General features: G+C 39.4%; 7 protein-coding genes across 9 annotated transcripts; 4 read left to right on the plus strand and 3 right to left on the minus strand.

Annotated features, from left to right (window-relative positions):
- The first annotated feature begins 6,831 nt into the window (after positions 1-6,831).
- On the plus strand, positions 6,832-38,508 carry DRD4 (dopamine receptor D4). The gene is made up of 4 exons (XM_032212711.1): positions 6,832-7,092; positions 26,486-26,598; positions 30,875-31,428; positions 38,306-38,508. The coding sequence occupies exons 1-4, from the start codon at positions 6,832-6,834 to the stop codon at positions 38,506-38,508; spliced, it is 1,131 nt and encodes a 376-aa protein (XP_032068602.1).
- A 4,071-nt stretch (positions 38,509-42,579) lies between these two features.
- DEAF1 (DEAF1 transcription factor) lies at positions 42,580-70,422 on the minus strand. Of its 2 annotated transcripts, none has more exons than XM_032235863.1 (13): positions 69,560-70,422; positions 68,617-68,714; positions 65,336-65,465; positions 63,608-63,754; positions 62,732-62,871; positions 61,475-61,540; positions 59,115-59,241; positions 58,456-58,584; positions 56,780-56,911; positions 53,121-53,371; positions 49,326-49,388; positions 44,619-44,708; positions 42,580-43,105 (listed from the first exon to the last, which is right to left on the minus strand). In XM_032235863.1, the coding sequence occupies exons 1-13, from the start codon at positions 69,840-69,842 to the stop codon at positions 43,001-43,003; spliced, it is 1,761 nt and encodes a 586-aa protein (XP_032091754.1). In that variant the 5' UTR covers positions 69,843-70,422; the 3' UTR covers positions 42,580-43,000. The 2 variants fall into 2 exon arrangements, with proteins under 2 accessions (XP_032091754.1, XP_032091760.1); XM_032235869.1 differs by having other exon boundaries at positions 43,023-43,105; positions 44,562-44,708.
- A 38-nt stretch (positions 70,423-70,460) lies between these two features.
- Positions 70,461-83,443, plus strand: TMEM80 (transmembrane protein 80). The gene is made up of 5 exons (XM_032222955.1): positions 70,461-70,497; positions 73,682-73,698; positions 78,613-78,706; positions 78,815-78,907; positions 80,853-83,443. Exons 1-5 carry the CDS (start codon positions 70,479-70,481, stop codon positions 81,056-81,058), a joined length of 429 nt encoding a protein of 142 aa, XP_032078846.1. The 5' UTR covers positions 70,461-70,478; the 3' UTR covers positions 81,059-83,443.
- Positions 83,444-91,235: 7,792 nt separating this feature from the next.
- On the plus strand, positions 91,236-200,211 carry EPS8L2 (EPS8 like 2). The gene is made up of 21 exons (XM_032221370.1): positions 91,236-91,478; positions 137,416-137,473; positions 139,505-139,554; positions 156,268-156,332; positions 159,528-159,689; positions 161,807-161,956; positions 163,011-163,090; positions 165,711-165,847; positions 169,297-169,376; positions 171,262-171,388; positions 175,219-175,307; positions 177,641-177,715; positions 180,245-180,393; positions 182,206-182,332; positions 183,979-184,088; positions 186,121-186,232; positions 187,949-188,065; positions 190,268-190,403; positions 191,105-191,288; positions 193,609-193,741; positions 196,240-200,211. Exons 2-21 carry the CDS (start codon positions 137,436-137,438, stop codon positions 196,309-196,311), a joined length of 2,193 nt encoding a protein of 730 aa, XP_032077261.1. The 5' UTR covers positions 91,236-91,478; positions 137,416-137,435; the 3' UTR covers positions 196,312-200,211.
- A 2,040-nt stretch (positions 200,212-202,251) lies between these two features.
- TALDO1 (transaldolase 1) lies at positions 202,252-212,935 on the plus strand. The gene is made up of 8 exons (XM_032228298.1): positions 202,252-202,460; positions 207,294-207,417; positions 208,141-208,248; positions 209,176-209,307; positions 210,430-210,605; positions 210,757-210,954; positions 211,666-211,811; positions 212,591-212,935. Exons 1-8 carry the CDS (start codon positions 202,364-202,366, stop codon positions 212,621-212,623), a joined length of 1,014 nt encoding a protein of 337 aa, XP_032084189.1. The 5' UTR covers positions 202,252-202,363; the 3' UTR covers positions 212,624-212,935.
- A 2,373-nt stretch (positions 212,936-215,308) lies between these two features.
- On the minus strand, positions 215,309-223,861 carry GATD1 (glutamine amidotransferase like class 1 domain containing 1). 2 transcript variants are annotated; one of them, XM_032229601.1, is made up of 8 exons: positions 223,708-223,861; positions 222,509-222,585; positions 221,824-221,929; positions 220,114-220,221; positions 219,579-219,673; positions 217,721-217,814; positions 216,421-216,532; positions 215,309-216,185 (listed from the first exon to the last, which is right to left on the minus strand). In XM_032229601.1, the coding sequence occupies exons 1-8, from the start codon at positions 223,763-223,765 to the stop codon at positions 216,176-216,178; spliced, it is 660 nt and encodes a 219-aa protein (XP_032085492.1). In that variant the 5' UTR covers positions 223,766-223,861; the 3' UTR covers positions 215,309-216,175. The 2 variants fall into 2 exon arrangements, with proteins under 2 accessions (XP_032085492.1, XP_032085500.1); XM_032229609.1 differs by having other exon boundaries at positions 215,309-216,182; positions 223,708-223,860.
- Positions 223,862-232,992: 9,131 nt separating this feature from the next.
- CEND1 (cell cycle exit and neuronal differentiation 1) lies at positions 232,993-235,820 on the minus strand. Its single transcript, XM_032225365.1, has one exon. The coding sequence runs from the start codon at positions 235,636-235,638 to the stop codon at positions 235,231-235,233; it is 408 nt and encodes a 135-aa protein (XP_032081256.1). The 5' UTR covers positions 235,639-235,820; the 3' UTR covers positions 232,993-235,230.
- Positions 235,821-243,793: the final 7,973 nt, after the last annotated feature.

A 243,793-nucleotide genomic window follows, 5' to 3' on the forward strand; every position in this document is an offset into this window, starting at 1 on the left:
TTTAAAATATTGTTTCTTGAAATTGCTTAACTATAACAAAGAATGTTGTATGTTCTGTTCCTAAATACTCACGAGGTTGTGAATTATATATACATGCAATACAATAAATCATTGTTATACTGTATATACTCAAGTATAAGCCTAGTTTTTCAGCCCACTTTTTGGGCTGAAAAAAGCTGCCTCGGCTTATACTCGAGTCAGTGAAAAATTTGCCCGAAATGGAGGAGAAAAAGGGGCGGGGCCATGCCGCTGGGTGACACTCGTGAATGGCCCGGTGCCCCTGTGAGTTTCCTCTCCCTCTGTGTCAGTTTGCCGCGCAGCGCACACCGCACCATCCCCCCTCCTCACGTTCTAATGTAATGCAGGGCTGTCTTACGATTCCCCTTCCTCCCCCTCCTGCCGCTCTGCAACGATGTCCCACCTCCTCCTTGTTATGGCAAGCAGCCACATAGCGATGTCCCACCTCCTCTGGTACAGTGATCCAATGATAGGAATCACTGTGCTGTGTGTCATAGGAGGCGGGACATCGCTCCCGCGGCTGCATGGGACATCATCATCACAGCGGGACATCAGCATCATGAGGTGAGTGAAGTATTTCATTGAATACACCGCTAGTTTACTGTTTTTCTTTGAAATAAATATTCAAAAACATTATTGGTATCTATTTTTATTTTTGAAATTTACCAGTAGCTGCTGCATTTCCCAACCTAGGCTTATACTCGAGTCAATAACTTTTCCAGTTTTTTGTGGTAAAATTAGGTGCCTCGGCTTATATTCGGGTCGGCCTATACTCGAGTATATACGGTACTTTGAAAAGTGAATTAATAACATAAACATATAATTACAATTTGGGGGGAAAGATATGTAATTCTGTACATTTAAAATGTTAGTAGAAAATTAATGAAAATGGATGAAAAATTAAAGGGGGTGGAATAAACAATGTATAGGCAATCATTCTATGCCCCAAATCTACACTTATTTGGAATTGAATAGTCTGTTTCCTAGTACCAAAACCAAATTGATATTTTGCTAAATGTACCAACTGCAGTTTGATTCTGGGTTTGAAATAACATTTGGAAATACATGTCTGGGTTTTTAAAGATATGTCAGCAGTCTTTTGAAGGGGAGATAGAGTGAAATAGTGATTCCATACCACCATATCTGTGGCTGACATGCTTGATTTCTTGCCATTTTTCATAGGACTTCTTTTAGTGCATTTTGTGTTTTCAAGGTAGTTTGTATGAATTCTGTAATCCTTCTTACAAACTAGTTAAAACTCTGTTGTAATACCAGTCTGCTGTTATAAGGATTCCGGAGGGAGAGAGGAATAGAGGGAGGGAGGGAGGGACGAAGGAAAAACACTTTTTTTTTTCATCCCAAACAGAATCAACACTGGGGAAGGCATGACTTCTTTCTTTCTGACCTATTCTTCTGGATAGGAAAAAGCTTTGTTCTTTTAAAATCAGAGCTAGAAACTCCAGCAAAACAGGGAAGGACGTTGCTGAATCAGGGTATACCATTCTCCCAACAAGTTTATGAATGGCTGAAATACGAGGCTGGGAGAAATAGGAAGGAGGGAAATGGACAACTTTGTTTTGAGATTCAGGTTAACTTTAAGAAAACAAGGTAACCACAAGGTAGCTTATCTCTTTATTCACCAAAAATCCAACAGGGTGTGGGAGCCTTCCCTCCCCCCCCAATTCTTTAGAGATAAGAGGACATCAAAAGAGGCATTCTCTTGGAAGGCAGATGGTGGCAGCAGAAACTGCTACTCTGAACAGGATGCAGGGTCAGTGACGGCAGACCCAAAAGGTTTCTAGAAAAGGATGGATGGGACTTCCAATCAGCTACCTTGTGGCCTCAGCCCTGCTCACTCCATAATGAGGTGATGGGATAAGTGGAGAGTAAAGGGCAATCCAGAGTGGGGAGAGAGAAAAAATGGGAGAAGAGAGAAAAATTGCTATTAATGCTGGAACACATAGGCAAGCTTCTCTCCTTCTCCTTTTTTCTTAATATTCTCTTTAATTAGGAGACTGAGCAGTGGATGACCTCTTCCAAAACCAATTCAGTAAATGTCTAGAGATATCCTCAACCATCCAGGTCATGTTTGTCCCAAAGGTGTTTTTCGCTTCTCATCCAGATGCTTCTTCATTTCTGAACTGAAAAAGTTTCTTGGATGAGAAGCGAAACGTTTTCAAAGGAAAACCCAAGAAAATCCAGTTGCCTTTTGGAAAAGCAGATTTGGGACAACCAGTCCAATCGTTCCAGCAGCTCCCAAGGAAGGGTGCAAGTTTTCAGAATACAAGGAGGTGAGGATCTAGAGCACTTTCTGGAGAACTGTAAAAAAATTGACTATGTCTATTAAGGTGGGGATAAATTAGTATATGTGATGATGGAGAACTGTCCAAATGCTATGCTTTTTGGAAATGATTTGGTAGAACATAGTGTATATGAGAGACAATTCCATCAGGACTCAAAATCAGCCCAAATGGACACTGACAGGAAAAGATCATCCAGAGCCTTGGAAACCCAATAATAAGAGAAACAACACTTGTCGATCAGAAAGGTTGGCAGTTTGGCAGTTCGAATCCCTAGCACCACGTAACAGAGTGAGCTCACATTAGTTGTCCCAGCTTTTGACAGCCTAGCAGTTCAAAAACATGTAAAAATGTAAGTAGAAAAAATAGGAACCACCTATGCCGAGGTGGTGCAGTGGTTAGGGTGTCGTACTGCACGCCACTTCAGCTGACTGCAGTTCTGCGGTTCAAATCTCACTGGCTCAAGGTTGACTCATCCTTCCATCCTTCCAAGGTGGGTGAAATGAGGACCCAGACTGTGGGGGCGATATGCTGACTCTGTAAACTGCTTAGAGAGGGCTGAAAGCCCTATGAAGCAGTATATAAGTCTAACTTATTACTATTGCTACCTTTGGTGGGAAGGTAACAGCGTTCCATGTGGCTTCGGCATTTAGTCATGCTGGCCATATGACCATGGAGACAACTTTGGACAGCGCTGGCTCTTTGGCTTTGAAATGGAGATGAGCACTGTCCCCTAGAGTCGGAAACAACTCACACATATTTACAAGGGGAACCTTTCCCTTTCCCCTTATGCTTCTATTGCGGTCCTCTTGCAGACAAAAGTAAAGGACTAGCAATTGGCCTTAAACTTATTTTAGGAAATTGCTTCACAAAAATGAGATTTGAATTGAGGATTTGCCACCACTGATAGATTTTGAGAGTGCCATAAAGTTATTTTGACTCCTAGTGACCACATAAACAGCTTTTCTCTGTAGTGATCTATCCCTAAGCTGGCTTTTGCAGTCTTCCAATGGTACATTCATGGCTACCATAACTGAGTCCATCCTGAGTCCATTTCTACTGGTCATCCTTTTATTTCCTTATACCTTTCCCAGCATTAGAGACATCACTCCAAATTCATGGCCATCATACTTACGTATACCTTCTCACGTAAAGGATGGAGGGTCACAATTTAAAGAATTGTTAGCTGGATAATGCCATTAGATTTGTCAACAAACCAGATCAGTGCCACTAATAGGTTGAGTGAACCAAATGTGTCAGGCAACAAATATCAGGGGTTAGGGAATGGCAGGGAAGGGAGACTGACTAGTTACTCCCTTTTCTGTCTGGAATACAATGGGAATACTATTAAGCAGCAAGAAATGTACTGCCAATAAAAGAGGTATTAATTAAATCCGTTCTTCAAAATAATAATTTGCCCATCCCCCAAAACATAAAAGATTTTTTTAAAACTCATATGCATTTGAAGAAATGAATGATAATTTATCATCTCAAATCAGAATAAGGGTGGAAATCATTATCCTTATGGTGCTACTTATAAAGAGGCATATTTTCTGTTTGCTGTCAAGTAATCTATTTTGGTTCCAATATCTCTTTGATAATCAGTTTTAAAGTGGCAGTTTATTTCTCTCAGTGTCATTCAGCAATTCCCCAGGATTTAAATAGGGGATAGAACTTTTCAACACTGATGTATAAGGCCATCCAAATGTGAATTCAGTGTTTTTTTTAAAAATTGGAAACAATTTTATCTTCATTAGATGTAATTTACAAGAGCAGGATACAATTTTTTGACTCAATAAAAATGCACATAAAATTAATTATATTTGCATGTAATATTTTTATAATTCTGTTAACGAACACATTATTCAGTCACAATTTAAAATGACTCTGTTGTTCTGCTAACTTTAAGGTTTCAGAATATAATATTCTATTTTGCTGTTTTTTCTTAAAGGATAATTAATAATGTTACTGAGTTTAGACTACTCAAAACTGGAATATCAGAAACAAAAACTTATCTGCCTTCCATGATGATAAACACAAGAAATCTAAAATGCTCCTATTTTAAAGGAAAATTATTTGGAGAAAAAAAACCTAATCTTCTGTCCACTTTACATTTAGTCAATTTAAATAAAGCACAATTAACTGAATTGATATTAACATGGTAAGGCACAGATCAGAATAAAAGATGAGTCTAATATGATACTAAGCCAATATCAAGTAAATCATACTTTGGCTAGTGCACTGGGCAAACTGGACCAATTCTCTGGTAATACTGGAGAGCAAATTCTCTTCAGGCACTTCTGCTCTTCCCTTATGCATCAAATGTACTGGTGTCACAAACAGTTTCTGAATGACACTTTATCTCTCATTTCTCCTTAACGCTCTGTTATTAATTAAACACCTAAAAGATGTTTTAAACAAACAAGGATTCTGAGATCACCTAGAAATCAGTCAGTGTAAAAAAAAAAAGTGGAGTTTAATAGAGGCATGGTGAATTAAACTAAGAAGCCCTTTAAAAAGTAAGATGTGATTTAGGCCTGCCACTTGATGAATCACTTAAAAGATAATTGTAATCATGAGTTATAATTAATTAAATCTACATATGAATAAGGCAATTATTCTGGGGGGAAGCATTTTGTCTTTGGTGATGATGTACAGGTTCGTCTGCATAAGCACTATTGCTTCCTCACGTTCAAGGGTACTTCCTGAAAGAGCCACAAGATTTGGGATTACAGAATTGGAATTGGTGGTCTAACATCTTCAGCGGTATTCTGACTTGCTTAGAAATAATCACTAGGTTCTATCCAGGAACAAAACTGACAAAAAATTTTTAGTCTGGACTATATTATAGGAATATTTTATTTTGGAATATTTATTTCTTTTTTTTCTACATCAGAATTGGTAACTGGAAAGATTCACAAACTGGCCAAAGAGCCTTTTGCTCATGAGTGTCAATGTCACTGATGGAACCCCACAAGCCTGGGCAGTTGAGTAAATTCTAGAAGATGGAAGAGTTTTCCCTATCTTCTGCATCCCCATGGGACCAGGTGGAACAAATCTTTTGCGCAGTGCCAGGCCCATGGATCTACAAAACGCGTGCCACCCTCTTCCTCCAAATGAGCCCCCTGATCGCCGTGTCCAAAGTTAATTGACAGTAATGCCACATCGACGCCCCACAATTGCTCCCCGGCATCTGGGAGGGGTCGGCACGGAGCCTCTTTTCACAGCTCTTACATATTCGGACCAAGAAAGTTACTTAACTGTTTAAAAAAAAAGTATCATCTGGCAGGGCCGGGCCAAATGCTGCACTGCTTTTTAAGGATGAGCGGCGTCAAGATTCCTAAAGAAAGGCAGGGAAGAGCGGCAACTACCATCCTGTAGCGCACCTGCTCCTCCCTCCCTTCAGTATTTTTGGAAGACTAATTCCAAAGCAGGAATGCTGCCTCTCTTTTGTCCACGCGAACTTCACACTCGGAGCGGGGAAACCTATTTATTTTCGAATTTCCTCCTTCAGCTCAGCAGCCTCTTCCCGCTCTTTAGCGAACCCGCGCCGAGTCAGAAGTCTTCTGGCTCGGCGGCGACCACGTGGCGAGAGCGGTCTCGCAGAACCATTGCCAGGGGATGGCGTCCTGGGAAAGCAACGGCTTCCTCGCTCTTTGACGGGGAACGGCGCGGCCCTCAGTCCTGCAACAATGTCCCCGGAGCGCCAGCGCGACTCCTTCTGTCAGACGGAGAGGCTGGAGAGGGGGGCGAATTTGGGCGCCAACTCGCGTCGGGCGTTGAGGCGACTCGGGAAAGGTCCGCCGGTCGTCCTATCTGCACCTCAGGCCGCTGCTGATTGGCTAAGCGAACCGGCCGGGCCTTCCAGCGCCGTAGCAGCATTCTCTCTCTCTCTCTCCCTCCCCTCCCTCCAGCCTTGCGCCCTAATCAGCTTACTTTCCTCTTGGAGGCGACCCACTTGTGGAGCCGTGCAAAACTAGCCCGACTGCCCGTGAGCAGAAGCCGGAGGGAAGTCGGCAAGAATTCCACAGGGCCGCGCCAGCTATTCTCCCTCTCTTTCTTTTGGGCGTGCGGAAGGGCGGTCTCCGGTGGCGCTCGGAGTGAGCCCCGCGGAACTCGAGGGGGGTTTAGTTTGGACCGCGCCCGGCTAAGGCGCGGAATGGGCGTGGAATGGGCGAAGTGTGAGAATTTAACTTAAGACAAGTTCCGGGAAGGACTGCTAGGGCGAAGCTCTCCCCTCATCCCGATCAACCCCCAGCAGCAGCGGCGGCGGCAGCGGGAGTAGAGCGGCTTGGTTGGATCGGGGCAAGCGGCTCGGTCGTTTCGGAGATGGAGTGGGGCAGCCTGGGTACTGACTCCCGCCAGCCCACCTGCCGGGAAAGGTGACTCTATCGCCGGCCAAGTTCGAGCGGACCGCTGCTCTTCCACTGGGCGAGGCGGGCGACCGCTTGGCTCCCAACCGCGGAAAGAAGGAAGGAAGGCAGGCGAGAGGGCGCTTGGGCGGGAGAGGGCCATGGGGTCCAACAACACGGAAGACCTCCTCTCTTCCAACGGCACCTACCCTCCTCCTGAACAGGACCCGGCCCGCAACTATGCCGCCTTGGTCTTGGGCATCTTCCTCATCCTCTTTATCATCAGCGGCAACTTGCTCGTCTGCCTCAGCGTCTGCACGGAGAAAGCGCTGAAGACCACCACCAATTACTTCATCGTCAGCCTCGCCGTGGCCGACCTCCTTTTAGCCATCTTGGTGCTGCCTCTTTACGTCTATTCCGAGGTAAAGACACCCCCCCCCCAGCACTTTAACTTCTTCCAACTCTACTGATGGTTTATGATGCAATCGGGTTTTTTTCCCCTTAGGTGAAAAAAAAAGCTTCCTCTACGGTTCGAGATATGCTTTAAATCTGATTGTTGGGGTTTTAAGGTGCCCCTTTTTGACCCTGGAGGGCAATCTGATGCAATTGTAGATAAGCATGGGAGAGGAATATATAAGGACCTTTGTATCTTGGAAGTTGGTCCATTTTCCAGGATGTATCTTGGACAATCCAAATGAAATAGCAATTCTTTTTCTAGGCTAGTCTAGTTCTGCAGAAGAAATGCCTCAATTCTGTTGGGTCCTTAATTTGTTTTTTTAAAAATAGCTTTTGCTTTATAATCTCTCCACTATAAAATATATTTTTCTTAAAGATATTAAGTATATTTGTATCCTAAACTAGGACTACAGTTTGAAGGCACATGATATATTAGGAGCTTTTGGTTCAGATTTGGAATGTGCCAGAAGCTCCTGACAAGTAAGAATATGAGCTTGTTCACCAGGAGAAGGATGGTCTGGTATTTCTAGCATTCACTGAACTTTTGTGGTTTTTCAAAGGACAAGGTGATGGAAGAAGAGTCGATCAGCATGATTATATTCATTACTTGACTCTAACAAAGATTATATGAACAGTTATTTTCTTCTGGAGAATAATTAGGGTGATGGTCTGAAGAGTGTCAGTCAAAAGTTGGAGAAATCCCTTTCAAAATTTCACTTGATAAAGCAGCTGTGGAGATAAACTCTGGTCATCCTGACTTCATCCTTTCATGCCCTGAAAATAATGTGAAGGAGTGCATGTGAAACTGCATTGTTCTGAACTCTTCGGAAGGAAGTTAAGATACAAGTGCAATTCAATAAATACAGTTAGAACAATAATTAAAATGCCCACAAAAATAGTATACCAATTATAATCTTGGGAATTATATGCACAGAACCTTAACCTGGTTTAGGAGGAGTTATGTTGTTTTAATAGACTTTCTTTGGGCAGATGTATTATGGTTATCTTTTTAGATATGAGAAATTGGAGGCTTGAAGCTTTGCCTTAAGTATTTTTAAGTGACCTTTCTTTTTAGATATTTTTGGGCCAAGTGTAGTATTGCTTAAGTGCTAGCTAATCTTAAATAGCTAAACTGCAGTAATCTTTCCATATGCTGTTGCACAAGCTTCCATTAAGTAATTTGAAGAAATGGATCACATAATAGAAAACCTAGACTAAGGGGTCTTTAACCAAGATTAAAATGCTGTTTAATAGAAGCATGATTTAGTCCAAAACATGTTTACGCAAAAATAAATCCCACTCTAGGAAGTGAGGTATGTTAAAGGATGTGTTTAAAATTTCCTGATGATAGAACATAGATCTAATGGAAAACACCTGGATAATTTGAAATTCAGAAAAAATGACAAGATTCTTAATGATACTTATCATTAAGTCAGCTAGTTGATGCATGAGAGATTTACACTAGTTGGAGACTAAACATTCTTTAAAAAATGCAGTAACAGGTGACTCTATAATGTTTGGCAAACAAAACATGTCAAATGTTATCACTAGCTATGGGAGAAATCTGGTTCCAAAGCTGAGCATTTGTAAGCCATGTAAGGGAGTTTCAGAGATAAAAGTTTGTGAGTGGCTAGAATTAGTGACGGGGAAATATGGATACATTTTCTTTTTGATGTTCATTTTTGAAGTAATTATAATTTTGTCATACTTCAAAGTATGTGTGCATAGAAGGTCTCTGTTTTCAGCTTCACTAAAAATATTGTCCAAAATAGATGTGGCAATCCTTCTTAGATCTGATTCAAAATCATTTGAAGTTAATGGAAATCATGTGAGATAAGCTAAATGTGGGGTAGATTGAATGTCAAGAATATGTATTAGAATGTGAATTAGAAACAGTGATGCGACATTCACCGCACCCTATTATTATCCATTATCTTAACAGGCTGTTATTAGATGAAAAAAGCACTCATGTTTCCAAGGGTACATCTCATTTAAAGAAGAAAAGGAGCTCGATGAGTGCTAAAACATTATTTCATGCATGTGTTTAATGAACGTGGGTATTCTGTAATGATGTGGAGAGCACAGTCTCCATGTAAGTAAACCAAAACATGCAGTGGCCCTTTGAGTCCCTGTACTTGTGTTTCAATGAATTTGATTCTGGAAAAGATATAGCTTTCTGAAATTTCCAAGGCTAAAGAAAAATCAATGCAAGGAACTTTGCTTATTGGTGTTAGAATATACCACCTAGCTTTATTATAGCAGTGGATCTTTGAAACAATGAAGACATTGCCCTATTTGTGGATGATATTTGCAAGCTGGTGAATACTGCAATGATTAAAGTAGAATAAAACCAAATCAAATGCTGCTTTGTAATTTTCAGTCAAAGCCAATTGCAATTTTGTACATTTAGAAACCAGCATGAGGGCCAGAAAGATGTGCTAAAGGTATAGGAGATTAGTATGTCCTGGAAGTAGAGTCAACAGCAAATTGGAGTCTATAAAGGACAGAAGTGTGAATCATCTTGGTGGTTGTTAGTTTGTCCCGGCAAATCTAGTTTATGTCTATGGAAAATCTGAACAATGTGTTGTTCACTCAACAGCATGCAACCCATCAACCATTTCATTTGAGGTATTTCATAGTCTTTCAGGTTTTGCAGCCTTTGAAAACAGAGATTTTATTGAAGTGTCTAGGTTCTGTTCAGTGAATAACATTTATATACATCTATCCTCAAAAATGCACTAGTGACTAGTACTTAAGTGGCCAAAACAAGAGATGATAAAGGAAGAAAAGCAGCTGTGTTTTGGTTTTTCCTCCTAACCTTTAGAAAATTTTCTAGTCTGTTGGAAACCCCAGTGCTCAAGTGATAGGATTTCATGTCCCAATGAGAAGAGTAATATCAGGTAACACGAAAGACTAGTGGCTTCATTTAATGGGGAAGGCAGTGACTACATTTAGAAGAATAAGAGATAATTTATATCACCATACACTCTTAAGATTCGGGATCATGGTGACTCAGTGGCTAAGACGCTGAGCTTGTCCATCAGAATATCGGCAGTTCAGTGGTTCAAATCCCTTGCGCCACATAATAGAGAGAGCTCCCATTACTTGTTGCAGCTTCTGCCAACCTAGCAGTTTGAAAGCACATAAAAAATGCAAGTAGAAAAATAGGAATCACTTTTGGTGGGAAGGTAACAGTGTTCCGTGCGCCTTTGGTGTTTAGTCATGTCAGCCACATGACCATGGAGATGTCTTTGGACAGGGCTGGCTCTTCAGCTTTGAAACGGAAATGAGCACCGCCCCCTAGAGTCGGGAATGACTAACACATATGAGCAAGGGGAACCTTTACCTCTTAAGAAAATACTTTTAATTCTGTACCAGTGGGCAAATTGAGGGGGTTGTTTTGATACAGCCTTTTCTTTATTAAGGAAAGAAAGAAATTCAGTTTGCAGTGCCTTTTATAATTGATGGATGATGTTGTTCTCCTTTGCCAATGTGGATATTTCCGGAGAGGGTAAAATACAGGATGCATCTTCCCAATGGCTTGTGGTTTTCTTGATGGTGGCAGTTGTACTTCCCTTGGGTGTCTGCAATTTGAAGTGAATATTCTTTTTGACAGGGAAAGTAAAATGAATTATAGCTATTTTTTTCTGCAACTGGTGTATCCAGTGTACTTTCTTCCCTGCCCTTTTTCTGGGATGCAGTTTATCTTCTTTAGAGAATTTACTTTTGTAAGCTTTATGTGTGAAAATGTTCACTTTTTCTTTATGAATAATTCTACACTGTGATCAAGGTGTGTCTTTTTTTTTCCTGCTGCAATGTTGCATAATATCATGGATTAAAAAAGAAAACTTTGTTTGAACTTTTGTAGAGACTCCTTCCTATCCAGAGTGTTTTGTTTTTAAATATAGATTTTGAATGTGGCTCTTTCATTTGCAGAGCTGGGCTATTACCTATTGTCTTTGAATAGAACATTGGGTGGTTTAAAAGAAGTGTTTATTTTTTTATTCATGCAGAATTGTAGCTTTCACAGGCATCAGTGAATATTATAAGCAACAACGCAATCTTGTTTGAAAAATAAATGGGTAAGATCTGGGAGTAAGTGTGTCCACTGGATTTTGCTCCCAGATCAGCAAGCAATATATGACTGCAAGTTTGATGGTCAAAAATAACATATCAACTAATATTACATGCTTATGCTGTGCTCTTTAGTATAGCACTTATTTCAGCAAGAGCAATACTGATGTTTAATCATCTTAGATGGATTTTTCCCCCCTGATCAGATTATCTGAGCTAGTAGATCTAGAATGTTAGCTTTTCATCACATTGCTGCACTGGGTTCATTGAGCAGCTTCCCCACCATATAAATCCTACTTGATACAATAATTATTTTTTATTGGCTTGGTTTGAGTTTCTTGAAAGAGTAAGCTTAGACCTTATTATATATAGATATTCCCAGTTTGGAATAGGTGGTGTTTGTGAGAAAGAGAGAATAGAATCAGAACATTTCACAGAGATAGATCATTCATTGATTGGCCCAGTTAATGTTGGTGTATATGTGACACTGTAAGGCCCACACAGAGGAGGCATTTGCGCATTGTGCAAATCCCAATGCCTTTCATGCAGTTACCATGGTTAAGAGTGTTGGTATTCAGCATATTCCAATTTCAGAATCTTTCTTATATTATTTTCCTCCTTTAGTATATTATTTTCCTTTCATCTGTGAGAGCTAAAATGTAGACTTTACACCAGATACTTCAGCTTGGTTTGTGTGTAGATGTGTGTGCTTTTCTTAGATAACACTCCGGGTTGTTAAATACCAAATATTATTGGCATTACAGTTCCATCTAGAAGGGTTGACAGCTTTTCTGATATCCCCAAGTTCTCATTTATTTCTTCATGCCAGAGTAGACAAATTCTACTGCAAGCAATTTGGAGTAAGCAGAAGAACATGGTATGGTTTTCTCTATTAAGATCCTAGTAGCAATTTTTTTATCACTGTACTGTGAGTTCTATTAGTATTGGATAAAAGGTAAAGCCAGTGGGTGGTCAATTTAATACAGTCTTTTCCCTGCTAGGCTGCTACTGCCTATTGAGGCAAGTTTGGGTTAACTACTTAGGAAGTTATTTTTAATACAGTTCATTAGGAAAAAGAGGAGAGTGAATCATCAGTGATTGGCTAAGCAATTCCCTTCTTGAGGTTTTTAAATCTTTGCTTGCTAATAAGCAATGCACCTGTTTTAATTTGTCATTCAAAGGGAAAATTTGATCTACCCAGCAGGGGCTTACTGGTTTTGTGAAATAGAATACACCCAGTGTCATATATAATCCATCACACTTTATTTTCTCCCTATATAGGTTTTTTTACTCCATTTTTGGTAAATCAGTCATTGCAGTCACATTATTTTCCAAATAAGATTCTTACTAATAAAGAATTCTTTATCTTTTGATTTCATATGTGGGAAATGGCAACACAGATGCAGAGGAACTGGTGGTGTAGACTGTAGAGCCCCTGAATCTGTTTATTCAACCCAAAATGCCCTAAGTTAAAGAACCTTCAATCTGGATTCCCAGAGGATCCAGTCTTAGAGCTCAGTTCCAGAGAGAGCCTGACATAAATTGTCTTCATGGAGACACAGTGGAATGGAAGGTTTCAGGCCAAGGGACTCCCATTTAAGTTTCTGCACATTTGAGAGGTAAAAAGGCAATACTTAAGTGAAGCTCAACCCCTGGGGATTCTACCTATGCCATTTTCTTGATGATGATACATCTCTGTTTTACTACCTTCTGAAATGTGTTTTTCAACTTTCAACAGCTTTGAGAATCCAAGCAGTTTTACAACTAGCTATAAACTAGGGATTAGCTTCTGAGATCAGCCTCTATGTAGAAACACAGTAAATTTTATGGAATATTTAAAACAAAAACCCAAAACGTTGGTTTTAACTGAATTCCACCTTGAATTCTGGGCGCTGTCCAGGGTCCTGAAAATTTTCTCTTCCTTCACATATATACAGAGAGCATTCCCCTTCTCTGTTTTCAGGAATCTTTGACTGAGCACTAGCCATCTTTTACCCTAGGCTCTTGTTTGATCGCACCTTCCTAGCTTACATTACATTTGGATGTGCCTTTGCCAGAATGGATAAATATTTTCCTTTGTTATCATAAGAAGACAGAGATACTAAGACTGTGTTAACTATACCAATACTCCAGTGGTGGGTTCCGGCTCCTGTTGTAACTGGTATGTTGCAACGGGGCCGGGTGTCCACCACGTGCATGCGTGCAGCACACACATGTGTACCCACCACCCACAATGCTCCAGCAGCTCTGCAGAGCGTCGCGCAGGCGCCATACACTCCATGCACAAATGGCTCAAATAGAGGTAAGGAGAGCGAGTGGGCGGGCCCTCTGGAGCACCGGTATGCATGTACCAGGGCTTACTGGTTGTATCCCACCACTGCAATACTTATAACAGAATTTTCAAGTCTACAAAGGGGTTGAACTTCAGTTTCTTTGATTTCCCATTGCCTGGGAGTAAAACCTATAAAATACAGAGCAAAATATAAAATAGTCACACAAGAGGGAGCAATTTGGAACATCATAGACAGTTGACCATAATTTTCTGGGAATCCACCCTTTCTTTCCTGGCTTATATTCACAGTTCCAATTTAGTTCTTTCCTCACTAATTAGATAAAAATATCTATTAAATATTTTGCTTAACATCAGAATATTAGGGCAGCAAACTGGCTAGACACTCTGGTATTTAAGGTCTTATTTGGTGGGAAAGTTTGGAAATCTGAAGTTTCATTTTAATTCTGGAGAAATCACTGTGAATAGTCTGTCACGTCTGACACCTTTCATCCCCAATTTTTTAAAGGAGATTCTTAATTTTCGTTTAATTGAGCAGTTGAATCTAACAGCAAATAAAATTCAGGAGTAGAATGAGAGTATTGGATTTGTCCTACACTCCCTTTCCCCTTTACTGTAAGCCGCCCTGAGTCCCCTCAGGGAGAAGGGCGGCCTATAAATGTATAATAAATACCTAAATACCTAAAAAATAGTTTATACTTGTGCAATTTCAGTTGTCTGAGATGGAGAACCAGGCTCTATTCATTGTGGCCATCTGCACAATCCCTGCAAGTTAAATCCAATCTGTAACACACAGTAGGTGATTTATCAAATTAGATGTGTGTGTTTGTGTGTGTGTGTGTGTGTGTGTGTGTGTGTAATTTTTAAAGGAATAACCAGCTTTATAAAAAAATTCTTACCATCCGACACATTATTTATTTTTGCAGAGACATATGTAAGGAAGCCATTATATATTTATTTATTCAGTGTTATATGTGTATAGGAAAAACCAGTGCCAATGAAAAAGATGGAAGTAGATGTGCTGCCATACTCCCAATACTTCTGATCTTTTGGTGTTGAATGAAGGAGTCTACAAAGGATTTCTACTTTCATTTGCAAGAAAATGAGTAGGAATAGTTTCACTTACATTATTTACATTACAGAATGTAAATAAATAGCAGAACACAAAGTGACTATTTTGGAAAAGCAGGACTTTAATGGCAGCATTGAGTGAGAAATTGTAGAACTCACTTATATCAAAGGCTTTCAGGGGATAATCCCAGAAGGTCTCAACAAACAATGGACATTTAATCCATCAATTTATTGGTGCCATTCATTGTTGCTGTTTTTTACTCCTAGCAACTGCATAGAATGATTTTCTCCATAATGATCTATCCCTGACTTGTTCCCTTCAGATCTTCCAACAGTTGCATTCACCCACACTGTAATTGAATCCATTCACCTTGCTGCTGGTCATCTTCTTCTCTTTCCTTCCATCTTTCCCAGGATTAGAGCCTTTTCCATAATGTATCTTCCCATAACATGTCTGAAGTAAGATTTCAGCATGGACACATCTGCCTTAAGTGAGAACTCTTGGTTGATTTGTTTAATGATCCATCCATTTGTTTTCTTGTCTGTTCTCTGTGTTCTCATAGTTTAGTCCTCAGTAGCAAAGTTCCTGTACCTTAAACTATGTACTGTGGATCTCACAAAATTCCTAAGAGGTCTATAAGGAGGCGTGCATAAGCGCACCAGCATGCCTACCGTCCCTGTCCTACTGTCCCCATTTATTTGTATTTATTTCATGCACTAATGTCCATGTTTATAACTGTTATCTCGTAAATGTTTGACAAAATAAATAAATAAATAAATAAATAAATAAATAAATAAATAAATAAATAAAAGATATATCAGGGATGTAAGAAATAGTATTGACATGCACAGCCTCCTGCCTCCCTTTATCTGGATTATTTTTGAAATGTTTTCTATCCAGTCTATCTTGAAAATGCCTGATTGTGCTAATGGAAAGGGGTGAGTGACAGTTGCCAAAGCATCCTGCTCCGTGAAAGGCTGCCTCCAGGATGCTACCTGAAACTGGCTAAAAGTTCTCCTAGCCAGCACTTCCATCTGCTGTTCAACCAGGAGCAAGTGCTTGAAAACCCCAGATGGCAGTCCTGCTTCTTCCAGGGGAATGTGATGCCTTCCAGTGATACAACTAGCATAGAGCCAAATAGTTCCAAACAACCATAACATCTTGTTGAAATTTAATTTAAACTGCCCAGTCAGAAGGAGCAGAGATAGTATAAAACAGGTCCTCAAATGTTCAACACCCACTGATGATCCAAAATTTTACTAAGAGGTCGAGCAGGATCAGAAGGGTCACACTCCCTCCCTCCAGGTCCTACTGTAGGTTGCTGCAAGTGTGATCAGTGCAGTTTTTATTTAATGCCCAGGTCTAAAAAATTCTAATTTGCTTCACCCAGAATCCTTGAGTCCCTGTTGCCTTTTCAACAACCTTCCTAAAAAACACCAAGTTGGAAAAAGTACTCAAGTAGACAGACGTGGTGATAATGTCCAAGTCAGGCATGCTATTTCCTTAAAAGTGTTAAAAGGAAGAGCATGATTGGCATCTGGCAGTCATATTTTCAGTCTCACTTTGTACATTCTCCTGTACTGGCATTGTCAACATTAATGGCATTTGGCCTTTCGGCATCTGGCTTCCTTTTTATTTGATTTCAGAGCCACAGCAGCATGGATTTCCAATTTCATTTTGCTTCTTCCTTCATTATCTATTTTCTGGCCCAATTCAAGCCATTGCCATATGCAAAGTTCCTAAATTTAAAATCAGTTAACCCTTTTGCCACAATGGTATATTGTGCCATCTCATTTTACTGTGAGATACAAAACTGACACAAAATGAATTTATTTGCTATGGCAGATTTCCTTGGACGTTAAATCCCATCAGTATGGGTTGGATGCAGATGATGAACAGGTTATGCATGATCTTGATGCATCCTCCTTATGCCGACTTTCTCTGAAATATCTGTTTTTCTCAATTGATTTAAAGCTGCAGTTTTAGGAAGCAACTAAAGGAAAGTTGGTTGATGATCTCTGGCGGGCCCGGGACAGGGGCTGCTCCTCTGTCCTGGTCCTATGAGACCTCTCAATGGCATTCAATACCATTGACCATGGTATCCTACTGCGATGACTCAGGGGGTTGGGAGTGGGGGGCACTGTTTTACGGTGATTCTTCTCCTACCTGTCGGATCAGTCGCAGTTCGTGTTGAGTGGAGGACAGGGATCGACCCCGAGATGCATCACTTGTGGGGTGCTCCAGGGGTCGGTTCTCTCACCCCTCCTGTTCAACATATATATGAAACCAGTGGGCGAGATCATCCGTGATTTTGGGGTACGGTATCATCAATATGCTGATGATACCCAACTTTTCATCTCTACCCCAAACCACCCAAATGATGCCCTCGACGTGATGTCCTGATGCCTGGAGGCTATGCAGATCTGGATGGGGAGGAACAGGCTCAAGCTCAATCCCTCCAAGACTGAGTGGCTGTGGTTTCCATCATCCCGATTTATGTATCTTGTTCCATCTTTGATAATAGGGGAAGAAATTTTAGCCCCCTCAGAGAGGGCTTGCAATCTGGGAGTCCTCCTGGATACATGGCTTAGTTTAGAAGAACACCTGACGGCCGTGACCAGGAAGGCCTTTTACCAGGTTCGCCTGGTACATCAGTTGCGTCCCTTCCTGGATCGGGATGCTCTATGCACAGTCACTCATGCCCTCGTCCTTTCTCGCGTGGACTACTGCAACACTCTCTACATGGGGCTGCCCTTGAAGAGCACTTGGAGGCTTTAGCTGGTCCAGAATGCAGCCGCACGGTTTATCATGGGGGTACCTAGGTGCTCCCATGTTACACCCCTTTTAGGTGGCCTGCACTGGTTGCCGGTTGTTTTCCGGGTGCAATTCAAGGTACTAATTATGACCTTTAAAGCGCTCCATGGCTTAGGCCCAGGGTACCTGCGAGACCACCTACTGCCACCAATAGCCTCTCACCAGGCTGGCCTCCTCAGGCTGCCGTCAGCCAGACAGTGTCGGCTAGCAACCCCAGGGGGAGAGCCTTCTCTGTGGGAGTGCCTACCCTCTGGAATGAGCTGCCCCTGGAGCTTCGCATAATCCCTGACCTCCAGTCCTTCCGATGTGCCCTAAAAAGTTGGCTTTTCCAGCAAGCCCGCCTGGTCTGAACAGAATAAAATAAATGATTAATTTAATTGTTAATTTTAATCTAATTTTTAAAATTTTATCGTTAGTATTAATTGGTTTTATTTTTGGATACTTTATTTAATTTCCTTTTTAACTTTTGTAATATGTGTTTTTTTATGTTGTACACCACCCTGAGTCCTTTGGGAGAAGGGCAGCATATAAATCCAATAAACAAACAAACATAAACAAACAAAGTATGGTACAATTTTCTTTTAGCGCGGTGACACTAAAAAATTATGAAACCGATTTCTCTGGAAGGAATGCGCTGTGCTCCTCACTAGAAGAATTGGAAAAGCCAAAAAATTTTGTGGGTAGAAAAATAGGCAGGCTTTTTAGGTACCTAAAACATGAAAAAATGAAATGGTGGTTTGAATCTATGCATATTTGTACCCAGAATGTAAGGTTTTAAAAGGTTACCCATGGCAGCAACTGTGATCTGCAACTGCAGAGCTATTTCACAGATTCTGGATGTCATGTGTATTTCATGCTCACCTTCCAAAGAAAGAAAGAAAAATCATTGTAAGTATTGGTTGACATATACTTGCTGGGAAGCAACTATTTTATGGCTTCCACAGGAAATATATTCTCCAATATAGAAATATTTCCTCAATAACAAGGATGCAGGGAAGATACTTACAGGGAAACTGGGATTTGAAAAGAAGGAGATACCCTGATGGCTGAAGGTTCATCTCTCCACAGCAATTTCTGTTCACGCTATTTTTATAATACTAGGGAGGATTTTGTATTTTCCGCAGTGACAATAACTGTATTTAATAAAACTGCAGATTATTGAATAACCAGGCTTTGTAATAGCACACATAAAGAAGATTTAGGCATTTGAACCACAAATACAGTTTGAAGTAACGCAGGTTCCCTACAGGGATGGGCAACCTGCAGTTATTGTTTGCCTTTTAATTTTTAGAAATTAATTGATTAATTTTTTTACAGCCCTCGGAAGGGGTGGGCTGATACAGGTTCGCCCGGGTTTGGGAGAACCCATAACTAACATTATGGCTGGTTTGGAGAATCTCCAAATCCCACCCATGGTTAGCCCCTCCCACCCCACCCCTCCCAGGAGTCTCCATGCGGCCCGTTTTGGATGCAAGGTAAGTGCAGGGCCTGCATGGAGGCTCGGGGAGGGGGAAAAAACGGGCTTCCCGGAAGTTCCAGAAAGCCAGAAAGGGGCTGTTTCTGACCTCCAGGGAACCTCTGGAGCCCGGGGAGGCAGTTTTCGCCCTCCCAGAGGCTCGAGGAAAGCCTCCAGAGCTTAGGGAAGGTGAAAACATCCCCTCCTCTCCATGGTACAGGAGGCTGACCAGGCCACGCCCACAAGGGCCACCAGGGCAAAGAAACCGTTGCTGACATTTTTGAAGCCCACTCCTGCCTCAGAATCCCTTTTAACTATGATCACTAAAAGCATAGCTGTCTGCCACCCCCCAGTTTACTTGGGAAATAGGTGAAAATTGTGTTGTATAGTGCAAAATAAGTCTATCACATTAGAAAAACAAAGCAAGTCCCCCCTCCAAGACCTCTGCAAACTGAGCCTGCCCATGTGATCTCACTGATTCTGTACCCATCCAAAGATTGCTCAATTCTCAATTGCCATCTCAAAAAAAAAAGTGGGAGTAAGTTCTACTGAGTTCCAATGCAGTCATCCATGGAAAACAACACTGGGACTTTAAAACACTCTGCATGTCACCCAGGAGACTAGAAAACACAAATAACGAAACTCAGCTTGGCTTGGGGCAAATTTCTGAACCCAACGGCCCACTAGCATTTTAAACAGAAAATACCGGTAATATGTAATTTAGCAAGAAAAGGAGACTGAAGGTGACCATATAGTCACAAAATTATATTAGAACCAATTATAGAGGCTGACGTAAACCTGCTGGGTTGGACCAAAACGATTAGGCACAGGTCAAGTGAGGGCCTATTTGTGTTTGATGAGCCTGGAAAAATCTATCCTTGTTGAGTACTTTTTCAATAATGTTCAGTGTAAATGAATCAGCAGTGACGCAGATGACTTTTTAGATATGCCATTATGAGTATTATGAAGGATAGTTGATCTGTTACTTGCTTTGGAAAAAGAAACGAGGGAAAGATCAAAATGAATGATGTTCAGTCAAACACATTGATTCTTTAGCCGTTCATCTCTTTTTTTTCCAAATTCCTTAGAAAAACAGATTGGTACATATTTTGTTGGCATTGTACTAGGTTTTAGTGCAGGTTTTGTCGTATGATGATGGTAAACAAACATTTCTAGTGGGCTCCTCGCTTTGACCCCAAAGCACCAGCTCCTGGGAGCACATACACACAAACGGACAGCAAATACACTTGCAAAAAATTGGGTTGTGTGATTATGTATTCCTACTGTGTCCTTTGGCTCTACTTGGTAGCAAAATGCTGCTTGCTTGCTTGCGTGTGTGCATGCGTGTGTATCAGTGTTTGCAGATTTAACAATGAGAAGCCTTTCATTAAACTTTCTTACCAGGAGATGTACAGGTTTAAAAGCTAATTCAAAATTAATTTGATGAACCATTCCCATTACTGATTGGTAGCATGTCATTCAAACAGCATTGCCAAATAACATGTGTAAACTTCTGTGTGAGAGGGATTGAACAATTCAAAATGGCTGGCATGGGCAAAGTCTTTCCTCTTTGTATATGTGTCATATCCATGCATGTTAAAAGGGACAGGACTCTGATCTTGGTGTTAGCTCCACTTTTGCAAATTTCCTTGCAGACACTAATGTGAGAATTAGATTTTTGTAACTCAGCTGTGGCTGGGCAAGGCTAGTAGGGAAATGTTGTGTGCCCTAAAAGCAGCAGCAAGCAAATTCTCTGCCTAGGTAATGAGAGTCTGTTTCTCTAAGTCATGAGGATAAACAAAAAGACTAGGACTCATCATAAAATAGGATTTCTTTATCTGCAAACCGAACCGTTTCAACTAATAAAAACCATACATTCCAAAATGTATGATGTAGCCAATGGAGGCTTATTCAATAAAATATCCCTAAACAAAAGGAACAGTTAACCCTTGCAGGCAGAAACTTAGCAAATGTGTGAAGAGAGGCAAAAGAGTACTATAATTATAAATTCTCAAGTTGAACTTAAAAAGTTAGTTGTTCTATACAGACACTACTGCCTCTTGCTGTATTAAAGGGTAAGGCATTGCAGGTCATATGGAAATCAGAACAGATGATCTGTTAGAGTGTGTACATTGCCCATATTAGCACAGTCAACATTTATGGCACCTGGCTCTAGCACAGATTTGGAATGTCACCTTTGTTCAATATCCCCCTGCCCTGTTCATAGCTTGTTAATAAAATCATCATCATCATAATAACATTTAACTTATTTCAATCAGAAAATTACATAAAAGCATAATTCAAAAGAAAAAACAAGGGTAGTCAGTGTATCAACCACTGCCTCATTTTCACTGCGGTAACTCAGAAGTTTGTACAATAAACAATTCCTGCTGGGTAGCATCACAGCAGGAGTAAGATACAACCACCTGAATGTCCCTATGAAAAATTACAACAGAACAGTACAGGCTGAATTGTTTTAGAAAACCTATCCTGCCGATGTGCAGAGGGAAGGACATCACAACTATATGGCTTTATCCTCTCACTTAACAATGTAGTAGAAAGTTGACGCAAAATCCCCCCCCCCCCCCGGGCAGGACAGTTTTACATGAGCCTTATAGCCCAGTAGTGTGATGGAGGCCTTCATAGAGAACAGATGAATATACAGAACTGTAGGATTTGTTTACTGTATGTGTGATAGAAATTAATAGCTGTATTAATGCAACATATCAGTAGACCCTGCACTTGCTAGGATGACAATGATTTGTATTAAGCCTGATTATTTTCAAACCCTTGATTGGGTTTTGTGTACATGGAAAGCTGCACAAATCCAGTCCATTTGGTTAATCTGTGATTCAGACTATCTTGAACTAAAAAAACTTCAGTCACTTGATAAATGTATTGTATGAATGATCTAACACAGCTATCCTTATGATGCTATTTTCTCTGAAAATTTTGTTCCTGTGCCTTTGGAAGGGACATACGTACTATGACTATTTCACTACTGCTGTTCACCAGCAGAGATAGAAAGATGGAAGAAAATACATTTGTTTCTTTTCTTCAAATTAGGCAGATTGGAAAGGAGCTAAAATTTATTAGAAAAGATATGCTAGCCTGAAATGGATTCGGTTTAGAAAGAGAGTATGCAATTCTGCCAAATTCTCCCCAAACATAGCTGTACTTATATAAAAATTGACGTGATTCTTTTAGCTTTTGCTCTCTGGTTGTTAAGCACCTGGTGTTTTGATAAAGATTGGCCATCTGATTTTATATTCAGCATAATGGGAGAAATTGTGTGCCATAATGATTCTACATATCACCCACAACCTTGTAAAGCAGCCTTTTAAAGTTGGAACTAAAATTGGGGGGACTTGAGAAAAGCTGATTAGTTTATTTAATCCTGTGACTCTTCCTCCATCCCATTTTAAGACTCAGCTCCTGGCTTCATCCAATCAGCTTTCCTCCTCTCCACCCACCCCCCTTTATTATTTTCTTCTGTGGGAGAAGTGGTGGGGGGACCCTTAACAGATGAAGAGAATCTGAAGATCTCAAAATGTTCTAAGATTGGTCCTAATAAGATCATTATCTGACTGTGACTTCAATTCTTTTAATAATCATTTCCACGGTGAGATAAAGAAGAATAGTTAAATGCACACACACTTTAGTTTTAGTTTCATCACATTCGATAGAAAGGTGTGTGTTTGATCACATGCTGGTGTGTTGTCTGATAATATTTAAAGTGGGAAATCTCAAACTTTGTATTTCCTGAAAGATGACTGAATCTTTGTGATTCTTCATGAGTCAAAGTCATGGTATCACTAGAGTTAGGCTTGGATAAGAAATGAATATTACATTTTAATCATTACACTTTTACAATATGTATGTTAAAGACCAGCATCCCAAAAATTCCACCATGTCAGACACCTCCAGGAGAAAAGAGCAAAAGAGGCCGGCCTTAGAAAACTTGGCATCAAACACTTAAGGAAGAGCCTTGACATCATTAATGTCCCTTGGAACGATGCTGAAGATGTGAATGATCAAAACAGCTGGAAAGCACTTGCTGCCCATTATGCTCTGCACAGGGCCTAAGGATGATGATAAATAATTACATTTTAACCTGTATCGCTGGTATTCCACTAACTGCCCAGAGTCACTGGGGGTCAGGTGGCATTTACATTTATTATTGTTGGTCACATTACAGTTAGCTGGCTGTTTTAGACTGGATTTGGCATTTTTATCCACCTATCCTACACAATGATCCAGGCTAGGCAGATATTGCTGCGTAGTGTTAAATATATTGTTGCTGGATGTAAATTATTCCAAGTAAAACTGCCTTTTGCAATTGATTCATGATGGTTTTGTTAATACCAATGGTGTTCAAATGGTGCTCCAGATATTTTGGGATTGTACCTAAGACACCTAATTACTATTGAAACTATTTTTGCTTTGTTTTGCCACAGTGGTTTTACTTCTATTTGCAGGTTTTTGTATTTTGTAATTTTCTCCAATCCATTCTCTTCTATTGCCATGTCCACTATCCAGATTTTCTTGTGTTTCTTATTGATTGTTATTAAGTCTGAGGTGTGATGTAGCAGTGCTTTCTGTTTGAATTGTAAAGTCCCAGAGTACTTTAGCTTCTTCATATTCTATTACTTTATGGTCCCACCAGTTCTTGCTTCCAGACAAGTGGTATTTTTTGCAGATATTCCAATGTACCATTGATGCTACTTTATCTTGCCATTGTTTGCAGTCAGTCTGTGAAATCTTCTTGCAGCAGCTAATTAGATGTACACTATTCAGTTTCTTTTACAGAGGCAGCATTTGTTTTCATTTGTTGTTGTCTCAATTCTGGCTTTGAATGCATTAATTCTTAAGGTTTGATCTTGTGTAGCCAGAATTAGCCCCTCTGTCTCTTTCTTCAACTTTCTTGTTCTTAGCCATTGCCAGGTCTTGTTATCTGCTTTGCCTGTTAGTTTTTCTATGTACTGGCCATGTAATACTTTGCCTTGCCATATTTCTATATTATTCTTCATTTTGTCTTTCTTGTAAATCAAATGTTGGTCTTTCCTCTGTTCATAAGCCTTCATGGTACACTAGTTTCAGTGCATCTTCTTCACTTTCCTTCAGATATTCTTCCAATGCCCTTTTTTCTTCTTCAACTGTTTTGTGTATTTGCAAGATTCCATGCCCACCTATTTTCCTTGCTCAGTAGAATCTGTCAACGTTGCTTCATGGATGAAGGGCATGATTCATTGTCATTATTTTTCTGGTTTTACTATCCAGAACCTTTAGTTCTGCTTGAGTCCAGTCTATTATTCCAGCTCTCTATCTAATGATTGAAATTGTCCAGGTTGATAGTATTTCTTTTACTGAGTTTGAACTTTAGGATCTTTTTTAGTTCCATGATGTATTCACTTCTAAACTTCTTCACAACTTCAGTCAGCTGGATGTTCTTAGATTGAAGAATGCCCAGGTATTTGATAGTCTTCCTCCAAACTCTTGATGTTATTTCCATATAGTATCTTGATTCCTTCAGTTTTCACTATTTTTACCCTATTGATAGTAAAACAGGCACATTTGTCCAGTTCAAACTCCACTGCAATATCTTGGCTGTATATACAGACAGGGTTGAGCAATAGCAGTTCTATTTCAGATGATATTTTTTCTTTAGATCATGCGTGTAAAGGGTGTTTAATAGCCGTACTTTCAGTATTGTTGAAAGAGGAATCAGTGCAATGACAAACAAAAGTGATGATAGTGAGCTTCCTTGAAAGATTCCTCTCTTGATATTAATCTCTCCTAGTCTATCATCATTAAACAGCAACTGTTCTTTCCATTCTGCCATCAATCTTTGCACAAAACTTCTGATGTTTCTTCTGACTCCTATCCCAAAGGTGTTTTTTTCAAGAGGCAACTAAACTTCCTGTTTTTTCTTTGAAGATGTTTTGCTTCTCATCCAAAAAACCTCTTCAGCTCTTCCATTCCCCACCATCCAATCAGAGCTGAAGAAGATTCTTGGATGAGAAGCGAAACCATCTTCAAAGAAAAAACAGAAAGTCCAGTTGCTTTTGGAAAAAGCACCTTTGGGACAACTGTAAGCTGGATGACTGAGAGACTTCATAATTACTGACTCTTATTATTTCTGGGTACTTAATCGTCCAGTCATGTAGCAGAGAATTGAATGTCTTTTTGTAATCAATCCAAGCTACATTTAGGTTGGTTTTCCTTCTCTTGCAGTTTTCCAAAATAATCTAGTCCAGGGCTGTCAGACTTGCGGCCCATGGGCCAGATGTGTCATGCACTAGCACGCCCACACTCAATTTAGCAACGTCATGTGACACTGCCATGATGACGCAAGTCTGACACCTCTGATCTAGTTAATTAAGATTTGATAATTTGTTTGTTTGCTGTTCAGGCAGTTTCCCTTCTGCTCAGGTAAAAGAGATTGTATTAGATGCTGTTGGACTATATCAGCCTCCAAGCAATTAGCAATTTGAAAGTTGTTAGTAAGCAGGTACTTAGCCTGTAGTTGCCTGGTGCTGCCCCTTTTATTGGTTCTTTTATTATCAGGTAGCTTTTGCCAGATGTTAACCAATCTTCAATTTCACCTCCTTGCAGTATGTTGTTAAATTGCTTGACATTGTTATTATCATTATTATTACAACCCATTATGGCTTGCTTAAGCTGTCAGAAATGAAGTAAGGAGCAAATTTGACAGCTATCACACTTTACTTAAGTCTTTTTTTAAAGAAAAATTGCTCCTTTTCACAGGTCACATCTGGATAATCTTCAGGCAGTTAATGAGTGCTTCTACTGAGGCATTTGCCCTCTCCTAGCCTGACCCCTCAATCAGATTGAAAGTTAAGGAATGATGAAGCTACAGTTTGTAAGGTGTAAATAAGGCACTTCTCTTGACATCATTCCTAGGTGATATTTATAGCACCAACAGGGTGAGGATTAAGTGATATTAGCACAGGGCTTTGTGATTTACTTTCTTCCTAGATAATATAATCCAAGACTTTACAAATAGATAGAGGAGCAATCAGTGCATGTTACAGTAATAATGGAAGATTCTAGGATGCTTTTATGGTGAAGTGATTTGACATTTACTATTGGTTACAGAGGTGTGCTGCAGTTGCCACTCATAAAAACAAATGTTTTAGCTATCTCTGTATTGGCTTTGTATGTGTCTCCTCTGGAGAAATCTTTCTCCTTCTGACACTTGATACTCATAGTGGTTTATAGTCCAGGAATAAAATTGTTTTATACCACATCCTGGATATTTGATTTTCAAGGTTCTCCCCCCCACCTTCCTCCATCTATCTCTTTCCTCCCCTCATTTGTTTCAGTAAGTAAGCCTCCTAGTATGATGTATAGCAACAAAGAAGGCTGAATGATTGCACTGAGACAGGCATATGTGGGAGGAGATGCAGCTATTTCACCCACCACTACCACTTCATTTCTGGTTTTAGAGCTATGAATGCCTGATTGCAACCTGGCAACCCTCTTGATCGCGTCAGCCATTGAAGAGGATCTTCTCAAAGAAAAGTAGCAGAGCCACAACCTCTGAGAATCCAACTAGAATTGTAGCTAAAGAATATAGTGAAGGGAACACTCAAGTATGAACTCTGAATGCATTCACTTATTTTTCTTCAGTTCCAGGGAGGCGTTTGGTCTTTGGGCCCAGTCCTATGCGATGCCTTGATGACCATGGATGTCATGCTGTGCACTGCCTCCATTTTCAATCTCTGTGCTATCAGCGTGGATCGGTAAGAAACTCTGCTCATTATGGCTTTTAGATGCTAAGTTTCCCAACTTTTTCAGTTCTAATACATATTATACATACCAGTGGTAGGTTGCAGGCGGTTCGCCCCGGTACGGGCATATTGGAGCCTGCCTGGAGTACAGGGTACTGTTCCAGTGCGGTGCTCCAGAGGGCCCACCTGCCTGCCTGAGCTCCTTACCTGTCCTTTAAAGCCTTTGGCACTTCTGTGCACACGCATGGCATGTACAGTCCCTGCGCGATGCTCCACCGATCAGCTGGAGCATCACGGAGGCTTGCGGAAGCATCGCTGGCAGGTACAATGAATGTGCATGCCATGCGTTTGTGCTGCGCACGTCCATGTGGATGACGCCGGGCCCGTTCCAACCGTACCAGTTGGAACGGGATCTGGAACTCACCACTGATGCATACAGACTCAAACACACAAACACAAAAACACACATTTATTTAATCAGCTTTTTAGCTACCTCAGCCACTGAAGCAACTCTAGGAGGGTTCTGAAAAATTGAGGAAATGTAAGTTTAATGCTGTCATACATAAAGACTGTGAGTTTCTCATTTGTATCTCATTCAGCATCTATTAGTAGGTGTGGATAGTCAATCAGTATCCACGCTGTGAAAATTTACTACGTATTTGTTTTGTACATTCTGGCTTTAGAATGTACAAAAATGCATTGATTTCTCCAATCAACATACATATTTTTTCCAATTTTCTTTACTAGTTAATATATATCAACATCAATTTCTCTAGCAGGTGTATGTGATATTGTAAAGTGAATTGTAACATTCAAACTTTGCAGACTGAAGAATATCTTTGTTCTAATAACTCAATTTTGGCTATAATATGTAATTTAGGTCTATTGACTGAAAATGTAGAGAGAACAGAGAGAACAATGATCTTCCATAAACTCCCACTTCTTTATCAAGGCAAGTCCATAAAGCAATATTCTACTCAGGAAAGGCAAAATTCAGACATGATCAACACCAGAGATGGGTTCCTTTCGGTTTGGATCGGTTCGGTTGAACTGGTAGTAACTTGGTGGTCTGGGTCACTGGAACCAGCAGCGACCCAGGCCTGCCACATCCCCAAACCGGTTCTCCTATGGTGCTGCCATCTTGATTTTTGGTTCTGCGCATGCACAGAACAATTTTCATTGAAGAAATGTAATTTCCCCCCTTTTTTATGTTTTGCGCATATGCAGACCTTTTTAGGTGCAAATACACACACACGAAATGTTTTACCCGTCGAACCGGCAGTAATGTCAGCAGCAACCCACCTCTGATCAACATCCTTCTCACTAACAGAAGCTGAAGAACTAATTCTTCCAATAATTGCATTTGGGATTTTCTTATTGGAAAGAACTAAGAGCCTACCAAATAAAGGCAAGAAGGAACTTGAGAAACTCTAGGAAACATAGGTGGTTTATTGTCTATACGTTGCTTCTGACTATTTTGCTAGGCTCCCCACCCACGTTTTCCCATTGTCCAGCTAATTGGACAAAGCTGCTTCTAGTCCAAGAAAATCTGAACATCACTTCTAATGTTTTCTTATTGTCACCGTTAGGCAAAGAAGGGGGAAAGTGTTTTTCCCCCTTTGAGCTATGGACGGTAGCTGAAAGAATAGAATATAAACTTACCCATACCGACCAAAGACCATTGTAGTCATTGCTGTCAAAGATGGTTGCTTTCAAATAATTTTTCAATTAAAATGAATTAAAACTAAGAAAGCAATAGCAATAGCAGTTAGACTTATATACCGCTTCATAGGGCTTTCAGCCCTCTCTCATGCGGTTTACAGAGTCAGCATATTGCCCCCAACAACAATCCGAGTCCTCATTTTACCCACCTCTGAAGGATGGAAGGCTGAGTCAACCCTGATCCGGTGAGATTTGAACAGCCGAACTGCAGTCAGCTGAAGTAGCCTGCAGTGCTGCATTTAACCACTGCGCCACCTCGGCTCCACGACAATTCTTTTTTCTACCAACCAAGGAACTGCTTATTTATATCAACATTTTAAATGGTGGGGATATCCTGTTCAAATGGGAAATTCACACTGTCTTCCCCATGGATCTGCCTTTGGAGCTACAGCATGTCACTTGTAGGTTTTGCTCCGAAGGCAAAAGATAAGTTTAGGATTAATGGCCTTTATGTTTTCAAGCGTAAAGGGGGAACTTTTTTTGTCTCTAAATGCTTGGTATATACCCTTATTAATTCATGAAAGCATTCATACAGCAGTCTCTCTTGAGAATGATTTTCACCTGCGGACCTGAAATATCTGGCTTAATTTTTGGATTCTGCTGTTTCCTCCACTTCCTCTACTTTTTGTAACCACTTCTCTGATAAAGCGTTCTGGGGAACACAAAAATCCATGTCTATTTCAATGATCTCAGAAAGGAAGACAGAGCTGAGCCTAGTTAATATTTAAGAGAGTTCCAGGAATCCTCTGTAGACTAGAGGGTGAAAGCATTTTATCATTCTGTAGACTTGGAAAGATGGAAGCATACCTTGGAAAAAGTAAAAAAATAATAATTCTATTTTGTTGTCAAGAAAGCCACATAGAGACATATTTCTTGAAATTATCAAGAGTTGATCTTGACTTAAAGGAAACTTTACTTTGGGCTACCGTATCCGAGTTTCAAAAATCCAGATAACCTCTAGATCAGGGGTGTCAAACTGGCGGCCTGCAGGCCAGATGCATCATGGACAAGCCACACCCACCCACACGAAGGGAAAAAACATTGCAATACACGACAGCAATGTGACGCTGCGAGTTTTACACCCGTGCTCCAGATGAAATGAAAGTGTTTTCATCTTGCTGTTATCTAGTGATCATTCAGATCTATGAATTCACTCCCTCCCCTCCCACTATCTTTAATAAAAATATTGCCCATTTGTTATTCATGTATTCATTTGTGGTACAGGAATAAAAATACTTGGGGCCATGACAATCAATTCAATCAAAACCTCTTCTGAATTTATTCCTCCGTATGCTAAAAATGTCCTGCTCTGGGCAGGAACTTGTGCATTGCCCCTGCACTTTATACCACCATCTGCTGCTCCATTGTCCCCAAATCTCACATCTTGAATGTTAACTGTGAAAAGAGTGCTGATGACAAGCACAAATGCTTTTAAATCATTTTGCACATATAACAGTCAGTCTGCATTAAGGAAAAAGAAGAATAAAAATAGGAGCACTCCCTGGGACTAGGAGAAAGTTTACTGTGCATTTGAAAGAAATGACTTTCCCCTGATATGGGGGGCTATTGATAGAATTTACATTTTCATCTGGCTGCACAACAAGGCCCTTCAGCTGATAGTAACATTTACTGCATTTGATTTGAAAAATAAACTAAAATACAAGGCTACCGATTATGAATAGAAATTAAAATAAGAAGCAGAAAAATAAGATAGACATATTTAATGGACAGAAAGGGTTTTCCAGTTCAAACTTTAGGGATTACCAGATGCTTGTTGATTTCTAACCAAATTTTCATCTTATCAGGTCAAATTTTATTTTACTAGCTCAGAGTTTATAATTACTATACCATGTTAAAGCGATTCGACTCATGAAACTTTAATCTACAAAAATACTCAATAGCTAGGTCCCTTTTTTCTCTCTGCCAATAAAATGGCAAATCCTGCTTCATTTTTCCTAATTCTGCCTTGTAAATGAGTGGTTATACAGGAATATTTTGGTTATCAGAACCCACCACTCTCTGTTGACTTTTACAGATTCAAATGTATATGCTAAATAAATGAGGTTGAGACCAATTAAATTAGAACCCAATTTCTTCTGGGGTGGCCCAGTTTTTAGAACATGTTTGTCAGTGTAGTTGCAACTTTCCTTTACCAACAGTATGGATTGATTAAAGGGAGAGAAGCAGTATTATGGAGCCATTATGAGGACAATAAATGTTCCATAGAGCAGGCAAGCATAATTGGCAAAAGTAATTGGTAATTTCCAAAGGTAATTGGATGAGCAAAGAACTTGCACAGGGAAATGTTGATATATCAGAATGTAGAAATAGGGATAAAATAACCTTTTGTGTTCGCCCTCTGGTGGCTTAGCCATACAATAATGCTGCATTTCCTAAATAATGAATGGGCAGTATGAGAGGCAAAATGGGAATTTCAATCCACTAATACCTGAAACATCCTATATTGCCCAGCTCCATCTTGTAGTCTTAGAGTTTGTTCTGTTTTACCATCGTGAACTGGTTCCACAAGGAACCCCATGGTTACATCCTGTTTTCTGTCATCCAGGTTCATTGCTGTCTCTGTTCCGCTGAACTACAATCGACGACAGATTGACCTGCGTCAACTGATCCTCCTCTCCACCACTTGGATCTTCGCTTTTGCTGTGGCATCCCCAATTATCTTTGGCCTCAACAATGTTCCAAACCGGGACCCATCTTTCTGTCATCTGGAGGATCACAATTATATTGTATATTCCTCCATCTGTTCCTTCTTCATTCCTTGTCCTGTCATGCTGGTTCTCTACTGTGGCATATTCCATGGACTTAGGCGCTGGGAAGAGGCTCGGAAAGCCAAGCTGAAGAGTAGCATTTATCTGGGCAATAGGCAGGTATACGGTCCACCACCTGTAATTGAGAAGACCCAGGAGGATATCAAGGCAGAGGAACTCAACCCCTGTGCCTGCTCCGATTGCACTTTACCCAGGGATTACAAGAACAATGGCATTCAAACTATTTCCTATCCACACATCAAATATGCACCAAATGGAGAACTCAGTAGGAAGCCAGCCAAAATCAATGGCAGGGAAAGGAAAGCCATGAAGGTGCTTCCAGTTGTGGTTGGTGAGTATAAAACATTAAATGGTTTTCAGGGTTGTAAACCATCAGACAGTTTGATTTCAGATCCAGACAGCTGTAAAACCAGAGTATTAAAAAAAAAAAAACCAGGATACAGCGATGCATAGAAACATTTGGCATTCTGATAAGTACAGCATGTTGCAGAAACTGGATTTTTTTGTTCCTCATTTTGTGTCTCTTAATTGCACTTTAGTGGCTGACTAGAGAGATAATTCCAAAAGGACAAAGTGAGTGTTGCACATCTGATCATCCTCAGAAGACTTGAGTCCTCTGAAACTCCCTTCATAGTATACGTGTGTGTTTGTACTGTACGCACAGGCACACATTCCTCACTCCTACTGAGTGCCTGCTTTCCTACTAAAAGACCCTTTGCCTTTAACAGGCAGAATCTAAACAGTTAAATCCTGTTCCAGTCCCACAGTCCCACACTTAAGACATTTATTGTATATTTGCTGCCGCTTCATAATGGTTGGGAGGTATTGAAAAGCAAAAATGCTACCAGGAAAAGATTCTCTTTGTTTAATAGGAAGAAGTACCACAAAATGGTGTTTTTTAGGAGACCTATAGAATGAGGTGAAAATGTTCTTCAAAATGGGAGTAAGAAGAATTGTTCAGCGGCTTGGTAGGGTGAGACTATTGACTAAAATAATTTAATCCTACCAGGCTGCGAAATAATTCTTAAAACTACTTTATTATCATGGATTGAATTATGCATTCATGGAAATGGATCTCTGGGATTTATTATTAATGCACCAGAGCAACTGCAAAGGATAATACAGGAAATCCTCGACTTATGACCACAATTGATCCCAAATTTTTTATTGTTAAGCCAGACATTAGTTAAGTGAGTTTTGTCCCATTTTATGACCTTTCTTGGCCCAATTGATAAATGAATCACTGCAGTTGATAAGTTTGTAACCCAGTTGTTAAATGAATCTGGCTTCCCCATTGACTTTGCTTGTCAGAAGTTCGCAAATGGTGATCACGTGATCTTGGGAACAGCAATGGTTATAAATATGAACCAGTTGGATGCCAAGCATCTGAATTTTGATCATGTGATCATGGGGATGCTGCAAAGATCATACCTGTGAAAAATGGTCATGTCAATTTTTTCTGTAACTTTTTTAAAAAAAATATTTTTATTAAACAGTTTTTTTTTTTTTAAAAAGACATTTTTTTGCCATTTCTTTTTGTACATTTCCACCTCAACATCCATTGTAAATGTAAATGTACTTTCAGTTTCTCTTTGTCTATACAAATACTATTACATACATTCCTTAATTTTCCATTTATACATGTTTGTTCATCTCTACCTATACATTGTTAATTTCTAGCTCCTGTGTCTTCTTCATATCATCTTTCCCTAAGCTTTACATCTGTCCTCAAAGCCATTTGTACCACTAGTTCCATACCATATAATATTCTGCCGTTGTAACTTTGAATGAAGTTCTCTAAATGAACTGTTGTAAGTCGAAGACCACCTGTAATAAACAAATATGAGGGAGTAAAAAAATGACAAGCAGATGGCATTTCAGATATTGCTCAGTCCTAGTTTTTGTGCAGTTGGTTGGTGATTGTGAGAACTGACCGCTGGACTAGACAGGCCTGATCCAGTAGGTCATTGCTTATGTTCCTATGTATCAGAAGTTGAGAGGAGTTCTGACTGGAGGTGAGTATTACATTCTTGAAACAGAAATGAAGCTATCTCATAAAAGGCAGTCTACCCTGGCAGTCAACATTTTGTGCCCTGATAGGGTAAAACCCAGGAGAGGCACTCAAGCCACAGATATTTTTCTTTAGGCACAAAAATTCTCACCCATAGATGCTCAGACATCTCAATTCAGATAAGCAATTTTTCCCACCTATGGTAGATGTCCAGTTGGTCCGATTAGTTAATCAGTCCTTCCTTAATTTATTGCTGTTTTGAGGATAATCTGAAAAGATGGTAGGATTTTTTCACCAAGTAACTTTTTCAGACTTTCTAGTTGTACTTAACTCCAGGCATGATTCATGCCCTCTGGCATCTATCCAAATTTCCCCTGCAGGTTTTGGCACATTGTTCTCTGGAGGAAAAAAAATAGAAATTGGGAATCTCAATCCTGTATAATATTCTGAATCGATTGTGTCCTTCAAGCTATATAGGGATTTCAAGCTGCATTGAGGAGTAGCAGAACAACTGGACTTTTTATTTGCTAAGAATGGACAAAGGAGAAAACAATATAGAATAGAATAACAGAATTGGAAGGGATCTTGGAGGTCTTCTAATCCAACCCCCTGCCTAGGCAGGAAACCCTATACCATTTCAGACAAATGGCTCTCCAACATTTTTTTAAAGACTTCCAGTGTTGGGGCATTCACAACTTCTAGAGGCAAGCTGTTCCACTGATTAATTGATCTAACTGTCAGGAAATTTCTTCTCAGTTCTAAGTTGCTTCTCTCCTTGATTAGTTTATGCCCATTGCTTATTCAGGTGCCTTGGAGAATAGTTTGACTCCCTCTTCTTTGTGGCAACCCCTGAGGTATTGAAACACTGATCTCATGTCTCTCCTGGTCCTTCTTTTCATTAAACTAGACATACCCAGTTCCTGCAACCATTCTTCATATGTTTTAGCCTCCAGTCTCCTAATCATCTTTGTTGCTCTTCTCTACACTCTTTCTAGAGTCTCCACATCTTTTTTTACATTGTGGCGACCAAAACTGAATGCAGTATTCGAAGTGTGGCCTTACCAGGGCATTATAAAGTGATATTAACACTTCACATGATCATATGAACTTTAGATCCTTCTCTCTGTTTAAAATGAAAGTACAGAACAATGAGTCATGTTAATTTTCCCATTTATGTAGCTGACTTTATGCTGTGATACCTTATTCTCAACATGTTCCAAATTTCTGTAGAAACAACATAGGCACCAGGAAACAGACTCCAGTCATTTCAGTAGGATCTGCAACAACTTAAAATCTGCACGGTGAATTTTATTTTTCCTCTCCTTTTTCTTTAAATTGCTTGATTTGCCAAATCCTCCTTATATCAGACTCCCCCAGAGGAGCAGTCTGATCCAATGATTGAACAAAAGTTCAGGATTCCCTTTTATATACAGTACAGGAGCACACAGAACACAGGTAATCCTCAATTTACAACAGTTCATTTAATGACCGTTCAAAGTTACAATGTCACTGAAAAAAGTGATTTATGACAATTTTTCACACAATCATTGCAGCATCCCCATAATCACATGATCAAAATTCAGATAGTTGGCAACTGATTCATATTTATGAAGGTTGCAGTATCCCAAGGTCATGTGATCACCTTTTGCAGCCTTCTGACCAGCAAAGTCAGTGGGGAAACCGAATTCTTTTAACAACCGAGTTACTAACTTTAACAACTGCCATGATTCACTTAACAACTGTGGAAAGAAAGGTTGTAAAATTGGACAAAGCTCAACAAATGTCACAATTAGCAATGCTGGGCTCAATTGTGGTCTTAAGTTGAGAACTGCCTATATGTTGGACAACCAACAAAGAGTGACTAACCATTTTGACAAATAATTTCTAGTTTTCTTTCTTACTGCCATCCAGTAGTATTCTGGATTTATGCAGCCAAGATTTTGTCAGCCACATTTAGTTCAATGAAAGGGCAGAGCTGTGAATGGAAAAGGGCATCTGCTGCATATGAGAATGCCATTTTAATTTTGGAACTTTGGGAATGAAGCTTCTTAAAAGAATTTGCTTTCCTCAGTTGGAAAGCATGCTAGATTTTGCAGATCTGGAGATGTGATGCTGAAGGGGGAAGTGCCTATATAAGAAGCATTATGTGGAGATGCTTTTGCTCTTTTCTTCCGTGTTCTGCACTCAGGTCCATGAATAGAGCTGCCTCTGTAGTGGTTCGCTCGCTGCACAATCTTTCAATTGCAACAAAAGCCTGGATAAGCCATTTGTGGGTTGTGGATCAGCCTACCTTTGCACCTTAATGAAAATTAGATTAACCACTTTACAGCTGAATATTAGCAACATTAAAGGTCTCTCGCTCTTTACAATCATTTCCACGCCAGAGCCTCCCTTTGGAAGAATCGCATTTGAAAAATGCTCTGCTGTCTTTTCTGCATATGCTTTTAGAGCTTGCAGAAATCCAGATGCAAAAGTGAAAGATATTCAGAATACACATGGGTGAATATAAGTGTGAATACAAGTGTTGAAGGTGGGGAAGTGGAACATACATTGTATGTAGGAGCGGACCTATATACTAGTATGTAGGATTGTGTGTGTGTGTGTGTGTATTCAATATGTCTTAATCCCCAATAGTTTTTGTACGCATACTCAGGTTGCCAGTGTATACACGCATGTTGCATTCCTGGCAACCATATGACTGCAGGAAAAGATGTGTTTCATTAAAAAAAAACATTGAGAAGTACAACAAATGTGACCATGCAAGCTGCAATTCACCTCTCTCCCCTTGACTCAATATTACAGCAAGATATTATGATTTCAGGTTTTTACTTTCCACGTTGAGAACTGGGTCTACATCTTCCCTGAATGGGCAACACAATAATTCCCCACCCATCCAGCTACAGAGACAGATTAAAAAGAGAAATACCATGAAAACTAACATTCAATTTAAGGCCGAATCCATCATACATACATTCATTTATTCCTTTAAAAAAATGATTTTCACTGATTTTTTTAAAAAACCGTCCTCAAACAACCCAAGGATCACTGTGTCCTTTATCCAGCAAGAAAAGAGGATCCACATCTAATTAAACAAGGTAATTGAAGAGTAAAACAAATGAGTTTTAAGAAGTGCTCTGCTGAGCTCTGTATAAATTGAGGGATGTGCTTGCTACCGCAGATTTCAAAATGATTTGTGCTATTTCCTACAAAGTGCTGCCAATGCAAGAGCCTCCAGCTGCTTTGCAACGCCCCGCCAGGAAGGAAAATCAATTTCCCAATGAGGCCAAGCTCTTCCTTTCTTACCTTCTTGGCATGCCCTGTAGCAGCTACAGGGAGACAACCAGGCAGTGTTTCTTGGATGCTCAAGAACTGAGATTTCCCTGAGATCTCACACAGCCTTAGGACTTCCACTGGGATTGCATGCATATTTGGTAAACAACAGGAAAGTTATCTGCTGATATGGGGTATCCCTGGAGGCTTTAGGAAGACAGTACATTTCTTTAGAGATAAAATGCTCCCCTTCCCCCAAACTGCCCACTGAAGATGGAGCATGCGCCAAAAGTGAAGCAAAGATGGAACAGATGGTATGATAAAGGGCAAGCAAGCGTTATTGAGAGTGGAAGGGTCAGACCAGTGGTGGGTTCCTACCAGTTCAGCCAAACCAGTAGTGGTTTGGCCGCCTGGATCGCTGGAACTGGCAGTAACCCAGGCCTGCCATGCCACCATAGGTGCCGCCATCTTGTTTTTCAGTTCTGCATGTGTGTAGCACAATTTTAATTGTAATTGTGTGCACACGAGCGAACCAGCAGTAGTGCCTACCGGAACCCACCTCTGGGTCAGACCTAAAATTGACACATGGTGATTCTTCCAAGCTTTATTGTTTTCAGGCCTATAGACAAAATTTTGCCAGATTGATAAGGTGACCAGATGTCCCGTTTTTGGCGGGACAGTCCCACTTTTGGCAGGACAGTCCCGCTTTTGGCAGGACAGTCCCGCTTTTGAACAATTTGTCCCGCGTCCCTCAGTGTTTTAAAAAAGTCCCGATTTTTTAAAAAAAATTTAATCAAGAACCCCTCCCCCGGTCAATAGTGTCCCTCTTTACCAATGTTAAAATCTGGTCACCTACAGATTGAGGACTCTACTACTTGCACCTACAATATATGCTGTAAACTATTAGGGTGGTGCTGTCTTCACCCTCTTTCATCCAGACTGAGTTGCCTCTTACTCCTCTGGAATGCCCTTCCTCTCTCCTGGGAATCCACCACCTTATCACATTTCAGCATAGGAAGAGGCTCCTAGATATCAGAGACCCATAAATACACTTTCTACCCAGACCTTTCCCAGCCAACACCCACCTGCTTAATTCACTTTAGCCACTCATCTACTGGGGAAGAGGTAACTTTATTCCCTCCTTATCGTGAGGTCTCACTGCTTCTCTTGTGTTTCTACTTAATGATATTGTGTTTAACCTGGTGCATATGTTGGAATATGTCGACCCTTCTGGTTTTAACCCTGAAGTCCTCTTCAAGATCAGCAAAATATAGTGAAACTATAGGTATAGGTATATACCTATAGGTATATTCTGCATTTTGGGACACCAGAAATAGTTTCTAGTAGCCCAAGATGTTTTTGCATTGCAGAAAAACCTGACCAACCACCTTGTGTGCCTAGTTTCAACTTTTGTAGAAAGATCTGTTTCCTATGATTCCAGCGTGAAAAAGGCAGAAGCTACTGGAGCCTGCACAGGCAGTGTTTATGTACCAGCTGCACTGTATCTCCCTGACCCCAGGATCCCTAAGGTCCTAGTGCACCAATTAATAGGTTAATGGACATGCAATTATTCATTTTTTAAATAAATAAACAAATATGCATTCCCAAGAGTCCTTGAGTTTATATAAAAACTGATGTAGAAGGTGTCTGCTGTTGCTTCATTCAGCTAATGCATTTAAACTAGACACCAGATGCAGCAAGAATGGGGAAATTAAATATATTTCAGCATTCTTAAATGCAAAGAATTTAGGCGGATCAGAAATGGCAAACTTGCATTATTAAAAGGTAACCTCGGTGGATTTTTTTTTCCTTCCTCATTTAAAAAAAATGTATATGCCACTGTTCAAAATTGAAGTGTTTACTTTTGAGAAAATAAGACATACACAGGGAAGAACTGGCTCATTTTTCCCCTCTCTTTTTTTCAAAGGTGCCTTCCTTTTCTGTTGGACTCCTTTCTTTGTGGTGCACATAACCAGAGCTCTCTGTGAGTCTTGTATCAGGTCTGGCCAAGTAATCAGCATTGTCACATGGCTGGGTTATGTCAATAGTGCCCTCAACCCTATCATATACACAATCTTCAACACTGAATTTAGGAATTACTTCCGTAAAGTTTTGCACATCTTCTGCTAATCCTGCTGAATTCTTTGTCTACCTAGAACTGAATCCAGAAGAAAGGAGAGTACATTGCACAGGGCAAAGAGCCGGACCAAATATTGTCTTTGTATAGTTTAATAAAGCTTTATTTCTTATTACATAGTTGTGTGCTTCCATTTTTTTTTCACTTGATAAAGGTACTGCTTTCTGGATAGCAGTTCCTTCATATTTGGTGAGAATGCAAAAATGGCCTGAAGTCAATGCATTGTTTCTGAGACTTCATGATAATCTTCTAAATTGACAGAGGAAAGTATTCTGTTTGGAGTTTGCCATCTGTCCTCCATTGAGGCAGAACATTTATTCAGAAAAGCATTTGTGATGGTTGCCCCAAAATAATGACAGCATTTTTCCCCAAAGAAATGTAGATGTGCCTTCTGAGTGATGCTGTAAGAATTTATACAAGTTTTGATGGCTCTGGTAGAGTCTAGGGATTTTTTCCCCTTCACTTGTAAAAATAATTAACCATCAGAAGATGTTTAATGCCTAGAATCTTTTGCAAAGGACCTGATGGGTTAGAAACTCAGAAAACAGAAGTAGGGCTGGAAAAACAACCATGCTTGTCAATAGTTATAATAGTTTGTGCATTTTTCTGGCTCAGAGAGAACTGCTCAGTGCCAAAGGCATGGACAAGATGCATAATCAATTTGATCAAGCTCTATGAACCATGGGATCAGAAAACCATTATGATGAGGAGGATAATTTAGTCTGACTGTAGCATGGCAAATACATGTCTATGTTTGCTCAGCCTCTAATCCTGATCATACACAAGAATTAACAGTGATATTGTACTGAAAATGGTTGATCCAGGAGAGGAATTTAACTCCCCGCTTTGAAAATTCCCCTGAAAAAGTTATATCAACATTTCGTTCATTGAATTTCATGATACACCAAATTCTTGTCCATCGGACAGGTATTTGCTATTTCACTGAGCCCCCTCCCCTTTCAGGAAAGAGATTCAGGAAAGTTTTTTTAAAAAATCCTTTGGGTTTTTTGTTTGTTTGCCCAAACTCCCACAGTACAAATTTTAACCTTATGAAAATTCTGAAAACACCACAACATATTTAGGCAATATTGTGCATGTTTTAATAAGCAATCCCTCTTATGAAAATTTAATCTACGTATCTAGATATAAAAAAGAGTATATGGGAATTAAGGACAAAAAACCCCCAAAGAATAAAAGCCCCAGTCCCACACACAACATAAAATGAATCTAATTAAAGTAATGAATGTGGTACCTATTTGAGTAGAATCTTATGTTTGAGAAGATATGCAGGATTCCTTTCACACAGGAATGATTTGAGAGAGAGCAGACTGGTCTCCTGTTTAGAAGTTAATAGTATTCCCCTCTGTTTCTCTTCATTTTGAGAGCAACAGAACATAAACCTCTTAGGAGAGGTTGACCGGACTGCGGGTTAGCCAAATTGAGGTGTACCATCTCCATTGTTCAATATAGCTAGCAAATCAAAAGCATTAGCAAGTAGCTGAACTCACCTTGGTGTTCCTGCACTTAAATACTAAAGAAATTGAAGAAGCTACAGTGTGTAAAAGACCTTATAACTACCGTATGTTTATGGACGGAAAATAAAATATAAACTAAGGTCTCTTATCTTCCCAACATGGGATGACTATACCAGATACTTTTGGGGACCTATTGAGATGTCGACATACGGGTTTGGTCACCCTCTAGTCAGATAGGGATCAGATGAGCAAGCATGATGGGGGTGCAATTCTTCTGCTGCCTCTACAGTGGCTTTTCTGGTGCTCTGGATTGATGAGGGCAAAGAAATATAAAGTCCTTTTTCCAAATTCCATTCACCTTCCCTTTACAATGTCTTGCCAAAAGCAGATTTAAAGAACTGAAAAAAAAAATTGGTTACATTTACAAAATCCACCATGAATGCCCTTACGACAATTATCAACATTGCACTGAAACAAGTCTTTATCATGCCTCAGTTTGAATGTTTGCCTAGGTAGCCATTTAGAGCTATTGTATATAGCTGTGTTGTTTCTTAAATCTAATACAAGTACACACATGATCGACTTATAAACACATTTCTGTGGCTGGCTAGAAAGAACTTCCACAAAGCAGCATCAATATCTCTAAAGTTTTTTTCTTCTTCTTGGCTTAAAACCAGTACCTTTTTTTTTGTATCTATTGTTATTTTAACACTCAAGAAGTGCTATTTTCAAAATTAGTCTTCTTGCTAGAATGTAAGATTATCTCTCCTCAAGTGAGATGCTGAGGAAATACACAGTTGCACCTTTGCTTTTATTTTTGGCAGCACAAACAGAAAGCTGTAAAAGTGGTGCAAATGTTTAATGATTTGATCACTAAGTTCCAGAAAGATGTCCAAGATATTTTTTTTCATCTATATACTCAGAAGTATGAAAATTATAAGAAAACAGCCATAAGTTCTTCCAACAGCAGAAAAGGTGCCTTGAAGGACCTATTTCCTCTTTGACTCCATGTCACCCAAATAAATCCCGGATGGGCCTCCTGGAACAAGATTTGAGACATAAGATGAAAAAGAAAAGAAAAAAGATCCGTATGATATTGGATGGAAATTACTGGCTTGATTCCATCAATTTACCATATCTAATGTTTTTAATTGCTTAAGCATCATTAAGTTAATGTCAGTTCTTAACAACCACATAGAGTTTCTCCAAGATGATTATTCCCAACTTGACTCTTCAGATCTGCCAACTGTGCCCCATTACCATTGTAATCAAATACATTCATCTTATTGGTCATCTTCGTCTTCTTTTCCTTTCTACCTATCCCAACATTAAAGACTTTTCAAGAGAGCTGGCTCTTCACATTTCACATAATATGATAATTTGAGCCTGATCACATGTCCCTTGATTGAGAACTCTAGATTAATTTGTTCTGTGATCCATTTATTTGTTTTCTTGGATATCCAGTTTTCAAGTTTTCTATGTACAATACCACTGTTCAAAAGCTTCAATACTTTTTCTATGCTGCTTCTAATTTACAATATACCAGTGTAATTTATCTAAGTATTGCAATCAGCTGTGACTTAATGACATGTCCTCAGTGGCATGTGACTGACAAATAAGTACAATTGTTACTGTTTGTCCCCAATAGGACAAATTCTACCATTTTACTGGAATAGCAGGCAATTCAGCAAAGTTAAAATGCTCTTTATGCTACTCTGTGTCATGGTAGATTGAGAAAGTCTATCAGAATAATAGAGTTCAGGAACGTGGACCATTAGTGTAATTATTTAATACAGAGTTCCCCAACCTTTTTGGCTTTGTGGACTGGTGGACGGGGAAGAGGGGATGGTTCCATGCCAGCAGTGAGCAAGTGCGTGCATGCGCAGCTCCATTTGCTCTATTGGAGGGCAAGCATGCCAGCCATTCATGCAAATGGAGCACACATGTATGTGCTCGCCCGCTGATCACAGATGTGGGGATGCATATGGGTGTTTGCCTGCCACTTCTACGGCCTGGTTCCAAACAACTCAAGGCCTGGAGATGGGCCACGGCCTGGGAGTTGGGGACCAGCAAGGTCCAGCATCTACCAGATCTGGTTTGATCTTGAAAAACAAAGCAGGATCACACTAATTCATTGGAAGACCATAACAAAATCTGAGAGAATGGGATTTAAAAAATACTGAAGGAAAACAGTTCTGTATGTTTACAAAGACGACCATATGGGTATGCCCATGTAGTTTTCAAATATTGAACTCAACAAGGGAGATTTCAGCTCTGAATTTTCCTGCAAGACTTTCAAATCTAACTACTGAATAATTATTCTCTCTAGGTATTCAAATGTTCCACATTTATTAGGGTAACGACTACCAAAGGTTCATGATACTTCCAGCACTGTGGGCACTATAAAGAATTTTTACCATATTGGAGAACTTTTACAGAGGACTCCTAAATAACACACACACAAATTCATTAATAGAATCAGATTCCATATGTATTGTAGGTAAGATTTAATATACATCAGGAAACTAAATTGACTGAAAAGTAGAACTGCTTCACATTTGAACAAGAATCACAAAGACCTTTTGCTGTTATAATCTTTATTGAAACCTCATCAGAGGAATCTTAAATGGATGCAGACCCAGAAGCTGCTTTAAATAACATTTTCAAAATACTTCAAAGAATCCCCATAATCCATCAGAACAGCAGGAGGCAACAATTGAAGAAACCCATTTGTTTTACAACAGCTTTGTGGAAAAGCTTGTAAAGATCCATCAGCTTCCGAAGTTCCCTTAAAACAGTGGAGCTCCTTGATACTCTTGTCCCCTTAAGGTTTAATTTTTTGCTTGGTTAGAGAAAATTCATATGTTGGCCAGCAACGTGCAAGTAATACTATGCCTTCGCCCTCTCGGTGAAGGGTTTTATTTTGTTTATTACAGAACTTCACAGAAGAATTGCTGGTCCAGCCAGTCTGCTGCACCACACAATCCATGAAATTGGAAGAAAGGAGGTTTTAGACAATAACTTTTTCAATCGCATTATCTGTTTCATGATCTTCTTCTGTCTGAACAGTTACTGTGGCTGACTGCCCACACATATGCTGATGGTCTTTCCAATCCTGAAAATGAGCACAAAAAACCGACTGAATTGGAAGCAATTATTGAGTGAAGTAAAAGTACAGCAACATGCAGCAGGGGCCGGGAATGCTACCGTTACATAATGGTATGTGGGAATGACCTTGGGAGGCAGGGCAATATCATGCAGCCAAGGGAAGTGTCAGATAAAAGGCATCTTAGCCAGTAGCAGGAATATGGGTGGGACAAGAGATGCAGAAGAGACCCTCCCTAGTTTGGGGGGAGCTGTAAAGGGAGGGGGGAAGAGAAGTACTTTCAGACTTGCAATATTCTATTAATGTAACCTTTCAATAAGGTAGAATTAGCTCATATGGTCATATTTCTTGTCTGTAGGGCTGATATGGTGCAGTGATTAGGGTGCAGTACTGCAGGCCACTTCAGCTGACTGTTATCTGCAGTTCAGCAGTTCTAATCTCACCGGCTCAAGGTTGACTCAGCCTTCCATCCTTCTGAGGTGGGTGAAATGAGGACCCAGACTGTGTGGGTGATATGCTGACTGTAAAACTGCTTAGAGAGGGCTGAAAGCCCTATGAAGCGGTAGATAAGTCTAATTGCTGTTGCTATTGCTATATCAATTTGCAAATCTGAAAATATTTCTCTTCCCACCCTTCCCCTTTGAAGCTCCCCAAACTAAGAAGTCTCTCTTTGACCTCTTACCCAGTCCACATTCTTGCTGTGAACCAAACTGCCTTTTATCTGATCATACCCTTGGCTGTATCTTGTTGTCCTGTCTCCCAAGGTCATTCTCACATAGCATTTACACACTTTATTTATTAATAAAACATTACACACAACAAGTCTCACATACTTGCACGCCCAAGCCATTCCTAAGCTTGCTTAGCAATGGGGTGCTAAAATCTTTGATACGTTCCATCTTTCTTAAATACATATCCTAGACAAGTTGGAAAAAGGAGAAAGCATGAGCACCCAATGAAATTATCAAACTAAAAGAGAAATTTATTAAAATCCAAAATTAAATTGCACTAAGCTGTAAATGGCACAGCACCATATTTCTGAGTTAAACTACCAAATTAAAAAGACCCTGTATTGGCAATGCAGAAGATCATCACTATTCCGAATAAGACATTTTGATATTTCCTTCGTATCAAGAAAGGTCTAGAAGTTTAGAGCGTATTCTGCTCACTGCTCTGACACCAAGAGACCCATGTTTCTAAAAGTGTTTTGCTTCTATACCAAAAGGTGAAAACCAAAAGGAATAAAAACAAGAGAAACTTCATCCATATTTTTTAGAAGGGAAAATAGTCCTTTCTTGATTTAATCTAGGGATACAAAGTCTGGTCTACAAACCCAAACAACCACAACAGGGGATCAAAAATTGGGATTTTCTTTAACTCTTTGCTAAAGAGCTGGATTTTTGTAGCTCTAACCTAGTACTCCTAATATAATCATTGTTGGTTGCTCAAAAGTACTAGATCATACATGGACACTTGCTTCTTCAGCTCTGCAGGACAACTGTATTCATAAGGGGTGTGATACCTTCCGTTGACAGAACGTTGAGCAGTAATTGACTTTATGGCAACCGGTGCATTCATTCATTGCCTCCCGGCCACAGTTTACACAGGATTGCTGTGAGATTGCAGGCAAAGAATACAAGTTAAATGGAAGTAAAAGGAGGTTGCATATGATGTATAAAAAAGAAGTCATATATAATTTCTGCCATCCATGTACTGGTACAATTCTCTTAATACAGAAACTGGGCACCAGAGGTGGGTTTCTACCGGTACAGACTGGTTCAGCCAAATAGGTAGTAACTTGGTCGGCCATGTGACCGGACCCGTTCTATCCTGGGCGCTGCCATCTTTATTTTCTGTTCTGCACATGTGCAGAACAATCTTCATTGAAAAAATGTAGTTTTCTCCTTTTTAATGGTGTGCGCATGCACAAACCTTTTTAAATGCAAATGTGCACACGCACGGAACGCATGCAAAAAAATTTGGACACCAAACCGGTAATAATGCCAGCAGGAACCCACTGCTGCTGGGCACTCTTCACAATTAAAACAAGTTCTCTAACTTCTTTCAGGAACCAAAGACAGCCCAAATTTGATAATATGAAGTAGAAAATGTCATGTCTTTATGAGACTCTGGAAAGTATCTGTTTGCCTCTGGTTGCAGCAAAATGAAAAGATAGGAAACTTGCAGTGGACAGAAAGCTCTGAAAAGCAAAAATACTGTTACCATCCATCCATCCTTTCATCCATCTATCCATCTATGATCCCACACACACATGCATTTGTAAATTACTAGGAACTTTTGAGTGCCACTAATCTATGTTGTAAAAAGAAAGTTTTTTAAAAAAAATTCTAATTTTATTAAAAATTGCCATTACAATGATAAATACAAAACTAAAAAAAATGAAAGAAAAACAAACAAACAGAAAAGAAAAATAGGGAAAAAATAAGAATATACTAAGAAAAAAGAAAAGAAATACATAATAAATTACTTCTCCCTTCTTCACAACAAGTATAAACAATTTTAGTAACATCATCTTTGCTTAAAATACAACAAATAATCTCTTCTTCCCATATCCCCTTTCTTTATAAACAAATGCTTAAAATATCATCTGCTTTTTAGCAAAGCCTTCTTCAGTTTTCCTTTCCTTCCCTGGATGTCCCAAGAATTGAGATAGCACAATGCAAAATTCTTACCACTAGACCATAAAAAAGGCCATCCTTATCCAAATGGACAGGAGAAAATTTTAAAAAAATCCTAAGTATATATAATAAGCAGGCAGCAGGAAAGATTACAAGGGTGCAACTGAATGTGAGTATTATTATTTTTTGTCTCAAACTGGGGCAGGAACAAGAGTCTTCAAAGAGTAGGCAATTTGGCATTTCTCAGTAGTTTTATGGTTAAAACATGCTAGCAGGAAAGATGCATCAAAGTCTAATGATTCTGAATTGTTAATAACAGAATGCAGAATGATAGATAGAAAATGAAATATAGAAAAGCATGAGATTAAGGAACTGGCCTCCAGAGAAGCCAGACGTTTTTAAATTTACATGATTAATACCATCAATCTCTTATATTTGGACCACAAGTTTTAATGGGATAGGAAACCTTGGGAATTTGGAAAAATAACATTTTGTTTTGTATTTCTAACCTCTCTGTTCAAACAGCTCATTCAAAACAGAAGAAGAAGATGGATTTACATCTCAATTAGCTACCTTGACCCCTTCCAGTCCGGCTTCAGACCCGGTTACAGCACAGAAACCGCTTTGGTCGCATTGACCGATGATCTCTGGAGGGCCAGAGATGGAGGCCATGCGTCCATCCTGGTTCTCCTTGACCTCTCAGCGGCTTTCGATACCATCGACCATGGTATCCTTCTGCGACGACTGCGGGAGGTGGGGGTGGGAGGCACTGTTTTGCAGTGGTTCTCCTCCTACCTCTCGGACAGGTCGCAGTCGGTGTTGGTAGGGGGGCAGAGATCGTCCCTGAGGCCCCTAAAATATGGGGTGCCGCAGGGCTCGGTCTTATCCCCCCTACTATTTAACATATACATGAAACCGCTGGGCGAGATCATTCGGAGGCACGGGATAAAATACCATCAATATGCGGACAATACGCAATTGTATCTGTCCGCCCCGTGCCAACTCAATGAAGCGGTGGATGTGATGAACCAGGGTCTGGAGGCCGTTAGGAACTGGATGAGCGCTAACAAACTGGTACTCAACCCAGACAAGACCGAGTGGCTGTTGTGTTTCCCTCCCAACAATTTGGCTAATGTTCCATCTATCAGGCTGGGGGGTCAAATTTTATACCCCTCAGATAGGGTTCGTAACTTAGGAGTCCTCCTGGATCCACAGCTGACTCTCGATCATCACCTGTCGGCTGTGACCAGGGGGGCATTTGCCCAGGTTCGCCTGGTCCGCCAGTTACGACCCTACCTGAATCGGGAGGCTCTCACAACAGTCACTCGAGCCCTTGTGATCTCTAGGCTGGAATACTGCAATGTGCTCTACATGGGGCTGCCCCTGAAGTGCATCCGGCGACTGCAGTTAGTCCAGAATGCAGCCGCGCGAGTGATAGTGGGCGCACCGCGGTTCGCCCACGTTACACCCATCCTCCACGAGCTGCACTGGCTACCTGTCGATCTCCGGGTGCGCTTCAGGGTACTGATGACCACCTTTAAAGCACTCCATGGTAGTGGATCTGGGTACTTGAGAGACCGCCTTCTGCCGATTACCTCCCTCCGACCGATTAGATCGCACAGACTGGGCCTCCTCCGAATTCCATCCGCCAGTCAATGTCGACTGGCGACTACACGGAGGAGAGCCTTTTCTGTTGCAGCTCCGACCCTGTGGAACGATCTCCCCGTCGAGATACGCACCCTCACCACCGTCCAGGCCTTCCGCGCAGCCCTCAAGACCTGGCTCTCCCAACAGGCCTGGGGATAAGTCCTTAATTTGCCCCACCCGAGTGTTGAATGTAGAATGCATGTTGTGTTTTTACTACTTATCTTGTTTATATATTGTTTATTTTGTATTGTACCCCCTCCCTAATGGTTGTAAGCCGCCCTGAGTCCCCTCAGGGAAAAGGGCGGCCTATAAATTTTAATAAAATACCTACAAAAAAAAAAAAAATCAATTAGCTTGCAACTCATATTGTTACTTAGGCATGATTGGTGTCTCTATACAAGGTGAATATTGGTGTACAAGGAAGGGATTGTGAATAAATTGCCTTGCTGCAACAGCATTAGCAAGACCATATGGCATGGGATCAAACTTGACCGTGTCACATGACGTATTGTGATGCTTTTTGCCTTTGCGGAGCAGGGGTGGGCGTGGCCTGCGTGCGACGCATTTGGCCCCTGGGCCACCAGTTTGACAGGCCTGCCATATGCAAGGCAGAGAGATATACTTGTTTTCATTTCATTTCATTTCATTTATTAAATTTATAGGCCGCCCAATCCCGGAGGACTCCGGGCGGCTTACAATGAAAGAAGAAAAAAAGAAAAGCAAAATAAGTTAAAAAAAAAAAGTTTAAAATACACAACACACATACGTTCTAATCGGGGCTGGACCTTAACACTAAGGTCAAAAGCCCCAGGCCTGCCGGAACAGTCAGGTTTTCAGACTCAACTGATTCACAGTGATTGACACCTAATTTGTTTGCACCATCTGCCAATAAATTCTCTGCAAACCAAAGTACAACAAATGTCACAGGATTCCCTCATTTCAGCAGCAGCTGTATTGCAAAGACAAGCCTCAGGGATGCAACCCAATGAGAACTTGTCATAACACCCATAAAGAGCTCGGTAAATAGAGAAAGAAAAAAGGACTAGTAGAAAGGGAAAACCAAAAAAATAGCTGTGAAGCAGGAGACCTAAGATCAGATTAACATTTCCTCCAAGGAATTTATACTGACTATTGGGGGTGGGGGTGTTCTGGTTTTTTCCCCCTCTACGCAGCTACTGCCCCCCTCCCCCCCAAAAAAGAGCACTTGAGAGCATGGTAGCCAAATTTCAAGGAAAATTATGTAATCATGGTTTCTCATCCATTTGGAGGGGCAGACATAACTAGGGGGAAGGAAGTCCTGAAAATAGGCTTAGCCCCATGCTGTGGAGAGCTTTATAGGTAACCCGAGCACAATATAGTAAAAGTCAGAAGCACACTGGCAACCAATGCAGATCATGGAGCAAAGAAGTAAAATGTGTAGGTTGAAAGGCACTTTAACAGTGCTGCTGCATTTTGTACCAACTGCAGTCTGCTCCTACCAAACTGTTGGGGTATTCACCTTTCCCTATTCATAAAGGCAGTTTTAGGGCACGGTCCACCCCCAGGTTCTCCCCCAGGGAACGCCCCCAAAGCACCAGATGGTAAAAGGTCACCTTCTACCAATTCAAAATACACTGTAAAAAAAAATCCATACATTTCCCACCTATCAGCTATTAATGTTATGACCACAAGGGCAGATCAGAAGCACACCACAATAATGGACGCCACACTGGCCTCTTCAAGACTTGGGGGCTAAAGGAAGGTGACAAAATGGATGCCAATCCCTTATGGGTGATAAGTTGCTATCTCAGGAACCAGGCCAGCTTAGCCTTATCAGCATTAACATGCTCAATCTCAGACCATTAGTCTGCTGCCACTGAGAAGCCGCCATTCAGTATCAAAAAAGAACATGGCAATAGCTGGATAGTCCTTAGATACCATTCAGATTCAATCTTTGGGCTTACCTTAATAATAATTTCAGTTTTTCCATCAACATCTTCTGTATGCTGAAATAACTGACTCTGATACTGGAAAAATTGAAAGACATCATAAATTTCTTTTTATAATTACTTCATGCTGCTCTTGGAAGAATACTGTAGTTACAAGAAACAGTTTTCTATTGGAAATATGGCTATGTGGAGTGCTTGCATCATAAACAAGTGAGAACTTATTTAAGTAATATTAAGAAGTGTACACCTTTAAAGACACATCGAACTGTATATCCTGTGTACTAAATTATACACTATCATTTATCTTTCAAATAGGAAAGACACATTTGAGATAAAAGAAAGAACTGCGTATATTTCAATTACTTCCTTTTATATCGTGCTTAAAAACAAAAACAAAAACCCACAGCTGGAAATTGCACATCTGTAGCTTTGTTAGTGCAGAAGAAGAAAGCTTTGTCCAGAGAAGCTAAAAGTTTGCCAATGGTAACCTCCTTCCTTGCCCAACATTTAATGTCTGCTGCCATTTAGATACCTACATCTCTATACTGACAAGAAATTCTGTTTTTTTCTCTTGGTTTGTTATCTACAAGCTGGCTCAAGTATTTTGGGGGGTCCATTAAGAGACTGTCATTATACTGAACAGATTTCCATTCTAATAGCAACAAATTATTTACAAATTTCCATGTGATCATTTTTTTCATTTCACATTTTCATTGAAACAGAGAACAGCTGGAAGAGGCTACAAGGATCATTTAGTCTAACTTTCAGGCCATCCGTGAAAGGTAGCTGTCTAATCTCTACATAAATGCCTGAGGGGGAGGGGTGTCACACACCCACAACTTCCATATGTACACTGTTCTACTGTTGTATGGATTTAAATATTATACAATTTCCCCCAATATTTAACAAATCTAAGTAGCTGTGACGCTTATACGTTAACCAATTTAACCAATTCAATAACTATTGAAATCACTACATGCCATACCCACTTTAACAATAGGTGGCTATATAAGTATTTTTTTAAAATAAGTAATAGACAAAAATCACAGAATGCAGACATAAAATGACAGGTATAATTAGCAATAAAAGCCAACTGACGCCTTTCAGTAAAAGGATAGTTCATTAAAACTATTGGTACATTCTTACAAAGCTCTCTGTGCTAAAAGCAAATTGACACTGTAGAAAATAAGAAATTTTCAGCACCCACAGTTAGCTCTGATCATAGCAAATCTAATGTTCAATGTTTATTTTTTACTGAGGCATAGTTCTTAAATTTTATTAAATGGCTAGAGACCAATGTGAAGATATTCCCAGCTGCCTCCAATCTCAAATGCTATGAAAGAAAAAGTCCTTAAATATTTAGATGTTTGAGTAAGAATTAAATCTTACTCAAACATCTAAATAATTATTTTGATGTTTGAGTAAGATTTAATTCTTACTCAAACATCTAAATAAAAGAGCAACCTATTGAAGCAACTAACAGTGATAAGGCAGGGAACTTAAGCCAACATACATGGTAATCAAGTGACAAATATGTTCTTAGAACTGCCTCAGAAGAGGAAATAATGTGTAGACAAGGGAAACCACAGAATCACCTGGCCTCAATCAGAAAGGAAGTAAAGTGAGCATCTCTCCTACAGACAGCTGGTAAAGAACAGCTATTGAAATCCATGCCTCCCCCCCCCCCCACTCCTGGGTCCTAGAAAGCCCAAACAAAGAAGGCTCCAGGAATTCATGCAGAGAAAGCACTTGAGGACAAGAGTGGGCAGACACAGGGCTCCCCAGGTGATTCATCTAAAAGCACTGAGGGAGGGAGGGAGAGGGAGAGGGAGCACTTGGTGGATATATAAGCAGGCTTACTTTCATTCCCAGAACCGATTTTAATATTTAAAAACTACAGATATTTTCTAATTGGTAATTCAATTGCAATCCCAATGCTATTGGGATCCCTGGTGGTGCAGTGGCTAGAATGAAATATTGCATGCTGACTCTGCCCACAACCAGGAGTTCAATCCTGATGAGGCTGAGGGTTGACTCAGCCTTCCATTTTTCCAAGGTTGGTAAAATAAAGATCCAGATGGTTGGGTACCTTATTGTGACACTGTAAACTACTCAGTGTGCTGTAAAGCACTATGGAAGAGTAAACAAGTCTAAGTGCTATTGGGTATTAATGTATAAAGTCTTCCAGTATTTAAGATCAGTGCATATGAAGACATTCTATTCCTGAAAATTCCTCTCAATACCCTAAAATAATATTTGGAAGGCCTACTCTGGATATTCTCCAATGGTGTAAATAGGCCTGCAATAGTGCGGTAGGCCTGGAAGATTCTCCATCTTCTGAATGACAGACACACATTTTTATTCTTGCAGAATTTTTAGTAATGTGTTATTTTATACACTACTGGGATATTTTAACTTTCTTGCCACTGCTTTGATTGATTATTTTATTATCTACCTTATTGATTTTATTTGGAACTTTTATGTAAAAGCTTATTTACAGTATATGTTACTATAAACCATCTTGGTGATGTTTAATTGGCAAATGGTATATAAATACTTTAAATAATTAAGTAAATAATACTCTATATGTATCAGAGGTGGGTTGCCCCCAGTTTGGCCCGGATCGGGCAAACTGATAGTAGCAATGGCAAGAGTCTTTGCCCACCCATCCAAACACTTTCAGTGCGTGCATACCCAAACCAATAGTAAAAAAATTGGCAACCCTCCACTGATATGTATCTACCGTATATACTCAAGTATAAGCCGAGTTTTTCAGCCCACTTTTTGGGCTGAAAAAAGCTGTCTCGGCTTATACTTGAGTCAGTGAAAAATTTGCCCAAAATGGAAGAGAAAAAGGGGCGGGGCCATGCTGCTGGGTGACGCTCGTGAATGGCCCGGCGCCTCTGTGAGTTTCCCCTCCCTCTGTGTCAGTTTGCCGCGCAGCGCGCACCGCACCATCCCCCCTCCTCACGTTCTAATGTAATGCAGGGCTGTTTTACGATTCCCCTTCCTCCCCCTCCTGCCGCTCTGCAACGATGTCCCACCTCCTCCTTGTTATGGCAAGCAGCCACATAGTGATGTCCCACCTCCTCTGGTACAGTGATCCAATGATAGGAATCACTGTGCCGTGTGTCATAGGAGGCGGGACATCGCTCCCGCGGCTGCACGGGACATCATCATCACAGCGGGACATCAGCATCATGAGGTGAGTGAAGTATTTCATTGAATACACTGCTAGTTTACTGTTTTTCTTTGAAATAAATATTCAAAAACATTATTGGTATCTATTTTTATTTTTGAAATTTACCGGTAGCTGCTGCATTTCCCACCCTAGGCTTATACTCGAGTCAATAACTTTTCCAGTTTTTTGTGGTAAAATTAGGTGCCTCGGCTTATATTCGGGTCGGCCTATACTCGAGTATATACGGTATTATGCATTTTAGAAGATTTTCCTTTAAGCTTTGCCTCAGATCTGAAAATATTTCTGTTTGAATATAAATCCTAGGTCGGAGCTCTAATTTTTTAGGTTATGTTGCTCCAAATGCAGTAGAAGAAATCCAATATATTATTTTGGAATGCATACTGCAGATCAGAAATGATGCTACCAAATCCAAAATCATTGTATGGTTGCACTCTGAAATTCACTAAGAGAGACTATAGTAATGACTACATCCATATTGTCACTGTGCCATGCATCGGGGTGGACGTTTTTCTCTTTCAACAGTGTCTAAAGCAGCATAGGTAGTTTTAAAAGATGGCTATAAGATATTTGAGGCTGTTGGATTCCTTTCTTGAAACACTATTTATTACCTCTTTCCTTTCCGCATCAGCTTGAAGTTTCGCTTGAGAAACAGCAGCTTCTCTGTAGGAAGAGCTGGCCTGCTTCGCTTGTTCGATCAGCGTCTTCAGCTGCCGAGCTGTGTTAAGCAGAGAATTGACAGTCTCTTCTAGGTACAGCCAGTTCCGTTGTTCTGTCATTTCAAGTCCATTCATCACAGAGGAGGAGATTGTCTTAGTGGGCGTAGCAGGTGGCACCGCCAAGGCAGGGAGTGAGGTCAGCACTAAAAGATAGAGCCACAAACTGAGTTTGATCCACCAGTAACTGTGCCTGAAAGTTGGCCAAATCCGTCATCCATCCTACTTGTCATCCACAGCCATTCAATGTGGTTGTGGTAGAGAGCTAGGCGGCAGACTACCTCTCAGTTCAGTTCTGTTCAGAAATCAATAATTTAAGCTGCTTCCACTGAGTGTTTCATCATAGTAAAGTACTGATAATTTCTGGTTGTATTACAAATAACCAATACAAAAACATTTGAATATTTGAGATTTTGAATTCTCTATGATGCGGTAGCTTTTTTTTTTATTAGTCTAGGAATCTGGAAGCAGGATGTATATACTTTTAATAAATCTTAGAACTGAAGCAAACCATAGAGCAAGCAGGCTGTAACAATTTCAGTGGATCCTATTAACAGTTGAAAATAACAAACCAGCTTTATAGGTGCCACAGATTCTTTTATCTATATCCAAAGTCAATGGGCTCCCAAAACCCCAGAGGACTAACACAAGTCCCTTTGGACTTTAGGCATCCCACACACAAGCATACAATGGATAGTACTCAACAGTTGTTTCTCACACACTTCTCCAAGTCTACTCCTACTCCTACTATTAGTTCTAGACTAATACAATTTCTGAGCCCTAGTGCAACAGAAAAGTTTTAATGTCTCTTGGCCCTTGGCTGTTTCCAATAGTTCTATTTCCACCAAGAACAAAAAGCACCTCCCTCTCACTCCCAGAACAACTTAAACACACCAACAACTCTGCCGCAACAACACACCTGCTTGTCTGCTCAGCTTTTATACCGGCTGGTTGCTGAGCAGCTGAGCTGGCTAGGAAAAGGTTTTAAAGGGGCAGGGCACCATCAACCCAGATGTTAGCCAACTTGCAGGTAGCCTGGCCTCTCACAATGGGCTAGTGAAATCCAGCACCTGAAGAGAATGCGGCAGTACACATTTAATAACTTGAAGACTTCACTGCATATCCAGTGATTTTTTTCCCCCGTCTTTGCAAATCCAGTTCCTCTAGTTTCTCACAAAGTCAAAATGTGTGGGCGATACTAAATCTAGGCAGAATGTTTCCTTCTTTCACTATTTCTCAGAAGTGGTGGTGGTAGTGGGATCCATGACTGAGGTGGAATCCAAGATTGCAGAGGGATCCACAGTACCAGGCACCTGAAAGGCAAGATGTGGCAGACTGGAAGGCAGTCCTTCCTCTCTGGACTGCAGGAGTCTGGCCCATGCTATGACAGATAGTCTTTGACTTACAACTGGGACCTGAATTTCTGTTGCTAAGCGATATGGTCATAAAGCATGATATCACGTGACCATATGGCTTAACAACAGCAATGAATGTTTGAATGTTTATTTTATTTATATGTTGCCCTTTTCCCCCGAAGGGGACTCAGGGCGGCTCACAACTCAACTAAGGGAGGGGGATACAGACAAAAAAATTAAAACAACGCGCAACAATACATAATTTAAAACACACAACAGTCATACCATTCGAGAAGGGGGTAGAAGCTTTTTAGCCCCAGGCCTGTCGGAATAGCCAGGTTTTAAGGGCTTTGCGGAAGGTCTGGAGGGTGGTGAGGATTCAAATCTCCATGGGGAGTTCGTTCCAGAGGGTCGGAGCAGCCACAGAGAAGGCTCTCCTCCAAGTAGTCGCCAGTCGACACTGGCCGGCGGATGGAATTCGGAGGAGGCCTAATCTGTGGGATCTAATCAGTCTAGAGGAGGTAATTGGCTAATTGGGTAATCACGGCAGCCCCACTTGCCGTCATAACTGTAGATGTTAACTCCAGGGTTGTTAAATGAGTAGCATAAGGAGTCTTGGTAAGGAACACAAGGCTGCCACAAGGGAGTTGGGGAGGCCCAGCACAGGCCATAGACACATGTGGATGTGCTGTGATGCAGTACAAGCTCAGGGAAGCGAAGGAAAGAACACACTGCAGCTCAGGAGCACCTTGATGTGCCATGTCTCTGGGGCAACAAGACGCTCTTGAGCTGCAGTGCAGAGCAAAGCCACAGCTTCCCCTGGAAACCTCAGCTGTCCCAGCAGCATGGCACTAAGCTGCCATATTCTGGGAATCCCAGAACTGTGGTTCCAGGAAGCCCCTTTGCACTGCACTGCTGGCCCAGGTTTAGCATTGCAAAGGCCTTTGCACCATGATGGTGGGCTTCCTGGGAAGCTGTTCACCAGCCCCAGCCCAGCAGGGCACCACAAAGGGTTTTTCTCACAGTGCTAAGAGCTTCTGCAAAAGGCTTGGCTTTGCCCTGTGAAAGGCTTCTTGACCCCACGTAGCTTTTGCACTGCAAAAAGCTAGGCCTGCCCAGCAGCTCGGTGCAAAGCTGCAGCTACCTCAGTCCTGTCCCAGCTGCCCTTGCCACCCTGCCCTTGAGGCCTTTGCTGCCCTGTGCATCATTACCCCAGTTGACTTTCATTAACTTCTTGCTCTTGTTGCTGAGAAGGCATCCAGCCTGGCTCTTTGTGAGGCAGCTGCTCTGCAGAACACTGGAGAAAAAGTCTCGTATGGCCTCACGAAGGGTCAGGCTGGGTCAAAACCAAGAGCAAGAAGATGGTGAAGGTCAGTTAGGAAAGCAGGGACTGGAGGGATATGGGACATAGATTGGGCTGTGTGTGTGAAATAGCAGGGGCTGAAGGCCCAAAGGGGCATAGATTTGGGGTGGGGTGGGGGTGGTGATAACTCTCAAGTTATTCTGTAACTCTTGCAGGAAAGAACACACCCTTGTCTTGTCAAAATTCTTTTACAATCTCACTGTATTCATGCAGGTAACCTTTACAAAACACAGTATGGTACACCTAATAGCTTCATGGCACCTCTGTGTGAATTTTTTTAACCTCCTGTTAAGCCAGAAATCTCTAAACCAAGGGACCATATTGGAGGTGGATGGGAAGGGCTGGGAGGGTTCAGAGCTATGACCTAGATATTCCCAGAGAATCAGTGTCCTTGTTCAGTCAAAGAGCTCCATGACTTTTCAGAGCAAGTCAAATTAATAGTCCCCATCCTGAGGAAATTGAAAGCTACTGAAACTCTACCTGAGCTCGCAACTTTCTTAACACAACCACTACCAGATTACAATGGTTCCAATCTCCAAATCAGCAATCCTCTTGACTGTGTAGAACAACAGCTTGAACACAACATAGCACTTGGATTGGATCCTTGACAGTGCTGCATTCACAACCAAGGTCATTTTCATCCCTCCACCTATAATTCTCGCTCTTTTCTTCCTACACGAGGGCATCAGCAGGCGACATCAGCAGCACCCTAGTACATCTACACCACCCAGGTGACTTACTATTTCCCCAAAATATGAGTATATTTATGCAGAAAAAATAGTGAATTTATACAATTAACAATGTGGGAATTATTTTAGAGACAAAAGAAATCTTACCAATTTTGGGATGAGAAGTTGGCAACGCTGCTTCGGGGAATGCGGAGATCTGACAACTGTCTTGATAAGTTGGATAGTGAGGCTCTGGATGATTGACCTGACAAGGTTGTTGCTGAAGGTTTGTATCTTGCACTGTTGAGAAGAGCATAAAGTCAGTCTAAAGGAACTGGTTTGGATGTTACATCTTGGAAGTTCACAAAAGGTAAGTTTTGACAAAATCGTAAAGAAAGATACATACAGATAGTCCAGAACTGTAGCCCTGATGTCAGGAAAATGAAAGCTCAGAATATATGAAATTGCAAACAACAAAAAGCTAATATATTCAAATTCAGAACTAAAGTCCAAAATAATCTTGATGGGTTACAGAAATGGGCTGAGAATAAGATCCTGGAATTTACAAGGTATGTGCAAAGTTTAAAAAAGCCAGAAACAGAAATAAATGCAGGATATTTGGTTTGATAATATTTGTGAAACAGAACTTGAAGTACAGATAGTTCTCAACTTACTACCTTTTGTTTAGCAACCATTCAAAGTTACAACAGCACTGGGAAAAAAGACTTATGACCAGTCCTCATGCTTATGACTGTCACAGCCTCCCCCCATGATTATTTGGGCATGTATTTTTGATGGTCACAGTATCCTAGAGTGCTGTGATTGATTGCTATTAGTGACTTTCCCAGCTAGCTTCTGACAAGCAAAGTAGTGGAGGAAGTTGGATTTGCTTAATGATTGTAGGGATTCACTTAACAATTGTGGCGAAAAAGTGTTGTAAAATTGGGTGCAACTCATTTGCTTAGCAATGGAAATCATCGTCCCAATCGTGGTCATAAATTGAGAATTACCTGTGGTTAATGATTACAGACTAACCATAGGTTAGCAATGTGAGGTGGTTGGGAGGAAAAGGCAAATTGCAATTTCATATAATTACCCAAATCATGGGAAGGAATCCATCCATTTTTTCTTTGATCAGACCGCACTTCTAGAGTGGGCTCTGAACAGGCAAAATAATTTAATAAGATTTCAGAAAATTAGAATACGTTCAGAAAAGAGCTCTGAGGATGTCCAAAAGCTACCTCTTATGAAGAGAGAATGAAGGATATGATGATATTCAGGCTTGAAAAGAGTAAGGAGTAAGCATTCTTCAAGAAGTGAAAAGGGTATCAGAAGAAAGCTAAGGCATATTCTCTGTTACTATATGTAAAGGATGCAGAATAACGGATTTAAGCTACAGAAAGGCAGGTTCCAACTGAATCTTGGGGATAAACTTCCTGACAGTGGGAGCATCAGTGAAACCAATTATCTACAGAGGTTAAGAGATTCTTCTTCCTTAGATGAATCTAAGCAGAACTGCAGAGCCATCTGTCTGGATTATTTTGATTTAGAGTCCTGCCTTGGAACAGAGGGTTGGATTCAATAGCTTAAATGGCCCTTTCCAACAATATAACCTGTGGCTCATTCCTGAGGCTGGGCAATTGATTGAAGCAACTGCTTTACACTGGATTCTCATACACCTGTATCCGAGAATAAATCCCACTGAACCCATCGATAGAATTTTCTATTTTTGTGCTATTAATCACATTTCCTATCTTCTTTTATTCCTGCCCGATTCCTCCTCCTAAAATGTAGGTTTAAAGAGGTATCCCGATCATGTATGGATGCGGATTTGTCTTACTCACCAGTGGTACCAGTGAAAACATCACCTTGGGATGGACTTTCTGAGATAATAGCTGTGGCCTCCACGGCCGCTGTACGATCAAAGGTCAAAGTGCCAGAAGTTGTAATCTGTCCTGAAGGAGTCACCGTGACTAGAAAAGGATGAAAATGTTTTCAGAATTAAGTAGACTGCTAATACTTAGTGATCAAAGGATCCCCCAGTTTTGTTTCTAACCAGCAGAAACACCCCACTGAGCTAATAGATAAAACTTTCCAAAAACAATCATGAAAGAAATGCAACAAGCCAAATTATTAAGGCTAAAAGCTTCCCAATTTAGCATTCCGAAAAGAATATTTGATTAAGACCGAAAGCAAACATTAAAATTAAATACAGCTTTAAGTAATATTTGGAAATATTTTCTTGACGTTATTACTCAAATTATAACCGTCAGCTAGTGAATAAAGATCAAATAAGGATTTAAGGATACCAACAGGGAAGCTTAAGATGGTTTGCGATTTATACTAAAGTGACAAAGCTGAAAAGGAGGAAAGGCTGCTTCTTACAAAGTGTACAATGACTATTGAATGTTTTTGAAACTGAACATTTTTGTCATTTTGAAAACAATGATAAATGTTAAATGACAATTAGGATTCATTTGGGAATATCACATGGAACTCTTACACGTGGTGGCAGCAGTTCCAGGAAGCAAGGTGATGTTTTTGGGTGAATCCTTCTTCACTGGTGTTGTAGGTAATTCATTCTCTTTTTTCCTTCTTTTATAGGGGACAAACAGTCTTATGGGACCACTCTGATAAAAAGAAAGCAATCATTGTCAGAATATGGCGAAAATTCTTTCTGGAGATAGAATTAATGTTTGTTTGTTTGTTTTTTGCTAGTTGATATAATCTAAACCTTGTATAAATTGCCTCACCAAAAAGAAAAAAGAAAATTGACATCTTGACACAATGAATTTAACACAGTTAAATTGAAAATATTTCTATATTGCAGACAAAGGATCCCAGTCCCAAGCCACTCATGTCTATCTTTTTACATCCACAATTCTGATAAAGATGAAATCCTTTCATTATAAATATTATTATAAGACAGCTAAGTGCTCAGTTGCTACTGTTGTCATGCCTTGCATGAGAAACTTCAATAATATTCAATATATTGAACGCTATTGAATAATATATTGGAATAACATATTGAACATTTCAATTCAAATAATATATTCTTTTTTATTCAATAAAAAGGACAGCTCTAATCACGTACTCCAAAATATTTTCATTTCACGTTAGACACGTTAAGCACACATTCTTTAAAGGAACACAATGTTAGTGAAATCTGAGAATTTTAATTTTGTTTCTCTAAGACCAGTTTTTCATGTACCAACTCTGCATTTTTCCCCAATGAGCTACTTTCAAGTGTGGTGGACTACACCTTCTCTCACTGCTTGCTCTGGGTCTGATAGCTGCTGCAGTTCAATAAAATATGAAATACTTCTACGCTGACTGATTACAATTGACAAGAAGTCCAGTTCAGCAAATTTGGAGTACATCTGGATGGGAAGATATCTGCTTTACTGAGTTTTCCTTTTAATGCTTCTACACTGTGGAACCAGCTTTCTTTTGAAATTCCTACTTGTCTATGTCTAGTACCTTTACAATAATGAACAAACATCATGCCAAATATTTATTTATTTATTGCTAACGTTTCTATGCAACTTCAATCAGAAAAAAACTGTCCAATAACAAGGGACTGAGATGTTTTTTTTACAAGGTAGAGCAACTTTCTATGTTTGGAATGTCCTTCCCAAGTGGCACCCACAGTGACCTCATTTCGGTGCCAAATAAAGACTCCCCCCCCCCAATTTTCCCAGGATCTTTAGACTGCAGTTTAAATCATATAGTTTTAGATGTTAGTAACTGCTTTGCTGCTGACTGGTTTGTAGCTGCATTTACTTTGAATTTTATTTAATTCATCTGATAAATTTAAATTTTGAATGGTACTTTTTATGATAAACTGACTACAAATTGATTACTGGGTTGCTTAAAAGGTTAATAAATAAATATAATCCATCTAATTACAAAATAACATAAACAGAGAAAAATCGCAGGATTAATAACATTGTAACTGAATTCCCAGTACCCATAGTGACAATCTTTCTTCCTACTCCATATTCTTTTACTCCTGAGTCCCCAAAGGCTCTGCAGAGTAATCAGATTTCCAATAAAGTCCAGAAGGTAGTAAGGGAAGGAGCCCATCTCATGGAGGGGTTTGTGGGGGAAAGTAAACAGAGGACGGAAGTTCCCACAGGAAGGCCCACTTCTAAGCGCCTTCTCACCACACCACAAACATTGAGGTAAACTCCACAGATTTTAAATACATTTTTAAAACAAGTGGATGTTTATTGTTAATAATCTACTATAGGTAGACCTCGATTTACGACAATTGAGCCCAAAATTTTTGTTGTTAAGTGGAACATTTGTTAAGTGAGTTTTGCCTCATTTTATGACTTTTCTTGCCACGGTTGTTAAGTGAACATTGCAGTTGATAAGTTAGTTAACATAGTTAAGGGAATCTGGCTTCCCCATTGACTTTGCTTGTCAAAAGGTTGCAAAAGGGCATTACGTGACCGTGGGACACAGTAACAGTCATAAGTATGAACCAGTTGCCAAGCATCTGAATTTTGATCACATGATCATAGGGATGCTGCAAAGGTTGTAAGTTTGAAAAACGGTCGTAAGTCACTTTTTTCAGTGCCATTGTAACTTTGAACTGTCATAAGTAGAGGACTACCTGTACCAAAACTAAGTAAAATCCGGTATTAATTTCTTTTGCCTAAAAGCCTGCTACTGCAATAACTAGAGGAGTATATCAATTGAAAATGGTGATAGGACCCTATATGTTTCTTTGCTGCCTTTTCCTGTTGACAAAGGACCTTTCAGCCCACAGTATTTATAAATCATCTCTGTATGATAATCAGTGTGTAGCAGTTCAGCACATCATCAAGTAATCCAAGCAGCATTTTTTAGACTCACCAGACTCATGTCATCACAACACGCAGCGCAAGTGCATGAGGCCGCATGGGGATTTATTATTCCATCCTGGAATAGAATTGATAGAAAAGAACAGTATTAGGAATCTTACATGCACAAAGACAGCCAGACATATTAATTCCCACAATGGAAGAATGGATAATAAAGACGATAAAGTTGGTGAAGATGGCAAACGTTTTAATGAAAGAAAAGAATCTATGTAGTTTTGTTGCTACTTGGAAATTGCTCCTGGGCTTTTGCACTTGAAACTGAGGGGGGGGAAAAAGAAACTTTGAGCTTAGCTTTTGATGACCAGATTGACTTTGTCGTTATAGAAATGGCCTGAAATGTGAAGCAGAAAGTTAATGCTGTAACTTATGTATTATACTGCACTGAAAAAAAGTTGAAAGTCACTACTCTTTTTCTTTCTCTTTGAAGCTCTCTTCTTTCTTCTCCTTCTCCATCTTTCCTGACTTTTGTTTCTATTTGTATTTTATTTTATAATGAACTTTAATAAAAATATTAAAACTGGAAAAGAGCAATATTAGGTTGGAAAAACTGATACCCATCCAGCATTAACACAAGGAAGCCCTTCCTAGTTCTCCAAGCACTGAGACCTTGGCTGGCATGTTGCTTTAAAGTAAAATTAACCAACTAATCTAATATCCTACCTACGGTCCTCTCCCCTCACCTCTGTGTTCACCACTGCCATGCTTCTTTACAGCATACACTCTCTAGATGCTGTAGAACTACAAATAATGGAAATAGGGAGCTGTCTAAAGTACAGGCAATTTATGAAATGGTGTCATGAAATATGACTGTGATGAAAAGAACGCTGGATATGAAAGGATGCTATTACCAGAAACTAGTTAGGTTTTCTTTTCTCTCATCTCCCATTTTCAATATATTGCTTATTAAATTCTTCTTCTCTTTTCCCGTGTTTTGCAAAATGTTGTTTACCCATTAAGGGAATAACATAGTGGATATTTATGTATGCATAAAAGGTGTCTTATAAAATTTTCTACTGCTTGTCTGACTATCGCATATATTTTCTGGTAATTTGTATCCTCAGCAAGACCTTGCTGGAGGTCTTCTCCATTTTCAAGAAATACATTGTATAAAAATAAGTATACACGTGATGAAACTCTTTCAAATGTCATAAATCATATGCGTTTATGTAGGAATCAATCCCATTGAATTCAGTAGTATTTATTGTGGCATATGTGACAGTAGGAAGAAAAAGATGCTAAGGAATCTTACATGAATAAGGCACTGTATTGGCCTCCCAGCATAACGAATACTTCTTTTCCAGTCTTTGCTACTGGCTCTTCCAGCCATAGCTTCGAATTCAGTGGGGCTGTACCAGTTGTCCCCTTGCTTAATACAACGACCTCGACCACCTAAGTACAGGATAAAACAAAGAAACAACTCCTGCTTAATAATTGTTTTATACAAATGAGGTTCAGAAGAGTCTGCAAAAACCTTTCCCTGCAAGCTGCAGACTAATAGTTCCCTTCCCACTAAAAAAAATGCCTTCCCAAAATAAACACTCTTAACGGTTTCGCAAAACAGAGCATTCACTTTCATGTTGATGCAAGTGCCAATTTTCCTTCCCTTCTCATTCACAGCTAAGCACAATACTGAGATGAATAACATGAAGTCTAGAAAAGGATTTCTTCCAGGCCATTCATTCACTTTTAATTGCTAACATTGGTCTACTGTGTACAAATGAACTTGATATGAAACATGTATCATGTATTGAAAAGCGGACAAATAGCTATCATTTAGACAGCTTGATGCATGCAATGACTTGTATCCAAGATAGTATTTCCTCTCTTTACTCTCTCAACAGACCAAAATGTTATCTGGGTGGAATTTTGGAGGACAAAAGAGTAGGGAATATAGGCAGGGAATTCTCCTTAAGTTACATTCTATATTTGCATTGCTATCAAATTTAAAAACAGATCCTGTCATAACTCTGCGATTGACTGTGTTCCAAATTTATGGAGAAATATCCTGGATATTAGGAAATTTAACTCTTAGTGAAAGTCAATGTTTAATCTTAGTGGGTTAACAATTTTGGCGGGTTCTTAATCACTCAGATGGATCAGAAAAATATAGGTTGAAATTCCTCACCTGAACCAAGTCGATTTTTGTACAATATCCCACTGATATTTCGACATCGCACAGGCAGTTCATTATCATACACTGACGGGTCCCAGTTATATTTTGTTCCACCTTTTTCTTGACCAGATGTTAACTGAGTAGAGGGGGACTGAGATCCTTCAAATAAAAGGAAAGGTAACCAAGTCTTAACATACAGTTTCCATTTTTGCATTTCCTTTAGAATGCCAAAACTGTGATCCTCAAAATGATAGGTAGTCAATAAAAAACCAAAGAGTACAACTTATTCCTTCAATAGTTAAAAGAATAAAAAATGAATATTAAATCCTCTCTAAACAACACATCAATTGTCTGATTTTTGAAATATGGAATCCATGCAGAAAGGACTTACATTGTCATTAGGTGCTATACTTGTACTATTCCTCTCAGGAAACTAACACTGATACAGGAAATAACTGCATCTTATAAATTCCATGTCATCTCCATACCTCAACTATTACCAAAGCAACACTGGATACTTACTTGTTTGTTTATTTACTTACAGGGTTTATGGACTACTCCAATTAACCAACCTGAGCAGCATACAATTTCCCAGTATGTAATTAGGATTAAACATAAATATAAAATAAATTAAAAACAACACTATATATTACAATTGCATAAAACTGAGAGATGTAGTCAAAATAAACAACAAATAATCCATCATCTGGAGAGATTGTCATAATGACCCAGCCTCCCTGACTTGACAAAACAGCCATGTTATCATCAAATTTCTAAAAACCAGAAGAGCGGGCAGATTACATAGGGATACTATTCCAGAAGACATGGACAGGGACTGAAATGCATTGCTTGTATAATACAGAATACAAATGCCTGAGTTTGCTTATCCTGCTATCCTGCAATGGCTAATGAATAGATAAGATGTTTTAGTGTCTTAATAGCTTCCATACAAGACAGAAAATGCTGAGATACTATCACAACAGACCAATGAGAAGCCTGAACTACAGAACTTGCAAGGGAGGAATAGCAAATTGAAGATGCCTCTGCAAAATGGAAGATTGCTCATATGTGCCCAGATAGCTGATACTTATGAGAAGAGCACAACAGTGTGGTTTACTGTGGGTTTGAGTGCCAGGAGACATAGCCATGCTTTTCATTTATATTTCAAATTACTTAACCGCTCAGAGATTGCTCACAACTGCAACATAACGTTTTAAAGAACATCAAGTTTGCAAACTTTACTTTCTAATCACTTTCAGAAATTGCCTATTAACCATCTTAAAACTATTAGAGATCTTCAAAACAACAAATTTGAAAAGTTGCCAGGTAAGTTTAACATCAATTCTGAACAAAAGAAAAATTAATTACAAACTTAAGAACTCAAAAGTATTTGAAATAAACAGCAAAAAGCTAGATAACAGTTTGATATGAGAAAAACAGATTAAGGGTTGAGATAAATTTGAAGTATTAACTTTTACTATAGAATTTTAGAATTAATTATTTAAAAAATCGCTATCTTTTATAGGTAGTACATGTAGTTTGGTTATCTTGGCTGCTATAGATCATTGGATTACAGCACCTTTCTTTCCCACTCAAGCAATTCTGAGAAGAGATGGAATGAAAAACAAGAAATTCTGCCAATCAAATATTTGCTTATGCAAACTAATGAAAAAAAAATTATAAATTTATGCTGTATTTCTATATGTCATTTAAAAAAGGTTTCCCCAGCTCACATTTTACCTGTAGTAAGAGGCGCAGATGGCCCCTTCAGACCTGCACTCTCCACAATGGTGCCATCTGTATGAACCACAATCAGAGTGGCTTTTTCAGCATTTAAGCTATCCCCAATCTGAAGAGCTGTTCTTCCAGACTGAAATAAAAAAAGGTTCGCTAGCATAACCGAAAGGATTAGATTGTTATGTTTCTTAATACATAAGAATTCCTAAAAAAATTCCCATAGAAATATCAAGTTGCATATATTGAAGAGTGCAAGAAGAACAGTCAAATCCCTCTCTTCCATATACAAATGTATGGATACTAGCACTCTGTTTTCTCCTTTCTTGAGGAAAAAAGAGAATACTGGACATATGATCAATAGCTATAGCACCCTGTTTGATACATTACTCCAATTTTATAAGGAACCATTAAGGAGCACTGTCTGGGTATAGACAAATACACTTTAAACATAAATTAACTAATATAATCTTACAGAATCACCTAAATATTTTTCTCAAGTTTAGATATATTTCCAGTACATTTCCATAATTTATTAAATAAATTTTCTCATAAAAAATGAAATAAGGTAACGCTGGCAAGATTTGTTCATAAAGCCAATGCTGACTTCTAATATTCTTGTTTTCAAAATGGTTATAGATTGGTTGCATTATAATTCATTTTCAAATCTTTCCAGGTATTAATGCCAGATTGAATGGTGTGTAGGTCTGTCTACCTTTTATTCCCCTTTTGACGATAAAGATAATTGCCTTTCCTGAGTCAACTGGCACTTCAACAGTTTTATAGCATTTCTCAGAGACAACAGACATAGGTTTAATCAAAACTGATATATATATGGTTTTGATTCCTTGAATTCATTTAAGGTCTGAAGATACCGTATTTTTCAGAGTATAAGACGCACCAAGGTTTTGAAGAGGCAAATTAAAAAAATGGGTAGGTAGATAGATAGAGGGAGAGATAGGGAGAGAAAGAGAGAGAAATACAGTAGGTAGGTAGGGAGAGAAAGTTGTTAGGTAGGTAGATAGATAAAGGGATAGAGATAGATAGATAAATACAGTAGGTAGGTAGGGAGAGAGAGTAGGTTGGTTGGTAAGTAGAGGGATATATAGAGAGAGAAAGAGAGAGAGAGAGAGAGAGAGAGAGAGAGAGAGAGAGAGAGAAATACAGTAGGGAGGGAGGGAGAGGGAGGGAGTAGGTAGGTAGGTAGCTGTTTCCAGGTGTATTTATCCATGTGCTGGAGAAGGAAATTGCTGACAATCTGCAGCACCTAAGACTTTGTTTCTGCTGGCACAGCACTTGATCAATCTAATTCTCATCAATCACTCTAACTAAAGAGCTTTCCGAAAGGGGGGAAAAAAGTTTTTGCACTCTGCAAACCTCCCAAAAATGGCCCATTTTTCACGAAAACGCCCCCCCCCCCTTTAAAAGGGCATGAATAGCCTTGGAGGGGCTTGCAGAGTGCTCCTGAGGGGGGCAAAAACGAGCAAAAAACAGCCCATTTTTTGTGAAAGCAAGCCCATTTTTTGTAAAAAAAAATTGCATGCATAGCCTTGTGGAGGCTTATAGAGGGCTCTTGGGGGCTGGGGGGCAAAAAACGGCCTGTCTTTTGCTAATTTCTGCCCTCCCCAGCCCCAGGAGCTCTCTGAAAGCCTCCATAAGGTTATGCACGGCCATTTTGATGAAGGGGGCGGGGCTTTGGGGGCAAAAATGCTGTATTCAATGTATAAGACACACCCAGATTTTCAGCCTCTTTTTTGAGGGAAAAAAAGTGCGTCTTATACTCTAAAAAATACGGTATTCATCATATTATGTAGTGAAGGCTGAGTCATACTGAAATAGAACTGCCATTGCAAGCTCTATTATTTTAGTCATGCCTATGGCATTTTATACTGAATCAGCTAAAACCTCCTTGCCTCAGGAGATTTAGTAATCAAGACCTTGACCATACCAAATACAATCTCTATGTTGACTAGCGTTCCGCGTTCACCAGAGGAGAGGGACCCAGTGAAGATAATGGAATCAGTAGAACCAGATGTACCACAAGTATTATAAGATTAAGTATTATATTTACACTACTTGCATAACATTATTACAAGTATTATAACATTTCTAATAAATTTATACATTTATTAGGAATTAGGTACAGCTGTCTTCTAAGTGATACAGTTGAAATTTGTCTCCATTTAACTGGAGAGACGGTATTTATTTATTCATTCATTCATTCATTCATTCATTCATTCATTCATTCATTATTCAATTTTCTACACTGCCCATCTCACTTGCATGATTCTGGATGGCTTACAAATAAAACCATGCAACCATATAAAACAACATGGTTTATTAAAAAAGTGAATTAGAACCACATTAAAAAAAAACAATAAATGAGTGAACAGTGGAAAGTAAAAAAATTAAAATGGCCAAGGGAACAAACCATCCTTCAAACCACCAGTCAACCCCAAGTTGCATGCCACTGTTTGAACCCCATGCCAGTTGGCAGAGCCAGGTTTTGATGGTATTCTGGAAGGCCAAGAGAGCAGGAGCCCACCTCACCTCCAGGGGAAGGGGGAACTGCAGAGAAGGCTCTCTTCCTAGACCCCACCAGTTGAAATTGATCGATGGGGTCAGCAACATAGTCTCTCTGCCTGAATGGGTGGGATGGGTCAATAAAATAGGGATAAGACAGTTACTTAAGTAACGTGGTCCCATGTCATGAAGAGCTTTTAAAGTGATAACCAACATCTGGACCCAGAAGCTAGCATCCAATGCCACTCACACAGCAGAGATGTTACATGCACAACTCTAGCAGTGCCTAAAACTGTTCGCGCCACTGCATTGTACACCAGTGTAGCTTCTGGATAATTTTCAAGGGTAAACCTATACAGGTAGAGTACATTGCAATAGTCAATGTGAGAAATGACTAGGGCACAAGTGAGTGAAAGAATACCTTTGTGGGCTAACAACAATAAAGAAGAAAATGTCACAAGATGTTAATCCATTTTAACTGTGAATAACTAAATTAAAGATTTAGCTGGATTTATACAATACCCTTGAATTGCAAGCTAGCCAACCTTAGTAATGGCTAGCCTACTGTGTTTGGCAAATCCAGTCATATTTATTCTGCTCATCTCCAATACAAACCTTCCTAATACAAATCGGTGCAATTTGATTACACAATGAACCTTCACAGCTACTTTACAACACACATTTACAATAGAAACTTTCTACCACGAAGGAAATATTGAATATGCAAAAATAAATATTGTAAGATTAAGTAAACCTGACCTTACCAATACATGTCCTGAGATTGATGCTGCATTTGCCACAGATGTAGTGAATACATTGTCTGCTGAGGCACCCACATTGGCTACTGTTACTGTGGTTACTTCTGTAAAATATGATCCAAATAATATTTGCTGTGATATCCTTCTTCAGAACTACCAAAATCCAAGAAGCAAATATTCATATGTTCTGTTAAATGAGATGTTTATAGAATGGTATCTTAATATTGATTCTGAGGGTACAATTTTCATTATCTACCTATCAATTTCCAGTATTTATATACTGACTTTATTAATAGAGCTACCAATGATTATGTGTACATAATATTAATAGCCAAATATTAAGAGAGAAAAGGAATCCTTGCCCATTTATAATCTAGCTGGTTTTTGTAAATTCAGTAACTATTTGGATGGTTTCAGTGTGTTGCAGTTAATCTGTCTGCTGTTGCTCTTAGAAATTTTAATCAGTCCAATATCTTTTGTTACAGCATCTTAAAATGCAAACAGGCAGCTACAGCAATTGTTTTTCATCAAGTACTCCAACTAAATTAGTAACTCAGTTGTAGGTATATATTTAAAAAATCAACAAGTCATGTTGCACTGTGATGGAGAAATGCTAGATTTCTGCCTGTCTGACCACCGGCAAAAATCACATCAGAATTCTGTCAGGGATAAGAAACGGCACAACTAAAATAATGTAGAGGAAAAGGTGGCACTTTCTGCGCTTTCTTGTCGTCATGGATGATGCACACATGTATGTATGTATCCTCATGATGAGGTACTAGAGGTACTACGTTAAGAAGATCCAAACGTTTCCACCAAAGGAGAGACGCTTGAAAGTAAGTTATTCGCGTGATGCACCATTCGCACAAGCGAATGATCACCACACGACCTAGTCACGACCCGAGCTCAATGACCGGCGGGTGGCGTGCTTGTACGCATGCGCGCCGACCTGCAAAGGCAGCTGCCGCAGCAGCCTCGTCCGCACTCGGCAGGGATTCGGCTCCCATCTCAATGTGTTCGGCATCTGCCGCCATTACGGTGACAGCCGTCACCTCCTCTTCCTCTTGTGGCTCCGCCTCCGAACCGGGCACCTGTCCTCGGTGTTCGTGCTGCTGCTCGGATCCTTCTGCGGCTGCGGCAGCTGCCGCTGCTGCAGCTACTGCAGCAGCGGCAGCTACCGCCGCCGCCTCGGCTAAACCTAGTTGCTTCGCGGCCGAGTCCGAGTCCTCCATCCGAAGACACTTAGTGGAGGGGGAGGGGGGGTTGTTATCCCGCGAGGTTTGCCGAATTCGTCCGAATGAAAGTTATTCTCCGATCTCGCCCGATCTCCACTTTAAGAATCCCGAATAGGGAAACGAACGGCCCAAAGCCGTTTCCGATCTTATCCGACTATCGTCGATGACGGGTCTTCCCGAACCCGTCCAGCAACCCGCTTCGGTCTCACCCGAGTGATCCCGATCAGAGCCGACTTCTCCCGATCCACCGAAAGTTCATGTTGAGGCGGCTAGAGCGAGATCGGAAGCTCGCGAAGTTACCCGAAGAGATGGCGGTTACTCGTCGAGCTACGGCCGCTGCCGAAGAGGCCCGAGTCTTTCCGGCTATGACCGAACCGGGATGGGAAACAAAGGTCCGAAGAAGAGCGAAGGCTTCGTCAAATCCTCCCTCTCACAATCCGGACCCACCGGCAGTGTCCGAGGGGGCCCGAATATCTCCGAGGACGCGAACAATAAAGGCGATCGTGGAGTTCCGCTCGCGCGAAACCCGCCGAACGGCTATCCGCCCATGCAGCCCTAGGAGGCTGCGCAAGGGTTGTCGGGATGCTGGAGGGATTGGGGAGGGGGAGGGATTGGGGGGGGGGGTGAGAGACTATGGCGGCCGTCAGGGAAGGTGAGCGGAGTTACTTTGACTCCAAACATTGCTTCAAGTATTGAGAACCGAGTGAGGGCGAGGAAAAGGGAGGCTTGGAGGAATCCTGGTTGGTTATTAGGTTGCAACTCTAGCCTGCTTACAAATGGGTTACCTTGACAATAGCGAAACAGTTGCCTCGTTGGCTTTCAAGCAAGCTCTGCCCCGTTGAAGAGAAGTTGCTTCTGAGTCAACAGGGACCTGATTGCAGCCTGCTTAGGCTGTAATCGTTAGTCATTATCCGTGCGATGGTAAATAAAACCAGTAATGATAAGCTGATATTACAGGATTGCAGGGTATCCAACCATATTGGTGGTTGTAGTTGCTAGAAGTAATTAGAATAAAGTCACGTAACTGCCCTATAGGGACGCGGTGGCTCAGTGGCTAAGACGCTGAGCTTGTCGATCAGAAAGGTTGGCGGTTCAAATCCCTAGCGCCGCATAACAGTGAGCTCCTGTTACTTGTCCCAGCTGTTCGAAAGCATGTAAAAATGACAGTAGAAAAATAGGGACCACCTTTGGTGGGAAAGTAACAGCATTCCGTGCACCTTTGGCATTTAGTCATGCCGGCCACATGACCACGGAGACTTCTTCAGACAGTGCTGGCTCTTCGGCTTTGAAACGGAGATGAGCACCGTCCCCTAGAGTTGGGAATGACTAGCACATATGTACAAGGGGAACCTTTAACTGCCCTACAGGACAGTCAGCACAGATTAGCTGCCTGGTTTATTTCTGTGGCATTGTGGCAGTCTCACCTGTGGAAATTACAGGTGGTTCTCACTTACTGACTGTTGAAATTTGCAGTGATGCTGATAACTGAGACTTATAATCACTCTTCAAAATTAAGGCTGTTGCGGACACTCACCCACCCACACCCATTATGTGATTGCCACTTGTGGCCTTCACTAGCCGCTTCTGACAAGCAAACACAACGGGAAGTTGCAAGATACAATCACATGGCATCACACATAATGACTGTGCCTCTTAGTGATGGAGTTGTCAGTCCCTGCAATCACTGAATCATGCCCTAAATAATTCAGCATTGGTTGAACTACAGTTAATATTTATGTGATTTTAGTTGACATCCTGCCTTTCGTTCAGGTTCTTGAGGTGTCCTATTTATGATTATTTATTTTCTTCCAGCATTTTTACAATACTGTACAATGCTATACTATACTAACGAGAGATTTAAAAAAACAATATATCTTTTATAGAAGGCAAATGATAGGTAATACTGTCATCTGGAGAGGATATTTATCAAATGCTTAAATCTCCATTTTCTAGTATATTGTGCATTTAATATACAATATAGAGAACTTGGAGCAGATTCAAAAAGGGTAACAAGGATGAACAGAGAACTAGAAACTAAATCTTAGGACAAGAATCAAAGTGCTGGGGAAGTCTGGCCTTGAGAAAAGATGAGAGAGTATTTTCAGATATCTGAAAAGATATCATATGCTATTATCAACACCTATTTTCTTTCATTCCAGAGGGCAGGAAGCTGAATAATGTATTTTAGAGAAAGGCAGATTGTAAATGAACATTAAAAGATGGAAAAGGGCATTCTGAGAATAAGGCAATTTGACAGTGGTGGAGCTAAAAAGATGGTAGACTTACCTTTTATTTTTATTCTAATAGACAACTATTCTGGAGAGATGCTTTTCCTTATTGGATTGACTAAATGACTTCTTCCAATCTGTGTTCCTTTAATTCAGTATTGATTGGCTATCACTTTTAACTAATTAACAAACTATCAGCGTTAACCACTAAAAAGTGAAACTTGCACCTTAAACTTGCATTTGGGCTGAAATTACCAACTAAAAAATTATTTCACTAGGGGGAGACAGAGATACTCTATGTAATTGAAATACATTTGAATAAAGATCTCAAAGAGTTGTAAACTGTATACAGTCTACCTTCCCTGGTGCTCTGAACAGAAAGATACAGATGATACATTATGTCATCTATACCTACAGGGAAAAATATCACACTGGATATACACTGTAAAAATTAGAGAAATCCCCAGGGGTCTCTAAAAAGGAGATGTGGAGATCATGTAAAACCTCATATATGGGAGTCATGACATAAGGCAATATTTGTATATTTCTGTTCTGAAAGTTGAAGGGAAGGTGGACTATATATACCAGTCTGATATCCCTGCGATCACTGAATGAGAGACCTGAATAACCCCTAAAGCTATTGCGTTCTATATAATCAACAGTGTAATAGGCCAAGTTCAATTCCCAATACAAATAGTCCTCAATTTACAACAGTTCATTTAGTGACTGTTCAAAGTTACAACAGCACTGAAAAAAGTGACTTATGACCATTTTTCACACATATGACCAATGCAGGATCTCCATTGTCATGTGATCAAAATTCAGATGCTTGGCAACTGACATATTTGTGAAGGTTACAATGTCCCGGGATCATGCGATCACCTTTGTGTCCTTCTGTCAAGCAAATGGGGAAGCCAGATTTATTTAACAACCATGTTACTAACTTAACAACTGCAGTGATTCACTTAGTAATTGTCAAGAAAGGTCAAAATAGGGCAAAACTCATTAAGCAACATAGATTTTGGGGTCAATTGTGGTCATAAGTTAAGGACTACTTGTAGATAGCTTGAAACCCAAAAAATAATATCTGGAACCCATACCTGAAGACTCAAAAAACAATGCAACGGGTCACACAGTGCTTCTGGCACTCCATATGAAGCATACTGAAGTCAAATGTGACTCCTAGCATGGATATAAACATGTTCTTAAATAGATTTAAATAACCCTAGAATTCGTAAGTTCTCATTGTATTGCATAGCTCATTTTTATTTTGGACTATATTTTAACTGCTTAAATCCGAATGGTTCATTCCAGTAATAAATCTGCCTAATGGTTTCATAACCATTTAGTAATGTATTTATGATTATAGTTCTGAGTCTAAATCAAAAACTGGCAGAAAATTCTCTTAAGTAATTTTGAATTAAAGTTGATGTTGGTGCTGCAGCATTGAAACAAGTTGTGCCATGTTATGAATTGTACAGCTGATTACTATAGGACCATATTTCTTTTTCAAAACAATTAAAAGAATTTCTGCGCACTAGTTTTTGTATCTTTTTTGCCTTAAAGATTTAACTTTGGATAATTATTTTATTTTTGTCTTGTGTACAGGGAGCTCATCGTCTGTTGTATCCTTTTTCTTTTATCCAGAAAACTAAATACAATTTGATTAATCATACCTATAATTTTCAAATGTACTACAGAGAAAGTTGGTATCTTCTTAGAAGTTTATGATGGTTCCTTTCAGGAAAATGAATAATGGTGGACAAATTTCTGACACATAAATGCAGGAGATTGTTAGGTATATCTTACAGCAACTTTCCTGTTCATCTGATCTCGCATGAGTAGCTTTAGAATATCATCTACTAAAATCCACATTAATTCCATGACAGTCTTTTGATGTGATTACTTCCAGAAATTTCAGATATGAAAAATGGTGCTATATGTCATTATCCTTTAATAAGTGTCATTTCCAAAGTCTTAATGTTTAAGAACATGCTATGCAAATTGACTATATTGCTGTTGACTGTAGGCATTAAGATATAATTGATTGATATACTGTGAAACCAAGAAATGAAATACATAGAATAATAACATTTAAAGGAGGAAACTGCAAGACATGTAATACAACTTGCAGAAAAAATCTCTCCAAAAGCATTTGAGACATAATCTTCAACCATCTCTTCTACTGCAATCTCATTTTCATTTCATTTCTCATCCATTCTGTAAACCGGAATACATTTGTTATCAGTAGGTTTTAAAATGTCCAATTGAAAAGGGATTATCCTTTAAGTAAAAGAAGCAAATGAATAACAAACAATAATACACAAATTCCTTTCAGATCTAAGTGGGTGTGGTTGGCTTCATTTTCCTCAAGAAAAGTTTGGCTTTCAGCAGTTTACATGTTCTAGCAAGAATACTGCAAATATTTCTTTAGTGCAACACTGTCACAAATGCAAAAATAAATTTACCACTTTAACTGCTGCTGTTTTTAAAAGACTGCTTGTCATATTTAGCATTCTATTGTAGATTTATAAAATTAAAGAGAACAAATAAAAACTACCAGATGTGTGCTTTTCAGTTATAATTCTAACAGAGAGGTAGTTTAGTGTAATGGTTAAGGAGCTGGCCTAGAAACCAGGAGACAGTGAGTTCTAGGTTTCCCTTAGTATGAAAGCAGGCTGGGTGACTTTGGTCCAGTCACTCAGCCCAACCCACCCACAGGATTGTTGTGGGGAAATAGAAGGCAGATGTTCTCTGCCTCGAGTTAGATATAAAAATGTGGGATAAAAATATAATTTTAAAATAAATGTATTTATGTTTGCATAATCAATATAGTATTTATTATTTGGATTTCTATAGCACCCCATTTCAAACCATTCTGAACAATATGCTACATAAAAATAAAATTATAAACTAAGTCAAATTACAATAGTAAACCCATCCACTTGGAGATATTTAACACTCCTCCAGGTGTTCTATCACACAGCCATGTTTTCACAGCTCCATGGAAACAGGTGGGAGGTGATGGTCTATATGTACAAAGGCAAATTCTACAGAAGAGGAGCTACCATTGTGAAGATATGACCACAAGGTCAACAGGTTGACCTCGATTGACTTTGGAGGTCTTTCCTCCTTGATCTCACTAGATGGAGAGCTTTCAGAGCAATCAAAGAATCCAAGCCCTGAAAAATGCCCTTCACTATGCTATAGCAAACTACATTTTGCGGACCAGGATACGTAGTTTGTGCCATCCAGCCGGGTGACCAACGATAAATTCGGAGTTTGTCCTTGTGCCATATTCCCAGATATATCTGACTAACCAGATGTTTGCAAAACAATAACGTGTGTAGCAACTCCACTCACTTAACGCTGCAGCTGGCACTCTGGATACACTGGGTACACTGGGCCCATAACCAGTGTTAGGGGTATCTCCGTTGGGAGACAGAAAGTAGTGCAGCGGAATGTACAGCTAGAGAGAAAGAATGTTGCTAGTAGAAAAAACACACAAATAGAGTCTCAGACACTGCTAGTAAAACACAAGTAGCTTTACTACTAATAATAGCTTCACAAGCAGTGATAGTAGATATTTGTCCAAACACAATTCAAAAAACAAACAATTGCTTACAATCGCAGTTCACGTTCTAGTCATCAAGCGAGCAAGTAGTTATCAAGCATAGTCAGCAGAGAGAGTGAGCTTTCCTGACTCCCTCTTATTGCAAAGTTAATTACAGCTGATAAGTACATTCACCCATTTAAAGCAACATCAACCATTTGTTATTATATATGAATCTATATTGCCTACCCAACACTAGGAGTATACTCCCAACACCTAGCATATGGGCAAAACCGGTCATGTTATGGCTCCTGATGGTCAGTGTAACTGAAAATACCTCACAAGATGTACACTGTAAAAATAAATAATCCCCCCTCCTCCAGAAGCAGGGAAGTTATGTAATGCTCCATATAAGGGGCCATGACATTATGTAACATTTGCCTGCTCAGGAAGAGCCTAACAGAAATATTAATTAAAGTTAATTAAAATATACCATTTTGATAATGCTTCTAGATATGGAACTATGGAACTGCTGAATCCCAGAATCTGGATACTTCCAGTAGCCAATGCATTTTATATAAGCGTCTAAAGTGTGTGGTCTGTGAATTCAGTTGCTGCTAGACGGCATGCCTTTCAGAAAATAACATCTCATCTGGCTACCTGTTTCTGAGGAATCCCTCAAGAGATGATACAGGTCATGTGGTGGGTCCTGGTTCAGGGGGGAAAAAATCAGACCTTGGCAGATAAAAGAAATGGCTCCAAGTATTTAAGATAGGAGAAAAGAGGATGAGCCAGTAGAGCATATCCCTAAAGGAGAGAGAGGATACAGCTATATCAAGTAAGATAAAGAGAGGAGACACAATGGATGATGATTTACCTCAAACAGTTAAAGCAAATTTCTCCTGAAATTGTTCTGTTTGCCATAAGGATTAGTGACATGACAACTTCTAAGACTTATCAAGTCAACTTGCAGGCATTTGTTCCTGCTAACACAGGTAGAGGGCAAAGCATACTATAATTGTATTACATGCAGACTAAAATTCTCAAAAGAGAAGCTAAGATCTTAGAGGCTCAAGTAGGAGTCTTATCCATCTGTCCAATCCATGAATGAGAACTAAAAAAGACAAGTCAATTACTGGTTAGGCAAATGACATGGTTCTGGGTTTGTCTTCTGAATTAAGATTGGCTTGCTGCCATGAGAGGAATTTCATCTCAAGGATTGTTAACAAGGTTGTAAGATAAAGAATCCTAGACTTTTTATTAAAAGGGTTTTAAATTGAGTCCCATGCAAGTTAGAAACTGAAGGATCTTGAACACTGTTTGCTATGAAATATGGGAATAGTGCTGAAATGGGGCCTTGCTGAAAAATCAGAGCAATGTTTCATAAAGTTCATGACATTTACTATCTACCTACTAATGTTCACACTGTGAGAAGTAAACAAGTTGAGCTTGAACAATTTGTACAGAAAATCAAATATAATTTAACAAGTGTAACAGAAATCTGATGGAATTGCTACCATAGATGAAAGCTAGAAACTGAAGAGCAGAGTTCAAATGGAACATAAGACATAGAAAGGGAGGAAGACTTGCATGTTACTGTAAAATATATTCATCCTGCTTAGAAAAGCAAAACCAAATGAATGAATTTGGTAATGTCGTTGAAACAGGATCTAGGACTAAGTAAATGAACAAATAAAAGCTCTTGTTGATATCGTTCATTTATCTTGCTAAGAAAATGTAGTTAATTTTCAATAACAAATTGCAGATTTTTCAAAGGAGCATGCATAAAGATAGAGAACTTTACACTGTTATCTGTTTGGAGTCAAAATCTACCAAACCTGGCCTAAAAATTCCTGATGTGTATTCATAACAACTTTCTCCTTCAATACATGGAAGACACAGGAAGATTAGCTAGCTTTAACCTGATACTGACCAATAAGGCAGACTTAAGATGAGCAACTGGATACAGCAGGAACACTGGGGAAAAGGTTAGATTTCTTGATTTTTAGACTTCAAAAAAGCATGCCTTTTTTGGAAACAGGCTTGCTAGTTTGCATTGTGATTTGAAGTGGAGGCAATATTTAACTTTTAGAATCTTTAGAGGAGACAGAGCTTTTGGAAATAATACTATCTGTACTATTTCTCCCAACTTTAAAGAAATAATTCTCTATATGGGATCAGATATTCTCTTATGACGTTTTATCTGCTATTAATAGAGCACATAATTAGTGAACTCTTATATGTGGGTTAGTAACCTGAAATAGATTACAGTGGCACAGCTAAATAGACCATTAGCTGATTTTCTGACCTTATTCTCAATACCACAATATGATTAATTTGGTTTTAACTTTTCTAACCTCAGCCAATGTGATTGTAAGCTATAGTTTATAGCTTAATGCATTGTACAAATATAGCTAATTATGATTCATTCATAAACCATGGTTAAGTAAAATTGTGGCTTAGTGTAGCTTCTGAACCAGTTTGCTGTATGTGCCCAGTAGCTAAGCACGTAGCATTTATTCAAAAAGTTCCCAATTCAGTCTCTGGTTGAAACAATTTCACATTGCAGGTAGGAAACAACATGATGACTGGATAGAAAGAAAATGTAATATTGTGAAGTATTCTGAAATGTAACTGGAATTGCTCGATGGTGATTCGACAGGAACATTAAGTCTACTCTGGAAGCAGCCATTCCATAAAAAGACCTTTTTTTTATAAGGCTGCTTACTGAAATATGGTGTAGTTGAATTGCCTGTGGCTCCTACTCAACTGAAGTGCAGTTACTTTACTCTGCTATACTTACCCAAGCCTAAGTTTATTATCCATCTTAGGTAGTCTGAAATGGACTACTGACTGAAGTACAGTTTATTCTACCACTTGATGTACTGAGTGACGCTGCAGTTTTAGTATCTAACACTGAATTATGATCCAACATAAAATGTGAAAAATATGATCATAAATAATTTTCCTTAATGGAACCTGCTAGCTGTCATCTGTTCCCCTACAGATCCTTTTCTTTTTAGATGGAATTTATTATGTATTTTATTTTTTAGCAGCGCTTCTAATGATTATTTATAAAAGTAAGTTGTTTAAAGTACACAGGTAAGAGATGATTCTGCTGATTCTTGGCAACATGATATATGCTAACTTGATTTTTATCTCCCTTTTTATATTTTACTTACTGTTAGGTCAGATTTTCACTTATCCGTATAACTTATTGACTCTTGATCTTGTATTGCTGTTCTTTATGGCACTTCTCGAACCTATCCGCTTATACTTTGGTAAGCATTATATAATTTACTACCCCTTAATATTAATCTATATGTAAAATATGAGTCCAACTGTGTAATTCAAGACAACTAGCCAATTATCTGATAAGCCTTTTAAATACTTTTACTGTTAAACATTAAAAGATGTTCAATCTATTTGGGTGAAAGTGCAAATGAGACATTACTCTAATATAAAAATAAGATTTTTCACTGGCCAATTCAGCTGTTTTGCACATATTAACTCAGAAAGAGTTCAGTGGGACTTACCCTGTTATAAAATTTCTATTTTAAAAATTATAACTGTTGGAGAATGACAACTATTGTATATAGCAGTATTCTTTGTCTAGGGCCTAGGCCACTGGAGAAGAAGAAAATGTGACGAAAAAGGAAGGACCTATTTTGGGGAGGTTGGAGAAAAATTCTTCAAACCACTTAAATAGTCAGAAGTGCTGTAGAATGAAAGGCCACTGCTGGACTCCAATTCTGGATCAGCAGTTTAAGCAGCCCTAGAATAAATTGTACAGCTTAAATTATCTTTTTTTTTTAAAATAAGCAGAGTACTTGCCACTATTATGAAATTTAACTTTAAGGTAGTCCTCAATGTGTAACCATTTCATTCATTCATTCATTCATTCATTCATTCATTCATTCATTCATTCATTCATTCATTCATTCATTCATTCAAGAGGGTCAACTTATTTCCAAAGCACCAGAAGGCAAGACAAAGAAACAATGAATGGAAACTAATCAAGGAGAGACACAATCTGAAATTAAGGAGAAACTTCCTAATACTGAAGACAATTGACCAATGGAACAGCTTGCCTTCAGAAGTTGTGGGTGCTTCATCACTGGTTGTTTTTCAGAAGAGACTGAGGAGCCACCTGTCTGAAATGGTATAGGGTTTCCAGCTTAAGGAGAGGGTTGGAGTATAAGATCTCCAAGATTCCTTCCGGCTCTATTCTGATTGATTTAATGACCAAAGTTACAACAGCATTGAAAACAGTGACATGACCATTTTTCACACTTACAATTGTTGCAGCATCCCCATGGCTGTGTGATCAAAATTTGGACACTTGGCAACTGCCCTGTAATGACACTTGCAGTGTCCTGGGGTCATGTGATCACTTTTGCGACCTTCAGTCAAGCAAAGTCAATAGGGAAGCCAGTCAGATTCATTTAACAACTGGGTTACTAACTTAACAACTGCAGTGATTCACTTAAGTCAAGGACTACCTGTATTCAAGAGTTTCTCCTGTAACGTTCTAGACTGGATCATTAGGCACAATAATTGTTCGTAACATGCTGCTACATAAAGGAAAGTAGCTGCATTACGCCTACATTAAGTAGGAGTTGGCATCCCACAGACCAGGGGCCTCAAACTGGCAACCTGCTGGCCATGGGAAAAACATGAAACATCACATGTCAGCAATGTGACGCTGCGACACCCATGCCATAGACTAATGGGGTTTTCTTTGGAAATGAGCCTGTCAGGCAGAAAAGAACAATGAACCACAACTGTTCCTTCTGCTCCATCTTAAGACCTGTCTAAATATGTAGCATATCACCTCTACCTCCTTAGCATTACATGCCAATACAGCTATTGAAGGAAGAACTGCCCAGAATCAATTGAACTGAGATGGGTAGCCAAACAAATTGAATGAACAAATGAATTGATCAACAAATAAACAAGAAACAAGTCTCCAGTCACAAGGAAGTTCTTAGCAGAATCCTACTCAGCAGTACGCCAGCAGTATGAAAGCTTTAAATCCAGTCAGATATTTTGTCTTCAATAATTCTAACATTACGATTCATTTTTTATTTAAGTCTGCATTCTAAGTGATTTACCCCCCCCCCTCTGTAAATTAAATTACTGTTTAGTTTTAGAATTCTACTGTTATGGTCTAACAGATTCATAAATGCCATCAGGTACATGTATGTCCTTTTCTCTCCCTATTAGGTACTAAAGGCAATTTGAGAGAAGAGGAAGCTCCCCTTGGGATCAGTCTCGGGATCACTGTTGGCAGTATACTTCTGTCAGTCTACTTTCTAGTGTGGCAAACATATATCCTGAGAGCAGATGTCATTATTAATGTGGTGCTACTTGTTGCATATGGACTTGAAGGAATTCTACAAATCATAGCAATTGCTGCCTTTGTCAGCTAAATCATGTTGATGCTTGTATACATGGTTTTTTTTCAACATTTTCTTGCAATGGAAGCAACATTTGAACATTACACGAAGGAGATGTCCTGACAATTGTGTTCCTTGTGACAAAGTTGCATGAGACATTGCTAAAACAGGTTCTGCTGGCCAATTTTCAGCATAGCGTATTTACTGTACTGACCTGTGCTTCAATGAAAGTTTGCGGCAAAAAAGCAAGCTCTTTTTCAAGGGGGAAATATCTCTTTAAATACACAGTCCAATGCAGGAGGAATATTTATTTATTAATTAAACTTATATGCCATCCTCTCCTTTTGTAAAGCAGCTCTGGACAGTTTACAATTTAGATCATAGGTATTAAAGTATTAAAATATTAACGATGTATACAAACTAAAAAAACTGATGGCAAGGACAACACAGAGGTGGCATCTTCCCTATAAGTCCTCCAGCCCCCTCCAACATGGAGGCTCCCTATCAGGACCTCAAACTATTCCCATCAGCTGAAACACTGACCTACAGGATGCAGAGCATGCTGCTTCTACCAGATTGAGTGGGGCAGGCCAATCCCATTGGGATGAGATGGTTCCTCAGCTAACCTGATCCCATGCCATGAAGGGCTTTAAAGGTGATGACCAGCACCTTGAATTGATCCTGGAAGCAAACTGGCAACCATTGCGTGTGTGTGTGTGTGTGTGTGTGTGTCACACAACACAGTATTACGTGTGACCTAGGGTTGCTCAGAATGGATTGTTTTACTGCATTCTGTACCAATTATAGTTTCCAAATACTCTTCAAGGGTAACCCCATGTAAAGCATATTGCAGTGATCCAAAAGTATATACATTTTTATTCAGAGTTAATATCTTAAAATTAGCTAGCCTTAGTATCAAAAGTTTCGTGACAAGTATATTTTTCTTGATATATCTGCACCAGGCCAACAGATCATAAGTTAGCCTTTCAATTACAATTATAATATTTTCTCATTTTGATTTGCAAGGTGCAGCATAAAGAGAAAAGATTGGATATTACATCAGAATCTGCCCCATCATAGACAGAAGTTACACATTATACTAAAATAAAGTGATTCCTTTGCTTTTTGCTTAGTAGAATGTGAGATACATTTAAAGGCCATGTTTTATAATGTAGTTTAGTATGTAAATCCTGCTAGTAAAGACTCAATCAGTACATTCGTTTTTAAAAGATATAGTGTGCTCTTCTGACCAATGTATAATCTTTCTAAACCTGCTAGCATTCTTGTTTACATAATTTCCAGTTAATCAAAATAAAACATTTCAAAGTTTCATTTCAAGAATATTACCGTAGATTGAGAATTTTATATATTTATATATCCACTTTATAAGCCTTATAGACTACCTAGAATAATTCTTTTTCAACATGTTTAATCCTTCAGAATATCTGAATTGTTATTTGTTTTGAGTATAATTAAGGGCATTTCTGATTATTTTATCATCCATTCATGTTTCTTGTAATCCTAAGGAAAAGTAAGATACAAATTAATTTCTAGGAACTATGTATAATATGAATTGTTTTACCTTTTATCTTTCTCTATGTATATTAATTTGCAGCATTCCAGTTTTCTTTTGCAAATATTTGTTTTATGCTTTTTCAAAAGCATATAGATCTGATGACTTATCTCCCAAAATTACTATATTTATATTTTTATATCTTTTTTTAACTATTTCATAGATTCTATATATGTGTTCTCTTATTGTTCTTCTGATAACAATGATAGTCGAATGTAAAATGTAAGTCCATCTTGTCTGTGCTAAATATTATGGAGTTCTTATAGATAATGGAGCGTTGCACAAAAGGCATAGCTATGATTAATCTAGAAAAGAGAAATGTCATGTTTAGTGAGTCCTATAGCTTTAAAAGCCTAGAATTATTTCAAATCTGATTGCAGACATTTATCATTTTTGTAGGGCTGATCCTGTGGAACTGCCTTGTATCGATGTATTAGGACTAGAGATAGAGAGAGGAAAGTTCAAGATTTTGTGAAGATTATAAGGAGGAGAATGCCTAACATATATAATTATTTCTGACATTTCAGAACAATGCAGCAGGAATGTTCAATTAATTAGAATGAGTGCTGATCAAATCAGAATGAGCCAAACTTTGGAAACAAGTAAAAGAAGGATGACATAATTTTATAATTACACTTACCAACCCAACAATTGTGATTTGTAACTCTCAGTGAATTTTGGCATATGTTCAAGTACATGTTTACATAAATATTTTTTGTTATAATAGCATTTACTGCCATGGAAACATTGACTAGATTGCAATTCTCAAAACACTCCCGGAATAGGTGGATCCAAAATCTCCCCACTTTTTGGGGGTGGGGGTGGGGTAGAAAGATTGCACAAACTGATTATAAACAATGATATAACACAGTCACCAAAATGATTCACTAGAACAGTGGTCCCCAACCCCCGGTCCGCGGACCGGTGCCGGGCCGTGGAGTACCTGGCACCGGGCCGCGCAGCGGCCGGGGGCCATGATCGCTGCAGCGGCCGGGGGCCATATTTGCAACTTTGTAGTCCTCATGAACGTGCCCTTTCTCTGCCCCCCCCCGCTGCCCCAGATGTGCGGGGCTGGGGGGGCGAGGGGAGGCCCGATCTCCCTCCCGCCCTCTTGCTCTGCTCGCCCCGGGAGGGAGGGGGCGGCGGCAGCGGCCTCGGCCCGAACTTGGGATGCTGCTGGCGGAGGCTGCCTGGGAGGCAAAACTTTGTCCGCGGACTCGCCCGGCCCGCCTGCCCCGTGGAATGACGAGGGGGGGGCAGGAGGGGGCGGCGGCGCTGCATTTTCCTCCCAAGGAGAAACTAAGGTTGCGGGGGGGAGGGGCGCAGCGCGGCCGTTTCGGGGGAACTTGGGGAGCTTCGCCGTTCCGAGAGGCGCTTCGCGCGCAGCCCCACCCAGGTGGGAGATGTTTTCCTCCGCCGAGGCGGGGAGGGGGGGCTTTACGTAAGACTCGCGGCGCAGCTCTGCCCCCCCTCCTGGAGTGTCACCTGCCTCCCGCCCCTCCCCCCCGCCGCTCCGCCGAAGCGCTTTTTGCGTCAGGCCGGCGGGGCTCTCGGGGGCCCTTCGGCCGCAGCCCGCCTTCTCCCCCTCTTTCCTTCATGGAGCGCGGCGCGGAGGCCCACCCCCTCGGAAGCAGCCGGCCTCCGCCGCGCCAGCCGCCTGCCCGCCCGAAGTAGGACACGGCGCCATCTTTTCCCCCCGCCGAACTGCAGCAAGGAAAAAGGGCTGCCCGAGCGAGCGGATCGCGGGGTCGGTTCCCCCTCCCTTCCCCCGGCAGCCGAGGAGGAGGAGGCGGGGCGGCCTTGTGGGCTGTCGGCCTTGGCGTGAAGGAAGGTCCCCCCCCGCCCTGCGGAACGCGCGCCCAGGATGGCCGCCTTCCCACCCGCCGGTCCGGAAGGCCGAGGGAGGCTCGTCTGACTGGTCCGCGGTGATAAAAAGGTTGGGGACCACTGCACTAGAACAGTGGTCCCCAACCTTTTTATCGCCGCGGACCAGTCAGCCTTTGATAATTTTACCGTGGCCCGCTGAGCGCGCGCAGGGGTGGGGGGGCATTGTTCGCGACGACACATTGATTGTTTATATATCAGATTGTTTTGATTAAACAACTTTTATTTTATTGTATTTAAACATGCCTTACAAAATAAAATACAATTACATAAATATAAAGTGCAAAGCTACGCTACTAGCGCTGTCTACGCTAGCCCTACGTAGCTGCGCAGGCACTCTTAGGTTTTTTTCAGGAATCGGCCAGCGCTGAAGCGCTGAAAAGGAATGAGAAGGGCGGCGCTGGACACAGGGGGGCGGTGGGCCGCTGGTGACGTCAGAGTGCCACCAGCGGTCCAGTAACACCCCTTGTGCCAGTTAGCCCCAATTTGCATACAGAAAGAAACTATGGCCCCCGGCCGCTGCAGCGATCATGGCCCCCGGCCGCTGCAGCGATCATGGCCCCCGGCCGCTGCAGCGATCATGGCCCCCGGCCGCTGCGCGGCCCGGTGCCAGGTACTCCACGGCCCGGCACCGGTCCGCGGACCGGGGGTTGGGGATCACTGCACTAGAACATTTGTAAAAATTATAATGTGCCAGTAATGAAAAATAGTTGGTATTGGTAACATAGAGTGGAAAAATATTTGAAAGTGAGCAGGTTAAAATGTGGGATTTGCAGACAAACTGATAGTCTTGTTCCATAGCACATCAGATTTAACTGTAATTAAAGAAGAAAGTGTGGATAATTGATGTGGCAATATCGGACTAATAAGACAAAAGACAAAAAAAATCACAAATTATCAAGATCTGAAAATCAAAGTTGAAATATGGCATAAACTTGTTTATGTTGGTCCCTGTAGTTATTGGCAAACTGGGTGTATTTTACCCAAAAATCTAGGACTACCCTTAAAAAACCTGTGCATTGTCAAAATGTTCATTAATTGCAAAAAGCCACGTTGTTTGGATCCCAATATATATGCACACAAATACATTTTGACATGCTAGGTTCTTGGGAAGAATTTGATATATATCCAACACTAGCTAAAAAACTGAGAACTGTTGTTTATATGTTCATATGCTTTTGTCTAGTATATACTATTAATAATGTTCATACTGATGCATTAAATGTTTTACAAATGGATATTGCTAAACTGTCAATTCGTTTATGTAATCTATCTATATAAAACAAAGTAGTATTTTCAAACACACATACAGAACATTTAATAAATACTAGGCAGTCTAGTACCCTTCAGGTATTTTTTTTTTATTTTTTTTTTAATTTAAAACAAATATAACATCCTTCTTTACATGCTGTAGAAAGTGTATCAATTGGTTACAAAAAGACTTTCGTGCATCTCTTCCACAGTCAACAAACATACTTCATATTAACTCAAGAATTTAACTCAAATATTTAAACATGTCACCATCATCATATCTCCCTTTTCATTTGACTATAACTGTTTAAGCATCCGTCATCATAAAATATACCAAAGTTTAATATATAACCACATACTGGCCTTTCAATTACTATTTCTAAGATCCTCCACTAACCCTAAATCCTTATGTCCTATTCTAGCTAAACATCCATAATATTTAATAACAAAGTTTTCTAATCCTTCTTTCCAAATCAGTTTAAAATTTACATCCAGTTTCTATATTATACCCATTTCTATATATACGTTATTCTTATCCCTCCTTTATTTGACTATATCCTGTATCATAACATTTTCCCCCTAATAATCAAAACTTTAGCTGCATCTAAGTTGGTTCCTTTTTTAAATTAACTTTTATGTATAATCCAAAGGGATTTCTAATCTTCCTTAGATGGGTACCATTCCATATTCATATCCAATTATACTCACCATAACACTACACATTGTATACATTAATAATATCAATTATTTAAACTGTATCTATTGTCAATAAATTTCATTAATTTTAACTAGTTTTAAATTATATTCTTCCATCTATCAACCTTTCCAATAGCAAAACAGTCTCGTATCTTTTGCCATTTGTGTAGCCAGTCCTCTAATCATCTCCTTGATCAACTTTGTATGGACTTCTCTTAGCAACTCCTTGTTTATAAGATCTCTTATGTAATCTTGATGCCCTTCTGTTTCCTTAATCTGCTTATCTTTGATTGTTGGTAGTGTTATCCATGCTATCGCTAATGAGATTTCTCTCTTTAAATCCATAAATTCTTTGTTTTTTTCTTCTTCTGTGTCTTGCCCTCTGGGATAAATTTCCCCTCCCTTTGATTCCTCTTTCAGTATTCCACTCTTTCCATTTTCAGAGACTGGCCAATCACCATAAATACCAGCAAATTTAATCTCTTTATATTCATTTTCCACTTTGATTTTTTGAGTTTTAATCACCACATTTTGCATTTGATAAATATCTTCAATTTCTTCATATTTTGCTGCTATGTGCTCTAAGTCTTCCAACTTCTTGTCTATCTGCTCATATGTATTTGATAATTTCTGTATTTCTGAAAATATCTTTTGCAAGCTCAAGATTTCTGTTTGCTTTTGAAATTGTGCCATTCTTTCCAGCTAACAAACACAGCTGCTCTAGCTTGGAAGGTTAAAAAAGTTAAACATAGATTCACAAAAATCTTTGTTTTCACTTTTCTCTAGTTAGAGATATACTTCAAAGGGACATCTGTGTGCTTCCCTTCTTATCACTCTCTATAACCAAGCAGTAAGACCTTACAGTGCCAAGCCAAAACAATCAGCAAAGAAAAAAATGTTCCATTTCTAATACACAAACTCCAATAAACAAACCATCTAGCATCCAGCAGGAGTGTTACCGTTGCAAATATTTCTTTTGTATCTTTTGTGTATTTCAAGTTAAAAAGAGTCCAATCTTGAATTAATGAGTTAGAAAGACACCCACATCAATGAAAGAGGAAAACTTTAGTCCACAGGTTACAGAGAACAATAAAACAAAAAATAGAAGAAAGCTTAATCCATCCGTTTCAAAAGGCTTGCATAAATTCCATCCATGAAGATAGCATTTAAAAAGTAAGATAAACACTGTCCAAAACCATTCCAAATTTAATTCCGCCACTCAATTCTTCTGTTCTCCAATTTGAATTAATTTTAAGTTTTTTTATAGGCAGTCTCTTTTTAAAACAGTAAAAGTTCCTCACCAGCTGGAAACACTTTCTCTTTCTGTATCCTTCCGTTTTGGAGCCGCCCCGACTTCATCAGCCTTGACTGGATTTTTTGTCGCCGGCTTGAAGAACTTCTCTTGCTCCTGGACTTTGCGATGTCCCTGAGGTCAGCAAGCCGTATTCTTCCTGTTCACCATCTCTGCGGGGCGGTTTAGGTCTGCTTGGACCACCCAGCGGCAAAAGTATTGGCTAAGGTCTCGGAGCATCGAGACCACACATCTATATTGTTTTGACATAGGCTCCTCCTCCCGTACCCTTCAGGTATTTTGGGACTGCACATTTCACAGCCAAATGTGAAAACTGTAGTGAGTATCATATTGGAAAAAAATGGTTTACATTGCTAAGCATATTGGGAGTGCTTTCCTGTATCAAAGTGAAATACTGTAACCTTAAATAATTTTAACTGAACCAGTTAAATATTTGGGTAATCTACTGAATATTTCTATGCTATGTTTCATCCGCTATTTGTGTATATGAACATGAATTGACATGATGAAGTCACAATAATTGCTAAACACACTAACATTTTTAAGCATCTAATTAAAAAGCCTAGCCCTTCTAGAACAGGATAAGCAAGTTTAAATTAAAGCTGCATTAAAAACAAAGAAGCATATGCTTTTTAGATGTCAAAATCTTGCTTTGGGTGGTGTTTGCTTCAAGGAAAAATCCTTATTCTATACACAATTTGGTTTTACTATCATTAACTTAATTTAAAATTTTGCTTTAAAGGGAAAAAAAAATAAGATGTCCTATAGAGATAAAGCTATGTTGTTTTGCATTATTTTGCTACTTCCAAACCAAACAAAATTAAGGGAAATTAAACCAAAACAAAGTACTAGATTTCGTAAGACATAGTAAGCAAATTTCTGTCCAACTTAGTAAGTTATAGTGCTTAAGGCAACCTAAGGGAGGACTCTCTTCATCTCAATAAAACTTTCTGTGGGCTTTGAAATGTCTTAATGTGCAAAAAATAAGAGGATCAGATCACACAGAAATCAGCCTACACAGATACAATTTCTGCGTTCAAGTCATAGATAATGCAATAAACACAAGCTTATTCTGGAATTAGGAATCTGCCAGCTATAGTTCTTCCACCTCTTATTAGAGGCATTTAAAATGAGTAGGATATTGCAAATTGATTCATCTGTTCTATGGCATTATATATTAATGTAAATAAATCTGTTCTATCCACTAATCTGATTCTGGGAGAGTAAGAGTGTGCCTAGAATTAAAAGATTTCCATCCCTTCTTTCAGAGTCTTCACTGCTTGGGATGGATTGTAAATCCACAAAGTGTACTCTGAACCAGGAGTCACTAACCTTTCGGACCTCAGGGACCCCAAAAGTCATAATTTTAAATCCCGCAGACCAGTAATATGATTTTTTTTAAAAAAAAGATAAATAGTATTTAGTGCAAATGCAAATACTTTTCTGCAGACTATGAAAATTTTCTCACAGACCACCAGTGCTTCCTGGACCACTGGTTGGTGACCACTGCTTTGGACAGTATGTTGAATAGACATCTCCTTTTCCACACTTCAAATTCCATCATGTACCGGAATCATGTGGATCTCTTCTATGTCTACATCTACCATTGCATCCTTGAGAAATCTGTCAATTTAACATGTTCTGAGCACATTCCCTTTCCCCTTGCAAATTAAAAAGACTCTGGGGGGAATGCTGGAACAATTCATATCGCTATTAGTATCAAGAAGCCATGCTTGACATGCACCTTGATATCACAATCTTTGAAGTCATTCAATTAACTTCTTTCTTTCCAGGAACAGCATACTGTAACTTATTACTCTGAGAACAGCAGTTTGCCTTTATGAAAATTAAATTGGTTTCTAATTTGCAAGAGCATATTGCTACTTAGTGAAGAAGGGCACATATCATTGCTAGCAGTGTCAGGCTCTGTCGAAACTAAAGCCTTATGGCAATGCTCCCATCACTTTTGTTAGTGACAAATTGGATAAAACCTTTTTTTCCATCCCTGACTTTGGAGAAGCATTGAAAATCAGAATAAACAAAACGGTGCAGCAAGGGCCCCCAGGATTGATGCAGATTAGGGTGCTTAATCACAAATAAGCAGTGTGTTGGTGTTTATTCGCTGTTATTTACCACCTATCAGTGGCAGGAACTAAGCAAATGTGGATTGTGTCATCTTCTGTTGGTCTGTTTAGTCTTTCAAACAAATTTACCTCTCATTTTACTGTTACAATAGAACTTTGATCTTTCTGTAGTCTGTCCTGTCTAATCAAAATTATAAATCATAAATTAGTTTTTTTTCTGTTTCACAGAAAATACCTTGACCCTCTCCTCTTTGTGGCAGCCCCTCAAATATTGGACGACTGCTCTCCTTTCTCCCCTGGTCCTTCTCTTCACGAGTGCTCAAGTTTCCAAACTGAAGTTCAATTTCTAAAATGCTAAAAAAATATTTTAGTCTGCAAGTGGGTGCCATAGTCTTGAAAGATTCCAGTGATGGAACTCCCACAACTTCTGAAGACAAGCTGTTCCCGTTGGTTGACTGCTCTCGCTGTCAGAACATTTCTCCTTATTTCTAGGTTGTTTAGTTTAACTCCTGGTGATTTTGTGTTTTCTTGGCACCAATACTGACGTTTCTCTGACTTCCCAGTAAAATTTAATGTACACCCTGGTATCACATCTCCCATCTAAACACGACGAAAACGAGGCGACTCTGCACGGCATCAGCGTCTAGGAAACCAGCTACTTATACAGTATTCAACTACCAAAAGCAAGGTGGCTTCTACTGTGAAATTAACGGCGTCAAGTTTAGCCGGCCTCCTTCTCAGAAAACATGGCTTCAGCTGTTAACTTTCTCCACCGCCTCCAAGTCCGGTCCAGGCCAAGGCCCGCTATACTGAAAGGCAGCCTTCTCAACTCCGCTTCCATCAGAACCAAACAGGGTTCGGCTCCAGCACTCCTCCGTCCCTCCCTCCGCCTCTCCTCATCTGAGGCCCTTGCTAGGCAGAGGCTCCACAGGCCAGGACTAAGCGGTGCAACGAGGATCCGCGCGCAAGGCTGGAAAACGATGCCCCTCGGGAACAGCCTTGGCACGCAGCCCTCTAGCCCGGGAGCTGCCCTTTACGGCTGCAACCTGGAGCCCGTGTAGCTACGTTTTCCAGCCGCGGCTAGCGGTGTGTGTGTGTTGTGCGTGTGTGTGTGTGTGTTGTGCGTGTGTGTGTATAGCTCACTTTTCCTCCCGCGTGAAAAAGTTTCCCATGAAGGGCAAGAAAGTGTGGAGGGGGGGTTGCAGAGAAGCAATGGCTCCCCTCCCCTCTCCGAAATCTTGGGGAAATAAAACGGGACTCCAAAGCGGAGGCCAGCCCGGCACTCAGCAGCGCCGCGCCAGGAGTCAGCAGAGATCCCAGGCCGGCCTGGCAGGGAAAGGGAGCAACCTGTGGCTACGGCCACAGCGACTCCTCCTCCTCGTCCACCACCACCACGCCCTCGCCGGGCGAAGAAACCGCCTCCTTCCACCTGATCGCTACTGCGACGCTCGATCGTCCGGACGCGGAGAAAAGAACCAGCGGCGCCGGAGAAAAGAGAACGACGACAATCCTGCTTTTTTCCCCCTCGGGAACGAGAGCCGAGGCATGGCAGGACTCCGAGCCGATTGAAGAGGACGCGGGAATCGCGAGCGGGAAAACAGTTACAAGGACCGGCGGCGAAGCAGGAGGGTCCGCCTGCCTGATCCAACGGAGGTGAGTACTGTACTTTGCCTCCCCCAAGAAATGGGGAGAAACTCTTGAAATACCTTTTTTTTGCACTCTGCTTACCTGGAAAAGGGAGCGCTGCAGCCGAAACTCAACCTCGGAGGAAGTTCAGTACGGAAAACGGGGGTAAAGGGCAGCATTTTCTCAGTACCGTCGGTGTGCCATGATAAACCCATCCCTGCCTTTAATGCTAAAGATCCAGGACAGCAAGTTTCCTGAGCGTGGGAACGCTCTGCCTCGATTTATTATCGATTTACACAACTTTGCCGAATATGGATCAGTTGGGATTTCTACCAGTCTGGTCGGAGTTTTTGTCAAATGACCTTCTAGTATCCAGTTCGTAACAAGAGGGGAAGCTTGAGTTTTATGGAACCCGTTTTTCTGAACTTCGCAGTTATCCTTTGCCTGTGTGGCGACGGGGATAGATGCATTTCAGTAGCAAATATTTCTAGATATATTTCTCTCCGTCTTCCCCCCCCTCTCCATTTCTTCCCTTCTCTCTCCCTGTCCCCCCCCTCCCAATTTCTTCTCTCCAGTAGAAGAAAGTTTTCTTAAATGTTTTCTGATATGAAATCCTGGGAATTAATCACTGTATCATCAAACAAATAGAACTGTTGAGGTAATTGTTGCTTGACTTTAATTAGGATAATTTGATATAAGGTTTAATAACAGGATCTCTAATCCATATTGAATATTTAATTGCCTAGAGTTGTCTTTTCTCACCCATAAATTACAAGCTTACAGTGAGGGCATAGTATGATTACATCTTTTGTACCTTGGAATTAAATACAAATATCAAAGAACAGGATATTTTTATAAATTATGATCTTAGTCTTGGCAGGCTGCTTATTGGGCACTTTATTGAAGTCATACCAAGTATACACAGTGATGCTGTTAACAAATCATATGGATATGGGTATTTCTGGTCAGGCACAAAAAGGAGAAGTAAAACATTGCCTGATTTTTATCGATCCATAAACAATCAAGCCACTCTATATCTCTATATTCAAAAACATAGGTAAATTCCAATACTTCTGATATGAAATGTCTAAGCATTCTGAGTATCTGGATTTTATAAATATCACCCTATATTTTTATGTGGATATGCTGCCAAGTAAACAAACATTAAGCATATCAGAATTTTTAAGATTTTTCCAAAATGCTGCATTAACCTGATTTAATTCTCTGATTGTCTAGAGAAAAGAATGGCCCCATTTAGAAGTCCCGCTTGATTGCTATTTTTGGTTAAAAGGATCTGTTATGAAACAAGAGGTTGGAATATATTAGCATTGCTGAGGAAAAATATGAGAAAGGGTTCAAGATGGTTTGTGTACTAAGCGAAATGAAAACAAACTCAGGGTGATTCATTTTCTAATACTATAATAAAGTTGTACGACCAGAATTATACGGTGGAGTACAAAAACTGCATCTTATTTTAGCACAATGGTTAAAAGAGGTCTTTGATTGGTCCTGATTCCACATGTAATTGTAATATATACATGAAATATATTACAATATATACGTGAAAAATTCAAGGATAGTATTTCTCATGGTACTTAGATCACTTACAGCCCTTTTGCACCTGATGGATACAAACGTATAATCCAGCCTTTCCATTCCACTTCAGGAGATGTTTCTAAATAATGGCCTTCAGGTAGTTTATACATGCAATATGGAAATTTATTGCTTGTCCTTCAACTTTTATATCAGGATTGAAAGGGTTCAAGATTCGGTAGGCCTTGTAGGTCTATTTTTTAAAATACTTTTTATATTGAAAAGAAATTATGCAGTCATACTCCATAGGATTCCAGTCACTGATAAACACTGTAAGTTTCTGGAACATTGTTTATCAACTGAGCCCCATAGCAAGTCTCCACCCTGATATCAGCTTGAACAGCCAAGTTATGAGGATTGTTTAAGTTTCAGATCCAGCATCGTATTTAAATATGATCAAGACAGCCACAGCAGCCCAGTTGAAAGAGGGGGGAAACATGTATAAATTTGTGTTCAAATACTTGCTCAGTCTTGAAGGATTTCTAGAAATTGCAACTTCATAACATTAGGATTTCCTCTATAAAGTAAGTGTGTCAATGCCTTTCCAGGATTTCTGCAAAAAGGCAAAGTGAGGTAAGAATTCAGGCCATTGCATTGTTAGACCAGAGCAAGTATGTCCACGAGTGATCTCTGAACACTTATAAATCTATCTCAAGGAACCAGTAAATTAAACTTGAGATAAAATTAAAATACATCTATAATACAACCTGGCTACTGTAGAACCACATAGTAAAATCCAAAAGGAACACTCGACATCTAGGCTATATAAGAAGTTTGTGTCTAAAATTACAAAAATGTGAAGACATTTACATTTCATACAGGACGTGATAATATCTGAAGTTATAGAACATTTGATAATACAGTGCCCAATTTTTTTTTAAAAAATACATCCATGTAGCAGAAACCTTCTGCCAAGGTCCAACACAGATAGGAATTGTACAAAATTCTCTACAGGCAGTACCTTCTACAAGAAATAAATATTTAGGCAGGCAGACAGACAATAAATACAGACATTTGTTCTTAGCCTGACAAAATAACAAACTGTTTTTTAAAGCAATAACTACTAATACATCACAAATTCTGATTAATGTTTCAAATAATTATTTGGGCATCTTTATAAAAGTGCACTTATTCAGCTTTGTTTTATAGCTTTAATATCTGTATCATTTATTTATTTTTTGAAATGGCATTTCTACTTCAAGGCTATGACTCTGGGTTGCAGCTTTAAGAAACAAGTACATTTCTGGTTTATGACAGCAACATATTAAAGTATTTCTGGAAAATGGAATTTAAGTGAATTCATATGGAATGAGTAATGCCACTGCCTGTCTGTTATATACCTACCAATATGTTCTGTGATATTTGCATGTTTCAGTATGTCTCCATTTTGCTGTAGAAGTGGAATTATGTTGTCTTGCTATGGCTTGGTACTCTTACAATATTCACAACAGAAGGCTCCTAGTTTATCATTCAGAGCAGTGCAAGCTTGCAAATTAATAGTGAACTTACAGTAAATTATCAGGGATCAAAGTATTTTGCAGATAGTGCTTCTCAGGGCATCTCACCCTGTTCTAGCACCTGGGCAGAAAAAACTATGTGGGCAATATTGTTTCCTTCACTTTACCTTTCTTCCTCTTCAGTGATCAATCCACCCATTTTTCTTTTCTTTTCTTTTTTCTTTTTTCTTTTATTTTAATTGAACAAAAAGACAAAAAAAGGATCATCTTTCATTACATCTTGTAGAAAGTGTGTTGATTGGTTACAGATAACTTCCGTGCATTTTCTTCCACAGTCATTACTTATAGTTCATATTAGATTATACACTTTAAGTCAAAAATCTTTGAATATCTTACTATCAATGTACCACAATTCTCATTTGACTACAATTATTTGAACATGCTTTTACCTCAAATCTTTCATACTTAAAGACACAACCACATAATGGCATTCATTAGCTATTTCAAAAAATCCTCCAATAACATTACACCTTTGTAGCATCTTTTAAGTAAAAGTCAATTAATAAAGTTTCTAAGCCTTCCCCCCTTTTTTTCCCAACTCACTGATTAAAATTTATATCCAAGTTACTTTTGCCCATACCATAGCATGTATATATTGTTAAACAATGACCATTAACATTTCCTTGTTATTATTATAATTGGCTAAAAATGTTTACTATTTATGTCCCATCTCCTCTTGTCAGAACCCCCCCCCCCCAAAACAAAAAAACGTTACGCCTTTATAACAATAGCTAAATAAAAAATTGTTAATAAAATTTTATAGGTCTTTTTTCCAAGTCACAATATGCAATTTATATCCAAATTTCTTTTGCTAGATTACCATACATGTATATATCATTAGGCTATATCCATTATTGTTTCCTTATTGTTATTATAGCTAATTGTTAGCGAATAAACATTTGATAACAATCTAAAACAATCCAAGAGTTACAGAATTCCTATTAGTTACCAAAATCAACTGATTTTTTATTACCAACTTTCATTATCAACCTATATCTTTCCAGTAACAAAAAATCTTATCTCTCTTGCCAATTGTGGTGTAAGTCTTCTTTTTATCTCCTTTACAAGGTTTTTATAGACTTCTCTCCACACTTTGAACTCACTGTTTAGGATTTATATCCAAGTTATTTTTGCCAATACCATAGCATGTATATATTGTTAAACAATGTTCATTAACATTTCCTTGTTGTTATTATAATTGACTAAAAATCATTTACTATTTATGCTCAATCTCCTCTCATCAGAGGCCCCCCCCCCAAAAAACCTTACACCTTTATAACAAGATCTAAATGAAAATTTGTTAATAAAATTTGTAGGTCTTTTTCCCAAGTCACAATTTACAATTTATATCCAAATTTCTTTTACTAAATTGCCTACACACACACACACACACACACACAATTATGCTGTATCCATTATCATTTCATTATTATTATTTATGGTTAATTAATTGTTAGTGAGTAAACATTTAATAACAATCTAAAACAATCTAAGAGTTACAAAATTCCTACTTATTAATCACCAAAATCAATTAATTTTTTATTATCGACTTTCATTGTCAACCTGTATCTTTCCAATAACAAAACAGTCTTATCTTTCTTACCAATTGTGGTGTCAGTCTTCTTTTTATCTCCTTTATATCTCCTTTATAAGGCTTTTATAGGCTTCTCTCCACACTTTGTTGCTTGAAGGGTCTCTCAGATAATCTCTCTTCTTATGTCTATCATTAGTATTTTTTTTCATTCTGTGTCCTGGAATTTGGGGTAGAGCTCCAATTCGTCAAATTCCCTTTTCCATATTCCCTTTTTTCCACTTTCACCCACATTTGCTCCATTAATAAATTCATCTATTGTCTTATCTTTATCTTCTATATCTTCATTCTCCCCTTTAATTTTTGGGGCTCCAACCCCATCATCTTTGGCTGTGAGGAAGACTAGTCTTTCCAACTTCTTCTCAATTCTTCCATATCCTTCCAATAGATTTTGAATTCCAGCCAAGATATTTTGGAAGTTTAAGGTTTCCTCATTTAAGTATTGATCCATGTTTCCAAAACAGAAGAGAGGAAAAAAAGGGGGAAAAAACTAATAGCGACTGCCACTCTAGCCTTCCGGCCTCTCTTATTTTTTATTTTAAATTGACTTGAACATAAGTTCTTTTATGCTCTTCAAAGGGGAAGGGTTCTGCTTCCCCCACTTTCTTTCTCTGCCAAAATAATTCTCAGAGGCTCCTGTGAAAACAATTTGTGCCCTTGGTTCTTTATCAGTTTCTGTAAACAAATTGCAAACCGTTCAGCTACAAAGTTAGTGAAGTCAAATAAGGAAAGAAAAGAGATATATTGTTTCAAAAACCCCAGCCTCTGCCCTCTGAGTGGCAGTTAATTTACATCTTATATAGGGAACAAAGTTCTTTAGATTTCTTTTAGTGTGGTTTAATAACAAGTAGTAGGAAGAATTGTTAAAATAAAAAGGAAGGTTTTAATCCAGAAGTCAAAAAATAAAACAACAAGAAGCAGAAGAAAAAAAAATCAATCCGTTCACTTTAACAGGAGAGATGAAGAACGTTACGAGCACTTCAATCCACAAAAAAATAGTTACAAAGAAAAAAACTTTCCACAGTGATCCAATTAGGATTATTTTCGCTGCTCAGTTCTTTTGTTTAAGGATCTAATTTGGCTTTAAAGAAACATTTATTTGGGCAGTCTTTAGCAAAATAGAAAAAAATACCTCACCAGATGGACTCACTTTCTCTTTTCACTTCCTTCTTTCTGGAGCATCCCAATTTCATCAGCCTAGGGGCTGCCTATTTACCACTGGCTTGAAGTACTTCCCTTGGGTCTATCAGGGATTTTGCAATATCCCTGAGACCAGCAAGGCTTTGTCTTCCTGATCACCGGCTCTATAGGACGGTTTAGGTCTCAATGGACCCTCCAGCAGCAAAAGTGTCAACAGTGGTCTCGGAGTATCGAGACCGCACGTTGTAACATCGCAACGTGGCTTCTCCTTCCAATCCACCCATTTTTCTGATATTACATATCTGTAACTGATCGCAACATGAAGCCAGAGGCCTAAAGCTAAGCCTATTTTCAAACAGGGTTAAGAATTACTACAACTACTCTTAGATTGACCTGAGAATGTCTGATCTGCAACCAAGTCAGGTCAAAGAACTTGATGGCTTCATTTTTTCTGACCCTGAGATATAAATAGTAGGTAGCACTGATGAAAAGATGGAAAATACTACTTTTCCAGGGACAAACTACACATATTTTTATCCACACCTACAAAGAGATTGGACAGATTTGTCCTTAGCACCAAGCCATAATTCTGCCTCGTTGATTTTGGAGAGCTGTGTGAATCTTGCCAACAATGGCTTACTCAGTAATCCACAATCCAATAAATTATTTCCCCCCCTTTTTTTGGTGAACATTCTGCAATAAGAAGAAAGGCAGAACAAGTGGTAAAAAAAAGAAAACACTAGCACTAACTAAAATCTGCATATATATTATGTCTAGTGCCTGGAAGTTATTGTAAAATAAGCATCCCTTTGGACTCCTTTCCAGATATTATGCAAATTATAACCAGCACAGAGCAAGATAGTGATTGCAGGCTTGAAACTAAAATTAAATGAACCGGAAATGATGTAATGAGAAGATGGGTCATTTGCTAGCCCTCCTCTCTGTCCCTTTTGCAGCATATAGAATTTATGTTTACAGATGTAAATCTTGTTTGGGTATCGGCAATGCCGGCTGATATGTTGGTGACCTGGGATAATTGCTCAGAGACAAGCACAATAAGCACAATTGTGGCAAAGCTACAGAACTAATAGCAACTGGTGCTATCTTATCACTGGGCTTGTAGTCTTTATTTGAGACATCAGGACATCAGGGCTTTATTATTCCTGAAGGTTGAAAGGAATGTTGTTACCACAACAGTAACAAATAGAGGTGATTAATCTCAGGAATGGTAGAAGTAGATTCATGTTATGATCAGCTTTCCTATTACCACAAGCCATAACATGTATAAGGCTTCCAGGGCGTCCAGCAGCTTTTCTTCTGGAGAATATTTGCTAAACCAGAGAAACTTGTCAGAGCCCATACAGAGGAAAGTAGTTCTACTGTGCATTTGGGATTGTCAATATCTTCTGTCCAACTTTGATAAGTTTCTTAACTATACCAGGTCTGACATATACTTTGGTTTGCAGCATAAGCCACAATTGGCTGGCCTCACATATGCTAAACCACAATCCTGGTTTACAATCCATAGTAGTTGAGTTTATGCAAATCAAGCCCAAATCAAGCAAATCATATTTTGGATTAATGTAATTTGTGAATTCAGTCTGATCTGGTTCAACTAAGCCCATTGGCTTTTGCAAAAGTAAAATTGTTTCAGTTAAATTGTTTATAACTCAGGAAACCAAATTGGGGGTCGGGGGATTGAGGTAGATGAGGAATAGCATTGTGAAAAGAAAAGATAGGAAGGGAGGCATCTTCTTTGAATTTGCAGCTTCTAATTCTGTTCAGTCTCACAGCCACATGAGCAATGGAGCCAAAATTTTGGATTGCAGTGAGCTCATCCATTTCTTTGCTTTAATAATGTGACCATCATTTGCTGAATTTCCTGGTCTGGAGCTACAGAGAAAGAGTTTTGGGCTGTGTCTCTTTCTTCAGCTCCTAGCAATTGGCCTGCCTTGTCTTCTTCCTAAACTGTGAATGCTAATGATCAGGCTTGGCCAATCCACTTCTTTTATTCACCCCAAGACTACTAGCTACAGTCTTCTTGACAAGGTTTTTTTTTTGGAAGTGCTTTACCATTGGCTCCTTCCTGGGCTGAGAAAGAGTGACCCAAGGCCATTTAACTGGTTTCGTGCCTAAAGCAGGACTAGAACTCATGGTCTCTTGATTTCTACGCTTAAGTCTTAAGCCACCACACCAAACTGGTTCTCACATAGAAGTTAAATTTGTACCAAAGAAAGATAGTATTTGTAGCTCAGAGTTGAATGGTGGGATCATTAGTGCTCTCAGAATTGTCTCCAGGATTTTGATAATTCTGCCAAACATGAATCTGGTTCTAAAAGATTGCATGGGGATTTTACATAGTCCCCAACAGGAAGCTGCAATTGGAAAGAGGAAATAAAGATAATGTATTTTCAGGAATTCCTGTCTTTGGACTTGAACTTTAACCTATTGCTGTGCAGCACTTAGCAGATATCAATGTTGAGCTCCATGTCATGAAATTTTGACAATAGCTTTCTATATATTAGATCTCCATTATTGGCTTGTCCAGGAGAAGACATGGTCAGTTGGCAAATTTATCTGCCTTGTTCAAACTATTGATTAGATAAAGCAATATTCAGGACTCAAGGGTAGAATTCATCTTTGCCGGGTGAATAAAAGTTGTGGATTGGCCAAGCCCGATATATTAATATTCATAGTTTAGGAAGAAGATAAGGCAGGCCAGTGGATGAGAGACATACTGCCCAAGTCAGCCTTCTCTGGTCTAACAATTCATCTAGCTAAAGAGAGTGATGCAAGGTGCATTGTAAATGACAGGCTCCCTACAAGTCTGTTGATTAGTAGCTATTGAGAAAGTAGAATAACTCTACTTCTTTTTTGGCTGGATCATTAGAGGTTCCTATGCTTCAGGGACATCAGAGCCCCTGTTAAAACTATCCAATTTTTAAGGCATTAAAGAATAATAAATTTTTCAAAGATGGAGAGAGCAATTATTATGGGTTTGGTGTTGATCATACAACTCCTAATCATATTAGAATAGCATCAAATCCTATACTTGAAATTGAACAAACAGTAAGCCACAGTAACTTAGTTTGAAATGTTTTTCAGTGTCTGGAGCTTCTCAAACATGATCAAGTTCTAACCATAATGCCCTTTGTTTGGTCGCCTTAGTAACTGTGAGAAACGTGTAATTCTGGCATGTAAACCATGGTTTACTCCTTATTGTTTTATGTGAGGCAAGTCACTCTGGCTTGTTTAAAAACGCTATGATCACAAGCTCTGTTATTGTACAGTATGACACAGGCAATAAAAACCTGTTGCAAGTGTTCAAGTTTTTTTTTACTGTATAAAACTGTTGCAGACAAATATTCAAAAATGAACACTCCCATCAGAGTGAGGAGGGTTTGGCTATGACAGGGGTGGGCAATTAATTTTTCCAGGGGGCCATATGAGAAACGGACTGTTCTGGAGGATCGAACCAATTGACTGAACTTAATTCTAATCAGTATTCATTATAAAACATTATAAAAGGTAGTTGTATGGTTTTGATTAGCTGATACTGGTAAGAATGTATATTACATTTTATTTACATTGGTTTCTAATTTCTGATTGACCCCACACGGGCCAGATAGGGACAGCCAAAGAGCTGGATGTGATGCAGAGGCTATAAAATGCCCAGTCAGAGGCAATAGGAGTTGTAGTTAAATCAACTGGAGGATACCAACTTGGGGAAGGCTGCCTCTTGAGCTCATATTCTCGTTTACTCAAGTTCTGGGCAGGATGGCAAGATGCTAACCTGACTTGGAAAAGATTATGAGATCAAAGACTACCTATTGGCATAATTGGAGAATTCTTGATAGCTGAGGTCAGTTGCCAGAGCAACAAGAAAAGGCGAGCCTCCTAAATTTTTATGGCATGTGACACACAGCCTATACAAAGCTAATCAGAAGAACAGGAAAAGCTGGTTGCACTAAGTCCTTGTCCTGTGCGAAGAAGAACGAATCACAGTGATGACTGAAGGATATTTTGAAGATGTTTTTTTATTAAGAACAGGAGTTGTCATGCAGAAATTGGAACTTGTTGGTTTTGTAAAGCAAGCATATCTTGCTTTATGTCAGATGGACGTTTTAAGCAAGGAAGTACTGTGATTCTTGCAATCTCTGTGTTTTGTTGGCTTACTGAGATTAATTGTTACTTCCATTGCCCTTTATGTAAACAGAAAGCTTATTGGCGTGTATTGGTTGGCATTGGCATTGATTGAACTAGCAAAAAAGAAATGATCAAGAATATCACTCATTGACTTAGTGGATCATTGTGCCTTGCGGGTCTATTGTCTTGTGGACACTGACTGGGACACTGACTTGTGTCATGCCAAGGGCTCTGTGCCCAAAATGAGTGGGCTCATTTGCACTAATATAAATTAATGATAATGAATCATATTACAACAATCCTGAATTATGTAATTTCCTGGTAGCTTTCTATGTAGCATAATTATCACAAGGCAAGCCTTTTGAATCAGAAAAGTTTTGAAATTTACACTTTAATAATGCATAGGTATCTACTGTGTGTATTATTCAAGCATAGAAGGTAGAGCACCCCAAATGTTTTGCTTCCAAACAGATGTTTATAGTTCACTCTTCTATTTGAAGAAATTCCATTTATTGGAGTCATATATTGCATTAAAGCCATGTGTTAACTATTACTGAATAAACCATAGTTTATAAATAGTATAATATGGTAAAGCATAAATCTTAATATTTACATCATTGTGCCTGGAGTTCCACAACCTGCCAATAAATCAGAACTAAACAGACATATTGAAACATTATATAATAATTTACACCTCGTCACTGAGTTCAGTGTTGTTTCGATCTGTTTTATGGTTAGGCAAATATGTGAGCCCAGACAAGCGGCATATGCCACAAACTGTGTCTATGGAAAACCCTGGTTTAAGCTGGATATAAACAGGAAATGATGACTTTGTCAATCTTTTTAGATTTTTTCTTGAAGACATACCTGCCAGAGTCAATATGATGACCCTCTGCTGTTGAGAAAATCATTAAAGGAAACTTGTACACTTGAAGTTATTCACATCAGACTGGGTTGTATACATTTGGATCAATTTAGAAAACTGAGTGGTTCATATCACCTGTTCTCTGCACTACTGTGCTGCCACCAAAATTATTGATGTATGTCACACATTCTTCCAAATGATAGTTTTCTTGCATTTCTTGCAGAATCTGCCTTGGTCACTCCACCCATCCTGTAATTATTTATGCTCAGTCTCAGGATTGTTCTTATGCTGCTTTGGCTCAGGCAGCTGGTGAAGATTTCCTATGAGCTGGTGCAATTAGGTATAGCTAGCTAGACCTCTGGGAATAAAAATGAAGTCCAATAATTTCTTCCATGGTTTTCCTCAAAAGTGGAACTCTGGAGTTAACAACAGATTTTGTCTTAGCAAGAGTGGCAGTGCATATATAAAATGCGGCATATGTGAGTTGAATGAGATGTTAGAATAGCAATAGCAATAAGACCTACAGTATTTTTTGAAGTATAAGATGCACTTCCCCTCTAAAAGTGGGTGAAAATTTAGGTGAAAATCTTATAGGCCAAATATGGGCATTTTTGGCCTCCCGAACCGTTTCGTTTTGGCAAAAACAGGATGTGTGGAGCACTGCAGAATGCTACTGGGGACCTGGGAGGATGAAAACGCAACACGCGGAGGGCTTGGTAGCCCAAAAACGGGATGTGCGGAACACTGCAGAGGGCTTCTGGGGGGGTTACTGAGGACAAAAACGCGACCTGCAGAGGCCAAAACTATTTTTTTCTTGTTTTCCTCCTGTAAATTTAGGTATGTCTTATAGTCCAATGTGTCTTATAGTCTGAAAAATATGGTACATATATTGTTTCAGTGCTTTACAGTCCTCTCTAAGTGGTTTACAGAGTCAGAATATTGCCCGCAACAATCTGGCCTCAGAAGGATGGAAGGCTGAGTCAACCATGCGCAGGTCAGAATCGAAGAGATAAAGCAGCTAGCAAAGGTGTAAAGTGATCTGAAAACTAAATGACTGGAATCTTTATTTCTCAGAATCTCTAAGTGTATTTGTGTTAACACTAAATGTACTCTTATCACAGCTTACACACAAGCTGAACTGATCCATCTAGAAACAAATATCTCATTTGTTAAAGTTCCATTAAACATTCACTTTTAACCTTTGGAATTGGTTAAATTCCATTTGTTAAACTCTCATTTCAAACACACATTTTTTTCAAATGTATCAAAGTAGCAGAGTATGAAAGGAAAGGAGGACAAGAATAATTAAAAGTCTCTGAGACATAACATACCATATATCTGTTCAAGATTGCCCAAGTCTACCTTCCCACCCAGACTCCTGCAGATGTGAAATTAACCACTCCTGTGGTGATCTCCATTCCAGCACATTTAGAGGGCACCAGTTTGGGGAAAAAGCTGGATGTTTGTTTGTTTGTTTGCAGATCTTGGTACTTTTTTTTATGCTTTAAGTGGAATCTGGGCTAGACAGACCTCAAGGACAGTAATTCAGAAGTTTCTATTCTTGAAGTGCAAACATATCCAGAGGTGGGCTGCTGTCAGTTCAGACCAGTTCACTTGAACTGGTTGTTGCAATTCTGCAGAGAACCAGCAAATTGGACCACCACCTGGCCCCTCCCAGTTTTCAGGCCATTTGGGGGGCGTTTTTCCAGCTAAAATCTGTCTGAAAATGGCCCCAAAAAGCTGGCTGGGAGAAGAAGAGAAGCTGGGTGAGCCAGACCCAGATGTGTCCCCTCAACCCAGAAGCAGCAACCTCATACCCTTTCCTTCTCTGCTATCCTCCTTCTTTGCCCAGGATCACCCAGCAACGGAGACAGAGAAGAAGGGGCAGCGTTTCTGTGTGCTCTCGTTTCTGTGTTGCACTCTCCCCTCAATGCTAGCTGCCATCGTTGCCACCCTTCTCCCTCTCTGTCTCTGCTGTTGGGCGATCCCATGTGAAGAAGGGGGCTAGCAGAGAGGGGAGAGTGCAAGGTTGCTGCTTCTGGATTGAGGGGCCCATGAAGTATCTAGTTCCAGCTTACCCAGCTTCTCTTCCTTTCACAGCCAGTTTTCCCAGTCTAGCTTGATACAGTCCCTCTCCCACCCTCTCTCTCTCTCTCTCTCTCTCTCTCTCTCTCACACACACACACACACACACACACACATGTTGAATTTTTCTTTCCTCTCTCACACACCCAGAGACTCCTGGATTCCTTCTCCAACCCTGCCTATCCCATACAGGTACCACCCACACAAGTGATATAGAGCTGGCCACACCCACTCAGTCACATGAACTCCCTCCCTAGCTAAGCCCACCCAGCTAGTCATTAGGGCAGAGAACCGGTTGTTAAAAAATTTGGAGCCCACCACTGTACATGAAGGCACAATTCATCATAATCTTTCTGGTATCCATTACTATGAAGATGTTTTCTCTAAAGAGTTAATTATAAAATATGGCCTTTTTATATAATAACACTGAATCATTTGTTTTTACATGCATGCTTTGACTAATATATTTAGGGGAGAATAGCTGTCTTTCGCCATCCTATGCCTTGCATGTATTTCAGATTGGTTTTTATCCCTTGGTTCCCTTGAGGAATTAGTACTTCATATATACAGTATATAATTGGTTACAATGCTGTAGGCCTTCTCCCATGTAGGTAGAGATTGGAATATAGGATTACAGTCAGAATTTAATGAAGCCTCTGAGAAAGTGGCCTTTGTATGGGATTAAACATCACATGCAGAGAGAGTTGAGAATGCAGTGTACCGGACATACTTCCCTTCTTGCTCATCATCCTAGTATAAAGCCCTATAACAAAAATAAAGGATTAGTGTGTTTGAGATAATCAGTTTGGGTGGCATTAGCCAAATTAAGGCTTGCTATGCAAAAATATGTAAAGACTGAAAAATAATCAGATCTTGCCGGTTCTCTGCAGTAATTAGGCAAGATTAATTTTAGGAGCATTATTTATGGAAATTCAGTAGAGCAAACAGTTCTTCAGGAAAATGCATTCTAGATTTATCCAATGCTTACCTGTGAAATCAGAATGTTATTGTTTTAATTGTCTATGGAATAATATCTAGTGTTCAGTTTGGAAATGGAGGCACCTTTCACCAACTGCTAAGTAGAAATCACATAACATAACTGACTAATAATCATTAGCATTTTTCTCATGCTCTTGGTGCCAAGCTCAATAATCTGTAGAAACTAAGAAGCTATGGTAACTAGTTCATTGTTCTCCCACTTAGTACTCTCTAAATGTTTGAGGGCGCTAGCTGTCAGAATTTTTCCCAAAAGGCTAAGCAGACCAGTGGTGGGATTCAAAAATTTTTACTACTTTTTGTAGTTTTGTGGCCGTGGCTTTGTGGGTGTGGCAGGAGAAGGATACAAAATCCCAGTTCCCTCCCCACTCCTGGGGAAAGGTTACTGCAAAATCACCAATCTCTCCCCACCCCACTAACCTGTTTTCCAGCTCCATTCTCCTGCTCAGGGCAACAAAAGAAGATCAGCTGGGAGGCAGCAGGGACGGGGCCAGCCTATTTGCTGGTTCTCTGAACTACTCAAAATTTCCGCTACCTGTTCTCCAGAACCTGTCAGAACTGGCTGAGTACCACCTCTGATTAGCAGACTCAGACCTAGTATTTCCGAGTCAGCTCATCAGAAAATGCCAGGGCTGTATCTGTCCCTGAAAGTATTAATTAGACTAGTTTAGAAGTCAAAAATACATCCTGAAAGAGACAAACCACGTCCATGTTTCTACTAAAAAAGATTACATGGCTGTATTGGTGAAGGCTTCAGATGTCAAGTTTAACATAGAGGATAATTATTGTATTGTGATGAGGCCTGGACGATGTTCTGTATATTCAGGAGGGTGATCCGTATATTCAATTGATGCGACAATTTGTTATGTGAATTACTTCCATTTAGTTTTTCCCTGTGATTCTGTGTGCTGTTCAAAAACAAGCAGTCCGATAATACAGCTGGGTTCTATAACAGTGCTCTGAAGAATGATGGTCATGCTCAGTGATACCTGTATATTCCCCTAGTGGGGATTACAGTTATCCTATGAATAGAATTCTAATTGTAATTGCCCTGGGAATACAGTTCTTTTCACTGCATGTTCTCATAAGAGGAGGACCAAGTCACATTTGCATCTTAATTAAATCTTTAGTTCAAGGATGGGAAAGCTATCATCTGCCAGTACAGACCCAGATGATTGTTGAATTTAAGTTCTCAGGATTCCTCTCCAAAAACTGTGCTTACTGGACCTGTTGAAATCCATAATTCCACAGGATTCCAGTTTTCCAACTGAAGCAGATCTTGAAGAATATAAATGTGATAAAAATAATTGTTGAAGTGGCAATAGTTGAGAAATGCATCTGCAAATTCTGCAAGGCTCTGACGATGCATACCTTTGGCTTCCCCACCTCATTTGCACATTGTTGTTCTTATTCAGAATTGTACAGACATGAATTTTAGGGCAGATCGTAATAGTCCTTGATCTTATTGAGCACTAGCCATTAAAACCTAACAAGTGAGAATGTTGCTGTAGGGGATTAGTTTGATACAAATAGAAGGAATCTAGTTGTGTTGGCTCATATTATATAATTGAACAAAATCCAAACAAGCTGCCTAAAGGCTTCCGCTTTCTGATGTTCTAACTTGTGACATTGTGGTAGCCCAGAGCTGATTCTCCTGTGTAATCCAAAGTCTCCACCCATGGATTGTCTTTACTTGGCCAGGACATCTGGTTATTATTATGTAACTACAGTGAAATTGAATTCCCACCAGTCGAAATTGAAAACCCAGAGATTCAGGGCAATTAAATATATGTTTGACTAAAGGATAGAATTTGTAAGTATTGCTGCTTACCATTAGGTGTCTTACATTCCATTTTAATTGTTATTGCAAAGATAATAAGTAAAATATTTTGATAACATCTAGAATATGTAACTTTTAGGATTTTTAAATATAAGTAATTGAATTTTTTAAACTTGTATCCTTGCATCTCCACCTCCCCACCCCAAAAAAGAAGCCACTAGAGTTGGGAAGAGTAGTTTATTTTGACATTAAACCCAAACTATTGTATCTCCATGTTCCTAAAATTCAGATCTTCCTTTGCAACATAATAGAAAACTGATTGTAGGAAAGAACTACAAGACTGAACCTGAGGGAGGGGTCAAATGCATCACCAGTCTTGAATCCCTACACCCACAAAAGTGACCTAAGTCCAGCCCTGCTTGAAATCCGTTGATTTTTACCTGGCACTAATTTGCCTTGACCATTAGTAGATCAGATTTGTGTGTATAGGTTTAATAGAATAATAAACTATCAATGCTTTCTGAATTCTGCGTGCTTCTGGTTTCTTGCACCTGACACCAATGGGTGTGTCTGTATAGCCACCAGGAGTTAACTTAGAAAAGGACTTTTGTATACCAAGCCAAGAGCATTGGACCAACTAGTTCAGAACTGCTGGTATGGATTGGCAGCTGCTATTCAGGTAAATGTTTTGCCAATATTACCTGGAGAAGTCAGAGATTAAATCTGAGATCCTCTGCAAAGAACTGTGGCATAGAGCACCTGATGCAATTGACTTCCTGATAAGGCAAATATATGGTCTAGAGCAGGGGTGGGAAACTATGGCCCCTTTATAAGTTGTGGACTTCAACTCCCAGAATTCCTGACTCAATATGGCTGGCTCAGGAATTCTGGGAGTTGAAGTCCACAAGTCATAAAAGGGCCATAGTTCCCCACCTCTTGTCTAGAGAGAGTCCAATGGCTTGCCATCTTTCTTTTCCAGTTGGAATGTCCAATAAATACAATTCCTTCTGTTGAATCTCCAAGGGGGAACCACGTCACATTTGATAATGTTTTCTCTCTTTGCAGACACTTTAGTTCCAGGGGCAAAATGCTCTTAAATTTAGGGGGTTCTCAGAATCAGTGGGCAAGAAATTGTAAACAAAAGAATAATTAATGACACTACCTCCTTTCTATTTCCACCAGAGGCTTGAAAATCCTCCATGAACAGAAGGAGACTTCTATGGAAGGAACATTAATATTATAATTGTTAATTGGATACTAAATATGCAGCCATTAGTATAAGTATAAATAACTTATAAGTATATAAGTAAATAAGTATAAATAAATAGATAGCTGTCATTGTATAAACTTAATTTGCTAAGAAAAACTTACCAGGCCTGAAAATGTATTTAATTCTTCTTTATTCTTTGTCTTATTGGAAAAAAGTGTGCTTGTTTCTCTTGTCTCTTCATTTTTAAGCATTTTGGATTGTATTAATAACCTCTGATAAAAGCTTTGCTTACATCCAAAACTATTTTTAAAACAGTAACATTATCTAAATTATTTTCAAGTAATTATTTTGGTGCCCCCCCCCCAATCATCCATTATTTTTTTCTGTAACAGTTATAAAAATTAATCAGTGGAACAACTTGCCTTCAGAAGTTGTGGGTTCTCTAACACTGGAAGGTTTTAAGAAGAGGTTGAACAATCGTTTGTCTGAAATGGTGCAGGGTTTCCTGCATGAGGAGGGGTTGGACTAGAACCCAACTCCAATGTCCCTTCCAACTCTTTTATTCTGTTCTATTAACTAGTGCTTACATACCTGGACCTTTAATATAATAAAATTAGGCTTTGCCAGATTATATAATGTGCAACGGCTTTCTTTTAAAAGAGGGAAGCCAGCACTATAAAGGAAAAGTGCAAACTGATTTTAGTTTCCTACAATCTGTGTGCCATACATAAACAGCAGACAAATTTACAGAAAATAAGATTTATGATTGGCTGCAAGGCTTCGTGTTAAAAAGACTATTCAGCCTGATGGAAAAAATAAAAAATAAACATAAGCTGGAGGCCTAGCAAGCAAGGAGTGAGGGTGTGGAGGAGGAGGAAACGGAAGAGAATATTATTTTATGAGGCGTAAACTGCAGCAACAAGCGTGTATTTGAGAATATGTCTGTGAGTGCTTTTTATTTTAATTTGGTAGGTATTAGATACTGAGAAAAAGAAGGTCTGGTAAAGATATGGCTATGGGTTTTTGCTTGCTTGCTTTTGCTATGGATAAGTTGTTTCTCTTGAGTTTATGTGGTTCTTTGAGCATCACCAGTTTACCTTATGGGAGATGAAGTGAAGTTTTGAGGCTTAAACTGCCATCTCTTGTCTCTCAGTTTTCCAGTTTGTCTTCTGTGGAATGAGTAGAATATTGCAGATTTAGAAGATGTTCCTATGTTTTGCATCTCAGACCATTCCCCCGCCTGTACTTAATTTTGAGTAGGGTCTTTTTTTCTTGTTGTTTCAGTGTTACCGGTTTATCTATGGAAAATGAGTATCTCATGATTGGCCCATGATAGAGAATTCCTGATCCCTGGCAACTATTCAGTGAGACCATCCAGAAAGTTTCATAATACTGAATGTTCTTATCAATCTAAAAAGTTTGGCTTGCTTTATGAAACCAAATGAACAGAAGGAAATCCTCACATGTTCTTCATTATAACTGACTTAGTTAAATCTGAGTAATGTCTGTGATGAATTAAAAAATATTTGTTAAGAACAGATAATAACTGTTTTTGCTTGATTCCCATGAAGAGTCTCCATTTAAAGAGGGGCAGTTTAGCTTTCAGAAGGGATCTTAATGAGAAAAGAAAGATCCCTTTGTAGATGAAAAAGCCCTTACAGGAATACAAGTTGCTTCTGTTTCTGGACTAAAAAAAAATATGATTCAACTTACTGACAGGAACGCATCCTTTTTCTAGACGCTTGACTTTTGAGTGGTATGCTGTGGACTGTATCTCATAAATGAAATTTAATTTGATTTACATTAAATGAAAATGAGATGCAACTAATATAATTACACTTGAGTCGTTTATTTAATACTTTACTGACAGATTAAAATTTATATACTTTTAACAACTTTGACAGGTTTCTGCAGGTCAATCCTACATTTCTGAGGGATAGATGGCCTTGTTTTTAGCTTAAAAGCCTCTTTTCAAGTCTTGATTTTCTACTTTTTCAACTCTTGAAAACTTGGTGCTGTTTATTTATATTTGGGCTACACACACATAAATTCATTGTTTCCAGTGCAATCTCTGTCCCTTCACTTTGAAAGGCAGGAAATTTACACATCATGCCATTTTTTCTCTTTTCCAGGAGCTACACAGTACCACCAAAGGCTGTGGGTGGGGAAGCAAGGAAGTGAGCCTGGGTACAACTACATCCTTTAAAAAAACATTTTTTTTTGTCATTAAAAGTTTCGGTGGCTGCTCTGGGTGGGTTATTCCAACCTGACTGCATATTTCATATATTTAAAAAAGCCTTTCCAGGCTTCACTCTTATTTTGCATGACCTCCTAGGTTTTTCTCTGGTTGTGGCTTAGAATAAGGGTTATCATACTTCCGTTTTGCTTTGACAAATGATATTTGACTGTTTTGTGCTTCCTTTTTTTAAAAGGATGTCCATTAAAATATATGAAGAAGAAGAAAATTTCTGGAGGCAAAGGATTTAAAAAACTAGGCCTGATTTTGAAAAGTCCTCCTTCAGGAGCTGACTGCCCTCAAATGACCAGACTAAAAGTGTGGGATGTATAACAGTAGTTTTGCCTAATATGGATACCCTCAAAGATGTAGACTTCATTTCCTGGAGTTTCCCATCAATGTGGCTTTTGCAAAGAATTGTAGACATACTTTTCTCACATTAGGAAAGAATGGGTAAAGCTATACTCTATCTAGTTTGCCACTGAGTGTACATTATTGGTTATTACTATTACTATTACTATTACTATTACGATGATGATGATGATGATGATGATGATGATGATGATGATGATGATTATTATTATGTTAATCTTTGGTGAGATTCATAGCCTTTGGTGCTGGTTGGTAGCTCAACAGCTCGAGTCCTAACCAAGGACCTAGGAACTGTTAAGGTAACTTCGGAGGATATAAGCTGTTCCAAGTAGGGTGGGTTTTTTTGTAGAATCAGAATGTTCAAGTCTGATAAATTTAAAATTTCCAAATAGCGAGGTATCCCTTTGGGTATTGCTCCAAAGGCTCCAATTACAATCGGGATAACACACAATTTCCTTTTCCATAGTCGCTCAACTTCAATTTGCAAGTCCCGGTACTTTGTGACTTTTTCTTGCTGTTTATTTTCAATTCGTGCATCTCCAGGTATTGCAATGTCAATGAACCATACTTTTTTCTTTTCAACTATTGTTATGTCAGGTGTGTTGTGGGCCAAGTGCCTGTCAGTCTGAATTCTGAAGTCCCACAAGATCTTGACTTTCTCATTCTCTAAAACCTTCTCAACCTGATGGTCCCAGTGGTTTTTGCTGTACTCAAATCCAAACTTTTGGCACAATTTCCAATGAATGATCTTAGCAACGCGGTCATGGCCTTTCTAGGTAGTCAGTTTGTGAAATTTTGCTGCACCCACTGATCAAGTGGTCGACTGTCTCGTCCTCATTACAGAGGCGACATTTGCTGTTGGTGGTAACATGTTGAATCTTTGCCTTCATGTAGTTTGTGGCTAAGGCTTGTTCTTGAGCTGCCAAAATAAAGCCTTCTGTTTCTTTTTTCAGTGCTCCTGATCTTAACCAGTTCCAAGTTAGCTTTTGGTCAGCTTTGCCTTCAATACGTTTCAAGTATTGGCTATGCATAGCTTTGTTTTTCCAATTTTCAGCTCGCTTCTCAATTACTTCTTTCTTATATTCAGCGTTTGACATAGTTGTCTTTAGAAGGCCTCCTTTATTTATTTCCTTAATCATTGGTTCTTCACTTTTCTGGATGTAATTATTCAAGCTGTGTTTTTCTTCTTCCACAGTCTGTTTTACTTGTAGGAGTCCTCGACAACCCTTTGCTCTTGGTAGATATAATCAGTCAACATCATTTTTAGGGTGCAAAGCATGATTCATTGTCCTTGTTTTTCTGTCCAAATTGTCCAACTTCATCTGGGTCCAGTCAATTATTCCTGCACAGTATCGGATCACAGATATAACCCAGGTATTTATGGCTTTTATGATGTTTCCTCCACTCAATTTGGACTTTAATATCTTGCGAATTCATCAAATGTACTTGGCTGAAGTTAATTCCTTGACTTTATTATGCATTAAGTCAGAGGCCTCTAAAATCCCCAAGTACTTGTAGCCTTCTGCCTTTATCATTTCTTCATTCTCAAGATCTATTCCATCATCTTCTATGACCTTGCCTGCTTTGGTTGCCATTTTTGCACATTTGTCCATTCCAAACTGCATACCAATGTTTTGGCTAGATTCTTTTGTGCTTTCAATTAATAAATTCAGTTCAGCTTTTGTTTTACCAAACAGCTTCAAATCATCCATGTATACCAAGTATGAAATTTTCAGTCTTTTCTTTGCAAGTTCATATCCTTAGTTCATCTTCTTCAAAATGATTGTCAGTGGTAGCATTGAGAGTGTAAAAAGTAGGGGTTAAAGGGAATTGCCCTGGAAAATGCCTCATTTAATTTCAACTTCACCCATTACTTCTTCATTAGCTATAAGTTTCGTTTTCCAGAGGTTCATTGAAGTTTCTATGAATTTTTGTATGTTGCTGCTGATGCCAAAGATTTTCAGGCATTTCTTGATCCAGCTATGGGGAACTGAATCAAATGCTTTCTTATAGTCCATCCAAGCCATGAACAGGTTGGTTTGTCTTTTCTTTGAATTCTTTAGGATTAGTTTGTCAATCAGCAATTGGTCCTTTGTTCCTCTTGAATTTTTGCAGCATCCTTTCTGTTCTATAGGAAGCAAGTTATTTCTTTCCAAGTATCCATAAATTTGGTTTGCAATGTTACCAGTAAGGAGCTTGTATGTTGTTGGTAAACAGGTGATAGGCCTATAGTTTCCAGGATCCTTTCCTTTTTCTTTATCTTTTTGGATCAAAAATGTCCTTCCAGTTGTCATCCATTCATCATTTTCAGGTGTTTTTAAGATCTGGTTCATTTGGGCTGCCAATCTTTTGTGCACACTAGTAAGTGCCTTTAACCAGAAGCCATGTAACTCATCTGGTCCAGGTGCACTCCAGTTCTTCACTTTTCTTGACTGTCTTTGCACCATTTCTTTTGTTATTTTCACATCTTCCATTTATGCACTTTAATAGAATCCTCAATCTGTTTGATCCATTTTGCATTTCTGTTATGCATCTTGTTGTTTTCCTACAAATTCTTCCAGAATTTCAGAGCTTTCTCTTTATCAGGCTTTTCATTTGTTGTTACTCTATCTCCACTTTCTCAGCTCTTATAAAACTGGTGCTGATTTGCTCTGAACTTTTTGATCTTCAATTCCAACCGAATTTTCCATTTAGGCGTCCTCTTCTTGCCTCTTTGGTTCTTTTGTATTTCAAACCCAATTCTTTGGTGGTTATGAAGGCTGCTGCATACATCAGCTGGTTTGTAGTGGTTTGAATGGTTTGCACAGCCTCATTGACCTTTTTTTAGTACCTTTCTCAATTCTTTCCGGTTCACTTGGTTCAGCTTTGGCAAACGTGTTCTTTCAGCTCCATTTGATGCTTTATTTTCTCAGCTAATTGAGCAATATCTGTTGGTATTTGTTCTTCAGTGCTTCCTTGTTCTTTATCTTCATCCATTTCAGCATCCTTTTCCTCTCTTTCTTCCTCAGTTTCCTTTTGAGTCTGCAAATCATTCTTGATGTTACTCTTCTTTGTTGGTATATTCAGACCATTAGTTGCTTTCTCTTCGATTCCTATTAATTCTGCTGTAGTGAAAATGTGTGGCTTAGAATTACATGTTGTTGGTCCATTAGCCTTTGTTCACTGATATCACAGTCCGTGGGGTTCACCTTCCAAATCTGATACATTCGTTTTTGAAATCCACATTATGCTGGCTCAGACTGATAGTAAGCTTTCATAATAGAAATGTTTTCTTCCCTAGTCCAGATTTTTCGCTTTTTCACTTTTTCTTCCAGTAGCTTGTCAGCTCCATACCCTGGTTGCCTAGCAGAGGGAGCTGAGCCCTGTAGCTCATTTTGTGCAGAATGCCCAGGAGCCATAGCATCCAACGGAACCCTTGTTAATCCGGGCGACAGTTCAGCCGGCATAAATTTCATTTTTTTCATATTCACCATATTTGTATGGGTTGTGGAGCAAATTTTGTCTGGCCCTTCACCTAAGACCTGTCTGATATGGTTGTACCATATCAGCATATCCCTTAGGATCATTAGAGTGCGCAAGCCCCTCCACCACGACAAGGTAAAGCTCCTCGGAGGGATTGTTATTATTATTATTATACAATTGTATCACAGCGGCCAGTTGTTTCGCTGGATTTGGCATTGGTTACTAGTCGGGCCCCACCCAGGGGCCTAGGACGTCATAACGTATTTTCGTAATATGCGTGCAGATCCAAGCATTTGACTGATGGTGATTTTGTCAATTTTTAACTGTTTTAAATGTAATTCCAGTGCTTTTGGAATAGCACCCAGTGTGCCAATTACCACTGGAATTATCACTGCTGGTTTGTGCCATAGTTGTTGATTTTCGATTTTTAAGTCCTGGTATCTTGCGATTTTTTCATATTCCTTCTCGGCGACCCTGCTATCACCTGGTATTGCGATGTCTATGATTGTGACCTTGTTTTTCTCAACCAGTGTGATGTCTGGTGTATTGTTGTTATTATTATTGTTGTTGTTGTTGTTATTATTTATTCTAAAAGATTTCATTTTGCCTGCTGCTTTATCATATAATATGATGTCTCTCTTTAAATATACTTTGAAGATACATTTTTTTTCCAAAAAGCAGTACATTAAAATATAAAATCTATTACACTTGAAATTTTTCCTCTCCTCTTTATGTAATTCCCTTTTTCTGGTTATTTTATTAAAAAAGGAAGGAAAAACGTATTGCCTCATAAACATATATCTTATGAATTTTGGATGTACTGAACTGTATGTCAAATATTTTTTTCCATTGCTGTTGCTAACTGATTTGCATATTCCAATAAATAATTATTTATAATCATAGTTTGTTGAATAAAGCATAGTTGGGAAGGTCTATGCATCACACTGTGCCATGAATAATGTTTTATGCTGTATGGTAAGAAGGTTTTCATTTTTGCACTACAGCTGTTAGCAAGGCACACAAGGTACTCTTAAAGCTGTTATGACAGAAATCTGATACAGTTAGTCCTCGACTTACAACCACAATTGATCCCAATGTATCTGTTGCTAAGCGAGACATTTGTTAAGTGAGCTTTGGCCCATGTTATGACCTTTCTTGCCATCATTGTTAAGTAAATCACTGCAGTTTTTAAGTTAGTAACCCAGTTGTTAAGTAAATCTGGCTTCTCCATTGGCTTTGCTTGTCAGAAGGGGAACATTTAATCCAGGGACACTGCAGGTGTCATAAAGATGAACCAGTTGCCAAGCATCTGAATTTTGCTCATGTCACTATAGAGATGTTGCAAGGGTTAGAAATGTGGAAAATGGTCGTGTTACTTTTTCAATGCTGTTTTAACTATGAACAGTCACTAAATGAACTGTTGTAAGTTGATTACTACCTGTACTGCATTATGAATTGCGCCAACCAATCTTCAACTAGGATCTATACAACAATTCCTATCGCCCTCAGTCAGCATATCCATGTTACCTAGAGATGTTAGGTTCTTTAGTTTAAACTAAATCATTTGGAAAATACCAGCTTGTTCCAGCTGAACCCCCTCCCCTCCATCAATTTGAGCAGGTGGAACAAAGAAGAAGAGAGAAGACGAAAAGAGAAATTGGCTTGGATGAAACAGATTATCTGGATCCCTTTCAGTCGGATTTCAGGCCTGGTTACGGCACCGAAACTGCTTTGGTCGCGCTGATCAATGATCTCTGGCGGGCCAGGGATAGAGGACATTCCTCTATCCTGGTGCTTCTTGACCTCTCAGCGGCTTTCGATACCATCGACCATGGTATCCTTCTGTGACGGTTACGGGAGGTGGGAGTGGGAGGCACCGTCCTACGGTGGTTCTCCTCCTACCTCTCAGACAGGTCGCAGTCGGTGTTGGTTGGAGGGCAGAGATCGACCCCTAGGCCCCTCAAATATGGGGTGCCACAGGGTTCGGTCCTGTCCCCCCTCCTATTTAATATCTACATGAAGCCTCTGGGTGAGATCATACGCTGGCACGGGATTAAATATCACCAATATGTGGACGATACGCAACTGTATCTGTCCGCCCCGTGCCAACTCAGCGAAGCAGTGGAAGTGATGTGCCACTGCCTGGAGGCTGTCAGGGTCTGGATGGGAGCAAACAAGCTTGCACTCAATCCTGACAAGACCGAGTGGCTATTGATGCTCCCTCCCAAGGATGGTCCAGTCATTCCATCTCTTAGCCTGGGGGGTGAAATTATACACCCCTCAGAGAGGGTCCCCAATTTGGGTGTCCTCCTGGATCCACAGCTGACGTTAGAACATCATTTGTCGGCTGTGACCAGGGGGGGCTTTGCCCATGTTCGCCTGGTGCACCAGTTGCAGCCCTATCTGGACCGGGAGGCCCTTCGGATGGTCACTCATGCCCTCGTCACCTCAAGACTGGATTACTGTAACACGCTCTACATGGGGCTGCCCCTGAAGAGTGTTCGAAGACTGCAGCTGGTCCAGAATGCAGCCGCGCTAGCGATATTGGGTGTACCTAGATATACCCATGTTACACTTATCCTCCGCAAGCTGCACTGGCTCCCCATTGGTCTCCGGACGCGCTTCAAGGTGCTAGTTGTTACTTTTAAAGCCCTACATGGTTTAGGACCTGGCTACCTGAGAGACCACCTCCTGCCATTTACGACCAATAAGATCACACAGATTGGCCCTCCTCCGGGTGACGTCGGTCGGTCAATGTCGGTTGGTGGCTCCCCGGGGGAGGGCCTTCTCTATAGCTGCTCCGGCCCTATGGATCTACCCGTACAGATCTGGACGCTTACTACTCTTCCGGCCTTCCGCAAAGCCACTAAGACCTGGCTGTTCAGGCAGGCCTGGGGCTGTTGATTAGTATCCAGCCCCACTCTAACAGTATGCATGGTGTGAAATTTTAATACTTGTATCCTTCTTTTAAATTTTTTAATATGTGTCTCTTTTGTCTTGTCTGTAAGCCGCCCATAATCCCAAGGGAGTGGGCGGCATACAAATGTTAATAAATCTAAATCTAGTGATGAAAGAGAGTATGTAACCAGAATAAAAGCAGAATGGTATCTTTTGCTCTGGACACGGGACAAATCATCTTGCCCTTCCCTTTTTGTGCCCTAACCCAGAACCCAGTTCCAGGCACACAAAATTATTTTTGTGGTTTTGCAAATGATCAATCACAATTTTACAAAACCCAAGAAAAGAAAAGGTTCCAAGGGTTTTATGTGATTGTTTTGCTGAAAATGCTATGTTTCTTAAAGCAAAATAGACTTTATTATTTTCCTGGAAGGAAAAACACCTTTCAGTTTCACATGCTTTACCTTGAAAAAACTATTGTGGTGAATTTTCTTTGTTAAATGTTCGGATGACCACAAACAAGTTTTGAAAGAGCTTCTGAGTTGTGTTTTACCAGGAGACATAAACAGAAATATGTTTCTCTTGTAGAGTAGGGGTGTCAAACTCAATTTGATTGAAGGCTGCATCAGGGTTGTGTTTGTCCTTGCGGGGTGGGAGTGGGGGTGGCCAGGAGGCATCACCAGCTTGACATCACTCATTTAGGCTCAGTTTTTGGCCGTGACGGCCTCCTGCAGCCCTCTGCCAACTAAAACGGAGCCCAGGAGGGCCATGCGCCACCTCCCCAAGCTCCATTTTCACTGGCAGGGGGCTTCAGGAGGTTGTCACAGCCAAAAGCAGCCTGGGACTGTCATGCATGGACCTCCCGACCTCCATTTTCACTGGCAGAGTTACCATGGGCCAGCCCTTCATTGTTTTCAGAGCAGCCCCACAAGCCAGATAGCACCCTGCAGGCTGAATCCAGCCCATGGGCTGAATCCGGCCTGTGGGCCTTGTGTTTGACACCCCTGTTGTAGAGTAATTACAGTCTTCTGATAGAAATTTGACATGTAATTTGGAAACTGGATAACAAATTAGTGTTTGCAATCAAAAGAAATGAACACTTTTATGACTACAAGGAAACACATAAAACTTTTCATAATGCTTATAAACTTAGCAAGTATAGAGATAAAGCTACCACTAAAGGTAATATTTCATTCACAAAGCCACCAGGTTTATATTTTAAACAAATTTTAAACTAAAGTACCTGCAGTATCTCAGATAATATAACATTGTACAGCAAGGAGAGCTCTTCAAATTATTTTATGTAAATATAAAGCTTGAATAGCTTAAAATCAGTTCATGAAAACTAGAAGACCAGGAATTTGCTGACTGTAGTACATTGCTTGAGTACTCAGCAAGATGGTCATAACTCAAGAATATTGTTCTGCATTAATTTCCTTTTAATTGAAGTTTGCACCTGCAGTACAGTAAGCTTATCTTTCTTTGCTTGTGTTACCTCTGCCACTTTCCCCTCTCGTCCAGCATCAATTGTGAGATTTCATTTTGGATACCTTCATTCTCCATAGTGAGGGGGGAGGAGTATCCAGAATGGGTTGACCTTATCCTCTCGTGATTGGTTTGAGTCAGATAAGCTCTTTGGGCTCCGCCCCCTGGAAGTGAGCCTGCCCAGTTTTTCTGACTCAAATCGATCGTGAGAAGTTGCTCATTCGAGAGCTCCAGGAATTTACTAGGATCTAAAGGAAAATTCATTTGGACCCGTCGAGTTTTGCCTCCCTGCTTCACTCCTCCTGCAGGATTGGGACTGCCACTAGCCCCCTGGGGCGGCAGGCTGCCCTGGACACTGAGGACATCCGAAGACTCTCAGTGAGGAGCTTGGCCGGGCAGCAGAAGGAAGGGCAAAGCCTCTAGCAGGCAGCCCTAACCAGGAGGTCGGGCAAAAGCCTCTAGCAGGCAGCCCTAACAGCTGAGGCTTGTAAGAGCTGGAGATTTGACTCACCCCAATCAAGGGAAAGGTTGCACCTCTCCAGACCTCCAGTAATTTACAAAGGATTAAAGAAAATAAACTTGGACCCGGCGAATCCTGCCTCCCTTCATCGCACACAGCCTCCTCCTGCAACGACCGGATTGCCACAAGCCCTCTGGGGCGGCACGCTGCCCTGGCCATTGAGTGAGGTGGAGTCACTCTGTGAGGACCGTTGCCGGGCAAGCAGGAGAACCGGGCACACATGCCTCCTAGAGGCAGCCCTTGATGAGAGGCTTCTCAGGAGCAGAAGCGCTCCTCCGCTCCCCTCAGCCACGAGGGTTTTTAAAAAGGAAAACCTGTGCTGGCAGCTATCACCAGTGGACAAGGTGAGAGCCGGAAAGGCTCTAAAACAGCTGCGGGAGATGAGCAGCAGCCGCATGGCAAGCCTGCAAAGGCAAAAGCTATTTCCATGTGCTCCAGCAAAGAGGAGCCTTTTGAATTTGGAGCCGGGGGCCATCTTGAAGCCATGTGGTCCAAGATGGCGGCCCCCAGCAGCTCAGGAGGCCGGCAGGACAACAACCACCACTTGAGGAGACCTACAAAGGTGAGAGACGATCGCAGAGGCATTAGCCAAGAGTGAGGGAGGCAGCAAAGGGCCAAAAGGAGGCCTATCAAGGAGTTAAAGAGGCAGGTGGTGGATCAACCCCCCCCCAAGCCTACTTCCTTGTTGAATCACAAAGGCAGCTGCCACAAGGCTTGCAGGAAGAACCACCCCCCCTACCTTTCTGGCTGCCAAGTAACAGGAGAAGGCTTCCTCCATAAGAACATTCTCCTTTAATTAGGAGACAGAGCGGGAGGGGCGAGAGGCTGACCGGCATCCGTAGCAAACTGTGTTTTTCATGGCTAACTCTTGATTCCCCCTTAAGAAAACTCTCCTTTAATTAGGAGACAGAGCGGGAGGGGCAAGAGACTGATGGGCATCAGTAGCAAGTTGTGTTTGCCATGACTAATTCTTGATTCCCCCTTAAGAAAGCTCTCCTTTAATTAGGAGACAGAGGGGGGGGCAAGAGACTGATGGGCATCAGTAGCAAGTTGTGTTTGCCATGACTAATTCTTGATTCCCCCTTAAGAAAGCTCTCCTTTAATTAGGAGACAGAGGGGGGGGCAAGAGACTGATGGGCATCAGTAGCAAACTGTGTTTTTCATGGCTAACTCTTGATTCCCCCTTAAGAAAACTCTCCTTTAATTAGGAGACAGAGCGGGAGGGGCAAGAGACTGATGGGCATCAGTAGCAAGTTGTGTTTGCCATGACTAATTCTTGATTCCCCCTTAAGAAAGCTCTCCTTTAATTAGGAGACAGGGGGGGGGGCAAGAGACTGATGGGCATCAGTAGCAAGCTGTGTTGTCGTGGTTAGTTCTTGATTCCCCCTTAAGAAAACTCTCCTTTAATTAGGAGACAGAACGGGAGAGGCGAGAGGCCTACTGGCCCCAGTAGCAAAAACTGTGTTTTGTTTTGTTAATCCCAAGCCGGCAGCCCCCTGCAGCCTGGAAAAACGCAGGGGGGGGGGGAGAATATTCAGCCCAGCTGCTAAAGTGCAGCTCCCAATGGAGCCCCCAAGCAGGTTACTGAAGACCTTCCAAGGGTGGGGGTGACTAGGCAAACGGCTAATGCAATACAATACAATACTATGCAATACAATAGCAGAATGGGAAGGAACCTGCAGGCTTTCTAGCTCAATCCCCTGCCCAGGCAGGATATCCTATACCATCTCAGACAAATGGCTTCCTATGTTTGATTAGGCTGACTCTGTAAACCACCTAGAGAGGGCTGAAAGCCCTATGAAGCGGTATATAAATCTAACTGCTATTGCTATTGTCATTGCCACCCAACAGCTTCTTAAAAACTGTTGGGGCTCTCACAATGTCTGGAGGCAGGCTGTTCCACTGATTAATTGTTCTAACTGTCATGAAATTTCTCCTCAGCTCTAAGTTGCTTCTCTCCTTGTTTAGTTTCCACCCATTGCTTCTTGTTCTGCACTCAAGTGCCTTAGAGGATAGTCAGGCAGCCTCTTCTCTGTGGCAACCCCAGAGATATTGGAACACTGCTATCACGTCTCCCCTAGTCCTTCCTTCCAGTAGACTAGACCTACCCAGTTCCTGCAACCGTTCTTCATAGGCTTTAGTCTCCAGTACCCTGATCCCCTGTTGCCTTCTCTGCACTCTCCTTAAGAGTCTCCACATCTCTTCTACATCATGGGGACCAAACTGAGCGCAGAATTCCAAGTGTGGCCTCCCAAGACCTCAAAAGTGGGATTAACACTTCATGGGAGCTTGATTCTATTCCTCTGTTTATGATGCCAAAAACTGTGTTGCTCTTCTGGCAGCTGTTGCACACTGCTGACTCACATTAAAGGGGTTGTCCACTAGGACTCCCAAGATCCCCTTCACAGTTACTACTGTGGAGCAAGGTATCCTGTACCTGTGCACTTCACCTTCATTGCCTAAAGGTAGAACCTTACTTCCTTGAACCCCATTTTCCCTAGGTAGTGCCCAATGTTCAAGGGTATCAAGATCCTTCTGTAGCTTTAGCCTGTATTCTGAAGTGTTGGCTATTCCGGCCAGCCGGGGGTCATCTGCTAACCTGATGACCTCCCCCCCCCCATCAGCCGTTAACAAACAGAGAGCTAACAGTCATTCCGGCTCCTTCTTATGACCGCTTGAGATAACAGCAGTTCTTAAAGAAACAGTACTACTATCATGGCATATATTTTGCTATCCCAAATGTTAGCTTACACACCTAACACCCTCATTCAAATCACTGATGAAGATGTTGAAGAGTACTGGGCTCAACACTGAACCTTGGGAGACTCCCTGCACTCTTCCCTCCATGAAGAGGCAGTTCCATTGAGGAGTACAGGTGGGTGCAACCAGTTACCAAGGCACCTGGGGTGACTAGGTCTAACCCACATTCTTCTACTTTATCTAATAGTAGGTTATGGTCTACCTTATCAGGACTTGCTGAAGTCCAAGTTAACTATATCAATGGCATTCCTATGGTCCACTAGGGTGGTCACCGTAATCTAATATGGCCAGTCTGGTATGATGTGTTTTTGACAAACCCATGTTGGCCTTGGGCTCTCGAGACGGTTTTTCTTCCTTTCTGAAGGGGGGGAATCACATCAGCAATTCTATAGTGGCTCTCCGGTACTCCAGGATCTCTGATAGATATAGTTTCAGTTGTTTGGAGAGTTTGTCCGCCAGCTCCTTCAGTCCCCTGGGTGTAACCCACCCGGTCCTGGGAATTGGACCTTGCCTAAGATAGACAGGCTACCATTTCTTCCCTATCTCATCTTGGGTTCCTAATCTGAATTTGGGATGCGGTTCTTGATAGGTTGGATTGTTTATCCCTTCGGGTAAAGACAGATGCCAAGCACGAGTTAAATGGTTCGGCTTACCCCTGCTGCTTGTCACCTTCGGGCCACTTCTCCCAGCAAGGGACCAATCGTTTCCTTAATCTTTCTTGGTTTTATCAGGCGGGAAGATGCTCCCTTTTGTATTTTATTCTAGTTCATTATTATTATTGTGGTTGTGGTTCTTGTTGTTATTATTATTAATTTACCTTTGCGGCAGGCCTTTATTGTGAGCCTTAGCTCCCCTCACTCCATCTTTACACACACTCTAGTGGCCGCCCATTAAACTCCGTCTGTGTTTACATTCTGAATATCTCTGCGCTAATCCTAGCCATAGAATCATAGCACCCTTATGGCCGGGGAAAAAAAAAAAAAAAAAAAAAGGGTCAGACAGGCTGGTCCCCATGCCAGAACCCACCACAAACTCAGAATGGGATGCCCGACTATGAGAGATCGCAGAAGCACCTCAGATAGCCTATGAATTTAGACAACATTCGCTGAGGGCAGAACATACAGCAGGGGTGGGTTCATCAGAGCCGGCTGGCTCAACCGGACCAAGGGGACAACTTGGAGCGGAAGCTTCAGCCAGTTGACCGCTTGGCGGTGGAGCGGAGCATCCTGAGGAAAGACCACTTCTCCCCCAGGGTGATAAGGACTATCCAGGCCGCCCGCAGGCCCTCCACAGAGCGCATCTATGGCTCCACGTGGCGGGCCTTTGACTCTTGGTGCAACTCCCGGGGGTTCAACCCCATCCAGGCTACGGTGCCTCAGGTTCTGGACTTCCTCCAGGCGGGCCTGGATAGAGGGTTAGCTCCTAACACAATTAGGAGACAGGTCTCAGCCATCTCATCAGTTCTCCTGTGTGGCAGAAATCAGAGCCTGACACACCACCCCATGGTCAGGCAATTCCTTAAGGGGGCCTCCAACCTCAGACCACCTACGGTACACAGGTACCCTTCCTGGGATTTACACAGGGTATTGGACGCTCTAACGGGCGCCCCATTTGAGCCATTACAAACAGTTTCCCTTAAGTTCCTGACCCTGAAGGTGGCTTTCCTGGTGGCCATCACTTCCGCCAGGCGGATATCCGAACTGCAGGCGCTGTCCACCAGGGAGGATCTCTGTGTCTTCCACCAAGATAGGGTGGTGTTACGGCTGGATCCATCCTTCATTCCCAAGGTGTGCTCCTGCTTCCATCGAGCCCAGGAACTGATTTTGCCCAACTTCTGTCCAGACCCTTCTCACCCATTGGAGAGGAAGTGGCACACTCTGGACGTTAGGAGGGCTCTGAGGATTACCTCAGGAGAACCAGGCCAAACAGGAAATCCGAAGCCCTGTTTGTCTCCTTCCAACCAGGATCCCTGGGTAATAAGGTAACTTCCACCACTATCGGCAGGTGGCTGCGAACCTGCATTGCCACTGCTTACCAATCGCAGGGGTTACAGACACCAAATCATATCATAGCCCACTCCACACGGAGTGCAGCCACATCCACGGCCTGGGCCACACAAGCATCCCTGGCCGAAATCTGCAGGGCAGCCACATGGGCTTCCCCCTCTCCCTTTGTTAGGAACTATAAGTTGGACTCCTTTGCCTCGGCAGAGGCCTCATTCGGCCGCAGGGTGTTGCAGGCGGTTCACAGGGCAGGACCCGTGCCTCAACAGGCCTGAGTGGGGGGACATAGGGCCTCAGGGATCTCCCTCCCTAGGGACGTGCAGGCTTTGGTACGTCCCATTCTGGATACTCCTCCCCCCTCACTATGGAGAAAGGGCGTTGGTACTTACCTGATACGCCTCTTCTCATAGTGGGGGGAGGAGTATCCAGCCCCTCCCTGACTATGTTTGTACAACTAAGTGTTATGGTTCTTTGTTTATATTGTTATTTAATTATTGATGTTGAAGACAATAAAAGCAAAAAAACTGAATCAAGAGTCTGGAGCGAATGATGCAACGAGTCGGAGAGAGCTCTTCGTCATAAAACTGGCAGGCTCACTTCCAGGGGGCGGAGCCCAAAGAGCTTATCTGACTCAAACCAATCACGAGAGGATAAGGTCAACCCATTCTGGATACTCCTCCCCCCACTATGAGAAGAGGCGTATCAGGTAAGTACCAACGCCCTTTCTTGTTAAGGAGAGAGTCACCTGTTTGTTACCTATAAAGCCCTTCATGGCATCGGACCTGGGTACCTGAGAGACCGCCTCCTGCTGATCACCTCCCATAGACCAATTAGATCACACAGGTTAGGTCTCCTCCGGATTCCATCTGCCAGCCAATGTCGGCTGGCGACTCCCCGGGGGAGAGCCTTCTCTGTCGCAGCTCCAACCCTCTGGAACGACCTCCCCGTGGAGATCCGGACCCTTACTACCCTCCTGGCCTTCCGCAAAGCCGTTAAGTCCTGGCTGCTCCAGCAGGCTGGGGGGCTCTCGAAATAACCAGCCCCTCGGAAATTGTGACTGTTGTATATTTTAATATGTTGTTTTGTGTATTATCCCCCTCCCTTGTTTTATTGTAAGCCGCCCAGAGTCCTTCGGGAGTGGGCGGCATACAAAATCAATAAAACTAAACTAACTAAACTAAACTAAACGTATCTAAGGAAATGTTTTGAGTGCTTTTGTGTGTGGAATTTCTGTCTTAGTGTGAGAATTGTGGAGCCTAATTGTTTACTGATTACTGTAGAATTTGCTTCGGAATCCAAGGTGTGTCACTTAAACATCTTAGCAATGTTATGATGTGTGAACTTCGACTTCCAGAATTTCCCAGCCAGCATGAGAAACACTGGTTTAGACTGAGATATGGTTGGATGAGAGTTAATCAAACTTCAGAATTAGCAATATGGAATGCACCGCAGTCACTCCCCAGAGAACTTCATTTTCTAGTTGCACAAACATGGAAAGAGGGATGGGCCTAGTGATATTATGAAGGAACTAAATTCTATATATTCAAATCGCTTTGCTATTTTTACCAATTCAAATATACCCTGTTGAGAAAGGATGAAGGACTATAGAGCCGGAATGGCAAACCTATGGCATGCGTGCCACAGGTGGTACGCAGAACCATTTGTCTGGGCACACGAGGCACTGCCTTGTCAGCTGGCCAGTGCGCATGTGCAAGCTGGCCAGCTGACTTTAGCCTTTTTTTTAGGCCATTTTTCATCCTCCCCAGGCTCCACAGGCTTTATAGGAGCCTGGGGAGGGCAAAAACAGCCTCCCCCACCCCCCTGGAGCCTCTGGAGTGCAAAAAAACAGCCCTATGGGCAAACCAGAAGTTCCTAGGGGGGAAAGGGAGGCTATTTTCACTTTCCCCAGGCTCCTATAAAGTCTCTGGAGCCTGGGGAGGGTAAAAAAAGCATGCAAAAAATGGGCGGGTCGCGCCTGTCATGTGCACATGCATGCTGGGGGATTGCGCATTGCATTACGGGTGCGGCATGCCGCACGTGATCCCCCTGCACTCCCCCTGCTTATGGCACATGAGCCAAAAAAGGTTCGCCATCGCTGCTATAGAGTATTCACATTATTTCCATTCTTTGCAGCTTCACAGCAGCTCCCCCCCCCCCACTAAGTTTCTTTTAACTCTTCCCTCAGAAGTACAATTAATTTTGCAATATGTAGACATAAATTTTAATATTTACATATAAACCATATTCACATATAAAAACAATTTTACTCTGTTTTCCCCAAAATAAGACCTTCCCAGATAATAAGCCCAATCGGGCTTTTGAGCACATGTGCTAAAATAAGCCCTCCCCAAAAGTATAGCAACCCAGCAGCAGTCATGAGGTGACCCTGCTTGCCATCTCCTGCACCTCAAAAATAATAAGACCTCCCCGAAATAAGGCCAAGCTCTTATTTCAGGGATCAAAAGAAATATGACCCTGTCTTATTTTCATGAAATATGGTATTTACCCATGTTACAGTCAGGCATAATAAATAATGCACTGTTCCCTACAGCTAGTATTTGATTTTCTTTCTTGTCTTTCTTTTTATAAGCTAAGTTTTAGTCCTCATACCTTTTTCTTTTTTTTAGCATATTTTTATTTCCATTTTCATAACATACAATCACATGTATACTATACATAGCCAATATCATATAGTATTAAATAATGATTACATCAGTTCCTCTTGTCCTCAACGCCCCAAAAAGATTAACACCCATTATTAGCTCTTCTACTCTCCATACACCTCTTTCTTCTACCTCTCTCTTACTTCCTATCTTCCCTCCATCTTCCTTTCCTACTTTACTTCCCCTTCCTTTCTCCTTCTCCTCTCTCTACATTCCACTCTTCCTTATCCTCATCCTCCTCATCTTCCCCCCTTACCCTCTCTCCTATCCCTCTCTTCCCACCTTTCTTCTCCCTTCTGCTTCCCACTCTTCCTCTCATTGGTTTATTTCCGCTTCCATACTACTCTATTTCCTCTTCCTTTCTCCTTCTACTCTCTCCCCTTACCACTCCTCCTTATACACCTCATCTTCCCCCTTCACCCTCTCTCCTATCCTTCTCTTCCTATCTTCTTCTCTCCTCTACTTCCAACTCTTCTATATCCTGTCTTCCCTCCATCATTTTCTACTCTACTTCCCCTTCCTTTCTCCTTCTCCTCTCTCTACATTCCACTCCTCCTTATCCTCATCCTCCTCATCCCCCCTTACCCTCTCTCCTATCCCTCTCTTCCCACCTTTCTTCTCCCTTCTGCTTCCCACTCTTCCTCTCATTGGTGTATTTCCACTTCCATACTACTCTATTTCCTCTTCCTTTCTCCTTCTCCTCTCTCCCCTTACCACTCCTCCTTATACACCTCATCTTCCCCCTTCACCCTCTCTCCTATCCCTCTCTTCCTATCTTTCTTCTCTCCTCTACTTCCCACTCTTCCTCTAATTCACTTGGTGTGTTTCGGCATCTGAACAAAATCCCTTTTGTGTTGATGGTATTTATAATTCCATTTCAATATACATAAAAAAGAAAAATTAACAGTATACATCCAACATCCCTCCTCCAACTTAGTAAACTCATACCTTTTTCAAAGTATCTATCTACTATACAAAATACTGGGGGACTTAGAGGTTCAACTATAATTATACATTTCAAATGTGATTGTTGAGTCTGCCCAGTTGAGCAAAATATTATTAGGCCTAATATATTTAGACTGTAGACCATTTGGATAAAGCTCATGAGTCACCATTTGAGAATAAAGATTTTTAAAAAATTAAGTTTAAGTTTAAGTTTTAATAGATTTGTATGCCGCCCAATCCTGAAGGACTCCGGGCAGCTTACATAAAAACAGTTTAAAAACAAATACTAAAAAAGTTAAAATACAAAACAGTGGATTAAAAAAGGACACAACATACACTCGATGTTAAGGGCCTTCCCACCCTTGCATCTAGTTGTAGTAAGAACATGTTTTGACAACTTTTTTAAATTTTCGGGTGAGTCCATGCTGCTGGTTTCACCTCATTCTCATCCCATGAGAGAGACAAGCTTAAGTCAACTTTAGCTATTTGAGGTTTGTAGTGATATTTTCTCTTAGACTGACAGCAGTGCATAGCAGTTCTTAAAATCCAATACGTTTCACCCACTAATCCAATGATGGCCCATGAAGGGCAGAGCAGATTGATGCTATTGGCACTTTAGGTTGATGTGATGGAGTGATGACACCATCTTTCTCCTTGGATCCTGGGCCTTTTTGCTTGCTGCCATTCTTTTTTTTTTTTTTTTTGCCCTCAAGATGGAAAGAGCTGGGCACAGCTGCCAGCTGTATCAGTTTTTAGCAGCATCCTTTAATCCACCAGTTAATTGAGTGACTAAGAAAAAGGAAACTGAGCCAGAAGAATGGTTCTCTCCAAAGTTAGCAGCAAACTTGTTTTTATATAAGTTTAACACACTTCTGGAGGAAGTATAAACCTGTTATCAAGACCAACCCTCCAGACAGCTGATTGAGGGAAGTGGCTCTTTCAATTGATGACGTACCTTTCTCGCTTTTGACAGATATGCTTTCCTGCTTTCACTCAGACAGGATCAAACGAGAGGCCAGCCAGACACCTGTCGAAACTTACCCTCTCCTCCATCATTGTCCTGACTGGCAGATCATTTCCTTCTGGCTATGTTATGCAGAAAGTGGGAAGACACCAAAGCCACAGGATTTCCCCAATAGCTTTGCTTATCTGCCCCATGTATGTGAAATTGGAACACAAAGTTTTGGCAAGAAGCCAAAGGAGAAACTATAAATGCAAAACAGAGACTAGCTATTTTCTACCAAGATGGATAGATAACACTTTAACTCAGCAGTGGGGCCAGCTCTTCTGAAATTACAAATGCTTGATTGGGCTTAAATTCAGTGGCCAGGACTCAGGCACTACAATAGATTGGGATCCCCAAACCCCCCCGGTCTGTAGACAGGCATCGGTCCGTGCAGAAACCAGTCCGCGCAAACAAGCAAAGATCCATCTGTGGGATGCAGGCAGCACACAAAACTACGCTGCCCGCTCCCAGTCTGTGGGAAAAAGCCTTTCTCCATGGAACCAGTCCCGGATGCCCAAAAGGTTGAGGGCCATTGCAGTATAGGACATTTCTGAATAAATACTTAAAAGTTGTTCTGCCAGGAATCTCTCTGCATACCTATTTGGTTGGCATACTTCCTGGTATTAAAATTATTCACCTACAGCCACATTTTTCAAATCATAGGGTTAGAAATTCCCAAGGAATTCTGAATTTAAATTGATTATGTGTGCAAGCCCAATGAGTATGGGGTGAAAATAAGAGTCACTGAACAAACCGAGAATTTTTTTGAAGTAGAAGCAATAGTGTATCATTAATGTTGCAGTGATGGCTATCAAGGAGAATCCAAATGTGTTTTGTGTTTTTAGATCAACTGAACAAAGTTTTGTTTTCTTTTTTACTTTTAACTCTATTTTCCCCTCATTTGTAATGCTTAAATAAAATCCAATAGTCAAATCCATATTAAATTGAGTATAATGAAAAAATACAAATTATTTTCCAAATTCCCTTTGCTTTATTTTCAGTCAGGCTGGGGAAAAGGCTTGCAGTACTCAAAAAGTACTTTGTGCTCGGTTCCTGAAAAGTGATTCCCTTCAGTGAATGACTCTTTTTGTCTGTGGAAGGACTGATATGAGACATTGAAGAATGAAGGCGAATATATGTGTTCCAGGATACCGTGGCAGGATCCAATCTGGGTGGTTATCAGGACCAGATGCTTGTCTTCAGAGCTTTCAGACGTGTGCTGGAATGGGCTCCAGAACGAATCTGAAAGCTCGGAAGACAAAACCTCTGGTCCTGGTGACTGACCCAGATTGGATCTTGCGATATGAGAGATTAGCTAAACTCAGGTTTTGAGGAAGAGGGATTCAGGTAGCTTGTGAAGCTTGAATGGAGTTATTACTGAGTTTCGCTTATGGGCTACAATCCTGTACTCATTTGGTATAAGTCTGGTTGAACTAAAATCCATCTGGTAGTATGTGACTACATTGCAAAAGTAATTGCCTTCTACCAAGTTCAGTATCTATTTTTTATAACTACTTACTTACAAGTAGACATTATTGAAATGCAAAGCCATACTATTAATAGGGTGTGTATAGGGGTGTGCTGTCGAAAGTGTAACTTTTTTAAATTAAATGTTTGAAAAGAAGCAATTTCAGCTTTCGTTTGTTTGGCTTGCTGGAATATATGAGTTTACTTTTTGCTCGACTAGACACCAACTCAGGGCATCTCCATGCACAGAATTTCTGCTGCCTTGTGATCATCCCATGTTGGTGTTTCTGCTGGCAGATGAGTCCATTTACTTCCTCATTGACTGCAGGGCAAGAGAAATATGTTGGAGCAACTTTGCAGCCAGAAAAACGAATGCTGTATCAAGCTGCGAGGCAGTCTGTTTTCCCCTTTGGTGGGAATTCTCACCTCATCTTAAGTCTTACCTCATTGGCTCTCTCTCCTCCCCACAGCTTTCATCCTGCGGCTGGACATGGCCCAAAATTCAGTAGAGCAAAAGTACCTTTTGTTTGGCAACTGTACTTCATACCAATTGCTTAGGTTCTCTAGAATCACTAAGTATCATGTTCCTTGGAACATGGGATCATTACTCATTGGACATGGATAAGGAAGGTGTCTGCTGCTGGTTAGTCTGTTCTCCTGCTGGTCACTTAATTGGTTCCTGCCATGTGTCAAGGTCAGCTGCTGAACTGCAGATCTGCTATCAACTCTTTTGCAAAGAGAAACTGTGGCCATATGGAAGAGATCTTGCTGGACTTCTCTGTTCGATTGTGAAGGACATGCTGTATTCATTCAGGAATGCTTTAGGACTGAGCATACTGGCAGAGAAACAGGGGAAGGCCAATTTATACTTGTCCTTTGAAGTTTGCCTGATAGAATAAATCTAATCTATTAAAGATATTAAAGATATTGGATGTGTTTTAAATATATCATTGAAGCACAGCTTCTGACTAATTAGCAAAAAAAACCTTATAGCATTCTACTCTTGGGAAAACAAAGAAACAAACAACAGGCATCCATATGATTCCTTGCAGCTGATTGATCTCAGCCTTACCAGGCAGAGAAGACAAGTAACACAGCCCATAAGATAATTTTACTTTATTATTGTAAAAGCCAGGTTAACAGACACTTGCAAGTCTGAAAGTACAATTCTCCCACCATCACCTTTACAGCCCAATGACTAAGGGAGGGTCCCTCCTGAGCTTCTTGCTCTGCCCACTATAGCTGTGAGCTATACTACCTTTTATTGGACCATTTCCTAGGAAGCATCTCTTCCTCCAACACCCTAAGGTTATTTCACATACCATTAAACTCGCTGGCAAATCCAGCATTGCAGGGAATATATTCCAGGTACGACTAGCTGGGGATGAATATTAAACAAGAACTTCCATGACATTTACTTTTCAGTTTCCTAGGAACTTATAATTGGCTATTGCTGCAACAAGAAGTGCTTGAAGAAATCCTGTTGAGGAATTCTTATTTACGTATTTATGGTTACTGCACCTTTTCCAAATTTGGTGCTCTCTCCGTTGTGTTCCATTACCAACGCCATATTTTCCAGCCAACGTAGCTGCCAGATGGCAAGGTTTTGAGAAGAATTAAAAATAACAGAAAGTGCCTTTAATAAGGTTGTGTATTATCATTTCTCTATTGCCGGTATGATGTCTTCTACCATGCTAGTTTTTTTTGGGAGCACACCCATCATATAATCACTTGCAGTTTAGTTTAGTTTAATTTCGTGAATTCCATTATGTTTAATTTCTGCTAAATGTCAGCAATGTGAACTATTCTTGTTCAAGAACAAGGTTTACTGGTTTTGGGTTTGTAACAAGACCCACCCTCTTTCTTTGAATGACATGCAAGTTCCTTTTTGTTGCTCTAAAGTCACAAAAATCTTTCTCTGGATTGTGGATTTTGTATAAATTACTAAATTAAGTGTCTGTGTATACCCAACAAAGGCCAGTGAAAGACCACTGTTTTCAGTAAATAAATGTGGTACTTTCTAAGGGTCAGTTTACCATGATGGCAACAGACAGGATGGATGGGAGATCTGGAATACACCCCGTCAGCCTCTGCTTTGCTTACTTGCTATCGGCTGCCATAGAAACGGGGAGGGTGGGGGCATGGTATTTGGGATGGAATAAATGGTACAGGAGGTGATATGGAAAAGGGAGTTTTCTTCTCACCATCTTCTGCACATGCTGGTGGCCGGTGTTTGGACCTGATCAAGGTCACCGTCCTGCATACCAACATGATTATGCCTTTGGAGATGCAATCCAGATGACAACTAAGGGAGTTGCAGATTGGACACTGGGGTGGGATCATTGGAGGGAGCGGGCTGGATTATCATTTGATATGTACTTGTTCGCGCCTTTCTGGTTCAGATCTTGCTTTACTTTCATTGCTATCTTTTTATAACCAGTAAAAATATTTTAATTCCATAAACAATGGAGTTGGGAGTTTTCTTTTTTGGTTGTTGATGGAGGCACGCCTGACACCCCCTTCACTAGCTGCTTTCCTGATAAACAGACTCATTTCCAGCATCAGCTAATGTTTTAGAGGTTCCTCCCATCTTCCACAGATAGAAGGGAATATTTTTTTTTTCCAAAACATATGTTGGCATGTGTATGTTAAAAACAAAGTACAAGAACTTTTGTATAACCAAATATATTTGAATCTCATACAATAGATCAGTTAAATGTTGTAATAGCCAGTCGCTTTTGAAAAAAAAAGTCTCTATGTTGGTTACCATTTCCCATTCAGTGTGTGGATTTTAATATCATGTGCAAGTTTATTTATTGGGCAGCTACAGTCAATCTTCTGCACAATTTTTTTCTCCAGTTATGACTCTCTACACATACCTGTATACAATTTCCAATAGGAAGAGACTCAAAAATTGGGAATTCATTGTGTCTGAGACGTCTGCAAATCGATGTCTTCGAAGGGAAATGTTGTAGGAAAGGTAATTCAGTTGTAAAAGTAAAAGAGAGAACTAGTTCTCTAATTCATGTTAGCAACTATGCTTCTTTTTTATAGTTTGAAAAAACTGTGTCCCATTAATCAAATTGACAGATTTGTGAGATAAAAGTAAAAAGGAAACCAAAATACATGCAGTAATGCTATCTAAACCAAATCTGTTAATATAGTACAATACGATTTGTATGGGAGCAAGCATTTGTGGTTTATTCAGTGTTTTTGCTGGTCTTCCAACTATTCACTCACATCCAACTTTCAGAGACTTTATGTATGGCTGCCTTCATTCTTTCTCGTGTTTTATAACTTCTTTTAATGTTCCAAGTTATAAACCTGTATCTTGCTTGATGGCATCAATCCAAAATAGTCTTTGCTAGCCTTGTTTTTTAGCATCTCCAACCTTCCAAGCATGATTGGTTTTTGAAGATTTGATTACCTGATATGACCAAAATAAGGCAGCCTTATATTCTAGTCATATTTCTGGATTGATGCAGACTAAAAAAAGCTTGGTTATTTATTTTGTTTTCCAAGCAATGCATAGTACCTATTTCCAAGATCATAATTTGAAAAAGTTTAGTTTTCTTTTATCTGCTTTTTTATTGTCCAACTTTCACAAATTATATGTAATTAATGGGGAAATAGCTTTAACTATTCCATATTTGCTATTACAAGTGATCTGGTTTTTTAGATTGTCCTCTATGCTAGTCATTGCAGTACAACCAAATGATAATCTAATTTAATTTCAATTCAGTGCATCCTCTTTGAGTAAACCAAGAAAAACAAATAAAACCCTGAACTGATTCGATTTGTTTATTGTCTTTTATTACTATGATGTTACTTTGGGTTTATAGATACACCAAGGGAAAAAAATGTAAAATATGAATAAATTAGATTATGAGAACTAAACAAGATTTGCTTTATATTTCGATTTGGTTTGCATTTTAAAATTCAGATTCTGTTTTCCATATGTATTATTTTGAGAACTGAGTTTTGGTAAATGATTATAAACTCTAGTGGAATAGTGTGATACTGCTTCAATTTTTGGCAGAATGGGAAGGGGGAAAAAACTGATATGTTTACCCTGCAAAATTTCAGCCACATAATTTAAAAAGTTTCACTACAGTGAAGTTTTGAAATATCACCTGTGTATTTCTTTTGAGGCAAAGATATGAGGGCTGAAGAATGATCAATAGCCATTTGCAAATAGTCCATCAAAGAGCCTGTATAGAAGATGTCATGAACCAATGCAGAGAGGGTCCTATTCCAATTAAAAACCAAAATGTTCAAAAGCTGCTTTAAAAAATCAAAGAGTCTTCTGTTCTATGAATAGTAGTTATTCTGGTCAGGCAGGTTTTTGACATGGTTGATGGGCAAGATTAACTCTTCTGGGAATTATTTATTATGTGCTTCCTTCCCAACCGTTAATAAAAATGTTTGAGATGTTATTTAACTGCATTCCGATAAAAGGAGGTATCATATGCAGTGAACAGTAAACACCCTATTTCATACACATATAAACAAGGAAGAGTACCTAATTTACTCCAGGAAATGACATAATGAGATAAGTATCAGAAAGAAAATAAGAGGATTTTTAAAAATAAAAATTGATGGGAAGAATAGAGAAGGGTCCTTGGTGCTCTCTGAGCTTGGTTGTTTTCTTGCAGATGCTTCATTACTCAAACTAATAGCACTGATGATATTACCTAGTTTGGGTAATGAAACTTCTACAAGAAAACAATCAAGTTCAAAGAGCACCAAGGAGGCTTCATTTCAACCATGAGCTGCAAATACTCTCCTTTATTGCGAATAGAGAGAATTAAAATGGAAGGAAAGGAGGGACAGAAAAGCTTGTTGTATTGGGGTCTTTTCCCGTGTAAAATTGAGATTGTCTTGGCAACGTTTCGGCTTAAAGTGTGATCGGAGCAGCCATCTTTCTATAAATCTTGGTGGGGGGGGTGTTGAGTGCTGGCGTTGTTTCAATAAGTGGATTGATTGGCTGTGTGGCTGTATCATGATTGGTAGATTGGTGGTGATTGGTGCTGGCTGTGTGTCCATTGTTGTTTTGTGTTGCAACGGCCTGGGTGGTTGGTGGGACTCATTTGTTGACTAGGGCTGGTTTCCAGATGTCTGGCAGGCAGGAGGCATTGTCACATTTATTCATGTTGTGGGGGTGTTTCTCTATTTTGATAGCTTCCATAACTATTCTCTTGTTGAAGTGTTCAGTTTTGGAGATTAATTTGGTTCCATCAAAATTAATTTCATGTCCTGTAGCTTTAAGGTGCTGGAAAGGGGAAGAAGTTTTTTCTTTTTTTCTCACTGCGTTCTTGTGCTCTGCGATGCGTGCATTTATTCTTCTGTTCGTTTGTATGTTGCAGGGCAGATTTTGCAGACTCCTTGGTTTTCTAGCTGGATCTTGTCTTTGCGGTTTCTTAAGATGTTGGTTATTTTTTGGTCAGTGTTGAAGGCTGTCTTGATAGTGTGTTTATGGAGAATTTTGCTGATTTTATCTGTGGTGCCTTTGATGTAAGGGAGGAGGGTGATGCCGTTGTCCTGTTCTGTGTCTCGGTTTTTGGGGGGAGTATCCCTGTGGATTAGGTTGGTAATTGTTTTTCTTTGGAATCCATTGAAGATTAATACGTTTGTGAGAGTGTGTAATTCAGTTTTCAGGTGGTCTTTGTTGGCTAGGCTTTTGGTTTTGGAGATGAGGGTCTTGGCTACAGAGTTGATCTGTGCAGGATGGTGATGGGATTGTGCGTTTAAGTAGCAGTTGGTGTGTGTATTTTTCCAGTAGATGGTGTGTCCTAGGGAGCCATTGGGGTTTTTGTAGATTAGGATTGTAGACTTAGGATGAAAATAGAGAAACACCCCCATAACATGAATAAATGTGACGATGCCTCCCGCCTGCCAAACATCTGGAAACCAGCCTATTCAACAAATGAGCCCCCACCCACCACCCAGGCCGTTGCAACACAAAACAACAACGGACACATAGCCAGCACCAATCAGCACCAATCTACCAATCATGATACAGCCACACAGCCAATCAATCCACTTATTGAAACAGCGCCAGCACTCCACACACACACCAAGATTTATAGAAAGATAGCAGCTCCAATCACACTTTAACCTGAAAACACCAGCCTGAGGATGGTGAGTGAGACCTCGCCAAAATGATCTAAAATGATCAGCAATTTTTTAAAAACTGCCCAAAGAGACATATTTTGAAGACCCTTGAAAGCAGAATCAATCGGTCTTCTCCACTCAGCATGGAGGATTAATCAAAGATGCACGGCCTTCCCAGGAGGATCCAAAGACTGTTGTGGAGGAACATCTTAGAGCAGGGAGGAAATCTGCAGGAATATCCACACTTTCTGCTTGGCCCATTGTTAACCCTAACCCCTCAATCTTTTCTGAATACAGGAATAGATGACGCCCTGTTTAATCAGTGAACTGCTCTCAGTGAACCTAGAAATTCATCTTCCACCCCTGGAACCCCTGCTCTAATACTTTACATTCCACTTTTAAATCCCCCGGTGGGCACTTTCTTTGAAAGAACAATCTGTTCCCTTTTGCATCAACAGGACTACAATAGTACCGTAAGGGATAAGGTTTTATGTTGACCATAATCCAGACCCGTGATGGTGAACCTATAGCACATGTGCCATAGGTGGTACATGGAGCTCTCTCTGCAGGCACGCAAGTTGTCACCCAGCTCAGCAGGAGGCTGGGGGAGCGTTCATGTGCGTATGCACAGGGGGTCGGGGCACATTGCATTGCAGGTGTGGGCATGCACGCAGGTGCAATTTCAGCACGCAAGGATAAAATGGTTAGCCATCACTGGTCCAGACTGCACCAGCCTGATCCCATTGCCAACCCACTGCAATTACAGGTAGTCCTCAACTTAAAGACCACAATTAAGCCCAAAATGCCCATTGTTAAGTAAGACATTTGTTAAGTGTCATTTTACGACACTGTGTGAACCGGGGGACAAGCATCTGATTTTTGATCACATGATCATGGGATTGCTACAGAGGTCTTAAGTGTGAAAAATGGTCATGTCACTTTTTTCAGTGTCATTGTAATTTGGATGGTCAGTAAAGGAACTGTTTGTAAGTTGAGGGAGTACCTATAAACTGTAGTAATTTGAGAGGATAAAACCTATATAGAGAAGCACATCAATGATTACATGTAAGCATGGTAGCCTCTCAAGTAATCCATGTTGTTCTCTTGCAGGTGAATATCCTGGAAGCAGTATGAGCCAGAAAGGATCCCCAGGCAGCCACTCGGCAAAGTAAGCAATCTAATGTTACTCGGCAAAGTAAGCAATCTAATGTTTAAAGACAAAGTGTGGGTGAAGGAGAAAGAAACTGGATAGGTTCACAGTGTTACAGTCTGTATTGTCATAGGAAGTATGCTGAGGACATGTAGACAGCAAGTTTGCAGATGCTGAAAAGTAGAACTGTGTCCGGAGTAAATAGTAATTCTAGTTTCTTATTTCTGGCTAGATTGGGTGAGGCATGAAATCCCCTGGTGGGTCTCTGGATTATGTACAGTTTCCATTTCTGATTCCCATTGTGTAATGATAGGAACAATTCAATTGTTTCTCTGTCCTCTAAAACAGTGATCCCAACCTTTTGGGCTCCATGGACCAGCAGCGAGTGATGGCGAATGGTGGGGAGAAAGAATGATTGTACATGCACAACCTAATCCACACTTCCCTAATAAAGCTTCAGGTATTCACTGCCACTGCATGGCCCGGTTCCTAATGGGCCATGGACCCGGTCCCTGTGTGTGACTCGGGGATTGGGAAGCCTCAGGGGTGGGTTCTCGCCCCGTTCCAACGGTTCGTTGGAACGGGGCCGGTGGCGTCCTCGGCATGTGCGCAGTGCACGCATGCGTACTAGCATCTGTGCGATGCTCCAGCTGCATGGAAGCACAGACCTTCGTCAAAAACCGGGTAAGAAAACACGGGCGGGAGGGTGGACCCTTCGGCGTTCCCGGAAGTTACTTACTTACAGATTCACCGACCAACCGGTTCGCAGGGACCGCCGCGAACCGCCTGAAACTCACCCCTGGAACCCCTGCTCTAATACTTTACAATTAAATATGGGACTTGTAGTATTATTTATGACAAAATCCTACTTCTGACGACTGACACAAATACTTATGCAAGTCATGATATTTGCATCATGATTTTATGGCACATGTTTCATTCTACTGAATGAAGCATTTGCGTGAGAGTGGAGAGCATTGGATTCTGTGTGAAAGGACTGCAATCTCCATTCACTTCGGACACACCAACCCTTCCATAGTGCTTGTATGTAGAATCATAAATTTGGAAGGAGCCATTTAGTAGCCTTGACTGCGAGATGGGCAGCAAAAAATAAATCATAGTCAACCCTCTTCCCCTTCCATTCAATGGAGGAATCCGGATTAAAACATCCACAGCATAGGACAGCCTAGCATCTGTTCTGACTCATTTACTAAAGGGGGAGTACAGCACTTCTCTGGGTAATTAGTTCCCGTGTTAACTACTCTGGGATTATTTTTTTAGAATGTTCAACCTGTAACTTAAATGTATTATTTCATATCCTGAGTTCTTAAATTGCAGAAGACATGTCTTGGCCTTTTTTGCTTCAGATTCAGGATGGAGGCTTTGAGGTTCTAGTGAAAGACACAGCAAGTCCTATAGCCTGAAACCAACCTGCTGCTTATTTATGTCACTTTAGGGATTACAGCTCCTGAAGAACAATGGCAATTTGTTCCCTTTTATTCTTTTACTATGACATCAGCAGGGGATTAATTTAATGTATTCAATTTAGGTACCGCCTGATTCCATACTCTGACTCTAGGCAGTGTACAATAAAAGCCAGCAAAAATAGAAAATACATTAGAATAAGATTATAAAGAAGGTTGATAACTATGAGCACATAGTAAGTGACAAAAGAGCCAGAGCTGTTGCAAAGTCTTTGCCCTATTTGAAACTTGCAAATTACACAAGGCGTAAGAAGTCAGCGTCAAGTGAGGAGAATTGATAAGCTTATTGTCCAATCTCGTAAGAGAAATTACTACATTCTTCTCTTGCATTATCTGTTTGAAGAGTGAGAATCGGGAAAGAAAAATTGAAAATGCTGTTTTTTTAATCTCGTGCTATGGAAAAAATGGAGAGGAACTTGCAGCCAAATCTTGCTTAGGAGCCTATGTCCGGTTTTCCCACACAGGATGTTAACATTCCTTCATCAGCACTGCAGAAACAAATTGTAAATTTTCTCAAAGACAATTAAAGTGCTCATGTTTCATCTTATTGCTTCTCTTTTTCCAGTGGCAGCATGGGTAAAGGAGATGCCAAAATGAGTGCAAAAGATTTATACGGTAAGTCCATATTTCATGCTTAATAAAGCTTGTTCAAACATGGAAGGTTAGATCCAATTTTATATACCTAACAAAGCAAGAATTAACTCACAAAACAATGAAAAATGATCATTTGTTGGCAATTTAAAGAAAAGCATTGATTGCTAATATAACATACACTGGACTGTTTGAAGAAATTTGCCTTTCCATTTTCAATATGGGGTCATTCAGCCAATTAACCCCCTAATCCACAGGACCACAAGTGTCAGGCTAGTAAGAGCAATAATCTCTAAAACAGTCATCATCATTGACTACTTCTGTAACGCAGGGGAATTTAAGAATAATATAATATAAGTATTTCTTATATGAAAATATATATTGATATTGCCATGTGTACACTAGGTTAAAGAACAGTTTGTACTGCTCTCCAGGATGAAGTGCACTTCAGTCACTCCCACTTGGCTCCTCCTGCTACTGCAAACAGTTAAAGTAACTATCTGTGATTTATTGGTGCAGTGTCTATGCTTACTAGGAATTCTGTTGGTTACCTGTTGGATACCTGGAAAACAGTACCATGTAGCAGAAGATTAATTTAGTCTGTCATATACAAGGACAAGAATTATAAGAAGGAGTTGCCAGAACATTAGATTAATCAAGAATCTCCTTTTAAATATGTAAAAAAACCCTATTAGTTTGCAAGTGTTCTTAGACAAAGTGTGCCATGAATTCTTCAGTTGCCATTGTTGGTTTTCTAAGCAGATCTTGTATCAAGAGTTAGTATGGCCAGACTTCTTCTGCTATAATCAGGGGTAGGATTCTACCAGTCAGACCGGTTCGGGCGAACCGGTTCCGACAATCACTGGGAGCGAACCAGTTCCCTCTGATGATCAAGTGGGTCCGCCTGCTCGCCCCTGTGCTTTACTGACCTTTATGTTCTCAGTTGGTCGCACGGCAGAGCAGATTGCTGCGCCTCAGCTGTTTTCCTCCCCAGCAGTATGTGAAAGGTGTTTTCCAAACTGCGCATGCATGGCGTGTGTCTGGTATGTGCATCTGGCGCGTGCGCAAGTGAAGCATGCACTCTTCAACCAGTTGTTAAACCAATAGGAGCCCACCACTGGGTATAATGTGTTAGACTGAACTTCTTCTAGATAGTTGACCTGACCAGGCTTTATAAGTAGAGTCCTTACTTTTGCTTCTGCAGGAGCATGTCCTTTGCTGGGGCAACTAGGCCAATGTTTCCAACCTTTTTCATCCCAGCAATTTGTATCTCTGTCCCAAAGGTGCTTTCTCAAGAGGCAACTGGGTTTCTACTTAACCAGAAAGTCCAGTTGCCTCTTGAAAAAGCACCTTTGGGATAACCATGACCTGGTTGACTGAGAATCTCCATAGACAATTTGCATCCCCGTTTCCATCAGTCCAGTTGGTCTGTCTTTTAGTGCCTGAAATTTGGCACAGGTTGCAAGAGTTTGGTGGACTTAGCATGTGTTGGTAGCTTTTATTACCCTTCTAGCATGTGTAATGCACAACCTTACTCTGCCCTCTTTTCGCATTCTCTAGTTTCTAATGTGGTGTTGTCTTCTCTGCTGGTGATACAACACATGTTTGATGGGAAACATACCAATTGTCCTAAAATTACCTTGCACTGAACTGTATGTAGGCACTGCCAGCTCATTGCTAAGGTGCAATAAAAGATAGGCTGTGGAGAGAGCAGTTTTTCTGTTGGCATACTGTCCTCCTGCCTCAAGAATGGGAGGAAAACACATTGCTGTTGCTCTGTAGGTGAGCCCCGAGAGACTCAGTTGTGAACCAGGAATCCCCCTGATGCAAAATTCATCTCTGCTGCATTGAACTTGCTAATTAAGAGTGGTCTTAGAAGCTTCATGGATATTTATTGAAGTTCACTTCAGGATGCAGAAATATAATAACACACCTCTTCTCACTAGCTGCTCCCATAGTAGTAACAGGAGCTGATGAATGACCCTTCTTCCTATTTGCACGAATGAATGAATTGTCCTTTGCCGGCCACAAATGTTCCTTGTGTTCCCTTGAGGTCATTAGGGTGCTGAATGCTCTTTGCCTTTGGCAATGAACACCCAAGCTTCTCATGTGTTAAGCCCCATATTCTAAAAGATTTGCCACATACTTGCTGAAAGATCCGTAGGCTTACAGATCCAGCAGGTAGATCTCAGGTTTCAGCTTCATTCAGTACACAGCTGCCCAGCTGAATAAATGTTAATGTAGACCATGAATAAATAAAGTGACTTCTCTGCTTACTGGCTTCTGTTTTGAACCAAAATGAAAGGGCATTGAAGGGAAATCCATTATATTCTTGGCAAGTCTGGGGAGGGGGAGTATTTAAGAATAATTAGACGTTTGTATGAGAATCCCATTGCTGCTTTTTCTGTCATATTAGCAACACTCCCTGAACTTACGGTAAAATTTTAGCAAGGCTAAAGAAGTAGTAATATACCTCCTGATCATCTTTCCTTTTGAATTTTTCTAGAAGGGGAAGAAGTCCAGATAGCTGGATTTATTTTTATATGTAAACAATCCATTCCATTCTGGAGGTTCCATTTGGAGATATGATCAGTCCTCATGGTCAAAGAGATCTTGGACCACAAAAAGCTGGGTTTGTTCATTGGGAGTCTTTAAGATACAACAGAATTCTCTTGTTCGTGTGTGTGTGTGTATGTGTGTGTGTGTGTGTGCACACACTTGTGTCCGCACATGCACACACACTCCTGCATGTTCTCTGAGAAGACTTATAGAGTAAATTTAATTGAATAGATAAGGTCAGATCTCCTTCCCTGTTTCCTTGAGCAAGTCTGAACTGAGCTAGTTTAGTCTAGTGATTAAGATACCAAGTTACAAAGCAAGACACTTTGAGTTCAAAGCTACAAAAGCCAGCTGAGTGACCTTGGACCAGTCACCCTCTGTACCCAACCTTACTTACAGGTTGCTGTTGTGAGGAAAATAAGAGGAGGAAGGTGTGTTCGTTATTATCATTGCCTTGGGTTATTTATAAAAATAATGAAGGCTGGATATAAATAATCAAATAAACTTCACAGTTTATTTCAATGCTGTTTGACCATTTCAGTTTCTCCTTTCAAAAGTGGATAACAGCATCAAATGAGTCTCAGCGCTCTTCTGATACAGAATTTGGCTCCCTAATCTATTTTAATGTTGTTATTTCTTCCATATCATTTTCGCAAGGGAATAGTTTAAATCGCAGATTTATTTTTTCTAATTTTGTATTTGGTTGAAAATGAATGCAAAGAGGTAAACTAATTATCTGAAAGCATAAGAATAATGTTGCTGCTTGTTTATCATTGCTAATATATCACTTAGCGAAATAGCCCATAGCAAATGGGCCTGGATGTGAATTTTAGAAACCCAATACTCCCTTCAAATTGTTCTCGGTTATTAGACATTCATTCCCTTGGACAAATCCACATTTTTGCTTTTATACTCCTCTGACATCTGTAATTGTGAATTAATGCAATTACTATTATGTCATGTCCTCTTCAGGTTGCAAGTATTTGAATTATTATATTCTAAATGTTGCAAATTTCCTTATTTTTCCCCAATAACACTGAAACATCATTTTTGCTTTTCCTGCAGTGCAAATTGTAAATCTAATATGGAATCACAACAGATGTCCAATTGTGAAGTTTTTGGTGCTAAGCTTGGTTGGGTGCTTGCAGATATTTCATTACTCACCTAGTTGAATACTACTATTACTACTACTACAGTCATATTGGAAGCTCCAAAGCCCTTCCAGGCTGGAAGGGTTGAATGGTGACAATATCATTGCCCTGGAGAATGCCCAGTTGGAGGCTCCTTTCACATCCCCATTAAGTTGCCCACTGAAGTGGTACCAATTTATCTACTTGCAGTCACACACTTGCGAACTGCTGGATCAGCAGGAGAAAGACCATGTGACTGGAGCTCACCACTCCCATTGCAGCAACTGGGTCTTGAATGTGAACCTTTTGATAGTCAGCTCAGCATCCTAACCTAATGATCCACCATGCTTCTATTTTGGTAATGAAACATTTGCAAACAAACAACCAAGCTCAGGGAGCAGCAAGAGCTCAATTTCAGAGGTTTTAGTGCCTTTGTATAAGTATGAAGAATTATGTCTCCTGTTTTATAGAAATGAAGCCTTACCTAGGAATGTGGCATCTTGCATAATCTTATAGTTACAGTAGCATGCTGTTCTTGGGGAGTTTTATTTGGACAGCTGCAGTCCTAAATTCTAAAAGTTGATTTTCAAGATACCTATGTACTTGTAATTAATGATAGGTCTAGCTGTCCAGAGATCTGCCCAAGTCATAAATCTGTCATGCCATTTGCTCACAAAAAAGTAGCCAAATCATAACTTTTAGCAACACTCTACTGTTCCATACTTGCCTACAATCATGGTGCTAACCTGTGCTACTCTTGTCCAGAAGAGACCTCATAGGATGATGATTGTTACAGATGGACATGTTCTAATAGAAGAGAAGCTGCAGCTCAATATCTGTTGAACTGTCAAACTCTTGCTGCTCTCTGAGTTTGGTTGTTTACTTGCAAATGTCTCATTAGCAAACTAGACAATGTTACATAGACGAATAATAATGAAATGTCTGAAGTACACATCCAAGCTTAGCACCAAGAACTTCACGGTTGGACATCTGTTGTGTTTCCATACTAACTATACAATTTACACTGCAGGAAAAGCAAAACTGGTCTTTCAGTTTTATTGGGGGAAAACAAGGAAACTTGCAACATTTGGAATTTCAGGATGCCAGGAAGACTGAGGCTAGATGGGGAAGTTCTCGTGCGAAATCATATCTTTGCCACCCATGTGCTCATCTAAGTTTTCCTATCTGCAATATGAAAAAGAATGCTGATTTACACATCAGTCTAGTTAGCAAGGATAAGATTTTGAATCTTGAAAACACTGTACAAACACTTCCAGTTGAAGTTGCATGTTTTGACAGGCAATCCTTGCCTTGGTGTTTTCACCACATGGAGCCATCTCCAAAGAAGGAGGAAGCGTTGGCTGCATCAGTGTTTGCTTTCTTTGCTGGCTTTATCACATCAGTTAATAGACAAAGGAATGCAAGCACTTTACACTAATTTCAAGGTAAACATGAAACATGACGGAAAGGAATTTAGCTGAGAGATTTCTCTAAAGGCCTGCCAACCCAGTATCAAGAAAGCAGCTGATTGCTATTTGTATAGTCATTACAGAACATAAGTCACAAAGGTGCTTTTTCAAGAGGCAACTGGACTTTCTGGTTTTTCTTGGAAGACATTTCGTTTCTCATCCAAGAAACTTCTTCCTCTCTGACTGGATGGTGAGAGATTGAAATACTCCTTGCATACAACTGGTCCTTTTGCATTTTTTAGTGAATCCTTAAGGTCATCTGGAGGTTTATCTGTGTCATCAGGGTCACCTGAGTGGTGCAAATGAATGTGGAGTCTTCTTGGAACTGTTGAAAAGACAGTGTTGTAGATTGGAGATAGATGACATTGTATCCACACCCCTCTGTCAAGAGAAGTCTGCCCAGTTTTGACATAGATGGGCTCTTTGACCTCTCTTTCAAACCAGCGGTCCTCTCTGTCCAAAATGTGGACTTTGCTGTCTTCAAAAGAGTAGCTTTTAAATGCAAGTAGACTGCTGAATCTAATCCTGATCTGTCCTCCTATGTTGGGCCATGTGCTTATAAAGTGGTTGTTTTGTTTTGTATAGATCTGCACATGGCTCACTGCATTGTATTGCATGTACCACATTGCCCAGTTTTTGTCTCAGTCTTGGGGTGGACAAGCTTCTGCCTTAGTGTATTCTTGGGTTTGAAGTGTGCACATATGTTATGTTGGCTGAATAGCCTCCTGAGGTTTTCTGATATACCTGCAATATACAGAATGACAACATTGTTTCATTTATTGTTATCTTCGTTATCTGTTATGGAGGAACTCCTGTAGAGTCTTTTTTTATTTCCTTCCATTCCCCACCATCCACTCAAAACTGAAGAAGCTTCTTGGATGAGAAGCGAAATGTCTTCAAAGAAAAACCAAAAAGTCCAGTTGCCTCTTGAAAAACTATCTGTGGGACAACCATGACTGAGAATCTCCATAGACATTTACAGAATATTAGGCAATTCTCACCGAAATCACAGTGTAGATGATCACCATGTCATCATCACTATGATCTTAATAGGGGCATGCCAAGTGAGATACTTCAGTTGGCTTCAAGTGTGTGGGAATTGTTTTTTTTTCCACAAGTTGTATTTCTCTTATCTGAAACTTATCCTGACGTAAGATTTACTTCTTCATTGAATAAGCCATGTTGCCTAGATTCACACTCAATGCTAGGTGAGCCCTATTAAACAGGACTTCCAAACTACTATTATTAATTTGATACAATGTGCTACTCCAGATCAAACGCATTTTGGCATAATTTTACATCTGTGATCAGGCATTGAAGAAAGGAGTTATTGCTGAAATAAATTTGCTTCTCAGGTTATATATGTAACATTTTGTGCTGAAGGCTATTCCTTGATTTCCAAATATTGTCTATGTATCATAGATAATCTGAATCCATTCTATAAGTTTTGATGGTGGTTGTCTAAATTGTTATAACCCCAAAATTGTGGGCTTAAATATAACTCAAGAATGAATTTTGACTTTTCATAGAGCAAGGGACGTGATTAGAAGTAAGCCTAGTCTGCAACTGGGAGTGTATGAGATATTTGTATAATAATGGCTAATATTTCCTCAATGCTTCATCCTTAAAGTTTAATGAATAATAGATATTTTGCTCTTCTTTGTTTTTGCATCATTCCACTTATGTAACATCAACAAAGCTTTAAGGAAAAGGTGTGTAATCACACCTTTGTGAGAGTAATTAAATATAGCTTTCTCTGGTGTCCTAATTTCCCCTCCTTCTCCCTGAACTTGTGCTAAAAAAACAGTACAATGGCATAATTAAGAACACTTGAGCCAAGATGTTCTGTAATAGGATCCATAACAGAAAAGTGACAACGATTTGTAGCCAGATTGATATTGATTTGCTATCACCAAACATGTAAGAAGCAAAATTGTGTAGGTAAACAGTGTCTCGAGTATATCTGGGCAGTCGTGCATCTTACAAGTTTGCATTCTTTCTCCAAAGGTTTGTACCATACGTGAGAAAGACCTTGATTCATTTAGACCAGGGATGGGGAACTATAGCCCCTTTATGACTTGTGGACTTCAACTCCCAGATGCCAAGTGTCCAAGTTTTGATCACATAATAATGGTGATGCTGTGTGAAATGTGTAATGTCTTAAATATGAAAAATGTCATAACTCACTTTTTTCAGTGCCATTGTAACCTCAAATAGTCACTAAACAGGTTGTAAGGTGATACACACACACACACACACACACACACACATATGTATAATTATACAGTGTATATAATTATACACTGTACTTGTGTATAATTTTTATTGAAGATTTCTAAAAGAATAAAAACAACACAAATATTGAAAAAGAAAAGAAAACTAAAAAATAGTAGTAAGTGAAAAAAATGCAAAGCAAGACATAGAAAATAAAAAATAAAAACATAATACTGGTATCTGGCTTTGGGTTTAATAGCCATCATAAGTACATTTATATTTTACCCTCTCTTACAATATAATTTCCTTCTTTCCATAGTTTATTTTTTCTAATTATCACCTCCATAAATCACAAGTTCGTTTTTTCTTTTTTCAGCAAAAAGTCTATGAGTGGGTTTCCAATCATTAATAAAAGTAGTTATTGTCCTTTCTCTAGTCTAACCAAAAAAGTCATTTTTGCCATCTCTGCTAAGACAGCCATTCTTCCATTGTGGGTTTTTATGCAACTGCCCATTTTTGTGCATATCATTTTTAGCAGTTATCATATATACAAATAATCTAACTCTTTTCTAATTGTCTGTTATTATCCTCAGCAAGAAGAGTTCTGGTTTCAATGGAATATTAATCTTTAAAAATCTTTGTATTGTTGTATGGTTTGGATTCCGAACATTGTGGCACTTTTGCAAGTGATGATTATCAAATTGGGTTCCAGCCAATTTGAGGAAAGGACACTGGAACCAGTTTAGGGAAACAGATAAAACCTAAAAAGCTTTTCTGATATTTTTTTTTAAATTAGGAATTAAATCAGAAAGTTACAGATGAGGTGTATATAAACAATAACTGTATTTTTACCGAAGATGCCTGGAATTTATTCCAGTTAATCTTAGCAAAGCTGCACCTAAGTAAACATAGTAAGTTTCAATTGATTACATTAAGATCCAGTAAGGTAGATATATTTTTCCACCATACTCTGTTTCTCCTTCCTTTCCTTATTTTGTCTTTGTTGCGTTCCAGCATTGTAAAAGAAAGTCAATTTATTTATTCCTGTAAAAGGATTTTTTTTTCTTTGTAAAAGAACATTAATCTTGTGCCAAACTTCATGTTCGCCATTGACCCATCATTTAAGTAAAGCTGAAAAAAAAACCACAGTACATATTTGCTTTAATTCCAACGTTACTCCTAGATATTTGTTGAATGTTTGCTGAAGACCATGTTTAGCAAACTATTGGTTAAATCCTTTATTGTACTATACACTATAAATTCCAATCACCTGCTTAATGGGGTGACAGGAGAGAAATTGGTTTTCTGACATTCTGTTAAATCATTGCTTTGAATATCTGAGTGGGGGGGAGACCACAGGAATATTAAAAGAAAAGAAAAGCTGCCTTTTCAGTTGTTTTGCTAGTATCTAAAAAGCTTCTTATATTTGAGAAGGAGGTCAAATTCTGAGCAGGATTGAATGAGATCCACATTTAGGTGTCTTCACATCCTTAACTCATGGATTCAAGTTTAAAGTTTAATAACACTTGTATGCCGCCCAATCCCGTAGGACTCCGGGCGGCTCACGATACAAATAAAACAAAAAGCGTAGAGAAAAAGAAAAGATAGACTTAAAAACACACCATGCACTCCATTCCAAGTGGGGCTGGACCATATTTTGGGTCAACAGCCCCAGGCCTGCCGGAACAGCCAGGTTTTAGTGGCCTTACGAAAGGCCGAGAGAGTGGGAAGGGTCCGGATCTCTGCGGGGAGATCATTCCACAGGGCCGGAGCAGCTACAGAGAAAGACCTCCCCCAAGTAGTCGCCAACTGGCATTGCCCGGTCGACGGTACCCGAAGAAGGCCCAGTCTGTGGGATCTTATAGGTCGTTGGGAGGTATGTGGCAGGAGGCGGTCCCGTAGGTATCCAGGTCCTAAGCCATGTAGGACTTTAAAGGTAACGACCAGCACCTTGAAGCGCATTCGGAGACCTATCAGAAGCCAGTGCAGCTCGCGGAGGATAGGTGTAACATGGGTGTACCTAGGTATACCCGATATCGCTCGCATGGCTGTATTCTGGACCAATTGTAGTCTCCGAACACTCTTCAGGGGCAGCCCCAAGTAAAGCGCATTCAGATATTTCTCTAATGCTATGATAGAAATGTTGAGGAAGCAGATATGGAAAATTCTGCTAAACTAATGCAGACTGGCAATCTCTTAAAGACAAAGTATTTTAGCAAACATTAATGCCCCCTCAAAACATAATTGACCCCAAAAATATACAAATGAAATTTTAAAGTCCTATTACTGAGACTGAAGTATCTACTCGCCAGTCTTATCATCATTTTTCTTTAAATAGGTAATGATGAATTCAGTCAGACTTACTTCTATGTAGCCATTGAAAACTGAGCTCTTACTAATATCATAGTACCCACATATTAATCATTTGAAGCAGATATTGTTTTTATCTCACTATTTCTGTCAGACTTAAATTTAAATTAATTTCAGATTAAAAAGAAGAAAGAAGAGAATACAAGAAGGCTATTTTAACTTTAAGTAGTCATATGTAAAACTTTCTGCAGGAAAATAGTAAAATATAGCACTACTCTAAAGTACAGACAGTGTAGGATCTTCAAAAGAAAAAGAAAAATATTTATAATTTTAAAAGTTTCTGAGTAGGTAATATTGATATGCTTTCAATTTAGAGGAAAGCCTACATTGGATAGAAAAGTCTTGAGCATGCTTATAGAATAAACATTAGAGGCAAAAAAAATGTAGAGACAATAATGATTTTAAGTACTGTGCACACTTCAAAGTGAATCAAAAGATCTAATTGCTAATTCATTGCTAAATGTTTATCAGTGCTTTAGAAACAAAGGATCATTGCAGCAAACAGTTCCTGCTGGCTTTGCTTCTTTTTCTGGACTTTTTCAGAGTAGGGTAAATAAGAAGCATAATTCTGAGTTTTAGAAGAGAAGTGATCCATCTTTCTTGCTCTCCGCCCAAAGCGTCTGTACCCAAATTGTGGCTTGAAGTTAAATGAACAAAACCCTTTTTTCTCTCCAGCAGAAAAGCAGGGAGTTGAGTGCTCTTTTTATATTAAAGAGTGCTTTTTACATGCAGTCAGACTGAACGTTGATTCATTGAATGTCTGACCCTGTCTGGCATGGGAGACTTGGATGGGTCACAATTGCTGCAGGCTATATTTGCTGTGATATTTTTGCACTAAAGCATGTGTAAATTTACCCTGGTTTGTTTGTAATGGACCTCTCAGTTGGCAAAGAAAGTGGCAGAAATTTGGGAAATGTATAGGGCCAGAAAAGTTGTGTATTCCTTCTATATTGAGGATATTAGTTTCAGGAAGCAGTCAGCAAGAATCCGCACTCTAATGAATTTATTGAGAAATGGCATGCTAAAGTGTGCACATCCCGTTTCTGAGATTCTATAAGGCAATTCCCCTCCCCCCCCTCTTTCAATGAATGTGATTCACAAGACTGAATAGCTAGCCTTCTTGCAAGATTGAAGCTGGGGCATATTTCAGTGTTTTTCTAGGCATGTAATGCTTGTCTCCAGTTGCTGGTGGCCTACTAGGTAAACATCAAATGTAATATGCTCTGTAGTCCAAGTTTCTTGGACCAGAATTTTATTTTGTTGGAGTAAAAATGGGGTTTTATCTGTTATGGCCAAAACCCAGCCTATGATACCTCCATGTCATTACTTGGATTCTAAACTGATCTCTGGATTGTCAAAGGGACATAGCAAAAGCTGAGGTCTGGAATGATGCAACCAGATGATTTGAAACAGCTCTGCTTACCCAAAAAAAATTTTACTCCAATTTTTAACTTCTAAATGTTAATCTCTATTTTTAAATTAGACTTCTCTTCGTGTTTATTAGTGACCACCCTTCCCTGGATTCAGGGCTAATTTTAGATATTTCATGGCTCGGGATTTTAAGCTCAAACTATTTTTAATTGTTCTGTACTTTTCCTGTTCTATATACTTTTATATTTTTATTTTTAGCAGTTCTGCTTCTAGTGCACTCTGTGCTGGTCCTGTCCTATTGCAGTCTTAATTCAGTCTTTGGACCAGTATGAAAACTGGTCTTGGATCACAACAATAAAGATTTATTTGCTTTGCCTCTGAATGGCTTAAATTCTGACTATCTGTGGAATCTCCTAAAGTTGCTTGGTTAATCCCCCTTGATCCAGGGAAGTCCCTTCTGAAGGACCCCCACCTGCCAGTTTCAACTCTCTGGTACTTGGGAAAGGAGGTATAGCTCCCAAGAGGTGGAATGCACTCCCCAGAACAGGGGTGGGCAATTATGCCATTTTTACGACCTTTGAACTTCAACTCCCAGAATTTCTGAGCCAGCATAGTTGCCCACCCCTGCCCTAGAGAGGGTATTTGGCCCCCATTTTCCATATATTGTACAAGTTGTTAAAACACATCCCTGCTTCTAAGCTTTTTATTCCTAATGAATGTACTTGAATGCTTGGTTCTTATTTGGCCTTGAATTGTATGAATGGTTCTTTGTTTACATTTTTCTGTTGTAAGCTGCCTTGATTGTCAAATAGATAAAAAGGTAGGGCTTCATCCTCTACGCTGAGTAGTACACAATGTGACAGAATAGATTGATTATAGCAAAAATTGTGTCCCGTAATAGCTCAGGAAAAGAAGATTGATCTGTAGTTAATGAAGTAAACAAAGAATATCATTGTAATGGAAGTTTTCTTTAGGGCCTGTCTTATCTTTTGTGGGGAAAACTTGCTCCATCCCCTTCTTCACAAGTGTAGGATTATACAGCCCTTTTCAGTACAGGACACGAACAACAAATCTTTGTCCTGTTATGAAGACCTTTTCTAACTAACCTGTCTTTATGTACATATCTTGGAACTAGAAACATAGCTTCTTGTGTCATAACAACTACTATAATGTGATGTGCTACTATTTCAGTGATATGTAACAAAGAGGAGAGAATTTGTCACTTCCTTCCCATGTCTCCAATTGCATGCCACATTATTCAGGTAGAACCAATGGAAACAAAAAAAACTAGATGCAGAACTGTCTTGGATGAATGATAGCCTCTCCCGTCCCCTGACCCCCAAAACTTCCTCTCCCATCTTTGTATTTCATTTGTCTTTTGTGCTCTTTAAAGATAAAGGAATTTCTGTTCACCTCCTTATGCTTTTAGTTTATTCTGAAGTTCGGATTTCTCCAGCTTGCCATTTTGTGTGAATTATGTCTTGATTTTTATTTTGAAAAAGAAACATTTCAATATCAGATTCCTTGAATGAATAGCAAATATAAATTTAAAATTTGGAATTCAAAGACTTTTTTATAAATGACCTGAGGGATCTTACGCCACATAAGATTTTTTTTTAATGTTTTCATTTGAAGTGCAAAGACCTTACCTTTCTTAGTCCTATACTTATATTCAGAATGTTAGCTGAGGTCTTGCTAGTTTATATAGTTAGCTAGTATATAGTTATTTGGATCTTCACCTGGCTGGCTCAGGTCAAGATTTGGGACAACTAAATTAGCTAAATCCAGCCACCCTGACTTAAATTCTTTCCTCAAACCATCTGGTTGTTTTATAAAACCAGAATATTTCTTTTAAACATCATTCTCTCCAGAAGGAATTGCTGAGTATAAATGTTATTTTTGTTTGTCTTCTGTTGTGCTAATATCCCAGCTTTTTACTCCCTTGATACTCTGGCTATCATGTTATGAAGTACATAACTTTCCTATTTATGTCAGTAACATTTTTTTCCCTGAGGTTCTTTTATAGTATGTTTGTCTTTGGTCTCTTAGCAATCATTTATTCTTGCTTGTGCTTGTCATTTTATTTTTTTTAGTTGACTTTTGTGTTTTGGTTGTACAGAGCACAGGATGTGTTTAAACTTTAAAATTCATATTAAAACGTTTTCTAACCTGTTATGATAACCCATCAAATTCATTCATACATACTTGTTCTGACCCCCCCCCCCCATACGCCGAGGCACTCCGACACAGGATTACTGCTACACAATTTATTCACAGTAAATTAACACACCGACAAGACTTTGGCAGCAATCCAGACTTCCAAGATAAGAAATACACACGAGAGCTTCTCCAGCGTTGGTATATTAGTTGAATTCTGCAAACAGCCTTCTCCCAAAGTCTCTTCTTATATACTCTCTTGGGAGGAGCCTAATTACAACCACCTGGGTCCAATTATCTTCTGTATCTGCGTAGTTGCTGTCGGCGTTTATCTGCCCGCCTTTGCCTGGCGTCTGGGACCAACTCCCTTAGCTCCTCCCCACTGCTCCAGGGCCTGATGTCAGGGACCAACTCCCTTTGGCCTTCACCGCTGCTCCATGCCTCAGGCCCCTCCTGGTGGCCAACCAGCCTCGCTGGTCCCTGCTCAGAGTCTGAACCCTGTCCAGGGTCTTCCACATCTTCCAGAGCCGACTCATAGGGCCTCTCACTGTCGGAATCTGTTTGTAGCTCCAATGGCTCCTGCTGGGCCACAAAACATACTATTATTAAATGATTGTAAATTATTTCTAGCTTACTGATGACTAGGTCAGCCAGATGTAGCTGGAGAAGAAAAGAATGTTGTAAATCTCTCCAGTCTAGTCATCTGGATGTCTATTATTCAACACAGACAACTAAACAACATCTTATTTGCACGTTTGTATAATCATTGTCAGGTAGATTTCTCACGCAGACATCTATGAATCTCTTTTCGAGTTTGTCAGGACAAGGGTATCCCAGGCCATCTGGCAAGAAGGATGCCCAGGAACATGTTTATTTTTTCTCCAGAGCTTCCCTTTATGATGTATTTTGGAGAAAGCAAGAAAGCAGAAAGCTCTTCAGAACAATAAGAGAAAAACATTTGTTATTCCTTATTTTTTCTCATCTGTGCTGGAAAATAGAAATCCTAAGAAAAAATGAGAATGTCCCCTGCTCTTGTTTTCCTTCTGTTATGGTCCAATCATTGTACTTCACAGATCTTTCTAGTACCTATATTAAAATAGTTATAGATCCCTCGCATCCTGGACACAAACTGTTTGAACCCCTTCCTCGGGAAGCCACTATATGGCATTGCATGCCTAGTACTAGACACAGAGTTTTTTCCCTTGTGCCATCACTCTGCTAACCATCTAATTCCCACAGTACTATCTTATGTATAGGTATATTTACTCATGTAGTACAGCTATATTATTATTATTTTCTCATCTGTTCCACTACCTTCTCTTATTGATATCATTATTATGATTATTATTAATTTGTGATTATGATTATTTTGCTGTTTTGCATGCATACTGAAAGCTTCTGCACAGGAAACAAATTCCTTGTGGATCTAATCACATTTGACCAATAAAGTATTCTATCTTCTATTTATCATATATAATATATACAAGGGATAGAACTTGGTGCTTTTGCAACTTTTCCTTGTTGCAGCTGCTCAAATTATTGAGCAGAAAAATTAACACAACATGAACTTAAAATAGAGACACGGAATGCTTCAATGGCAGGATTTTGCACTTTGGAAGAAAATACTACAGGGCTGGGCCTCAATATTCAAATCAACAGCAGGGAAAGCGATATTTGGTCAGACTCCTTTTGAAATGAAAAAATAAAAACAGTGTGGAAATGACCCAAGAGAGGCAGTAAACCTGATTATTTTTTTAGCAGGAAGCTGCAAGTTACTTCTTAAGCAACCTTTTTCACATCAAGTGTCTTTTCTGCAAAAGTAATGGTATGACACCTTACAGAGGCAAATGCAAAGTTCTTTAATGACAAAACAAATATAAATTGCAGAGTTATATATCTGATAGGTTAGTTGTAGAAGTCAAAAAAGATTTTGGAATGGTAGTGATTAAAAACTGAGAATGAGTCAGTAGAGTAACAGAATAACAGAGTTGGAAGAGACCTTGGAGGTTCTCTAGTCCAATCCCCTGCTCAAGCAGGAGACTTTATAAAACACTTTCACAGAAATGGTTGTCCATTCTCTTTTTAAAAATGTGACCACAAAAAAAAGTGATTGCATCAATAGAAGTTTAATTTTCATATCACCGGAAGTGAAGAATTATAATGGTATGTGGGAATGACCTTGGGTGTAGTGCAGTGATGTGTGTGTGTGTGTGTGTAGGAGAGAGATACTGCCTAGGGTACAATCAGATAAGAAAGGGCATAGCACATAGTTGCATAATGAGTAAAGACTCTGAAAGGAGCCTCCTTAACTTCTCAGGTTATAAAAGAGATGGCAGATTTGCAGGATTCATGTCAGCCTTCCCAAGTAGACCAGACCAGAAACTTGATCAGATGAACTAATTCTACTCTTAATATAAAGCTACATTAATAGAATCTTCCTAATTCATCCTGTAAAGTCCTAAAATGATCTGAAGCTGAAATATTAGAAAAAATGCCTGTCGTCTAATCCTACTTGTTTTTCAAAGAAAGCCCTATTCCCAGAAGCATCAGTGACAAGTACTTACATAATGCAATTCCATAATAGATCTTTGTGATGTTGTCCTGACTTTTAAATGCCCTTTCTAAGATGGGATGAGCAATAACTTTGCTTTTATATGACACCAAATAACAATGTTTCTTTTTCTCCAGGTATTAAAAACATTTTTTTTAAAAAATAACTGATTGGTTGGTTGATTAATTGATGGGAAATGTGTTTAATGCTATATAATTTGTAATTTTATTGTATATAATATTCAAATGGTTTTTACATTGTGTATAACGTTCTGGGATTTCTTATGGTTGAATGGCAGTTTCTAAACAATAAATAAATGAACAGTTGTGGATGGTTGACCTTTTTTTTATATGCAGCATTGGCCAGTAGAATCTTTTTGACCTGAAATCAAAGCTCAGTTTGCCTTCCAGATATGTAGGTTCCTCTCCTCTCCTCTCATTTCATCTCCAAAAACCTCATAACCTAAAATTCATTAGATCTTTGATGTTCAATTCTTAGAATTCCCCAACCAATATTCCTGTACTGAATGTCTGCTAAGTGTGATGGTTATCTGTTGAAGGAGAGGATGTGGAAGTTACATCCTAACTATATCTAGTGAGCCCTAAGTATGGGGAAACTGTATCAGGAGGAAAGACTGTCTTTGACACTGAGTGATGGCCTCTCTTCTCTCTGAATAATGAAAGAGTTGGTGTGTTTGCCGAGAAAATATTTATTTTGGACTTTCTTAACTAAATAATACCCATGCATGCTAGAATGTTGCTGTTATTTCAATAGGATGGTGTGTAAAACCAATTAAATAAAACTATCAATAATAAATAAGCTATCCTGAAAGGAAAAAAAATAAGGAATACATTTTTGGAAAAAAGCCAGCCAAGTCTTAGAGTGATTCTTATCCTACATTGTTTTTCTCCCACAGAACAAAGGAAGAAATACTCCAACTCAAATGTCATCATGCACGAAACATCTCAATACCATGTCCAGGTGAGTTGGAAACTATTTAGCAATGGGTAACAGTGAGTCAATGGGCAATCTCCTTGCACAACTGCGATCACAACAGGAATAAGTCACAGGAGGGAGATAATCAGCTAATAAATTAATAAAATAAGAAATAATAATTTCTTCAAAGTTAACACTAATAATGCAGCCCTAGCACTGTAGCAAGTTCACTGTGAGCAAGCAACAGAAGAAGGCAGTGGTAAACAACTTGGGAAATCCTTCCATTTGCTTAATTTTCCCCTCATGGGAAATTAATTTTACTCATGGTGTATGTGTGTGAGAGATAGCTGGTTGAAATCAATACTTTAAAAAGGGGAAAGCTGGGCTTTCCCCATGCTACCTATGTTCCCATTATTTAGTGATGCTTCTCAGTGCACCAGTGAGGCTTTTTAAAATAAAAAATAAAAATAAAACTTCTGTTTATGCCTTTGTAAATTGGTCTTGATGGGGAGACAAAGGCAAGTATTAGGCTGGAAGTAGAAGCTCTGCTGGTTCCAACAGACCAGAAGCCATATTCCCTGCTGCTGGTGTAGCCTTGGTTCATTCAGTGGATGGAAGAACAGAGGGCCTGCATGGGGGAATTCTGCTTCCCTGTTGCGTGCTCATTCTGACTGCATATTTGCTCTGGGCTTCCTATAAAAGGCTGTGATTATATATTTAAATGCACCTTTGTCTAAAATAACCAAATCTTCATCTGTGCCACATTTAAGGTATTTGAGCTTTCAGAAGGCTGGAGTTGGAACTGTATATATGACTTAAATTCTGGTGATTCCTTTTGGAAATAAGCAGAAAGATTATTGTAGCATTTCCACAGGAGTGATGCCTTTGATCTTTCAGTAACCAGAATATATGTCTCTCCTTATCATGTTTATGCAGCATGAAGTGAGCTTTCATCCCGAACTCTATTCAAATAAAATATGATTGGCAGTACACCAAGTTCTCATAAGTAGATTTCTCTAGATTAGTACGGATACATATCAATACAGACATTATTTCTATAATTCTAAACCAAGATCTTTTTCATTCTTAGCAAAAAAAAAATGTTGCATGCTGGCTGGGGAATGCTGGGATTTGAAGTCCACAGAATGTAAAGTTGCCAAATTTGAGAAGCACTGTACTAGAGCATTTCCTGCCTGGAAGCTTAGCAGTAATCATTCTTCCAAGGGCTATCAAAATGCCCATGTTATTACCAGAGTAAAGGTCCAGCTGTCTCTAATGCTAAACCAATTGAAGTGCCATTTTAGCATGTCCTCCTCCATTGCAAAGCCTCAGTGGGAATAACAGGTCCTTTGCAGCAATGAGGGAATTAAAGTGAAAATGCTGCTATGTCTTTTATCACTTCTCCAGTTGCAAACATGGCCCAAACTTATTAACCAACTTGGTTTCTTGGCTTTGCTTTAGAAAGGGAATGAGGACACTAAAATTAAAGTTTTCAACCTCCTAGGATAAATCTTACAGTTCCTTTTCAGATGGACAGAATTCAGCAAGTATGAGTGGGGGATTCAACTGACAACAGAAAGTGCTGTCTAAAGATACGTATGATGGAATGGAAAATAGAATAGAATAGAATAGAATAGAATAGATCTGGAAGGGACCTTGGAGGTCTTCTACTCCAGCCCCCTGCTCAAGCAAGAGAACCTATACCATCTCAGGCAAGTGATTGTCCAGCCTCTTCTTAAAAACTTCCAGTGATGGAGCTCCTAACAGTAGAGCTGTTATACTTCTTTCTCTATAAGATTTTGTGCAGCTGTTCTGTTTTTCCTTATGGTATGGTTTTCCTTTTTAGAAAAGATGGAAGGATTAGTGGGGAACACAGCTAGGATGCAAATAGTCAGGACTTGCTATCAAATTCCCTCCTCAGAGCAGAGCAGTTGCAGGAAAAATAACTTTATCCGGAACTTTGCCAAGTCAGCAGAGTGCAAAATTAAGTGAATGTTGGATGATGAGGAGAAGGCAGTCAGGTGCACCACCAGCATAAGAAGGTCCACGATAGGCAGACTTCTAATCCAAGAAGCTGACCTTTTCACAGTGAGCACTGTGGTCTAATTGAGTTTCCTGGGAGAATGGATTAATGTAATTTTGAAGGGTCTTTACACTTCCCTCTGCTGGATGATAAAGCCATAGTGGGAGCATTGTGTGATTTTTCCTGAGCCAAGGAAGAACGGCTTCTTTTCATCAGCCCACAACAGCAGGCAGATGGAGATTAACAAAAGGCCCCCTTTCCTGTGTATTTTGTTGCACTGTTTGATAACAATGTTCTTGCTCCTGGCATTATCCTCAGTAGGGCCTGCACAAAAATAGCTCATGTACGCAAATCCTCACATCTAGAAAGCAAACTGTTGGAGTGTGTTGAGCTGAGGAGGGCTTTCCCCACATTAAACTAGGGCAACAGGTTTTGAGCTGAGGTGGAATTATTACAAGTCCAATCATGCCTAGCTGTTTGTTTGGGGTTGTTATTTTTTTAATTGCTTGCAGAAAGCTGAATGCCTTGCAGTGGTCTCAGCATAAATGACTCTGCACTAAAGAGAAAGAACTAACTAAGGGCTGCCACGTGTGTTTAAATGTATAGGACTTAACATTCCTTCCAAACAAGACCTAGAATTTGGCTGCAGGTCCTTGTCAGTTTACATAGCTCTTTTGCAAATTATCTTCTATAAAGCAAGATTTGAGAGATTGTTGATAAACAAAACCATCAAATCTCTAGCAGTGGTTTCTTTTATACACCGGCAGTATTTGCACCATTGAATTGGGGGAGAATCAAAATCAGAGACCAGCTTGGTTTAGTGTTAACGCAGCAGCATAGAAACCAGGAGACTGTGAATTCTAGTTTTGTCTAAGCCATGAAAGCTAATTGGGTGGCCTTGGGCCAGTGGCTCTCTTCCAGCCCAACCCCTCCCCCCTCACAGGGTTGTTCTTGTGGGGAAAATAGGAGGAGGAGGAAGGAGTATTGGGCATGTTCGCCATTTTGACTTATCTCTGAAGTAAGAAAGATGGGATAAAAAAAACCCTAAGAAATAAAATAATTCACAGAGTGTTATTTCTGCTGTTTATTACTAGTAGAAACCAGAGTTAGCTATCTCTATGAACACACATGTACTCCATGAATCAAACTCTGGAGTTAAATTGTTTATCATCCCTGTTTGACCTTTTGGGGTGTTCCTCCCCCCCCCCCCTTTCCAGCACCTGGCTACCTTCATGATGGATAAAAGTGAGGCCATTGTAACAGTGGAAGATGCCATCAGAAAGCTCAAACAGCTGAGCTCCAAAGAGAAGATCTGGGCCCAAGAAATGCTGCTGCAGGTGAATGACAAATCTATTCGACTGTTGGATTGTGGAACTCAGGTGAGCAGCAAATACCTCTTTTTGGAGAGTGATGGTGAGGCAAGTTGCTAAACGCACATTAGAAAGATTAAGATTTACATAAACGTATTGCATATTATTTCTCAATGGGTTGATGAATTGCCGTAGGCTTTTCTAAGAATATTAAACTGAATGGAATTCATGCTCAGACCAACCACAACAAAAAGTCAAAAGTCTGCCCGATTTCTCCCGCCTACATGCATAGCAAGCATCTTGTTGTCTGTGTGCCTGTATTCCAATAGGGATAGGACTGATCTAATCAAGCTGACTGAGAAGAGGGATGAATTGCACATTAATGGAAATGCTTTCTGTTCTGCCAAAGCATTGGGTGATGGACAAGAGAGGTTGTTTACATTACAATTAGAATAAATGGTCTTGATAGATTAGGAGCTGTGCTGGTAATATCTTGTTGGAAACATAATAATACAAGACAGCCTCCAAGTCGGTTGGACCACAATTTCCACATAATGGATGGATCTAATGAGATAATGTATTTGGAGGGCGTCAAAATGATAAAAGTCTGGGCTCCCAGGTTGCAATAAGCCACAGAGTGATTTATTTGTTCCTGGGTTAGCATTATGTGCAAGCAAGACAGGTAAATAAACCATCTTTTCTTTGGGGATAATAAATAACTATCCTGTCAATTGTGGTTGTGGCTTACATGATATATGAATGGGGAAGCATGGTTTATTTGTGATCTTCTGGGTCACCATGATTCGTTTTTGTATTCTGCTCATGCTGTACCTACTTCATGTACCTGTGTACTTACTGTACCTACTTCATGGAGTAGGGTCTCCTGCTTGGGAGGTGGTTGGACTAGGTGACCTACAAGGTCCCTTTCAATTCTGTTATTATCCTTGTTATTCAGAAGTTATGGGAGCTTCATCGCTAGAAGCTTTCAAGAGACTGGACTGGCATCTGTCAGAAATGGTGTAGGATCTCCTGTTTGGGCGAGGGGGGGGGACTAGATGACCTACAAGGTCCCTTCCAACTCTGTTATTCTGCTATTATTATTATTCTAACCCTAACTAAAATGATAGGAAAAGAAACTTGGAAAAAACATGATTATCTTGCTACAAACTAGTCTAGTTATGGTAAAGTAGAGGTAATCCTCAATTTACGACCACAAGTGAGCACAGAATTGATGTTGCTAAGTGAGAAATTTGTTAAGTCAGTTTTGCCCCATTTTACGACTTTTCATGCCACATTTGTTAAGTGTATTACTGCAGTGGTTAATTTAGCAACATGGTTGTTAAGTGAATCTGGCTTCCCCATTGGCTTTGCTTGTCAGAAGGTCGCAAAATGACTCCGGAACTTTGGAACTATCATAAATATGAGTCAGTTGTCAAGCATCTGAATGTAAATCACGTGACCATTGGAATGCTGCAATGGTCATAAGTGTGAAAAATGGCCATAAGTCCCTTTTTCAGTGTCGTTGTAACTTTGAACGGTCACTAAATGAACTGTTGTAAGTCAAGGACTACCTGTATGGTACTTGATATGATGTGTGAATGAAGCTAATTTGCACAACAAAAAGTGCTCTTTAATTTTATTTTCCAAACAAGAAATAAAGAAACTCCTAAGAATAAAATACCGAACTTCTATCAAGTTAAACTAAATACAAAGAACCACCTTTTAGAAAGCCTGGAGAGATTTTATTTGACTAAATAATGCTCACAATCAGTTCTTAGTCAAATGTATAAACTGAAAGAACTATGGTTTTGAGGGTTACAAATAATTTTTCTGGTTGGCATCTGAGAGAATCCATTATTAAGGCAAGATGTAAACAGATCATTTCCAAAAAGTTACGTATCTTCATCAGGTTTGTTTTCCCAGTATGTCCCAATTTATCACAAGTAATGAGAGTTATGCTCCCTTTCTTTCAGTCCCTGCTGAACAATGTGCATCAGCAATAGCGCTGCCACTCTGACGTTGGGAATGTGGCTGCTAATGGATTTAAAGTCCTAAGGGCATCTCAAATACTGCTATGTTCATGGTCTCCTTTTGCAAAAAGCCGTTTCAATGTGCAAATGCAGCCTCTAGCTGAACATCCCTCGATGTATATTTGAACCACATTCTCTTTGGTGTTTGCTTTTCAGGAAGAGCTCGAAGACTTCCTCCTGCCAACAGTCCAGCACTGCCAGACTGTGCTGAATCAGATGCGATATGCCTCCATCCTCCTGTTGGTGTGTCAAGACTCTGAACAGCACAAACCTGACATTCACTTCTTCAATTGTGATGAAGTAGAGGTAAGCAGCAATTCTTCAGTCCTTATTGAAGAGAGAGCCAAATGGGGTTATGGGAACTTGGACTCACTAGAATTACAGTTCCAACCAATCCCCCAAGTTCAAGGTTGGTCCAGATTTTAGAGTTATAGAGAAGACCCCTCGATGATGATGATGATGATGATGATGATTATATTTTTAAGATTTATATGGCTGTCCATCTTAAAACACAACTCTGGGCAGCTAACAACAGCAATTAAATCCTGATCTATAAAAACTATAAAAGACACTTTAACTTGGTGCCTTGGTCGTTCCCATGGGATGCCCCAACAACCCATCCAAAACAGTTTCACACTAGCCCAGTACCTGCATAAAAAGCCAGGTCATGATGACCATCCAGAAGACTAAAAGGAAGGAGCCTTCGAAGGGCATATGACAAGATAGGGACAGCTGTGGAAAAAGCACACATCCCTGGGCCAACTAGATGGCAAGATTTTAGAGAAGGGACCTAGAGAGGGACAACCCTGTGGCATGAATATTTAAAGTTTCACAATTTATCTCATGGCTTGGAGAAGGGAGGATGAAGCCCTACCAAGAGTTCCATGTCAGCAGAAGCTCCACACTGAAGTTCTCCTCTGCCAAAACAAATGCAAACAAGGGGCTGTTTTCAGAAATAGGTGGGTTTTGCAGAGCTCCCCTTAAAAGAGAATGTGTTTATAGAGCAGGAAAACGCCCTCCATGATTCATACAGCAATATATTTGTTGGCTGCATTTTGAAAGTTTAAAGTTTTCCAGAAATTAGCTTTATTTGAGGATTGAAGGGAACCTTTGCTTCAAATCTGAATAACCTCTCTGTTTAAATTCCGCTGCTAGCAAACCTCATAGCCCCATGAAATATTTCTTTGATGCCCTCTGCCTGTATGTTTCTCTTTTACACTTTGTTTTTAAACCAAAGGCATGCATCATCAATAAAATCTAGATTTAGGGCAGTCGATCAATGGTTGTCTATGAGATAGACTGCGTGCATTTTTCCATTGCATCTTTCCTTCCCCAATCTATTTCTGATTCTGTGTTTTAGGCAGAGATGGTTCATGAGGACATAGAAAGTGCACTTGCTGACCATAAGTTTGGAAGGAAGATACGGCCACAGACCCTCAAGTAAGTGGCTTCTGTATATGGGCAAACTCTAACAGGAGGCCCAGGAAAATGCATTTCTTGGACTACAGGGGTTGCAAGTTTCCTCTCCAAGTTTGAGTTGCTGCACCTTGAAAATGGGTGGTGGGAGCTCACTTGGAGTAGCAAAATTTTGAGGAATTTTACCCATATTTCCATGAAGATGGAGGAAAGAATTATCTCTGGCAGCAGAATTGCTCTTTCTCTCAGGAAGACATCCTGAAACCCAAATCTAATGAATGAGAATGGGTTGAGAGTCTTTCAGACAGGTTTCAGTATCAGAGAAAATAGCCTAAAACACAAGTGGAAATTCACCTCTTAATGCTATCACATTTCAGCACAATTGTTCAGAAATCATTCAACTAAATTTCATTGTTCAGGATTTTTTTCACCAGCAGCAGAATAATTGCAGGTCATTGTGAATCAGTTTCTAGGACTGGGAATTGAAAGCAGTGACTTTGTGCAAGCACCTAAATATGCCTTGCTGGAACTTAATAGGGCAGAAATGGAGCCCTGCTTAATGCATTTGTTAATGATTTTTTTTTATAAAGTTGATAGAATTAGAGATAGTGGCATACTACCTTCAATTCCCGTGGAAATAATTTGAACCTCAAAATTTGGGGATTCTTTACCAATAATATGAGTCCGTCCATATTCATCCATCTCCCTTCCAATTGACCAAAGAGCACTATCCAGCAGGAGTCCTGTCTGGAACAGTTGTTGCCCTGGGGTAACTGAATCCCCTCTTTCCCACTTCATATAAAAGGGAAATAAAAGAAATCACTACTACCTTTTCAGTGCATGATGTGTCCATTTATTCAGCTATTTTAACAAACATGTCAAAGCAGCTGCTTTGAGGAGATAACTGGCTCCACAGCTGACATCTGTTGCACATTTAACTGGGCCTTGCTTTTTTTTCTTAACCGATCGTGAAATGCTAGTATGTCAGCAACTTTATAATCAGGCATTTTATCCTCCTACTTGCAATCTTGATTACATATTAACTGCAGTGCAATGCTTGGAGACAATTATTGGGAACAAGGCAAGTATTAGAAAAGTAAACGGTATAGTAGATGAGTTGGTGAGAGAGAGAACAGTGACTGCTTTGGTTCCAGAAGACAAGATGATGCATTTCTTTTCATCGGTGAAAATGAAATCAGCCACTTGGCAAAGCCACAAGTTCAGGGTGGGGGGGAAATCATCTATGTTCTGGCTTCAAGTAAACTACCACAGAGCTAGAAATGAATTGACTCAGCTCCACAAACCAGCTGATGCTATCAGATCAGACAGAGATGTGAACCAGTTTGGTCTGGTGGTTAAGGCACCAGACTAGAAACCAGAGTCTGTGGGTTTTACTCTGACCTCAGGCCAGTCACTCTCAGCATCACCCACCCTTATTGTTGTGGGGAAAATAGAGAAGGAAGGAATATTAGGAATGTTTGCTGCCTTGAGTTATTTATAAAAATAATAAAGGTGGGATAAAAATAAATAAGTTAAATCTGGAACTGATTTTGAATTGGTACAAAACCCTTGTGTCCCATTTCTATGGAAATTTTACCTGAAAATTCTCATCAATTGGATTTATGCCTTATGATGCTCACAGGTTTGCTTTTTCCCAGCACCTGGAAGGCTTGGTCATTAAAGAAACATTCATTTATCCATATCAGTCTCTATTATCCATAGCAATAGCAATAGCACTTAGACTTATATACTGCTTTCCAGCCCTAACTATTGCCCCCAACAGTCTGGGTCCTCATTTTACCCACCTGGGAAGGATGGAAGGCTGAGTCAACCTTGAGCCTGGTGGGATTCGATCTGCCAAACTGCTGGCAGCCAGCGATCAGCAGAAGTAGCCTGCAGTACTGCACTGTAACCACTGTGCCACCACAGCTCATAGAATTGCTGTGTGCATTTCATGATCCTTTGCAAGTAGGGAAAAAAGCACAGGATGTGAAATAACTGATTAGGTTTAGAAATTGCACATAGATATTATTGAACGTATTTATTTATCAAATTTATGTAGGCTGCTCATCTCCCCCACCCCCAAAGGTAGGATGTACTACAATAAACAAAACAGGCAACAAAACCGGATAAAAATATAAAAGTCACAATAATAAATACAACATAAAAACAAAAGTATAGACATGGATAAAGGGAAGATAAAAATGCCCACCTCAGCAATGGAGCAAGTAGAACTTTAGAAATCAGAGGTGTCTGAAGAAAATGTTCAACAGGCAGTTGTGGGCCTGGTCTGAAATCTCTACTGACTTCTTGCTTGCTGAGAGAAGCAAAGTAGAATGGTATGCATACTTACTCAGCATTAAATCTAGCTGAATTTAGTAGGATTTCTACAGGGATTAACATATGCAGATCAGCTTAATCTGTACAATAGATGTAAATGAAAGGCTTTGCACTGTTAGATCACCCATAATTGAGGTTTATATGAAATGTTTTGTACTCCTCCACCCTATAATTAAATATTGCTCTTAATCCAATAAAATCCAAATTAATCAACACAGGTTTAAATTAATTTGCTCTGTGTCTGCTATTTGAGTGAATAGTACATATTTTAGCTATCAAAACCATTCCTATTTTCCTTCTACAGGGTGAACCAAGAGAAGATCAAACAGAGGCAATCCATCCTTCCCCCACCTCAAGGGCCTGCACCCATCCCTTTCCACGATGACAACAGAGGCTTCCAAAAAAACAACCGGAATCGTGTGATCCCTCTGTCCCAGCAAGGTATAGGAATCATCAGTACCCTTATCAGGCCCCAAGAACAAAAAAGGACAAGTAGAAATATTTTTCTGTAGTTTCCTTTATCATTCCTTAGCTATAGACAGAAATCTTGCCAAAATAAAGCAATTTATTTATTTATTTGCATCACTATGAGAATGGCTAGGGAGGAGCCTTCTTAACTCTTTTTCTCCCAAGGAAACTTTCCATGCTTGGCTGCCTTTTTTCCTTCTAGAATGCAGCCCCTCCCTCCTGGGAATCTAGATAACATTCCACCACATCCATGAACAGGTCAGACAGTGTACCAAGCCAAGCACCTGCACTTGAAGGCCAGTTCTGCCAGCATTTGCAGGAGCCTTTTCATTGCCACACTAACATAGTCAATGGAAAATCAAGGCCATATTGTTCTTGTCACTCATGTCCATGTCTTAAAGGCCCAAGAAAAACAAGGCATTCATGAATATTCCTATGTGATAATTAAAACACAGCACTCTCCTCAGCCTTTGAACAGCCTGAATTATGCCTAGGTGTCTTCGCTGTACTAGAGCTTCCTCCTTCAACCTCTTCAGAATCTCTTCAGTTTTGGGAGCAGTAGTCCCAGAGAATAACAGATTAAGGAAGGTGTTTTTTGTGTCAATAGAAGGGGGAGGCAGCATTCAGCTTTGTGACATTTTTGTTTTTAGTAGAATCCTTGGGCTTTACTAGAACCTCGTGCAATACTGTATATGTACAAAGATGGATAGGCCATCATAATTGATCTGATTCTTGCTGATCAGAACAGAGGTGAGGTAGGAGTCTTTGGTGCTGTTGCTGTTAAACAGTTAAGAGTTAAGAGATTCTTGCCAGACTGTTACAAATCAACCAGAAATCTACTGCTGAATCTAGAACAACCCACTCGATAAATAGTCTATTTTCCATCTCACAAACCTTGTGCACACTTCCAGCTAGTATTAGCTACTGATTAACTGATACTAGTTTTCTAACATTTCCTGGTGTTCTAGAGCAGGGGTGAGCAAACTGCGGCTCTGGAGCCGCATGTGACTCTTTCATCCCTCTGCTGCAGCTCCCTATCGTTCAAAATATGCATCACAACTGCCAATGTGTGACACCCGCCAGAACGTGATTTATTGAGCTCTTTGACTCCGGAAGACCAACCGTGGATAAATCCAAGAAAAGAAAAGTTTCAGAAGAAAACAGAGCATTTAATTCAACTACATATGCTAGTTTTGTGGCTGCTCAGGCATGGGAAAGGTTTTGTGGTTCCCTGTGTTTTCTTTTCTGTGGGAATCAGGTTCAAATGGCTCTTTGAATGTTTAAGATTGCCGACCCCTGGTCTAGGGACTCCCCCTCTCTGGTCATTAGTTCTTCCAGCAATCACAAAGTCCTAGGTTTTTTTTTCTACTCTAATCCATTGCTGCCTCCTGGGGAACTGCACAAGAACCTATTTGCCCTAGTGATTAGGAGGCAGTGGATAATGGGACTAATTACAGCAAAAGGATCCCTCACTGCATATCCTGGGGTTTTTCAAAAGATAGCAGAGATTTTTGCCATGTGAATTAGCAGCAACCCAAAGCTAAAGGAAAAAGGGTGCTGTAGCTCCATTAAGAGCACAAGCATTGCAAGAAGAAATAAGGGATATTAACCTGTCTGCTACTTTACAGCATTTTATGAAAAATGGGTGGGCATGCAGATTTCCTATTGAAGAAACCAGAAGGACCAGAACAGAGCCACTGCCTTTTTTAATTAATAGGAGCTTGATGCAACTTTATAATTGCATGATGGATAGCACACTAAGAGATAAACTTTTAGCCAATCTGGTAATAGAATGTGAGGAAAGCTTCACCTGCTGATTTTCTTCAGAGAGGCAAAATTAACAAAATTTGAGTGTTAACTGTCTGACTAGTGAACCCAAAATAAGGAAACACTCTCAGGAGCTTTGAATTGCCAAAACTAAAACTTTATTGGATACACCAGTTTGGTACTAAAGAATCAAAATCAACTCTGGTGTTCCCATGCAAATACTTGCTTAGTTAAACAATATTTTCCCTTTCTTCCCACCCCTGTCCAATTATGAGACATACTTTTTGTTATGGGAACCCTCAATTTCTTTTTCAAGCACCTGCAGTGGTGACCTTGATGGTTGCCAGGCTCTCACGATTCACGCACACATTCTCAGCATTCTATTTCCGCTTTCCCTCCCCCCCCCCCCCCCGTTCATTGGCAAGTTGAAAAGCGTTAGGTTTGAAAGAAGTAAAGTGGTTCAATCTTGACACGGAGTTTTTCTCTGAAGGGAACTTTTATTGTATATGGCAGCTTTTCCTGACGATGTCCTCAAGCATAAGGAACTATAATCCACCACCCTCAGCCATTGTGTCAGTTTGACAATGAAAATCTTGTTTAAATGAAGGTTTAAGATGCTTTAAACTTATTGGATAGAAAACAGTTTTGTTTGGACTTCTTAACAGAGCTATACTTTGATCCCGAGAACAGGAATTCTATTTTAAAATTTAATTTTGCAAAAGAGTAATAATGTCCAGTGATAAAGGGAGATGGCCTTTGTGTATGCTTTTTAAATCAAGTTATGCATTTGCATTACAGTTAGTCATCCGTGTTTATCAAAAGATGTATCCCAAAATTATGAACTTGACTATCAGCCAGCTAGTATGTTTCAAGTTGATTTAAAACATAATGTTTCTGGAGATATACTTTGTAATTATTTCATGGATGTTGCTGTGTGTCAGATGAACTTGTTAGATGAGAACATCTGTATTCCGGACTGTGCTAGACAATAGCTAGTCCCATACAGTATTTACCATATTTTTCGGAGTATAAGACACACCTTTTTTCCTCAAAAAAGAGGCTGAAAATATGGGTACGTCTTATACACAGAATACAGCATTTTTTTTTGCCTCCTGAAGCCCCGCCCCTTCACCAAAATGGCCATGCTTACCCTTATGGAGCCTCCTAGGGGCTGGGGAGGGCAGAAATGAGCAAAAATGTGCCATTTTCTGCTCCCCTCCAGCCGCCAGCAGCACTCTATAAGCCTCTATAAGGCTATGCATGCAGTTTTTTTTTTTGACAAAAAGGGCCATTTTTTGCTCACCCCCCCCCCCCAGGAGCACTCTGCAAGCCCCTCCCCCCAAGGCTATTCATGCATTTTTTGGGAGAAAAAAATCTACTGTATTTCTCTCTGTCTCTATTTCTCTCTCTCTATCCATCTACCTACCTACCTACCTACCTACCTACCTACCTTCACACACTCTCTCTCTCCCTATCTACCTACTATCTATTTGGATCAGATGATAATGGGGATGCTACAAAGGTTGTAAGTGAAATTACAAAATTATGAAAAACAGTCATAATTCACTTTTTTCAGTGCCGTTGTTTGAACAGTCACTATAAGAACTGTTGTAAATTGAGGACTAACTGTATTTTGCTTTTTGTGTTTTTGCCAGAGTATGATCGTCAAATTAGTACCTCCCAGGATTTTGAGGAGTCTCGTGCAGCTTTAGCACAGAAGATTGAAAAAGAAACGGTTAGTGATATTAAAAAAATTTTAAAGTTATATGGGAGAAAATGAGGTTTATTAAGAGGGTTTATTAACATTTATAGGCCGCCCTTTTCCCTGAGGGGACTCAGGGCGGCTTACATAAGATCAGGGGAGGGAAATACAAACAGTGACGTAGACAAACATAGAGTAAAATAATGAGCAACATTCATTCATCATTCGGGAGGGGTGCTTATCTTTGTCCCCAGGCCTGACGGGCTAGCCAGGTCTTAAGGGCTATGCGGAAGGCCTGGACGGTGGTGAGAGTACGAATCTCCACGGGGAGTTCGTTCCAAAGGGTCGGAGCTACTACCGAAAAGGCCCTCCTCCTTGTAGTTGCCAGCCGGCACTGGCTGGCAGATGGAATACGGAGGAGGCCCAATCTGTGAGATCTAATTGGTCGCAGGGAGGTAATTGGCAGAAGGCGGTCTCTCAAGTACGCAGATCCACTACCATGAAGGGCTTTATGGGTGACTAGTAGCACCTTGAAGCGCACCCGGAGATCGACAGGTAGCCAGCGCAGCTCGCGGAGGATAGGTGTTATGTGGGTGAACCGAGGTGCACCCACGATCACTCGCGCGGCCGCGTTCTGGACTAGCTGAAGTCGCCGGATGCTCTTCAAAGGGCAGCCCCATGTAGAGCACATTGCAGTATTCCAGCCTAGAGGTCACAAGGGCCCGAGTGACTGTTGTGAGAGCCTCCCGATTCAGGTAGGGTCGCAACTGGCGCACCAGGCGAACCTGGGCAAATGCCCCCCTGGTCACAGCCGTCAGGTGGTGGTCAAAGGACAGCTGTGGATCCAGGAGGACTCCCAAGTTGCGAACCCTCTCTGAGGGGTGTAGAATTTGACCCCCCAGCCTGAGTGATGGAATACTGGTCGAATTGTTGGGAGGGAAGCACAACAGCCACTCGGTCTTTTCCGGGTTGAGTACAAGCTTGTTAGCCCTCATCCAGTCCATAACGGCCTCAAGGCCTCGGTTCATCACGTCCGCCGCTTCATTGAGTTGGCACGGGGCGGACAGATACAACTGGGTATCGTCCGCATATTGATGGTATCTTATCCCGTGCCTGCGGATGATCTCTCCCAGCGGTAACCACTTGATGGTAAAATCTATTTGTTGATTGTTCGTGTGTTACCAAAAGAAATGTTTTTTTTTTGAGATGCAAATAAGAACATAGCAGGGAAAGATCCCCTTGTCCAAGTATTTCTCTCCACCTGGTCTGCAGGCAACCCATGATTTCCTAGTAGTGGTTATTTAAAACAAAATGTACCGGCTGATCACATTGAATGCTCATGATTAAAGCTGCAACGAACATTTTGATTCTTAATCAGGGAGATGCAGAGTACGTGTGTGTGAATATGGATGACTTTTGGCTGTTGGTGTTGTCTAGAGGTGGGTTCCTACCAGTTCGCACCAGTTCGGTAGAACTGGTTCGTCAAATCTACTGGACCGGTTAGAAGAGGTTTCACCAGTGGACCCGGAAAGCAGGCCACACCTACAGAAGAGGTTCCAAAATTTTTTGAAACCCACCACTGACACACACACAGACACACAGACAAACACACTCACACACACACACACACACACACACAGACTCACATGGAGAGAGAAAGAGAAAGAAAGGAAGAAATAAATAAATTAAAAAAGAAAAAATAAAGAAAAAGTGAGAGAGAGATGAAAGAAAAAAAGGAAAAAGGGACAGAGAGACAAAAGGAAGGAAAGAAAGAGAGAGAGAGAGAAAGAGAGAGAAAGAAAACACATGGCCGGCAAGCCACTCCCACAAAGGAGGCCACACCCACAGAGTAGGTTCAAAAAAATTTTGAAACCCACCACTGGTGTTGTCTTAAGTTCTTTCGTTTGTGTGTTTGTAGCAAATACTGAATAGCGCCCTCGGTGATATTGAGCTGTTCGTGGCCAAGCTTCAAAAAGCAGCAGAAGCATTCAAGCAACTGAACCAAAGGAAGAAAGGAAAGAAGAACAAGAAGAAAGGGCCAGCAGGTATCAACCACTAAATCATTGGCTGTAGGAGCAACTGGATATAAGGCTCTTTAGAGGGTGTATAGTGTTAGATTCAGGGGATTTTCTCATTTAAAATGGAAAAAGAGAGCATTAGTTTATGTCCAAAATGGGGTGATACAGATTTGGAAAAATGTACCTGAGATAAAGGGATAATGGCCTATGGGACAGCCTTCCTATTTTGACTTAGCCCACCCTGTGCAGTTTTTTCCTCAATTTCCAGAAGGACTTGAACATGTTTTTGTTCTGCTTGGGGGTGATAATGGTATAAGGGCTGCTTTTGTTTGCTTGAAAAATTAAATGACTGCCCAACTCTCTCATGGTGACTCTAGGTGACTTACAAAGATAAAACCCCAGTACAAAACCCTATAAACACTTATTCCCTTGGCGACAAAAATCAGACCAGCCACTTGAAGTGCTCCAAATCACTCCGGGGTCCCCAAGCATGTTGATAGAATGTATCTGCAGGGCCTTGCAAAAAAATATCAAAATTGAGGCCAAATTTATCTCTGCAGGGATAATGTTCCACAAGGAGGGAGCCACCACTGAGAAGGCTCTTCTTCTTGGCTAGATGCACCTCCTTAAGTGAGAGGACCCATAACAGATGTCAATACTAGAGTAGATGTCATTTTATTGGCTTTGCGGCTTTGTTATTCTTTGTAATTTTTTCTTGTGAAGCTGGACAATGAATTATTTTACAAATAAGCAAATTGGTACCCAGTCCAGGGGTTAGAAGCACCCAGCCAACCCTCAAGTAATTCTCTTTTGCCTTGGTGACCCTTGCAACTTTTTATCAAAATCAACACAAATATGAGTTTTTTTTCTGAGAATTTCAGCTGAATGAAAAATGAGATTTTGTGTTCGTTTTGTATGTCATTACATGGAAATCATGAAAGTGAAAGAAGCAACAAATATCAGTGTCAATGACTATATTTCAAGAGCCACATTTGTTTTTTTTAATGGTGACCCCACTGCACCATATGATGTAGTTTATAATTATTAAGCCAGTTCAATTAAGTGATGCCTACTTTCATATATAGTGCATTCAGAAAGTATTCAGACCCACATCTCTTTTGTGGGTTTTGTTATGCTGCAGCCTGATTTTACAGTTGTTGAAATTCATTTTTCCCTCATTACACTCAGTATCCCATAATGACAAAGTGAAAACAGAAATTTAAAAATGTCTGTAAATTTATTAAAGAGAAAAACTGAAATATTACATTGGTATAACTATTCAGACCCTTTGCAACAACATGTGAAATTTAACTTTGGTCCCCCCACCCCCATTTCTCTTGACCATTTCTGACATGTTTCTACACCTGGATTGGAGTTGACCTATGGTAAATTAAATTGATTTGACATGATTTGAGAGGCACACACCTCTCTATAGAAGGCCTCACAGCTGACAAGGCATACTGTACAGAGCAAAAGCCATGAGGACAAAGGCAGAGCTCAGAGACAGGATTATTGCAAGACACAGATCTGGGAAAGGCTATAATAAAATTTATGCTTCACTGAAGCAACACCGACAGAGCTCAGTGACCTCCATAATTCTCAAATGGAAGAAATTTGGCACAACCAGCACTCTTCCAGAGCTGGTGACACGGTCAAACTGAGCAATCAGGGGAGAAGGACCTTAGTAAGAGAGGTGATCAAGAACCCGAAGGTCACTCTGACTGACCTCCAGAGATCCTGTGTGGAGATGGGACAGAATTCCAAAAGGATAACCATCACTACAGCCCTCCACTGATCTGGACTTTATGGCAGAAAGCCTCTCCTCAGTGCAAAACACATGAAAGCCTGCTTGGAGTTTACAAAAAAGCACCCGAAGAACTCTCAGACTGTGATGAACAATTATCTGCTCTGAAAAAAACCAAGATTGAATTGTTGTCCAGGCCTTGTTGTGTCTGGAGGAATCCAAGCACTGCTAATCACCTGCCCAATATCAACCCAACAGTGAAGCATGGTAGTGGCAGCATCATGACGTGGGTGTGTTTTTCAGCAGCATGGACTGAGAGACTGGTCAAGGTTGAAGGAAAGCTGAATGGAGCAAAGTACAGAGATATCCTCAATAAAAGTGCTCAGGAACTCAGACTAGGTTGAAAGTTCACTTTCCAACATGACAACAATCCTAAGCACACAGCCTAGCCCTAGATAACACAGGAGTGCCTTAGGGACAACTCTGTGAATGTTCTAGAGTGCCACAGCCAGAGCCCTGACTTGAACCCTATTGGAGGAACCTGAAAATAGCTGTCCACCGATGGTTGCCATCCAACCTGGCTGAGCTTCAGAGAATTTGCAAGGAAGAATGGCAGAAAATCCTCCCCATTCAGGTCTGCAAAGTTTGTCATGTCATATCCAAAAAGACTCAAGGCTGTAATTGCTGCCAAAGGTGCTTTAGCACAGTACTAAGTGAGTACTTAGATCTGAATACTTATACCAATGTGATATTTTTTTTTTTTCCTTTTTAATAAATCTATAGACATTTCTAAAATTCTGTTTTCATTTTGTCATTATGGGGTACTGAGTGGAAATTAATGAGGAAAAAAGGAATGTCAACAACTGTAGCATCAGGCTGCAGCATAACAAAACTGGCAAAAGTGAAGTGGCTCTGAATATTTTCTGAATGCAGTGTACACCCTATCCCATCAGGCTTGAAGGATCCAGTTCAAATTCTGACTTTCAGGCCAGTTCTGAATCCCACTCACCTCTTTCTTGCTCCGTTTCTCTCTCATTTTTTCTACCATTGTGACTTGGGTCCAAGTTCAATGATTCATTTCTTCCTGTAGAGTAAACAGTGATGCTCTTTTAATTAGGAAACAATAACCAAAGCACATAAAGATGTAATAAAAGACATTGTTAAAGACCTCCAATGTATCCAATGAGAAAAACCCATCTCTCAAGGGATTGGGTCAATATTTAGTTTTGCCTATAAGGCCTTTGGAAACCAAGCAGCTCCCAAATCCACATAGCTCTGTTTCTGATCAGCCTAGAACAAGAGTTGGCAACCTTAAACACTCAAAGAGCCACAAAGGTCCTAAACAGAAAGGCCCCCCCCATTCAATTATGGAGCTGAGCAGAAGTCCAGTTCTCCCACCATAGAGTCTCCTCCTAGTGTGGCATCCTTTTTCCTCTGCTGACCAGAAATCCGGTTCCCCCAGCATAGAGTCTCCTAGTGCAGCATCCTTTTTCCTCTACCTGTCCTAACCAAAAGCCCTATCAACAGAGAGCCGTAGCAAAGGAATGAAAGAGCCACATGCAGCTCCAGAGCCACAGGCCTAGAACATAAAGGAAAAATATACCTGTATTTTGACCACCAGTGTTTCGAGAGATAGCTTTTAACTATACTTGATAGGGTTAGGTGACTGTTTCTTTGTAGACTGTTTCAGCCTTTTCTCATATGGAGACTCTAAATATATAGAACTACATATCCTGCCATTAACAGATAGCAGAGCTACTGGCCATCTTCATTGGGTTGTGCTGGCTGTGGAATGATAGAAGTTACAACTCATTAAACTGAAGGGCATCCAGTTGGGTGAGATTGGTATTTCAAACACTAAGTGCCCTCAAGGAATGTAAATTATTATGGTCAGCATGTCACATTAATGCAGTGTTTCTCAACCTTGGCAACTTGAAGATGTCCGGACTTCAACTCCCAGAATTCCCCAGCCAGCATTCTCTGGCTGGGGAATTCTGGAAGTTGAAGTCCAGGCATCTTCAAGTTGCCAAGGTTGAGAAACACTGCGATTAATGTTTCTTTATGCATGGTAGTATCTTTAAAAAAAAAAATGTGTTTATTTTTTGGTCCAAAGAGGGAGTTCTGACTCTGCGTGCAAAACCTCCACATGAAACCGAGTTTCTTGACTGCTTTCAGAAAATCAAGCTGGCACTAAATCTCCTGGTAAGAAGCAAAGGGTGTTGGATATAATTTCCTCTTGTCTCAACTAGATAGATAATGGCATAGTTGCTTGTTTCATGCTGTTATTGGAAATCAACCGAATATTATGTTTGTATAATCAAAGAGTGGAGAAAGTAGTAAGCAACTTTCCAAAGTTGCAGAGAATAGGAGAAGGTGATGTGCTGCAGCTGACGCTTTAAAAAGTCTCAAACGCGAGCATTAGATTTTGTGTCATCTAATCCATTTCATAAGATGCATTGAGAATTACCCTCCGAGAGACACTATATGTACACTTACTACTGGAAAATGGGAGCTGGAGGCTGTGACAAGCAGTGAAAGGCAGTATTAAGGAAGATCCCAAAAAAATATCCATTCACAAAATATCAGCATATAGGACAAATACTCTTTTCCACTGGTAGATTAACTTGCATACATATTACATATCATATCATATAATGAAGTCATATAATGAATGGTTATCCTCAAACTGGTTATTCTCAGCATGTCCCTACCCCAGCCTTGTCAAACCCTGAGCTCTTAGATGTGTTAGATTACAATTCACATCATCCCCAGCCAAGTGTTTACTATTGACAATGAGAATTCTATTTATTTGTTAGAAAACTGTTCTGCATGTTTATTGTAAAAATCAAACCAAAGCAGGGAGGACAAAATACTTAACTATCCTGTTTAGTATTTGACTGTCATACAGAAGAAAAAATGTATCGATCCTTTCTAAGAATTTTCTGACAGTATGATGTTGTTGAAAGAAAAAAACAGAATAGGTTTGCCCTCCGCAACATTTCACTAAAAATGTACTTAGGTGGAAACTGTACAAAACTGAATGTGTGCAGTGTGCAAGATCATTACCCTTTTGGCGAATGTTGCACTATTGGCAAATCGCACAGTTAATATGTTAGTTCACTACCTGCACAAATTTTAAAGCAACCTTACCAAGTGTGTCATATAAGAGGTAGTGTGATATGGTGGTTCAGACATTGGTACATAACTTGTTAAGGCAGGTTCAAATTTATCTTCAGTTCTAGAAATTCTTTCTTCCTTAGCAAGCCCTGCCTGATTAGGATGCTATGTGGGAAAAGAAGATGGGTGGAGGAGTGCCTTGTAAAGTGTCTTGCACTCTTGGGGGAAATAATCCCAAGAAGATGGGTAGATAGACAAATGGATGAATGGATACAACATTTGATTTTTACTATGTTGTGTTATTTGTTTATTTATTAATCAAACATATAGGAAGTCCTCGGCTTAAACCACAATTAAGTTCAACATTTCTGTGGCTAAACAAGGCAGTTGTTAAATGAGTTTTGTCCTATTTCACAACCCTTCTTGCCCTTTCTTGTTAAGTGAATCACTACAGTTGTTAAGTTAGTAACAGAGTTGTTAAGTCAATCTGGCTTCCCCATTGACTTTACTTATCAGTGGGTGATCACATGACCCTGGGACACTTCAACCTTCATAAATATTGTTGCTAATTGCCAAGCATCTGAATTTTGATCACAGGACCATGTGGATGCTGCAATGGTTGTAAGTGTGAAAAATGGTCATGTCACTTTTTTCAGTGTTGTTGTAACTTCTAACTGTCATTTGACAAATGGTTGTAAGTTGAAAACTACTTGTATATGGCCACTCATCTCACAAATGGGAGAAGTATCAAGGCTACACAAGCAGTTGCCAGACTGCTTCTATCTATCTATTGAGTCTTGTGAAAATAGCAACAAGGTAGCACATTCTTTCCAGTATAATGAATAGATCTGTCAGTCTCCCATATCAATATCAACAAACAAAGCAACTCATAGGGTTTCCTTTGCAGTTTAGCTCTTTCAGGTGCTACATTGCAGAAGATTCAAGCTTTGGCTACCCAGTGGACTGCAATCAACGCAGTTGCAGTAAAGCAAATCTATTATACAATTTAAACAAGCTTTTGCTAATTAGACAATGTTTGACTAACAATACAACTGTCTGTTCTTTAGAAACTTCAAAAGAACTCTTCTAGATTAAGTGGGATCAAGTTAATCTTAGTAATTCCTGCAATAGTTGATCTAATGCCAAGAAGAGGCCAACTGCCCACTTGATCATGGGAATAAGTTAGAGTCATAATACAATACCTAATTTGATTTGTGCAAGAACCTGAATATATGATTTATGTTATTTTAGAAAAAAATAATTTACACCATCTGGGTTGAAATATAGTGGATATCTTCTTGGGCATTTCTTGGAGTTGCTAAATGTTTTTTCTGTTTGCATTTTATTTTTGAACAATTTTATAACATAGTTAAATATAAAATAGATTTAGATTTAACTTGTTTTTCTTCTCTTCTCAGGTCAAACTGAAAAAGCATATTCAGGATCCAAGTGCTACAGAATTAGTCCATTTCCTGTTTGGACCACTGGAAATGGTATAAATTACCTTCTTCCTTATTCAATAAATTTTAATCCAGCATTCCTCAGCTAATGGCATCCAAATATTTTGACTTCTGATTACCTGAATTCTAACCGTTGCATGTAATTTTTGGGAGTAGGTTTAAGAAGGGTAACTAAACCAGCAATAGGCATGTTTTTGGCACATATTACATTTTTCTAGCCTGTTTAAAGATTCATCTGCTCCAGATTAGGGATTGATTTACAATATTCCAAAATAGTACCTAAGAGGTTGAAAGGCTCATGACAAGTTGAGAGGATTTACTTCAGTTTTCCCATAATATCTGAGAACGGAAATAGCAAGGCTATCATATCTAATGAGTCAACTTGTGTATTTATTTCTCTGGAGATGCACATGACTATTTTGGGCACCACCAAAAAAGCAGAGAAAACAGAATTCTCTTTCTTAAAAGAAAAATAAATCTGTGGTAGTTAGAGAGATTTTTACAGTTTCTAAAAGATAGCTGTATTAGTCTTTTCCAGCAAAAGTAGGACTCTTACAATGCAATACAAGACTCTTACAAGAGTTAGGATGGCCCAGTGGTCAAAATGCATTATTGCAGGCTAACTCTGCTCACTGCCAGCAGTTCGATCTTGACTGGCTCAAGGTTGATTCAGCCTTACAACCTTCTGAGATTGATAAAATGAAGACCCCAACTGTTGGGAGCAATATGCTGACTCTGTAAACCGCTTAGAGAGGGCTGGTAAGCACTGTGAAGCGGTTATATAAGTCTTAAGTTCTACCGTATTTTTTGGAGTATAAGACACACCTTTTTCCCTCAGAAAAGAGGGTGAAAATCTGGGGGCGTCATATACACTGAATACAGCATTTTTGGCCTACTGAAACCCCGCCCCCTTTGCAAAATGGACATGCAGAGTGTTTGGGAGGCTTGCATTGTATTCCTGAGGCTGGGGAGGGCAAAAAAGAGCAATAAATGGGTCATTTTGCCCCCCCCCCAGCCCCCAGGAGCACTCTAAGGGCCTCCCAAAGCTCTACATGCCCTTTTTTTTAACCTCTTCAAAATCATGGTGCATCTTTTACTCCGGTGCGTCTTATAATCCAAAAAATACGGTAAGCCTAAAAGCTATTGCTATCTGAAAGCATAACATGCATTGTTGCAAAACTTTTGGGGGTCACAATCCAGTCATAGCCATTCATTACTAACTGCAATGATGGAAAAAAATAACAGGACATGGTTGTCAAGCCCTGTAATAGTAAGGTAGTCTGTGGTAAATGCAAAATCTTGATAACTATACTGTACATGGAATTTCCCAGTCTCCTTTATAGTTAGTTCTTTTACTGTAGACTCCCTTTGAATGGCTCGGATTTCTCTCCACCTAAGCTTAAGCTGCCATTTATGGGATAAGCTATCAACTGACTCCCCCTCTATCTCTTTATGCACCCTTTCCATAATAGAACCATGTGACAATACAATCCCTTCTTTAATTATGCTCCAAGTATATAAGCAAAAGGGTTTGAGTTTTGATGGCAGAATACACCTTTGGATACTTGCTCCCCACTGTTCTTCTTTGCAGACACACTTGAACCCACTTCATCAAGCCCTTCTACAAGAATAATAGCATTTAACGTTCTTTGTAGTTAATTTTTTCAAACATTGATAAGCCTAACATTAGTCATTCCATAATTGAAACTTTTGATCTTGGGCTCTTGGCTGGTACAGAGGTGTACAGAAAATTAAACGACTATACTTGAGAATGATAAAATTGAATAAAATTGGAAGTGCACCTGAAATGTGTTATTATAGATTGACTTACAGTTTTACTTAAAAACTGCATCTCCCTCAACTGAATCTCTACCATTGCCGTCAATAGCAACATTCTTAACACAACACATTCTCTGGAGGAGCTAGATGGCACCAACCCATTCACTTGTGTAGCCTAGTGCATTTTGCACTCAGTTGTGTCTGTACTACAAATATGGACTTTAGGAAAGTAAATATGCTGTGAACATTACAGTACATGAAGTACATTAATTCCTATTTATCACCCAAGTAGTATTTAAAACAATACCTTGGCATGCACCAACCTGGAAAATTTGATTTCATGGCTAAGCTTTGATTTCCAGATATTTTCCTAATCCAGAAGTTTACGTACATGTCAATTTACAACCATTTATTTCATGACTGTTCAAAGTTACGCCACTGAAAAAAGTGACTTATGACCATTTTACTGGCATTTATTTATGACAGTTGCAGTTTCTCAAAGTTACGTGATCCTCTTTTGCGACTTTCTGACAAGCCAAGTCAATGGGGGATCCGGGTTACTAATTTAACAACTGCAGTGATTCATTTAAGAGCTGTGGTCATCAAATGGGGCAAAATTCACTTGACAATTGTCTCACATAACACTGGAAATGTTGGGCTCAATTGTGGTCATAAGTCAAGAACCACCTTAAAAAGCCTATAGATTGATACTGTACTTCCAAACGCTTTAGCCATAAAAGATTGTTGGAAATTCTCATTTGTGATTTCTTGTTTGTAATTCAGATTGTTAACACCTGTGGAGGCCCTGAATTTGCAAGGACTGTCATCAGTCCACTTCTTGCAAAGGATACTACAGATTTCCTGAAAGGGCATCTTACACCAAAGGAAATGGCGTTATGGGAGTCCTTAGGAGAGACTTGGACAAAGTCAAGGTATGTAAATAAAGCAAAGCAGAAAAGGAACTCAAAAAAGGATTCTTCCAGACTAATTTTATGATCGAAAAAAATAAAAGCAACAGCAAATATAAACTATTAAAAATACAAACAGTAAAATGCAAAAAGAAACAAAAGTGTGGGGGGGAAAAACAAAGATTAACTTTGCCCTTCATCCCAGTAACTAAAGGCAATTTTAATAGTTTATCACCATCTCTAAATACATACTTTCTCTTCACTCCATTTGTCAATAGTTCTTTGTTAACAAAAGTAAAGGAAACCAGATACAACTATTTTTCTCTTTTAGCTCTGATTGAATAAGCTAATTTTGAAAAACTTCCCGGAATTTTTAAGAATCTCATTTTTAGGCCCTTCAAAAAGTCCCAGAGCTAGTTTTTTATTCATGCTGGGGCCACAATTCTTTCAGAACTTTAACAGATTTCTTTTGTATATCCAATAAATAACAGCCATCCTTTTGTTTGATCCTGCCAATAGAATCTTACAAGACCTTAATAGTGTTCTTTTGTAGATGTAGTAAGAAAAAATTATCAAAGTCCATTTCTTGGTTCAAAAGTTTTATATCTCCTTTAGGGAATATTTGTCAGTTTTCTTTATCAATTCCATTTGTATGCCATATCTTTCTCTATATCCTTCTTGTTTTTTTATCACAACTAACATCGGTCCCCCTTCAAAATAATTTCAAAATTATCTGTTGCAACCTGTTCTTATTCTCTACCATCATTACAACATGCTGTGTCCATCTTATCAAGTTTACCTATTTTATCAAAGTTTGACAGAGAAATATTCCAATATTCAAAATATTCTGTGGACCCTTAATCCATTGTTAACTTTCTAAAATCTATTCTAAATACCCTTTTAATGCCTAATTGAAAATTGTTTACATATTTATTTTTATTTATCTAATTTATATGGCCACCAATCTCACAAGCAACTTTGGGTTGCATACAACAAAACTAAAATTAAATTTATATTATCTTCCACTAAAGAGAAAGGGAGTCATCCGATGAATACAACTAAATCTTGCTGAGCCAAAGGGTCTTAATCATTCCAGTACAGTAATATATATATATGCATACAAAAAGTGATTAGGAAACGAGGCTCACTTAAGCTTAAGGTCCACAGAAAGTTCCGTTATGAGGGTGACTTTGATGGAATCCTGACTCGTAGGTCTTGAACTCATAAACTGACTGCAAAACAATAGTTTCCATGGTCTACTCACAAGCAGTGGTTGTCTAGAATCATATGGATAATCCCAACAATCTCTCCTTCCTCCAAAACTTTTGCCACCTGCATCCAGCCATGATTCTCCGTGCAAATATGGTCCTGTTACTAGTAGGACATCAGATTGCCATGGTGCTCACACGAAGTCTCATGTCTTCCTTGGCTGAAGTTGGTAAAAGGCAAAATTCCCTAAAATGCTATCTGAACAGAAATAATGTAGACTGAAGGCAAGAATTTCCCCAATTTAAAAAGTGAGACCCTAAGCAATGAAGCACACATTAACATTTCTTCCTCACTAGTGCTTCTCTTCATGAGTTTAAGACAATAAAGACCCCAAAAGCACTTGTGGACCACTTGTGGCCAGGAAGTGGGATGGTTATCCATGTTGTGAGCAAAGGTTGTTTTGTCTCTAGCTTTGTCATTGATGGCATTTATATGTGAGCAAAGCAATCAGAATGCCGGGGTTCCAAAAAGATGCTCAGCTTTGAGAACAAGTAATCTGAAATGGGAAAAGGCTGTATATGTTCTTGCTCCCTAGAAAATAAACTTATTTTTAATATGTGTTCCAAGAGCTGAATGGCCAAGAGATGCCAACATCCCGAGATATGTTCCAAAATTCCACAACGGATGGGAGCCACCCCTGGAAATCTTTCGTGGGGTTCCATGGGAAATCGATATTGGCCATTTGCAAGAAGAGGTACTTTGTGGATCCCCTTCCCGTTTTCCTTCCTTCCTTCTTTCCTCCCTCCCTTCCTCCCTTCCATGTAGCTTTTTATTCAAATTGTGAGCCAAATATACTAGTATTGTTAAAGTAGATAACAAATCTATGAATTGTTCATTTAAAAAAAAATTAGGTAGGTGAATTGAGTCGAGGCATGTTGAACATTTTTGATACTTAGCTAATTTGCAGCAATCTAGCTAAGAACCCCCTAGTCTCACCCGTGTGATTTATTTGCACTGTTCCAGAATCAAACTGCAGCCTTGTGTTCTCATGTCCTTGTTGTGTATAGCAACTGAGCTGGTTTGTTTGTCACTCGCTAAACATACCAGAAAAAAAAACACCTCTTTTTGTTTCCAGCAGTGAAATTCTCGAAACTTTATGAGTCTTGTTCCTGCTGGTGGAAATCCTGCCTCATTTCACCTCTCAATGGCTAAGCTTCGGCTAACATAGCATTCTATTTTCCCACCCATAAAAGGGAAAGATAACTATTCTTCTTTATAATAACCACTTATATATTTCTATATGTGACCAAATGCAAGTTACCTTGCTCATCATACCACTTTAAAAGGAAGTGTTGATTTGCATTGTTTTCATTCTGCAGACCTATGCAATAGTTCCAAGAACATAGCAGCCCAAGCAAGATACCAAGATGAAATTAACAAGAACTCTTTCAGTCCTCTCCCCTGTGAACTAACTGGGATGTAAAATCAATCTGCTTGGAGATATCTGACTGACAGATCTTTGACATAGTTGGGGGGAGGGGGAGATACTGATTTTTTAAATGTGTGGAATGGGGGAGGGGATGAGATTTTAGTTACTCCAAAACTACTATCTTCCTCCTTCATTTTGTCTCTATCCATAGGTAGTTCTTAGAACCTATCTCTTCCTCTCCCTTTTTAAATCAATACTGAAGCCTAAATCCATGGTTAGAAACTTCAGAGGGTCCAGCTAGTTGCAAACATGTAACTGGATTTCATACCACTTCATGAGATTATTCATACAATAGGAATAATAGTTTGGCAGCCAGGCAGGTTTTCCCTCTTACAAATACTCATATACTTGTGTATGATCTCCTGGAAACAGATATTAGTGAAAGTATCACTTTTCATATTTATAGAGATTCTCAGTCATCCAGGTTGTGGTTGCCCCAAAGGTGCTTTTTCAGGAGGCAACTAGACTTTCTTCTTTTTTTATTTTGCTTCTCATCCAAGAAGCTTCTTCAGCTCTAACAGGATAATATGAATCCCTCCATTCCTTCAGTCGGAGCTGAAGAAGCTTCTTGGATGAGAAGCGAAACATCTTCAAAGAAAAAACAAGAAAGTCCAGTTGCCTTCTGAAAAAGCTAGATCAGCAGGTCAGCGGTTCAAATCTCACCGGCTCAGGGTTGACTCAGCCTTCCATCCTTCCGAGGTGGGTAAAATGAGGACCCAGATTGTTGGGGGCAATATGCTGACTCTCTGTAAACCGCTTAGAGAGGCCTGAAAGGCCTATGAAGCGGTATATAAGTCTACTGCTATTGCTTTCATATTATGATTTTGATTGATAAAAATGCGGAACATTCTTTGGATGTGCGCAAAATTAATAATATTCTGGTCTCTTCCTCTTCCTCCTCTCCTTGGAAGCTGTCATCATCCAATGGGTGTTCCAATCGCCACTTGAAGCCAATCCAGACTTCAGACCAAAAGCAAGGGGCGCATGCCATTGCTCAGCATGTTACTCAACATGTAAATAGGTATTTTCCTTTCATTGTTTCATTTCTGGGATGAAAAAATGTGAGCAGCTGATATATCATTCTGGTGGTTCTGTCTTTTTAGAAATAACACAATTTTAGCTTGAGAGACCAAGATGGGAGCTGCATTCTTGCAATTGGATGATGCCAGGGCAAAAACTACTGTACACACAACTTAATATTTGATATAAATGAATTTAATGTGATTACCATACTCTTTGGGTATTGAATGTTTTTCTCTTTCTGCCATGTTAAATCATTCAATGGTAATCATGTTGGGACTCTATGAAGTCTGTGGCTAACATTTTGAATGATTGCAGCCATCCTGGGACCTCAGATTGTACACCCCAGCTTTAGTGAGCATATTGTGGGGCTTAACTATGTAATTGTGAAAGGATGAAACAATTGCCCTCAATTGTTTTTTTTCCCCTTTATCTTTTTAACTAAAGACATGAAAGAAAACAAAAAGGATTACAGACTTTTAGAAACTAGCAAAGAAACCAGAAAAAATAACAAAAATAGAAAGAGAAATGAGGAAGGAAAGAAAGAAGGAAGGAAGGAAGGAAGGAAGGAAAGAAAGAAAGAAAGAAAGAAAGAAAGAAACCCAATATATGTGCGATCTTAAAAATCTTAAATAGGCTTAAATATCCATGATTAGCACTATATCTAAAATGACATTTCTACGGATGAAGAAAATATTAAGAATAATCTTGTTGGTATAAATGAATATATGATGACCGATGTCCTTCACAGTAGGGTTCACGAGTGATTCAGAGTAATTCAGAGTATTTTTGAACAGATTTCAATGCCACTTATCCAATGAAAGCATTCTCCTAGTCTCCATCATTCTTTCCAGTGATTCATTCTGTTTACATCACCTTAAATATCATTCTCCTTTTCCTGTTTGGGCATCTCTTGTTGGGAGCCACTTCTGGAAAATATTACCTTTTCTCCTGGTAAGATGATGTTCCTTGCCTTGGTTTCAAACGTCAATCCATGAAAGCTAATATTTTCTCTTTTATCTATTTCAGTGTAATACAAACAGGAAAACAGAATCCAGCTGCTATCTTCTAATTGTTAACTCTGTTATTTCATACATTTGTATGCTGCCAAATTTCATTCCAACTTTTGGGAGAATTGGGGTTGCAGTTATGATGTTAGAGATCTGGCTTGCTTCCCTTAAGAAAAGTATTTTGTAATATGAAGTAAAACTACCTTGTTTCCATGAAAATAAGACAGGGTCTTATTTTCTTTTCTAATCTAATTTCTTTTGAAACTCCCCCCCCCCAAAATAAGTCTTATTTTCAGGGAGGTCTTATTATTTTTGAGGTGCAGGAGGCAGCAAGCATGGTCACCTCATGGCTGCTGCTGTATTGCAATATTGGGAGGGGGTTATTTTGGGGGGGGCTTATTTGAGCGCATGCGCTCAAAAGCCCAATTGGGCTTATTATCTGGGGAGGACTTATTTTGGGGGAAACAGGGTATGTTCTGAAGAGTAATTGTTTTAATTACTTTTACAGGCAGACCTTATTATTACTTTATTTCGTTGATATAATGTATAGTTTAATTTTTTTAAGGAATTGTAGCACATGAGCTAAAGAAAGCTGGAAAAATGTACTATTGTATCATTTAACTTCAATATAGTGTTTTAAATTAGGCCATGAGTTATTTTGACCAGTAATGAAGGCCTGTGATAATGCCATTATATCTTTCTTGCAAAAAATATCAGAAGGTATTAGCATCATCTTCAACTAGCCAATTTTGTTAAAATTTGAATTAAATTCTGACTAGAGATTTGAGAATGAGGTGGCTGGATGGAGTAATCAAAGCAATAGGCGTGAGCTTAAATGTACTCCCGGGGTTGGTAGAGGATAGGAAGGCCTGGAGGAATATTGTCCATGGATCGCTATGGGTCAGACACAACTTTGCAACTAATAACAACAGAGATTTGTTAATTAACAAACATGCTAATTAACATATTTTTTTTGCCATAATAGACTACCCTGGTTCTCACCATACATTATCTTTCTTGCAGGAATTTTGAGGCACAGGGTATGGCTCAGTCAAAGAGATATGCCAAAATTCTTTATGATTTCACCGCTCGAAATGCAACTGAACTGTCAGTGCTGAAAGATGAAATTCTTGAGGTAAAAGAATGAATCCAAGATCCTTCCAAATAATTGGAAAAGGGAAGTGGGTGGCGGGCATGATCACATAAGCGTTGAATGGATCCTTCAATCTTCCACACACAATATTCCATATGAGATTTTTTTTTAGGTAGGAGAGAGAAGGAAAGCTGCACTTTAATACTCTGCAGCACTAACCTTCTCCCAGGGAGAAGGCACCTATGGGAGGGTCTATGACAATTCTCCATAGCCAACTTGTCATGGCCAACTCACTGGGACAAGAGTTACACTAATATCAAACAAATAGTGGAATAGAATCATTAAAGAAAGGATGCAAAAGGAAGGACAGAATGAAATGTGAATGGCAAAAATTAAAATCTTTTTTATTTTTTTGAAATAATTAAATAGAATTGTAAAATTGTCCTACCCCGAGTTGTCCTGAAGTGGGTTGACCCATTCTACTATTAAGATTTTGAGTTCACTGCTCATTCTTAAAGCTGAATGGGCAGGAGGCACTGGACATTAGGAAAAGATGATTAAAAAGCAGATAGGATGGAAATTCACTTATTTACTAGTAAAGTTTTTTTGTAAATTATTTGAAAGTGATAATATATTCTCAGGGAAAAAAACACATTCCAGTATATTTATAGAATAGAAATAACTATGTCAGAGGTGGGTTAGCAATAGCAGTTAGACTTATATACCGCTTCATAGGGCTTTTAGTCCTCTCTAAACGGTTTACAGATTCAGCATATTGCCCCCACAGTCTGGGTCCTCATTTCACCCACCTCAGAAGAATGGAAGGCTGAGTCAACCTTGAGCCAGTGAGATTTGAACCACTGAACTGCAGATAGCAGTCAGCTGAAGTGGCCTGCAGTACTGCACCCTAACCATTGTGCCACCTCAGCTCTTTTAACCGTTGCTCCCGGTTCAGCCGAACCGGTAGTGGTATTTAGGCTTAGGTCGTAGAAACGGCAGCAACCCAGTCTGGCCATGCCCCGAACCAGTTCCCTGGCTGACGCTGTCATTACTAGCATGTTGTTTAGTAGTGCGCGCAAGTGCACAGTGCACAGTAAATTGTTCTGTGCATGTGCGAAGAACAATTAACATTGAACTGCGCATGCACACAAAGTGCACGTCTGGCATATGTGTGAGACAAGCAAGCAAGGGCGTGCAAAGCGCACACAAAGCAAGCCAGTAGTAAGACCGGCAACAACCCACCTCTGAACTATGTGCTCAAGAATGTAAAGAGTGACTTATTAGTTTAATTGTGCAAGGAATATACAGGTAGTCTTTGAATTACACCCAGAATTCCCATTACTAAGTAAGCGGGGTGCTAAGTGAATTGTGCCTGATTTTATGATTATTATTTTTTTTGCTATGGTTGTTAAGTGCATAACTGCAGTTAAGTGAACCATATGGTTGTTAAGCAAATCCAGCCTTCCCCATTGTCAGAAGCCAGCTGGGAAGGTCACAAATGATGATCACATGATGCTGCAAACATCATAAATGCATGCTGATTGTCAAGGTTGTCACTGTGGGGATCCTACAATGGTTGTAAGTGTAAGGACATAATCCTAAAACAGTTTTTTCGGTGCCATTGCAACTTCAAACAGTCACTAATGAATGGTTGTTAAATTAAGGACTGCCTGTAAAGTAAAAATTCCAGCAGGAGATGTTTAAACAAACCATAGAACATAATCTTTTCTAGCAGATAAATTGTTTTTTTATTCACAGGTGTTGGAAGATAACAAACAATGGTGGAAGCTGAGGAACCGAAGTGGACAGGCTGGTTATGTTCCATATAATATTTTAGATCTGGTGACTCTGGAGGATTTTGCAGCAATGGAGCAGGTCTGATTTAGTTCTTAAATTAGATATCGTAATTCTTTAAATTAAACATACAATTGCATAGGTTACTTTAATAAATATGCTTCCCTAAATGATTCTGGCTATTAATTTTTCTTAACTATAAGGAAATCATATTTTAATCACACACAAACACACACACACAGAGAGCTTTATAATTCTCTTTCTTTAATAATTCTCTTTCTTTATTAAAACAGCAGTGGAAATTGCAAAGATATGTATCTTCCTCCCGTGGCACGACAAAACCGCGCTACGCAAAATAGCGGAGATTAAATCACGTCCCTAAAGTCGCGACGTCATCACCGCGCGTCATCACCGCGGGGACAACAGCGCGGCGACAGAAGGGCGTTCTTTGCCTCCAAAGGTAGCCCTCCTCCTCCAGCTGACAGCGGCAGCGGGCACGGGGCAAAGCGGGCTGTCCAGCAGCAGCAGCAGCCGGCGGGAAGGGTCCAGCACAGCCACGGGGGACAGCAGGAAGCCCGCGGGGGGGCCCGAGCAGGGCCGCCGACGCTGGCGGTGGAGGAGGACGCAGCAGCGGCGGCGGCGGCTGAGGCTCTCCCGGGGCCGGCGAAGCGGGGTTGCCCGGCAGAGGCAGGCCGCCCTCTTCTTCCTCAACAACATCTCCTTGGATGGGCGGCCACCGCCACCGGGCAAGCCCGCTTCGCCGGCCCCGGGAGAGCCTCAGCCGCCGCCGCCGCCCGCCCTGCCTCTTCCTCCGGGGGAGGCGCCGGCGGCGGAGGCCGCCCGTCCAAGGAGATGTTGTTGAGGAAGAAGAGGGCAGCCTGCCTCCGCCGGGCAAGCCCGCTTCGCCGGCCCAGGAGAGCCTCAGCCGCCGCCGCTGCCGCGTCCTCCTCCACTTCCTGCTGCCCCCCGCGGCTGAGCTGGACCCTTCCCGCGGGCTGCTGCTGCTGGGCAGCCCGCTTTGCCCTGTGCCCGCTGCCGCTGTCAGCTGGAGGAGGAGGGCTACCTTTGGAGGCAAAGAACGAAGCATGTAGAACGCCCTTCTGTCACCGCGCTGTTGTCGCGGCGGTAGGGTCATTTTTTTCTTAGCGCTTCGGACCCCGCGGATTTGCCTCCGCACTTATGTCGGCGCGGATAAGGGCATCGCGGTTTTGTGGTGGAACCTCTTCCTCCTTCCTTTCTCCTCAAAGCAATTCTGTGAGGTAGGGTAGACGAAAATACTCATTAACCCTAAATTGACCTTCTAACCTTGAAGTTTGAATGAAGATTTAAACGCAATCTTCTAATTGTACCACATTATATTTCATTAGGTAGCTATGTGCCAACATATCTGATTCAATTCCTGATGAATGTATGAACAGTCACTTCCATATTCTTTACAAAAGTAGTTTTAAAGGATAAAATTTTCCTAAAGAATTAGGATGCAACCTGGGCCCAAAAATCATGAGTTTTGTTCAATAATGATGCAGGCTATTAATTCATTAAATAAATGAATTATATTTATATAGCCACCCGCTTCACAAATACTGAAAGAAGTATTCATTTCTGTGGAGGGCTTTAATGATACATTTCCACAGAGAATCAAAGTCTCTGTTCTGTTATTCACAGAGATATCTGCCTATATAGATAGATATTATCCATTAAAATGTTCCAGCATGTCAGAATCTCAGCCAAATGCCAGTAAAAGCAGATTTCCTAAGCAGCTGAAGGTTGAAATTATCTCTAATAAAATCAGAACAATGATAGGAATTTTATAACCGGACAAAACAATATTTATTTTATTTTATTTCATGAAGCATGAATTAGATAACAGATATAAGTATAGACATGATTATGAATACATGAAATGAACATGAATACAAGGGAATAGTAGGATAGGGACGTTAGGCACGCTGATGCACTTATGCACGCCCCTTAAAGACCTCTTAGGAATGGGGTGAGGTCAACAGTAGACAGTCTAAGGTTAAAGTTTTGGGGGTTTGGGGAAGAAACCACAGTCAGGTAGTGCATTCCAGGCATTGACCATTCTGTTACTGAAGACATATTTTCTGCAATCAAGTTTGGAGCGTTAATTCATGTAATTGATCAATTACAATCAATTGTAATCAAGGATTTACATCAGTTAAATGGTTATACATTCTTATCAAGCAATAGGGAATAATAAGGATAATAGAAATACGATTTTACATTGAATAAACACAAAAACAATCATTGGACATTTTGTAGAGTAATCAGAAATACCGAGACTTGAGTCCACGAGCATCTGTATCTTCCAGCCCATCCCATAAGTTACCTCCCGGCTATGCTGGCGAGAAATGGGGAAGTGAAATGGCAGCCCACAGTTCTTCAGAAGCCAAAGGACGTAAGTACCCATGCAATCTGAAACCCATTTTGTACGACCTTTCTTGCCACAGTTCTTTAAGTGAATCACTGCAGTTGTTAAGTCAATATCATGGTTGCTAAATGAATCTGGCTCCCCACTGACTTTGCTGATTAGAAAGTCCCAAAAGGTGATCATGTGCCCCCGAGACAATGAAACCGACATAAATACATACAAGTTGCCCACAGTCCAAATTTTGATCAAATGACCCTGGCGATGCTACAATGATCATAATAGCAAAAAGAATAGCACTTAGGTTTATATACCGCTTCACAGGGCTTTTACAGTCCTCTCTAAGCAGTTTACAGAGTCAGCATATTGACCCCAGAAATCTGAGTCCTCCTTTTACCCACCTCGCAAGGATGGAAGGCTGAGTGAACCTTGAGCCTGGTGAGATTTGAAGTGCCAAATTGCAGGGAACCGGCAGGTAGCAGAAGTAGCCTGCAGTACTGCCCTCTAACCACTGCACCACCATAGAGTGAAAAACAGTCATAGGTCTTTCAGTGCCGTTGTAACCTTGAGTAGTTACTAACGAATGGTTATAAATCGAAGACTACCTGTAGCTAGAAACGGACATCTTTAAACATGCTTTTATATGTAGCTCAAATATAATCAAATAATTGATGAAGAGACTTTCTGCAACAAAAAATGTTTTAAAATTTTTCCTCGATTTCTTTTTTTAGAATTGATCCATCACATGGACGAGGTCAATGATGAACTGCTGAAAAAGATCACAAATATCAAAATCCAGCAACCTCAAAGGAATTTTAGAGTAGAGAAGACACAGCAAGTTCACGTGCCCTTAACCTTTGAATCCAATGCTATGGAAGTCAGAGTTTGGCTGGAAGCAAATTCATTCAACAAAGGGTAAGCAGTTCTTCTCCTGTTTCTTTGCCTTCCCAGATCTTTTCTTTTTTTTTTATTTCTTGCAGTTTTCCCTTCCCTTCCTTACAATTGCTAAGGACAATGGAAGTAAGTCTAGTGCATCTATAGTGCAACACATTCATTTTTGTTTCAGATAATGTGAAGTTGTTGGGATAGCAGGATTAAAAAAAAAGGTTTCTAACAATAAGGTTTCTTGCAGAATAGGGAACAGGAGAAAATGCACAAAAACATCCTTGTGTTCCATATTATACGTCCCTCAAATCTTTGTTAACTTTTGAATTTAAAAGATCAAAATTTAAATATCGTCTGCATTTATTTTTAACAGGGTCAGTTTAACGCCATAGCAATGAGCAAGCATCCTCTCAGATTCTTTAAAATCAAGAGGGGGGGAAGGAAAAGAGGGGGAGGGAATCCCTTAAATCATGATGGTTTGCCACAAGGTACAAGATTACACTTAGCATCATCCTGGGATGATGAAACTCTGATTGAGTCCCCAATAAATCTCAGCTATTAGTAAGATCTTGCCTTCAAGTGATACAGGAATATACTTGGATGGAAACAGTACAGAAATGAAGCCTTTCTCTACTTTATCCCCTTAGCCTGTTATGTCCAGAAAATAGGAAAGTTTGCACACGTGCTGATCTGACTTTTTACTGTAGTTGGTGCTAATAATGATATTGCAGAACTGGATTTCGGATCTGCTCTTCTCATGGAGCAGCTTGGCTGTCTTTGTTTCTAATTCAGAGGAAGTACATTTCATTTGTACACACTAGGCAAAAGTTACACTTAATGCAGCGCAGAGCTACCCACAGATCTTTTAAAATATGTCTTGATGCAACAGTGATATAGATTTGAAAATTACCATATTGAACACAAAATTGTTGTGTATGGCAGCTACCGTAGTTGAATGCTTCTCAAAGATGAGGAAATGGATGTGTAGTGGATGGGTACTATTAAAAAGAATGTTTGCGAAAAGAAGTGACAATAGCTGTGCATAAGTGTATGTTTCTGCTTTTTTATATGACAGTGAACTTTGGATATGTCACAAGAAATATAAAAATAAGTTGAATGTGGTGAGATGGAATGTGTGTGGGTTAAAACAAGTGATGGGCTCAAGAGTATATGGAGTTTAATGAATGTGGATAGAATACAAAATTAATGATTGGCATGAAGTAAGTACATGGTGATTTGATCTAGGTTCAAATTATGAAGCCAATACAGTATATGAAGGAAGAGTAATTGGATTGAGAGGAAGAGGAAGGCTGAGAAAGTTGATGTGATGCTGAAAGAGTTGAGAAATGTTAAAAAATGAAAAGCAGTGCAGGAAGCCTGTAGTAGGTTTGTAAGGACTGGATGATAAAGAGAAGTGTGGTGAAGGGTGTTAGTGTAATTTTAGTTGTGTTTCCTTTTGTTTTCTTTTTTTAATCTCATGACTTTTTCTGAAGTGCTTGCTAGTTCTTACGCTTTTTCTGTGCTCTGTATAATATTACTTACCCTCAAAGGGACTAGCACATATACATCAATCAGGGCTTAAAGATTGCCCTCATGAGAAAGATGTTAAGGAATAATTGTAGAGAGACATCTGCAGATGCAAATCAAGTTTTTTCTAGAAAACAAACTGCGTTACTCCTGGACACATGTGTTACCATCTTCTTCAGTTTCAAGGGAACTTTCTTCTGTAAAGGGCGTTATATAAATATACTTTCGATTTAGAACAGCCAAAATAATCTCTATTTACAATTGTATGTTCTACTGATTAGTGCAGGATTTCCAGCAAATCATAATGTAAAAAACTACAGATCACTAAGAGATAGTTATATTCTATTCTAGCTAAAAAGGAGAGAGACCGCCTTTGCGTATCAGGATTAAAGTTTACATAACTATGACAGCGATGAAACTAGCCTTTGAATAGTTTGCCCACTACTTATGTATGCCAGTAGAGGATCTTTTACACTTGCTCAGAATGGCACAGGAGGAAGAGGCAAAAAACATCCCAGTCTGAAAGAGGTTTAAAAAATGTATTACCGTAGTTTAGTTTTAGTTTAGTTCAGTTCAGTTTATTTTTAAGAAACTGGTCCACATTTCAAATTTCTTATACTTCATGAAGACTGAATGCAGACCCTTCTCAGAGACGAGATCATGGCATCCTTTTAGAAACCTTTGGAGCAGATGTCAAGGATATAGAATTAACAATCTTCCATAAATTTAGGACAAACTATTTGGCCTATGAAAAGTGTTGAATGTCTGGAGTCTTGTACATCTTTAAATAGTGCTTCCCCCCCCCCTTAACATGTTTTTTTAGAACCGTGGACCATCTTGGTATACTGACAGGAGCACAGCTTTTCTCCTTGAACAAAGAAGAATTGAAAAAAGTATGCGGAGAAGAAGGTGCCCGGGTATTTAGCAAAATCACAGTACAAAGGGCTATCCTAGAGGTAAAGTTCCTAAAATAGCAAGCTTTTGATGATCATATCCATTATTTAAAGAATAGGCAGTAACATTACTAGTGCTGTCCACAATCTTTTAAGGCTGTTAATACTTTGAGGGCAATCTCAAAATCCTGGGAAGATGCTGATGCTTTTAAGCATTGCACATAAACTAGCAGACTTTATTCCTGTGCTAATAAGGTAGTTCAGTGGTTCTCAACTTGTGGGTTCACAATGTCATCACAGGGGATCTGAGAAGGCTTGAAGAAATGCTATGATTTAAATCCTGAGTTAAGTCCATGGTCACAAAAGGTATTTAAAGGGGGTCTGTGGTGGAAAAAAAGTGGAGACCCATTGAGGTACTTTATGGTTCATCTATTTTCAGCTATAGCAGAATTTAACTTGTAACGTTTAAGAATTGCATGTATCTTACAAATAAAATGCATTTTATAGGGTTAATAAAAGTAATTTACCAATAATCCCTTCAATTTATTCCTCCTTTTTTTAACTTTATGCCTTTTGTTTATGCCACTTTGAAAGCAGCTCTGGTCCTTCGTGATCCTATGATCTCAACAATGTCCAATAGCAAAGTCAATTAATTCCAGCTCAGTCTTTTTCTCCAAATTAATCATTACATACCACTATTCCTGGAAAATTAATGGTTTTAACATTAATCAGATGAGAGTTTTTGGATATCTAAGTATCTCCTTCCAAGCCTTGATAATCTGGAACAAAGAAGGGTTAACTTGCCTCCAGCCCCAAAAGTTTTCAAATACCATCTTCCATTTTGCCAATTACAAAGATAATAAGCATGTCTAGTGCTATTAAAAGTTTTAGCACAAAGATCATTAATCACCTACTATATGATGCATGGTAAAATAATCCAATTCAAATTTTTAAGGGCTTTGCTTCAAGTGACTGATTGTTTTATCTTACTCCCTGTTGAAATTAGAATTTGAGCCAATTTCTTTGGAGACCAAATAAAATAACTGGTTGAAGTATTAGACCAACTTACTCTTTTTTGATATTACCCAAGTCTCTCTGATTTTTCAGGATAATTACATCGTCACATGAAAGGCAGGAATTTCAGTCTATTGGCTCTTTGACTGAATCTTAGTTGAAATTGAACAGTGTCATTTTATAGCAGGGGTGTCAAACTCAAGACCCACAGGCTTAGATCTGGCCTGTGGGGCCACCCTAGAAACAGCAAAGGATCAGCCCGCAGTGCCTCTGCCAGCAAAAATGGAGTTCAGAAGGGTCTTGTGCGGCCCTCCCGAGCTCTGTTTTCGTTGCAAGAGGCCGTCGCAGCCAAAAATGGAGCTTGCGAGGGCTGTACATAGCCCTCCGGAGCTCCATTTTCGCTGGCAGAGGGTTGCAGGAGGCTGTCACAGCCGAAAACAGAGCTTGGGAGCCTGTTTCCACTGGCAGGGTGCTCGGGCCACCACAGGCACCCCTGACACAAGTGACATTGAGCTGGTCATGCCCACCCCAACCTCCTGAGGTCAAACACAACCTCGATGCAACCCTCAATGAAATCAAGTTCAACACCCCTGTTTTACAGGATTAAACCAATCTTGCAACAATGTATATTGCAGGCTTGTATCAGTTTCTGCCCTCTTACACTAAAAAGATTAGCAAATATTCTTTGCTTGACCCACAAAAGATCCCTTAACTCTGCCTAAAATTGCCACCTTCCTATAAGGAAAAAGACTACATAATATTTCTCTGCAAAAATAACTTTGTCCAAGTTCATTAGAAGAAACAATTTTATATATCCCCTTGCAATTCCTTTTTATATGACATATTGCTGAATTAATAGCAACTCTCTTAACTACAATCATGCCTAACCAAAGGGGGAAATGATTTTCCTCATCTTAGCTGATAGATTACAAAATGCCTCCAGATGGGCTGCTAAATTTGTTGCAGTAGTTATTTCTGCTATCTATTTAGTTGTCTAGTAAGCCTGATAATTTATTTTCTCTCCAAGAATATTTGCATTTTATGTCTATTTTAAATCTCATCCGTTAACTTTCTATATGTGCACTTCATATGTTCATATGTTTTTGACATATAATGTAAAATCAATTAAAAAATATTTCTTTTTCTGTAGTAAAACTGCAGATCTAACTTTAAAGTAATAAAGTAATAATATGGCTTGCACCTTTTTAGCTCGCCTCCAAAGGATCAATCAAAGTTTTGCAGTGGTGGGCTACAATGTTTATTTCATTTTTGCAGGAAGAGGAGTAAGGAGATTTCTATTCAGGACATAGCTTTAAATCTCTGGCAAGTCAGACCAATAATTAAACAATAATTCTTTCTTTAAAATGATGAGATTGATGGAAGAGAAGGCAATTGCAGGTCATCTCAAATTACTTCTGAGAAATTGGAGAGAAGAAACCATAGCAGTGAACTCACTGCTAAATGAGAAAATGCTAAATTAAAGTGATTTACCTTACGTAGGTAATATTTTTTAAAAATAAAATTCTTTATCTTTTTTTTCTTAACAGAAAAATAGAGAGAAATCAGAACTTGAGGAAATCATGGAGCGACGCCAAGAGAGGATTGATTCTTCTATTTAAGTTATTTTGATTTATTTCAACTTGTAGTCACATATATTTACTTGTAGGAAAAAGGGAAAAGAGGAAAAATATAACAGAGTATCTCTTCAAGTGAGACTGTTGGGACTATCAATGTACATTGCTATTCAGACCAACTGTTCCTTCAGCAATATTGACAAAGGGAACACTCAACTCCCTCATTAATTTGACAAAGCATTGGGAAAGAAGCTGTGTTATTGAATGAAGTATTATATTTTTATATTGCTATATTTTATACATGATGTTACGTCTATGATTTCAGAGCATGAGGATGACCATATTTCTGCTCTAAGCAAAGGTTGGATTGAAGCAAAACAACCCAATCAATCTACGCAGTACCTTTTCTCTGTGGCCCATCAATGCATCCAGAACTGGCTGGAAATACCGTTTGTTATTAGCCAGCAAACCCATGTGCTTTGAAGCCTACATGCTTCCAAATCTTCTGCTAGTTTTGTACAAAACTCAGTAAAACCTGTATCTAGCATGCAGTGGGGAAATCTTCTGCATCACCTTTGCTACATAGAAAAACTTACCATTAGCGGTCAAGATCTTTACATTTGCCTTCTTTTTTTCCTAAAATTATTTCCCCCCCCCCCCCAACTGCTTTAAAAAAAAATTACATGCAATCAAAAAAGTTCTTGGGGAAAATACTTTGCACTGTAGTAAGTCAGGTTCATCCAGTGGTAGTTTAATGATTAACTGCTTCATTTATATTGAAAGTGATAGCATTCTTTGCTTGCAAAAACACATCTCTCCTTTCTTTGCATAGGCTTTTCTATAGGCTTTGTCCGCTCGTGTATGCACACACGACTTGAATGACCTTGAATACTTTGCACCTGCCCAGGCTTGACCCCACTTACCTTTGTTCTGATCCTGAAGTGATCATGTGAGGCATCCCTGATAATTTCAACAGCAAATCCAAATAGTCACAGCATTCCAATTGTCTTGTGAAAAGGACTGTCAAGGCATATAAAAGAGTGCATAACTGACCTGGCCCATAGCCATGTATATAAAAACATGTTTATTATTTATTAGTATAAGGAGATACCTGGAGTTCTACAGTCCAAGGCTGTACATATTTATTCATGTGTTTAGAACCAAAGCCTCATGGGAAGAGCCCTCAGACTGCTCTGACAGTGGACTCTCTGGTAGCTCTGCAAATACAGATGCAGCAAGATGGAAGAGAGAACAGCATTTCATTTGGTTTTTTCCCCCCTAGACTTTTTCTTTTCCCATTTTCTTTTGTGCCTATTTTCTTTTTAAGTCAAGAGGAAGAAGTTGTTCTCCACCATCTTCAAAATTGGTGTAGATTAAGATTAGGTTTAGGGCATGTCAGGCGCCCCCAAAAGACTACCTATAAGTTTTCAGGATATTCCCTGCTTCCATTTCCCCCAACATTAAACTTCAGGTGTTAACAAAAAATTTTTAACATTTTTACAGAGGTTGGCAAAGAATATTCAAGGTAGATCTCTCCACTCCAGAGAAAAATTGAAGAAGTCTCCCAAATACTCTTCCAAGGGAGTAATCCAAAGAAATACAATTTAGAAATCAGTGTGTTTCTTTGTTTTAATACATTATCACTAAACTATATATAGACCAGAATAAAGGGCTGTAATTATTCTCAGTAACACATGGCAAAAATCTCCAAAATAAAGGTGGACTAAAATGAAAGCCAAACAAATAAATTCACTTTTGCTGATTGGCATGGCTTTAGGATGCTTTTCTTATCCTTTTTATCCTAGGGATAAGACAAAATTAGCTCTTTGTTTGGGCACTACTTGATTCATAGGAAGCTTCAGTATCACCCAATTAATAATGATTAATCAAAATACAAGGAAGAACCCAACATATAATTCCAATCTGATGGGATTCTCAATATTCCAAATGCATTCAAACTATGCAATCTGCTTTAATCTGGAGAAGGATGCCCAATGTATGGTTCATGAGACAATTTATTTTGATTCCAGGAACTCCTCTAATGAATATAAACTTTCATAAAAGCTAAATTTATGAGCCATCTGGACAGGAAGAAATATGAAATTAGAACATGGCACCTTATCCACTTGACACCATTACTCTTTTATAATTTTTAAAATCCAGAACAAGTTGGTGAAAATTTATATTTGGTGGCTAAGTTTTTAATAGGTTCATCACACTAAGTTACAGGTGCCACTATGTCTCCTATCTTTTGTAAAGTAAAGCTCAGCTTTGCTTAATTAGGCATAAGCCAAAATCCATAATCAGTTGTGATTCTCAGATGCTTTTCTTTTTCTGCCTCAATTATGTAATTGGCTGCTTACATCCCCAGTGGGAAGCTATTTAGCCAAAATCAAAGTATGCAATTGAAGTGGGACTGTAGACTTATGAAAATTGCTGTAGTCAGTGTAGGTGAACACAACTCCGTTCAAACTGCAAATCAGTATATAATATATTAGCTGCTAAAATTTCATTTACATATATTTTGAATCTGAAAATATATAAATCTTGAAATTGTTAAACATGGAGGTATATATATCATTCAAAAAATGTGTATTATTCTGCAGGTTGAGAAATTTGTGAAACCAAGCCTTTAAAGAAAGCATACTTTGTTGCTTAATGTTCCTCTATCTACTACTACTATTTATACATTAGCCGGAATGGTTTATCTGTACATAACTATGTAGACAATGTTCTTAACAAAGGTGAAAGAAAAAAACTTTTGTGGAGATATTGCTAAATAAAAATAAGGTCACATTAAGTATTTTAAAGGTAGCGTGCAGAGATAATTTAAATCATACTTTAAAATCAGAAAAAAATTATATGTGAAGCTGACAAATATATAAGCAACAGCTGGTGCACTTACTTATACACCAGATATAGAGCAGGCAAAATTAACTATCGCTTATCGTATGGAATATTAATAATATGGTAAAGTCAAACAAAATAATATAGATATTTAGAATGCCTAATAGGAAGAATAAACAATAAATGTAAGAAATAAATGGCTATGTTCTCACTTTTAAATGTACATTAATAGCTGTAGATTTTAATTCACAAAAATACATGATTATCACCATTAAGGAACAATTCCATGAGAGAGAAAGAAATCAAAGCAACACAACTACTTTTACAGTGTATTACCTATGTATATGATAGGAGGACTGAAGTGACATTATCCTGTCTTTCATTTGACATTTTACAACTCTGTAAACATCTTTTCTCTTAATTGAAGTGAAATACATTTCTCTGGCTCTTATTTCCCAATGACATGTCAGAACAGAAGGGCTTTGGATCCTCTAAATCCACAGCCCGTCTTGGCATGTTTGACTTTTCTCTGTCTGAAGGTATTAGAGTATAAATAATTCCATCAGTGACTTTTCTGCGGTAGCCAATAGGAAGCTTAGAAGACTGAATCACCTCCTACTTGGAGCAATCACTTTCCTCTCTGCTATTGGAGGAGGTCCGCCAAACACACTCTATGGCAGATGTAGTTGGAAGACTCTCCTATATCATATTAATGGAGCAAGCACAATCCTCATTGCATCACACACCCCAGAAAACTGCTGAAGAGAGACTAGTTTCTTTTTTGATTTATTCGGAAGTATTTGAAGCATATCAAATTGAGTATATATATTTATGTCTGAAGATATGCCTAACCAAAGATGCTTTCATTAGTATTGCTGAATTGTCTGTATGTACTATAAATGAAATGGCAAGTTGGTTGAAAATTAATATTAATTCTAAAATGTATCCTTATGTAAAATATGAATGGAAATTTTAATGCTTTGCTTTACTGTATCTATGCTTCATTTGTCGCACAATTTGCATGATTTCAACCAAAAATGGGAAATTTGAGATTTTTAATACATGTCCTCTCTTGCATATTAAAACTATCTACCAGCACTGTTCAAACTGGGGGCTGTCTCTTATAACTTAACATTGTAGTTATTCTATATGGAAAGCCTTCTGCATATATTTGCTTAATATATGGACAAGACCTAGCCCTATTTTTATTCATGACCAATTATCATATATCGGTAGGAATTGATGTCAAAATGCTTTCTGTATCCGCTAGAAATTCTAAAAATCATTTATCCTGAAGGGCACCGACTTGAAATATGCCATACATGAGATAAACTATGCAATTGTAGCACTGTGGTAGTTACAAAGAAGTTGAACACCTTCTCAACACTGGACTTGGAGTTTACCTCTAGTTTTTAAAATCTTACAAATGATTTTCTATACTAATGTGCAAAGCGTTTGAATATGGGGGGAAATACCCTGCTTGTTTCACATTTCAAACAGGTTGTTTTGGTCATTTAAGCCTTGAGTTAGAAACATGACATCAGGCTGCAAACGCTGCTGAACTGGCCAAAAATGTCAACTGTAGATGTAAAACAGCTGCTCTGCACTCAGAACAACTGTTTTGCATTCAGAATGGGACATTTCCACTTGAGAATGGCACAAAATCAAAACACTTTGCACATTCCTATTCTGACCTTTATATTGCATATGAAGTAGGTAGCTGCCCAATTTGAAATTTTGGTCAAAGTAACAGAGAACTGCAATTTGTTCCATTTTCTCAGACCAACTGTATTCCCTGAATAGGACTGTTGTAATCCCATTGGGAAAACATTGGCCAATTTCAACAAAAAAGTAGAATGAATGAATGAATGAATGAATGAATGAATGAATGAATGAATGAATGAATGACATGTCTGCTGGGCTGGTCTGAATTTAAATGTCAAGTTAGGACATCCCTCTTCCAGAAAAAAAAATATTTCTACTCTTTTTACACGTGTTTCAGTTAAAATTAAAACAATCTATAGAAAAAAATCTGTTTTCCCTGATATTAACTGAGTACTCCAATCCACAAGAAATTAATCAGACAAGCAGTATGAGCTGATGCTTGGGTGTTTTAGCATAGCAGAAGTAGCATAGCTTTATCATAGCTACCTTACCATAGCTAGATATTTTCTTTTTGGCTTTGATTATTGTATCAAAGAAATACCTAATTAGTGGCCGATCCAAACTCACCCAGCCGGCTTTAATGCCCAAGCCTGGGCTAAAACTCACCGTCTCTTGGTTTCTAGCATGGTGTCTCAGCCACTAGCCCAAACTGGCTCTCAGAAGCTATCTTTCACATTGTACATGATTAATCCCTCCGTTTTAAGCCGCCAAGGACTCAAAAAAGCATATTTTGTGTCAGTTTGTGGACTTTCTACATACTAAATGTAACAGAAGGTTAACAGAGGGATTTGAAGATTAGTGTAATGATAGCTTAACCTGTTGGCTGTTTTGCCTCTCTCTCTCTCTCTCTCTCTCTCTCTCTCTCTCTCTCCCTTCCTCCCTCCCTCCTCCCTCTCTATATCTATCTATCTATATCTAATTTATATCTATCTATCTATCTCTATATCTATCTATCTATCTCTATCTATCTATCATCTATCTATCATCTATCTATCTATCTATCTATCTATCTATCTATCTATCTATCTATCTATCTATCTATCTATCTATCTATCTATCTATCTATCGGTGGGGTAGAGAGAGGGGGAAGGGGGGAGCCCGACTTATAACACCTTACGTCTCAAACGTAAGCAAGGACGAGGCACACCGAGCGGCCTTTCCCTCCCCCGCTTCCAATGATCGGTTCTAGTTCATTTTAAGTTTAAGGCCACTGCATCGCCTGCTCTTCCTGCAACCCAGAGCAATCCTGATTGGCTGCCGAGCAGGAAAAACCAAAGGCTACAACCAATCGCCTGTGGCCATAGCCAGGGCAGCCTTAGCGCATCCCGGCGCTGTTTGGAAGGGGGAGAGAGAATGGGTGTGAGGGGGGGCGGGGAAATGGGTTCTGTGATGACGTAGGCGCCGGCATCTGCCCGCCCTCCTGCCTTCCGCCGAAGAATCCTGTGGTCACTTGTCACATGGATACCTTCGTGCTGCGCAAGCCCGGAAGCCGCGTGTGGATTCCCTTGATTTCTCGTCCGAGGCTACGGAAACGGTTCACGCGCCGCAGACGCGCCTCCTTATTTCTTCGCAGCCGCACGCGACCATGTCAGTTTCCCCCGTGAAAAAGCAGAAGATGGAGTCGGCGCTGGAGCAGCTCAAGCAACACACCACCGTGGTGGCCGATACGGGAGATTTCCACGGTGAGGGGCGACGATCCCTTATTAGGGTCCGGGAGAGCGATAGGTAGAACGGGGAGAGCTCTTTTGACCTCTGGGGTTCCCTATCAAGCCCGATCCGGCTGGATGTAATGCTCTTTCTTTCCCCATGGTTTCTTCCGGGCACGATTGAAGTCCCGTCTTCTGATCTCTCCGCGTGAAGGGAAAGTTAAGAGGGAAGGGATGAGGAAGTCCTGTTTTGCATAGCCCGGTGCAATAGCAATAGCGCTTAGACTTATATACCGCTTCACGGTGCTTTTTTCAGCCCTCTCTAAACAGTTTACAGAGTCAGCATATTTCTCCCAACAATCAGGGTCTCTTTTTACCCACTCGGAAGGATGGACGGCTGAATCAATCTTGAGCCTGGTGGGATTTGAACTGCCAAATTGCAGACAGCCGGCAGTCAGCAGAAGTAGCTTAAAGTATTGCACTCTAACCATTGAGCCACCCAATACTTATTTTGGTATAAACAGCCCTAATAAGTCTACTCGCTCAGTAGAAGGAAAATAATTAGACGCTCTCTGCAATGTTGGAATATTCATAAGCTTTCTCTAGTTGACTTAAAGAAGGTGCTGTTTTATTGGATTCCGATTTTTTTTCATGGGCAATTTAAGGGTACCCTGTTTATGAAGGAGCTTGAAAAATCAGACCTAGTTAATACTTGAATGAGAGAGACCGCCAGGAAGTCTCATAGTTATAGATTAAGTTAGGATTTTTTTGGGGGGGGGGGGGGATCTCAGAAGAAGGAATTGGCACTCCACTGCTATTTTGTTGCCAAGAAAACAATATGGATTAATTGCTCTAGCTTCTGTGTTTACCGGTGGGGAAATACATGTATATCAGGTCTTTCTATTGCTGTATTTTATTGCCGTCACCCACAATTTAATTCTAGAAATTAATAAATTTGACTTCAATTCATTCTAAAAGGCAAGACTTTTAAAAAGTTTACATACTACTAACCTGTAGCATTTCTAACACAGTGTTCAGTATACCTTTTTGCAAGGAGCAGCATTAAAAACGTCCCACCTCTGTTATTGTGAAGTGATATAAACCACTTAGAAGATGTTATTTATGCAAAAGCAGAAGTAACTCACAGTTTGGATAAGTGATAATTTATTAAATGTACCTGCCACCCAACTATCAGTAAAAGTTGACAATTATTAAAACATTGTATTTTTTAATCTTTTAGATAATCTTTTAAACTTACAGTTTACATATACAGTTAGTCTGCATAGTTTTGCAAGTAATTGATATTTATGTTTTTCTGGAGGACGTGCCTATTAATTTTTTCAAATACTAGCTTAATTCTTCTTGGACTTAATGGCTGAAGAGAATCATAATATGCTTTTTCTATTAAATGCTATTAAAAATCAGCTTTTATAAGTAAGCTGATTTGTTTACAAATTTGTTTACAAAGCTACCACTACTATGGCTATATAATTGCGTAAAATAATATTGCTTTCAAAATTTAATATTTCTTGATCTATTGTTTAGATTGTCAATGTATGATATGCATGGATAATAGTCATTTCTTAGGTAAAAAATTGCTAATTAAGCAATGTAAAAATTGAGAATCTAACCTAACATGAAACATTAAGTATTTTGTAAATGGTCTTACGAAAGACGTTTCTTCTTCCTGTTGCTTAACAAGTGATGGAATCTTGCTGATGGGCTATGAGTTAGCAGATTTTGACAATAATTTTTTAAAAAAAATTGCGAATAAAACTTGCAGAGCAGGAAATTACCCCCTATATGTGATGGTGTTAAATATTTGATGTAAAAATATTTGTGTAAATTTTCTATGGAAATATTGCACAATATATTTAAGAATATCACATGACTATGTGGGTTTCTATGATGCCACTTATGTAACTTTGCAAAGAACTTTGGCATGGTATGTCCTCCTTAAGTAGTTGGAGATGACTATCAGCATATCTATGTTCAAAGCACCTATAGGGAGCTTCACCATGAAAAGCACAATTTTCTATCTAGCCTGTATATGTAGCATTTTAGAATGTAAAAACTTACTTAAGACACGCCAATTCAGAAATAGTTGTTTCTACATTACAGTGCATGTGCATTTTCCTACACAGACAGGAATCCTACTTTTGGTAGATCTCGCTGCAAATTATTTGAGTCAACCTTTGAACATGGATAGAGTAATAGTCATATGCATGCGAACAGTATATCAAAATCTTTTTTTTTTTTGCCTTGTAAAAGTTGCTTTTTGAAAGTGGATGTGGGATAACTGAAACACATCTGGATCTTGATATGGTAAGAACTGCAGCTATTGGCTGTTTACTGCACAATGCTTTCTATTCCAAGGCAAACATGTGCTAAGACTGTAGGAGATGCAGATGTAACACTTGTCTGCAAGTTATTCAATACATCTGTTTACTATAAGAAAAAATTCAAAGTTACAATGGCTGAATGAGTGGAATTTATAACCAGTCCTTGAAGTTCTAGTCATCCCAGCTTGTGGGAAGCTTGCAGGTAGTTGGAAGGAGGTCCTTGTTTAACTATGGCAACAGGGACTGTCAGGATTGCCATCATTAAACAATGCGATCATATAACATAGTTCTTTATAACCACATCACTTGGTAACAGAAGTTCTGATTCCAATGATTTATTAACAGAAGACTATCTACACTGAAATGTTGAAAGAGGGAATGGAGTAAATAGTACTTCTGAAATTTGCAAAAATCAAGTTCACAAAGAACAGTTTGCATAACTGGGTATCATTTTGACCTTAATTAAATTCTATTCCATTTTGCTATTCAGAAGTTTGAAACAGAGCTGTGTTGCTTTTTATGCTTTGAAAAATACTGGTTACTAACGAAAGTTACATTAAAAGTAAAAAAAAGTGATTAGTGTTAATTTGGTTCTCAAAATTATGGTAATTGCTGCTTATATCTGAAAAATTAAAACTCAGTTCTCAGATTTGTAGCTACTGAACATTTGGATAGACTTTTAATCAAACATTGATTCTCAGGATGCACTGAGGTTTATGGATTTATTCCAAAATAAAAGGCTTTTGAGCTCCAAATTTGTATAATTACATGCTTGACAAACTGTAGAGAACACACATTAATTTGTATATATATATTGTCAAATGGATTATATCTGAATTATATCCATTTGTATTCTTGACCAAGGTTTTCTTTAGTGAAAAGTACTAATATATCACATTTTTTTCACAGCTTAAATATTGTTTTGACTGAAGATTGAGCAATTTTCAGTATATATCGTCTCCTGTATATAGATAGTTCTCAACTTAATGATCACAATTGAATCCATTTCCGTTGCTAAGCAAAACAGCTGTTAACTGAGTTTTGCCCCATTTTTGAGCTTTCTTGCCATCATTGTTAAGTGAATCGCTGCAGTTGTTACGTGAATCGTTTGGACATTAAGCGAATCTGGCTTCCCACATTGACTTTGCTTGTCGGAAGCCAGCTGGACAGGTTACAAATAGTGATCACTTAACCCCAGAACAGTGCAACTCTCATAAATACATGCCAGTGACCAAGCGTGACCATAGGGGAGCTCCAATGGTTGTAACTGTGAAAAATGGTCATAAACCACCTTTTTCAATGCTATTGCAACTTCGAACAAAGAGTGATTGTAAGTTGAGATCAACCTGTATATTTATTCCAAATGGACTGCTTCCAGTACAGCTATCAAACAAGCTCACAAACTCCCAAAGTGATGATATATGTCATTTTATTTATTTATTTTTAATTTTTTAAATTTTATTTACAAACATGTAAAATACACACACACAAAACTTAGACATACACCACATTTACACAATACAATACGAACAGGAGCTTCCTGTTCTTTCTAATAACAATTGCCAATCGATATCGCTCACCTTATATTGTTTCCCCTTCTATTATATTTCATTTGCATTTCACCATTCTTAACCCTCTTATCTTACTCCTCTGTCTGCTATATTGGCTGATTACCTCTAATAAATTTAAACCACTTGGATACAGATATATGTCATTTTAAAATTGTCCCCTCATGAAAAAAGAAACAAATTAAAGAGTGCATGCAAGCCAACGCCTCTAGAATTCTTGTCAACCCTGCCTCGGAACTTTTTCTCCATAGGTATACATTTCATTCTGTTGGGGTTTCTTTTGTAGATTTTTCTTTTCTTGTTAAATCTCTACTATTTTTGTTCAACTATATTGTCATTGTTTTAATTATTACACTCTGAGTTAGATTCAAATATTGCAGATCCTGGGTTGACTGCTTATTTTCCAATTATGAAAAACAGGTCACTTTACTAAAGTGCCTTTTTATTAGGGATGTCTCATTAGTAACGTTCTCACTTACACTAACTTGAATTGGCCTTTTCACTTCGGACATATCATGTTTGTCCCAGGTTATTATTCCCCCTGTTATTTCGTTGCTCTTTTTAGACTGATTTCATTTAGTGGATTGTATCTGCACAGGCATATTGAAATTTGTTTGCATCGTGGTAAAAATCAGTATGTTAATCAATACAGGACATAGCAAGAAAGATGTTATGGAGAACAGCCTTCCTAATATCAACCAACTTCCTATATGACTTTGAATGAGTCTTTGAATAATATATCCTAGCTGCTAATTTTACTAAGAACTGTATCTATCTCTTCTTAATTATTAGTTCTCAATCATATTATATGCAAACAGAATTTCTGGCCCTGGAATAACTACATTAATTACGTTGCTCTATCTTATTGCATATCCTTAAAACAATTCTTATCAAGCTGAGAGGCTAACCATCCATGGCCCTAATCTTTTTATTCTTGTTTGCTGCTTTTCTTTCAACAGCTATCGAAGAATACAAGCCTCTAGATGCTACTACCAACCCATCCCTGATACTGGCTGCAGCTCAGATGCCAGCCTATCAGCAATTGGTAGAAGATGCTATTGCGTATGGAAAGAAACTTGGTGGGTGAGTAAGTTTGCCAATGTTCTAATTTTGCTGTTTTGACAATTAGTTGGGTATTATAAATATGTGTCCTCGCTCTCTGTTGTCTTTCACCTTCACATAAGATACTGGCAGATTTAAACCAGAATAAAAAAATTAAATAATGGCAGAATAGAGGAAGTCAAAGCCCTTCTGCAAACTACTAGCCACTCCCAATTTTCTTCTCATTACAGAAGGAAGAAGGAAGAAAGAAATAGTTGGCTCAAGTGCACCACTAGAGCATGAGTCAGAAGTTTAAGTAGAGTTCTCTTCTGAGGTTGCGTTAATCACATTTGTCCCAGGAGTTAGAGGCTTAAATTAATGTTGATAAAGCTCAGAACATATGTATATATACACATGCACACCTTTGAGTCAGTGATGACTCCTGGTAACTGGCTGGAGAAGTCCCTATGATTTTCTAGGTAAGATTTCAGAAGTGGCTTGCCATTTTCTCCATCCTAGGGTTGACTGGCTCAATGTCCCTTAGCTGGTTTTATGCCTTAAGGCAGGACTAGAACTTACGGTCTCCTATTTTCTAGTCTGGCACCTTAACCACTGCATTAAATTGATTCTAAAGTTCAGAATATTGTGCAAAGGATGAATATTACTGTTCCAATTTGACTCATTTATGTTTGTAGATGTCACATTGGCACCATATTTTTTTTCCTCAGTACGTGAACTTCTACTTTGGTTATTATACAATTCTAGGTCAGAAAAGGAACAAGTTACAAATGCTTGCGATAAGCTTTTTGTACTGTTTGGGGCAGAAATACTGAAGAGGATACCTGGCCGTGTGTCCACAGAAGTAGATGCAAGGTGAATGTTTTCTGAATTCATCAAATATATTATTTATATTTGTTTTTTTGTTTGTTTGATTGATTGATATCCAGACTGTACTTCAGGAAATCAAAGTGGCATGCATCCCCCATCTTATTTTTACCCATAAGAAGAAAAAAACTCTGAGATAGGCTTGGGTGACTATCTGACCCAGAACACCTGAGCCTGAAGATAGATTTGAATCTGGGTCTCCCTATTTCTAGTCTAACTTTGTAACTCCAATACCACATTGGCTCTCATAATGTTGCATATGTACCTGTGAAGACTACCAGTGGAGTATGACTCTGAGTGGCTCACAGCATAAACACAAAACAACAGATATACAATTCAGATAAAAACATAGTGAAAAATAAAAACAGATGGCAGATCTGGTCAACACAACAAATCACACACCCAACAAGGGGTTCCAACCTCTCCAACACAAAGCCTTTTTCTGTTCTGTTAAACCAATTAATCTCTCTTGCATGGATTACAGAGATGGACATCCTCTTATTTGCATCTATGTACTGGAGTCTTTTGTTTAGCTTAGCATTCATGGTTTCTCTTAAGGCTTCCAGCCGAAGGTCTTGTTTAGAAAGGCCTTTGAATAAGCCCTTTGTTGCCCTATTATTAAGATACTAATTTTCTTAACAGCATTTGTGTGTGTTTTTTAATGTTATTCAAATTATTTTGTAATGTTTAAGACAATGTAGTAGAAATGGCGCATGATAAATAGATATTGCGAAGCTGCCAATCGTAATGGTGTTTTCGCCTAATGACATTGACTTCTTCAGCAGAGGACTGAGGTGTGGCAGTGGTATAGAAAGGCATGAATGTTGCATCCCATATCTTTGCCTATTTGCATACTTGAGTACAGTTTATACAAATTATAATGAAGCAATATATATATATCTTTTTATTTTAAAGGTTGTCTTTTGATAAAGAAGGCATGGTTAAGAGAGCCAGACAATTCATAGATCTTTATAAAGAAATAGGAATTAGCAAAGATCGCATCCTCATCAAGCTGTCATCAACATGGGAGGGCATCCAAGCTGGCAAGTAAGTGGACCAGGAACAATAGTACAGTATAAGGCTCATTTGATAGCTATTTTATACTCTGTCATTTTTTGCATAGGAATTTCTATCGACCCTATCTCGTCTATTTTTACCATACACACTTCTTAAAATAGTTCATTTTATGTAGTCCATTCCTCACCCAACATAACAAGACATACATTACCAGACACAGGAAAGCAGCGGGCCAATATTGGACAGAAGCTATGAGGTTGGGTGGGGGTTTCGTAGCCCCCACCCAACCTCCTAAGAAAAAAACATGGTATGACAAGCCAATTGGCAGCTGCAGTCTAGCCTCATATCAAGACATAGATGGGCCTGTCAGTTTGGCACTGGTGATGAGCTGTGGTAGTGGGTACAGAAGCAGCCATCCTTATGTCTGACAAATAAATCATCATTTCAGATTTAAATTTCTTCTTTTGCCATTTGAACAGATGAAGAGATGTATGCTTAAACAATGTGTTCAAAACTAGGAGATGTTTTTCTAAGTAGATACTGACCAAGCAATCATTCTAATTTGTTGCTGACTCAATTTTCATGTATCTTTTATATTCTTACTCAGAGTAATTTGCCCTGGGGTGTTACATTCGTTTATCCTTTCCTGGATCACATTACAGTCTGACCTGCAATTTCCATATGCTGAGATTGTCATTAGATGAGACCATATATTTTGATCCCCAGCATGTTTCATCAGTCAAAGCTTTCACAGAAGACTTTTTAGTAAGAGGGAGAGTGAGTAGTAGTCACATCCATGTCACAAGTAGCCTTCCCTCCTAATGCTATGGATAATGCCAGTCCATCCTGGCATGTTTTACTCTGAATGGCACAAGGAAAACTGAAATTCTATTTTATTCTGATTGTCCTTATGCTATTCTATGAAAGCTAGGTTCTATAACGCAGAGACCACTTTGCAAGCTAACATACTGTTGCCCATATCCCACTAACCACAAACAAAAAAAAGTGTCCAGACTCACCGAGAAAGCATTTCTTTTTTTAAAAAGTAATGTGGTTTAAAATAAAATTGTATATACTGCATTGAATAAAATTGCATACATAGCAGAAGTGATACTGATAGGAAAAATAATTCTGCTCTGTTTTATCTTACAGGATCCTTGAAGAGCAACATGGGATTCATTGTAATATGACCCTGCTCTTTTCCTTTGCTCAGGCAGTTGCTTGTGCAGAAGCAGGGGTCACCCTAATTTCTCCTTTTGTTGGGCGCATTCTGGATTGGTATGTTGCAAATACGGACAAAAAAACCTATGAGCCATCAGAGGACCCAGGTAATTGAATAAGTGTGGCTAAGAAATTAAGTTCGCAATTGAATCAACCTGCAATGTTTAGTATTCGAAAATAAGCCCTTCTGAGGGTTTCTTTACCCCTGAATAAAGTTGCAGTAATTGCTTTAAATAGTTACCTTATATTCTCTCTTAGGGGTAAAGAGTGTCACTAAAATCTACCATTATTACAAAAAGTTTGGCTATAAAACTATTGTAATGGGAGCTTCTTTTCGGAACACTGGACAAATCAAAGCACTGACTGGCTGTGACTTTCTCACCATTTCCCCAAAACTTCTGGGAGAACTCAGTAAAGATAACAGCAAACTGACACCAAAGCTGAGCATCAAAGATGGTAAGTTTTCTGTCTTACTTAACATGTGGGGTCCAATAGCTTTAGACAAACACAGCTAAATACAGTTCAAATACAGATTAAAACAATTTAATCATGATCTTTCACCACATCCTCTCAATGTGTTAAAGATTAACTTTTAGTGAAATATCTATAGAGGGCTGTACATTTGTAACTGTTAATCTTTTCAGTGCTCAATAGATAAGTTCACTTTTTGAATAACTAATATCTCAAAGCGATACATCAGCATTTTTAATATATTTACTGTTCAGGAATATGTAATATTTCTGCTATGGGACTGATTGGATAATATATTCATATTAGTTTGTTAACTAAGCCACAATGGTGCAGTGGTTAGAGTGCAGTACTGCAGGCTATTTCTGCTGACTGCTAGCTGACTGCAATTTAGCAGTTCAAATCAGGCTCAAGGTTGACTCAGTCTTCCATCTTTCCGAGGTCAGTAAAACAAGCCAGATTGTTAAGGGCATTATGCTGACTCTATAAACCACGTAGAGGGGGCTGTAAAGCACTGTAAAGCGGTATATAAGTCTAAGTGCTGTTGCTATTGCTACATATTCATATTAGTTTGGTAAGTGAATTGTTTCTATAAGATGTTGAGATATAGCATTCTCTGATAACTCTACGATTCATATCACAATAAAGTATACAGTTGCCTACTTCCATAATTGGTTGCTTCTATCATCTTCAATACAGCCCAGGCATCTGACTTGGAGAAGGTGCATCTGGATGAAAAGACATTCCGTTGGCTTCATAATGAAGACCAAATGGCTGTGGAGAAACTGTCGGATGGAATCAGAAAGTTTGCTGCTGATGCAGTTAAACTGGAAGTCATGATAAAGGTAAAATTAAGAGTTTCTTGTCTTACTAAATATTATTTCCTAAGTTCCTTCACAAGCACATTTCACAAGCATTGCAAATCTAAATGTTAACTGTTTATTTGTATTTTATATTGCATGATACTAATGTTCAAGTATAAAACCAACTGAATGTAAATGGTAAAGAGATTTAAATTATAAGTACATTATTTTGTTATTAGGTTATTGATCCCATCATCCACTTATTATTATGGATTTCGTTTATTTTCCATATAGAATTAAATGCAGTTTAAAAATCACTGTAAATTATTGGATGGCAGATCCTAGGTTATACTACTGCTTTTCTTTTATAAATCTAAAATATTTTTGACAAGTTAAGCTTCCTAAATTTAAGTATCTTAACAATGCTGAAGTTTATAAATTAGATATTTTTCCAAACATTTATATTAAGGTTGCACCAGTAGATGTTCACATGCAACATTCAAGCTGGCATGTGGATTTTCAACATTGAATGGCTTTTTTTAAAATCTTCAAGGCTCCTCTCTTGACTCAAAACAAAATAATCAAAATGAAATTGGTTTCTCCTTTCCATGTATTAATAACTCTGCTATTTATAACCTTTTGAACAGACTGCAGGTATAAAAAATAATACATGGTTTTCAGTGCTACTGCATGTTCTGCGTGGCCTTAAATAGGTGAAATCCTATTTGCCAATCTCTTCTTGTACATTAAATGGCAATGATTTCTTAAAATGTCTGCAGCTAATGTGCCTATTAATTTTTATATTTTTTCTCCTTTTTTAGGAACGGATGTTTGGTACTGCAAATGGAGAATAGACATGGCAAATTTTATGGATGCTATATAGATGTAAAGATTTACATGCTGCATACGAAAAGATTTTCTGTAATCACAGATTTCTATATGAATCTGCAGAGAAAAAGATTCTTCAGGTCTGCTGTGCTTTTATATATCAGGATTGTAATATTACAATTCTGAGTTACCAATATTTTTATTCTTCACTATATTGCAGGTGCATAAACGACCAATTGCCTTGTTTTTTTTCTTCAAGGTACTACTATTACTAATAATGATAAAACATTGATGTCTGAGTGCATTCCAAAAGAATAAAATGTACTACATTTTATAGAGCTTTGTTGACTCCTATTGAGGCAAGTCCTCTGTTTGAAGGATGTATACATGCTATTTCTACAAACAAAATAAGATTTGAACAAGTATGTTTTATAAACATTCCATTCTTAGAATTATGAGAAGCTTCCCTACTGTTCTTGTAGAATGGATGTCTCACATGGTTATTGTTGTGGGGGAAAAAGGAGGAAGATTATGTACAAGCTTGAATTGTATAAACAAAAGATGGGCTATAAATCTAAATTATAATGCAGTCTCATTCCCCAGTTGTTGTTGCCACTGTGCTGATCCCTCTCCTCAAAATAGAGCAACTAAGATTTTAATACTTAGTGCTATTTTGGCCTCAGTCATACTGTCTGCTGTTTGCCCCCGTGTAAACATTAAACCAATACTGTCTTTTCTCAGAATCTGAGGCATGGTTGCAGCTGTATTGAACACTTCAGTACCTCGCCCCATTTTGCCTAGATAATAGAATGAGCTGGAAGGGACCTTGGAGGTCTAGTCCAACCCCCTGCTCAAGCAGGACAACCTATACAATTTCAGATAAGTGACTGCCTAATCCTGTGATGGCGAACCTATGGCATGCAGGCCAGAGGTGGCATGCAGAGCCCTCTCTGGGCACGCACGCCATCACCAGCTGGTCTTTGCGGGTGCCAGAGCACTAGAAAACGGCCAAAAAACAGGCATGCATGTGCCAGCCAGCTGGTCTTTGGGTTTTCAGCACTCCGGTGCGTACAAATGCACAGAAATGCACATGCCTCCCGGTTTGGGCACTTGGTGCTGAAAAGGTTTGTCATCACTGGTCTAGTGTCTTCTTAAAAACATCCAGTGATGGAGCGCCCAGAGTTTCTGAAGGCAAGCTGTTCCACTGGTGGTGTCCTCACTGTTAGGAAGTTTCTTCTTAATTCCAGGTTGCTTCTCTCTCTGATTAGTTTCCAACCATTGTTTCATGTCCTACATTCTGGTGCATTGGAGAATAATTTGACACCCTCTTATTTATGTCAGTCCCTCAAATACTGGAATGCTGTTATCATGTCACCTTTAATTCTTTTTTTAGACTAGTCAAACCCAAATCCTGCAGCCGTTCATGTGTTTTAGTCCCCACGCCTTTGATCATCTTCGTTGCTCTTCTCTGAACTTTTTCTAAAGTCTCAGCATCTTTTTTGTAGAATTTTAAATGTGTGTTTCAAACAGTAGCAAAGTGCTTTTCAAATGGCCATTAATACTACACTATTTCTTTGGACTGAATCCTATCAGATATCGTACAGGACTTCTAAAGGCAATACTGGGGATGAGATGGGCATTGTTCTGATTTTAAAATATAGTGGTGACGAGATGGCAACCAAGTGACTGCAAGGACTCTAAATCATTCCCCACCATTCAGTTCAGTCAGAACTGAAACAGCTTAGATGAGAAGCGAAATGTTTACATGGAAAAACAAAGTCCAGTTGCCTTTTTTTGTGGGGGGGGGGGGAGCACATTTGGGGCAAGTATAGTGGTGGTATCTAATGGAAGTACAAATCAAGAAAGTGTTCCTGTATTTCATTAAGCAGTGTAGATTGTGTCCATATATTTTTATACTGTTGTTTTATCAACCGACGATATTATTTTATGCAAGGAAGGTGTGTTCCGTAGTAGTTTTAAAGTAGTACTGATAGCAGCCTGGGAATAATAGATCAGTAGCTTGTTTCTAACTTGTCCCTGTCCGTCCCCCCCCCTCCCAATAAGCTGTCCACTTCGCAACAATCGAGCAATTTCTACAAAACACAAGCCCTGGCTATTATACAGTAGAGTCTTTGGTACTCTGAATGTTTGCTTGCAGATGTTTCATTCCCAAGTAACATCAGTGTTGAGCACTAAAGAGGCCATAATTCAATCCTTGGCTACATCTTTTCTTATTGGTGGGGTATTGGAATCTAAAAAACCCCCAAAGCTCAAGTACTACTGAAACTTTTTAGGTCTTGTAATTCTGGAAAAGTTCCTTTTCTTTTGGTGGTGCATGCAAATGCACTGGAGAAGGTAATCTGCTTTTTTTTAAAAAACTAATAGGATGCGTTCTTCCCCTGGTTCCTGTTCCTACAGTGAAACTACTCTATGACTGTGTCTGTGTTACCCAACTAAATTTTCTGAGTTTACACAATCATAAAGTAATCATATGGAATAGATTTGCCTAGACTACAGGGTTGCCTGGCATTTTATTTAGTCTACTATATGAATCTAAACCTTGATTCGCAAACTGTAGTTTGCAGGAAAACCCTAAGTACTTGAGTTGAGTCCAAATTATGCTGCATATACCGATAATCTATGCAAGTAGGGTACTATTTCTATCATTAACAAATAAGATTCACAACTTGATAGTAGTTAATAAGCTAGTATGAAACCTTCATATTGTCGATAATTTATTTCAAGAATAAAATAGAAAAATTATATACACAAATATGGCTAATCACAATTATGTGTTAGACAACACAAGCAAATAAAAACTGAAGTAAAATGTAATCAAAAGCTTTCTATAGTAGGCAAAATAAATGAACCACTATTGTTATGCTACAACAAATGAACACATGGAAAACATCACCCAACTCTATGAAATAAATTTAACCTGTCCCATTTTAAAATTAAATATTTTTACAGTTAATCAGTCCTTTTCTTGAAGTTCACAACTTCCGTTACTAGTAATATCTCTCACTATAACCTTTACAATATACTATATATTCCTATATGGATGGGAGGGAGAGAGGGGGAGAGAGAGAGAGAGAGAGAGTCTCTAAAGTCTATAGCTTGAAACTTAATTCACAATCTGGAATGATAACATGGAATTAATATATTCACCCTTGGCTTATCAGATCACTTACTCAGTCCAGATCTTCGCTGGTTTTGCCCAGAATGGGAAACTTAGCTAAGAAGATTTAAACACCCTATAGCTGGTGGAAGTTCAGAAGCACAGGGATTTGTGACTGAAATCTTTCAAATCAATGTATCCTTAGCTTATGAAATTGGGAGGGTAGGAAGAAATATTCTTAGACTCATACAAACTATGAATATCTATGAATGGTACATCTGATAACAGGTAGGCCTTACTATATGAATTAATATTTGCTTGTTCAGCAGCTACAAAATACCATCTTTAGAAATAAGCTGTGTTCTTTTCTGTTGGTTGATAAATGAAAGGTTAGCAATTTTCACAAGTCAAGTAACTCTTCCATGTTCATTTATTCTGCTCAGTCACAGGGATGTTTCCGTCATTTTCTGCTGAAGGAAACATTACATTGAGTTAATCACTAGAGATATTTCCATATGATACACTTAAGAAATAAGGTGCTTGAGAATACTATCTTTTCTAGCAACAACCTCAAATTGACCAATTTCAGGGTGGGGGTGGAGAATGCTGGCATAAATTACTAAAGCTGGTTACAGTAATACAGAGATGCATTTGCAAAAGCAAAAATTCTGTATTTTACTAGTAATGTCATCTGCCTTTTCTTACCTGCCATTGCAGAGAAAAATAAGATTCTGTACAGCTGCAACAGTAGAATTTTCATTTTGTCCAGTGACAAGATGTCTATCAAGCACGACATAAACTGCATCTACCTTGCTGGCTGCAGAGGAAATATATATATATTCACTTCTTAATTTACACTTGTAACAATATATCATTTTTAAAAAAACCTAAGAAAAAATGTTACCTATTTTTTTCAAAATTAATTAAAAGTGCTTACTTTTCTTTCTTTACAATGTGTGAAAATCACAACTGAATGCTGCCATTGGTAAGATGCAGGAATTCATGTTTAACAGCCTTCTAAAAGGCCTTTAGAAGGTTAAGAATAAAGATCAGGTTGAGCCAAGGTAAGTCTTGTGCTTTCTCAATATAAGGAAAAAGGAGGAAAAATCAATTTCCTGGTTGGATAGCATCTCCTCTTTCAGAAAAAGAAGGAAAAGACGAATGATCGTCACATGTGGCAGTTCATTTCCCATACAGTATTATCTAAACCAGGATTTTAAGCTTACAATGTGCTTGAAACTCTACTTTATTTTGTGTGGTTTGTACCTCACATGCTACTTGACAGAATAGAGTATCACCCTGGTAATCTTTAGGCTGATAAAAAAATGAAGTACAGATCTGTGCCAGGACAGGGCTCTACAATGAGGCATTAAGCCATATTTTGCCTCTGATAGAGTGGAGGCTCTGTAAGTCTAATAAATGATGCCTAGTTCAAGAGTAGCTATGCAATCCTTACTGCAGATTACCATTCTACAACACATTGGCATTCTACTACATACCAGCATCAGGAAAGCAAGTGGGCCCCAGTTGATGCTAGTATGATCTTTATTCTGAATTTGCTACATTGCACACTTCGCTATTAATCAGCAACAGCACTGTTTAAAATGGGTGCCACAAACAAGAATAAAGTGGAGTTTGGTTTCTTAATTTAGGAAAAACGCATTTCTTAAAGCTTTTTAATTATAGGGTGGAGAGACTATGGTGTAACTTCATTGCTATGACCACTGCTGCAAATTTGATGCTATTAATCAGGTGGGAAATCAGGTCAAAATATTTTCTTCAGACTTCAGAAAACCACATTTGTCTCACTGTACTTTATTCTTAAGATCACAAGGTATGTAAAAAAGAAATCCTAGTCATCCATATTTTAAATTCCTATAAATTATTACACCACCATACTTTCTACTTTAATGTGTTCACAAAATTATTTAGTGATTCTAAATAGATACTGATTTTAACAAGTATTAATAAAAATCTGTCCGCAGAAAATATTAAAATGGCATACCACTAAAAGTAGCTCCAGAATCCTTTGAAAAGTCTTCAACAATAATGGGTAAACTGGCAAAACTAGGAAGTCTTACAAGTTCATAGACAGAAGGCTGAAAGAAACAAATACAAGTAATATTTTTACACTGTATTATATAAATCTCCCTATGCAGGAAGATTTATATTTTGGTTATAGAACTAAGTAGAACTTCACATAATTCAGCAAAGCAGTTCCTAATAAAAAGCATACAGTCAGGATCACTTTATATGAAACACAGAATTAAATGCATTACTGTTGCAGACAATTCCTCTAACTTTTACTAATTCAGTTTCATTGTAGCTATAACTCTATTTATATTATCTGCATGTGATTATCTTGAGATTACTACAGTACTTTGAGAATCTCTTGAATATAAAGCTAGATTTCAAAGGTTTTTTTAAAAGCAAATATACTCTTTTTGTGGTCATAAAATAAAATGCAAGTAAAGGAGACGTGCTTCAGCAAAAACATAAATCTTGAGGAAGATCTGTGACTGTAATATGAGAAATTCTGCCATATATGAAAAACAAAAATAAACTACATCATAATGCCTGGATATGTAGCAGCACCTGGGCAATCTTGATCCATTTCCAAAAATGTAGCAGGATCAGACCAGATGGGAGACCATTGTTGTAGGCTAAACCAGGACATTGAAAAGCATAAAAAGATAATGGAACTACAGATTCTACATAGGTAAGACTGTGAAATTATAGAAAATAAAGTGTTTTTTTCCGGTGAGACCCATCTATCAGGGCAACCTGGTCTACCCAATTATGGGACAGAACATACTGCTTCCACTTTATAGGAAACTAACTAGATATCCGTGCTTCGCAACGAAATTATGTGACTGGGCAATGCAGGAAAAATCTGGTTCACTCCGTTGGCACAGTGGTTGGAACACGTAGTGCAGTGGTTCTCAACCTGTGGGTCGGGACCACTTTGGGGATCGCCTAAGTCCATCGTAAAACACATATTTTCAATGGTCTTAGGAACCGAGACACCAATTTTAGGATTGGGGGTCCCCACATGAAGAACTGTATTAAAGGTTCGCAGCATTGGGAAGGTTGAGAACCACTGACATAAGGGAACATCACTCCCGCCGCCTTGAGTCCAGAAGCAGTTCCATAGGTGGAAGGTGTAGACATTTTGGCGAGGTACCAATGTTTAGTACTGTAAGGAGACCCAGACCATTCCTGAGTAAAGGAGTGCAACGTATGCCAATTTGAACTGAGGTAACAGAATGTGAGGCAACTGGCAGTTGGAACAGAATTCTTTCCAAGTGGGGAGGGAGAGTAGAATGTCTAACACCTTAGCATCAAAGCATGTTAATATAAGGCAACTGGCAGTTGGAACAGAGTTCTTTTCAGGTGGAGAGGGGGAGTAGAACTCCTTAGCATTAGAGCGTGTTAATTACTGTATAAGAAATACTAATGATCTGTTGGTCATTTCAAAAAATCCTTTCTTAACGAGCACCTAGAAGCCAAGAGGATCATATGTGCCAAATTTCAAGTTTGTAGGCTTTACGGTTCTGGAGATTTCATGATGAGTGTGTGGTATTTGGCTTTTATAGATATATAAAGTTTCATTCAAAGACTTAACTTTATAGAATGGAATAGAATAACAGAGTTGGAAGGGACCTTGGAGGTCTTCTAGTCCAACCCCGTTTGGGCAAGAAACCCTACACCCCTTCAGACAAATGGTTATCCAACATCTTCTTAAAAACTTCCAAAGTTGGAGCATTGTTCCACTGATTATGTCATGTAGGTTTCTAAAGAAACTTTTCAAGAAAGCTATCTATTGTGAAAAATGCACTGTTTCTTCAGCATACAATACCTACCCCTGTTAAGCTGTATTCTTGAAACACCCAGGATTTGTCTTCATTTGTGGCACAACATAAGGCAGCAACTCCATTTCCAATAGCACAAATAGGCTCTAATAAAAAAATAAACCTTTACATATATAACTTTCAAAGTTTTATGAAAATATTATTTTGAAATGGGTCTTTCTTTCAAAAACAGTATATCACATGCTGTATAAACGCAATGTTTATTATTTCCTATTGTACTTTTTTTAAAAAAATGCAACAGGGAAGGGGATCAAAAAGAAGAAAATACAATATTGATGATAATAGAATAAGCAATGTATATTCAAATCTATTCTTTTCATGCACCCCCAACAATTATTGAGCAGCTTGTGTATCTGATATATTGTACAAAATCTTTTCAAGGACTAGAATCAAACCAGAATAAATATTAAAGGTAATATGGTATGTGTATCTTACACATTAATCACCACTTTTTGCCACATGCTCTCCAATCTATGATGTCTCAATGTACACAATAGCACATAAAACACCAAGGAAGTTTACCTACTGTTCTCCGAACTGAAATGTTGCAATATTCTAGCTAAGTAGCCACTGTTTGCTAGATCTGTCAAAGCACCAGGACAGTCAGGGATCAACAAAGCATGGTATCTTGCACCTAGGTGAGAAAAAAAGGTAAAGCCTGAGTTCTATTATTCAAAACCAAAGCGGCAGAGATGACTCAAAAGACTAATGGACAATGCTGTCCTAAAGCATTTCCTGCTGTCTTATTTGCTCTACTTACAATAGATATATATATGAAGGTTTCATTGCATAAAAATTATAAATCAAATTTTAAATTAAATTTAACCAAAATAAAAAGCTTGTCTGGTAATAATTTCTGCAACCCACTCAGTATTCCCAAACAATGTTCAAGTCCAGGACAAGATCAATATATCCCAGAGGTATATTCAATCTGCCCAACTTTTCTGCTATCAGAGCAAACAGATTTGCTTCCCCATTTGCCCCTAAAATCTCAGTGTCAGGCATGCCTCCTTCAATATCCAAGAAAGAAAAACCTCAACTCCATTTGAATAGAGATAAAGTACTTTTACTAGATATGAATTGAAAGCAGCAAAAAGGAAAGCAAGAGCTGAGCCAAAAAGGCGCAAACAAGTACATATCAAATGATTTCCCAGCCCCCTCCCTCCAGTTACCCCAGCCCAGTGTCCAATCTGTAACTCCCTAAGGTGTCATATGGGGTGCATCTTCAAAAGGCCTCATCATGTTGGTATGCAAGACGGTTGGCCTTGACCAAGTCCAAACATCAGCCATCAGCATGCGCAGAAGATGGTGAGAACAAAACTCCCTTCAGTACCATATAATTCCCTTATGCAACAGTATGCTCCACCCTCCCCATTTCTATGGCAGCCGATAGCAAGCAAGCGAAGCAGAGGCTGACACTCAGTGCCCTTGGGGATAAATGTATCTGTGAGAAAGGCAGGGAGGAAACAAGCAAAGGGAGCACTGCTCACAAAATACCCATCCTTTAAAAATATAAGCCTTATACCCATCCCAACATCACTACTACCTAATGCCTTGATGGTGAACCTATGGCACATGTGCCGGAAATGGGACACAGAGCCCTCTCTATGAGCAAGCGAGCCATCACCCCAGCTGAGTTCCATCGCGCATGCGCACACACCTTCCAGGGGCCAGCTAATTTTTGGGAAGCGCATGTTCATAGATGCGCAGGGGGTCGCGTGCACATATGCAGGGGGGCAGCGTGCATGGGGAGTGTTAAATATGCATCGCATTATGGGTGGGCACATGCTTTTGGCACATGACAACAAAAAGGTTAGCCATCACTGGCCTAACGTCTCGAATCTGTACTACCTGTTCTGAAAACAAAACAGAATCTGAAACTAGTTTGATTATAAATTGCTCTCAATTATAATAATTTAAAGACACCATTAATTAAGTTTGGTTAGATAAAGGTGAAAACAAACTCCTAAATAATGCCAAGGGGAAATATGAAACCATGGCTTTTATTGGGTCTGAACTATAAGAACAATCAAAGCTTCGAGAACAAACTTTATCTTTTCCTCCTAAAAATGTGAATGGAACAAAAATAGCTTCAAGGCAACTCGATTATCAATTTAAATTATCTTTATTTTAAAATGCAATATGTGGTAGAAATGTATCTAGATACTTGAAAAGACCATTAATGTGTAGGTAACAAAGGGAGATACACCCAATCACAAGTCAAAAAATATCTCACCATCAGTTGATTCCAACTTGGCTGGATTTGCATAGGATTTCATACGGAAATCCTGGATCCAACGCATGTTTGCTTCATTAACCCCAACAAAATCAATTGGCTTCCCCTACAACAGTAAAGCCCAATTAATGCATCTACATTTAATAAGACTTTGGGATAAACATTTAGTGAAACAAAAAATATTTGGGGGAAAAATAGCCTGTCTCCATGAAGTAAACAAACTGTTATTGGTACTAAATGAAGATGTCATTTTTCATATAAATGGAAATACTGTCCAATACACACAAACACCTCCCAAAAATATTGTACATTTACAACTTGCACTCTTCTTAAAGAGCTTAGCTGGTTTTAGTTGCTTTTTAATAAAGCAATGCATTTACCAATTCCTGGATTTTGAGCCCCCTCTAGGAAATTGCATATGGAAACGAAAGAGAAAATAAATATATGAAAATAATGGGGGATAAAATTTATTTTCCACTTGTCCCCCCTTAGTCAATGTTACCTGTAGGTGCCTAGTTTGGAACACTGCAACTTCAGATTACATTCCATTCTAAGTCCATTACTGAAGGCCATTATTTCCTGTAACAGTTATTTCTTTCCCCTTTTTTAACCATCTTGTTTGGGGAAGAATCTATGGTATTTCATCACTTACTTAACCTAATATGGAACACTTACATTTACTTACCCCTGGGGTAGCAACTTGTAGATTAAAAGCAGAGCTCGCCAATGTAAAAGAGTGGAAGAAGGAATCAGCTGATACACCTGGTGGACAGATATAAGCACATTATGTGTAGTGGGAGCTTCTATATGGAAAAAGAAAACATTGGTATGGCTATATATCTAGGGGAATAAAATCTGGATGTGACCTAGATAGCAGCAGAGACATACTGAAAAAGTCATCTTGCTTTTTGTAACACAAATATGGGAGCATTCATTGATTATTCTTACTAAACATGCAAGCTTGATAGCCTTCACATTACTCAAAGTAAAAAAACAAAACGACTTAATAATTTTCATGTTGGTCTTGAACATACAAAAACAGGCTAGCCAAAACTTGCTAGAGATGAAGCTGTTGGAGTACGATGAGGACATTTATACTGAAGACTACCATCTTTCAAGGCGGCTAGATAAACTCCTGAAGGGAGGTATATTTTAAAAATAATGTAAAATAGAAGATTCAACCAAGAGCACTTATAAGCCTCAATGAACAGCCCAACAGAACGGTAATGTCTATGTTCTTGCAGGCAGAAAACAAAAACCATATCTGGGGCTTATGAGAGCTGAAACCCAATGTGTTTATGAGACCATAAGAATATGTTAATAGTATGTAGAAATTACATGGCTGGGCAACTATCGAATAATGATTATGCACATATAAAATGCAATAGACACTGATTAAAAAAGAGAAAGAAAAGTCCAGGTTGATATGTGGATGGGAGACCACCAAGAAATCTCAGGGCTAAAGGCTACATTAGATATGTCATCCAGGGCAGGCGAAAGGAGCTGCAGATAACTTCCGCGCTGCTGTCAGGAAAATCAGCCCATGTAAAAAGAGAAGCTGAACTCCACTTGAAGCAATTTATAAGGAACCATCACTCCGACGCAGTGATGATACAGTACTGTACTCTTACTGTATCGGTCAAATTGCCGGGAATCGCCTCCTCCAATCTCCTGCGTCCAGCTGCCTGGGAACCAGTCATGCGCACATCGGAGTATCAAAGGTCGGAAGAGCCACCCCCCACCGGGAAAGGGGCTGTTGCCTCTGACAATATACTCCTTTTCAGGGGCGATTCTCTCAACACCACCACCCCCTCCTCGCCTTTCCGTTCAGCGCCCGGAAGAGCCGAAGAGGAGGACGGGGAGGACCAGAGCCAGAGGCCTCACCTGCAGCAGCAGCGCTGGCCACAATGAGACACGTCGGCTTGCTGAGCCTCTCCGACATGCTGGCGGCGGCGGCAGCGGCAGGAGCCTCCCGGGGAAAAGGGAAGCGGGCTTCGCGGCTGGGAAGGAGGAACCTCGCCGCGCTTTCCGCCCATTAGCCCGCCCAGCTTTCGCTTTGCGCAAGCGCCCTCGAAGTAGCCACCCTCGAAAGGGGAAGAGATGGGCGGATTGGATAGCTTTCAATTGACTGTTTTGTCTGTTTGCCCCCCTTTTTCTAATCTGATGCCAGCCTTGGGTGGGTCTCTTTCTTGTAGCCAGAAATCCTCTAAAATAAAATGCACACGTTGTTACCATTGTATTATTGTTTTTTTTGCTTCCCCAACGCAGCTTATTTTATTTTTATTTTATTTATTTTGCTTTGTCAAGCATGTATGAGAAAACAAGTATGAACATAACATATAAACATATAAGTATAAGCAGGTATACGTATATACATAAGGAATGAGTACAAATAGATGGGAACAGTAGGACAGGGACGGTAGGCGCGCTGGTGCGCTTATGCACGCTCCCTTTACAGACCTTAAGAATGGGGTGAGGTCCACGGTAGACAGTTTTAAGGTTGAAATTTTGTGGAATGTAACAACACAGTCGGGTAGTGCATTCCAGGCATTGACCACTCTGTTGCTGAAGTCATATTTTCTGCAATCGAGGGGTTGTTTTTTTCTGCAATCGAACTTTAAAAAATTATTTTTTACTGGTGAGTCGACTTTGAAAAAGGGTCTTTTAATGCTAAATCTTTACCGTTTTTTGCATTGCTAGGAATTTCACTATTTTACATTCAGCATTTGCTGCCGCTTCTCTCGTTGGGGGGGACGGGACGGGACCCACCTTTTTCTCTCCCCATAACAGTAAGGGCTGTTTTATAGCAGAAGAAATGGATTCGAGTCTTGTAGCAACTGTTTAACTTTCCTAGAGCAATCTCAGTCTCTCAAATTGTATGTTATTATTGTATGATAATCTACGGAATTTCTGGAATGCTCAGGGTTGTATAAAGGACAGGTGTGGGGCACCTGAATCCAGGAGATGACGACAGAATATAAAATAAACTCTTTAATCTCTATAGATTGAAACTATTCTAGCCTTATCCAGATTAGAATCTTGAAGAAGCAGAGATTGCAAAGGGCATCTCTATTTTTCTTGGATCAGGTATGTAAATCATAATGATATAGTCATAATTATTCTTCGTGTGAAAACAAAAAGTGTGCACTATCTGTCTGTGCTATGAATATTCTCCTCTAATGGAAAATCCTATCAAAATCCTGAAACTACTATGCCATATTCAAGTATGATCCGAAAGGCAACCCCATTCTTCATTGTTCATATTACTTTGTAATAATTTAAGTAAAAAATAAAGTAGAAGAATACTAGCTGGCGCCATTGGGTCTTTGATTTGCTAAAAGGATGATATGAGAAGATGGTATTTTGTTTTATCGTGGATGTTTTTTTCTGTCTTGAAAGAGATGAAATGTCTCTATAATAGTCTGCTTGGCTCCTCACATTAATTTGGCTGTTCTGATATCCACTTGAGGCCATTTGGTTGGTATGGTATTTAGTTGCTGCTGCTGTTATATTTTTATTATGCCTTTTTTTAGCCAATTTCAACGACATGAATTGTTTCTAATCAGAATGTTTACTGGCAAGTTCCACTATTCTGGTCTTCTTTCTAGATAGTCTGATGCAGGGACTGGGAAGCCTCAGGTCAGTGATGGTGAACCTTTTTGGCACCTACTTGAAAAGGGAGCACACATGCGCGCATGCTTGTTTGGGATGTAACTCAGAAGAGGAGTTGCCCAGGGGGCATGCGCACACCAGAAAATGAACTTCCGATTTCCGGCACATGCATGCGCAGTGGCCAGCTAGTCTTCTGGTTACTGGTGTGCATGCACAATGTTCAGCTGGCCAGCGCACATGCTCATGCTGGAAACTGGAAGACCAGGTCTTCCAGTTTCCGGCACTGCCACACGCACAAAGGCCAGCTGATCAATGTGCGCACATGTGGGCCAAAAACACGGAAGACGAACAGGCGATGCCACACATGCCAGGCAAGATGGCTCCGCATGCCACTTCAAGCATGCATGCCATAGGTTTGCCATCATGACCTTAGATCATCCTCCTCAGATTGATCAGCCTCAGGTCTGTGGCTTTGTCCTTCCAGAGGCTGATATTCTATAGCAGTGTTTCTCAACCTTGGCAAGTTTAAGTCCTGTGGACTTCAACTCCCAGAGTTCCCCAGCCAGCTGTGCTTTTTTAACACTGGGTGACCTTCTTTTGTGTTAATCACTTGCAAGCGAAGTTCATTGTTTTAACTGTCCTAGGTCAATTCCCCTCTTCAGGTACATTTATTTAAATTCAGATTTACATGTATTATTTTTATGCACAGGTAGCAAAAGTACAATTTGATATACTAATTGTGTATAAAGTTGCAATATTGCGTTCATTCATCCATTCATTTCTAAGTATATAAGACTGTACTTTTAATTATTTTAACAGTCCAGGAGAGGTGTCGGACAATACGTTCTTCCAATAATGTATAGATAGCACAGGCTATTTTTAAGATTTGGAGAACAATTTTTCCAATATTTCTTTCTTGTTCTTTTATTGCAAATGTGCTATTTTAAGTAGATACCTTTTCATTTGCAAAAACTGTGAATTGCAAAAATCCTTCAGAATTGGGATAAGATGTGGCTGCTTTAATCATTCAGAAGAGGTATATTTTAAAAGTTCTCTCACAAACTGCTTGTTACTTTAGATCAGGGCTGTCACACTCCCGGCCCATGGGCCGGACGCGTCATGTGCTGGTTTAACCAAGGGGGAGAAAAGTCCCAATATGTCATGTGACGCCACCATGACAATGTGAGTTTGACAACCCTGCTTCAGATGGTAAGTCATCATCTTGCTATAAAAGCCTGATATACATGTCTGATATAGATATTGGCTATAAAATATTTTTTTTATTTGATAATAATTGTAGTAAATTGTAAAGAAATAAAAAATTACATAATGGACCTATTTTACATTTTAAGTCTTTTTTACGTATTTGTATCATTCATATATATAGTTAATTATTATATTGTTTCTACTACTTACTTTCCCTTTTTAGGTCATAATTTCAATGTATTATGCACGCTCAAAACCTTGTTCATATAGTTACTGTAAAACAGAAGTATCTCTTTCAGGCACTGCAAATTAATTCAGCATTTGTCATAGACGGATGTAATTTAAAGTAACTCACTATTTAGTCAAAGAAAAAGACAGAGTAACACTTGTGAAAAAGACCTTAAGTTGTATAGCTGCGTAATAATGTCATGGCTTTTATGCAAGATTATTTGTCTTAATTTGCCTCCAATTAAGAAGGCAAACTCCAATTCTAATTTCGTTCTTCTTTGGGTCTGATTTTCCAAGACCATATTTCTCATGGTCTCAGAACTGTCATCCTGAAATATTTTAGAAGACCGGAATTATCTTGAAACTTCAAAAACTGAGGTACAGTACATGTAGATGATTTCAGAGAAGGACTACACCAATATTCCATTGGCATAATTGAGATCTAGAAATTAATGCTTGTTACTCAGCTGTTGACTCACAATTGCTATCTAGATTGACTATGAACAAGGACTCACAATAAGCTTTAGCATAGTCTACACTTTCCTGTCTTTGTATACTTCCAGATTCATTATTTCTTAGAATGGATTCATACGTTAAGGGAAGTAAAAAAGAAATGATATTATGGTTTACTAACCTAACGTAACACAGAACAAAAGCTGAACATATTGTTCTAGTTCTCCCCTCACCCAGATTTCTCATTTATGACCATCTCTAGGATTTGCACCAAAATCTGGTTTGCCATGGAGAAAAATAACAAATATTCACTTCCTCCTAATCTCCATGAAGTTTCATTCCAAACATGTTTGATTTTGAGCTCATCCCGTTTACAGTACTTTAGTCCATATCACTTTCATGGTTGTTATAAAAGACCAGTTTTTCAGTAACAAGACGTGATACCACAAGAATCTTTCTAAGCATTATGAGAACATTCAAGAACACCGAAAATTTGGTTCTTATACATAACAGGGGACCTGCACTTGGAATCATTTGTTCCACAGTGAGCCACCAACAAATCAGTGATGATGATTAGGGTGAAGGCTTCCTATTCCCAAGCTAACCAATTTTGTAAAGAAGAATTTACCTTCTAGCTAGAAATAGAGGTACAGAGTTTACAAACGTTGCCATATAGCTGAAATTATCTCATAGGTATTTTCCTAACTACAACATAGTCTCAACATAATGCCTTAAAATGACTTAAATTTCCTCTGTTCCTGAATCATAATAGGAAAAAAAATAATTGGAAATGTATTGCCAGGAGCATTGTTCTAAATATGGTTCTCTATAATTCCCAGGCCCTTCAGCTACTTCTACTATTCTTTACTATCCCTGTGTTATTTCCTGAAATGGTATCAAGAAAAAATAAAAAGTATAGGTAATGCAAGCCTAAATTGGAGCAATATTCATATTACAGAATTGTACTTTTGTTTCTTGAATTCCCCGTCTTAAGGGTCTGTTTGCTGTTAGATTTAAATAAAAATTATAAACAAATATCAGTTTTGATTATGCATTTGGCTAATTTATAATGTTTTGAGTAACAGGATTGCTTCTTTTTATGATCCTGTAATCCCTTAATTCAGGAAAGAGTTGGAGTGACTGAATGGAGCTGAACATTTACTTCCTGATGCCCTGTGGAGTTCACAGCAGATATTTTTTTCTTTATGCCCTAGTAGAGGAACATCTGCTGATACCTAGGATTGAACTCTCAACCTTCCAAATGGGAGGCGTCTTCACCACTATGTCACCAGGATTGCTGTTACTGCCCTAATTAATCAATCATTCTTGGTTTGTGTTCAGGAAGCTATGTATTACAGTTTTCTTTTTTTTTAAAAAAGGGTTATACTGAAATAAAACATGAAGATAACTGTAGGAATTATACAATATACATGTATATCTATATAGATATATATAGTTTATTTCACACAATCCTGATAATAGTTACAGGTATATTGGGAATCATTTACAGTTCCATAGAAAATGGAGTGACTATGTAGCTTCTGATGCAAATAACATACGGTGCGTAAAGCATACACGTTCCCAGTCAACCCACCCCACCATTCACACAATGAATTTTCAAAGCTAAGACTAGATTCAGCTACGTAGGAAAGCCTTGAGAATGCTAGGATACAGTGTTGGGTGTCATACAACACTGTAGGTCACAAATGGGACAAGCTAAACTACTTTAATTTTCAGTCTAATAGTTCTACTCTACCTGCATTATTGCATTTATACGCATTTTAAAATTCAAATAAAAGAATACTATATGGGAAAGGAAAAATTATTTGCCATTTTAAGGAGCTGAGCTGAAGCTCATACAAAGTGTCCATAGAAGCATAGGCAATATCAGGAGATTTCAAAAGGTTCAGATTTATTTTCTAACTTAAAGTGGTGTTATTTCACATTTGCTTTGACAAAAGATAGTCTGCAACAGTTGACTTCAAAATGAAAGAAAGGAAACACCTTAATCTCTGTTATGTATAGTCCAACATATGTTAAGTTAGCATTTACCAACTTTGTTCTTTCCAATTGTGCTGGACTATATCTCGGAACTGGGTGGGTTATAGCCCAGGACCTATGAAGAATCTCAAGTTGTTCATGTTAAGTGTGCCTGTTGAGTAAGGGAAATAATCAATGCTATAGGCCTCTCAAATTAATGGGGAGACTCTTTAGTAATGTTACATCATTTTAAGAAACAATTTTTGCTGTGGAATACATTTTGTATGATTTTGTTGTTTTGTTTAAATGAATCTAGACGCAGATAGCAAACATTCAGATTGAATCAACTAGCATTTTCCATCTACAAGGATTACTTTGGGCCTTCCCTTAACCATAAATATAGGAAAAGACATAAGAAATATGAGGGGGTGGGAGATCATCTCAAATACATTTACGAAGAAGGACACGGATATATCACAAAAGGGGTACACTCCTTGCATTTTTGGTAGCTTGGGAAACTGGTTGAAGCTTCTATGGTTGAAAAATTAGCAACTGATTAGACAATTTTAATTGCATTACGTAGCGCTCATCAATTCTGCACAATGAGATATAATGATGGAACTGTAGCTGCCAGCTTCTAATCAAGGCATGGCTTTGAGATTGAAACAGAAAATTCTAACAGAACTATCTTTCATTTCCCAGATGCTTTGGGCCACATTTATATTAAGAAACAGAAGAAATATTAAGTAATTACATCAGCTGATACTCTCCCCCCCCCCCCCCCGTTCATCCTAGACTACAATTCAGTCATAATTTAAAATGGTGTTGGCGTCAGACTAAAATGAAGACTGCTTGGCAGAGTGTGGGGGTTTTTGTATTGTGGAGGTGGTCAAGTCGGCATCTTAATAGATGGTTGGGGGGGCAAAGGAGTGATATAAAAAGAATGGAAGCTAGACAGAGCCAAGACTTTGGATAAAAGTATAGTCTTAACATTTGCTCACTTGTACATACATTTGTCTAAACTTTATTTTTAGATGCTAGTTCTTATCATTACATTTTATTGTCTTCACTCATCTAAAACCACCATCCAGATCTTACTATACAACAAAACTGGCTTTTTGGGGTGAGAAGGAGTTTCTTATCCTTTTACTAGTTTTCTCTCCTTCTTTTTTCACACTTTAGTCACTTAAAGAGAGAAACACGATCCATTTCTGTGAAATGTACAGGGGCAATGCTTAAAACCAGCCAAGAATATAGAGTAGCCTCCCCTAACTCATTTTTAGTACTGAATAGTGAAATCTGAGTCTTTCTTTCAGGTTAAAAAAGAAAATATGTTGGGAAAAACCTTACACAATGAATTCAAGTATCAGCAAGAATGAATTACTGATGCAGTTGAAGCATCGCTGCAATTATAGCTGTGTCACCTTGAATACCCAGTTCATGCATAAGTTCCAGTATGTTTAATAAAGCAACTCTCTTGAATGTCCTGTACAAGGCTGATAAAGGGCTGGTCTCCCTGACTCTAATGATACAAGTTTATGGCCAGATTGAGATTGCTATTATCTTTTAATAGCACTTATATGCCACTTCATAGTGCTTTACAGCCCTTTCTAAGCAGTTTACAGAGTTAACATATTGCACCCAATAATTTGGCTCCTCATTTTACCCACCTTGAAAGGATGGAAGGCTGAGTCAACCTTAAGCCTGGTAAGATTTGAATTGCCGAATTGCAGCTAGCAATCAGCTGAAGTAGCCTGCAATACTGCACTCTAACCACTGCACCACCTCGGCTCAGTATTTTGTACTAAGAGGCTGTACAGCAACAAAGAAGGAATGTGAGGGAACTGTCTTTCCAAATTTATATGCAGAATGAAAACTATTTCCCACCAAATAAGCATGTTTAAGAAGTTTGGCCTACTGAATGTGGATTTTTTTTGATAAGACATGATAGACTTACATGAAATGTGTATTCCTCTGTTAGCAGGTTATACATGGGCATCCACAGGGCAGATTGGGTGGAGAGAGAATTACAGATGTATCATTACATCATCATATAAATACAAAGGCTGTGACTTAGCTAATTGTATCAGGTATTGTGATATCATTACATTAATGCACCACTTATACAATGATGTCATTTTGCTATTACAGCAGTTTGCTAATGAATTTGCTGAAGCTATCACGTCTTCTCAGTGTTCAGACACTGTCTCAAGATCAGTTTCCCCAATTTCATTTCATTAAAATTAAAGACGGGGGCAAGGATGACAGTTCCAATATTAGCAACAAACGTCTCTGTCATAACTAAGAAGGAGTGTGTCCAATTATTTTTCACATCCTCTGTGTCTTAACATTAGCTCCAGCTGCATTTATACTCATATATGCCATTTGATATTGGAAGTGCCCAGTTGGAGCAGACATTTAATATTAGCTGACCCTTTCCTACCTACCCACAGAAAAAGCTGCACTCACTTATTTTGTAAAAAGAACTTAAAAGTCAATACAATTTACTCTAGAATGTACTTTCTGAGGATTGCACTGTATTTAAAAACAATGTTGAATCTTGAGAGCCAAAGTTATAAACTTTTCTTGTCCATAAAGCTCAAAGAATTGCCTTGAGTACATTCATTCTCAATCTAAACAATGGAGGAGGGCTGGTATGTAAACTTGGAGGGGTAGGGAAAGAGTAAAAATACCAAGTAAGAAACCAGTTAGTTGATGAGTTGTATAATAATCCAGCTGATCTGCAACAATAAAGAGAAACAATACAATTTTGCCCATAGCAGTATGGCAAAAATTGAAATTTGAGAGTGGGGGGGAGATCCATAAAAAAACCAATAGAAATCATCCTGACTTCACTCAAGACATACAAAGGTCCCAGTTGAAGATGGCTAGCCTTCTGAAGGAAGTGTTTTGTTACTCTATCACTAATGATAATAGAAGAGTATCAACAGCCTTGGAACTAGAGAAATGCTTACATGGGATTGTTGTACTATACGAAGTATAGACAATATTAGATATGCCAATGTTAAACTTAGCAGCAATTTCCCTGGTGCCAATAAGCAGCCAAAAACCACTAAGTAAGGAGACAAGACATATGAAGGGTTGCACAAATCAGGATGCAGTTCATGCTGATTTGTTCACCTTTAAAAGAAACAAACGCAAATGTTTGTGACACCACATTCAAAAGCTTACATGACATTGCTTACCAAAGTGAGACATAACTAACCTTTCTACTGCAAATTGCCCATTTCCATAAAGCACAAGTTCACTGAGCTTGGCCTACATAAATGAACACATTTTCCAGATGTCCACTGTTCAAAGCAAGAATGAGGAAGCATTTGCTGTGTTTATTATTGCAGTGAAATAGACTGGAGATGTATTTGTGGAGTATATAAGAACACATGCAGCAAATTAGCCCTGTTTTGCATCACTATCGTTTCCCTAAGGATCAATTTGGGGCAGGGGCAAAGATGATACACCAAATCTCAAGAGAGAAGTAAGCTTGCACATATTATCATACAGATCCACCATCAAATTATATTTAGGAATATCTGTTGATGCCATTCTTTGGGCAGAATAGATTCTTCCTTCCTCACCCTTCCCTGCTCCAGACTGTTATCAATTGTTCCAGAATAGTTTGGGAACATGTATTAGAGGCAAGCAGAGAAAGTTCTTTTGTAGACGCAGCAGTCCATCAATCAGAGGGGTTCCTTACAAGCACAAGACGGATTATTATACATTCATCAATTAGCTAAATGTGTCTTTGTTTATTGAAAGGAAAATTTGGTTTTGGCTACTGTACAATGGAATGCAAGTGGCACAAACACAGACACTTCGTGTGAATGCAGGTGTGCAGATAAATGGTTGCATTCTGCTTTTCTACAAAGAATACAGGTTTTGTAGCTTTACAAAAATTATAATGTATATACACAGATTCTCAAATAAGGCAGGGTTAGGAAAGCTTGTACACATATACACAAGAATACAGATTTTCAGATGGGGAGTAGGTTCTGAAATATTATTCAGAACAATGGGATATCACGATATTAAACAATGACTGCCAGTGAATGATTCCCTTATAGACCTAACCTATAAGATCACAGCCATAAATGCAAGAGAGAGATGATTAATTGTAGCTTAGGTCAGTATTTCTCAATTTTGGCAACTCTTGAGATGTATGGACTTCAACTCCCAGAATCCCCCCCACCCCAGCCAGCCATGTTGAGGTTCACACATCTTAAAATCACCAAGGTTGAGAAACACTGGCCTAGGCACTACTATCATGATTTTACTATACTTCTGAATTTATATTTGTGACTTTAAAGTGATTGGGACTAAAAATACAAAGAAATCTAGTGTATAGGCTAGTTTCGGCACATGATAAGATGAAAACATGATACACACACATCACACACACACACACACACACCAAACATCGATTTTTTACTAAATCTGATCTAATTGGTATAGGTGTGTTGTATTAATACACACGCACACGTTTCACACTGGCATGGTCCATGCAGGGGGAAAAAAATCTACTAAATAAGAGATGGTCATTCAGTCATCTTACATTATAACCAATGCTCCGGTGTCCAGATTCTTTCTGTCAGGGAAATATTTTTAGTATCTGTATCAAATAACTGTTTCCTCCCTCCCCACACACACATCTGTTTTTAATCATTTCAAGAAGACCACTAACATAACAAGGCTATTTAAAAACAGGAAATTTCCTCTAATCTTCAGCATCACAGTTCAAATGTTATGGGGGGAAATGGCTCCTGTGAATCAGTCTTTGTTATTTCATTGCCTAATTTCCAATGAAATACATGAGGAAATTACTCTCCTGGTGTATCTTGAATTAAAGCTATAAAATGTTGAAATGAAGATCATCCATTGGGTTCAAATTCTTGCATTTGGGCAGTTATTCTATATGCAGATTTTCTTATATTCATATTCCTGATGAAATAAAAGATACACTCTTATGCTTTTGGTGTTTGTTGTTTTTCTTGATTCCCCTTCATAGCACAAATTGGTATGTAACTTTATATGGAGAAGCTTCAGCATTTGTTCAAAATCCATACGCACAAATGAGCTTTTCAACTTCCCAAAAGTTTAAATCACATAGATTTAAATATCTGATTTTTTTTTTTAAAAAAAGCTTTTTTAAAGGTATCTAAATTCTACAAAGGGTACTTGGCCAATTCATAGCCAGAGTTGCATTTAACATGCATTTAAATGGCAGAGAAAGACTACTTTACTAGATTCCAAAGCTATTCCAATCAATGGCTAAACTATATTTAGTACCATGCTTTGTAGACATTGTGTGATAGATGGTGAGCCAAAATGTTGCCTTCTGGGCTTTAGTTAGTAATCTCAGTAGGCTAAATTTGCCTCTTGAACTCTGATAGCTTCTATTCCAAAGAGAACTTTGTAATTTAGGTTGAGATTATACTTTGATGCTCTGACAATGAACCAAAATAGGTGGATGGAACCACATGGTCTTCAGATTAGTGAAGATGCTGCCTTTTTATGCATCTTTGAAAATATTTTAGTGAGCTGGATACAGGATACTACATGGGTCCTCCTGAAGAGAAAGTGTTCATTTCATCTGCTCTTCCATGGCCCAACTAAAAGCAAAGGATTCTGAAAATGATGCTGGAACCAAGTTTACAGCTGACCAAAAAGTGGGATGGAGAGAAGTTATGGAAAGAAAATACAAAATAGCATCTATTGACCAGGAAAAACAAATCTGGGAGGGTTTTTTTTTTCAGGACCCTGGCATACTAACCTTAAGCAAGACCTACCTATCTCTCTCTTGCTATATACTGCATATTTATAAGTATGTATAGAAGTGATTGCATGCACTGATGTCAAAAGGAACAGTACACAACCTAGGGGAAATTCTGTTCCCTGCATTCCTTAGGTTTCCTATTTTTTCCGAGCTAGGATGGCTACTCCTATGATCACAGCTATGGCAGCTACTGCAGCCCCTCCAAAGATGAGCAGGGGCTTGATGTTCTCAAACACGGTGCTCCCTGGCGACTCTTCTGCACTGCTCTCTTTATGCTCGGAGTTGGCCTCAGGCCCCTCGGCTGCTGGCACTGCAGTAGGCTTCAGGTTGCTGTGGTCATTCAGCATGGCTGCCTCGCTGGGTGCTGTGGCCCCCTTTTTTGCAGGGGTGGTGGCAGCAGGAGTTGGCTGCTCCTTGGGTGCTTCTTTCTTATCAGTGCTTGCCGCAGGCCCAGAATGAGGTTTCTCAGACTTTGCTGAGCTAGCACTCTTGGTATCAGTCTTGTTTCCACTTCGGGTGCTTTCTTTAGACTCCATTCTGCTCATGAGAGTGGCAACGGCTGGATATCACCTAAACTCAACTCAAATCAAAGCAGAGGGATGTGAAGCCAGCTGCTGAGATGGCTCTCTTCCTTCGGCCCAAAGAGAGGACCTGCCTCACACTCCTGGACCTTGGAATAGCTGCGGCTGGGTCTCTCCAAAAGGTGTCCTCCTCAAAGGATATCTTTCCTGAACATAGTATAATTCCTGAAAGATCAAGCAGAAACACATAGGTCAGAATATACAGTAAAACCCATATAAAGAAACATTATTCACACCTTGCATTTGGACATGACTTTTCATTTTTATTTCACTTTATACTATGGCATTTTTATGCTACGCACCTGTATGGCAGCTGTTACAACAAACTGAGTTATGCTCCAACATTTTTCTCATTAATAGTATTGTGTCTTTGCACAACATTCACTTTTGTTTTTCAAGTCTGGACCATAACTAGAGCCTTCCATTTCAGTCTCCTGCATAAGGGCACCTCGATGATCAATACACAAGGTTTCCAAAATCTTTATTGCTAGTTTCAGAACAGGAATTTGAACCTAATAAAATATGGGCAATCACTTCCTGGTGACCAATGTTCCCTCTAATTTTTTTTCAGTGTGAGCGGAAAAGTACAGTGTTTGAGCTGCACAGTTTCATGCCTGAGCACCTAAGAGAGCAACAGTTTGAACTGCTGTCACGTCTGCTGGACATTTGCGCAACATTCCAAGCGTCAAGCGCCGATTGCGAGCGAGGTTTCAGCCTGATGAATGCCAGGCATGAAAATGTGCCACTCAAACACTATACTTTTCCGCTCACCCTGAAAAAAAAGGCTCTCTGCTCAGCTTTTAGATTGTTAGACTGGCTAGAGAGAGACATGGCACCAACAGCCAGGGTCCTGGCATTTTGCAGGCAACCTGTCCTCTCACATTCCTTTGGAATGCAACCCATCACATTTGAATTAGATTTTGCCAATTGTCCTATTGGAAGATAATCCTATTATTCTAAAATACGACTAACTCAATATTAAAAACTGTAAATATTTAATGCTGATAAATAATAGCAGTAATTGTTATTTAGTATGATTAAATCAGTATTGATATATCAATATAATATCTATCAAAATTGACAATAAACACTAAAATAACAATACAATACAAATATATAATGTGGAATATAAATGTAATAAATATAATATATAAATGCAACATAAATGTAATAAAATAATTTATCATGAAACTCTCCCCCTTTAAAGTAGTAAGATCAATTAAATAGTCTAGCAAGTTTGGACTATATGCTATATGTTATGTTACTTAAGAATATATATACCTCAGAATCAGATACAACATCCACATCATTTCCAACTGAGTCAATAAAATCATATGCCATGCCAAAACTATTTTAAATAAAGATATGAAATTAATCAAGTATTGCATTTATTTTTCAAAATGAATGTACAATTTTTTTATTATTTAAGTTTTGTACCCTATCTTTTCTAACTAACGTTAACTTTAAAAAGATGTTACATCAGACTACAATACAAGTAATTAAATGAAGACTAAAATAAGTGTTTTGGCATATTGAGCTTTTTATATTTCTTTCTTATATTGCTTCCTTAGTTGAGAACTTCCTCCTCAGCTTTCTTACGCATTAACTGTTTGTTGCTTTTATGGTTTATTCATTCACTGCTCCATCTTCAGTTTTTTTCACAGGGGGCAGGGCTTCCTTCCTTCCTTCCTTCCCTCCACTTTGGCCACCAATTTTAATCCAATTCTCTCTCTCTCTCTCTCTCTCTCTCTCTCTCTCTCTCTCTCTCTCACACACACACACACACACACACACACACACACACACACACACACACACACACACGTTCTTTGGGGGAGCGTTGAAGACGCCAATGAGCCCCTGCCTCCACTAGAATAACTGCTGCCGCCTCCTCCTCCTCCTCCTCCAACAGCACCAACACATTTGCTGCCCAGCGCTGCGGCTGAGGTGAAGCCGGCAAAGCTCCCGCTGGTGCCCCCGCCCATGGCAGCGGCGGTGGAGCCTCCCCCTCTCCTCGGAGCACCTCAGCTGGGCTCTGGGTTACCCCTGCCACCGCCTCCACCTCCGCCGCTTTCCTACTAGCTCCCGCGGCCTCAAAAGCACAGCAGAGGAGGAAGGGGGAGGGATAACGCGGGGGTCAGCTCAGGTGCCAGTTCTAGCCGCCTGCAAAGGACTTCCCCACGTTTGCTTTGGTAGAAATCTCTGTGCGGCAGTTAGAAACTGCTGCGCGGGGGTTTCTTGCCACGTGCGCGGCCGCGCAGCCGCGCACCTTAGAGGGAACAGTGCTGGTGACAGTTATTGGGAATTTGTAAGAGATAGGCAGAGCACACAGTCCTTAAATGTGAAATTCCCCGTGTTAGCTGGATCTATTAATGAGTTTCCTCGTACAGAAACTCTTCACAGGGCTTTGAAACTCTGACCGCTCCATAAAACCTAAGAGTGCAAATTGTTTTTACAATATTTCTGACTCGTAAGCATGTCAGTTCATATGCCAGCCTTCCTTAACTTAGGTATCTTCAAGAACATAAGATTTTAGTTTCCAAAATTCTCAGCAATCGTCATGTTGATAGAAAACTCAAAAACTAGAATTCATTTATCTGGGAGAGAAACTAAGCTAGGGAAAGCTTTATATACCACCCATTATTATTATTATTATTATTATTATTATTATTATTATTATTATGTTAATCTTTGATGAGATTCACAGCCTTTGGGGTTGGTTGGTAGCTCATTAGCTCGAGTCCTAACCAAGGACCTAAGAACTGTTAAGGTAACATCGGAGGATATAAGCTGTTTCAAGTATTTAGTATTTAGTATTTAGTATTTATTGAACATTTATAGGCCGCCCTTTTCCCTGAGGGAAGTAGGGTGGTTTTTTGTAGAATCAGAATGTTCAAGTCTGATAAATTTAAAATTTCCAAATAGCGAGGTAGCCCTTTAGGTATTGCTCCAAGGGCTCCAATTACAATCAGGACAACACACAATTTCTTTTTCCACAGTCGCTCAACTTCAATTTGCAAGTCCCGTACTTTGTGATTTTTTTCTTGCTGTTTATCTTCAATTCGTGCATCTCCAGGTATTGCAATGTCAATGAACCATACTTTTTTCTTTTCAACTATTTTTATGTCAGGTGTGTTTTGGGCCAAGTGCCTGTCAGTCTGAATTCTGAAGTCCCACAAAATCTTGACTTTCTCATTTTCTAAAACCTTCTGAACCTGATGTTCCCAGTGGTTTTTGCTGTACTCAAATCCAAACTTTTGGCACAATTTCCAATGAATGATCTTAGCAACGCGGTCATGGCGTTGTAGGTAGTCAGTTTGTGAAATTTTGCTGCACCCACTGATCAAGTGGTCGACTGTCTCATCCTTCTAATTACAGAGGTAACATTTGCTGTTTGTGGTAACATGTTGAATTTTTGCCTTCATGCAGTTTGTGGCTAAGGCTTGTTCTTGAGCTACCAAAATAAAGCCTTCTGTTTCTTTTTTCAGTGCTCCTGATCTTAACCAGTTCCAAGTTAGTTTTTGGTCAGCTTTGCCTTCAATACTTTTCAAGTATTGACTATGCATAGCTTTGTTTTTCCAATTTTCAGCTCGCTTCTCAATTACTTCTTTCTTATATTCAGCTTTTGACTTGGTTGTCTTTAAAAGGCCTCCTTTATTTGCTTCCTTAATCATTGGCTCTTCACTTTTCTGGGTATAATCATTCAAGCTGTGTTTTTCTTCTTCCACAGTCTGTTTTACTTGTAGGAGTCCTCGACCACCCTCTGCTCTTGGTAGATATAATCGGTCAACATCACTTTTAGGGTGCAAAGCATGATTCATTGTCATAAGCTTCCTTGTTTTTCTGTCCAAATTGTCCAACTCCATCTGGGTCCAGTCAATTATTCCTGCAGAGTATCGAATTACAGGTATAGCCCAGGTATTTATGGCTTTTATGATGTTTCCTCCATTCAATTTGGACTTTAATATCTTGCGAATTGGTCAAATGTACTTGGCTGAAGTTAATTCCTTGACTTTATTATGCATTAAGTCAGAGGCCTCTAAAATCCCCAAGTACTTGCAGCCTTCTTCTGTTTTTACTGCCTTTATCATTTCTTCATTCTCAAGTTCTATTCCATCATCTTCTATGACCTTGCCTGCTTTGGATGCCATTGTTGCACATTTGTCAATTCCAAACTGCATACTTGGCTAAATTCTTTTGTGCTTTCAATTAATAAATTCAGTTCAGATTTTGTTTTACCAAACAGCTTCAAATCATCCATGTACACCAAGTGTGAAATTTTCAGTCCTTTCTTTGCAAGTTCGTATCCATAGTTCATCTTCTTCAAAATGATTGTCAGCATTGAGAGAATAAAAAGTAGGGGTGAAAGAGCATCGCTCTGGAAAATGCCTCGTTTAATTTCAACTTCACCCAGTACTTCTTCATTAGCTATAAGCTTCGTTTTCCAGAGGTTCATTGAAGTTTCCATGAATTTTTGTATGTTGCTGTTGATGCCAAAGATTTTCAGGCATTTCTTGATCCAGCTATGGGGAACTGAATCAAACACTTTCTTATAGTCTATCCAAGCCATGAACAGGTTGGTTCGTCGTTTCTTTGAATTCTTTAGGATTAGTTTGTCACTCAGCAGTTGGTCCTTTGTTCCTCTTGAATTTTTGCAGCATCCTTTCTGTTCTATAGGAAGCAAATTATTTCTTTCCAAGTATCCATAAATTTGGTTTGCAATGATACCAGTAAGGAGCTTGTATGTTGTTGGCAAACAGGTGATTGGCCTATAGTTTCCAGGATCCTTTCCTTTTTCTTTATCTTTTTGGATCAAAAATGTCCTTCCAGTTGTCATCCATTCATCATTTTCAGGTGTTTTTAAGATCTGGTTCATTTGGGCTGCCAATCTTTTGTGCACACTTGTGCCTTTAACCAGAAGCCATGTAACTCATCTGGTGCAGGTGCACTCCAGTTCTTCACTTTTCTTGACTGTCTTTGCACCATTTCTTTTGTTATTTTCACATCTTCCATTTTATGCACTTTAATAGAATCCTCAATCTGTTTGATCCATTTTGCATTTCTGTTGTGCATCTTGTTGTTTTCCCACAAATTCTTCCAGAATTTCACAACTTTTTCTTTATCAGGTTTTTCATTTGTTGTTACTCCATCTCCACTTTCTAAGCTCTTATAAAACTGGTGCTGATTTGCTCTGAACTGTGAGTTTTCCTTGAATTGAGTTACTCAGTTTTCATATCTTTTAATCTTTTCAGCAATGGCAACAACCCTCTGCTTCAGCTCTTCAATTACTATCGCAATCTCTTTATTCTCCAAATCGTATCTTGCTTCCAGATTGCTTTTGACCTGCTTGTTCTTTAGCTGACCTTGCCTTAGGTTCAAGTTGCTCAAGTCTCCATGAAATTTTTTGATCTTCAATTCCAACCGAATTTTCCATTTAGGCTTCCTCTTCTTGCCTCTTTGGTTGTTTTGTATTTTCTAACCCAATTCTTTGGTGGTTATGAAGGCTGCTGCATACATCAGCTGGTTTGTAGTGGTTTGAATGGTTTGCACAGCCTCATTGACTTTTTTTAGTACCTTTCTCAATTCTTTCCGGTGCACTTGGTTCAACTTTGGCAAATGTGTTCTTTCAGCATCTTCCATTTCATGATTTATTTTCTCAGCTAATTGAGCAATATCTGTTGGTGTTTGTTCTACAGTGCTTCCTTGTTCTTTATCTTCATCCATTTCAGCATCCTTTTCCTCTCTTTCTTCCTCAGTTTGCTTTTGAGTCTGCAAATCATTCTTGATGTTACTCTTCTTTGTTGGTATACTCAGACCATTAGTTGCTTTCTCTTCGATTCCTATTAATTCTGCTGTAATGAAAAATTTGTGGCTTAGAATTACACGTCGTTGGTCCATTAGCCTTTGTTCACTGATATCACAGTCCGTGTGGTTCACTTTCCAAATCTGATACATTCGCTTTTGAAATCCACATTATGCTGGCTCAGACTGATAGTAAGCTTTCATAATAGAGATGTTTTCTTCCCTAGTCCAGATTTTTCGCTTTTTCACTTTTTCTTCCAGTAGCTTGTCAGCTCCATGCCCTGGTTGCCTAGCAGAGGGAGCTGAGCTCTGTAGCTCATTTTGCGCAGAATGTCCAGGAGCCATAGCAATGGAACCCTTGTTAATCCGGGCAACAGTTCAGCCGGCATAAATTTCATTTTTTCCGTATTCACCATATTTGTATGGGTTGTGGAGCAAATTTTGTCTGGCCCTTCACCTAAGACCTGTCTGATATGGTTGTACCTGTTCAGCATATCCCTTAGGATCATTAGAGCACGCAAGCCCCTCCACCACCACAAGGCAAAGCTCCTGGGAGGGGTTGTTATTATTGTTGTTGTTGTTGTTATTTCATTAAACATGAAACTCAGTCACCTGAACATTTAAAGATGTATCGCAAATATTATTGACCGGCACTGATGGTTGATATGGGTTGCTGCCAGCATCCTAGGTATTGACCAAGTATCTTCTTAAAATGTATGGTGTTCCGAGTAGCACAATTTTTTGTAGTTCTGCTGGTGTTATTGCAGGAAACTGTAATTTCTTGATGTATTTTGTAAAATTCTTGGACATGGTGCCAAATGCCACAATGACAAAGGGTATCACTGTCACGTTTCATCCATAATCACGTAGTTTCAATGGCCGGGTCGAGATATTTCATTATTTTTTCTAGTTCCATTATTATTGTTGTTGTTGTTGTTATTGTACAAAGATACAACTCTAAGTCTGAACAGTAGTCTGTAATGTTGGAAAGGTGGAAATAAAAAGAAGAGGATGGCCAGTAGTAAGGTGGACAGACTGAATTGCAACAATGATAGGTGTACCTTTCGAAGACCTGAAAGATCATGTTGGGGGAGATTACGGTAGAAAATCTATTTGTGAAGTCATTGAGTGCTGACACATAGATAGCATATCATTCCAGCTTTCTATTTGTATAATATGCCATATGGACATAGAGATGTTCAGCAGATGAACTAGCTGATGTGTACATGCCTACGTATCTCCCAACTCCTCCATAAGTTCCTTTCCTTTTGATCTGTTGAGTGAGTAAGCAGTAAGCAGTAAAACCTGGATATGGTCATTTTCAATGCATATTTTAATATGCTCTTTTCATATGCTTCACATCATAATTTATTTAACAAATAAAGCCTATTTTGCAGAACAGCAAACAAAAAAACACTTTTAAAATTGCTTTGCTTTTATAACTCAGTGAACTGGGTTGTAATAAGGAAGGGTTGGGTTTTTTATTGTTTTGACTGGTTTGATTATTTCTATGACTTAGGTATTAAAATTCAGATATTTTAAAGAGAATAGTAGTGGAAATATAGTATATGGAGCTTTGATGATTGTTTAGAAAATGCAGTATAAGGCCAAAAGATTAAGGGTAAAATTGCAAAGCCTAAGTAGTGTACTTCAAAGCATACTTACAGTCAATTTTTCCATTTTAGTGATCTGTTTGTTTCACTAAATTGTTTATAATGGGTTCAGAATAGCCTGTATTTAGTTTAAAAACCAAACAAAAAAGGCTATGACTTAATACCAAATCTTGTAATTGAAAGGCTAAGATTCACTGAGGCAAAACTAGAGAAGCCTTAAGTTTGGTCCATCAATGTATTTTAGGATAACTGATGAGTAGAAAGTCTTCCTTACATGTTCAGGTAAATGTTTGTGAATACCGTTCACATACAGTAGTCTTTAAGCATCAGTTCAGTTCATGCATTAAATAGCATGTGTTGAATAAATAGTGGTTCATATCAATAATATTTAGAGTAAATAAAATCACCCAAATCTATGAGCATGTCTCTGGGTCAGGGTGTCAAACTTGCCCACAGGCCGGATGCATCACGCGGTGGCCACACCCATGCCCAGTTTAGCAAAGGGGGGAAAAGTTGCGATGCATCACATGAGGACACCATGACGAGGCGAGTTTGATTCCCTGGGGCATAACATGCCAATCATCACCGAGCAACCTGCCAGAATCATTGGCTCACCAGTGACTATCCAAAATGAATTTAATGCTTGATAAACTCTTTCTATAGAACTATAATAGAACACCATCTAAACTGTACAAAGGTTGATT

Source organism: Thamnophis elegans, chromosome 1 (genome assembly GCF_009769535.1).
Source record: "Thamnophis elegans isolate rThaEle1 chromosome 1, rThaEle1.pri, whole genome shotgun sequence".
In the NCBI taxonomy this organism is placed as follows: Eukaryota; Metazoa; Chordata; class Lepidosauria; order Squamata; family Colubridae; genus Thamnophis; species Thamnophis elegans.

Coding starts and splice junctions, on each gene's coding strand:
- GATD1 (XM_032229601.1), bottom strand. CDS start 223,765: ATGTCGGAGAGGCTCAGCAAGCCGACGTGTCTCATTGTGGCCAGCGCT. Junction 217,815..219,578: donor AAGAATACAGCTTAACAGGG/GTAGGTATTGTA, acceptor TGTTTCTTTCAG/CCTTCTGTCTATGAACTTGT. Junction 216,533..217,720: donor TTCTGGAGCTACTTTTAGTG/GTATGCCATTTT, acceptor TTTCCTCTGCAG/CCAGCAAGGTAGATGCAGTT.
- TALDO1 (XM_032228298.1), top strand. CDS start 202,364: ATGTCAGTTTCCCCCGTGAAAAAGCAGAAGATGGAGTCGGCGCTGGAG. Junction 207,418..208,140: donor TATGGAAAGAAACTTGGTGG/GTGAGTAAGTTT, acceptor ATACAATTCTAG/GTCAGAAAAGGAACAAGTTA. Junction 211,812..212,590: donor AACTGGAAGTCATGATAAAG/GTAAAATTAAGA, acceptor CTCCTTTTTTAG/GAACGGATGTTTGGTACTGC.
- DRD4 (XM_032212711.1), top strand. CDS start 6,832: ATGGGGTCCAACAACACGGAAGACCTCCTCTCTTCCAACGGCACCTAC. Junction 7,093..26,485: donor CTCTTTACGTCTATTCCGAG/GTAAAGACACCC, acceptor ATTTTTCTTCAG/TTCCAGGGAGGCGTTTGGTC. Junction 26,599..30,874: donor TGTGCTATCAGCGTGGATCG/GTAAGAAACTCT, acceptor TCTGTCATCCAG/GTTCATTGCTGTCTCTGTTC.
- DEAF1 (XM_032235863.1), bottom strand. CDS start 69,842: ATGGAGGACTCGGACTCGGCCGCGAAGCAACTAGGTTTAGCCGAGGCG. Junction 63,755..65,335: donor ATCTGCGCCTCTTACTACAG/GTAAAATGTGAG, acceptor TTTTATTTGAAG/GATCTCAGTCCCCCTCTACT. Junction 58,585..59,114: donor TGGAACTGCTGCCACCACGT/GTAAGAGTTCCA, acceptor ATCCTTTTCTAG/TCACGGTGACTCCTTCAGGA.
- EPS8L2 (XM_032221370.1), top strand. CDS start 137,436: ATGAGCCAGAAAGGATCCCCAGGCAGCCACTCGGCAAA. Junction 156,333..159,527: donor CATCTCAATACCATGTCCAG/GTGAGTTGGAAA, acceptor CCCCCTTTCCAG/CACCTGGCTACCTTCATGAT. Junction 165,848..169,296: donor GATCCCTCTGTCCCAGCAAG/GTATAGGAATCA, acceptor TGTTTTTGCCAG/AGTATGATCGTCAAATTAGT.
- CEND1 (XM_032225365.1), bottom strand. CDS start 235,638: ATGAGCAGAATGGAGTCTAAAGAAAGCACCCGAAGTGGAAACAAGACT.
- TMEM80 (XM_032222955.1), top strand. Junction 78,707..78,814: donor TCTAATGATTATTTATAAAA/GTAAGTTGTTTA, acceptor ACTTACTGTTAG/GTCAGATTTTCACTTATCCG. Junction 78,908..80,852: donor ACCTATCCGCTTATACTTTG/GTAAGCATTATA, acceptor TCTCCCTATTAG/GTACTAAAGGCAATTTGAGA.